Consider the following 288,358-nt stretch of genomic DNA (forward strand, 5'->3'; position numbering starts at 1 on the left):
GACATATTTTACTAAGATGCAGTTTTATATATAATTACTCTTTATTATGTACATAAACGGACCTAGGTGAACATATTTAGACCGGTTGTAATCTCTGGTTTGTTTTCAGTTTATTATAACTTTCAAAAAAGACTAGCACAAACAGAACTAGCAATAATAACATTATTAGTAGTAGTAGTAGTAGTAGCAGTAGTATCAACATTTATTAATGGACATTGGGGTTGTCACGATATCAGATTTTTCACTACAATGTTATCGTGGCCAAAAGAATTCATAATAATGATATATCGTGATATCTACAGAAATCTTGAAAAAATAAGAAATAAATAAAAAATGTCAATAAATAAGTCAAATAGAAATTAAAAAGAAATTATATTATTTTATAGTATTGTATACAGTGATAAAGTAAATAATGTAAATATACATTTTCCTTATGAAAATACCCAAGATGGCTTGAAGAACACAGATAAACCATAATCCTGTCGCAATGGTGTGTTAATTCTTTTTAATGTTTAATCAGTCAAAAGTTCTCTGTCTGAATTTTATTCAGCTATACAGTGATTGCTGGATGTCTTTGTCCATATTAGGGATTTCCTGGAACTTATTACTTATGAGTCTCACTTGTGGACTATCTGTGCGAGTATGAATGAAACAAACTACATGTGAGAGTTTAGCACTCCATAATGCTCACATCATCCTATTTTGGGTAAAAATAGAAAAAAATACTGCTCTCTAAAGATATTTGAAGTAAACATACGATAACCCACAAGTTTTTATCTGAAAGAGCACACTTTTGGAAGCCCTAAGGATGTAAATATGATAAGACACAGAAAGGCATCAGAAGTTAACAGGTTAATATAACATTTCTCGTTTCACGACTAGCAAAATAATGGCAATTTATTTCCTGTACAGTGGCCGAATCTGAAAGATAAAGGAGGCGGAGGTGGGTGAACAGGTTGGTGGTTTTTCCCTCTTTTGCGCTTACTGTTGATCGGCAAGCCCATGCAGACTGGGCTGATTAACAAGTGAGTTTTGCAGAATCCAAAAACTTCCACACTGGTGAACTAACTTTCTTGGAGTGCGGGTAGAGAGTGTCTCATCTGTCATTTCTGATGACATGCTTTTACGTCTGCTTGTGTTTTATGACTATGGCAACCAGCGTTAAGGTCCAATAATGCCATCTACTGTACATTGGGATGTCAACCAGATTCTGGTGCTGGATAATTTACATGGCTTATTATCATACGTGTAATATTCATTTGAAATATAATGGTTATCGCCAATAATGCATATTGCGACATCAAATTAACACGATAATGATATTTCATTTTTTAATGATCACGGTTATCGTCAATACAGGTATATCGTGACACCCCTAATGGATATAATAAAAATTAAATATTAAGAAAATCATTTGAAATGTCAGACTCAAAACGTTAGAAATGGTCATTTTACACAGTGGCTATCCATTGCCATAACACACACACACTATACTTCTGAAGAATTACGTATTAGGAGTTTATGAGTTAAGTATTCAACTGAGAAAGTTTCTCCAGTAACTATGTAAGGTTGCAGTGTGATGTAAGTATGAGTAAAACATTGCAGCTGTGAAATAATTCATCTTTCTCTCTGAAATGACAAACAGCCACGGGTAACACACCAACAGATCCTGCAGTGAATGTGTGTATGACATGATGTATTAGATCTCAACATTTACAAATGCCTGCCACTCATTATATGATGATAGTCCATAATTAACTGACTGCTGCAAATTCATTTCGGCTTTGATAGTTTTGCCACAGAAACACATAAATCCGAAACTGAGGACAGGAACTGCTCTGAGTAGAACTTCACAGGGTGCCATCTCGTAATTAGGGAGGTTATGGCATGAATGCAGCATAAGCTTGTTACTTTTGGTTCAGGAGGAGCTGTAAAAGGTGGCTGCTGTTTGTTTGCGCCGCTCAGTGACTGTCTGTCTACAACTTTGCGTAGCCTCATGAAACGCGCTGATGACGTTTAATGTCTGCGCGAGCTGGGTGCACAGAGGTATGCAAATATATACGTTGACAGGCAGGTAGGACATCCTATTGCATTGCATTTGGTCCGATTGGACAAACATTTCATGGTCCTGAGACTTCCACAGAATATATATATATATATATATATATATATAAATTTTTAATATTTAGACCACTTCTATTATTGATTACTATCAGGATGTGAAGAGAGTTTTAATCAGGATAATAAAAAGTGTTTATGAAAAACATTGCCTACCCTACTTTTATGCATTTCAGACTCATCTTTAGGTAGAAATGATAGAATCTGTATTACAAGAAGTGTTTAAAACCCTACAAAGTCACTTTTGTTTCCATTCGTGCATTAGGACACAATGCAGGTGGTGTTATTGAAAACTGAAACAGTAAAGGTACTAAACGGAGAGCTGTTTGGCAACAGACACACAGTGTGAAATAAATGTTATGAGGCTTTCCCAGCTGACACAGGTACGCTCAGAGTTACTGTGAGTCATGTTGTCATGGAAACATTGAGTCTTGTGAGGTATTGTCTGTTGTTGATATGGCAGGGGATTAAAATAACTTGCAAAGTGGACACTGAAATGTTGACTTGGATGTGATGCAAAAAGGTAAGCATTGTAACAATTTAATTCCAAGGAGACAGTTATTGCAGTTATTGAAATGCTTATTTTAAAATTATTTTCCTTAAAAGATCAGGCCATATTGTTTGTTCTGATGAACAGTATGTGTGTATGTGTGTGTGTGTGTGTGTGTGTGTGTGGGGGGGGGGGGGGGGGGGGGGTTGGGGGGTATTGGTGAAGATGCCTTATCTTCAACTAACGCAGTCACACATCCCACATTGCTTAAAGTAAACAGCACTTTCCTATCCAGACAGTCCCACACAACAACTGAGGATGAGACAGTTATGCAATAGAGTTCAAAAGTGTATGACAAATATCTGTAGTCTTTAAAGCGATATATTGTTGGGGGGAAAAAATACAAAAAAACAGAATATGGGGCAAATTGATAAAAGAGCATTCTCTCTCACACACACACTTGTCGAAAGTTGGTCTAAAACAGGGCTGGGCAACAAGATTGAAGCTAAACTCTAAAGAAATTGATCTTGAGCGTCAAACTCATCTGTTTGTCCTGAAGCCCTTGATTAGCTTGTTCAGGTGTGTTTGATTAGGATTGATTCACTAAGCAAACACAGGTTCCTAACTAATGACGAAGACTTAACAGAGATCAGCCATCAAGCATTAGACAGTATTCTAAGTTATTATGTGCGGAGGTCTTATAATAGGTCTAATAAATAAAACCTCAGTTTTTTTTTTTTCAGAATTAAGTTGTAGGAAAATACTGTCATCCAATGTTTTTATATCAGCTATGCATTCCCTTAATTTTGTGAATTGGTATAGGGTCTAACATACATGTTGTTGATTTTGATGATTAAATGAGTTAAGACAATCCTTCCTCTCTTATAGCAAAGAATGAATGAAATTTTTCTTTAGGCACACTACAATGCACTGTCTGACATGATACTGTAGTAGACGGTTGCATATTTTCTCTCTAATATTATCAGTTTTGAAAGTAAAGAAGTTCATTACTGCTGTGCTGTTTGGAAACATCTGAAGTTGAGGTTTATTTGTCGTTAATTTAGCCACTGTATCAAATAAATACCTAGGTTTGTGTTTTTCTTCTAAGAGTGTCGAAAAATAAGCAGATCTAACTGTTTTTAAGGCCTTTCTGTATGAAATAATGCTTTCTTTCCACAAAATGCGAAACACCAAGTTTTGTTTTCTTCCAGCTACGCTCCATTTTTCGGGCTGCTCTCTTGAGGGCCCAAGTGTGCTCATTGTACCACGCCGTTGGCCTATTTTCCTTAGTCTTCTTTAAGTGCAGAGGAGCAACTGTGTCTAAAGCCCGGGATACACTGCACAATTTTTGGCTGTCCCAGACGAAAGATTGCCATCGTGAAACAATCGTGGCGATTTCTGTGATCGTGGCTCTTAATCGGTGGTCCTATGTCGTACGGTGAGAGAGGTTCAAAGACGGCCATTTTCCCGGTCTTGCGACCAAAGACAGCCTACGATCATTTTCTGACAGTGTCAGAAATTCAGCATGATCAACGCACAGTGTGTTTGCTGCTACGACCTACATCTACTGACCAGCCAATAAAAATGCGACATGAAATCAACGCGACATGGCGCTAAAACTTAAAACTGCTTACCTTAAGCTCTTTTCCCTTCTTCTTTCGCCACTTCCTTTTTATTTTCAGCACACATAAAAACTACAACTGCCAAAGTGTGATTTAACATGGTATTTTTGTTAACCACTAGCGCATGCTGATGACGTTTTATTCTTCTAGAGAAACTTGCATCGTAGCTCACGAGTCAATAGGTGTCATCATCGTACAGTCTACATGCATGTCGTGCCCGAGTTCAATGGATCCACGTCGCACAGTGTGATTTGTAATGATCTTAAAGGATTGCAAAAATCGTGCAGTGTATCCCGGGCTTAAAGTGCTGGAAAAGAAAGAGTCAATAGTTTCTGTTGCAACATTTACTTCTTGCAACATTGAGGAGATGAAACTGATCAGGAAGATTAATCATAAAGCAATCTTTAGTAGTAGAAGTGATAGTTCTATACATACTTGTAACAAGGAGTCGGTTTTGCATGCAACATGCAAACATGCATGGCAATATTAGATGTAATGTATATGATTACGACAATGAGTGACAAATCATCTATAAATAATGTTGAACACTGCTATAGTACAAATAATCAATCTCAAAAGTGCAAAAGAGTGTTTTTACATTTACATCAACATTTAATCATTTAGCAGACACTTTTTTCAAAGTGACTTACAAATGAGAACAATAGAATCAATCAAACCAACAGTAGGGCAATGTAAGTGCTGTGACAATAGAATATAATAGAATATTGGACCATAGATGGCTTGGTAGCACCGAAAAAGCCTGGTGTCACCAGAGTCTGCCAGTCTCTAGATTTCCAAAGCCTTTTCTGTCCACCAAGAGTTCTCCTTCACCCATCTCTGGACATCTGCCTTGGCTCTGGAGTAAGCCACCCTTTTGGCCTTGCCGGTTACATCATTTTGCCAGGCACAAAAGGCTTTCCTTTTCTTGGAGATGAGTTCTTCTATCTCTGTGTCATTCTCATCGATCCAGTCCTGGTGTTTTCTGGACTTGTACCCAAGAATGGATTTGCAGGTAGCAAGGATGGTAGACTTGAGCAAACTCCAGTGTCCTTTGATGTGATAAGCGTATTCTTGTTGGAGGCTCTTCCCAAAAGAGACCTGAAGTCACTGCTGGATGGCAGTTTCATCCAGGCTGTCTAGGCTCAGTCTTGGTCGAACTGCGTCCTGTTTGCCACCAGATGGATGGCCATGAGACGTTCACTAAACCCCACAGGATCAAAATCTACAGTAATCCAGATACATTTGAAAACACATCTTTTTCTCTATGTTTTGGCCTTCCTTCCACACAGAGACACGTTTTTGTCCTGCAAAAACTGACATTTTTGAAGATGCTCACATTGTAGTGTGGACTGAAGGTATTTGAAAATGATGACACTTTTAGTCATGTGACATACCGATATGTGCTATTTGCTTTCACAGTGTTGCTTAAGATAAATGTTATTTTGTACAATCTTCATGTTACCTTCCTGCAAAGATGAATTTATCCTCAATTGCTGTTTTGCAGTAAGACATGAGGGTGATTGTGTTTTAGACCATATAAGAAATGGCGACAGAGTGCAACCTGAACGCACCAGTACGTAGTGAGATATTTTGATAATAAAATTATTGTGCCAGAAGAATAGCATGAGAACTTTTTTATTTCTGGTCTCTCTGTATAATCTCAGTGAGCTTTTATTATGTTTTACACATGCACAGAAGGATGATTTAAGCGTCTTCCGAATTTTCAGTGTGGACGAGAAACTTTTGGACAAAGAAAATTTTGAAACAAAAACGGCGTACAGTGCTTCTTAAACCTGTCTTAGAGGAGCCCTAGCGCTGCACATTTTTTTTGTATGTCTTCTTCATCTAACACACCTGGTTCAACTCTTCAGCTCATTAGTAGAGACTGTAAGACCTGAATTAGGTGTGCCAGATGAGGGAGACATACAAAATGTGCAGTGCTGGGGTTCTCCAGGACAGGTTTGAGAAGCACTGTTCTAATATTTAATCCTAATTTTTTATTTAAAATATTGGTCAGAAGAGACAGTGTGGGAAAATAGGAAATAAAAGAAAGAACGTTTTCAATTCAAGTAATTTATCATATAACAAAATATATTCATATTTCCACACATAAAAGTCATTGCCAAAATTTTCACGTAACAGGAGGGTTTCGACATAACAGGAAGTTAGGAAGTTAAGACAAATCAACTCGTTAAATGGATTTTCCATAGCAAAGGTGCTTCAGAAAGATTTTGCTAAGCTGTTTATTGGCTGTCAAAGCTTAAAATACAAACAATTTGAGCAGTTATGACTACACTATCTAAAATGTATAAGAGCATATATCTGATGTTATGCACCTTTGTTGTAGTCAGATTGTTTAGAAGCAAACATTTTGCATTCAAATCAACTCCCCTACAGGCTGAATGGTTTTGTCCACTGCAGGGAGCCACTGGCCATGGCACAGTCAACCTTTGCTTAAGTCGTTGGGGAGCTCCTTTCATCCAGAGACCAAAGGAACCGGAGTGAGAATCAATAAAGGCTTTACAGCTCATTGCTGGACAAAATATATATATATAATGAACCCAGTTTGACCATAGAAAACAAAGAAATTGTATTGGAAGATATGATTTATTGTTTTATTAATGATCCAACAAATTTTTTCATTCAATGTTTATATATACTGGTTACATAACATTTAAATCTAAATGTTGTTCCAAACTCGTAATACTTTCATTCATCTTCGGAACACAGATTAAGATCTTTTTGATGAAATCTGAGAGATGTCTGTTCCTTGACTGCCTTTGCAACGACCACTTTGACACTTCAAAAAGTTAATAAAGAGATTGGAAAATGAATCCACATGTATCGAGAGGTTTAGTCCAAACACGCAGCACGTTTGAGCTTCCCGGAAGATGTTTGTTCTCGTGCGTCATTAAGGTTAAGTTGAGCTTCTGCTTATGTTCGCTGATCAATGTTTACATGTGAATATAAGCCTAAATTAAATCTGTTCATCATAAAAAGCGATCAAGTCTCTTCAGACAATTTGATGTCTTTATGATCTTACAAAAGCTAGAGCCCCGTAGCTAAACACTACATCAACACTGTAACATTAGCTAGCAAAGCCAAACAATTTTGCCCTTTGTTTACATCGTAACAACAACATAAAACGTATAATTGGAACTGTTAATAGAAAGCACAACAAAAATAATCGATAGCAAATAATGCAAGACACGTGTTTCAAATCACCCTTTAAATAAGTTTTATCAGTGCTGCAAGTGAAGTTTCCGGTTTGCACACAAATCAAACACTTATTAATCTTTAAGCACAAGGTGCAGAGTCGATTCATCTGTTCCTGCCAAAAGCTATTTTGAGAGCGTGCTGCCCACTCAGAGAGTGGGGTAAAAAAAAAAAAAAAAAAAAAAAAAAACAGATTTCGCTATTGGGTTGGGAAACTTTAAATATAGTGTAGCAAAAAGAGGTTCAAATGGGGATTCAAATGTAAGAGACTTTCCTGAAAGGTTTCCTGAAAGACATTAAAGAGCACTTTGGCTAATTATTTGGAGGAGCATTTTCTAGATTAATCATTAGTTAGCCTTCTCTCCTTCCCAAGGGTATGTTTAAATCTCATGGCTAACAAACCATGAGCCATGGTTTGTGAGCCATGGCATGGTACCATGTTTTTTTAACTGAAACTTGATGTATGTTATTAAAATCTTTTGTGTTTTAGGTTGCCTCAACATGACATTTTTAAAAAGTGCTGGATAACACTTTATTATAAAGTCTGCTGTAGACATTCTACTAACTACAAGTAACAAGATACTTCGCAACTACTGTACATGTCAACTAGTCATTAGAGTATTAGTAGACTGTCTGCTTAAAGGGCTAGTTCACCCAAAAATGAACATGATGTCATTATTAAGTCACCCTCATGTTGTTCCAAACCCGAAAGACCCGTTTATCTTCGAAACACAAATGAAGATATTTTAAATGAAATCTGAGAGATTTCTGTCCCTCCATTGATAGCTGCGCAACTACAACTTTGACGCTTCAAAAAGTTCATAAAGAGATCGTAAAACTAATCAATATGAATCGGGCTGTTTAGTACAAATTTTGTACTAAAATTTGCATCATATACAGATTGAATTTAAGCTTTTATACACATGTAAATATTGATCAGTGAACATAAACAGAAGCTCAACCGTACGTGCTTTGACGCGTGAAAACAAACAACATTGATTCTTGTGGAAGCTCAAACGTGCTGTGAAATACACAAGAATGAAACTCATTGATTCTCGCACATCAAGCAAACATGCTTGAGCTTCCATTTACCATAACTAATGTGTGCATTGATGAATGTTTATATGTGAATAAAAGCTTAAATTAAACAAGTTCATCATACAAAGCGATCAAGACTCTTCAGAAAATGTGGACTAAACCGCTCAATCCATATGGATTAGTTTTATGATCTCTTTATGAACTTTTTGAAGAAAAAAGTTACTTTTTTTTTCTTTTTTTTTTTTTCAAAAAAGTAGTTGCCGTAGACCGTCAATGGAAGGACAGAAGTCTCTCTGATTTCATTAAAAATATCTTCATTTGCAAAGATGAACGAAAGTCTTATGGGTTTGGAATGAAATGAGGATGAGCAAATGATGACAGAAATTTGTCTGACCCTTTAATATCTGTTAACACTTTATTTTGATGGTCCCCCAACCATCAAAAGTTACTCAAAGTTACTTATAGTTAGTAGAATGTCTAAAGTGACTACTGAAATAAAGTGTAACCTAGTGCTGTACTAACATTGGTGTATAAAAATTCCAGACACTGTTAAGTGTTATGCTAGATTTGTGTTTTGCAGATGACTTTAAAAGTGGACAAAATGACTGAGGAAGCTACTGGAATACTGTGGTAGACAGCTTTTGTACAACTGCCTAACCAGCTTTCAGCTCTCCCCTTAGAGTAGAGGTAATGGAAAGCCATGACTATTTAAAAACACCACCAAGGGAATATGTGAGCATTCGTAAAGTACTCCAATGGAAAGAGTTAACAAGCCATTCTCAGTGTTTTATAGACATCAGAACACAGCCATATTCCTAGTAGTTCAGGTGCAGACCAAAAAACACAGAATCATTATCAGAGCAAGGCCACTGAGATGCCATCCGAATATTTTCACTGCTTCTGATTGTCCAGTGTCATCCATATTTGCCACAAGATTAATGGGAATGTCTGTAATTTCTATTTCAGCAAAACTCGAGACTCAACATATCCCATAAAATTCTGATTCATCATTTTATCTTGCTAACCTCAGAAAATTGTATTATGCTGGAGTGGGTGTTTTTTCATGCAACCTGCTTTTAAAAAATAGAAGAAAGAATAAGAATCAAAGCAGAACTGATTTTGTTTACTGTGGGGTAAAGACAAATCCCTCTGGTCATCTTTTGTGTCCATATTAGCTTAGCATATCAAATATTTCCCATTTGATGGCATCTTCAAATAAGAAAGGGTAATTTGAAGGGCAATCACTGAAAATAAGTAATTAATGTGAGGCAGGATTTTCATTTTGACACTTGCTATCCTCCCTAATGAATATTCCTTCAAATACAAAGACCTACATGTTACAAAACAACTACAATCTCACCTGAAACACCCTTAAAACTACTTTCTGTGACACAATGACAGTAGTATTTATAAAATTGTAGTATAGTTGCTCATCCGCCATTGACATTTGCTGTGAGTTATAGAGATATATCAGTTATTTAGTAGTTCTAATGCTTTGGCTTTTGTCATTTTGTCAAATTAATGTAATGCCCAGTTTGGACAGAAAAAAAGCATTCCCTTGCTCAAACCAAAAACCAAAAACAAAAAAAAAACAAAAAAGTGATGCAATATGTTGGGAAATGGTCCATGGTCTGAATGTGACGGAGGAACAGCAAACTAGGGGAAGGTTATGTGATTTTCATGAATGGCTGTTTACGTGTCTATGTGAAAATGTCCATCTATTATGGGATGAAATGGTGAAATTGGATGGAAGAACTCAACTTATCCACTCAAACATCACTTTTCATCACATTCGACTTGATGGGACTTTCACTGACCATTTCGTGAAACCCAGTGTCATTACACAGGATCTGGAACAATCCTCAGACAAATGGAACAAAAAGAAAGTAACTGTTAATATTAATAATTAATAATAATTTAAGAAGCAGTCGTGGCCTTATGGTTAGAGAGTCAGACTGGTAACCCAAAGGTTGTGGGTTCGATTCTTAATACTGGCAGGAAATGACTGAGGTTCCCTTGAGCAAGGCACCCAACCCCCAATCGCTTCCTGGGCACCACAGCAAAATGGCTGCCCATTGCTCCGTGTGTGCGTGTTCAATACTTACTACTCCTAATGTGTGTGCACTATCTTGGATGGGTTAAATGCAAAGGACAAATTCTGAGTTACCAAAGTATAAACAATAGCCAAACAACAGTAAAGGCAGGACCAGGTGCATTTGCCCCTCTACTGACCCAGATTTAACTTTGGCATGCCATTTGTCTGGATTGCTTAATCTGTGTCTACAGTTCTCTAGATAGCAGATAAACAAAAGAAGCCCAGACTACATTTCATCGATAGCCTGAGGCTGTTTTTTTGCAAATGCATGATGTGGTGTTTAGATTATGGGTGGTCTTCTTCCTGTGTTGAGAGAGATCTTAAAATTTTTCTATTGCATTATTTGGTCAAGTATCTCTTACTATTTTTTCCAGATCTTCATTAACTAATGTGTAGGATGTGGCAAAAATCAATTATTGCAATGCAGGTCAGATGTCAGAACAGAAGGAAATACATGGGTGGTGCATTCCAAACGGGATATATCTCCCTCCGAAGGGCACTTCGGAGTGAAAACAATCATGGCCTCCATATTGAAGGGTCATTCCAAACCGAAGTGCTCAAAACTGGCCACATCAAAGGGCCCTTCGGAATGAAGGATTTCGAAGGGTACAACTGATGGAAACTTCGGGCCCCATATGATCCTTTGCACAGAGAAGCTGTTTGGCGTCAAAGAATGGGTAAAGGAGGCTCTGAGTTCGGTTTTACCTATAAATGTATGTATAGTATTTTTCTATACTACTGTAATATTCATACGAGTTAGATTTGGTACATTATTATGGTCAAAACGACATTGTACTTCAACAAAAATACATTACAGCTCCCTTTATCAGTCCATTCAAATGTTTCAAATACATAGACACAATATACAATATGGTGCAATAAACCAAAAATAAATAAATAAATAAATAAATAAATAAATAAACTAACGTTAAACAAAAGGCGCAGCTTGCACAATCTACTCATCGTTCAGAGCATGTTTTTTTGGGGGTCAACCAGCGTACAAAATGTACGACGAAAGCACCTCCTTGATTGTCTCGGGACGCAGATGACGCAAGTTTTTGACCCCTACACCCTTCATCCCTTCGAAGCTCTCACTCCGGAGGGTAAACCCTTTGAAGGGATTAGGGCATAGGGATGAGCCCTTCCAAATGGAACGTAGGGATAATGAGCGTTTTCTCAGTGAGGGTGAAGAGATGCAGTTAAAGACTCGACTCGACATGCGCAACGGAAAAATAAACAACCCGTCACCAACTCTAACCAAACGGCACAGAAAGGATGACCAAACCACTTTTTATAGTCATCTGTAGTTTACTAGACCCATTAACAAATTGATTTCTCTTTCCTATAGGCTTGGAAGTGACCTTAATAAAGTCCCTCATTAAAATACATATACCTCAGCAACCAGTCACATATATCTCCACCCGTTTTATATCCACAATCCAGCACATATCTAACACGTTGGCTCAACAAAAAATAACCACATGGTTGCCTGTTTCATACAAATCAATACAGCCATCCATCTTCATTAGCTTTCATAGCATCCCACTTGAGCATTATCAAACCAGAGCCAAGCTGCTTGATATTAAATAAGCACTTCGAAATCAAAGGTTGCCTATTTTATTCTACTCAGTTTGTTTTACCTCAAACAAATTAGACCACAATTTAATTTCCACAATTACCATAAACCAGCAGTTGTATCCATAGCCCTAATGTTAGAAGATACATGAAAGAAAAATGAAAACATCATCATTTATTCACACTGAAAGTCATATAGGTTTGAAACAACATGCGAATGAGTAAATAACAAAAATTGAATTCTTGGGTAAACTATCCCTTTAACACATTTAACTGAATCAGTATCTGTGGTCACCTCTGGCTTGCTTAGTTGTGGACACTTAATATCAAACATTATTACTGATTTGACTGATTGACTATTGGATGAGAACTGAACTGAGCTGGATGATGACATCACTGTTTTTCTGCAGAAGAAAAAAACTAATTTAATAATTGATGATATTTACAACAGAACTGAATCAACACTGAACTGACTTCAACTGAACAATGACACTATTTTCTTTTAGAGCTGCTATACAGCTGAAACGAACTGTTTGCATCATTTTCCTGTTATCACTATAAAGCTGCTTTAAAGCAATCTGTATTTTATAAAGCTCTATATAAATAAAGGTGAATTGACTTGACTCTTGTCATGATCTAAAACCATATGCACAAAGCATGTTAATTAACAAAATGCACAGTACAGCAAAAGGAGGGCAGTCTTCAAGATTTGACATAAATGGACCATACTAGAAATCGTGGTAAAATGCAGTGAAACAAACTAATTATTTGTGTGGATAGTTCTGTAACATGGATATAAACAATCCACCTTTCTCAATATGATGTTTAATTTGTCCAGCTTACTCTCATGTGTAAAAACACCATGAACACAATTAAAGAACTCTTTCCTTTTTTTAACAACTTATCAGACTTAAAATATACTTACTGAAAGGGCTTTATTTTGAAATTTACACTATATTTTATAAGTTTAAAGTCGATAAGATTTTTTTGTTAGTTTTTTTTTTTTTTTTTTGAAGGTTTCTGTAAATCTTATGTTCACCAAGGCTGCATTTGTTTTATTCGAGTGTGCAGAAAAACATGCTGTCCTTCAGCGGCTAGACAGTGAAGGACTATGGCCATTTTCCTTTTAGTTGAGACAGCATCAAAAACCATTGTTAACAGGTATGTTTCAAAGAACATTTTCCTTTGCTCCTCAAACCGTATGCTCACCAAGATGGGGGCATACATTGCATACATTCTATGCCCTCACCAAGATGGGGGCATAGAACATTCATTCTAGCATCAATGTCACCCCCAATTCAAATCCCTTAAAGGAACAGTCATTTATTTTATTTACTCAATGTAATGAACAAATCACCTTAACTAAAACTTTACCTTAAAAACTTTAAACTTGACCTTAACTAAAGATTATAAGTCTAATTAGGTATGTAACAATCGGGGGCCTTGAATAACGTTCAGTCTCTTGTAAACGACTACATCACTGTTAGCTGATGCTCTATGATGTGCACTAGCATGTGAGCATGAGCAATAAGTAGCTGGCTGCAGTTCACTTAATGGCCACCGGTGTCACTAATAACAAGAGTTTATGAATTCTATGCATAGCACCTTTAACAACGTTAACTCGTATACACATTCTCTGAACAATACATCTGACTTAATATGCAAAATCCTCAATATTTAAGGATATTACCATCTGATAAGGAAATACGTAAATCGGAAAATATGCACTCTCAAAATCAAAGGGAAGAAAGACATATAAAAGCCTTTGATTTACCATCACTGATGCTTTTAAACCTTTTCGTCAAAACTATTCCACTGCTCACATCACCAGTTTCACGGAAATAAAGAAAATGGCTCCCCCATCCAGCAACATTTCAATGCCACTGACATGAATTTTACTTAAACTTTGTTTCTCCTTTGTTTCTTTTTGTTTCTTTCTGAATACATTAGTCTACAATTTGGTCTACAATGAGCTATTTATTATGTATTCTGAAATCAAATATGACCAGTAAAACAACTGATTGGCCACTATTTCCAAGATATTCAGGTTTTTACATATATGCATAATGTGTAGATAGTACCTGTCACTTTAAAAATCAGCAAAAGGGTTATATAAATAAAATGTTTTTTGAAACAAAAGGCAAAAAAAAAACCTATTATGTACATAGTTTAGTCCTATGCACTGTCTATTCAGTGTTTGGTTAGTCTCTTGAATTCATTAAATGGAGCAAATCTGCAATCATTGATGGGCTCCATTTGAAGTTATCGGCACTGTTCACACAAGTATGAAGCATCTTCGCTCACTTTGGCTAAACAGAAATGTGTCCCTTTGCCAAATCAAACACTGACAAATAAGAGAGCATGACACTATGCAAAACTCAGTTCCTGCAGAATTTAGCTTCAACCCTAACTAAACACACCTGATGCAGCTCATTAAGTCCTTCAGGCTTATTTGAAAACTACAGGTATGTGTGTTGGAGCACAGTTGGAACTAAACTCTGCAGGGAGTTTTGCACCCCTGCTGTTTTATTTCTTGAGCTGATATCCACCTTATTTTTCAGGTAAGAGCAAGAGTGGCCATTTGTAAACTTAATGTGTCTGGCTTCTGGTGTCATTCGCTTCCAGTTATTTTTAGTTGTACAAAACAGCTTGTTATGCTGCTTGATATTGCAAACTGGTAATTCTTACCATATTATTTGAATGTATTGTCAAAATTATAATTGCTGGTTTGTAGCACAAACAGTTTTACAGTTTACTGCACTTTGATATACTTCTGGTTATTTCCCTATAGCCCTAATAAATCGGAAGTCTCGCACATTCACAAACACCTTACTTCCACGTTCTTATGATTGCAAATGTGGGTCGGAGATTAATATTTTGTAAATTGTAAAGTGGTAAATTGTGTTCTTTTGAGCAATTAATGACAGAATTTTCATTTTTGGCTGAACCCTTTAAAAGTCCATAGATATCGCTGTCAGTTTGTACTGCCATTAACACTTTCTCCGACGAGCGGATGCAATGAGACCTGTTTTCCTGTTTGAACAGGTGACGTTCAGCATGATGCCTTTTGAGTTTAGTAAATAGATGTCTGATTAATCTAATGTTTGTTCTGTTTGAATCAAATCAAACATATCAATGTGCATCTATGATGTACACCTAGTAGAGACCCTGACCTCGATTTACCCACACTGGTCTGAGAGGAACATCCTGTCCGCTGACATTTGAGAAGAGGGGCAGTGACCCACAGAGGTTCCAACCACCCACATGGCCCTCCAAATTATTCATGCTCCTAACATTTACACAGCACATGGCCTCTCTCAACAAAAGCCTTTTTAAGCTCCAGTGGGGGGATTTCCTGCAAAGGAAGTCGATGGATCTCATTACACATGTTTTGGATTTATTGGACAAAGTCTGGACAGGATTGGCAATGTTCATTCGACATGTTTCTTATACAACAGAAATAAACTGTTACTTTCAAAAAAAAAAAAAAAAAATTAAATGTTTAAGAAAAAGGGTGCACCTCAGATAGGTAAAAATATGAGTTTTTTTTCTTTTTTTAAAATGTCAGGTCAAATGCTATTAATAAAGCCAAAACAAGCTTCCATTCAGGTCCAAATCATCTTTGGGGTTTTGTGGAGGGTCTCAACTCAGTCTCACCATGAGCAAAAGCACAGTCCTCGCTGGGCAGAGGGCAGCCGTGGGGATGGTGTGTGTGGAACCAGCAGAGTCGGGTTTTCAAGGCACCTGAGGGAGGGGGTTTGTGCTTGGAGGTTACTCTAGAGCTCTGAGCTGGTGTATGCGTCCTCCAGTCCCGAATAAAGACCCTTCCACCCTTCACTGTGTAAAAAGAGACAAGAAAAAGAGACTTTTCGGGTGAAAGAAATAAATAAATGAAGAAGAAAGCCAAAATATTAAATGTCATGAATGAATATTTACTGAGTAATTCACTGTTTGGTACAGGGGAGTCAAAATGACAATTTTTACCTGAGATTTGGAGCCAAATTACAGGGAGTAAAAATGACATTAGAAAGATGGCAGCATCATTATTTTATTTTTTTACACGGAGATTGTTAGGTCTATTATTTAAATCTGTTTACGCTAGCACATTTTGTTGCATCATATGCCAACGGTGACAGTACAAAAACGGGAAAAAGCACCTCTTGTGTTTTTTGCCCCAAGATTGCATGCCTGTAACTCAAGAAGTATTAAAGATATTTTAATATCCTTTTAAATTCTGGTTCTTATCAAACTTTTCTTCTGGTATCTTCATTTTAAGGCCCTATGTGGTTCAGTCCCTGAGATATGGAGATCTTAATGCAGCTCCATGTTGAAACTAGAAAGGTATCTCTTTTTTTTTTTTTTTTTTTTTTAAACAATCAACACAGTTGCATAGAACAGAAGAGCCATAAATATTTGTTTTTATTTGTAAATATTTGTTTCATGTTTGAGAGCCATATTCTTTTTCCAAAGTTTGCAAGCCGGTAACTCAAAGTATTACAGATATCTTAATATCCTTCTAGATTCTAATTCTTAATAAACTTTATTTTGGAATCTTCATTTTTAAGGCCCTATATGGTTCAATCACATAGATATGTTGATGCCAATGTTACTCCATGTTCAAATTGTTGCTTTATAATGTTCCTGAAGAAAGGCCTTAAAAACCACTAGATCTGCTTACTTTTTGACTCTCTTAGAAGAGAACAAACACAACCATAGGTATTTATTTGATACTGTGGCTAAATTAATGAGAAATAAAGCTTCAACTTCAGATTTCCAACAGCACAGCAGGAATGACTTCATGAGTTTCTTTACTTGCACGATTGATACTATTAGAGAGAGAAAAAAAAAACATGCAACCGTCTACTACAATATTGCATCAGACATCGAGCTATAGACCCCCTGAGGAATAATTCAATTCATTCTTTGCTATAGGACAGGAAGAATTGTCTAAACTTGTTAAATCCTCAAAATCAACATGTATGTTAGACCCTATACCGACTAAGCTATTGAAAGAGATGCTTCCAGAAGTCATAGATCCTCTACTTAATATTATTAATTCATCAATGTCATTAAGATATATACCAAAATATTTAAGCTGGCTGTTATTATCTATGGAGCCCTGAAAGGGACATGGTTAGTCGTTTGCTAGAAGGAGCCTGTTACTTTGTAGCACAACAAATTTCACTTACCATGTAAAAAGAGTAAGGAGAGATGGTTGATAGAACAATGGTTAATGGTTTGCAGTTCATGAGCGTCACTGACAAATACCTAATCTTGTGAAATATGTAATAAGTACTGACGCTCCCTAGTATACACACAGCATGTGTGATTGCGAATCTCGAAAGTAAAAGCGCGCGTGCATTCAAAAGCGTTTTCAATACTCTGCATATTAACAGCAGCTTCCTGATGCTGGCAAATTATTTACATTATAATTACCCAACTATATAATTGCGAGAGAAAGCATATATATATATATAGAAAGAAATATATTTTTTCCTCCCATCTCATGTGTATTCTAGTGTTGTCACGGTACCAAAATTCCAGTAGTCGGTACCAATACCATTAAAATTTTACGGTTCTCGGTAACAATTTCGGTACCACAGGAAAATCTTTTGGAACTATTTTACAATTTTATTGAACTAAACATATAAACTAAACATAAAAACATTAAATATGATGGTAATCATACATATAAATATTTGGAGTGTGTGTGTGTATATATACATCAATGAATTAAATTATGAAATATAAAAAAATTAATAAATGCTCAAACATCCATTTTGTAATAGACGTGCGTTTATTTTAGCTATTCCTTCAGTGAAACAACGCATTACAGCCTGTAAAACTATGAAATAAATATCAGTAAATAATGGTAACCTAAATAATAAGAAAGTTAAATATTATTTTAAAAAAACATTCGTTTTTTTATTTCCACACAAAGATGCGTCATATAGCTGCTCTGCTCTTTGAGAGGGATGTGGGACACGAGCAGGAAAGAGACCATTTCTCTTTAATAATATCTTCCATGTTATCTCCTGATGTTACAAGCAACTGACACTTGTTGTAAAAGGTCTGAAGAGCGAGTTTTATTTTCAGACATTCAGGCTATATTTGATTTTGCACTGCCAGAGAAAGCAAAACTAAAAATGACCAGCGTGTGTGAAACGCGCTATACAAATAAACTTGACGCGACTTATAAAGTCTAATAACAAGCACAAACTGTTTTAAATAGAAATTGACGTGCAAGCAAAAAGGTTTCTGTCCTACAGTGTTTTTCTACTTTACCACAGTAAAGAATGCGAATATAATAGGCCTAAAAGCGAACGAAAGGAGGAAACATTTATAATCCCCTGCGTGAGTGAAGATTTGGGAAAAGAAACAGAGATTCCATGTTCAGTGGAATAACTAATGGAATATTGTTAAATTCTCTGCTAATCGGGTGACCAGATCACGATTCGCAAAACAGAATACAAAGCTTAAATTTATGGACTCATGTACCTCTCTCATTCGGCATGAACCAAAATGTTTCAATGGCTGCGATGTCACATTTAATTGCTAACCATTTCTTCTGCAGGATAAACAAAGCTTTGTGCTTCACTCGTGTCATATTCACGTAAATAATGCCACAGTCCTATCAGTGGGTACCGAATATACCCGGATACTCGGTACTCCTGGTACTACAGAAATGCTGGAATCGTCACATTTTCAAAATTTCAGTACCGACTTGGTACCGAAGTACCGGTACTTTTGACAACACTAGTGTATTCCCTTTAGGGGCTCCGCAGTACACATCATTTCCTTTCCGAATATGGTATTCGGCTTCGGGCACATCCCTAGACCAAACTCAAATCTTCCTTTTCTGTCAAAAATACCAGAAAAGGTGTCATATCAATCACAAGTTCAGTATGCAGTACCACAAGGCTCAGTGCTAGGACCGTTGTTTTTCACCCTGTACATGCTACCTTTGGTATCATGTGCAGGGTGAAGTTGGAAACTTCGTCTCCACACTGGCATGATGAATCCAATTTTCAAGCAAAAGGAACTGGATGAAATATTTTAATGCTACCAATCCATAATCTTATTTCTGACTTGTACATTCTGATTTGTGATGCAGCCTGAAACAATCATACCGTGTTCGTTTTTTTGGCCAGAGGAGAACTGGCCTCGCGACTGAGCATAGTTTCTTCCATTCTTCCATTCCATCCATTCTGTCACCTGATGGAGTTTTGGATCCTTGCCACTGTTGTCTCTGGCTTGCTTAGTTGTGGACACTTAATATTTAACAATATTATTGATTTGACTGACTGACACTATTGGATGAGAACTGAACTGTGCTGGTTGACGACATCACTTTTTATGCAGAACTGCTTTATTAAATTAACTAATTTAATATTTGATGATCTCTACAATGGAACTGAAGCAACACTGAACTGACTTCAGCTGAACAATGGCACTATTTTCTTTTAAATTTTCCGAAATGAACTGTTTGCATAATTGAATAATTCTTCCGTTATCACTTAAATGCTGCTTTGAAAAAATCTGTATTTTAAAAAATGAGTAATATAAATAAAGGTGACTTGAAAAGGGCTAAATACCTCTGAACACTTGGTGATTGTTTTTCAGTAGAGTCTGGAGACCACCACACTCTTTCTTTAGTGCTTGGAGAGTAGACTGGTCCAGGAGGTTGACTACTTCACTAATCATCAAACTGCCTTAGAAAAAAAAAAAGCAAAGAGATGGGGTGAGGGGGATTAGAAAAGAAGTTAAAGAACAACAGTGATATATACAAAAATTGTGATGATATAGAAACTTTTTCTTCCTACCTAAATCTAACAAGCAACCAATCTGCTGATTATATTAATTATTCATCTTTTCATTCCATTTATCTTTTTTATTACTCTGATTCCTTGGCTCAAGACGATTCGATTGCACCCTATGACGTCATTTTCCGTCATGAAAATTTTTCTGACCTTTTGAATTTTCTCCTATTTTTGCTTATAACTTCTGAACAGTTTGACTGAAAGTCACGAGACTGGTATAAATATGGAAATATGGAATAATATGGAATGTTTCTTGATACTCAAATGGAGTTAAAGATCTTTAAGAGTAAGGATAAACTTGTATGAGGTACATTTTTTTAAGAACTGATGATGGATATTTTCAGGTCCAGAATTAGTATCTTGCGATCCGTTTATAGCTCGCATAAGCTCTTCCATGGTAAAAAGTTTGTAGTATTGTTCCCTATTATCAGATGAGAAGTTTATACTAGGGATTCACGATATATCGGCCACCATATCTGTATCGGCTGATATATGTTAATTTTTAATTTTATCGTTATCAACCTGATAAGAAAATTAGGCCCGATATATTAAAGCCGGCAAATAATGGATTATTCCTTTCAGGTGAGACACTTCAGATGCACACTGTTCGCCATGATGGTTTTGAATTGATTGAAATATGATTAAAATCACTTTGAAAAGAAAAATACAGTTAAGTGCAACATGTGCAGCTCAAATCTGTCATATAGGCTACATAAAATTATAATGAGAACACTACTGTAAAAGAATGTTGTGTATTCTTTGTGCACCCATGTTTAGCGTGTTGTTACAGGATAAGGGCATCCATAACAGAGTTACACCATGACTAGTACAGTCAAGCAGGCTTGTGCATTCGCAGCCTTTTGTGCAACTGAAAGTTGTAATATTGTGTTTATTTTGAGTATATATAGCTGATTTATCTCATATAGGATGCATTTGGTTAAGTTAATTAACGCGATAGTAAAGCGCTCCAGTTTACCAGTGATGATCTTTAGCTTCAGCTCAAACAGCAATGCACAACAATGATTGAGACTGTAACTTTATGAGAACACTATTGTAATAAACCTTTGTGAATTTTTTGGGTTGGGTTGCCATGTTTAAGTTATAATATGTTTATGTTGCATAAATATCTGATTAATCTCATACTCTTTTTTTTTTTTTTTTTTTTTTATTGCCTTTTTCGCAGTTATTGTTGAACCATGGCAATCATTTGGTTTTTGTATATGTTAAAGTTTTTGGAATAGAATCATTTGTAAAGGAAATCAGAATACAGATATAATAGGATCTGGATTATCCTCAGGAATTACACTGAACCATTTATAACAGAGACTGAAATTGGTACCAGTTGGCTTATTTAAATTGCCATTTCTGTGCATTTCTTCTCTTTGTTTGAGTGTCAGAATTAATGTGACGTAGTTACTTCCACAGAGGTCATTCCACACTTTCCATGAGAGAAAGTAGTAGAAGTTCAGGTTGACAGACTGTAAGGTCAATTGCTGAATAGATTTCATGCCCCGGGTGTAAATAGTTTTGTGATCCATCGCTTAGAAGGCACTGGTCATTATTGTTGATGAAATCCTCTATGTTCTTGCCTTTAGTATTGCTCTAATTAAACCATAAGCTATTGTGGCTGTTAAAATCCATAATAAGTATGAAGAGGGAAGCTGCTCTACTGGTTTTCTAAGTCTTGATATTTTATATTCATATCTGAAGTAAGAGACATGAAGCAAACTGTGATAGTTCTTTGCATGGTCTAATGTACTGCTGTTACTTGTAAATTGCAATTCAACACGTTGCTGTGTATGACATCATTTCTTATTAAAACAGCTGTTCCACCAGTAGGCTTGTTTGGACCAATGCCCCGGTAGACAGGGATAGTATCAGATGGCAATTGGGTCTCTTGTAAACAAAAGGCAAGTGGTTTGAAGACAACAGCTAATCATTGCAGTTCTGCAAAGTTCTCTCTGAATCCAAAGCAATTCCATTAAAAGATAGTACATTCCATTTTTTAAGATGGAAAAATGGGAACATTTCCAGATTTTTTTATACTGGGAGTCTGCCTTCTGTTATATCCATTATCCATCTCAATTGCCCATATGGAAACACAGTCCAGTTATTCTCAAAAACAACATTAGAACTCAAATTGACCCTCCTGACACCAATATGTGACTTTATTAAAATAACTTCTGAAGTTGCTGGGTTCAAGGAATTGCCTTCGTTTGTAAACTTTTCCACTGCCCTTTGTGAGAGTGGTAGTCAATTTTTGTTTTACCCTTTTAAGGGTTGTGACTCAGCTTAGTCAGCTGATACCCTGCAGAGGAAATTGTAGTGCAGGCCTGTGTTTTTTAGTAAGCAAGATAAATGGTAAAAAAAAATAAATAAATAAATAAAAATATTATCTCTTAATCTATGGTCTAACAAGCCATAACAGGCCAAACAGCCACTACTAGCAATCAATGTTCTAAAAGTAAAAAATACACAATCATATAGATTATTTTTGCAGGAAAATTCCCAAAGCAATCTACACTTAAACATGGCATACTGCATTTCCTGAGAAATCAGAACTAAGCCTGGTACTGAAGGATTGAACCTATGATCTCCTTAATTGAACACCTTATTTGTCTTTTTTATCTTACACCACCAAAGTAGCCTCTGCTGCAAATGCCGAAGGCCAAATTTGCACTTCAAAACAAATTCTTGTTACCCAAATAAGGCCTGTAGAATGTTTCTATAACAAATGAGCATCTTCCATGCACACTTATAAATAGCATCCGAAATCCCTCCTAGTACAGATGGAACACATTTTAAATGAGGCTGGCTTGAATTTTCAGACATAAACCTGTTACCATAGCAACCAGGAGCAGACACAAGGGCTGTGAGACATTCCCCCTCCCTCCCCTCTCATCTAACAGAGCATAATTCAAAAAGACAACTACATCCAGGATCTGCTCTGAGGGCAATTGTCTCTCTCTTTGTCTTTTTAGTGCTGTCTTTTTCTCCCAATGGTGAATTGAATATTACCGTATGTAATTTATTTGAACAGGCTATAACTGAATTGAGAGGTGGATTGCAAATGTGCACAAGACTACCTGAACTACAGACTTGGAGTCAAATTTACTAACCAAGTTTAATCAACACTGTGCAATAGCCAACCACAAAAAGTTGGCAGAAAAGAATTTCAGTTAAAAGAGATGTTTGTGCATTTTAAATAATTCATCAAATGATTGTGGAGAGTTTTATGACCAGGGATAGATCCAGATGCATGTGGTAGTATTTCAATATTTTAATAAGCCAATTCAAATGTCTGGATTGCAGTGGAGCTGTACAGCCCCAGTAAAGTATGCCAGATTGTGGTCGTATGCTGCTTTCACTTGTGTGACTGGTTATTGACTGGTCATAAAACATTCCCTCAATTCACTGATCTGGAAGATCAGCGCAAAATTTTGGGCTGTATTTGCACCATTACCTGATTTGCATAATTTTTTCACTGAAACCCAATGCAGATTACATGTTCAAATAAACAAATCACTAGGTGCAATTCAAACTTCAAACAAATTCAAACTTATCAGCCATGCTTATTTGATGATGTAAAACAAAGAACAATCTAGTTTATAAAATGTGGAACATATGGTGTGACTATATTGTAGGTTTTAATGGACTATTATATGAGCATCAATTATTAATTGCATTAATTTCCCATTCTAGTGCTTTCCAAAGGATTTTTATGAGACTATGGAGGTTTAGGAAATAAATACATTTAACTGCATTCATTTAACACAATTATTGATCTTTATATAAGTCCATGCTATACCTAAATTCTCACCTCAGTCTCTTCTTTCAGGATGAGACAGATGTTATGAAAGTTATGCAAGATGCTATGTTAAAGGGTTAGTTCACCCAAAAATGAAAATAATGTCATTTATTACTCACCCTCATGCTGTTCCACACCCGTAAGACCTTCGTTAATCTTCGGAATGCAAATTAAGGTATTTTTGTTGAAATCCGATGGCTCAGTGAGGCCTCCATAGCTAGCAATGACATTTCCGCTCTCAAGATCCATTAATGTACTAAAAACATATTTAAATCAGTTCATGTGAGTACAGTGGTTCGATATTAATATTATAAAGCGATGAGAATATTTTTGGTGTGCCAAAAAAACAAAATAACGACTTATATAGTGATGACCGATTTTAAAACACTGCTTCAGGAAGCTTCGGAGCGTTATGAATCTTTTGTGTCGAATCAGCGGTTAGGAGCACCAAAGTCACGTGATTTCAGCAGTTTGGCGTTTTGCACGTGATCCGAATCATGATTCGACACGCTGATTCATAACGCTCCGAAGCTTCATGAAGCAGTGTTTTGAAATCGGCCATCACTATATAAGTCGTTATTTTGGTTTTTTTGGAGCACCAAAAATATTCTTGTCGCTTTATAATATTAATATTGAACCACTGTACTCACATGAACTGATTTAAATATGTTTCTAGTACATTAATGGATCTTGAGAGAGGAAATATCATTGCTGGCTATGGAGGCCTCACTGAGCCATCGGATTTCAACAAAAATATCTTTGTTTATCTTCGGAACACAAATTAAGGTCTTACGGGTGTGGAACGGCATGAGGGTGAGTAATAAATGACATTATTTTCATTTTTGGGTGAACTAACCCTTTAAGTGCAGAAAGAACATGAAAAAAGAATGGCTGTCAGGAAAAGAAGAAAGTACATTGAGCCTTTTGGGCCATAGTGTACGGTAGTGAACTGTCGTTCTGTTTATAACTTATCTATTAATATCTTTGTTAAATTCTTACACCTTCTACGTTTTATTTGTGTTTAAATTAAAGGGTTTACATTTTTAACATGTAAGTTACAAAAAAAATCATGAAGAAGCTGATATGCTATGTGCACTACTTTCTTTGTACTTAAAGTCCACTTGAAACACAAGCTACAATAGTCTTTTCTTCTCTATTGTGACGCATATCTGAGTGAAACGGCTTCTTGAACAAGAAAAAACATGATTTTGTCCATCAGGAATTGATTAGATTGTTGGATCATTGTGGTGAGATTGTGGTGAGATTGGATTACTGCGATCTTATGTGAGTCACAGGTTGTCCCTCCCTTGCGCCGGTAAACATGTCATTGCTTGCAAGAGGAAATGTTATTTTGATTGAAGATTATAAGGGCACATGAATTAAAAAAAAAAACAAATTGAATGATGTTTAGGGATAAACCATTTAAAATAAAAATACTGCAATATTCCTAAAAAAAAAAAAAAAAATACAAGGAAAAAGAGCGTACAAGGAGACTTTCCCCTGTATGAAAGATAAGATACATTGTTAAAGCCAAACACCTACAGTAAAACCTGTCACCTCATCATCTGGGACAAATTTAGTTCACCAAGACACTAAGTTTGCCCAACATTACAGAGACGTTAAATGACTACTGGTTAAGCTAACCATCTCCACCTAATGAACGTGAGCTTGCAGGGGCAGGGTTTAAGTGGACTAAATAATTAGAGAAGTCCTGCATACGTCAACAGAGAACAGTCTGTTGTTTTTTTTACCAGAAGATCCAGTTATGATATTTTAACATTACATTAAGCTCAAAACATTTTTAAAAAAGAAACCCATGTACAGGCATTTAGAAAATAGATACGGCAAACACATTAGCAAATTACATGTACATGTAATTACAGTACATGATTTTTACTTCCTGAAGTTTCTCTCCAGGCTTTTAAGCCACCCATGTCTCATGACACTTCTCAGTGAAACATTAGACATATTCTTACCTCCTGTGTTCCAGGCTTCATTGCAACCGCTGCTCTCTAGGTTTCTCTCAGTCAGACTCAGCAATGCCTCTGCCACCCTCAGAACCACTGCATCCACAAAATCCCTTGGAAGAGCTGAACAGTTCCTAACAGCTTCTGTCTTTTCTCTCGGATGAAAGCCATTCACCCAGTCATTCGCAGGGGTTGAGATATCCTGTCCATTGTCATTGTGAGGTCCATCATGGCCACATTGACTGACGTTCTTACTGACCCCTGAGCTTGTGAATAAGGCCTCACGCCCCCTGATATAATCATATCGCCGCTCCTCGACCATAGCCTCTTCGGCCTCGCTGTATGTCCTACCTTTGCCTATTATGCATACCTGAAAAAGAGAATGACACAGCAGAATGAGGCTCTCTACAGAGCTTCTGAATTTTCCAGTTTTCACACTAATTCACAAGCTTAGAGCTGCCAGTGCCCTTAGAGCTTATACTGCCCTTTCTGTACATTCAGAGCTGTTCTGTTGTTTTTCTACACAAGATGGCAATTGAGTTTGCTAGTGAAAAGCATACTTTCACATCCTGGCTTCAGAATATTGCTTGAGCAGGGCTGAAGCATAAAAGTGAATGTTCTGCTTACTGCAGAGAGGGGGATGTTTGTATGAGATGATGCAAGGCTTTTTTTTGCTTCTGTTATGGCAATGTGAGAAGCTTCTAATGGGAGTGAATCTCAAACAATCCAGTCATAGAGCCCCAGCTGTACAGACACTGGACCAACCTACCCGTTTGGTGGAGGGTATCCTTAGACAGTCCTCCTCTGTGTGGAAGCCGCACACTGTGCTGACATCTGTGATGAAGTCAATGTACTCCTTATACTGAGACTTCTTACATTGTCTGCGCTGGTACTTCCCACAGAAGTCAAAGAAGCAGCAGGGAAGCACAAAGTAGCGGCATGAGTAAGATGATCTAGGCGAGAAACACAGAAGAGAGGACATGGCAACAATCGTTAAAGAGTGAAAAATATAGATCTACAAAAATATCTTCTGTTTCCTATGAATATAAACAGGAAAAGCAAATATTTTAATTGACCCGTGATTTGGGCACTTCTAGAGTAGCTGAATTTGACCTAGTTTCAAAGACTATATAGTTTTCAGGTGAAGTCATTCCTGTACATGAACAACTAATCACAGTCAGCAAACATGTTTAAAACAAAGTTTGTTTTAGTGATATTATAGGGCACTACAATACATCACATCATTGCTTTACATGTCATTCTACATTCTGAGTTGTGTTTGAACTACCAATAATATATGTGTACATTGCAAAAATTTGTAAAAGGCAATAATAAAAAAAAAAAAACATACAAGGAGACTTTGCTGTGTATGAAAGATGAGATGCATTGTCAAAGCCAAACACCTACAGTAAAACCCATCTCCTCATCATCTGGGACAAATTCAGTTCACCAAGATGTCAAGTTTGCCCAACACTACAGAGACAGTATATGACTACTAGTTAAGCTAACCATCTCCACCTAGTGTCTGAGCCAGGACCCAAAAAGACCAGAGCACTTTATTAACTAATATGGAGTCAAAGCTGGCATGGACTATAGTTAGAATATGACTGCCTCTGATCAGAGTGAACCCATGTGGTAAAAAAACAACAACAACAAAAAAAAAAAACTGGGCTTTCAGTATGAAGTAACAATTCATCTGTAAGTGATTAATGATGCACTAGAACCATTAGAGAGACTATAACAGCAAAAATGTTTGCTTTTGATCATTTTATATAATGTACACTACATCGTTCAATAGTCTGGGGTTGGTATGTTTTTATGCTTATGATGCTTATGATTATTATGCTTTTAGGCTTAGTTAAGTCATTTATTTGATCAAAAATAAAAACAGTAATTTTGTGAAACATTAGTTTGAAATAACTGTTTTCTATTTTAATAGATTTTAAAATGTAATTTATTCCTGTGATGGAAAACAGTATTTAATTGTAATATAAATACTTTTCTATTAATGTAAAAGTCTTTAATGTCACTTTTAATTAATTTAATGCATCCTTGCTGAATAAAATAATTTTCAAAAAAAATAAATAAATAAATAAATAAACTCAGTATTATATATATATATATATATCTCTCTGCTTTAGACAATGTGTTTCATGCTTGTTGAATAAAATGTGTTTCATGCTTGTTGAATAAAGTGTAAACATGCACCTCCAGAAAAGTCCTCAAGACACTAACAGTTTACAGGCAGTAGATAATTAAGATCACAGTTACAGTAACTTAAGACATTAAAGAGACCTTTCGACTAACTAAAAAACACCAGAAAGATGCCCAGAGTCCCTCCTCACCTGTGTGAACATGCCATAGGCCTGCTGCAGGGAGGCATGAGGATTGCTAATTTTTAAATACTTTAGATATTACAAATATTTACTTGTTAAGACGTTTGCTGAAAATAAAAGCATTTCCTTTTTTGCTGAGTTTATTTTACTGAATCCAAACCTTTGAAAGGTAGAGTATAAATAAAATCAAGAACTGAAATTATACTTTTTTTTTTTTTTTTTTTGCAAATTGTTTAGAACTCATTTTTGAACAACAAATTATATTAATCTACAATACATAATGGGTCATTCATTGCAAACCACAAAGAATTTTAAATGCTCATTTATTTTCTGACATTGATACCACAACCTGGGAAAATAAGCACAGAATGAATTATCTAATCACTTTAGATTCATTTACTGGAGAGCAGGTGTCTTCAACGCTAGTGCTAAATTTCATGACTTGCCTGGCTGCTATTACAGGGATCCATGGAGTAAGCTCATCTGAGTGGTTTCCAATCAGCCAGTCTGTATTGGGAAAGAGGAAGCCATTGCTGGGTGTGATGGCATTTTCCTGAAATAGATGAGAGCAGCCGCCAGATTTCATCATTGGCTGAAAGTGCAATAACACTGGGAGGCACTGGTGACAATATGAAAATGATGAGAAAAAAAATAAAAACAGCCAAAGGTCCCATTACCAAATTAAATTTTATTTAATCATGTAGCGACGGGATTAAGGTAATTTTGATAACTAAATGCACAAGTATAATTTAAAGTGATTGTTCTGTTGTGCAGTTCAAGAAGGTAATTATGAAGTGGCTAGAGATTCTGCAGGATAGTAGTTACATACAGGGCACATAAAGAATACTTGCTGGGATTTATTAGATGGCGTTGATTACAAATAATAATAACAATAATAATAAAACATACTGCAAAAAATCTACATGCAGAATGACAACAATCTGAGCTACCACAGGAGCCTTGCCCCCAAATTTTCTTCAGCAGACTGGCCACTCATGACATTCCAGATTGTAATGCATCTGTACAGATGGGCACATCATGTGTTTGAGTGATGATGAAATACTACAGGGTTTTCACCAGTGCACAAACATTCTCGCTAGACTTGTCACAGAAGCATCTCTGAACCTCTTTCAGGACATGACATTATAAATAATATAGCTCAGGAAATGTTTGAAGCCTTGTTCTAGGATGATGTTATAAAAAAATAAAAAAATAAAAACACAGAGCAATGACTGAATAGCATGGAGAGGAAAAACAAATTTGGAGATTTTCTTGAGAGATGGGACAGGTACCAATTTATAATCACAGATATTCGTCTTAATGTCCATTTTTCTAAAGAGGCAATATGCAATATTTTGATGTTGATTAATCAAAATAAGGATTTATGAAAATCAATTAATTATATTGTCAACTTATTAGAGCACATTAAAATTAGACATTTATAATATATACAACTGTATGAACTTTTCATATTGACCAATGATTAAAGCACTAAAAGGTAAGTTTGTAAATCAGGCAAAAATGCTATAAATGGCTACAAAAACTGGCCTTAAGCACCTTATTAAAATGAAAATGTGACTATCAATGACACTGTCCAATGTCTCAATCCTATCTTACCTCTAGATGAGTACCAGGCCCATACATGTCCCAGATCTTCCTTTTGCGAATGTCAGTTCCCTTTCCAGGATGCTGAAACCCAGGAGTGCATGACTAACTTAGGCCTCAGTCAGTTTAATCAAAATAGAACACAGAGTACATCACAGTACCTGCATATAATTCCCTTTAAGCCTTGAGAGGGAAGGAGTCAAATCTCAATATACATAATTAACAGCCAAAGAACATAGATGGGCGTATCATTGATTTTAATACTGGATGAATACTGTATGAATATTATCAAATTAAATGTGTTCCACTGGGGTAGATGCATGGGTGATTTACACAGGAATGACACATGGTACATGGTGTAGTAATTCAACACTGCAGCAGGTGTATTAGTTAACCTACCCCTTCGTTGTTTAAAATGTGAACCAGGAGGCCGTTTCCACAGCCGAGATCCACAAAGGACTGTTTGGTTGTTGTTCCGTTTTCAGCACGCTCTTCACCCCACAAGACCTGCACCGGTGACAGAGGGACACTGTTTTTCTCTGATCATTAGATGTTCATGACTCTATTTGTTTAACATGCACGATATACATTTTCAAAGCCTTCTATATAAAGTCTCTTATGCAAAAACTGTCAGTTATTAAATCTTAATATCTTAATCATATCGTCCTATGTAATCACTAAATACTGAGGTGAAATGTAATCACTCAATTATAAAAGAGATAATGTGCATAATAAACAATCAATAGTCCAACCTACCAACAGATATGTAGCAATGGCAACATCTTCAAACACAAACTTCTCTGGATCAGTAACTTCAGGCCAGACCTGAAAAATTAAAAGCTTTATTTTATTTGTCTAAATTGCAGACATGTAATACTTCTAAGCAAACACCCAACACATATATTAAGGATGGTATATGAGGCTAAAATCCTGGGACCAATGATGGCCATCACAAAAAAACAGCAGATAGTCCTCCACTACATGCACCACATATGCATGTTATACAAACTACTGTATTGATTTTCACTGTACATGTATGAAAGAGATGTTTTAACATGGCACGTTTACTAAATGTTTAGGCAGTTAAAAGATAAGTGTAACGGATTTGCAAAAAAACGTTTCCTGAATACTCCACATCTTTTATTGGTTGGACATAAAAAGATCATCTCATCCAACAAATATTCATGCTGCTTTAACAAACAGCATCATACAACGTTCACATTTCAAAAAAGTGTCTTATTTATAGATGAAGTTCTGAAAGGAGAAAGTACACTATATTGCCAGAAGTATTGGGACACCCCTCCAAATCACTGAATTCAGGTGTTCCAATCACTTCCATGGCCACAGGTGTATAAAATCAAGCACCTAGGCATGCAGACTGCTTCTACAAACATTTGTGAAAGAATGGGTCGCTCTCAGGAGCTCAGTGAATTCAAGCGTGGCACCGTGATAGGTTGCCACCTGTCCATTCATGAAATTTCCTCACTATTATATATTCCATGGTCAACTGTTAGTGGAATTAATTGGGAACAACAGCAACTCAGCCACGAAGTGGTAGGCCACGTATTTAAAAAAAAAAAAAAAAAAAAAAAAAAAATCACAGAGCGGGGTCAGCGCACACGGAGGCGCACAATGCGCAGAAAGTCGCCAACTTTCTGCAGAGTCAATAGCTACAGACCTCCAAACTTCGTGTGGCCTTCAGATTAGCTCAAGAACAGTGCATAGAGAGCTTCATGGAATGGGTTTCCATGGCCGAGCAGCTGCAACCAAGCCTTACATCACCAAGTGCAATGCAAAGCGTCGGATGCAGTGGTGTAAAGCACACCGCCACTGGACTCTAGAGCAGTGGAGACGTGTTCTCTGGAGTGATGAATAACGCTTCTCTGTCTGGCAATCCGATGGACGAGTCTGGGTTTGGCGGTTGCCAGGAGAACGGTACTTGCCTGACTGCATTGTGCCAAGTGTAAAGTTTGGTGGAGGGGGGATTATGGTGTGGGGTTGTTTTTCAGGGGTTGGGCTTGGCCCCTTAGTTCCAGTGAAAGGAACTCTTAATGCTTCAGCATACCAAGACATTCTGGACAATTTCATGCTCCCAACTTTGTGGGAACAGTTTGGAAATGGCCCCTTCCTGTTCCAACATAACTGCGCACCCGTGCACAAAGCAAGGTCCATAAAGACATGGATGAGCGAGTTTGGTGTGTAGAAACTTGACTGGCCTGCCTGTCCTGACCTCAACCTGATAGAACATCTTTGGGATGAATTAGAGCGGAGACTGCGAGCCAGGCCTTCTCGCCAACATCAGTGCCTGACCTCACAAATGCGCTTCTAGAAGAATGGTCAAAAATTCCCATAAACACACTCCTAAACCTTGTGGAAAGCCTTCCCAGAAGATTTGAGGCTGTTATAGCTGCAAAGGGTGGGCCAACTCCATATTAAACCCTACGGATTAAGAATGGGATGTCATTAAAGTTCATGTGCACGTAAAGGCAGGCGTCCCAAAACTTTTGGTAATATAGTGTATTTTAACATTATAAAATGATACATATTACAGAAAGGAATCATGCAGTGAAGACAAAAGATGACTGTTCCAGATGACTGATCTGACTTATTTAATAAACTAAGTAGTGGGAGCAGATGCATTATTTTGTGACTTTAATGGCTTGATTAACTTGATCTGTACTGTATGGCACTATTAACATAACATCCACCCCAAGAAAGTGAGGACCCTCTCAGGCAGAAGAGGAACGGGGTGGCCAGCAGGTAGTTGTCTCAGTCTTAGATGTCACGCCCTCGAACCACTAGCTGAATGTCTGATGCATAAGGCACACAAAATAGTAAACACTTCATGAGTTTTGAAGTCTTCATCTGATTGGTTAAATTCTACAGGATTTCCAGGAGACATGCGCGTGGCGTTCTTTAACAGTCAGCCTGGAAACAAAGCCGTTGAGATGCCAAAACATGACGTGGAACAAAACGCACTGTGATTGGGTGATTTACATGTGAGTCAGATGTCCTCTTGGGCGGTCCTTAGCCAACGAAAGCTGCGATGGAATCCAGACCTTCTGCCGTCAGTCTGAAAGTCTGGCTACGTGAGACTAAGTAGCATGTTATAGGGAGTTAAAGGATTTTTGAGCCTCGTACTTGTATGGGGTGGCAACAGAGAACATTGCCAACATCACCTATGCCAGGATGCACCACAGCTTAAATTACCTGGCTAGAAAATACTGACAATATCAGAATATTTTCTCACTTAAAATCTTTATTTTGTGTATAATTTTGAATTCATAGCAGGTCTATAAGTTGACTGTCTCACTGGGAAAATCCTGGTTCTCCCTACAGCCAATTCATCACTGATGCATGTGGAAAGACATAGTCAAGATTTAATTTAGGATTAAAAAATAAAAAAAATCCTGCCCTTACCTTTACTAACGCTTTGTACTTCTCTTTCAGCTGCTGGTAGAGAATACTGTATTTCTCCACAGGTATGAGGGACAGGGTGCTCTTAAACTCACTGGCCTTGCTCTCCAGAGCCCAGCGTGATAGTTTAGGTAGGAGTTCAGAATGGAGCCAGGAGAGTTTAGGGTAAGCTACTCCATCGCTGTACCACTGCTCAGGCCTCAAAACATGAAGACACAACTTCCTGGAAAAGAGTTAAGGAACACTTAATATGAATGCAATTAATGTCCAATAAAGGTTGATTTAAAGCTCTTGAAGACATGTTCCGATTTTTCGTGACCTAATCTAAAGTGAGAACTATTTACTCCTAATAAACATTAACAAATCCTTTACTACTGGTTTAAAATACTGTACATCAATTATATGGTTTATAATTTAAAGCATAAAAAAGATTAACTATTTTTTATGAGCTAATTAAACAATAATAATTTTGTTAATTACAGTACTTTATTATTGTATATTTATAAAGTGTTACCCAAAAAACAAAGTTAAAATTAATAAAATAAATGTAATGTTGGCTGCTTGTACTCTGATGAATAATTGCAACATCTTGCCTACTTGATGTTGTATGCTTATGTTTTTTAAGTGACTAAAATGTCACTGATGAGAAATTACTCCTAATGCCCTGTTGTCTGTAAAAGGTGTGCAAAAAAAAAAAAATGAACAAATGAACTTGGTATGCAAATGTTTCTCATGTGCAGGATTATCTCTCTGTCCATTTAAGTCTTACAAAAATGGTACAATTCCACCTCAATATCTGTGTCAGGAAATATTTTAATTATTTTCTCCACATGATAAATATGTCACCAGATACACTGACTTCCCTGCACTGGAGATAATCGTTTTTAAATTGTTCATTAGGGGACTGAAATTAGGACAAATGAAGAAGTTGTTAATCAGGCTTTCTACTTCTTGCATCACCTTAGAAAATGGGGCATGTATGCCACAGTATTGACAAGTTCCTTTGCTAAGCTATAAATTATTCACACTGTTTAAAACATTAGCAAGTAAAAGGTATCATATTAAAAATATCTGAATTTAGCAAAACAATTTACCATTTTTTCAATATTTCCAGCATTTACAGGCAAATTTTACAATTAGCATTATTACTTGAGCCATTGGCACAAGTTCTTCATTTAACGACCTACGAAATTATTTGACAGGCAGTTTTCTTTCTTGTATAACATACAAGTGGGACAAACCAAGTGCTTATCTCTTTAAAAACAAACACGGTTCTTGTGTTATCTCTCTGTCTTTTGTTGTTTAAATGTAACTTACTGAGTATCCAAAAACAAGTCAAAACTTCAATGAATAGTTTTCACATTTTGAGGTCTTTAATATTCCATTCAAAGACACAGCACTGAATGGTTAATCAGTGCGATGATAGTCAAAGTATTTTTTTCCATTTCAATCCAAGTATATACTCACCATTCATCTGGCTTTAACTGCAGCTGGATTTTATAAATATTACTGCTCTTGAGAGTAACCTGTCCCACACCATTCACTTCAAATGGGATAAATGTCACTGCATTTCCAACAATATCTTAAAAGAAAAAGAGAAAAATTTAAAACCAACAAGAAAGACAAAATATCAAAAGGTTTCGTGCTGTACCTCACCTTTAACAATAACCTCTTTGAACAGACAGTCTCCTGACTTGTTCACTTTGGGAATAATAGTTCTTACTCCAACACACCAGCGTCCTGCAGTTTCATGCTCCTCATCCACAACATCAGCGTGAAGAAACACAGGAATATCAGTCTCAATATTGGTCCCCAGAAGACAAGATAAAACTTGATTTAATTCCGCAGTGTCCACGTCCCTGTACTCTGTCACTGTCACACCACACAGTCTCTTGTTTACTACATGTGGTTTCTTGATCCAGACGTCAGCAGCGGACCACAGGCTCTCTGCGTTGCGCTTTTCTGTCATGTTTATTTCAGAAGGCTTCGACATGCTTTCGATCTCAATAACATATATAAAAACAGTCCAACATTACTAGAGTAACGTCCACTCTAACCACGAGTACAACATCGCTTATACCGGTTGGCTGACGTAATCGTCGTCTTCTTCTTCTTATTTCATGGTCGTTCACTGCTTAGAAGGATTACCGCCACCTACTGTGTAGCTTTCATCTTGCATGAGAGGCTGCTCACGGAGCCAATGGCTGGAGCCTGACGTCCAGCTCCCCCTCCGTGGACGTAATGGGTGGGGCTTGAAGGTCCAGCCACACCCTAACCTTACCCTATCCTACCCATAATCCTCATTAGGTTAAGATCCACCTTTTAGGTTCACAGAGGTGGAACTGGTATGGAATAGTGATGGGTGCTTTTGAAACACTGCCTCATGAAGCTTCAAGACTTTTACGAATCTTTTGTCTCGAATCAGTGGTTTGGAGCGCGTATTATCACGTAATTTCAGTAAACGAGGCTTCGTTACGTCATAACTGTTTCGAAATGTTTCGAAATTTCAATTGTTCACTGCTTGGGGGCGATGATCTCTTTGAACCCATGAATCATGCGGATTCACTGAGATCGCCCCCCAGCGGCGAACCATTGCACAGGCGTCTGTGGTTCTTACCTTTTATACATTTGTAGACGTTTTCTTGAGACATTAGTATAATTAAAAGGAAGAATAGTAGTTAATACTCTCTTATTAGCCTGTTTAGCTGAGCCATCCATAGATCAAACATATTTTATTTTTTTTTATTTTTACCCAAAATGGATCAAATAAAACATATTATACAGACACTTGGTATTAGATGATTAGTTAATTGTATTTGATAGATTATACTTTCAACAAAACATTTGCATAAAGGCTGTTTTTTATGCATGTTTGGCTTGAGTTTTTGTTGCATTTATACGGTTTTGACCAGCAGGCGTCACCAGCGTGTGGTACACTTCGAAACAGTGAATCATTTTGCGAAGCAATTGGTTCAATTGATTCAAAGCTCTGAAAAGCTTCGTTTCTCCTATAACTACAGCCATCAAGTGGTTACACTATGGTATTACATATGATAAATGGTGCACAATTTAGAGGTATATGTTTAGTACCGTAAAATCCCCTTAAAATACAAAATATTAAAGAAAAAAATATTATTGAACGAAAACATACTACATTCATTTTGTCTTCGCAGAAGCCAGCATTTATTTCTGTTAGAAATTACTGATTTTCCATGGAAGGATTAACAGCAGTACAATACTGTTCCCTGACAATTTTACAGTTATTTACCCTGGAAATTACAGCAAAGGTTAACCGTCTATTTTCGAAATAAACACCTATAATAGTCTCTGCCACACTCCAAATCAGATTCGAGATCCAGACCTAAATGTTGTATAATATATTTACAAACATATATATAAATATATTTACAATTCTTTACGATTCCAAGACGAAAGAAAAAAAATGCAAGGGGAAATTAAAATACAGAATAAGGAAAATCTGCAAAATAAAGCCTGTTAAGCTCACAAAGACATAAAAGTCCTGATGCCTTTTTTTTAATACTGTCAGTGTATTGTCTGGTTTCAGTCAGTTAGGTTTTCAATTAGTAAATTTACATTACAATGATTACAAAAATATTTATACTAGCTATTTTATAGAATATTTATTATAATATTTAGAACAATGTACAAGGCATAGTAGAATGTAAAAATAAAATAAAAAATAAAGTCTTTTATTTTGCTCTATGCAAACGTATTATTTCCGCTGAGGGCAGAGTTTGAACTTTCACCCCGCCTCTTGTTCTTCCTCTTCCGTCTGCAGCGATACCAGGGTATGGCGGATTGTTTTTTCGCTTAAAATATGCTTCAAATATCCATCGTCATCTGCTGTTTCTGAAGATCAAATATACGATTTTTTAGAGTTGTACGTGTAGTTCACAATATAACTGAAGATACCATTGCCATATTAAGTCAATTAATAGTCTCAATAACGGAATTTTGTTACTGTTTAAGTTATCATTCACGTTCCTTACAAACACGAACGCATCAGACGGGGATTTCACAGTTCATACTGTCTTTACAACAGAAGTCAAAGTTTAACACGGTTATATTCGTTGATTTATTTACGCATATTTGACAGGTGTTTGTACATTTTGTAGCTCATATGCTAAATTGTTTATTCCGCTATTGAGCCTGATCTCCACACATGCTTTGACATCTCGTATACAGACTTAAAAATATCATAACTTTTCAGATCAAGATGGTGCAGCGCCTGACGTACCGCCGTAGGCTTTCCTACAACACTGCTTCAAACAAGACCAGACTGTAAGTGTGATTCCTGCATTGATGCAAATAGATCTTCACCATACACTGATAATACCCTAGAATATAGTGTCTTGTGCAAACATCAAATGCTGTACTTAATGACTGCATCATGTCACTCAGGTCCCGTACTCCAGGTAACCGCATCGTCTACCTGTATACCAAGAAGACTGGCAAAGCACCCAAGTCAGCATGTGGAATCTGCCCCGGTAGACTACGTGGTGTAAGTGATAAACTGTGTAGTTATTTCATGTGTGCCTGAGTACAGTGGTGTAAATGGTGAACACCTTTGGATAAACATCTCTGGTGGAATCTAGATAAATAGCAGTGTTGAATTTTTTCAGTACTTGTTGTATTGAATACAGCTCTATTAGAACAGTATCTTTTTTTTTTTTTTTCTATTAGTTTAAAACTATTCTGTAAAGTATTTGGCATCGCCTCCATTGTATTTCTATTGTAAAAGTTCTTGTAAAAACAATACAGCAAATGTTTACATCTATTGTCTTTATCTTTAAGTAAGGTTTTAATTAAAATAAATACGTAGTTTGTGTTAAATGATAAAAAGATGAGACTTGAGTTTAAATTCAGGTATTGAGGAAGGAAATCTCAGAGATAGACTATTCCATAGCCTAGGTCCAACAACTGCAAAGGCACGGTCACCTCGACTTCAACCTTGATCTTGGATGGGATAGAGTATTATTGTTTGTGGACTGCAAGCATCTGACTGGTGTATTCAAGTTTAAAAGTTCAGACAAATAAGAAGGTGCCAAGCCATTAAGAGATTTAAAAACAAACAGCAATATTTTAAATTCAACTCTATATAGCACTGGCAACCAATTAAGAGTCATTAAATTTAGAGTGATATGTTCTCGTTTACGAACCGATATCGATTCTTAAATCCCAAGAATCAATTAGTCTAGTCTGTTTTCAGTTGATAAATGTACAGAATATGTAGCATACCTCCCATCCAATAAATCGCAATAATCTTTGTGCTTTGTTACTTTTGATATAAAGTAAAGTCTCAGATTTCAAATGACGTCCATCTTATTATGAGATTCAATTTTATATAAAAAAAAAAAAAACATAATTGAGTGTAATTTAAGTGTTTGTATATTTATCTGAGTGGAGCTCACAGACACCAGGATGGATTAACTCAATGGTTTTAGTTCTCAGATTTGGCTCCCTTCTTCTGGAAACCAAAGTGTTTCTGTGTAGATGCCATATATACAGCATATCTTTAGGCATATTTGTACCTAGTAAGTTAATTTTAACCTTCAATATTAAACTAAAGTAGTACCAACTGACTCCCATGTGTAGTTTACAGCATTAGTTGAGAGAGATACTGATATGCTACATCCAAAATAATTGATACTGAAATCGTAATCGAATCGTGAAAATTGTCAATACCCAGCCCTACACGATACCATAGACATCTTACAATACTATACCAGTACCAGCTGATACCATGCAGCATTGTTAATTCATAATCCAAATCTACAAAATGAACCAAATTTAATAAAACTATAAAATTTAAATACATGGATGTAAATAAAAACAACAGATTTTCCTCTGAATACTTTATTAATGAGAATGAATAACTGATTATTGTTACCAGTCAAATGAAGTTAGTGTAAACAAAGTCCATCTTAGTCTTGCAGAAGTGGCACAGATGCTGCATCTAAAGTGACATTTAGATGCATTTACATAGTTTAATGGAGGGTTATTATAGTTAACTATAAAACCAAAACCATAAAACATTCTTGCTATTTGAAATAAGTGTTGACAAATTAAAATGTATAACAGTTTTAACTTTTATTTCTAGTTTAAGTTAGTTGCCAAGGCAAGATTTCTTTTTCATTTAGTTTTAAGCTGCAGTCTGTAACTTTTGGCACTCTAGCGGTTAATAAACAAAACTGCATGCATCTTGTGGAAGAACGCTCAGTATATAAATTTACAACACAAAACGTTACGGACTGCAGCTTTAACTTGATGTACTAAAATAACTAAAGCTAATACTGAAATAAAAATGAATAAAAACTATATAGACATTTAAAAAAAACTAATATAAATGTCATACGCAACAAAACTTAAAAATTAAAACGGCACCAGAAAATATAAAAATAAAAAACTATTTCAAAATATTAAAAACTATAATGCATCTCAGTGATGATAAAAATAACAGAGGTGATATGAATGCATTAAATATTATTAAAAAAAAAAATTCTGAAAATAGAGATATATGAAGTGTTGGGGAAAAAATGAAATGATAGGCCTACTTTTAAATTGGGAAACAACCTGCCGATAGGTGGCGGCAAGTCTTCATTATTGAGTCACAGAATCATTTATTCAATCAATTTGTACAAAATGATTTATTTAGGAACAAAACAAATGACTGTCTTATGGCTCATTGACTCACCCAAATCATTCAAAAACACTGATTTGTTCAGGAACAAAACACCACTGTTGTTTCTAAAATGTCATTTAATATTAACTTGCTGTTTATTGAACTGTTGTATGAAATCAATCATGTTTTCAGTCTGCTTATATTTGGAATAACAGCACTCTTGCTTGTCATTGTTAAATTATATCATATCAAATATAAAAAAAACAACAATGAACGCATACAGAAGAATGTCCCTGTATCTTAATTTCTGACTATATTAAAACATATAATATAATTTTAACATTATAAATGAATTCTAAGTATTGACACAATAATTGATTGCAAATGCCACCATGTTAATGCATGCAACTGTGTTCGTCATCACAGTGTTACTTGAAACTATCCATTACACTTGTTTCAGAAGTGGTCAAAAAAGCAAAGTATATATTCTTATATAAAGCTGATGTTGAAAAGTGATGTTTGAGCTGCTAATTTAAGTTACCCTTTTGGCCTGAGCTGCTAACTTTTTAAATATTTTCAGTCCCTTTCTCCTGATAAACTGTGGCAAGAACGTGCAATATCACATTGCTTGCAAAATAAACTGGAATCAGACATGTTTAAACTGAAGTGTTGGAAAATGCTCAATAACATAAGACACAAATTCTACACAGCATTTCTGCTCTTAAAGGAAACAGCAGAAAGGCAACGGCATTCAAAAAGACCTATTGTTTTTGCAGACAAGCGTTCAAATGAACGTTTTAGTAAATACTGTAACTGCCGCACATACATTACTTATTTTACTACCATATTAACCATGCAAGTATTTTGAAACGTGTCATTTGAAGGTGCTGTTAAACTTGACATCTGAACATGTGATTGAAACTATGTTCTAATGTTTTTTCCCCGATAGATCCGTGCTGTGAGGCCCCAGGTTTTAATGAGACTGTCAAAAACCAAGAAGCACGTCAGCCGAGCTTATGGTGGTTCCATGTGTGCCAAGTGTGTACGTGACAGGTAACTGATTGAGATCATTGCGTTATTTGTATACAAGTAAATTGGGATGGGGTATTAATAAAGGGATAGCTTGAGTTGAATGGCTTCTAATCCTCTGTTGGAAAACATCATTATATGAAACAACATAAAGTAAATGATAGTGTTTTCATTAATTGGTGAACTGTTAATTAAGGTATGCTCTAATTAAGCTCTTGAGTTAAATGCATTCTATGAGCACATGACCCACATCTATCTGCATCACTTTTCAGGATCAAGCGAGCTTTCCTCATTGAGGAGCAGAAGATCGTCGTCAAAGTACTAAAGGCACAGGCACAGAGCCAGAAGTCTAAGTAGATGTTGATTTGTACCCTTAAAATAAAAGATTTGGAAATCACTGTTTTGTGTGCTTGTTTTCTTGTGCTGATAGAATGAATAGCAGGAATTTAAAAGTTAATGTACGCTGAGCAAATTGATATTTTAGTGATAATAACGTTATACAAAAATTTAAAGGATAATTGTGACATCTCACAATTCTGAATTTATTTATTTTTTTTTCTTAGAATTGTAACTTATAAAGTCAAATTTGGAGGGGAAAAAAGTCAGAATTGGGGGATAAGTCGCAGTTACCTTTTTTTTTTTTTTTTTTTATTCAGTGGCGTAAACAAACTTCCATAGCAAGATGACAGTTTAGATAAAAGTGTTAGTACATGCATGCAAACACATTTATACTGACATTTTTTTCTTTACAAATATTGGGCAATGGAAAGTAATACTAGCCTGCAGTAATAATGTGAAGTCCACTATTGAAATTGCACAAAAAGAAAATTTCAGGGTGTTGAGCACAAAAAATCCAACAATGTTAAAAGTCCATGAAACCCTCAGGTTTCTAGCCCCATGCAGTTACATAAAAATGAAGTTTATAGATATCTGAAAGTGTATTCTTTGTCAAAAGTACAATTAAAGGTATCTTAAATTGTTTTCATCTTATCCAAACTTAAATATATTTTGAGTCAAATCTAATTCAAAGATACCTATAATGTGGTTATATAGTTATAGTTGGTGCTGGGGCAGTATTATGGCAAGCTGTTTTAACATTTAATACACCTGGCTCTACTAGTTGTAATTTAGTTTTGACTAGTCAAAATATGAATTCCAGGGGCCGTATGTATAAAACTTCTCAAAAATGCACTTAAGAATAAGCATAAGCTTTGAATTAGTCAAATTCTCAGTAAAAAGTAGGACTTGCTTAAGAGTGTGAGCTATTTATAAAGAAGCTAAAAGCAACTTTTAGCAAAGTAATCAGGTACTAACTGAGGACTACAATGATGTCAACCCAAAATGACCGCCTTCACCCTCTGAATCAGCCAATAGTGAGCCTGGAAGGGTATCCGAGGCAGCTTGGCACCAATCATAATGTAATTATAATAAAATTATTTAATTACGACAATGAAAAATGTATTTTAATATTTATTTTTAAAATACTTTGCATTGTGCAAAATTATCATGAATAATTAAGTGTTGATGATATAGATTCCTATTCTTTTGATATATGTCTCATTTACAGCAGTGAACATGAGTTCCATCATTGGCTCCAAAAACTCCAGGGAATCTTGCAATCCTCATAAAAGCTTGCTTTTGCCACATGGTTTAAAGATCATTTGGATGAACTGCTATACAATATTGGCCAAAAGTGTTGTTGGGCCAGGGAAAATTGATATGTTCACCCTTTATCCAAATATTAATAAAAATTTGTTAAAGATTTTGTAAACATGTTGCATAGATTGTGCTTGGGGTCAGTTGTTTTATTTGTGATAATGCAATGAAACTTGCCAAATTGTGCCAACATATTTTTTGGCCAGGTTGTCATACAAAGAATTTATGAACACTTGGAAAAACAAGAGAGAACCATCAAAATAATAACGATAATGTGTAGTATATGTATGCTTTTTTTTTTTTTTTTTTGTAATAAAAAATAAGACCTGAAGCTGTAGTTTGCTCTTTTTTGCCAAATAATTTCGTCAGATATATCTTAAATATGAAGTTTAGTATTTTGTTCTTCCCTCATATTTAACAAAATATATCCCTCATATTTTGTGGGTTTAAGTGAACATGTAGGGTCATTAAAAAGAAATATCCCCTCCGGACATAACTTTTGGTCCCTCCTCTCTGCTGCTATCTTGTTACTCCTAACTAGATTAGGATAGCTTTCCAGCACTCAAATTAGGGATCTGAGACCTAGTCTTAAAGGGTTAGTTCACCCAAAAATGAAAATTCTGTCATTAACTACTCACCCTCATGTCGTCCCAAACTCAGGGTTACGGGATTAGTTTCAAGTTGACAAAATTAAACCAATTCAACCAGGCTTTGTTTGTACCATGATGCTGATCATCAACTTTCTCTGTCAACTCATGCTTTGATCCTGAGTTCGTGTGCACATTAAAGTGTGACATCAGTAACGAACAGCTAATCGCATACCTTAAAACATAAAGAAACTGCAATACTCACGAGAGAATCAGCGAGATTCATTTCTCTCTTCTGTCAAAGGTTAAGAGACTGAAGAATATGAAGTACATAAATGGATTTACACAGCAAGAAAAAAATATCTTGCTATATCAGTGCAAGTGAAAGTTGTGAAGTTAGTGTATATATAGTTTATAATACACACATATAGAGAGACATGTAAGCTCACATGTAGTAATTTTTAAAGCTTTACTGATTCCAAATCTTATTTATATTGCATATTATTTGTATATATTTATATTTAGTTAAACTGAATGCTTAATCATAATTGTTAAACTGAAATTGTTCATGTGTAATGGATTAGAGGTATAATAATAATATAGAAATCATATTAAATAATTATAATAAATACTCATTGCTATAGCCAAAGTACTTTGTCTTTAAAAATCTGTTACTATGTAGTTGACCTTTAATTTGGAGCAAGTAAAACTGGGGGAATGACTGTGTCAGACATGTCTCACTTTGCTTACAGCTGATTGGTTCAGCTCATTTCGGTTTGAGATCTCTTACACAGAACATAACCTGCCCTGGAGCCCGTTAGCTATATGGAGCGATGAACAATGATGATGAACACCGCTAAAAGCAGAGCCACTTTCATGGTGCCTAAAACCCAGGGTTTGCACAAACTAAACTGAAACATACTTGGGTAGCCACCTAAACTGGCTTCATGGTATAGACCCCGGATGTGTGCGTTTATGAATGTTTACTTGTGAATATAAGCCTAAATTCAATCTATTCATCATAAAAAGTGATCAAGTCTCTTCAGAAAATTTGGGCTAAACCACTCAATACATATGGATTAGTTTTATGATCTCTCTGAACTTTTTGAAGTGTCAAAGTTTCAGTTGCGTAGGCTGTCTATGGAGGGACAGAAAGCTCTCAGATTTCATCAAAAACATTTTTGGGTGAACTTACCCTTTAACACAGGAACCTTTATGAATCACACTTATTCTTAAGTCTAGGAATAAGACTAAAATTACATCTTAGAATTTTTACTCTGTGTGGCTTTTACATAATGCCCCTGATATCTAATCTGCAATATCCTTTTACTCGTTGTGAGCATCAGAATGGGAAAGAAAGGTGATTTAGGTGACTTTGAACATGGCATAGTTGTTGGTGCAAAATTAGCTGGTCTGTGCATTTCAGAAATTGCTGGTCCAAAAAAGAGAAAATATCCAGTGAGTGGCAGTTCTGTGGGTGAAAATACTTTGTTGATGCCAGAGGTCAGAGGAGAATGGCCCGACTGGTTCAAGCTGATAAAAGGCAACAGTAACTCAAATAACTTTTCAGCTAAAAACATAACCTTGTTTCCCTGAGATAACAGGAATGAGCATTGCATCAGTAACTGTTATGGGAAACGCAGTTCAATAGCACCGTGCTACTAGTGCAGAATGGAATGCCGTCCTGCGAGCCGGTAGCCCGGGGTGCTTAGTGACAAGGGCCCCACAGCAGGCTACATGAGAAATATGGACTTAAAGGTTTGTCCAGCAAGACGGGTTTGGGTCAGAAGCCAAAGCCTGTGGGGCATGGTGCCGTTAGAAAACCCCAGAGGTTGGGGGACTGGTTAAGCGGACAGTATCTGTGCCTGAAGAGCAGGGAGGTCCAAGTTGTAAAACCTGGCAAAGGTAACCGGTGAGGACCAGCTGGCCAGTGCACAAATATCAGCGGTGGACACTAGGGGTGTAAGAAAATATTGATACACGTGAATATTGCGATATTATGTTTGGCGATACTGTATCAATTCTCAAAAACACTGTATCAATATTTATTTAATTATTTATTTACATCCAATATTCGTGGGTTTGTGTTCAGTTTAAACCACACACTGTATAAAACCCAACCGCTAGATGTCAGCGTTATCTCAGAACGTAAACTGACGTGTAGCCGGAGAAGCGCAAGGTGCATAGCATTAGCATTAGCAAACCCAGCTCACAACACGATAGAATTATTCCGCTCCCGCGGTATACAGAGCTGAAGTGTGGACTCATCGACAAAAGTCATGTTGTTTGCAAAATAGGCCATGTTATAATCCAAAACTTAGGAAACGCATTGAATCTGAGAGCTCACTTAATATCCAGACGCCATCTGCGCTGCTGAGAGAGGCGTTCGATAGAGTAATGTGTACTGCACGCTTTTCTCCTAGTAACAAAATAAACACACAACAAAAATGACAGCAGAAAGAAAGCATCTGATCATAGCGATGTGGATATGTTTGCAGCAGCACTTCAGTGAAGGCACATTTATTTAAATAGCACTTTATACAATAGACTGCTTTAAAGCAAGCAGCTACAGTATTAAATATAAAACAAACAGACATTCATGAAATGGACTATGCACTAGTTGTTAGATAGTTTAGAAATTAAAAACTGCTATACTGTGAACCTTTAAAACATACACCTAAAGAATCCTGCAGTCACTTTACTAATTTCCCTTAGATTGCACAAAATAGTGATTAGTGATATAAATGCAAATGATACTGTATTGATTAAATAAAATAAAGTTGTTTTCAGGTTTTATGCATATGGTGGTGTGTTCTTTATGACCGTTTTTTTCTAAAATTAGATCTTCTTTCTAAAAAAGCAACAAATATCGCAATATATCGCCTTTCTTACAGTATCGCAATATATCACAATATATCGTATCGTAACCACTGTATCATGATACGTATCATATCGCGAGATTCTTGCCAATACACAGCCCTCCCCCGCTAGACCAAGTCCAAAAGGACGTCATTCCCATGGTGGAGTAGGCCCTCACCCCTATAGGTCACTGCAAGTCCAAGAACTTGTAAGCCAGTGCTATTGTATCCACTATCTAATGAGAGAGTCTCTGCTTCATGACTGTCAGCCCCTTTGAGCGGCCTCCGAAGCACACAAATAGCTGATCTGACTGCCAGAACTGGCTAGAGCGCTCAATGTATACCCTAAAGGCCCGGACCGGGCAGAGTCAGTGTGGCGCCTGCCCATCCTCAGTGGGAGGGAGAGCAGAGAGCATTATGACTTGTGCTCTGAAGGGTGTGGAGAGCACCTTAGGCACATAGTCCCTTCTTGGTCTAAGGACAACCTTACTGTCATTAGGTCCAAACTCGAGGCAGGATGCATCCACTGAAATCACCAACTTGCTTGAACGATGCCAAGGCTAGCAGAAGGTCAGTCTTTAGCGAAAGAAGCTGAAGGTCAACCGTTGCGAGGGCCCAAACGGAGGGCCTCAGAGTGCCCTCAGAACTGTAGACAGGTCCCAGGAGGAGACCTTGTGGTGGCAAGGCGGATTCAGCCTTCTGGCCCCTCTGAAAAACTTGACAATCAAGTTGTTCTTCCCAACTGGGGCTGCTGATAGCAGCTGAACCATCCCAGGGGAACCACAGCTGGTTCTGCCAGAGTGGTGCCACAAGTAAAAGCATGACTCGGCTGATGGCCTGAGGAAGCAGAGCTACTGGAGGTAAGGCATAAAGACGCAGAGGAGCCACCTGTGGGCTAATGTGTCTTTTTCATAAAAGTATTGACAATGTGGAAAATTAAAAAAAAAAAAAAAAATCATATTACAGAAATGGGCAATTATAAAATTTCTGAAATATGCAAACTCATTGTAATGAATTTGCATTCAGGCAGGCAAAGGAGCAGGCTGAGAAGCGGATCCACATCCAGTTTGAGATTTATAAAAAATAATCCACAAAGTCAGAAACACAAGGTAACTGGCATAAACAATGAAGACACGGAACAGGAGGAAACACGATAAACCAGAGAATCTGCATTCAACAACTGACAGAGAACAAGTGAAACACCAGGGCTAAATATACACAGGACAAGACAAGCTTAACAAGGTAAAGAGAGGGTGTGGTTAATTGTCATAGGAACACAAAAGGGTAGCTATGATAGGTAACAAGGGAAAAGCAGCAGGGAAACATGAAGTGAACAGAGCAAAAGAAGACACACATAACTTCAAAAAGAGACTCCAAGACAGACACAGGGAACACAGGCAGGGATCGTGACACTCATCTTCATGGTGTGATGTGATAGCTGAAATCTTAAGTAGTTTAGTAACTATTTTCATTATGTTTTGAACTGAGATCAATCCGTTGTGATCGGAAGCATAGTAATCATACGTCTCGGGGAACTAGATGCAATGCACATCATAGATACACACTAGTGGTGTGCAATGGGTTAGTGTAATGGGTTGGCACTGGCATGCACAGCTGCCCATCCCTTAATCTCACACGAGATCTGACACCAGGACAGCGAATAGCAAAGGCAGCCATAAAAACAGTCACTGCACACATCACCTTAGAAAAGAGAGAGAGAGAGAGATCTGAAATGATGCCTGAGTCACCTTAACTTCCTGAAAGTGAATACTGTTTTGGCATACATCCCTTTCAGGTCAAATTAATTACCTCCGCCTGAACTCTTGTTTAGAACATTTTTGTGTAACATAATCTTATACATCACACATGTAAGTCTTCTACTTTTCTAATCTTCTGTCTGAAAATATCTTTGAAAATAAATTCCAAAATATAAAGATTGCCATACAGATTTTTTTTATGTGAAGGACGTTTTTGCCGGGAAAATAAAAAAATTACTGAATAAATTCCTCAATGCGCCACAAAAAAACTCACGTGACTTTGCTTCAACAATGGATGTGTTGGATAACTGGACTAGACCATTTTCATCGCACAGTATCTCAAATGTTGGTTTGATCATTCAGATTTTCGAGTTTTGCGCGCAATTTAAATTCGCAAATTTGGATGGAAACAGTGTTCAGGATAATGCCAAAAGAGCTATATTGTAATGTCAATGTTTCATGTAAAGAAAAGGGATTAATTCAAACTATAGTCTCAGATAGTCTATAGTCTCAAGTAAACTTTATAATCATACTATCATAACAGTGTAATTTTAATGACCTCATCTGTCGACATGATGCTGGTTAATTGCAGAGCTAGTGCAAACATATCCACATCGCTATGATCAGACACCTTCTTAACTGCTGTTGCATCCCTGTCATTTTTGTTGTGTGTTTATTTTGTTATTGAGAGAAAAGTGCGCAGCACATATTCACACTGTAAACCCTAATGCTCAAAATACTTAATTTGAGTAGGACAAACTTAAATTAAACAAATTAATTCAGTTAAATGAACTGTTTTGAGTATTTAGAACTTTTGTTTTCTTTTGAGTTCACAGCACTGACATATTTCAAGTAAAGTGAACTGTTTCATTTATTTGAGTTGTATGAACTAATTTCTTTTCATTTAGACAAACTTAAGTTTAACTGAAACTGGGCTGGGATTTTTTATTTCCCAGCATGCTTTGCTCATTGCATTCGAAAGAGAGAGTAAATGCTAAAATTAAAGGAGGGGTATCACACACAGTTTCTGCCAATCTCATGTTAATCTTGAGTATAGAGTAGTAGTGCATCCTTCATATCTCCAAAAAGTCTTTAGTTTTATCATATTTATAAAAGATATATACGCTGTACCGAGTATTTCTGAAAACAGCCGAGCGCCTGGAGGCGTGTCGTGTGAGCGGAGATAGAGTGACGAGCACGCGCAGCTTTTGTGTAGTGATCATCTGCAAGCTATCAATGGTCAGCTAAACAACTAGCATATAGTGAATTATGAATAATGAATTTATGAATTCACTACGTTCGTGTTGTTTACATTATATGCACTTAGGCGCCTATTGCCAACAAAACAGACATTTGAAGCAATTTTACTCACCATCTGCGGTTCCGACTCATGACCGGGATCATTATCGCTGTGACCGCTCCATCTTTCAGTTTCAAACGATCTGTAAATCCTGCGTAGAACTGGGCCTTGTTTATAAAACCATAAGTGCCGATCCTGAGGGCTCGAGCAGCCACGGAAAAACATGCGATATTCTCCATTCATTTTAACCAATAGAAAAGTGATTGCAACTATCAGTTTCTATAGTTATTTTAATAACAAATGTCGAGAGCACATCAATGTATTGCGTGAGCACAAAACTCTCAGCTCCACTTAATGCTGGGTTCTTTGGGAAGCAAGGTTATCTTTCCCTCACAACCAAAAACACACTTCTTTGGTGACATTGTTGATTTCGTGAAGTCCTGTGACCTGTGCAGTGCTGCCGACTACTTCCATAAGGCCGAACGCGCGTTGATGGGCGTGCTCTTGCTCTCTCGCTCTGGTCAAATGTATGCGCGCCCTTCCGGGAGAACTGCCCATGCAAGGAATTCCGACCTTGTTGACATCACTCAGGCCCATACTCGAAAAAAAGACCCCGAATCCTGTAATGATTTGGAAGAGAATTTTTGGCACAGAAATACTCCATCATACGTCCAACTCATGTTTTGAAACTTTGGCCATGTTTAGCATGAGAATCCAACTCTTTAACAGTGTAAATAAGTCAGAATACATGAAATAGTGTTATATAATGTTTTTTGTGCAAGATTAATGGTAAGGGAGGTTTAGTATTGATTAATGTTTTGTTATGCTAATTTAGAAGAGTTTTTGTTAATGTGGGTTTTTGGAGAGTTACCATCGTGGTGACAAGAGGCGCATGTGGCTTGGTTTGAGAGCAGGTAAGTTACATGTTTTAAGTTTCTGTATTCATTCAGTAAGTCTTATACCATGCTATTGTTAACATGATAGCAAGTTTGCTTTTTCTGAATTAGTTTGTCATAGCTAGCAAAATATTGTATAGTTTTAGTGTACTCAAATATTTAAAGTTAAGAACAATAAAAGTCTTAAACTGAGTTTCTCATTCAACTTTTTTGAGTTATGACAACTTGTTAGGATTTACAGTGAAGTAACTCATTTGATATGCAAGAACTCAAAATAAAAAAGTTAATTAACAATCTTTTATGTTAATTTCTATCAAAATGTACGAGTTCGCTAACTCAGTACTTCAAGTTTGGAGCAATTAACATGCATGAGTACTACAAACTCAAAACTTGATAGTTCTGCTTACTTAAAATTGGGAACATCATAACTCAAAAAAATTGATGTAACTGATCATCTCAATTTTTTGAGTTAGCCCAACTTATTCGGGTTTACAGTGCATCTAAACTACGCTCTCAGCAGTTTGGATGGCGTTGGGATGTTTGTTAACAGTATATCACTGCAAAGCTATTTTCAAACTTTTTTTTACTTCTAAGCAAAGAACTTTGAGTATATCAGGGCATTGATTCACGTTCAGTCTCTTGTACATGACGTGTACAAGTGCGAGCATGAGCTATAAGTTTCTGGCTGCAGTTCACTTAATGGCCACCGGTGTCCTTAATAACAAGGGTTTCTGAATTCTACAAAGCCCCATTAAATTTTACTTCTAAAGCAAAAAAGACGTTAGTCTTTTGTGAAATCTTTAACAGCAAGTTGAAAAAATGAAGTGCTTTGTTATTGTATTTAGACACTTTTGTCTGATTATCTGAGATGACCTCATTCCATCCAGATGATTTCAAAAATTCATCCAATTTAAATGTCAAAAATCATTCAATACTTGCAGTTTGTCATAAAATAATAATAATAAAAAAGAAAGAAATCAGATCATGACTTTATGACTCCAGTCTAATATGACCAAGCTCTTTCTTTCTGCAACAAACAGATCTCTCATGTCACGCATATTGTAATGTACAATATGCAGTCACGGCGCACTGCTTTGTGTTGTGGGTGTTTGATTCCAGAAGAACATTCAGTTAGTTTGGTGTTGAGAAAAGATGCTTATCGCAGCCAATTCACTTGGTTTTGAAAGAGGGCCATAAGGGTGGAATGTAAGTGTATGTGTGGGCATCGGGTCATGTGTGTGGATGTTTGTGTGTGTGCATGTGTGGGTGCCTGTTTGTTTAAATGTTTTCATGCTTGCATAACCATTGTAAATCATATGTTGAATTCGAATAATACTTGCAGGCTTACGAACAGAAATTTTGTGCAATATAATAGTGCCACTATCATATGACAACATAACTGAATGAGGTTTTTGTTTCTTCACAGTATTTGAACATCTAAGACGTAGTTTAACCTCATTTAACGTCATTACACAAGTGATTTGATTTCACCTCACTGCCGTAATGATAACTTTCTCTTACAGCTGCATGCATGGCCAGCGACATCCGACACAGTCCAACAAGGGAAGACATGGGTCCTCCTGCGGCCCTATTTTTCTTAAAAACAAATAAAGGCAAGCACCAGAAAGCACAGCAACCTAGAAACACATACACAAGCAACCACTGAAGCAATTTTTAAGCAGATTGCAGTTAGCGTGAAATGATTTATTTTTATTTGCATGGCCATTAGTACAGTGAATAGAAACTCACAATCCATATCTCCCCAGCATTTCCAAACTTGCCATCCCGTTTTACTGTACCACTCTCAGGTGCAGGGGGATGCTGACTCTCCATAGTGACAGTAATACCTATGCCATTTTAATGTTAATATGCATTGGCTATTACAAACATTTATTGTATTCTATTTAACAAACTGAAACTTAACAATACCCTTTTTACTACTCTGGGATCTTTAATTACAGAGAAAATTCTGTGTCTACAGATCTGATTAAGCAGTAGCTTTTTTTTAATAAATGTAGACAAATTATTAATCATTAATCATTTTTAATCCCATAAAGGTTCGTGCAAAAACAAAAAGGAGCACACAAAATGCTTTATTAATCCAGCAGCTGTGACACTGAAAATAGTATAAACAACATCCATTCTGGTTACACTTTATTTCGATAGTGTTTTCATTCATCAGTATAATATATCAATTTATTTTAGGTGCTCATAAATACAAAAGCACAGACAATAATATGAGTATTAATTGCAATTTGATAATCAAATGTGTCTAATTGAATGATTATTGCTCTAACCCAGCAGCAGGTTAAGAAATGATCATGATAATGTATAAATAATAACAGTATTTCCTTGCAAAATACACTTATGAAAACAGTAATGTATTATTAATATAAATTATAAATAAGAAGACTATTGAACTTAAGTATTAAATAAACAAAACAAAAAAAATGCACTCTCATAGAAGAGTAATTTTTGTGTAACGTGCATTTTAGGTTTCATGAAAGTAAGTAATACCAAGAAATCTTCATGAAAACTGATATCATATTATCAGATTCTGCAATGCTGAGGGTGAAAATACTGAGCAGCAGATTTAAACCTCACATAGGTGATCTTTAGAAAGATCTTAGACCTCACGAGATTTGCTTTACAGATACAATAGTAAAAAATGTACTTTTAGGTCCAAACATAGTAGTTGAACCTAAGTGGGTCAAGTGACTTGTTAGAACATGCATAATTCTTCAAATAAAGTCTAAATCTGGCCAAAGAAAACTGTATTGGTATAAAGGCTGCTGTAAACAATGATGACCAGTGGAGATAGAGTATGGTATCTCATTCATTGTTATCATAACAAACAATAAGCACGTAATGATAACAGAAAAACATGTTTCAACAGTTTACATACTTTTATTGTGTTTTCAGATTCAGTAAAAATTATCACACTTATACCATTGTTTGTGATTATACTAAAGTAAGTTCATCGTAAAGACTTTAAATGTACATGTTGGGTATATATATTTGACAAATCATTCTGAGGCACTTTATAAAGCTGCCCACTTCCATCAGATCACAAAGGAATATTAGGAGAATTAGATTCTGGGCACATCCTCTGAATCATTTTCTTGGAGACTCCTTTAAAATCTGTGTAAAAGAGAAATTTTGTATAATGATTAGTTGTTATATTTTCCACAAATGCAATTATATGTTTTCATACAAAATTGTTTAACTTACATTTTTGGCGGTTCTGGCAAAGACAGTTGAGAATTTTGTTGTACTCAACAGCGGTTCTAGGATGCTGACTCTTTATACACTGTAGACTATTCTTATGATGAACTAAGAAGAGAGATTTGAATATTACATTAAAAGAGTGAAATACTTTTGTGGTCCATATTAATACTTTTAATACACAATACTTTGGCAAAAAGACTTATTTCTTACTTCTGCAGCCACAAACAGCAGATTGTTTCAAGGATCCCCTCTGTGAACAGACTGTGTGGAGACATGAGGTGACATTAGTCTCACATCAAAAGGATAAACATTGATATCAAAAACCACAACATTAAATGCTTAATGATTACATTACAGAATATAAGAGATGCAACTTATTCACTCAAATGTTAAAAAAAAATCTCTTATAGGATTAATATTAATGTGAAAACTAGTGGTGAAAGAAATGTACTTTTCCAGAAATTACCTGAGTTGTTGCACAGAATTGTGGTCAGAATCACCAAGGCAAACAGCAGGCAAATTGGTTTGGACATCTTCTCGCTAGTGCTGCTCCGGCTTATTGAAGGGGTATGACTTCTGCTCTCCTTTTATCCCCCGTGTAATGACTATGTCCCTTGTCCCCTTCTCACTTCATCCCCTTTTATACTCTGAGCAATTCATGAGGGTTTTAAGTTTAACAGTATAAATAAGTCTCAACATGTTCACCGTACATACCACAATTTTACCTGAATGAGAAAGAAGATATTGCTTGTTTACTTGTAATCTAAACAACATCACTCAAGAGAAAACATGTTAAATCTGATAAAGTTGATCCTGTCTGGTGGGATTGAATATCTAATATATCAGCACTGGAGTTGCTTAAGAGGTCAGAGCATCTGGTGTGAATCAGTAGTTTGTTCTCTTATAATGGAGTATGCTAGAAGTACAATTTATTTGGTCTATATGGCATAGACTGTCACATTAAGACTATCTAGGATTCAAAATTATTATTATTTTTGGCCACAAGTGGGGGAATGAATTGCAAACATTACTATCCATACATAATTCTTATCAGTTATGAAACTGCAAATGAAACATTGCACTAATCAAGATATTGTTCATATTTTACAGTTTCTCCCTTGTATATGTATGGCAAACTGTGCAGACCCTATCTTGATGTAATGTGATGATGTTAATGCGTAGCCAAGTAAAACTTGGACGAAGATTTACTGTTGTTCTTACATGTCATGTACAGCAAAAAATGTTATTTTTATAAACTTGCCAAATTTGCCATCAAATGTGTTTCTAACTAAACAAACCACATACAGGTGCATCTCAATAAAGTAGTGGAAAAGTTCATTTATTTCAGTAATTTAACTCAAATTGTGGAACTTGTGTATTAAATAAATTCAATGCACACAGACTGAAGTACTTTAAGTCTTTGGTTCTTTTAATTGTGATGATTTTGGCTCACATTTAACAAAAACCCACCAATTCACTATCTCAATAAATTAGAATACTTCAGATCAATAAAAAAGGGGATATTTTAAACACAGAAATGTCAGGCTTCTGAAAAGTATGTTCATTTCTATGCACTCAATACTTGGTTGGGCCTCCTTTTGCATGAATTACTGCATCAATGCGGCGTGGCATGGAGGCAATCAGCCTGTGGCACTGCTCAGGTGTAATGGATGCCCAGGTTGCTTTGATAGCGGCCTTCAGCTCATCTGCATTGTTAGGTCTGGTGTCTCGCATCTTCCTCTTGACAATACCCCATAGATTCTCTATGGGGTTCAGGTCAGGCGAGTTTGCTGGCCAATCAAGCACAGTAACACCATGGTCATTGAACCAGCTTTTGGTACCTTTGGCAGTGTGGGCAGGTGCCAAGTCCTGCTGGAAAATGAAATCAGCATCTCCATAAAACTTGTCAGCAGAAGGAAGCATGAAGTGCTCTAAAATTTCCTGGTAGATGGCTGCGTTGACTGTGGACTTCAGAAAACACAGTGGACCAACACCAGCAGAAGACATGGCAGCCCAAATCATCACTGACTGTGGAAACTTCACACTGGACTTCAAGCAACATGGTTTCTGTGCCTCTCCACTCTTCCTCTGGACTCTGGGACCTTGATTTCCAAATGAAATGCAAAATTTACTTTCATCTGAAAAGAGGACTTTGGACCACTGAGCAACAGTCCAGTTCTTTTTCTCCATAGCCCAGGTAAGACGCTTCTGACGTTGTCTTTGGTTCAGAAGTGGCTTGGTATGTGAAATGTGACAGTTGTGGCCCATTTCCTGAAGACGTCTGTGTGCGGTGGCTCTTGATGCACTGACTCCAGCTTCAGTCCACTCCTTTTGAAGCTCTCCTAAGTTCTTAAATCGGCTTCGCCTGACAATCTTCAAGCCTGCGGTCATTCCTTTCACTTGTACACCTTTTCCTACCACACTTTTTCCTTCCAGTCAACTTTCCATGAATATGCTTTGGTACAGCACTCTGCGCACAGCCAGCTCTTTCAGCAATGACCCTCTGTGGCTTACCCTCATTGTAGAGGGTCTTGATGATCATCTTCTGGACAACTGTCAAGTCAGCAGACTTCCCCATGACTGCTGCTGGGGTTACTGACCTAAACACCCAGTATTTATACCCTAAGAATGGTAATTTAATAGAACTTGAAATTAAATATTCTAATAATTTGAGATACTGATTTTTTTATTTTGATGAGCAGCAAGCTGTAATCATCAAAATGAAAACAAAAAAAGTCTAGAAATATTTTACTTGATGTCTAATAAATCTAGAATATATTTAAGTTTTAGTTTTTGAATTAAATTACAGAAAATAACTTTTTCATGATATTCTAAATTATTGAGATGCACCTGTATTATATTAGGTATTTCATAAAACAGTGATAAGTAAATATTTACTTACAATAACCTGAAAACATGTTTTCTCAGCTATGAAGAAAGTTTTTAACACACGAATGCTCAGCTTGTGAACATTCTGCACGGCAGGTTAGGACATTTTCCAAACGTTGAAGACCAGTGGGTGAAAAACTGCATTTACATGTTTTCTGGACATGTGCCTCTTTGACTACTATGGTATTCTTTGAAGCATGGTGTGAACATAATGGCACATGTACAGTAGAACAGTTAGAACAGTTGCACAACACGTCTATGAACAACACTTTGTTTTCAGAATGATTCACTGTTTTTTTTCCCCAGCTTTTCAGTTGAGTAAATGATTCAATGACTTATTCATAATGGATCCTGAACCAGTTTTTTTTTTCTAACGAATTGGTTGAATCAATGATTCAACTTTACTCATACAATGCCCTAAAAGTATTTACTCTTTTCATGACAAAAAGTATATACTTTTGAGTGTGTAGCAGAAAGCTTTGGGACATACTACTTCATCATAACTATCTAACGGACCGCTCTGTCAGTTACGTGCATTCTGTCATTGTATAAACTGCCCCGTCAATCATCTTGTCACAGTTAACATCCTCCGCATTTAGATTCAGTTAATTTCCTTCTGTATTGGAGAAATGAAGTAGCACATTGATCTAACAATAGCAGGTCTTTCATGCTGAAAACTCTCCTCATATGTTTGCATAATGATGCATTTAAAAGTTAATGACCAAACATTTGTAAACATTCACTGTTGTTGCAGATGAAATATAACACAGATAACATTAAATAAATATTTTTTTTCAGCAGGTTAGATATTGATTATTAATCACGCAAACCCCTTTGTCAAACCCTCTCTACCTCTAAACCATCAGTTTTGCATATCTGCCATGTTTTTAGTTTTTTTTAACACTTTTTATTCGTGTTTGTAGTTCTAATCGAATCCACGATCAATGTGCAATTGGTTGTGTGCAATATTAGCCGTTAGCATGTGCTTGGATCTGCATTTTGAATTTTCAACAGAAATAGTAAATGCGAAAGGGTATGCAAATTGGGATGCAGCATCAGTTTCGTTCATTTGTTTTGTTGTTAAATAAATCAATGTTGTGAAGGAATCTGTTGAATGAATGATTTAACAAGGCAGTCATAAAGAACGTCCCCTTGTCGCCACCTACTGGTGTAAGATGTAACCAGTGAAAAGATTCGCTTGACAATACCCGTCCCTGTTGAAAAAACCAGCATATGCTGGTTAGGTATGTTTTGAAGCATGGAAGCTGGTTTGAGATGGTTTACGCTCAGGACCAGCTAAGGACCAGCAAAGGACCAGCATAAACCAACTCAAACCTGCTTCCATGCTTCAAAACATACCTAACCAGCATATGCTGTTTTTTTCAACCGGGGTCAGCATAGTGACAGTTAGTTAGTCTGGAACAAACATAAAAAAGAGTGTAATAATAAAAACAGAGAAAAGTTCTACTTATATTAGGCATTCTTGGAATCAAATTCAAGGACTATTGTGGGCTATAGAGTCCGAGAACGTGACGTCAGCAACGCAATGCATTCTGGGACTTTGGGTCACCGACGGTACAGTAGAGACTGGGAAATAGTGGAGGTAGATGTTAAAATTTATATTATACAGTTAAAAACATATTAGAATGGTGAACGCTGGCTGTGTTATGAACTATCTGCATATACTGACCAGCGTGGAAAACGGATGTGAAATGGAGCGCCATTTTGTCCCATTTTCTAAAACGCTTAACGTGACTTAATGTAAGTAAACATCATAAACCATACTATGTACAGAAAAGCAGTTGAGCCCAGAATTTGAACGCGTTTAATTTCACTTTAAACGTTTTCCTCCCATATAAACTATGTACAACACAGCAGATGAGCCCAGAATATGAACAAAACGCGTCTTATTGCACGTTAAGTTTTCATCCATATAAAACCGTTATAAAGAAAACGCTTAACGTCGCTTAATGTAGCCTACTAAGTGATATTAAAAGATCAAATTCTGCACACACCAATTTTTCTGTATAGTATGCTTTATTAGTATAGTGTTTACTAAGTTTGGTCTTTAATGTCACAGTCCATTAAGCGTTTTCTTTATGGGGGGAAAATGCTTATGTGTAATTAAATGTGTTGCGTTCATATTCTGCGCTCATCTGCTTTTCTGTACATAGTATGCTTTATTAGTTTGGTGTTTACTAAGTTTTGTTTGTTTATAACACTGTCTTCGTAAATTAAGCCACGTTAAGCTTTTTCACGTTATGCGTTAGAATGTCCCTAATTTTCTGCCTTCCAGTTTAGAAACAACACAATGGTGAAAGTGAAACTCAATGAAAATAAACTTGACCAAAATGTGGCTTTGTCATTTGTATCTATTAGATTCATAATTTCTGATCCGCTTGAATATGTAAGTGCTCACACCATGAATAATGTACGAAAACACGTTTAGAAATGTTATTTGAGATATAGCTCGTTGCGATCACTCTCCGTGTTCATAAAGCAGCACTGCTTTGATTTATTGTTCAGCTTCTCTCAGTAAGAAATCATGTATTTGTTCCATTTAGGTCCAGTAAAACTTACTTGGTGTAGCGATTCCACAATATAATTAATTTCAGAGCTGCATTACAGAGGGTCATGCTGTTATGTTATCCCTTAATGCTTTAACATTAAAAAATCAGGGCGATATGATAATATGCTGGCTGAGATCAATCTATATTGTGTTTATTATTTTATCTGTTAGATATATCGGTGCCACTTAGTTATTAAAAACTACAATAGAGAAATCACTCCTGTGTGGTCCGATAGAAGGCGGCAGTCTGATTTCTATGCGTGTGTATATCGTGTCCTGGCTACACGACTGAGCGATCGAATGGACACAAGAGATTCAAATATTAGTCCATTTATTCTAAGCATGTGCAAGCAGCTCTCAAAAAAAATTAACGTAAATACAATCGTTTTGTAATCTGGTGATTTGTATTTGTTGTCATTGTACGCTCCTCAGCGTGACCTAAAACATGGCGGCGACTACCCAGAATGCAACGCACAGTGACGTAGTTTGCCAAGCTCTATTGGTGTATTGTATAAATAATGGTATTATCATCTGATAACATCAGATGGTATCGCCACACAACAGACATCCCAATTACTAGCAGTCTTGTGAAGATACTATATCACAATTAAAGCTGCCTGTTTTTAATATTTCACAAAGCTTAGCTAACAACATTTTAACCAGCTTGCCAAGCGCTAAGGAAATTGTTAAAATTGACGAATTTCTCATCACCTGTCTTTTGTTTCTTTCACTCCCCTTCCTGTAATGCGTTGGCAATAAGTAGCCTACAAGTACATCATGCTAATAAAGTAATTTAAATTCTTTCAAGACAGTGTCAATGGTAAAGTACGGGTGAAACATTCTCTAACGTCCAGTGTGGGTTCTCACGTATGTAGGTTACAGTTGGTGAGCCTACACACGGTGGGCGAACCGTCAATAACCACCTACCCGCGGTTCACAACGTGAGTTGCAGCGTTCGGGCCCTCCCTCGCAGTGACGCATACAGAAACGACCAAGGAAATCCCCAAGTGAGAGTTACGACAGACTCACCGCCGTAGATAGTAGGCAACTTCCGACTCGCGTTGAACACGGCGTACAAATCGACATAGAAACCAAATACGTGTAAACGGTGTCCACGCTTCGGACAAATACAAGGTAGGGATACGTTTCGTTGTTTTAAATTTGTTTAGGTTATATGTTTCATGTACAACTTAATGTAATGTAAGAGAAAGCTTTGTTGTTGACAGGCGTGAACATACTCAAGCTCATCCGGTGCATGCGAACAGTTTCTTCGTCACTTATGTGTATATGTAATCCGACTGTGTGTTTGATTTATTTCTAATATTGATGACTAGATTTCATTATTTAGGGGTTACTAGGTTGATCGCTTGATTTTGCCGTTTTTTTACCCTCCCCAGGTGTGGTAAACACAGCTTTGGAATCAGTTAAGGTGGATTGAGAAACATTCGTCGCCGTCGCGGAAGTGCACTGACAACCAACGACTTGCGGTCGTTTTTTTATGAATACACCGACCGAAGTACAACAGCAGGAGGTCATGTACGGCATGGCAGAGATGCCCGATCTCATACCACCGACAGGTGCTTTACAACCCAGTCCAGTACTCCCGTACGACCACGGACAGGCAGGGCGAAACAGATCAGACCTCCTGTCCGCCCCACGAAGAATGCAGCGAGCCCCCAAACTCGGACAGATCGGGCGGTCTACGAGAGGTGGGTGTGATTTTAGGCTGTGTTTTTATGTTAGCTTGACATGTAGTTACTTAGGTTAGATTTATTTATTTTTTAAAAAGTCCTTGACCCAAGACCAAAATTTCTTTTGTTGTTTTGTTTTTAAAATGGTCCACAGAGCCTCCTCAGCACTGCACATTTAGGATGTTTCTCTTATTTAATTCAGCTGAATGAACTCCTCAACTGGGTGTGTCAAATAAGAGAAAACATCCAAAATATGCAGTGCTTGGGAGTCTCCAGGAAAAGTTTAAAAGTCCCTGTTCTAAATGTTACATTCTCTAAAGCTTTCCAGCTACATCCCCTTAACTAACACAGCAACACCCTTGCAACTACGCAGGACACTCAATGAGCTGCTTATAAAATTCTAACTTTTTAAATCTATTTTAAAATTCCAAACAAATGTTAGATCTTGCCAACTACGCCAAGATGTTAGATCATGCTTCCAAGTCAGAAATGTCATATCTGATGCCGGATCCTGCCAGGAGATATTTGTCTTGTATTCGAAACCTGTTAACAGGAAGTTTTGTCTGGTTCCAAAAAACAATGTTTTGTCTGGTTCCAAAAAACAATGTTTTGTCTGGTTCCCAAAACCAATGTTTTGTCTGTTACCCAAGAAGTTGAGTGAGAAAGCCAGGGAAGAGCAGAAGAAGGAGACAAAGTAATAATGATAAAAATGAGCAGAGTTTATTGAATAATCTTAGCTGCATATGTTTCAATGCACAGACTTTGTCTGACCAGTACAAATTCAACAAGTGTTATGATACCAAAGCAAAAGCAATGGAAAATCTGCTTCACAACATCGTCCTGTGACGTTAAAAACCTCAAAATGGAGTCATTCTCTCACAGTGACATGAATGAATAATAATAATAAAATGATAAATGATGTCAGTCAAATAATAATAGTAACAAAAGACAACGGAGGTGTATGCTTTCTTGAAGTAACACACAGGTTATTGAGAATCCTTAGATCCTTCACAAGTAACATGTTCCCTTTTCTAGTCATTAAAAATAACTTTAAAGGGAAGTAATAATTGTGACTAATGGTGCATTCAAGTCATGTCGGAAAGATTGTATTTATGAGTCAAATGCACATGATGGACACCACAAAGTCGTAATTATGAGAGGGAAAAAAACTTTCTTTTATCCCAGAGTTTCTGAGTTGGGTCCGTGTCAGTGAGATAACATGTCAGGCGCAATGAATGCAGCGTCTGTAGATTTGTTAAAATGAATGAAATTACAATTTTTTTTTATTTACAATAAAACTTAGTACGTACAAAATACAATAGTATTGTACGATTACGATACAATATATAATGATTCAGAATAAAACTGAATAGAAATACACAAAGCAAAACACACACCTGATGCATTCTCTTTATTCATCACTCCTGTGAATTTTATGTATACGTCACTACCAGAGTGCACCTCACGACTTCCCAACATGTAAATACAAACTTCCCAGGAGCACTTGAACCCACTGTAACTTGTGATATTCACTTGTTTCCACTCTGTTGTCAAATGATTTCTTCTTTTGCCTTTACAGTGGTTATTGATGATGAGGACTTGGATGATATCATAAACAATAACAGAAGCTTCCCGGCATCTCAGAGAGTATCACCTGTTGCCTGATGCGTGACGGACTGTGCCAAAGCTGTTAGGAGGCCAGCACACCAACAGCAGGCTTACACAATTTAATCGAACTAAAATCTCCCTCTCACATGTTCTCACTTGTCGTCACCCTTCACTGTACAGCTTTTAAGGCTTTCGCCACTTCAAGATCAAACAAGAGAACTGTGGACTTTTTTTCCTGTTCACTTTATGCTTGCTCATCACTTAACTGATGTTGTGCTTCTGTAGCACTGAATGATCCTGTCTGGTGTCCTCTGTGTTGGATGTTTCATTTTTGAGGTCAAGATCTTGATGATCTCTAATGCAACAGGGCTATATTTATTAAATTTGCACTTTACTGCAGAATAAGAAAGCTAACCTCAGCAGGTTGGATTACTCATCTCCCAAAGAGGACATTTTCCTGTGAAACTTTGTTAACATGTAATGCGCCATTTGGTAAGACCTGTGGTTACCTCAGTAATCAAGGTCTACCTTGACATTTTTCTGAATGACAGTTCATTGTAAGGAGTTTTTTGTTAGGTCACTGTTTTTATGTGCCTGTTGATTTTAGTTTGAATTGAATCAAGTACAATCTTAAATGCATACTGACTGACGAAATTGTCTAAATTGATCTCACATGTTGGTCAAAGTACATTGCTCTTAAAAATGGCTTTGACTTCTAGATGTTTGCATGGAAATTAATGGATTTTTGTAAATTGTTTTGGGGGAGTGTGGTGGAATGGGAGTAATAAAGTATGCATGAGTAACTTTATTGACATTGTTAATGTTTGGGTAAGTTTTTCTTTTCAATTAAAAAACAAACAAAATTAAATTTCAGGATATTGCAGACTGGCATGATCTTTTCTATTAGATAAAATTTGGGGGGGAAAAAGAGTGAAATATTTTAATTTCCAGGTTTATGTTATCTATATTGAAATCTGGGATTTTTAAATATTTGTGTGTAATGCAGATTCACATTGGGAATGTCATTGTCCTTTTCAACCAAGCACACTTTATTGAAAATAAGCATGTAAAACAAATACATAAATGATATCTAACTAACACTGACATTATTAAGAAACATTTTTAAGTAAAAGATATTCAGAAGGACTCATGGATGGTAAAAATTAACATGATGTGGCATAACACAAGCCATGAGTTAATGTGTTAAGCAAATGAAAAAAAAAAAAAATGTTCAGGATCCTGCTGTACCATATGTAAAATACTGCAATTACATGAAATTACATAAGGGTGACTCAGATGAGTATTAATCATGTTAGCATTTCAGCTGCTGTTAGGATAAATACTCTAAAAGCAAATCAACAAAAGCAAATCTTAAAAATCTTCCTCCATTTTGGACGACACCTGCTCACTGTGTTGGTTATAGTGCTCCCTAGTGGACACTTTGGAAACGCCAACATATATGAGCCACTATCCAAGTTTCTTTTCTTTCACATAGAGAAAACAACCTAGTTGTTTACTTCATTGGAACACTGAGGTCTTCAAAGCAGGCTGTGAGTATTTTTACTGGCACTAGATTTCTACAATCCTCCATGTCAAAACTCCCAGAGAGCTTGTAAATGTATTATCTATTTTGTTTTTACTTTAACTTTTGGACAACTGGTTGCCCTTTTTATTATGGGACATTAGACAGTTTGTAAACTGCTTTCTTTCTCAGTTTCAGCATTTTAACCTCATTTCCTTCGAGTTCATTATTCTGTTGAAGAAATTCTTCACCTTATGAAGTTGCTGCAGTGCAGTGTCTGTCCAGTGAGAGGCAGTCTTGGTCACACATACTCTTTGTTGCTGCTGTTGGCAGAGCGTGCAGAGTTACTTTTAGGATATTTTGACACTTGTTTACTTCGACTGCAGGAGGCAGCCAACATGGCTCCACCGAGAACATCAAGAAATGACCCAGCCCAAGCAATGAAAATAGCTGCTCCAAACTCAAACCTAATGTTAAAGAATAAAGAGAAAAGGGAGATATTATGACAATGATAAATTATTTGAAATAAACTGATCTAGATTACAGTACATGAATGTGAAGTAGAGCTGCACAATTCTGGATGAATTAAGAATCATGAATTTTTTTTATTATTATCATTATTATTAAAATAGAGATCACAATTCTGAATAGACGACGATAACAATATATGCTAGAGGTTCTGACAAAATGTTAATTGCTGCAGTTTAATTATAAAAATGTTTAATTCATTTGAAAAATTTTTTTTTTTTTTTTTATAAAGAAATCGGTTTGAATGAATGATTCAATGATCCACTCATAAATACTTCACTTGTTTCATTACTGGATGAATCAGCATTTCTGAACAAATCTCTTGAATGAATGATTAAATTACAAAAACATTTAACAGTTACTTGTCGCCACCTACTGGTGTAATGATGTAACTGATTACTGATCAAGTTACTTTCAAAAGATGATTTACTATTTATATATACACAGTGTATATATATATATATATATATATATACATATACATATACACACACACACACACACACACACACACACACACACACACACACATTATTCATCCTAATTGTGTAGATTTCTAGAACACATTAACCTTTAGACCGATTTTCACTTTTGTCTGACCAAAAACGAGTTCACTCTCTAACAGTAGGTGGCGCTTATGGAACAGCAGAAATATATAGCGGTTACCCTTGTGAACAAAGTATCATTGAACACTACTTTTTTAGGCATTATACTGAGGTAGTATGTCATCGAAACTTTTCTAAAGACAGTCGGTTCCCTTCAGAGATACATGGGGTCTTTCACTGTTCTTTTTATATGAGAACAATACAACAGAAGATGATGGCGGTAAGGAATAAATAACAAAACTACAAGACAACAGAACTAGACTACAGTGAGGACAAATACGACAAACAGAGAATGTACACATCAACATGTACTAATTTATCTGAACAAGTACAAAACACAAAACAGTTGACTCATTTTTTTTGGTACAAATGAAACCTCATATATTTACTATGCAATTGCATTCTAGGGTGTTTCTTATCCCTGTTCCTGGATTCTCCCCAACACTGCAGATTTTGGATGTTTCCATAATCGAAATACATCTAATTCATCTAATCAACACTAGCAGAATTGCTCCAAGAACTGAAATGGGTGTGTCAGATAAGAGAGAGACATCCAAATGTGTCTTTTTGGGTGACATCCAGGAACAGAGTTGGGACACTCTGCTCCAGAAATTGTGCAAAGTAAAATTCCTTGTGCTCACTTGGTGTTCACTGGAGTGAAGGGGTTGTAGAAGGCTCGGATCACATTGTGGGCAAACCACGAGCAGGCGACAACTGCGCAGAGGGCTGTAGGAACAAATAACAGAAATTGTTTCAAAGACAGATCTTTCTTTCTTTGACAATATCTTCAAAGCATTAGCTACCCTGTTTTCTGTGATGTTCACTGACCCCGAGACTGAGCTGAGACTGATGTTATATAAGAGAAGTTCAAAGATTTTTTGCTGTAAACAGTTAGTGTGAACAGTCTGCCTCAGTATTCTCACTCACACGTACACTCACCTCCCACAAGCAGTATGATGCCTCCCGTCACAGCCGTGCGAGACTTGCGAACGTTGTCATCGGCTCCGCAAGTGGTACATTTCATGCCCATGCAGGCCACACCAAGACCGGCAATGGACACAATAATACCCACTATCATCAAAGCACGGGTCGCTTGAAGATCACCTGCAGAAGGACGGTAGAGAAGGACAGAATATCAAACATACTATTGTGAGCTTATACACTAAAACTGGATGTTGAGATTTTAACAACTGTCAGTCACGAAAATGGCCAAACCATCAGGAAATACCTGTCAAATAAATCAGTTTAATATTATAAATAATAATGATAATAATAATGTAATATTATAGGCTACAAGTATTATTATTTTTATTATTTATAATATTAAATATAACAAAAATTAAATTAAACTGTACACAAATTGTGAGATTCTACTCCAAAACGGGATGCTGAGATCTTCACAACTAAGGAAATAGCTGTTAAATAAACCAGTTTAATATTATGAATAATAATAATAATGACAATAATAACTAAAATACTTTATTTTGGTAATCTAAATGATTACTTAGTAAACATTATAAATAACAATACTAATGACAATAATAACAACTTAATATTTTACATTAAATTATACAAAAACCACTATTATTAAGAATATTAAATATAACAAAAAATGGCCAAGCCACCAGGAAATAACTGTTAAATAAATAACAATAATAATGACAGTTAACAACTTAAATTTTACTTCAGTAAATTATTACTTTGTTAATATTATAAATAATAATAATAATGACAATAATAACTTAATATTATACAAGAAATTTAAAAAATACTTGATATTAAATGATTATTATTTATAATATTAAAAATAACAAAAATGGCCACACCACTAGAAAATATCTGTTAAATAAATCAGTGTAATATTACAAATAGTAATAACGACATTGATAACTTAATATTATACAATAAATTATAAAAATATTTATTTAATATATTAAATTATTATTATTTATAATATTAAATATAACAAACCACCAGGAAATAGAATAAAATAAAATAATTTCTATATTTTAATATTATATATCATGATAATGATATATAATTAATATTAGGTTATGATTATTTATAGTATCAAATTATAACTTAATTAAAATTATTGCTATGCAGTTGCTAAAGTCATTCAGTCATTTGTATGAGCATTAGCAATAGTGATGCTTGCACATCCCACAACTAATTATCCACTGTCCATATACGGTTAAAAAGGATGCCAATGAAAACTGCCTGTATAAAATCTATCACTTATGCAATGCAGCTGAAAGAGTGAGCAAGTAGCCATTCCAACAAGAACCAGTCTGCGCCAGAGCATTCCTGTACATGTGCACACAAAACCCACCAAGCGAAGAGGGGAGAAAAGAAAGTGCGAGGGGCAGGGGTGCAAACTGTAGTGAAGTGGAAGAATTATTCCTCTCCTTTATTCATTAAAACACAATAAGGCATCTCTTGCCAGGCACAGAAAACAGTCAGCTGTGGAATTCAGAGGGTCACCCTTAATCCTCCTGTTTTCTCTCTAGTTTTTTTGCCTTTTGCTCCTCCCTCCATCCTAATTCAACCTGCTGTCAGGTGCAGTTCCAGCTGGTTTCAACTGGAAGTGTCCCACAGCTTTCTCAGAAATGACCCCTGAGGTTCTGCACGGAGCCCCTCAGTAAATACATCAATTCAAGGAGTGAACCGCAAGAACTAAATCACATTTTTGGACAGTCTATGTTAATCTGTAGAGTGTTTCTGCAAACTGGGACGTGAGGTTGTGGTTTCCCCTCCCAGTCCTTGGGGAATCCATGCAGGGGGAGAATGTTTCTGTAACAGCCCTAAACTGAAACACTCAATTGAATGAAACTCATAATTCATTACTGGTAGTTGGGTGTGTTAATAAAAATACTGTGGCAGCTATAGGAACAATGGGTTGCATTTTTCCAGGAGAAGCACAGGCTGCTTTCACCATGGCTACCTGTCCTGCCTGGTTACATTACAGGAATACAGTAGATTCAAACTCCCACTGACGAGGCCAGCATCCGTTAATCAAGCGCTGGCTGGGAATGGCACCAGTGTTTATTTGAGTGTGTGTGTGAAGAGTTGGAAACTATGGTTTGATATGCCAGAGAATTCCAATAAACACCTACAGTATAGATTTACACTATAGGGCAGGCCCCTTGATTTGTTAGGAAATCAATATGTGTGATGTGTTTTGACCACTGGAAATTTCTACACTTAAATTGATATTTATTAATTTCCAATCACCTGGTTGACTACATGTGGATCTTCAGCCTATTATAAGTAATATACAAAATAGATAAAAAAAAAAAAAAAGGGAACATTAATACAGCAATAATTAATGGAAAATTAATGTGTGTGTATAAAATCATATGATCAATAAGTCATGGCAACATTTTTTTTATATATTACTTTAACATCAAAATAATGTAAGCAATTTCAATTTTTTTATATTATACGATACGAGATTCAACTCGATTTTTTTAAAGTTAGTTTAATATAGTTTAAGTACAAATGGCTTGTAGCTACAGACAAATTGAGTAAACTTAAATTTGTTTTAACAGTGTGTGTGTGTGAACTTGTTTTGGCTATACTTGTGAGGACCAAATGTCCTCACTTATATTGTGAAATACTTTCACAACCCACTAGTGAGGACGTTTGACTGGTTTTTATTTAAATCTAAAGTGTTTTGCACATGTTTCTGTGGTGGGTAGGTTTAGGAGTAGGGGTTGGGTTAGGTGATAGAAAATATCACTGACCTGATATAAAATCAATGGAAGTCTATCCAATGTCCTCACTAAGATAGCAAAACAAACGTGTGTTTGTGTGTGACATGCGACAGACAGCCAGATATACAGAGAGACGGGTGGACGGACAAACAGACAGATATATAATTGTAGGATAACATGGTTTAACTCACTGTCTAAGTGTAGAATGGAATCGTAGATTTTGCACTGAAGCTGTCCGGTGCTCTGAAACGCGCAGGACATCCACAGTCCCTGGTAAGTAGCCACTGCCGTGATAATACTGTCCCCCACGTACGCGGACATCTTCCACTGCGGGAGGATGGTGCCCACGATCAGTCCAATGATGCCGACCAGAGAGAGACCAAATCCAAGCAACTGAACACCCGAGTTTGCCATTTTTTTTTTTACTTAATGGCAAGCTGACTTGGCAATAAACTTGACTCGGTGACCGCTGCCGCACCTGTTAGCCTACTCTCTGAAGAACCTAAACTCAAACTAATGAATTTGAGAAAATGTAGGCTACTCAACTCGCCAAGACAAAAACTAGCAGTCACTCACTCACTCAGCTAGCGGTGTTTGTTTATACCTCGACACTGATGTCAACTGTAGTCAAAGTGTTGCGTACAATGCAGATGCCGAAGTGTAGACTCGAGGGATGAGCCTAATGAGGGGGTAACGGCTGGCTGGCGCGCGATGCCCGGTGTGCCATGCCTGTGATGTCGTGACGTCACACCACATAGAATCACTCGCATCTTCTTCACTTAAGTTTTAAAACTTTGTTACTCTACACAAAATTTCGGGTAGCAAACTAGATGAAGTTTATTTTCTCTATAACATATTTTTCAATCAAGAGAAGTGTCTTTAATATGAAAGCCCGCTTCCGTCACATAAGAAACAACAACATCACTGTTTTCTGCAGAACTGTTATAGGCTATATGTCATGAAATGAACTAATTATTAAAGGTGCAATGTGTAAATTTGAGAAGGATCCTTGACAGAAATGCAATATAATAGACCAGGTACAGTTGGTACAGGGGTACATTTGAAACACCTTAAATAACTTTAGTGCGCAACAAGTCTGATCTGTGATATTTGCTTGCGTATTAGCGCCCTCTTCGATCGTGGGAAATTTGAAGTACATGCGCTTCTCCAGTCCGAAGATATCGGCGAAAGTTTTTTTTTTTTTTTTTTTCTAAGGTAAGTTTTTCACTTTACCACGTCCCTTCCACATTGAATAGCTTCTCATCCTTACATGACTGTTAGAGTTAACTTACATTTTCGTAAACCTTAACCTGTGCTCTAAAAACTGACATATTGGTCAGCGGGGTACAGTTGAGACACACTGTATCAAATGTACCCGCACTAAAATCCTAAACTGCGACACATGCAGTTTAGTTGCACGATGTAAGATCACAAGTTAATAGATTTGATCGGTTTTATTATTGCTGTTTGCAATTGTTCAATGTTTGTTACTGTTACTCAACTTTTCAACTGTTACTATTAAAATGATGAACTGAAATTAAATATTGTATGGCTGTTTGCCATTACTGTACGATGTTTTACAAATTAACTACTTTTAACTAAACAAATAATCAAATAAAGTACTGAATGGAAATAAAAACTGTTGAATTCTCATTTTTAAAGGTATTTTACATTTGGATTGGTTAGGCAGCTTTCCAGCATTAAGGCTGGGTGTCTCAGCTGTACCCGACATGTGTACAGTTGGAACAAAAAAGCTTATTGTGTTTATGAGCTAAATGTGGCAAATATGACCTACTTATGGATGTTAATCATTATTAATATTTTATAGACAAGTAAAGAAAATGTCATATGAAAAATCACTTCTTTGCAGTCCCTAGTTTTGGTGTGGTAATGGAAAAAGCAAAAAGTATACCAACTGTACCCGGTCTACCCTACATAACTATGTTTTCAGTGGTGTATAAAGACCTTACATAATGAACCGTTGTTTTTATTACCTTAGAATGAGCCATTTCTATCTCACACGCCGCGGGTCCCCTTACATGTTAAGTCGCCATTTTGCGCCGGCATGTTTCTACAGTAGCCCTAAACGGACAAACTAAAGCTGCTTTGAAATAATCTGTATTGTAGGCTATTCGTTTGTTAAGTCTTTCGTCATGCTGCAGCGCTTCCGGGTCCAAACGCTCTATCTCATACCACAAGAAAACAACAAATGGTGCTAATATACACACATGGTGTGGTGTAATACTTCCAAAAAATTATAATCATAACCTTTATCTCCATACTAAAATCCCAGATGGCCAGACAGTGATTCATCTTTTATAAATCGTTAAAATATTAATGTCTGTGACTCTGTGAGCACGGAGACTGCGTGTAGACTGTAAGTATTTTAAATGTTTAACTTTAAAACGTTAAATGTTTAATATGAATAAATAGCGCTCATAAACAGCCGTAGAGATGCCATTCTCAAGCGAAATGAGTCGAGGCTTGGACCCAGAAACTGCGTTCCTTACGTCACGACTTAAGCGGTAAAGCGCTAGCCTTAAGCGGTAAAGCGCTAGCCTATAGGCAAAATTGTGAGAAACTACGTCAAAATCGTGAAATAAAAAGTCGAAATTATGACAATTATGATTCATCAAGTTTTTTTTCTTATATGGCGGAAACGGGCTTAAAACAACACCACCAATTTTATTATAGTAATTTTAAGATATTTTAGGAAAAATATAGCTTTAAGTAGCCTAAGCCTGCATTGATAAATTCCAGAAACCTTTCATTGTGATTTTTGTAACTTGTTGTTGCCTAAAAAAGCTTCACATGTAGGCTTAATATTTAATACAGTTGCTATTGCCTAATCAGTCTCTGAACCCCTAACTTAGATCTTTTGTCCCTTTCATGAGGCACGTTTGTCATGTCTTACCACTCCATCAGGTGACCTCTGCACTTCCAGTGAAAGGGGAAAACGAGGCCTGGAACACTGTCAACTATTGTCTGCAGTGCAGAGTTGGCGCCAATGTTACAATTATCTCACCAAGGTAATGAAGAAATATCTATAACTTGAGAAATTAGGGCGGATGCAATAATGCTATTGAGGAAATGGTTTTCACTACAGAAAATGTCTGTGTGACACCCTAGATATGGAGTTTCTGATGGTTGTGTGAAGGTTTTTAAAAGTAACTAACGATTTTGTTATCAGAATTATGTGTAGAGGGAATAACAGTTGGAAGATAGGAGGATCGTGTTTGCTTCAGTAACATCTTGAAATTAGCACACACTACCCCAGTCACCCCTGGAAACGTGATTTATCTGTCACCCTATTGGCCAGTTCTTGAGCACTACACTGAGTAGCCTTGACACACACACGTTTTTTCTTCTGTCCCCACCTAGTTTCAGCAAACAGACAACACTCAGTAAAGGGGGGAACAGACAGTGCTAAATCAGCCCGAAGAAGAACAGAAACCCCCTTCATAGCTTCTCTTCTGGCTGGCTCCAGGGCTTTTTTTTTTTTTTTTTTTGAAGATCATAGTGAAAAAACAGTGATTAAACTGGTGTAAGCCTCCTTAGAAGCCCACTGAACCGTTAGCAATAAAACACACAGGCCTCTGGTTTCCCCTCAAAAGCAGTGACTCGGCTAATGAGCTTTTCTTATTTCATTATTTCTTACCTCTTTCTTTTACTTCTTATGCAACTAGGTGCCTTCACAGAAATGTAGGTACAGGCCAAACTGATGTAATCTAGGAATTCATTTTTTTGAAAATAACAAACCACTTACACAAAGGCTGATTAACCCTTGATGCATGAATTATTAAATCGTGTTTGTTTTTGCTTCAAAACAAGCATAATGTTCATTTTGAATGTTTTTGAAATAAGTCTCTTCACCAAGGCTGCATTTTTTTTAATCAAAAATACAGTCAAACTGTAAAATATTTTCTATTGTAATATAAATATTTTAAAATGTAATTTATTCCTAGAATTGTTCGGGAAGCAGACACACTCTTGTCAGTTTAAATCTAGACTAAAAACACATCTCTTTAACCTGGCATACACAACACATTATTTTTATATCAGTTAAATGATTGTCAAGCTGCATGAATTAGGTCAACCGAACCAGGAACACTTACCATAATATCTGATGTACTTGTTACATCATAAGAAGTCAGCCGGATCCGGGCCGTATCAAGATCAGATGGAGGACCTGCTGCTAGATACGACCACCTCGCAGCCCTGAAGTGTCAGCAGAGAACATGGATACTAGACAATCCTCTGTGAAGGCCTCATCGACACGACAGCCATCGGCACAGATCCTCAGCAAAACCTGTCTCCATACCGGCGTGACGAATCCGATCTTCAACCAGATGCAATTGGATTAATTATTGCTCCAAGATTGGCTCTGATCCCAATCTGATTTTAACAACGGAACTAAATCAACACTGAACTGACTCAAGCTAAACAATGACACCATTTTCTTCTAGAGATGCTGTACAGCCCAAACAAACTTTGTTGCATAATTTTTCTGTTGTTACTGTAAAGCTGCTTTGAAACAATCTATATTGTAAACTTTTGATCAAATTTAATGCATCCTTGCTGAATAATTAATTTCTTTTAAAAATTGTACATAATAATATTACTAAACACATTTTGTCTTCAGAATACAGTGCTCCAAAACCAGAAACTTGCACCAAGGAAAAAACATGTTAATTTTAATATCATGCTACAGTAAATGATCCAGTACTTGATTTGGACTTGCAAAATATTAGCAAACTTGCATAAAATTAGCTAGCAACATACACATTTAATGTTAACCTAATGAAAAGTTTTAAATCTCACATTAACTGAGAATTATCCAAGAGTAAGTGGTTCATGTTTTCAGAAATGGAAAACATAACGTTAGTTAATATTTGAAATAATTTTGTGTGTGTGTGTGCTGGATGAAAGAAAGAGGTTGGCCAGCCAACTCTCAGGTAATGTTGTTTAGAATCAACTGGGCATCGGTTCATTAACTTTACCGTGGCTAGACTGGCTGTTAGCAGACTTCATTTCCTAATGGCTCAATGACGAGTCAGACACAGGACGGATTTAACAGACCACTGCTGGCAGACAGAAAAGAGCTGCACACAATGAGAAATATTGTCTTTCAGATTATGCTCAATGCATGTGATATAATTTTTAAGATTTAATTTCAAATGATATGTTTTCAAAACGAACAACAAATAAATGACAAAAAACAATGAAATAAAAAAGGCAACAATTTACACGCTTTCTCTGTTTTATGAACACCGGATTAATGAAAAAAATAAGAAATACGTTGTTCAGACTATGCCAAGAATAAAAAACAAACAAACAAAAAAAAAACAGTTATTCTTAAAGGTATATTAAATATAATGACCCAATACAGTATGTAATAAGTGACAAGTAAAGAGCACAAAATTAATGATTATAAGCTTAGTGGATGAATTGAAAGAATTTGAAAATAACAAATATATAGAAACATGTATATCAACAAAATATCATCATGGAAACATTAATTTAGGAAGAAAGAAAGAAAGAAAGAAAGGAAAATGAAGGACAGATGGAAGGAAGGATGGAACGAAGAAAAAAAGGAAGGAAGGAAAAGGAAGGAAGGAAGAACTGATGGAAGGAAGGACGGAATGAAGAAAGAAAGAAAGAAAGAACAGAAAGGAAGGACAGATGAAAGGAAGGACAGAAGGAAGAAAGAAAGAAAGAAAGACAGAAAAAGAAAGGAAGGAAGGACAGAAGGAAGGACAGAAGAAAGAAAGAAAGAAGAAAGAAAGAAAGAAAGAAAGAAAAGAAAGAAAGAAAGAAAGACAGAAAAAGAATGGAAGGAAGGAGGAAGGACAGAAGGAAGAAAGAAAGGAAGGATGGAAAGGAAGGATGGAAGGAAGAAAGAAAAAGAAAGAAAGAAAGAAAGAAAGAAAGAAAGAAAGAAAGAAAGGAAAAGGAAGGACAGATGGAAGGAAGGAAGAAAGGAAGGAAGGAAGGAAGGAAGAAAGGAAGGAAGGAAGAAAGGAAGGAAGGAAGGAAGAAAGGAAGGAAGGAAGGAAGGAAGGAAGGAAGGATGAAAGAAAGAAAGAAAGAAAGAAAGAAAGAAAGAACAGAAAGGAAGGACAGATGGAAGGAAGGACAGAAGAAAGAAAGAAAGAAAGAAAGAAAGAAAGAAAGAAATGATTCTCTGGTGCCCCCTTGAGTCAGTCCACACAAACTTCAGTCTTGCTGTGTTGTGTGTTCAGGAGCTGTGCAGCAGCAGTGTGCTTGTTGTTTTGTGTTCAGGAGTGTGCTTGTTGTTTAAGGGATGTGCTCATGGAAAAGGTTGGTCAGGAGTGTAGTTGAAACTGGCATCCAGAAACATGGCCAGTGTGCCCAGAGTAGTAATGATGACAAAGAGCCAAAGGAAGAGACGATCCAACACCACAGCAATGTACTGCCAGTCATCTGTCATCTACACGCACACACATCAAACACAGAAACAATGGGATATGTTTATCTCACTGACACAGGAGGATGTGTATTGTCAATTTATGAATAATCATGAGGATCAGGGACAGACAAAGAGGAAGAGCCTTAGATAAAGGTTTCTTTGTGTTTCTGTAAGTATGTGTGGAAAAAGAGAGACGGAAGGTGAGAGAGAATGTGTGGTTTGTGTCTGCATGGAGTGTGAGTGGTCATAAACTCACAGTATCGTCCACATCCTGTTTCTTCAACTGATCAGCCATGTAAGTGATAGCGGCGATTGCAGATTTGAGATTCGGGGGCAGAATCAGACAATAGTTTTCACTGTTTGAAAACCTCTGCAGCTTCACAGTGCTCTCATTATGACTAAAAACACAGAAATAAAAGAATGATTAACCCAACCAATGGTTCATAAGTGTATTAACAAAACACAAATAGTCATATTGTAGTGTGGGGCTCTTCAAGATTCATTTGAGGGCCGGATTATCAAATCAAAAAGTTGAGATGGGGGGGTTGGTATTGGTAAGAATTATTTTATTTATAATTATTAGGCTTAAATGAAAATATTCTCACAGTGAGATTTGGTAACCACAGGTAAAACCATACATGATTACTCACTACCAATGTCAAATGATATTATATGATATGTTATATAGGCCTATAAAAAATGCCTAAATGCAGGTAAAAACTATACACACCTTCACAAAGAAATTAATTATATATTCCCCTACCCACCTAACAAATATATTGCAATATAAATGGCTATAACATAGTATTCAATATAAATATTCCACATTTCCACAAACCATGGTAAATTACTACAGTTCATTCATGGTACATGTTTGTAAGGGTGGTGATTTTGGGATTTAAAAGTCTTATAACTTCATTCATGGCACATGTTTCTCCTGTTTTTCTCATCAGTCTTCTTGGGAATGTTGAGGCTGTTTCATCCGATTTAAAACTAGTTTAACCATCGAGTGATTTGTAGTTTGTAACCGAGAGGTGTGTGTCGAATTGAAACGCTTCTCACTGGATGTTGCAACGCTGTTTAATAATGGTGACCGGGAATAAACGCGGCTCCTTTAAGCTTTCGTTCTGTTATCCATGGGGCTGAGCTGCGTAGTTCAAAGTAAACTAGTGAAACACATGAAAACAGCGCTATTTGTTCTGTATTTGCTGTTACTGACAGAGAAACAACTTCAGATGATTCAGTGACAGAGCGGTTCTAACGATCCCAAATCATTTCAGATCGTTATGCAAGCGTGTTTGGCCAATTCATGGAAAAGAAAGAATCGAGACAAAAAAATGAAAAATTCACGAACGATTGGTATCGCTGGTTCAGTCGACAGAAATATGGGACACACATAATAACTGCTGAAATATTCACACGGAAAACGTTTCTCAGGTCAGTCGGAGGATGTGCATGGTACGAACAGTGCGTATATAGCCGTACAGCTGCAGGCGCCACTGCGGCCACTTATCTAACCAAATTTAGCCGCACAGCCAGGAAAAGAGGAGGAGGGAGGTTGGGGTGCCCTCGGTCTGGATGAAGATGTTTGGCGGGCCGCCACTGTAAGTGGATTATTAAAATGTATCACAATTATCAGCAAAAGTTGCTTATAAATTTAGTTATTTTGCTCACAATTCTTAAAGAGGACCTATTATGCCCTTTTACAAAGTCTTGTTTTTGGGCTCTACTAGAATAGGTTTTCGTGGTTTAATTATGCTCAAAAAACCATAACGAGTTTCAACACACTTTTAACTAACTCAGCCAGACACCGCTCCTTTATTTTGCGTATGCCTTGGGCGGCAGTTATTGAAATGAGCAATACTGTGACGTGTTCGTTCCCGGAAGAAAACTCAAGACTAAAATGGAGGCGTTTCAGGGAGTTCAGGAACAGTGCACACTGATATAGACATGGTTACTACACATTTTCCATTTCAAAATTACATACTTTTCCAGACTCAAATTTCCAGACCTCCTTCAAAATGATTTTTCAGCCCATATTTAACATAAATGGTTCATACAGCATTATTTTTGGTAATTAGTTACGTCATATGTAATATTTTTCCATTGTTTTTTTCAAAGTTGTAGATGCACTTACATGATGAGAAGAAACCTAAAACACTTAACCTGCATATATTCACGTCTGACACATGACTTTAATACTCTAAACTTGGTCTGATGTTGCATGATCACCAAACAGCAAAGTACAGTCTGATTTAGATGATTGTTTGCTCCTTTATCTGTTGCTGGTTTGAGTGCCACACTCACATTCATTTAGTGAAGTTCAAAAGAGACTTGCTTATGGTAAAGAATTCATTCAGTCAGTCGTGTTCGACAATCAAACAATCACTGAACTTTTACCATGAAAACACTCTGCTTGTAGGGCTGGGTATTGACAAATTTCACGATATCGATTCTCAAGCTTGCGATTCAATTAAATTACAATTTCAATTCAATTCCATTTGATATCGATTAATTGGGGTATGTATCAGGTACAGTATATGGCAAAAAAGGGAATATTGGTGACTAGGTGGTACTTGGATGTACTTGGCCTAAAAAGTTTGAGAACTACTGATACTGTATATAGGTTTAATGTGCTGTATGTCCGTGTCTCTTCCTTTTATCCTGAAAAATAAGACCTGTTCCATGGCCCGACCAGTTTGTAAATGACAGCAACACACTTTGAAACACCAGGGCAACATTTAGGCCCTGTTTACACCTGGTATTAAGATATGTTTTGGTTGGTCGGATCACAAGTAGACGAAGGAAGACACGTTTACACCTGGTTTTTTAATCCGTCTCTTTTGTCCACTTTCGACCACTTCTGTCCTGATTTTTTCGAGGGGAGGGTCTACGGGCAGGTAGATGTATGGGTTTTTTTCAGATATTTCAATCTAATGGAAAAAATAAGCTTGCACAATTTACATATGAAAGCAAAAGAAGACGACGGAAAAACATACAGAGAGCATCAGCTTTTGGTTCTGCTCTGATAGCCACAAGACCACGTTGAACGCTGTGTGTGTTAGAAATCAGGAATGGTGAGAGAACATTGTGCTTGCTACGTTTTTCATCTTCAAACCAAACTTGGGGCTTCAGCTGACAAAGATTAGTCGAAAGTGGACAAGCTCAAAACATTTTAGACCCCATTTACACCTGTATTTAGTGTCGTCCACTTGTGATCGACCAAAACGCATCTTAATACAGGTATAAACAGAGCCTTAGACAGCACTTCTCATTTAGAATGATTTACTGCAGCTGTTGAATTGTTACATTTTCAGAACAGGAATGACAAAATTTGCCATCATAATTCTATGAGAAAATCACCTGATTACTGAAATTGTGCACTTGTTGCAGAGAACTTTGCTGTTACTTTAAGGTATTATCTGTAGTATAAACCACGCAGGACACCAAATGTATTATTTTATGGTAATAAATTACTAAGTATGAGAAACAGTAAATAGTATGTCTCACTAATAATTTATAGCATTGTGCAGCAATGTAGTTCTGCATGCCGTGTTGTACAGTAGCATGAATGCATTGTAGAGGTCAGTATTGTGTTGCTCTGTGCTATAGTGGGAATGAGTCTGTCATACAGTACAGAATGAATGAGAGCTGTGCTGTGTCTGGGACTGACCTCTCCTCCCTCACATTCCCATTCTTTCAAGGGTGAGTTTTTTCCAACAGGGATTATATAGAGAGCACCACACGTCCGGCACATGACATGCATGGTCAATGAGATGCATACGGGTATAGACAGGAACTCAAACACAACTCATACAAGTGTTTGTTTCCACATACTATACTGTCTGTATATGTGGTGTACGTGCTCAGCTTCCTATGCTGTATGCACACACACCCCTAATATATAAAGACACATCCTAACATGATTATCTACATAGACCCACTCATATACACAGACCTTCAGGCAGCATAATCCACATAAATTCGACACAGATTAAAATTCCACACTGTTCCACCAAGTACTCTTCCACTAGTTTTTTTCAGACAGTTGAATATACATATCAGTGAACACTAGTACATCAAAGCAACAAGCTAACTACACCTTTTACCAAGAATTTTAGGCAGTTTTCAAATTCATTTGACCCTGATATGAGATGCCTTGCTTGCATTCAAAATGGAACAGAATACGAACAGAAAACGTCTCAAACTTCTCAAATAACTACTCTGTGGCTGGACAACTAGTTGACCACTGGTAAACATGATTTCACCAAGTAGAACATGTTCCTGGATCAACATTCTTATTGATCCTAGAACAACATTCCAATCAACCAATCAGAGTTGAGGGATAGGTTTACAGTTAAATGTCAGGGTCTAGGCATAACACAAGGGTTAGGGGCTTCTACATCAGTGTTATTCACCCATCATTTCCCTGTAATTTTAGGGATAAGTTATGGGTAGGATTAGGTTTAGGGGTAGGGATAGGGTAAGGACTATGTTTTGGACAAGAATGTTGTTGCTGGATCAGCAGAAGATGGCAAAATCATGGCAACCTTGACCACTTTGACCAGACCCATGTTATGATGAAATATTTTATTTATCCTATAGAAAACAATTGTAGAATTAGTTTGATTACTATAAAAGCCAGAAGTGTTTTGAGGCCTCATGGCCTACATGACTGATTACAAGGGTCAAATGTATCTGAGAATTTAGCTTGGCCACTATGCTTATTTTGCTTAGTCTGGGATTTTTCCAGTAGACAACAGGTAGCTGTGAAATGAATAAGACCATTATTAAGAGGTGTGAAATAAATATGTCACTTGGAGGCTTCTTGCCTCTGGGGAGTGTTGGTTGTCCTTGTTGCAATGTTTTATTTTGCCTATGAGAAAGGGTTGACCATCAATTGGCAGAATTCCACAATTAGGGAGTAAGGCAAAAGATAAGTTGGCAGTCGGTCACCCTTACAAAGAGAACAAGATAGCCAATTAATGAAGTAACTGTGGTGAAAGTGTTGGGGAGTACTTGGGAGATTCCAGGAAGAGAAAGGGAGAAGAGCACCTGCAAATGAGATCATTGGTTAAAACTGTCGCGAGTGAGATGATCAGATGAACAGCTGACATCTCACTTTGTTGCTTGTCAATAAAGTTAAAACTCCTGGGACCTGGAAGTTTGACTCTGAGAGTTTTCTTTGAGACCAGAACTGAAGGGACATCGAATTTGCCATGACAGTTACAGGTCTCTTTTATGCAGTATATTTGCATCATGGATACAAGTACCACCTTGATTACCAGCGGCAGCTGTTTGTCACTTTACCTAGTTAAGGACCAATGTTTTCATTATTTGAAATAAAGCTGAAATAGGCTTCATTCAAATCAGCTTTGAATAAAAAAAAAAAATAATATTTTTTTTTTTTTTAAAAATCAGCTTTTTCTGCCAGAATAATCTAAGGGAGATATGGCCTAATGGTTAGAGAGTCAGACTGTAACCCGAAGGTATGGCAAGAAAATGAGTTGCCCTTGAGCAAGGCACCTAACCCCCAATCGCTCCCCAGGAGCCAAAGCAAAATAGCTGCCCACTGCTCCGGGTGTGTGTATCCACGGTTTGCAGTGTGTGTGTGTTCACTAATCACTACTCCTAATGTGTGTGCACTAACTTGGATGGGTTAAATGTAGAGGACAAATTCCAAGTATGGGTCACTTTTTCCACTTTCAGAAAATCAAATATAAATATTAGACGGAAATTGGAAAATGTGGAAAACTTGAAATGTTGCCTTGGCTTCTAACTGAAATAAATAAGTTTAAGTTGAAGTACTAAACTTACTAAAACTAAGACTGAAATATAGCTGCAAGCAGAAATTAAAGGGCCAAGCACCACAGAGGCAGAATGAGGAGATAAAAATCAAGGCAATAAGTATCAGACCAACTGCAAAAAAGACGATTTTAAGCAAAATGGTTGAAAGCCAATAATACAATCTCTTGTATTGCTTATTACTTTTGTATGGAGATGATCTGGTTTGATTTTCCATCTAGGAGAAAAAAAAAAAAAAAAAAGTTCAAATCATCTTATGCCAAGGAATCAGAGGAAAAAGAATTTTGTTTCTAGCCCTTTGTTCAAAAGTTATTAGAATAAAAGTGAGTGCAACTTTGAACAGATGGGGGTGCTAGCGGGATTGAGTTAGAGACTCCAAAATTGCTGTGGTTAATGTTCAGTGTGCCAAATTTCACAACTTCTTCTTTCACAACAAGTTCTATAGGCTGACATAGACTTGGGGAGCATATTAACTCAGGTATTTGACAAGAAGCAATGAGAAATGCATTTGCCACTCTGCTTAATAAATATCACAATACAAATCAACATTTTCAAAAGCAGTTACCTGCTAAAATTAGGCTGTATTGCTTTCATACCAGTTGCAAATCAGGTATCCAAACACCTGTTTTTAGGCAAGCCTGAGTTCATAACATTCTTTACACCAAACAAATTCTGACAGTAGACACACTTGTGACCACACTTCAAGTGCTAGTGACAAAACATCATTAGAATTAGCAAGAAATTTAGGTTATTTAGGCCTTTGGGTTGTTCCAAATTTTGGATAGCAAGTACCACCTGGTAATAACATTGGATTGTCATTTATGCCCAAATAAAAATACAACATAATTAACTTTCCCTGAAATCACCTCTCTTATCCTGTAGCCATCCAGACTGATGGCATTCCTTGAAGGACTTGTGAGCTTAGCACTATAATAAAGCTCTAGCAGCATGCAGCCATCTTAAGACCACCTGTTAGACTGGCTAAAGAGCGGGCACACGCTGCGGCACCACATTATAAGAGGGAGAATGACTGGGCATGGGTCATGAGCCATTCTGAAACAGATGAGGAGGAGAATAGGCACCCCAGTGCATCCGCAAAACAGTTTGTTGCGTCTATTACAGACAGATAGAGACCCTGTCTCTTCTGTACACACGCACACTCTACACTGAAGCAGAGTCATGTGCACGTTTTCAGAGAAAACCCGTCCATCTGTCCATCCTCCCATTCATCCATTTATGTGCATCCTCGACCCTCGGCCCTCCCCTGCTGTTCTTGTGTGCATTACGCTCTAATGCCTCAGCTCAACAAGAGCTTAGGTTCTGGCGACTTTGGAGGGGTGACTGGGCTTAACTGGGCTGAGATCAAATGCCCTTGGATTGAGAAGAGGAACAGCCAGCACGGAGACTTTCATCATCCGTCCACCCTGATCCGCGTTTATGAGAGTTGTTTAAAAGCGAGCAATATTGCCAACACCAGCAGATTATGGTACAAGCACATTAAACTGATGCATATTGATTTGACATCTAAGTGTGTTTTTGTTTGAGTGAGTGTTCATTAACTGTGAACATGAACTGTGTCTATCAGGAGTTGTTTTGAGCATCTGCAGTCAAGATTTGACAAGACATTTTAAAAAATAGGCAAACTAGTATGTCTTTTATACAATATTTCAGAAATACCATTTCCAGAATTAAGAACCATTCAATTTTAGCAAAAAATAAATAAAATAAATAAATAAATAAAATTAAAAGCACCCAAATGACATTTGCTTCCACGTTCATTCTTCTGCTTGTGCGGATGGAATATTGTTCTAAAAATAGTCTGCCAAAGTTTTCAGCACTTTTTTAACTGCATCACAGTTACTAAATCTATAGTGTGAAATATACAGCGCAACCAGTGTAGTCCAATTTTAGGATGAACAACTGTTCAAGATGGTTCTTTTTAGTGAAACAAAAATATACAGCGCGACCAGTGTAGTCTGATTCCCAAACGAATGACACTTCCGAGCCAGTTCTTTTTAGTGAAACAAATACATACAGCGCTACCAATGTAGTCCGATTCCCAAACGAATGACTCTTATGAACCGGATCTTTTAGTGAAACAAAAACATACAGCATAACCAGTGTAGTCCGATTCCCAAACCAATGTCTCTTATGAGTCGGTTTTTTTTAGTGAATCCAAAATATGGAGAGCGGCCAGTATAGTCTGATTCCTGAACAAATGACTCTTATGAGTTGTTTCTATTTAGTGAATCAAAAATATACTGCACAACCAGTGTAGTTTGATCACAGAATGAATGACTCTTATGTGTCAACTCTTTTTAGTGAATCAAACACAGCTTTCAAGTAACTTTGAAACAGTAACAATTTACAATAAGGTCTATTAACTATGAGCAATACATATAGTATTTATTAATCTTTGTTAACGTTAGTTAATAAGAATACAGTTGTCCATTGTTCATGTTAGTTCACAGTACATAAACTAATGTTAACAAACACAACTTGTAATGTATTAGTAAATGTTGAAATTAACATGAACTAAAATTAATAAATGAATAAATGTGTCGAAGTATTGTTCATTCTTAGTTCATGTTAACTAAAGTAGTTAACTGATGAACCTTATTGTAAAGAGTTACCTGTGAAACTTAGATTAGTTACAGACTCGTAGGTTCATTTGAAAACATGTAGTCAAAGGCACACATTATGCGGTTTGTCACAATTTCTATATTTTAGTTCAGTGTTACAAAAGGCCAATAATAGGATTGCTTTTGTGTTCTAAAAAAACGTTGAAACTGCATAGCAAGCGCAAAGATATACATGGCAAATGCTGGATTATTTCCATGTTCATTTATGTTCCTGACATGCTTTGGTTCTTGTTTTGGTTGTTGTTTGCCTTCCAAAAAGAGGCAGTACAATACGTGACAGGCAATCAGATGTCAGAGGCACTTGTTTCATTGATTGTCTCTCTTCCAGTCTTAAACAGTCTTATCAACAGCCAATATTTCTGACATTCCCAACTGTAATTCAGATGTTTTGAGTTGAGAAGTGGGCGACCGGCTTCACTGCTGCTGGCAGAGATTTAAACATTCAAGCTATAAAATCTTTTCCTACTGCTTCATGAATAACATATTTCTCCATTGACCTGCATTTCACCTTTAAAGAAACCACATGCTCGTAAGTTGTACTTAAAGTCACCATGAAATCAAAATTGACAATTCTCTTTTTTTTTTTTTTCGGAATATTACAGTTTATTCCAAATGATTTATTCATGGCACATCATCATTATTTTTCCCCTCCCTCTTGCAGTGATGCGTTCTCTTCTCAGGATGCACTTATTGGCGCAAGGGCAGGACAACAATGAGATCCGCGAATAGCAAACCACAATGATTTAATGATCCAATCAATTTGCCATGGACAATCAAGTCCCGCCCACACAATAGATTAGCCACAACCATATAATAGATTAGTAATATATATCGATTAACCTACTTTAACCACAACACCCTACACAACTCTATACATCGTACATATTTTATTTCATATGTTTTTTTTTTTTATATCACATATAATATTAAAAGTTTTAGAGGTCACACAAACTGTTACGTACAGAAGCTGGTTTATTTTGTGTCTGAAAAAAAACAACTTGATTTTAACTAAAATGTTTTATTGCACAGAACACTTACCTTCCTCTCCACGGCATTACCAGCTCTGGGTTGATCTTTCGGATGAAATATTCACCTCCAGGTCTGAGGCCTTGGTCCAAATAACCCAGTGGGATGTTTTCTTTTGTCTCGTCCTCCACCGGTTCCTCAGGTTGGGGCCTCAGCACACCCAAGTAACGAGGCAGTAAATTGATGAAAACCTGCAGAATGTTAGATGACAGGAATGCTTTCAGTTTCAAGTAATTTGATGGAGTAATGTGAATAAGCTGCTCTTTAAATCAAGATCTGTCACCTTTCGCACCCATTTGGGCATGTGGTGTGTGCTGGGAGTCCTGTGGTGGAGGTTCAGAACCACCACGCTAAGGATGACTGAGAACGTCACCAGGATCATGGTGAACATTACATACTTAACGATGATAGGAATGCCAAGTGATGTTTCTGGGACTTTGTCAGCCAACAACAGCATGAAAACAGTGAGAGCAATGAGGACTGAGATGGACAGAGTCATCTTCTCACCTGAAGAAGAGGTCAGAAAACATGTCTTATATACGGACATATTTTATGCCATTAAACCTTTGTATAAGTAAACGTACAAACAATTATTTAATGCATGGGGGCTGATTTAAAAATGATGAAGACAAAAGACCAGGGTTATTTCCATTAACTAAAACTATTAAAATAAAGTAAAATATAAATATTAGTTGAAAAACTCAAACAAAACGAAAATGAGAAGAACTAAAATAACATTGCAGACTAAGTAAAATATTGTCATCCACATTTTGTATACACCTTAAATAAATACTTAAATAGTCTCTTGTATAAAAAAACTACCATTTAAAGGTTGGGGTCAGTAAGTTTTTTTTTTTTTTTTTTTTTTTTTACTCAAAGATATCAATACTTAGTAGTAAAGACATTTATAATGTTACAAAATAATTCTTTTTCAAATAACTGGTGTTCTTTTGAACTTTCTATTCATCAAGGATCCTGAAAAAAATAATCAACAGTTTCCACAAAAATATTAAGCAGCACAACTGTTTTCAACATTGATAATAATAATAATAATAATAATAATAATAATAATAATAATAATAATAAATGTTTCTTGAGCAGCAACTTAGAACGATTTCTGAAGGATCATGTGACACAGAAGATTGGAGTAATGATGCTGTAAATTCAGCTTTGTATCACAGGAATAAATTACATTTTAAAATCTATTCAAATAGAAAACATGTATTTTGAATTGCAATAATATTTCACAATATTACTGTGTTTCTTGTATTTTTGATCAAAAAAATGCAGCCTTGGAGAGCATAAGAGACTTTCATATAACAGCAAAGTTGAGCATAAAACTGCATTGTTTGCGGTCATCGTATTGATTTTCTAATTAAAGATGGCCACCTGCACCAGGTGGCAGATAGAAGACAAATATGGCCAGCACGCTGGTAAGGATGCAGGGCACGATGATGTTAATGATGTAGAACAGAGGCTTCCTCTCAATGATCAGGTAGAAGGTGATGTCCTCATATAAGTCATCCTGGACGTTCTTTCTGCTGGGCTTGTGACAAATCTGCCACTCACCGTTCTCTTAGGGAAGAGAGAGGACTAGTGAGAGAAAAAGAGATAGAAGGAAGGAGAGAGTGTGCCATGTGCCAAGTTGCTACATTGCTTGGCAACTGTAAACAGACTAAAGAATCATTTTTATGATTATTATTAATAAATATACATATTTACTGAACACTGACATTCTTGTATCATTTATGACGTCGGACAAGAAGTTGTTACTTTTAAAAGTACACTAACCAGTGAACGCATTCTCATCGATAACTATCTCATGGAGCTCATTGCCATCTTCATCTAGACCGTACTGAAGGTCCACTTCTGAGGAATCATACGTGTAGGAACGAAACACCATTGTGCAGTTCTGCCAGTCAAATGGAAAGTATGCAACCTATAGGGATGGAGAACACAACTGTGAACTACAGTGAAATTAACTAGCAAGTACAATACAATAAATAATAAACGGAGCAATTCCAATAGGGCCCTCACACCATCGGTGCTCGGGCCCTAATAATAACAAAGTTAAAGGGTTAGTACACCCAAAAATGAAAATAATGTCATTTATTACTCAACTCATGTTGTTCTACACCCGTAAGACCTTTATTCATCTTCGGAACACAAATTAAGATATTTTTGATTAAATCCGATGGCCTGCATTCAAAGCAATGACATTTCCTCTCTCAAGATCCATAAAGATACTAAAAACATATTTAAGACAGTTCATGTGAGTACAGTGGTTCTACCTTAATATTATAAAGCGACGAGAATATTTTTGTGCACCAAAAAATAAAATAACGACTTTTCAACAATATAGTGATGGGCCGATTTCAAAACAATGCTTTGGAGCTTTACGAATCGAATCAGTGACTCGGAGTGCCAAAGTCACGTGATTTCAGCAGTTTAGCCGTTTGACAGGAGATTCGAGTCACTGATTCGATTCGTAAAGCTCCGAAGCAGTGTTTTGAAATCGGCCCATCACTATATTGTTGAAAAGTCGTTATTTTGTTTTTTTGGCGCACAAAAAGTATTCTCGTCGCTTTATAATATTAAGGTAGAACCACTGAACTCATGTGAACTGTTTTAAAAATGTTTTTAGTACTTTTATGGATCTTGAGAGAGGAAGTGTCATTGCTGTGAATGCAGGCCTCACTGAGCCATTGGATTTCAACAAAAATATCTTAATTTGTGTTCTGAAGATGAACGAAGGTCTTACGGGTGTGAAACGGCATGAGGGCGAGTAATGTTTTTCATAAACACTTTGCTATACTGGTTGAAACTCTCTTCACATCCTGATAGAAATCAATAATAGAAGCGGTCTAAATATTAAAGGGGATCTATTAAATAAATATTTATTTATTATAGCTTGTCAAATTTGCCCCTATTTGGGTGTGAGCAAAAACACACCATTTTTGTGTGTCCCTTTAAATTCAAATGAGCTGCTGCTCCCGGCCCGCTTTCCAGAAGAAGGCGGAGCTTTAACAGCTCACGCTTCGGTTGCTCAACAACAACAAAGCTGGAGAATCTCACGCAGCCAAAATGACGACTGTCAGTAACAGTGTTCAGCTTTACATTGTTCAAACCGGAATATATTTCCTTGATATGTATATCTTCTGTGGAAGTCTCAGTACCAAAAAATGTCCGTCCAATCATTGTATCCGGTCTGCTCTGACTTCATCAGTGCGTTCTGTAAGGCTATGCAGAGTTGTAGACAGACAGTCCCCAAGCACCACAAATAAACAGCAGCAGTCTTTTACAGTTCCTCCTGAACCAAAACAACTAGCTTATTCTGCGTTCACGCCATGTCATAATTACAGTAATTAAGAGATGGCAACCTGTGACATTCTACTTAGAGCTGTTCACATCCTTAGAGTCGGATTTATGTGTTTCGTTGGCAACACTATGAATGCCGAAATGAATCTGCAGCAGTCAGGTGGTACAAGTCTGCAAGTTGTTTATATTCACTATTATTATAATGTTTTGAGACATGAGGTAATTTAACACCGTCTCTCATGATGCTTTGCAGACTCTGCTCTGGCTGTACGCGATCATGTGATTTGGAGGAGGCGTGGCTTTGGAGAGCGCTATGAAGGGAGGGTGGGATCTCATGCTTTCAAAGGTAGCTTGCCATTGCTAGCCTCTAGCCTCACACCCTAGCTTTAAGTATTTAATATGCCAACAGTGATTTGTGTTAAGGGAATGTTTAAGGTTGAATTAAACTATCAATAGTTTCTGTGATCCTGACAAACAATTATAAAAAAGTACATTCAGTGCATTTGCAATGGAAGTCTACTTCAACTGATCCCAGAACATTCCTTTAATATGTGAATACTAACAAGTTTTCATGTACCTCTATGGAACAGGAGCTGCGGTAGATGGCTGGTGGATACCAGGAGACGGTTCCATCACTCCTCACTAGCACGTTCACATACAGGGCAACGTCAAACTGACCATCATTACTATTAAACACAAAGAGAACATTGCATAGTCCATGTGCCCTTTGCAGTTTAGATGTTTTAGTATCATTTAAACCAAACAGCTATTTGATTTTGGCTTCTTAATATTTAGCAAGTTCCAAACTAATTAAAACAATTATTAGATTGCACTGCAAAAATGTAGTCTTGTCTTAAGTACAAACAACCTTAAAACATGTTACATTTACATAAGATTAAAAGAATTTCAGACAGCGTATCTTGAATATATGTTTTGTTCCATTGGTAGATTTGTTTTCCATTCATATTAACAAATGACAAACGCCTTTCACCAGCATTCAGTTAAAGAAAGAAACTGTGGCAGGTGTCCTGTTATAAATGCTGCAGATCATGCTCTTCTTGTTTGTCAGTGTGGCATTATATGAGGATGTTCTCACTTGTTGATTAGGTAGATGTCTGGACGCCACACTTTTAGGGGAGGAATTCGCACAACGTCAATACTGTCATAGTCCACAGGATTCCAAGATAACCTGTAGTCAGTCCATTCCTTGAAAAGAGAGAGATACAAAGATGCATAATGTTTATATATGCACACTAACGTTCAAATGTTTGGGGTCAGTATGTTTTTTTTTTAATGTTTTTTTTTTTTTAAAGAAGTCTCTTCTGCTCACCAAGGCTGCATTTATTTGATCAAAAATACAGTAAAAACAGAAATATTGTGAAATATTATTACATTGTAAAATAACTGTTTTCTACTATAATATATTTTAAAATGTAATTTATTCCTGTAATCAAAGTTGAATTTTCAGCATCATTGCTCCAGTCTTCAGACACATGGTCCTTCAGAAATCATTCTGATATGCTGATTTGCTGCTCAAGAAACATTTCTGATTATTATGAATGTTGAAAATAGTTGCTTAATATTTTTGTGGAAACCGTTATACAATAATGAACATAGAAAGTTCAAAAGAACAGCATTTTTGGAAATATATACAGTGCTTAACACTTTTATTAGACCACCTGCCATAATAAAGAGAAAACACAAATATTTTAGGAATCTGTCAAAAACTAAAAAATGTATTGTCATTTATAGGCAAATAACAAACTGAAACAACTAAATAGTCTTTATTCACACATAATAACAAAAAAAAAAAAAAAATGTTATTTTTATTTTGTATGGCCTCTTTTGGCCTTGATAACAGCTTGCATTCTTGCTGGCATTGTTTTATGTACTTTTTCACAGTCTCTGTTGTTATTGACTTCCAAATAGTTTCTAGTTGTTCCCAAAGACTTGCTTTTGATAAAACTTTTGTGTGATCTATCTTTTAATCCATTACATTCCAAAAAGAATTATATTTTAGCATCAGAAACACTACTGTGACTAAAGAGATTACACATTCTGGTGTGGATTTACCATTACAGAAACATCAAAATTATTTTGGTAATCACCAATACTGTTAGTTTAGGGCAGTTTTGGCAGAAACCTTACATTGGGTGGTGATATATCTTTTAAACAATGTAAATTTACTTTCACTTTTGATTTGGTAACACTTTACAATAAGGTTCATTAGTTAACATTAGTTAACTACATTAGTTTACATGAACTAATAATGAACTGCATTTCTACAGCATTAATCTCATAAACTAACATGAACAAACAATGAACAGCTGTATTTTTATTAACTAATGTTAACAAAGATTAACAAATACAGTGACAAATGCATTGCTCATTGTTAGTTCATGTTAGTTAATACATTAACCAATGTTAACAAACAAACCTTATTGTAAAGTGTTACTATTAAGTTTAAAGGTCTGTCCAAATGAGGATATCTTTTTTCCCTTGTCCCTTAAATTTTGACAGATATTTTGGGAACAAATTTATCCCCAAACCTGATCCTCTTAGCTAAGTAAACATTCTCTCTCTCTCTCACTCTCTCTCACTCTCTCTCACTCACACACACACACACACACACACACACACACACACACACACACACACACACACACACACACACACACACACACTGGGTTTCCATGTTTTATGGGAACTTCCCATAGACATAATGATTTTTATACTGTACAATCTGTATATTCTATTCCCTAAACCTAAAAATGTAGGTACCCATCACAAACAGCTTTCTGCATTTTTTCATTTTCAAATAAAGTATCCTCATGGGGGCATTTGGTCCTCACAATGTAGGTTAAAGAAGTACACACACACACACACACACACACACACACACACACACACACACACAGCACACTTATTTACTCTACATCAGATGAAAGCACATGAGACAGTTTTAAAAAAGAAAAGAAAAGCCAGAAATTACTTGCAGTTATAAAAAGTGACAAGTCAATATAGGTGGAAAATAAACAGCGGTTAGAAGGGATGAGATAAATGGTCTGCCTCTCACCATATTCATGAACACGTTTGTTGTCATCTCTTCATTCTTCTCGTTCTGCGAGAGAGGAGAGATAGTGACATTAGCGTGGCGCTAACGTGTGTCGAGTGTGGCATGCTGTCACAGTCAGTCCTTCCATATGAAAGCTAATGCTCCATGCATGGCTTGATGCCTCATGACTGGAAAGCGCTCGTCGATAGGGGACTGAGTGCTAATGTTTCTGTAATGTTAAGGAAATGTTGCTGAAGCGTTGGCTGCACGGCCCAGTGGGTACGATAGAGGCAGCTGGGCCGCTGATCTCCAACAGCCTGCTGTGAATGTCACCGAACACAAACTGTGTGAGTGATGACAGAGAGAATGAGAAATGCTTTGGAAAAAAAGAATGAATAAAGAGAGGATCAGTAAGTAATTCCACATTGGCAAGTGTGTGTTTGTACGTGGTTATGTGTGAGCGTTATGTGTATCATACCAAGCTGATGAGCTGTACTAAAGTCATTCCCACTCGGACCATCACTCGCTCATTCCAGGTACGTGCTGGTCGCACCTTCAGGTTGTAATCCTGAAACAAATCCTCCAGTAACCTCCGTTCAGCTTCGGATGCCCCTAGACACACACAAACACATGCTTGTTTTATTCTAGCATGTAATTAACTCCTTTATTCTTAAACAAAATAACCCCAGCACAGAACTCTTTTCCGACTTGCAGTCATAAAAAGGGTTTTCTAAGAATGGGCCGACCCATTTCAATACACGGAGGAGTGACTGGCCTCAGTGCTGCTTTCTTTGTCTCCTTATTACAATGCCAAATATGCTGTAGCATTCTAAACATTGTATGGATTGTATGTCAGAGTGATGCACTTCCTCACAGTTGATGAAAGCGTTTAACTGACACACGATTGTGAAATATACACCTGTTACTATCCATGATGACATTCAAAAAAACATCCACATACTGCAATGAAAAAACTATAAAATAAATCATTATATACACATATGTAATGTATATGGGTCATTGACGAATATGGACGAATAAGTGTAAAAAAAAAAAAAAAAAAATAATGGAGATATAATTAATTTTGAAGTTTTATTAAGTGTTAACAATGAGATTGTGGTTTTTATAATCAATGAACACTGCTTTTGTCATTTTTTACAAGATGGACAAAATTTGTCACCAAAAAAGTCATTCGGTTTAACCAAAATTTCGGTTTTACCGAATGACACTTTTGGTTATACCGAATGACGATATTTTCAAACAATGCTAACAGGCTGATATCTAGCTGGCTAGATAAGTTACATTTTATATTTAGTACAAGTTTTTAAAATATTACAACATTTTCCATGTTTTATAGCGGTTGTACCGAATGACCTGATGTTTCGGGATATGCGTATGAGCAAGTTAAAACATTCATTTTTCAAATAGTTAAGAGAGAGTTAGTTACTTTGCTTCACGACCATGTGGTCCTTTGCAGGCGTCTGAATGATGTCACATCCTGTCACATGATACTGACCGCATTACTTGATCCAAAATGGTCCCTTTATATTGGTTACTCTGAATGACATAAATGAAATTCATTTTTCCGGACATTCTTTCTCATAACAAAGCAACGACTTCTACATTTTGCACTATGTTAATAAATGATGTTATAAAATCATGTCAAGATAAAAAATATATACATTTATTACATTTTAAGATATTGTAATCACAAATGAAATGGACGGTTTGGACGGTTAAACCGAACGACCTTTTGACAAATACCTTTATATGTAGCAAAATATAATTAAAACCTTTTAAATTCAATAAAACAGATCTAGTTGTACTACCTTACATATTTTGGATGTCACATCTTTGTTTTTTATTATTATTAAGGCCTTTGGACAAAAAAAAAAAACCTGTCACGTCATTGACCCATATACAAAATGTATTACTGTACATATTTAATTTAATAACAAATAAGAATGCATAAAATGTTATAAACACACACAAAACACACACACTTATGTATGATATATATATATATATATATATATTCAAACTATATATATTCAAAAGTAAAGGTCAGTAAATGTTTTTGAAAAAAATTAATACTTTTATTCAGCAACAATGTGTTCAACTGATCAAAAGAGAAAGCAAATACTTTTACATTGTTTTTACATTGCCTTTTACATTTCCATTTCAAATAAATGATGTTCTTTTAAACCTTTTATTCATCAAAGAATCCTGTAAAATGCATAATAATAATAAATGTTTCTTGAGCAGTAAATCATCATATTAGAATGATTTCTGAAGGATCATGTGTCTGATCCTGGAGTAATAATGCTGAAAATTCAGCTTTGAATCACAGGGATGAATTACATTTAAAAATATATTACATTAGGAAACAGTTATTTTAAATATTTTACAATATTACTGTTGTTATTTTTTTTATTTTATTTTTTTTACTGTATTTTTTTTATCAAATGAATCCAGCCTTGGTGAGCAAAAGAGACTTGTTTCAAAAACATTAAATAATCTCACCGACCCCAAAACTTTGAACGGTAGAGTAAATGTGTCAACAAAAATGCTCTCTTTCCATATCAAAAGGACACACAGCTACCAGATCTGTATTACCTGTGAGAGTTAGAAGCCAGCAATACCACAGGACCCAAAGCAGAGTCTTCATTTTAAGTACAATCTGTATATCCACAGTTTGGTCCCTTCAGCTAGCACCAGCTGTCACCACTGGCACCATGTACAAACACACCTTAACAAGCTCGCACAAACTCGCATATCCCGGGCCACAGTCTCTGTACTCTCACTAACAGACAGCCTGATGTGATTCTGTTAATTTCGATACCGGTGACAGGGCCGAACCTTTCCTACCAACCCCTGACATGGTCACCTCATCATTTTTCTCCTCCCTGCAACCTGACTTGTGAAATGCAGGTCCGTGATTGGTTGGGAGGCCAAAGAATTATGGAAGGGAGAAAGGAATGTGTTTGGGCTCTATGGCAGCCCTGGCAGGCACCTGTTGATGGTGAGTGTGTGTGTGTGTGTGTGTGTGTGTGGCAGTGGGGATATTTTTGTGGGAGAACAAAGGGAAGAGGTGGGCATGACTGTTCCTTTCTGGAGGGTGAGATAGGACATCAGTGAACATACACACTGCTCGCATACTTTTGTAGGGACTTCCCTTTCACACTTGTTCTCAATATAGCCTAATATAGAATTATATTCTAACTCTAAAAATAACCTTTTTCAAAATTAATTAAAGTGTAATAGATGCATTACTATGCCCGTTTAAAAAGTCTGTGTTTGGACTCTACAAGAATAGGTCTTCATGCTTATATGTTCAAAAAACATTTAGCATTAAAACATTTTCCCATTTTTGACATTGCTGCAGCACCTCTTTTCCCAGTCTGTCAGTAACGCTCTGTTTAGTTCCTGTCTCTGTGAAGCCCCTCCTTCTGAAAAGCAAAGTGTGCTCTGATTGGTGAGCTGGACCAGTGTGTTGTGATTAGTCAACTGCTTCGAGCGTGTTTGAGAAATGTCACACCCCTTACCATAACCGCGAGTTTCAACACACTACTAACTAACTCAATCAGGCTTCACTCCTTTATTTTGATATGCCTTGGCTGGGAATTATTGAAATGAGGAATATTGTGACGTGTTTGTTCCAGAAAGAAAATGGCTATTCTGCTTCTGCTGGCAGACTTCTCCAAATTATTTGTTCATCACGTACAATAGTCTATTGTCATTTCAATTACTTCCAAACTGTGTGAGAGAGATGCAGCTGTGTGAATGCCTCATTTATATTTTCGTGTTAAGCCTGCAATTTTTAAAAATATTACCATTAAACGACTGTATGTAATGCTGAACGTAATGCATGTTCAGTAATGTAACAGAGCAAATATTAGCTAGTTCTCATAATGCCTGATTTCACCATTACTGGATATGCATTTGTTTAGTATTTCAAATGAATGCAATCACTGAAAGTACCGAAAAAAGCAAAAACAATATTACAACAATAGACAACAACACAACTGCCAACCAACAGGTACCTTTTCACTCAAATTATTATGATCATATTATGTGCAATCAAAATGTTGAGACAGACAAGACAGATTAGATAGACAGACAGATGATAGAATGATAGATAGATAGAGAGAGATAGAACGATGGATAGATAGATAGATAGATAGATAGATAGATAGATAGATAGATTTATTTGAAATAGAAATCTTTTGTAATTGTAATATATGTAATAAGTGACATTGTTTAACACAATACTGTATTTTCAGCAAAGCAGAATTAGGGATAGAAAAGAGGAAAAAAAAGAGGAATTAGGGAAATTAGGGAGAGAAAAGAAAAAAGAAAAGAAAAGAAAAGAAAAGAAAAGAAAAGAAAAGAAAAGAAAAGAAAAGCAGGAAAATTTAAAAAGATTTATACAGATGGATATGTGATACAATGCAAGAAGGGGGTTAATTTTGAAGGGTATAGGGTCAGTAATCAACCACTGCACTGGATGCATGCTGTCAGAAATTGTGTCCCAATACAGATATCAGAACCTGAACCACATACACAGTGGTCAATATGAAGGCATGAAGTTTTTAACCCGTCTCTCCGCCAGTCTTGTGTTAAAGGCATTTAAGGCGACAGGAGACAAACAATCTCTCAAACAAACACACACAAAAACTCATTCTCAGCATCTCACAGTATTGCTCAGAAATTAGCAGCAATGACAACTGCATATTTCAAACAAAAAAAATATTTTTTCAGCTTAAAAAAGTCCTCAAAAGCATGCAAAAGTTCTCATCACAAGTTACCATACTGAGTAATGTAATTTTAGTAATAACGATGATTGCAGTAACTGCTGTTTATTGATTTAGACCCCAGTCAACATGCTTTAGACGACTGTAACCCAAGATGATGACAGGAAGCACGACCAGGCTGTAAATTAAACTCAGACAAGTACAACACAAGCCCCACAAACAATCTCCTCAGGAAAATTTCCCACTCAAAACACCCTTAAACACTAAGCACTACAGAGTTAGTGGGGAGTGAAAGAGCTGGCTAGCTAAGTTCATTGTGTAATTTATACATAATTAGTCTTGATGTGGGTTGATGAACATCAAGGCTTTTAGAGATACTTTTGTAAATCTTTTCAGCCTTATACAAGTCAATTCTGGATCTTCTGAGATCTCTTTTGTTTAAGGGACAGTTATAGAATAGTTTATACTAGTTTTTGTAAAGGACAGGGCGGCTCATTCAAGAACATGAAAGCCCAACCAACAAATACCTTTACACACAATTTATTATGCTGATCATATTATTTGCAATCAAAATTTTGGAACGGATGGACAGACGGACAGACAGATTTTCTTGAACACCACCTTTGCTCTTTATTCACCACACTTTCTTTAAAAACATAACGACTAGAACAGCCTTCACACATTTAAGAGCATAAATCACACTGGGTATCAAAACAAATCCTTACACATCATGCATAAATGCATATACACTACATTCTCAGAAAAAAAGCTGTCACTGGGGTGGCACCCTTTTAAAAGGTACACCTTTGTACCTTATTTACCCCTAAAAGGTGCATATTATTATCTTAAAGGTACATGATAGTTCCTAAAGTATACATATTCGTACCTAAATTGTGCCCCAGTGACAGCTTTTGTACCTTTTTTCTGAGGGTGTACCCTCCAAAAGTTTGGGGTCAGTAATGTTTTTTTTTTTTTTTTAAGAAGTCTCTTATGTTTACCACGGCTGCATTTATTTGATCAAAAATATTTGAATATATTTTAAAATGTAATTTATTCCTGTGATGCAAAGCTGAATTTTTTTTTTTTTTGCCTCATTGTCTTCTGTCACATGATCCTTCAGAAATCATTCTAATACGTTGATTTGTTGCTCAAGTTACATTTCTTATTATTCTCAATGTTGAGAAAAGATGTGCTGCTTAATATTTTTTTGGAAACCGTGAAATATTTTTTGAGTAGAAAGTTTTTTTTTCAGTTATTTTTATAACAGTAAAAGGTCATAAATGTGCACTGAACAGTGTCTAACACATCATATGCCAATGTTTTTTTGGAGAGAACAACTGTCAGATTTAGGGGAAGGGGTCAGTGGGTGTAGCATTGAAGCTGGCATCAGCAAAAATGCCCAGCGTCCCAACGGTGGTAAAAATCACAAAGATCCAGAGAAAGAGTCGATCAACCACCATGGCAACATACTGCCAGTCCTCCTTTAACTGAGAGACAGATACGAGAAGGAAAAGAAGAGAGAAAGTAGAGAAGGGGGGGGGGGGGGGAGGGGAGACGAAAACAATGAGAACAAAAGGAACAAAGATTTAAAGAGCTCTGACATACAGACAGAAGCAGGAAAAGTAACCTATAATTCTGCCACAATTGGAAAAAGTTATCATTATAAATCACTTACAGCCTCGTAATCTTTCTCCGCCTGCAGCTGCTCTGCGATGTAAGTGATGGCCTCCACAGCTTCCTTGAGTTCTGGAGGAAGGGTAAGGTAATGACTGGGGCCGTCAATGAACTTCCTCAAGTCAGTGCATTGACCATCAGGCTGGTACCTGCATCACAGAGAACGGAGGAGGAATATCACTGTAGACTGCACCCAGTGTTGGGGATAACGCATTACAAGTAACAATTTATGTAATCAGATTATTTTTTAAAGTAACTAGTAAAGCAACGCATTAATTTTTAAATTTAACAAAATATCTTTTTCAAATAAGTAAATGCAAACTCAGAATAACACGCAAACCTGCAATAACTAAATATGTTAAACAACACAAATGTACTTTATGTATTTAATCTGACTTTATTAACCAATGTCTTTGCTGCTTACCTTCAATTATCTAATTCAACCATAATAATAAGCTAAAATGACTTTAGCTAAACATCACATTTGTGTTTCATTTTTTTTTATTATTGCTGCAGTAAGAGTGCTGAACTTTCTTCTCCTGCATCCTGTTCTTCTGCAATCCAGAATAGCAGCACAGCTGAAAGGTTTGTTTGAGCTGCGCCCTCTACTGTACAGTCGTGAATTTATTCATTTATTTACTTTTGGTGTGAAAAGGCCTTTACATTTGCCAAAAATTTAACTTTTAGCAAGCCCAGCCCAAGTGAGAAAAAGTAACGCAAAAGTAATGCAACACATTACTTTCCATAAAAAAGTAACTAAGTAATTAGTTATTTTTTTAGGGAGTGACGGAATATTGTAACACATCACTTTTAAAAGTAACTTTACCCAACACTGACTACAACACTGGTTTATTGAATTTGGGGCATGCTTGGCATTATTTTATGTGTGGACAGCCCATAAACTGTATATAAACATGCAAACACTGATGAGAATGCTGAACCAATGCATGGCAAGCACAAGGTCCTGTTAAACACATTTACTGTAACTACATACTTCTACTCCAGGGTAGTCATAGTTACCTTCAAATGTTTGTGCAAACAAACCAGAAATGTTCTATTCCATATGAACCATATTCATATGCCACTAGCAAGATTAAGGTCATGGGTTTGAGTCCCAGTAAATGCATGAACTGATAAAATATATATCTTGAATGCAATGCAAGTTGCTTTGGATAAAAACATCTGCCAAATGCATAAATGTAATATAACCTTTATTGTATGTGGTAAAACATGCTTAAACTTAGAGGGATCCAGAATGAAAATTCTGTCATTTGCTCACCCTCATGTTTTTCCAAACCTGTATGACTTACTTTCTTCTATGAAACATAAAAGAATTGGAACAATGTTGATTACCAAACAGTTTTGGTTCCAATAGACTTCTATTATATGGATAAAAGAATACAATGGAATTCAATAGGAACTGACACTGTTTGGTAACATTTTGTGTTACGCAGAAAAAAGAAAGTTACACAGGTTTGAAGCAAGCAAACAGGGCAAGCAAATGATTTATTTCTGGGAGGATTATTCCTTTAAATATCTTTTTCTGAAGTTGAAGAGTTGACCTCAGTAAATTTCTCAGATTGTATCAGGAAGTTATGAACACAGACTGAAACCTCAGGCAGCAAGTCTAAATCCGTGGTGGCTCACATTACTTTGTCCTTGAGAAAAGGGTGTAAGCATTTAAAGCCTTAGAATGCATTGGGCTGTGCGCCCCTTCCTGCTGTGTGTGCATGTGCACCAACATAATCCCAAATCAGAAAAAGAGGCAGTTTCTCAAAACTCCCATGTCAAGGTGACCCATTCCAATGTGAACTGCAGATCATATTCACTCCCTCACTCACTTAATCACTCACTTCGAAGTTCGAAGGTGTTTACCAGCCATAGCGAACTTTTCTGGAAAGTTCTGTTTGGCAAGCTGTAACGAAATCCCGAAACGAACTCCAAACGAACTTTGTTTTGACCTGATTTTGTTCAAAATGATGTCACATCAGTTCTTTCTTCGATTTTATTGAAGTATATAGGGGCCTTAATATTAAGTCAGAGTTCTGTTGTTTGTGTTGTTAGCATAGAAAGATTTATACATGTATATGTATGGGCTTTTTCAAATATTTCGAAGCAACGGATGAAATAAGCACTTTCGTTTCTGCAATGATAGCTGCAAAACCCTGCCGAACGCTGTGGGATCGTGCTAGAAGTCAGGGCTGGTGGAAGAACATTGTGCTGGGATAACCAGTGTTTGTATGCGACGACACGCATTTAATGTTCTGTGCGATAAATTGCAGCTGCTATTGTACCATCAAGTCAATTATGTATTAGGTCAGTTGGCGGAGAGTAGGCAGTCTTTAGCAATAATAACCAACCGCAGAATCACAGAGCCATACGTCTCCGAAGTCTGAGGACAGCAGCGCCAGGCCAGTAGTCTCAGAGCAGTGTTGTGATAGAGCCTATAGCATCATTAAGCATCTGTGAAGGTAGAGTATATTGTTATAGTGAAGGGTAGGGTTAGTGGTTGGGGTGGGATACGCGACTGTCAGCACCACCCTAACTTCCGTTCTGATGCTGCTGTGATGTGTGGTTCTGCAGTTCTGCAGTTAGATCCATCTCTCATCATCTTTATGAGAATGCGTTTTAAACTACCTCCGGAAATGGTAAAAACTGGACAAGCTCAAAATGATTTAGACCCTGTTTATGTCTGTATTTAGCGTCGTCCACTTGTGATTGGGTCAGATCAGATTCAGTCTGTCACGCAGAGTCATTTTCTCTTCCTATTTTTTCTTCAAATCCCTGCTTTATGCTGATGGTGTCACCACCCACCCATGAAATCCTTCCAATGTGCTGATGAAATGCTTATCACCACTGATGTGTTGCATTCCTCTTTTGAGAATCTGTTCACTAACATCTGTTTCATTATGAATCCCCTCTCTTTCTTTCTCTCCCACTGCTCCTCATCCATTTTCCACATACTACACCTCCCCATCCCACCATAAGGGGTCAGTGTGACTCTTCATTCCTCACAGCTCTCATCTCTACTTGTGTATTCAGGTGCTGGTACAGGAGCTCATTGCAGGTAGTCGGTGGTTCCCCAGTGAGCTTCAGTGACCCGAGTGGAACCCCATTAGACTGAGACATACGTTAATGCCAGGCTGAGAGACCAGCGGATTGGGAGAAGAGAACAGAGTAAAGCTTTAGCCCAGCAGAGAAGTGAGTTTTAAAGAATGTACCTACATTTAGGGCCTGGAAAAGCAGATGATAAATCATAAACCAAAAAAATATACAGCATAATTGTTAAGATTGTTAAAAAGCACTCATTAGAATTTTTTCTAATAATTTAAAAGCATAATTTACCATCAGATGCATATCCAGAATGGCAAGCTTCATTCTGATTTACTGGTTTATGCACAACTTTTTGGAGTCAGTGAACACAATATTTCATCAGTTATGTAGGGTAAACCATCACCAGGCTGCTAAAATGAGCAAGGAAGAACTAAATCACTGGATTTGCAAGGTTTATGGCACTGAATCTTTCAGTGAAATAATTAGTGCATATTAATTTAGGACAGAAGTTCTGGACAAAGTCTAAATTAATTTTCCACTAATTTCTTTGATGTCATCAGTATAACTGATAGCTCTACCGTAGCATTATTTTGACTGCAATATTATACCGGTCTAATATTGTGGAATGATTGAGTTCAGATTTACACCACCATTTAAAAGTTATTATTATTATTATTCTTTTTACCACAAAAATATTAAGCAGCACAACTGTTTTCAACACTGATAATCAGAAATGTTTTTTGATCAGCAAATCAGCATATTAGAATGATTTCTGAAGGATCATGTGACACTGAAGACTGGAGTAATGATGCTGACATCACAGGAATAAATTACTTTTTAAAATATATTAAGACTGAAAACAGTTATTTCACAATTTTACTGTATTTTTCATCAAATAAATGCAGCCTTGGTGAGCGTAAAAGACTTTAAAAAACATTTAAAAAATCCGACAGACCATCTCACATTAAAAAGCAAACTGTGGTTCCATGTCGCAGCATACATTTTACATATATTGGCTAGAATAAGTTGGATGGCAATAGTCAAAGTTTAACTATTGGCTGCACAAGACTAGCCGTGTATTAAATTAATGAAACAAAAGGTCAGTGGCATTCTTTGCCAGTCTTGGAGATTTCTTCTTCTTTCATCCTGCCTCTTTTTCCTTCCCCCTCTCTCCTCACTCTGTACATCAACAGACACAGATGACTAATCAGGAAAGACTAATTTGACTAAACCATAGTGGCAATGGTGCCAAAACATGCTATAAAACCAATTAAAAAGCAAGATACCGCTGCCTCATCGAATTTTTCTTTCTCATCTTCCTTTTCACTCTCACAGTCTCTCCTGTCTCTATATCTCCTCCCGCCTCTCTTGAGCCTGATGCAGGCCAGATCTAATGTGTCAGAGCCGATTTGTGCTGATCGTTATTATTTTAGTGATGATTTCTTCCTTTTTTTTCCTCACCCCACACATACATATATACCCCAGACGTACACGGAGTGTAATTCCCTGGTTGAGGTGATTTAAAGTGTGAAAGAGAGAGAGAGTAAAGGATTAATCAAACCCTAAGGCGTTCAGCCATGCACACAGACACATACATACACACACACACACACACACACACACACACACACACACACACTTGTTGGGTTTCCATGTTTTATGAGGACTTTGCATAGACATAATGATTTCTTTACTGTACAAACTGTATATTTTATCCCCTTAACCCATCACAGAAAACTTTCTGCATTTTTTACATTTAAAAAAAAAACATCATTCTGGATGATTTACAAGCGGTTTACCTGAACCACACACACACACACACACACACACACACACAACTAAAATCTCTCAGGAAAAAAACACATTCCATGAACGATGCATAAATAATGTTTTTGTTCTATTGTTTTGAGAATATTATTAAAGACCCGATGACTGAAAAAACGTTCTAATAAAGTTACTAAGATAATGTTTGCTCATAATTTTGAGAGAACTTTGCCAGAATGTTATCCAAAGTTCTAAGAATGTTTCCTGTTAACTGGGTAGTGACCTAGATATAGTGTTTGTTTGGTTTAGATTTTGAATCCCAGATGTTCTCAGACTTTTGTGCCTCGACATGTCTGGGGTCTTTAAAGGTGTATCCAAAATAATCATAATGAATCCTTATACAGATTCATTACTGCATACATAATATTTTCTACCTGTGCTCAAGTGGTTACACTTATCTCAAGAAAGCAGCTTTTTCATTCACCACTTAAAACCAGCTCTATTTTCCCTTCAATTTGAACTGACCCCTTTGACCTAAGATCCTAATGATCTGTGACCTTCTAATAACTCCAGAGGCTTACCTGTGGGGTTTGGGGAAGAGGAAGTTGGTGTTATTGGGCTTGCGGATGAAGTACTCATCTGCCACTCTGCTGATGGCTTGGATGTTCTCCTTTTTGGCAGGTTTCTCAAGAAACAGAGGTGTTTCCACTTTAGGTCGCAGCATCCCCAGGTATGGAGGCAGCATGTGGATGAAGATCTAAAAGAAATGCACATTCAGAATCTTATAAGTTTGTCCATTCTCTATTCACAGCCCAAAATACACAGCTGCAGTAAAAAACATGCCAATTAAACCTCAAGTCCTTCTAATTCAGAAATATAAAGACTATACAAAATAGCAGCAACAAATTTGCATTACACATTTAGTGGAGGAAGATTGCTAATGCAAAAATTAGGTCCCTCCTTCAGTGCAAGTCTACTGGATTAAATTTGTAACATCGATCATGTGACTTTTATATACAGACGGTCAGATGTTCATGTTTCCTTCAGGTTTAACTTGTGGGGTTCATGCAGCTCGAGTTTTTTTACATGTCAGGCAGCAGTGAAAACTTAGGGTTTGAAAAACATTAAAGTTGGGATGAAATGGAAGTTGCGACAGTCTTTTCTTCCCTATTGTAACGTGTATGTGAAACGGCTTCTTGAACAAGAAAAAATATAGGGCGGAACTTGATTTTGTCCATTGGGAATTGATTGGATGGTTGTGGTTTGCTATTGATGGATCTCATGTGAGTGACAGGATGTCCCGCCCTCACGCCAGTAAACATTTCATCAGAGAAGACAAGAGATGTTGTTGAAAGAGGGAGGGAAAGTTATTTAGATTAAAGATTATGAGGGAACACCAATTAATTTTTTTAAATAAATACTGCAAAAAAACAAAACAAAACAAGAACTGTCGATTTTGATTTCATGGTGACTTAACAATCAAAGTATGAGCAAGCACCACTAATCAAGAGACATCTTCTACATACACCTATGTAAGCAAAATAATTTCTAGTGCAATTAATTAATAGCACTACAGTGCTTCTTAAAACTAAGTGTTGTGGAACAACAGTCGCCTAGAGATGGCTGAGTCCTCGCTTCCTCTGCATGACTTCACAAAGGCTCTAAAAGAAAGAGACAGATTGCACTCGGCCAGCACATAATCTTTCAGCCTTGCATCACGCGTCTATTTTCACATGGCCTTGCTGTTATGAGTGAATGTCCTGCAAAACTGAGCCGAATCTGAATAAAGAAATGCTGTAATAAATAATCTTTAGTGATAAAATAATCTTTAGAAATACATGTAGTGTTGTGATTGGTTCGCTTGAAATGGGTGTGAATAGAAGGTGTAAACGGGTCACTGTGGTCTGATGGAGAAGCCGTGGCTCTAATAAGTTTAAATAATGTTGAGCTTACAGCCATCAGTAAAGGTTAATAGTATCACATAATAGGCTGCTTTTTGGAAAGATGATTCTACTTTGCTGCACAGTCTGTTTGCTAAACTGAATTGTTGTCTATTTTTAACCTTTATTTTTGTCTATTTATCACTTTTATCCTTTTTTCATAAGTTTGTAATTGGCAGATAGGGTTGTTTTGGAGTGTCTGGGAATAAAAGAAAATGCTAAATGGAAACATTTTCTGCATCTGTCATTTTAACAATGTAGCCGTCAATTTGTTGAAAGCAGCTGACTCCACAACATTTTCACAAAAGGATGTGCATCTCATTACAAAAGCAGGCTGATTTTGCGTTTTGCTAATGGTTACTTATTCTCAACCAAAAAATAAAAAACATTTCTAGTCCAAGAAATACTTTAAAGGTACACTATGTACCTTTTTATTTGTTGCTCAAAATGAACTAAATTTTAAAGGTGCAATAAGCGATTTCTGAGAAACGCTGTTGAAAGTGGATCGGACTGAACACCAAAACTCACACTTGTAGCCAATCAGCAGTGACATCGGTTTGTTGTCACAACAAGTGAGAAAGGTTGACATGGAGCAGCTAAATCGCCAATCTCCAGGGAATCACCTATTTTAACGCCGAAAAAAGGAGAGCCGGTAGCAAAAAGAGAACGCAACAGAGCTTGTAATAAAACCAGAATCAACATTGGCTTGGCTTTTCGGAGATGTAGAGAACTGAGGGATTTGAAATGTTGTAAAAGCGATGCTGAGATGGTGCCGTTTTTATTACTCAGCAGGTGAGTAAGGTATTTTATTGAACAGATAAATTGCCATATGTAGTTCTCTAACAGAAATCATTGTAAAGCATTATCTATTGTGAAAGGTCATTTCATTATGGTTGTTGTAGCACTGAGCTGGAATTTATTTTCAAGGAAGTACCGTGAATATTTTATGAGCAGTAGTATAACCATATTCATCTGCACGTGCAGAGCCAAAGCACAACCAAAACAATGTTCTTCCGCAAAATGCATGCAGTTTTGTTTTTTAACCGCTAGAGGGCCAAAGGTTACATAGTGTACCTTTAACTATAACTTCACTGATCAAAATTCAAGTTCATATACTGTACGAGACCTTCTCTGACACTTTGACTGGAGGTCTCCTGTACTGACCTTGCGCACCCAGTGAGGCATTTGGTGTGTGTTGGGGGAACGATGATGAAGGTTGAGCACCACAACACTGAGGATGACAGAAAAGGTGACCAGGACCATGGTGAACATCAGGTAGTTGACGATAATGGGAACACCCAGAGATGTTTCTGGAACCTTATTGGCCAGCAGAAGCAGGAAGACAGTTAAAGTCAGTAGTACGTTGATTGAAAGACCCATCTTCTCCCCTGAAAAGAAAAGAGAGCTCCTCTTGATCTACTCATGCATACACAAGCCATACTTATACAGAGTGGCATTGTATATTACAAATATTGTTGGCTGCTTAAAGAATTGCTATGCTCCTTTCTTGTAAGTCACTCTGCATGAAAGCATCTGCTAACTGCATAAATGTAAAATGTAAATGTATTGATTTTCTGTGCATATTAATCCTCTTCTATTTTTACTTATTTCATGTTCTGGATTTCAAAATGGATTTGATTAATTTAACCATTTTTTAACCAATCCTGGCATCAGTTTGAAATAGAAAGAATAAAAAAACAGAGCAAAGACTCTTTACCTGCATCAGGTGGCAAGTAGAAGTTAAAGATGGCAATGATGGTGATGAGGATACAGGGCAGGACAATGTTAAACACGTAATACATGGGCTTCCTCTCGATGATCAGGTAGAAGGTGATGTCCTCATACAGGTCATCTCGCACATTCTTCCGAGAAACCTTATGACGAATGTGCCATTCTCCACTCTCTGGGATGGCAGAAGACATGACGATGAGGAGGTGGAAACATGGTAGTGTTCAAACAATACATCATTGTCATCATACATTTTTCAAGTATTAAGTGTATTAATAAAATCCCATTAAAGAGGACCTATTATGCTTTTTTACATGTTAAACTTTCTTTAGTGTGTAATGTTGCCATTTGAGCATGAAAAAAGCCCTGCAAAGTTACAAAGCACAAAGTTATTGTCTATACCAGTGAGCACTGTTTCTGAAACGCCTCCATTGTAGTCTTGAGTTTTCTTCCGGTAACGAACAATATTCCTCATTTAAATAATTCCCACCAAAGGCATACACAAGATAAAGGGACAGGGTCTGGTTGAGTTAGTAGCTTGTTGAAACTCGCGGTTATGGTAAGGGGCGTGACATTTCCCAAACATGCTGGAAGCGGTTGACCAATCACAACACACTAGTCCAGCTGACCAATCAGAGCACACTGGCTTTTCAGAAGGAGAGGCTTCATAGAGACAGGAACTAAACAGCATTACAGGCAGACTTGGAAGAGAGGTGCTGCAACAATGTCAAATATGTGAAAAATAGCATTTTTTTTAACATTCAAGCATGAAAACCTCCAAAACCATCCAAAAAACAAAATCAAGACTTTGTAAAAGGGCATAATAGGTCCTCTTGAAAAGTATTACATTTATTTAAAAAAAAAAGAAAAAAAAAAAAAAGAAGTAAATTTCACTCCAAAGGCTGAAATAAAGTATAAAACTAGATGGGTTCAGGACAAACTTTCACATTGACTTGACAAAGCTTTGTCTAAAAGTTTAAAAGGTTGCTGTGCATTGTGACAGTGTTAGAGAGCCGTTACCGCTGAAGCCAGTGTCGAAGATTATCTCTCGGATTTCATTTCCCTTCTTATCAAGGCCATGCTGCAGATCCACTTCTGAGGAATCATACGTATAAGATTGGAAAACCATGGTGCAATTTTGCCAGTCAAAAGGAAAGTATGTCACCTGCAGATGGAGAATGTGAACGTGATTTGTGTGCCTGGCTGACGAGCATCCTTTCTCTCAGATCTTTCTTTAATCATCTATCTTTCTGATTTCACACATGCAAAGACCAGACGGAACATCAAACGCAGCCAAACTAGAGCGAGGCCAAACAAAAGCAGCAATACAAATGAGGAGGGGGAAATTCACAAAACAAGTACAAAAGAATCAGAGTGAGAGAGAAAGAGAGATTGTCACTTATTTGAGGTAAATAAGACTTTTTTTAAACAAGAAATTTACCCCAGCAGTGTACAACTGTAATATATTCATAGTGCAATTGTGCTGAGTATAAACACTTGTGATTTAACGCGTCATTAAACATCTTATGATTTGACACATCATTACAGTATTTAAAGGTCTCATCCATAACTTACTCTTATTACTACAGTATTTACCAAAAGATGCTGAACATTCATCAACAAGAACAATAACTAAAAAATGAGTGCTAAAAAGAAAACATTAAAGTACTGATGACGACAGTGGCACCTATAATGTAAATACACATCTAGAATTTTTATGGCATGTTGTTAATGTTTCACTGCACTGATTTAAACAAGTAAAACCTTATAGAGCACTTGATTTTTATTAATCCATTATGACACTTCCTACAAAAGCAGTACAGAATGTCTGTTGTGTTGCAGCGTTTACCTTCACCCCGCAAGAACTCCTGTAAAGAGCTGGTGGAGTCCACGTCACACGGCCGTTACTGTAGGCCTGCACGTGGACCTGTAGAGCTACACCAAACACGCCATCATTACTGCGCACACAAACACACACAAACAGGAGTTTAAGTGCAGATAAACTTGTATAGCTACTAAAAACCTAAACCTTAACATTAAAGGGTTAATTCACCCAAAAATGAAAATTCTGCCATTAATTACTTACACTCATTTCATTCCAAACCCCGTAAGACCTTTGTTTATCTTTAAACACAAATTAAGACATTTTTGATGAAATCCGAGAGCTCTCTGACTCCTCAATAGACAGCAATTTAACCACCGCTTTCAAGGTCCAGAAAGGTACTAAAGACATCATTAAAAAAATTCGACGCGACTACAGTGGTTCAACCTTAATTTTATGAAGCGACGAGAATACTTTTTGTGCGCAAAAACAAAACAAAAATAACGACTTTATTTAACAATATCCTCTCTTATGTGTCATTCTCTTAAACTGTTGAACGGAGGTGTTATGGGTGTGGAACGACATGAGGGTGAGTAATTAATGACAGAATTTTCATTTTGGGGTGAACTAACAATTTAAGGAAATTTGGATGGTTACACTATAATGTTTTTCCCTGAAAGTCCAAAAGTCTGAATCCACACTGACAATATCAGATTCAAAATGAAAGTTTCTTTGGGTCTGTTTACACCAGGGGGTTATGCGACTTACCTGGGTAAGTTTACTCAGAGCAAGTGAATAACCTCAACTTTCAGGGTAAATTTCAGGATATGCAAGTAGCCATAGCAGCTAATTTTCTGAACATAACCTGCTCAGGAGAAGGTTATGTTCCAGGGTTAGTTTACTTCAGAGGTATTCAGCACATGCTTAATAATTATTGATGAGGCTCTAGTGGGCATGACAGATCTCACACAATATAAATAATCAGCAGGATTTCAGTACAATAAACTTTCAAATTTTAGTTTTTCAAAAAAAGTGTTTTATTTCTCATATCTTTCTAGATAACTGTATAAATCTCAGACAGCTGCGTTAAATAGTTTGCCAGGTCTTCTTAGGTAAATGGAAAACCTACTTAAACAGATTGTTCCACATTATTAAGCAAGTCACAGTTCTCATGCAATATGGGGAGGAAGAAAGATCTTTCTGAAGATGAAAAGCATGATATGGTGTAATGTCTTGCTAAAGACATTATATAAAAGGCATATATATGATTATAAAGCACTTTCTTTTTTTGCAATATTTCTATAATAAAAATACATATGTGATACAAGTGACAGGTGCTGGGAAATGGCACTGGCTCTTTTTCATCTTGCGTGTTGTTTATTTTCTTTTTAGAGCTGCTATACAGAAGAATTGAATTCTGTTCGCACCATTGATCAGTATCTCCTGTTTATCACTTTAAAGCTGCTTTGAAACAATCATTTTTGTATAAAGTACTATATAAAGGTGACGTGACTTGAAATAAAACTCTCTCGTTCATCAATTTTGAATATGCATATGTGTGTATGAGATTACAACTCTATGGAATAAGGTAAAATTTACAATGAATAATGGCTTACATTTCAGTATGTTCTTCACACAAAGCTATCATATGACTAGGGATACAAAGTGTATGTACTACTACTTCTTTTGTCCTTTTTGGAGGTTGACAGCCCCTGGTCATTGACAGCTTAGATTTACTGACATGACACTGTCCAATTATGTATATGTATGTGTTTCACTATAGGTAAGAGTAATACCTACAATTAAGATAGATTGACCATTTGAGCCCTTAAACCATACAGCACTGGTGTATAATCCTCATAGGACTCAAAAACAGGCCTTTAAAACTTCCCATCTATTACGGTAATGGTGCTGTGGGACTCCAAGATGTCCCTCATTGAACAGTGTGTGGGATTTAGTTTGTAAGTGTGTGTGTGTGTGTGTGTGTGTGTGTGTGTGTGTGTGTGTGTGTGTGTGTGTGTGTGTGTGTGTGTGTGTGAGTGAACGCAGGACCAGAGGGGCTGCTAGCGGACAGCAGTGTTGTTTAATCGGCTATAAAGCAGAGATGAATGAAGGAGGGAGGACATTTACCCCAGCAGTGATGAGGGTCTACCTGGGCATTACAGCGAGAGTATGTGATAAAGGCACAGATAGAGAGAGAAAGTAATGTGTGTGCATGCATCTCTTGACAAGCTTCACAAACGCTTTGATAATTTCTGTTATTTCTGCTGTTCTTGCAGAAACTCAGCAAAGACTCTCTAAGATAACGCGCCTGACACTGGGTTCTCTGAAATAATATGCAAAGCAACACATAGACACACAAAACTCACTTGTTGATGAGAACAATATCAGGAAGCCACACTTTTCCAGACGGGATACGCAACACATCAATTCCCCCATAATCTTTTGGGTTCCAGGAGAGGCGATAATCGTTCCACTCCTGCAAGAGCACAAAAGGTGTTTGTGTGTGTGTTCATGTACAGATAAATGAGGGTCATCGTAGAAATTATAAGTACACCCAGTTCTTCATTTAATCAAATGATCTGGCTTGTGTCATTAACTATACCAAATGCAATATCTCTGCACATTTTTCCATTCATATTATCAATGGCATTTGCATAATTTTTCATTTTGCATTCAAAGTTATGCTATATTGATCCTAGTTCTTATTGTCAGAGTTTGTCTTGTGAGGTAACGTGGTAATTTCAGCCCTGTAAATGATCACAATAGATGACAGATAACTTTTCTTCGATGCAAATAAAGCTTTATGAGTTTGAATTGTGCTGAAGACGTTACTTCTTAAAATGACACGCAGGATTCGAAAGAAATCGTGCTGACTTACCAAGTTCATAATAACAATAACGTTCATCTCCTCATCTTTCATGTTCTAGAACATAAAACAACATGAAACAGAACAAATAAAAATAATTCATTAATTCAACTAGTGAATGCATGTGTGTTTTGACAAAGTAATCAGTGGTTTTATAATTACAATTTACAATATGAAGAGTGCTTGGCTGTGATTTGGCCACAGAAATCAGTGTGGTTTTGCTTTTTTACAACAGTTCAGTAAACAAGAAGGTAATGTTGAGCAACTCACATTTTAGACACAATATGGCCAGTTAGTTTATTTTTACTCTACCAATGAAAACAATATCAAAGAAATATCAGCAATCTTGGAACACTGCTTCCATAATCAAATAAGAGAACTGGAACTGGCGGATCTATAAAATGAACTTTAGAATACCAATTTAAAGCAATTTCAACACTATGCTATATTGGGTAAGTTACATCATATTCAAAAATTGTAAAGGCATGTGTGTAATTTTTGCTTGAAAAGGACAGTTCTTTAGCTTAACCTCCAAAGCAGGAGCCCTTGTGAATGTAAAAAAAAAAAACACTGTAACCACCAAGCACTATACACTCACCGGCCATGTTATTAGGTACACATGTTCAACTCCCTGTTAACACAAATATCTAATCAGCCAATCTCATGGCAGCAATTCTTTGCATTTACTCTTTGCAACTAAATGCATTTAGGCATGTAGACATTGTCAAGATGATCTGCTGAAGTTCAAACTGAGCATAAGAATGGGGAAGAAAGGTGATTTAAGTGGCTTTGAGCGTGTCATGGTTGTTGGTGCCAGACAGGCTGGTATGAGTATTTCAGAAACTGCTGATCTACTGGGATTTTCACACACAACCATCTCTAGGGTTTAAAGAGAATGGTCGTAAAAAGAGAAAATATCCAGTTCGTGGCAGTTCTGTGGGCGAAAATGCCTCGTTGATGCCGGAGGACTGAGGAGAATGGCCAGACTGGTTTGAGCTGATATAAAGGCAACAGTAACTCAAATAACCACTTCTCTGAAGCATCTCTGAACGCACAACACGTCAAACCTTGAAGCAGATGGGCTACAGCAGCAAAAGATCACACCGGGTGCCACTCCTGCCAGCTAAGAACATGAAACTGAGGCTACAATTCGCAAGGGACACCAAAATTGAACAAAAGAAGATTGGAAAAATGTTGCCTGGTCTGATGAGTCTCTCTGATGAGTCTGCTGCAACAATTCAAGGCAAGGATGCCTTGTATCAAGGTTTCAGGCTGCTGCTGGTGGTGTAATGGTGTGAGGGATATTTTCTTGGCAAACTTTGGGCCCCTTAGTACCAACTGAGCATCCACACCACAGCCTACCTAAATATTATTGCTGACCATGTCCATCCCTTTATGACCACAGTGGACCCATCTTCTGATGGCTACTTCCAGCAGTATAACGCACCGTCACAGAGCTCAAATCATCACAAACTGGTTTCATAAACATGACAATGAGTTCACTATACTCAAGTGGCCTCACAGTCACCAGTTCTCAATCCAATAGAGCACCTTTGGGATGTGATGGAACGGAAGATTCGCACGATGGATGTGCAGCTGACAAATCTGCAGCAACTGTGTGATGTGTCAATATGGACCAAAAACAAGAGCATATCTATAAAGAAGGGTCCCCAAAATCTCTGCTACCGAGATGCATTTAAAGGGATAGTTCACCCAAAAATGAAATGTTTATCTGCTTACCCCCAGGGCATCCAAGATGTAGGTGACTTTGTTTCTTCAGCAGAACACAAATTATGATTTTTAACTCCAACCTTTGCGGTCTGTCAGTCGTATAATGCTTGTCAATGGTAACTCCATCTATAAGAGTCAAAAAAACATGCACAGACAAATCCAAATTAAACCCTGCGGCTCGTGACAACACATTGATGTCCTAAGACACGAAACGGTCAGTTTGTGCACGAAACCGAACAGTATTTATATCATTTTTTACCTCTAAAACACCACTATGTCCAACTGCCTTGCGCATCCGGTTGGTGAGGTCTGAACGCGCTCTGACAACGGAAGTGATGTCTCGCACTCATTAAAGTATAAGCGTGAGGTTTAATTTGGATTTGTCTGTGCAAGTTTTTTTGACTCTTATAGATGGAGTTACCATTGACAAGCATTATACAACTGACAGACCGCAACGGTTGAAAATCATCAGTTAAAAATCATCATTTGTGTTCTACTGAAGAAACAAAGTCACCTACATCTTGGATGCCCTGGGGGTAAGCAGATAAACATCAAATTTTCATTTTTGGGTGAGCTATCCCTTTAAAGCCAACACAAATAATGGGAAACCTGGCTGCAATGGGAGAAGGGGGTGATTGGTGATGGGGTATGATTAGCAGACAAGGGAAAGACCTGAGACTCAGTGGTCAGATCAGTACACAGTCCTGAATGCTATTTAAAACTAGTGTAGGAATGTCAGCTGTCCCAGCCTCAGTACAGAGCACAGACAGTGGGGGGATGGGTCAACACACACCATAACACTCATATAGACATTGTATATACACTTCAAATGATTCATTTGCATGCAATGCTTCCAGGCTGAATAAGAGTCATAAATGAATATTATCTCAATAAACATCTTGTTTTGGACACACATTTGGTTGCTTGAGCAAAATTCATGTGAAATCACTGTTCATAAAGCCTGAAGAGAAGGTAATGTTCCTTTGTGTTCTGGGTAATGAAAACAAGACCTTGATAAGAAAGTTAAACTCCGAGACATCTGCGAAAATGCAAATCTGTGTGTACACTGTTACCGGAGACTGGGTTATTAAATCCCTGTGTTAGGAAGTGAAGGATCCCATGACCTGATTCACATACCAAATTCACACACTGAACAGCTGAATCAACTATCAGACCTGCTTCAAACTAGCTTTTATTTATTATGGGCCAACAAAAAATGGGTGAGGTTTTCCTTTTGCTAATTTATCTTAACTCTCATTAATAGCATTTTGTAAATGGGTCATATTTTATGATTTTATTTTTAGGAGGGTCATAACCAGTCATATTTTTTCTTCCCATACTCTGAGAATTAAACAATCTGTTTTTTGCTGATGTGTATTTAAGAAATACATGTGAAATTAATTTTTTGACTCTCTCTTTAAAACCACAGCATCACACACTGCAACACAACAGGTAACAATGTACAATGCACAATTGTACAATGTACAATTTGATTAAATAAACAATTAAGCAACCACAACTTATGATAAAGTGATCAGCTTTTAGCGTTCACCAAGTTTTTTCATCACCAAGAGGCCAAACCCCCCTTTAGCTGGGATTTTTTTTTCAGCGGGGTAATAAAAAAAAAAGATAATATAAAACAATAGTATATGTGCTCATTAAGTTACATAAACTTGTGTGTTTTTATCTCCATACCAGGCTGACGAATGATGAAAGGGTCATGCCTATCCTCACAATGACCCTTTCCTCTGGTCTCCTTGCAGGCCGAACTTTAACATTGTATGAAGAAAACAGTTTCTTCATCAGCTGATGTTCTGGTTCTGATGCACCTAGGAAAGATGATGTCTTTCAGAAAAATACAGCAGTACAACACTTTTCTACCCTTTGTCTTTAATCTTAAGAGTCTTGAGTATTAAAGTCTTGCAGATTGAAAGCTAATCTTTGAGTAAAGCACAGTTTAATGATGGATGAGTGAGTGAGTGGATGGATCTCCAGATTTTAACTCTGAACATAAAAGCTAACAGATAAAAGACTCAGGCACGCACATAGCCTTGGGTGTTCTTAGACCTGCATCACCTGAGGGTGACTGTTTACTCCACCCGTCCTGGATATTGCTGATGTTTTTATGCATCATGTCTGCTGTTTTTTTCCCTCAGCTTTCGAAGGTTAGGCGCATTTATAAGCGGGTCTTCTAGGGGCGCCACATTCATCAAGTCTCGCCAGCTCCAGCCCTCCAGAATACGAACTGACAGTTACAAACGACACACATCACCTTCATTACCAACCGCCACTACCAATGGCTGCTGCGCTGAGCATATGCAAAGAGCATTTTTACTGTGTTTTTGACCGACTTTTCCTGTGAGAAATAACTTCAATTGGCTTTTACTGAGAAAAGAAACCCCAATGCTGTAATGAAACTGTATGGAAATGAGAAATCTTTATTTTTCCTGTATGAGCGTTTATATTGTGAAATAAATGAGGCCTTACAGAGAATATACCATCTGCTGCCCAGCAATCCCACTGAAAGCTTCCCTGCAATAATTACCACAATTAACCTCTCAGAAACACCTTTAAATCAACCCTTAATTTAAAGAGTTCCTGATGATAGTCTGACTCAAGGTTAATTTACAGTTTTCCCAGGGGTATTCATAAAACTGGTAATATTCAGAAAATATCCCTTTTATTTATTTATTTATTTACTTACTTATTTGGTACCATTTTCACAAGCGGTAAATTCTCATAACTGACTCATTTGAAAACCTGCTATCATGCTTTCTGTTGTATGTTTTCTTTCACACAATCATTGTACAAAAATGTCAACTTTATATCAACAAATGTCAACAAAAATGTAACTTAATGACCAGCCAACCCAATAGTAAACAATGCGAGATAAGTGTTTCAAATCACCCTTAGGGTTTCTGAATGAAAAATACTACAGAACTACAGTATATTGTAGACTACAGACATTGTATAAGAAATACACTATGTAATTTCTATACTAAGTGTTATCAAAAGGTGATCAATGAACATATGAGACCACCATGAGGTTTTGCCCCAATTCTTAAAGTAGAATTGTGAAAAGCATAATAAACCTTACAATATAATGCTATTACGGCTCACTATAGACTGCAGACATGTATTCCTGACAAAATATTCTCACAGTATGACTGACATGATACTGCAGTTGACCTTTTCACACTAGGCTGAGTTATATTAATTTGGCAGCTTCTCTCTGTGCGTGTGTGTGTTATATATATATATATATATATATATATATATATATATATATATATATACATATATATATATATATATATATATATGTAATATGACACATGTACATCAAATTATGTGACCATTAAGATAAATTAAATTATTTATTACAAATGAGAAAATTACTTTAAAGGGAGGTCATTTATAGATGATATAACACTTACTAACTGTATTGGAAACGTAGACTGCGATTTTGTGAATATAAGTCGTTAAAAACATGCAGGTTAATGTTCGAAATGGCAACGTTTTTGATGATTTGTTTGAAGACTTACACTAAAATTATGTAAAAACAGTCCAAAACCGATTTCGATGTGAACAAATAAAGACTACAAGTAACGTTATAACGTTCCTTTTCAAACCCCTCTGGTGTTGTAGGACGTCAAAACTATGACTTACTATAACTTTACTTTAAAAGTTTACTGGGCATTTACACGTGCGCGCAAAACACAAGGCACACATTCAGTTTGGAAACTTCAACTTACCTGCCATTGCGCTCAGGCCATAGAGGCAGCAGGTGACAATAAACCAGTCCTGGGCCTTCATGACGATTCACCAAATTAAATCACAGGGATATCTTCATAGAAAGTTAACTTGAGGGTCCGTCCGTGTTTTTTTTCCAGCACACACAGTTGGCGTGAAGTCAGACCGCTGTCACTACTCTCGGGTTACAGGACGTGCGCGCGCGCGCACTCAGGGAACACGAGTTCACGCGCCCACACCAAACGTTATCTAACAAAATAGTAAGCTATTTCAGAGAACTTCTTTTTGTAACTTAATATTTTTAATCATCATTTCACATTTCTGTTGTCTTATGTGAAACTTAAGCTTAATAGAATTATTTATGCAATCGAGATTTCGGTAAATGTTTTGCCTCATCATTATGTAGCATCTGTCTACCTTTTTATGTAATATTAGCCACTTAAAATGCATCTACTGTGCTGTCTTTGCAATGTAAAGATAACATAAGATAACAAATGGTCTGAATTCACAAAGGGGACTGTTTTTCAAATACAAATCCATATTCACAGACTACAAGAGCACATGTTTGACTTTCTGTGAGCATACAGGGACGCATTAAAAATCATGAACATTTCAAACTATTTCCTGCATACAAAAGAGGCAGAGCACTCATGTCGCCCAGCATTGAGGTCGTCACTGAGAGTCTTCCCCCAAATGTGCTTTTTAAATAAATGTTTTGATGTGTTTGAATTCACGCCAGGATATTTATACAGTTCTGGGGTGCTTTTGGCTCAAGAGGAGTAGCATTAATGTGCTATACTTTTATGTAATTCATCAGAGCTGAGAATTATGCAGCTTTATCCCACCAATTAGATTAAAGGATGAGATTTATTCTGCTGCTCTAGAGTGTTGACACTTTGATGGGCCTTTTAAAATCAGAGGTCAGGGGATTGCTGAAGTTTTTCCTTCACAGTTAGCAGGATAAAAGATGAAAATTGCTCTTTAGCGAAGCTTGCTTTTGCGTGGGAACAAAGCGAAAGACTCTTGGAACACATGCCACCTGTCTCCTGTTCATCCTCACTTGAGCACTCCCGTCGAGCCGTGCTGTACTTAAGTAATGCCGCCATCCCACCACATTCACTGTTTGATCCTCTGCCAATTTAATCATTATAGAAGTCAACTTAACAACCCATAACTAATGCTGACTCACCTGTAAAATTCTATTGAGATGGTGAACGCTGGCACTTACCTGAGCGCCAATTAAAATGCTTTACTTTAAATGAGGGCACTGAATGATACATCTGAATGGCCGTTCTCACAGAGCGTTTACAGACTCACAAGCAGAAAATAAAACAAATGACTCTTTGGTTTTACAATCATACAAATATATTAGTTTTATTCAATAATGTTTAATAATATGTCTCCCATAGACTTATAGAAATAGATACAGATTCTATTGCAAATACGGGGCTGAGAGTGTATGCAGAATAGAGTATTAAGAGTAACAGTGAGTTAATAAATACTAAACAGGAATCATCCTCCTCATCATTTTTTTTTCATTTTAATTTTTAATGTGTCCAGTAAATATTGGTTCATGCAAGACTGTATTGGGTTGTTCCTTCCAATATTGCAAAATACCACAGATGTGCCATTTCCGTCCAAGTTGTACGAAGCCAAAGTTCGAGCGATTCTGTTGAGCCTGTCCTGGTGGTTATTGGTTTCTGTAGCTATAAAAATTAAAAATAGTGTCATCGTGGCTTTGACTGGAAGACCTTTGCTTTGTCTTGGTTTGGAAGACGAGAAAACTAATATGGTTTGTTTTCCTTTCGTTTGGAAGACATCATTACAATAACTTGGATAATCCATGCAGGACATACAAAACTTATGGGATTCCTTCGATATAAAGCAGACTCTCATTGTCCATAAGCACAGCTCCCACTTGAACTGATATTAGAGTTGGGCATTTTATTATGCATTTTGTGTTTTACGGTGACGGCAAAAAACCAGCAGTCAGTTTTGCTGCAGAAGATCTCAATCAGTGTCCATTGAGGGTATAAGATCATGACCTCTGTCGTCTTGTAGAGCAGGGATCAATGTTCACCACACAGACCAAGAGTTCTGGCCCATCGCCATTGGTCACCAATTGTCTTTTTGATCTTCCCAAAGTGAGCTGAAATGCGACTGTTTGCATCACAAGGTCGAATGGCAACTCATATCCACACAGTTTCACTGATTTATACCAAGTAAACACAAATAAAACTGACAACAACAAGCAAATGACCTTTTGTTTTCAGGGACACAAAAACTGAAGGAACAAACAGACAGTAAAAACAGTGACATATTGGTTCACGATGTAATATGTTTAAAAGTGTCACATGATTAGGACCACAAACACATGGAACATGGAGGGACTGGAGTCAGTTCTATTGAAACTCTGGCCATTAAAAAGAATAACTGATAATAATAATACCAATAAAATATTATTAAAATATTTCATATTCAATTCAAAATAATAATACATATTTTATACAAAAATTTTTACGGCTTTTCATCCTGTGAGATGGGGAAGCCAAAGTTTGAGTGATTCTGTTGAGTTTTATAGATTAGACAGTAAAAACTGTGACATTGGTTCATGTTTCATATTTTAACAGTGTCAACAAACATCTGAAGAGATGGAGCATTCCATTTAAAAACTGGCCATTCAAAAAAATAACATAATTATATTTTTATTAAAATATTTAATATTCCATTCAAAATAATAGGTAATATATATATTTAGGCAATACCTAAAAAAAACCCTATTGTGACTGCATTTCAGATAATTTCACGTAAAATTGACCCAGGGGAGACACGTCCTGCACAAACAAACATCTCCATACAGCCACATGAACAGCAGTTAAACCCTAAACTAAAGGTTACCTCCTAGGGACCGTGGGAGAACATTGTGATTATCCTAAAGCTGGGATGAAGCTAAAGAACTCCGATTTTTAAAGGTCATCCTCGCAACACACATCTGCTGAGAGACTAATACCCCACTGCTGTGTATGCAATGCAGATGTGGTGCCAGTCTGTGCGTTTAAAATGCAGCAGAGTTTCTCTCTCTCGTGGTCACACACACATACGGAGGCAATGACATTCAGCTGAGGGGAAGCGTGGTACATTTGCACAGTGCTGTTGTGAGGGCTAAGAGATGTATCCTGGGGGACGAGACTTTGGTCGAAACATGGGAGGAGGGTTGAGTTTTTGTCTTTTCTGCTGCATTGCAGATACTGGGTTGGGGATACTCCTCAAAGTCACGCACACATGAACACACACACACACACAGAAAGCAATTACAGACACTGACGATCAGTAAATACAGGGTCTCTGCAGCTTAATAATTCTCTTATGTAAAATAATCTATCACACCACTGATTTTGAAAATATGTCTGCTCTCAATTTACATTAATTGACCCTTCAGAATCCACCTAATGCATGATGAAAATCACATCAAACAGATATGTACGCACTTCTCATGTCTGGAAAAATGATGTTGTTTACTTGCACTGCTGGTGGTAAATGCTGTTAAACTAATGTCTGATTGTCTATTAAGAGCCCAGACTGCAATAAAACAACATAAAATGTGTATATATGACAAAAACAACAGCAAACCACATCACTCTGAAAAAACAAAGCAAAAAAAAAAGTAAAATGTACTGCATTTTAAAATACAAAGGATCCTTGCAAACAATATGTAGAAAAAATCTAAACAATGTTTGTAAGACTAAGTCCCACTAGAACATTATCTGAGGAAAATCGGAATTTTAAAACACACCACTAACAGCAAACAATGCAAACTTGGATGTTTTCTAGATTCTATCTTCCAATGGACACAGACACACATATAAAAAATAATACATGTTAGCAGCTCATGTAAAAATTATAGTGGCTTTGTTCACACTGCACACAAATCTGATTTGGTTTTCAAATTTGATGACTTTGTAAATTGGTTAAAAACGTTTGCATTTCAGTGTTTTTATTCATTTTCACCAAGTAACTAGCATTACTTGTTTGAAAAGCAACTTAGATATTTTGTTGTAAATGTAAAAGTAATGTGTTACTTTACTAGTTACTTTAAAAAGTAATCTGATTACGTAACTCGCATTACTTGTAAAGCGTTACTCCCAACACTGCTCACTACATAGTGAATGTCACACTGTTTGCTATATGAGAAAACAAGCCTAAATACACAGTGGCAGATAATTTTGAGCATTTTGTATGACGTTACACACATACTAAATCCGATTGACAATTATAAAAAAAGACTTGAAATCAGATCTGACCGTTCAGCCAGAGATGTCTCAAAAAAATTAAAAATCTGTTTGACTTCAAACCACATGGATGTAGTTTGGTTTTTAGGTTTGTTTAGGTTTTTGCTATTTTGAAAGAGGAAAAAAAGGTGGAAAGAAGAAAAAATTAAACAGATTTTTGCTGCCTGTCTGAACAAAACCAACAGGTCTGTGTTGCTTAAGCTATTTGAAATAAGCTGGAGAGAAAACATCTGTTTTTAAAGCATTTATCGACAATGAATCAATAAAAAGGGAGTGAACATGGAACATGGATCATCCTGCAGCAAAGAAAAAGGCAATCAGTGAAAAGGAAGATAGATTTTTAATTGTGTGTGTGTGTGTGTGTGTGTGTGTGTGTGTAAGGGGGGGAATCACAGTGTTCATGTTACAATAAATTATTTAATTAAGCACTAAGTAATACTAATGAACAATGCATACTTAATATGTAATCATTTGCAGAAAGCTTTGTAATTGCAGACTGTTAATATTATTGCTTGGTAATAAATTTAATGTGTAATAAGTGTAACATAAACACTGTAAGTTGCTAGGCAATATATCAGTGTAGAGATGGCACAGCAAGATCAGTCTGTTAATTGTCTGTTAAAAGCTAATTATAATTATACAGACTAACCCTAACCAATAACCCAACATAATGTCATATCTTTATGACCCTGTGCCCCAGTGTTCATCAGCTGAAGTGCCTGGGTCTTTCTAGAGAGACTGGTGCACATGCAAATTACAATGAACAGATAGATTTACCTTAAATGTACCTATTACATTGAATGCAAACATATACACAACATTGATGGCCAACACACACACACACATACACATACACATACACAGACAACATGACCAGGACATTCAAAGAAAAAAGAAACATAAAAAGACAGAAATGAGATTTGCAAAGATGTCAGTTTAGTAAATTTATAAATTTGAAGTTTACAAGGTCATCTCTATCTATGTATACACGTACAGTGTTTTAATGGCTTGGCTCTTCTGAAAAGCATTAGCCCTTAGCTTTCATCTTCTGGCCTCTGTGTTTATGGCTGAAAAATAGCAGTGAAATTGAGAGAGAAGCACTTAGCTGTGCACAGAGAGTGGTTTCATTAAAATAATTGTTAAACCACCCGATCTGGCCCTTATGTGCATGCCAAATATATCAAAGCAAAAAAAAAAAAAAAAAAAAAAGTACTAATGTTCTTTTTTCTTTTCATTTCTATAACATTATGTTGTATTCACAATCAGCTCAAAGTGACCCAAAGCAAACCCTTATGATGTTATAATGGTAATTTAAGTGGCAATTATGCCATTTAGACATATTTGACAGTAATATCTCCTTTCATGTTCTTTTGTACTCAAGTATTGGATCAGAAAGCCCTTACAAATACAAGAGCCTTTTTTTTTTATTATTATTCAGTCAGGTTATAAGTTAGCACAACCCCCACCATGACATTTCAAAGTTTGAAAGAAGAGTGGGTCTTTGAGAAGTGAGACATTTCAAAGTGAATGTCAATTTCAAGTTCTAATTGTGATTAAACAATGAATAAACCATTAAATGCTAATCAAAACACAGTTGTGTCTTCATACGACATTGTTTTATTTTTTATTTTCATTTATTCAACCTTTGCAGTCTGGCCTGCTGGATTTAGTTTCAGTGTGGCATCCAGTTGCTAATTAATTCTGTGCCTCGGTCAACTTTTCCTTGACTGTGATTACAGCACCACATGGACCTGCAAAACCTTACATAAATAGCCCTTCAGATATTACAGACCCTTAAACTGTGGCAGCTGAATGAGCTGTGGACATTGCAAGACTTAAGTGTAACTTCGCTGATTTTCAACCCGCTTTGTAGCCTATTGTTACAATGGGTAGAATGTTGGTAGAATATGTAAATGAACAATGTTTACCCATTCTCCATATTACCTGGACCACGAAAATTCATGTTTAGGGGCTTTCATTCCAGGGCATTTGTGAAAACACTTTATTTGTGGTCATCCAATTTGAAATGTTGACTACAAACACTGAGGTTTTTCAGACATTGCGCTACTCTCTCCATATTTACAATTCTTTGCAGCCTTTAGCAACATGCTTGATCCTTCACTGCTAAACGTTTACTCTTTGAATTCTTGCACCCAGGAACAACACAAGTCAACACCTACAATGGTGCGTTCAAGTCATGTCGGAAAGATCGTATTAACGAGTTGATTTTCTGAGCTCTGGATTTTCTTTGAGCCCTGATCTGTACCTCAATAATTATAGGTATTTAGCAGTGACATTGTCAGGCTTTTTTATTTACCACAAAATAAGATAATTGCCTGCACAAATATGATAGCATTTAATATAACAATACGATAAAGTTTACAGTTGCTTCCTAAATTAATTAAAAACATAAAAAAAGCAAAACACACCTGACGCACATTCTTTGCTCTTCATTTTTTAGAAGTAGATTTCTGTGTAGTTAATTAAGAGTAGGTACACCTCCATCTTGCTCTGACCTGACGTCGTAAACACGACTTCCCAACTCGTAAATACTAACTTCCCAGGAGGACTTGAACGCAGCAAAGTTTGCCAAGCAGTATTTCCTACTAAAGCAAGGTGGTATTTGACTCTGGTAAGCGTATCCATAGCAGACTGGTGGGAGTGGCTTTGGATGGCAACATGCCCAGTGCATTATGGGTGTTGAAGTTTTCCTAACTATTTGGCAAAAGGGAAGACAGCCTATTTGCTCTGTTTTCTGTAGTCAGGTAGCACAGATTTTTTTTTTTTTTTTTTAAACTTTTCTACTGCATAGGCAGCCAAGTTTTATTGGTACCCCTTTAAGAAAAGCTAGAGTCTGAGATGAGTATTGTTGCTTGCAAAACAACAAAACAAATTATTGATGTGTACCTAGAAGCAATGAGATGCAGAGCATTGTGATTCAGTCTGAAAAACAATCTGCTTGGGACGTTAAATGCAAACACCAACTTCTATAATGGGGGATTGTGAATAACCTGCGGGTGCTGTGATTTGCAGTAAGGAAACTGTAATCTGGGAAATATTGACATTCTGATCTAAATGTGGAAGAATTTTGCAAACATTCCAAATGTCAAAAATTTCTTTCGTTTTTCTACTTTTGTCTTAATAACTTTGTTTCTCCCAATAATGCATTGCTGCAGGGGACTGAGCCTATAATTATCACAGACATAATTTCCTCAACACCAGGTGCACGCTATGAGAAATTATTCAGCTCAGCAGAAGAAAAGTTAGATTTTTTGCACTTTGTTTAAGCTCTGCAGTTATTACCACAGTGATGATATAACCAGCAAGGGAATGTGTTCTAATGTAACTAATACTTGAACCAAAAAACATTTGACTAAAAAACAAAAGCCAGCTAAAACACTCAAATTATCTCTATAATGGACCCTAATAGTTATGTATTTAAATGAGGAACATTTTCTACCTCCAAAATTATATTATATATTATGTACACTACAGTTTCAAAGTTTGGGGTCAGTAAGATTATATTTTATAAAATAATTAATACTTTTATTCTGCAAGGAGGCATTACCTTAATCAAAATTGACAAAAACTTTTATACTGTCACAGAAAATAATACATTTCAAATAAGTGCTATTCCTTTGAACTGTCTATTCATCAAAGAATCCTGAAAATCATGTTTTCCTCCAAAATATGAAGAAGCACAACTGTTAATAAAATTGATAATAATCAGAAATGTTTCTTGAGCAGCAAATCGGCATAATAGAATGATTTCTGAAGGATCATGTGACACTGAAGACTGGAGTAATGATGCTGAAAATTCAGCTTTGCATCACTGGAATGATTTACATTTTAAAATATATTAATATAGAAAACAGTCATTTTAAATTGTAATAACATTTCACAATATAACTGTTTTTTTAATCAAATTAAGGCAGCCTTAGTGAGCAGAAGAGACTTTTTTCAAAAACATAAACTCAAACCCCAAACCTTTGAACTGTAGTGTATTATTAAATCATATTTCCATAATGTAGGTGATATGCATGGAAATATTATTGCCAAGGCAGAAGCATAATGTGTCACCAGGTTTATAGTGCTTTTAGCACCTAAAACACATTTTCATTTACATACTGATATTATTACCTAGAGGAGGTCGGACGTTAAAGCTGGATTCTCTGTGCAAGGATTCCCAAAATGATTCCCTATGAGCTCCTCCAGGTCCAATTCCTCAGTTTTATCAGAAGAAAATGAAGCAGAATTGGACCTTTTCAGCACTTGTGTTGTTTCATTTGGCTGGGTGAAGTGCCTTTGCTCTCAGGCAAATTTAATAGAATAAAACTGAATGTAGGGACATGAACTTTGGGAAACTTGCAGCCTCAGTAGTCAGCATATCTACTTTAAAAAAGCCTGTTCTAATGCAACACACATGCTAAAAAGGGAGAAGAACGAATGCAGCTGTACCAATATTGCTCTCTGGGCATATTGCAATGAGGAAAACAACGACTTATCATAACAAAAAGAAACAATAATGCCACCCTACTCCCTCTGTTATGAGTCATCTTACAAATGATATTGTATTACTGTTCAGTGTATAGACACACACTCACACGTCCACCCTCCACAGACCCATCAGCGCAGGAGCCGATGAACAGAGAAAGAGGTTTGCACTGCCTAAGGTCGGATGACTCTAAACATCATCATCCTAAGAGGAGGGGAAGTTTTATTTATTTAGTTATTTGGTTTGTGTACGTGTGTGTGTGTGTGTGAATGTGGCAGCATCCTTAATGGTCCCCGGGAGAGTGTGCAGGGCTTTTCCTGTGTTGTGAAGTGGAAAATGGCCTCTGTGTCTCAAGCTAATCAAAGTGCAGAAGAGGTAGAAAAGGGAGAGGAGATTACAAACAAGGCTTAGAAATGGCGGGGGATCTCTGTTAAAAAACAAACAAACAAACAAACAAAAAAAAACATTTGGGGGATCTATGAATGCCTGAACAAAGGAAAAGGAAGGGTTTAAATGTCAAGCACGAATCGCTTCACAAAGAAGAAGTGTTTCTTCTTGAAATACTAAAAAAGGAGAGGAAGACGAAGATCCTTTCTTTCAGGTGTTGCTGTTCTCACAAAAGTGGCACCGCTACATTCTGACCCCAGACCATTACGGTTATTATTGCTCAGTATTCCCTTGATTAAGGAAGTGGGAAAGACCAAAAAGGAAGTGCGGTGGGCATTAGACCTGTCGGCAAAGGTCTTTTGAGCCCTGATGAATTGTTGGAAATGTCAAAGTTCTGAGGATAGTTGAAGGGACTACAAAACATTTTGTACCAAACCTCCTGTGCCACTGTTGGCGTTCTTGACGTGTCCGTGCAAATGAAGCACTTCTTCTCCTGCCGCTAGGATGCTGTGGGGACAGTAAGCAGTTGTTCTTTCTTGCTGTTTTTATGGACGGGCGAGTCTGAGGTTTTGGCTGTTTTCCTAGGCGGGCTTTGCTCAGCAACATCATGTAGCGATGGCTCTCTGTACATGGCAACTGGAGAGACAGGAGAAAAAGAGACTCTTAAGGGTGAGTTAATGCTGAAATGAAGAGTCTGTCATTACTTAATCACCCTCATGTCCTTCTTTCTACTGCAGAGCATTGTCCATACAATCAAAAGTCAATGAGGTTGTTTTGTCAGTTGAAACATCTTAAACAGTTAGTTCACCCAAAAATGAAAATTCTGTCATCATTTACTCACACTCGTATGGTTTTTGCTCATCTTCAGAACACAAATGAAGATATTTTAAATAAAATCTGAAAGATTTATGTCCCTCCATTGACAGTCCACACATATAAACATTGATCAGCGAACACAAACAGAAGCTTAACTATACATGCTTGATGCGCGAGAACAAAAGAGAACGAACCTCACTGGTTCTCGCAGAAGCTCAAGCGTGCTGTGTAGCACACGAGAATGAATCTCATTGGTTCTTGCGAAAAGCACAAATGTGCTGCGTAACACGAGAATGAACCTCATAGGTTCTTGCGACAGCTCAAGCATGCTGCGTAACACACGAAAACGAATCTCACTGGTTCTTGCGGAAACTCAAGAGTGCTGCGTAACGTACGAAAATGAATCTCATTGGTTCTTGCGGTAGCTCAAACATGCCGCGTAACATGAGAATGAATCTTATTGCTTCTTGCAGAAGCTCAAGTGTGCTGTGTAACACACGAGAATGAATCTCATTGGTTCTCATTGCACAATATTACTGTAATATTATTGTATTACTGTATTTTACAATATTACTGCATTTTTCATTAAATAAATGCAGCTTTGTTGAAAATAAAATAATCTTACTGACCCAAAACTTTTGAATGGTATCAACACATGACAAATAATTATTTATTATAAACAAAGACATACCCTCTATGAGCTTGGGCAGGAAGTGGGCTGCTCCTTTGGTCTTTTTGACCCGATTTCCTTTCATGACCTGTCCGTCCCGGTTAATGCCAATGTACCAGGCCCGACCCGACTGCGTTTGGCGGTACAGGATCGAGGAGTATGTCACATAATAGTTCTCAAATACACACTCCTTAAACTTACACTCGGGTGTGAAATGTTCCTGTAACAGAGATACACACATACACATATAGTGAGTTAACCAGAATAACAGACTGTAACTTCTGGCTCTTTTTCTATGTTTATACTGTATATTATATATACTGAGTTCAGCTGGGACCGAAATAAAATGGGCCTCACATTTCACTGTGACAGGACTGTGAAAGCATTAGTGTACTGAGAAACAGTAAATGAGGAAAGCGAAACCCCCTATACACTTTCTTATTACATATTTATCGACCACATGTGTTCTGTTCAGGTGAACATACATTAAGTGTTGCAGCACAATATTTGCCATAATCCCAAACACACCCAAATTCCTCGACTCTCTTCATCCCTGCTGGAGATTGCAGCCTGTCAGTAAGCAAAGACCAACATCTCTTTTATTTTCTCTCTCTCTCTCTCTCTCTCTCTCTCTCTCTCTCTCTCTCTCTCTCTCTCTCTCTCTCTCTCTCTCCTCCCATCCCATCTGTCTCTCTCTCTCTTTCTCTCTCTCTACCACCCTGTCATTTCGTAACCTTGTCAGGGAACAAACCAATTTCCAGGATTGATTGGGATCCTTGGTGTGACTGGTGAGCAAAGCAGCTGAATAAGGGGTTTACTATTCTTTTTCTCTTTTGCTCTAATGTTTTTGTTTTGAAACACTCCCCTCTGTCACCAAAGTAAAATAAAGCATTCTTCATAAAACATATTCATAATTTACCTGGTTTAATTGCATATCTGCAATTAAATCGTGGCCATTCAGACTTTTGATCTTCCTGATGATTTTGTTAATCTGGCTCCTATTTTAAAATGTGCTATTAAAGAAAAGCATGTCATGAATAATAATAATAATAGTATTAGTATATTATACATTGTAATAATATTATTTTAATACAGAAAGTATTTTATTTAAAATAATGAATAAAATTTATTAATAAAATATAATAATGAATAATAAAATGTAGTTGCATTTATAAAAAAAGACTGAAATTATTTTTATTAGATATATCTTTTCAACTTTCATCAAGGCTTGAACTGGACATTAAACACCTAAAATTAAAGAGCTAAAATTAAAATGAAGCCTTCTTCATAAAACAAAATTTACCAGGCTTAATTTGAATATCTGTAAATTGTGGCCATTCTGGCTTTTGATTTTCCTGATGCTTTTGATAGTCTTGTTCCAGTCTTAAAGTGTGCTATGAAAGAAAAAGCATATAATAAATAATAATAACAATTATTATCATTATTATTACTATATTAATATAATTAATAGGACAGGAACTATTTTATATTTATATTTTTTAACATTCATCAAGGCTTGAACTACACATTAAACACCATTCAGAGTAAGGAGCTCAGACTAAAAGTCTATGCCAACATTAATTAATTAATCAGCAAATTTAATTGAACTGGAACTTCCTGCTGAAGATGATGGAGTGTGAGTGCATGTCTCTGCGATAAAATTAGATGCAAGGAATCTCAATTTGACAGTAATTAGGAGCATTTGCATAGGCAGAGCCATTATCAGCATGCGACAACTGGTAATGTTGTCCTTAGTTTACCCATTTTGGGTCAAACTAAAGCCATATACAGTATAGCCTAATCATTTGGCATTAAACCATAAAAATAGCTAATTCTTATTTAACACTAAAGGTTAGGCAATTTCGGAAAGGCTAGCAATAGCAAGCTAGCTTTGAAAGCATAAGTTCCCACCCTCTCAAGCCACGCCTCCTCCAAAACACATAAACGCGTACAGCCAGAGCAGAGTCTGCAAAACGTCACAAGAGATGGCGTTAAATTACCTCATGTCTCAAAACATTACAATAATAATGAACATAAACAACTTAAAAGAGCACTGATGTGTATCACCTGAGTGTCACAGGTTATATCTTAATTACGGTAGTTATGGCATGAAAGCATAAGCTTGTTGTTTTGGTTTAGGAAGAACTGTAAAAGGCAGCCACTGTTTGTTTTTGCGGCACTCAGTGGCTGTCTGTCTACAACTCTGAACAGCCTTACAAAACATGCTGATGACGTGTGATGTCTGCGCGAGCAGGGTGCGCGGAGGTATGAAAAATACATATAATAACAGGCAGGTAGGACATCCTACCATTGCATTCGAATTGATTGGACAAACTTTTTTTTTATTAGTCCTGAGACTTCCATAGAACATATATGCACTTTTTTTTTTATTATAATATATAATTAGACCACTTTTATTATTGATTGCCATCAGGCTGTGAAGAGAGTTTCAACCAGTATAACAAAAAGTGTTTATGAAAAACATTACCTACACTAGCTTTAAGGGATCCCTGCTCTCCATAAAGGAGATAAGGGATTAGGTTGACCTCTAGCAATCTATTCCTCTGCTGTTTTTCTCTTCCAGCCTGCAGTGCTCTCAATCACCAGCAGGTGTCAGAGCAGCACATGAGGCTCAGTGGGAGTGTACTGACCTAGCATTACTGTAACTTGGTGTCTTCATTCTGCTCAGCCACTTTCACTGGCTTAAAAAAAAAAAAAAAAAACTTTAAATTTTACACATCCTAACTTGGTTACTCTCGCACTTTCTTTTTTCCATCTCTCCTCTGCCCTTTTAATCTAGGATTGTGAGATTTAGAGAAAACTGATTATTACAGAAGGATTTTTGACATGTTATGTTGCATAAAGTTAATGAAGATGCTGGATGCTTGAGAATCTGCTGAATCCTCTGAATCCACAAATATCGCCTAGCAATCAGGAGTGAGGACTGGCATTTTGACAGGAGAGCTGCCTCATCAGCCTCTTAGACAGACACAACATTTCCACTAACATTTAAAGGGATAGTTAACCCAGAAATTACTTTTTTTTTTTTTTTTTTTTTTTTTAATGTTTACTCATATCACTCCAAACCGCACACTTTTGCTTATCAGTGGAAGGAGGAATTTAAAGAATTTGTCTTTGACATGCAGTCTTCGAATAGTCACACACTGTATGAACAACTCTTTTTGTACCTTTTCAAGGCTCTTTTTGTACCTTTTGAACACTATAAACTATAGTTGAATAAAAAAAGATCTCCATATATAGAATAATAGCAGGGGTTTGAAACAACAAATGGGTTATTTATAAATAAATATTTCTAACTAGTCTTACAGCATTTTGCATTATTTCAATCAAAAATTATACTTTTGTTCCTATTATTTAGCTTATATCAGACTATTATTTTCACAATTCAATTGAAACAAAATAAACCATGTATTACAGTATGTTACATATCCTAATAAGTGGTGACAGACAATTCATTTATTTTTTAAAGCCAATATTAACTCACATTTGCCATTCAGCAAGTGTTAATCATGGAACCTGAGTGTAAAGAAAGATTGTTTAAAAAAAAAAAAGGTAGGAGATGGATGAGAAAAGAAACAGTAGAGGGGTAAGAAGAGAAGAAAGATTAAGGAAAACTGAGATCACATCAGAATCCACGCACACATATCTCACATTTTCTCCACATAACGTAAGGTATACCCCCCCCCCCCCCCCCTCCCCCCTGTAGGGTAACTAGTAGGGTTGAATTGATTTCATGTAAGACCACAGCAAAACGTCAATGAGAATTTCCTCTAAAAAAGCCGATATAAGACTTTTATAGATTTAGCTGGATAGATGTGTGCACAGGCATGAGGCGATCCAAAACCTGCTTACTAAGAAGGGGTTTAACACGCCAATGAGCAATGACCAGCTTGCAGAATGATGGGGGCATGAGGAAGACGTCAGATGAACTTCAAGGTGGGAGAAAATGTAACGAATGACTCAGTAACAAATAAATGGAGGGTAAATAAATGTGCAGTATTTCACTGCTTAATGATTAGTCAAATTAATTGCAATTCATTTCAAAGAGGAAAAACATGCTGTTGTGTTGTAATGAGATCTAATGAGATTGTAATTGCAGAGGCCAGCAACAACACCTTGTATTTGACAGCACTAAAAATAAAACAGGCAGCCGTGTTTTCTTCCTTAAACCAGACTTAAGACACTTTACGAAACTTCCTCAAACACAGGTCTGAGAACAGCCTCGTGCACTGCTGTTCTCACGGAGGCTATAACAAGACTGACAACAGACTGACCCCAGGTCAGCACGAGAGGTGGGTTTCCTTGGCAGAACACCTGCTCGTCCCTGCACTGCTGACCTCGCAACAGCTGTAGCGGCGCACTTGTCCTTGGTTTCTCTCCTTGGCTAGACCCAGCTGAGCGATTGGGGAATTTCCAAGACAAAATAACAAAACAAGCCGTTTCAAGACAGACTCTCTCAAACTTTTCTTCTTCAGCACATCATTTTTGGTTGCTTACACACTCGCTCACGCACTCACACACAGACGTTAAGTTCTTTAACTCGAGGAAGAGAGAATAGACTGCTGACTCAATGAGGACCAATCAAGTCCTTTTTAAACAGGGCAGGCAAGGTCACAAGTGTGTGTGTGTGTGTGAGGAGACGGAAAGAGTGCAGGTGTGTACAAGGAGGAAAAAGAAAAAGGAAGTGTGTGTGTACATGTTCTTGTGGGCTAGGTGGTCTAAGGTCAGCTAGAATCATTCGGGATCAGCAGTTAGACTAATTATTTCATCAGTGTGGGTGTGTGGGGACCTGAGGCTCGGATCCAGGTGTGTGAGTGTCAGCGCCAGGGTGCTGAGGGCCATGAGCAGAAACACCCTCTACTTGAAATGAGTAATAATCCTGCCAGAACCACAGGGCATAGCAAAACACACATTACACACACACACACACATACATCCTGACAAATGCTCCCAGGAGTTTGCGGCTCATCCACTCCAAGTCTTTGGCTTATTATTGGTGTCCAGTCATGCTTAACAAAACCTGCATGTGACACAGCAGACAATGCATCAAAGATCCACACAATTATACAAGACATCACTATTAAAAATTTACAGAGTCACATCAGCGTGCACAGTCTCACGTAGCCAGACCTTTAGACTGACGGCAGAAGGTCTGGACTCTATAGCACCTTTATTGGCCAAGGAACACCCAGAGGCCGTCTGACCGACATGTTGAGCAACCAATCATAGTTTGTTTTGTTCAACGTCATGTTTAGGGGCATGAAAATATAAAGTCGATGTCCCCACAATAACAGACCCGCATGCAATTCATTCAAGAACGTTGTGCAAGTTTACCACAACAATGGTGCTGTGAACTTCGCATACTTTTGAAAATCCAGTGTTTAGTTGATTCTGATAAGCTCTCATTGTTACACGATGGCTTTCTTTTTCCATGAGGGGGTTTGGCATCACAACGGCTTTGTTTCCAGGCAGACAGTTAAAGAACGCAAAACACACACGTCTCCCGGAAATCCTGCAGAATTCATCCAATCAGATGGAACATAAAAGAAGATATTTTGAGAAATGTCTGTTTTTTTTGTCCATACAATAGAATGGTTTGATTACCAACATTGTTCAGAATATCTTATTTCGTGTTCTGCAAGAGGGGAGGTCAAACTGAATTGGAACAACATTAATTTACTCATGTTGTTTCTGTAGATCAGATATTTTGTGTTCCACAGAAGAATGTCATACAGATTTGAAACGACATGAGGTAAATGATAACAGAATTTGAATTTTTGTGTGAACTATCCCTTTATGAAATAAATAGTTTTTTTATTGTTTTTGTACATTCAAATGAGATGAAGACTGTACTCACAAGTTTTCTATAAAAGTTTTCTATAAAAAGTGTTTTTACAGTATGTTTGGTGCTGGTCACCCTCTCAATATATTTGAATGTTGAAATGACATTTCTTTTTTCTAGTAGTGATCTAGTTTCACTAAACATCGGAGAGGATTCCTCACACTCATTGGCTGTCACATCTGTAGATACGTTAGTAGCGTAGTGTAGTTTGGTGATGCAAAGAATTAATATTAAGGCTAATTCACACCACACAGACAAACGCCAACAAACATTTGTTAGGTTTTGTCAGATCAGTGTGTTACCCCTGTCGGCATCTGTTGGCATTGGTCGGGGTTTGTTTTCACCCGACTGAACATATTCAGTCAGCGTTTGTTGGTGTCTGTTTGGGCAGTGTGAACAAGACAGTTATTTTTTATAAAATTCTAAATCCAGTGGCTAACTTGTTTGTTGGTGTTTGTTGGCATTTGTCTGTGCGGTGTGAACTGGCCTTGACAATGGAATACAATGGACATAGATAATGGAACACACTTATTATCACGTTAAAGGCCAATTCACCGATAGATGCCGACCAACACGGGCAATCACTGGATTACAGTATGTCACTTCTCAGACATTCCACGACCCAACAAGCGCTGATTCAGCATGTTCAATAGACGAAAACAAGCTCTGACAGACGCCAACAGACACCGACAGGTAACACACTGATCCGACAAAACCTGAAGAAGTGTCTGTTGCCATTTGTCGGTGCAGTGTGAATTGGCCTTTACCAGTGGAGACAACGGGAAAATCTGCCTATACGTCAGAAGAAACAGAAAAGGTCTGAAGACTGAAAGACCGACACACACACACACACACACACACACACACACACACACACAAAGAGCATAAACATTGGTACGGCATACAGAAGGTGGAAAGATCTGATGACTGAGAAAGTCCAGAGTATGTTTTATCTGGGCTGGATGAAGAATACTTTGTCTGCACTTGAAAAGCGAACTGAGCTGGACGATGACATCATTTTCTGTAAGAGCTGCTGTGCAGCCAAAATTATATACCAGTTTTCACTGTAAAGCTGCTTTATAAAAGAGCTATATAAATAAAGGTGACTTGACTTTGCTTGACCATCTTTCTAGATTTTGTCTCCATCTCTCACCATCCCTTGTCTGGTCTTCTCATATGACTCAAAGTGACCTTGGACCCTGTCTTGATTGTAGTACTATGGGAAGAAAAAGGAAAGGAAACAAAACGGAAAAGAGCAATACGAAAAGAAAAGGAGCAGGAAAACAAGGAAGATGGAAATGGGAAGTGAGAAGGAACAGAAAAGGTAGGCAAATGCAAGGGAAAGGGGAAGAAGAAAGAAAAGAGGAAGATAATGAGGTAGGAAGGAAGGGGAGAGGGAAATGGAAAGGAATGTATGCTTCAAATGTCTGATGCATTACAGTCACCATATTAAACTGTTTAAACCTTCATTTCAGGTAACTTTTAAAAGTTTGTCATGAAAAAGCTGGTCAGTTCAACAAAATCTGCCCCAATTCTGTCAGGTCACCTCTATCAGTGCAAATATGCATCTGCGTGTGTGTTGTTTTATTCCCACCTTCTTTCTCCCTCTCTTTTTGTGTTTCTGGCCCAGGAGGGCTTCCACTGTGTGTTGAGTTTAAAAAATGGGTCAGGTTATAGAGACAAAGCACTATTTTTATCGGAAAGCAATTTCCAGTGGTCGCCTACAGGTAACACAGCACACAGCAATGACACTGAGTTTTCCAAACACCTTAACCTTTACATACAACTCTCAGCTGATCTAACCTCAGAGAGAAATGAAAGATGACAGCATGAGAGGAAGGTAAACAAGGAATCAAAACACTGGACAATGGCAGACTAGAAAATGAAAATTGGAAAAAAAAAGAGAGAATAAATGATCAAGAGAGATGATAATAAAGAAATAATAAAGTCGAGTGATGAACGCAACCCCATGGGCTGCGCTCTGCATGCCTTCTCTTGTCAATCCATCTCTCTCTATTCCTTCACATGGATGATGGAGCCCTTTGTTCCTGCTGTGAGACACCCCGCTGGCCTGTACTCTTCTATCCCTATCCCTCCATCCCTCATGAACCAACTTCTCTATATTCCTCTCAAACATCACCGTTCTGTCAGATAAGAGTGATGACAGCCAGATTACTACAGTATATCATCATGCTTCGCCAGAAAAGCACGTTCATGAGACAGCTGAGCAGAGGATCATGGGAAAGACCTCTGAGGGGCACATTAGTGAGACACATTTAAACAGGTGAGGTTGGAGATTTTAAAAGAGCCAGGATGCACTTGTGCCCATAGTGCAATATAACAAATGCCGGCAAAACTAGCATTGTGGTGGTGACTTTGCACAGCAGGCATCACTTGAACATGAACAAAATAGTTTCCCTAAAAATGATTCTATGGTAATGTTATGGAAACAAATTCAGCTGACCCTGGTTGTGTGGCAATAAATAAAGGTGGTAAAAAGAAAACAAGAGAACTCCAGTAGAAGTAGAAGTTGAACGAGCATGAAGAAGAGAGAGAGAAGAGGCTGTAGGTGTGTGAGAGTGATTTAGTCCCTGTGGAGGGCCGCGTCCGAGTGTGTCAGCCACTGGAAAACATGAATTATTGATAAGCTCAGAGTTTAGGGCAGGTATGTGTGACAGAGAGAGGCCATGTGTTCAGGGCCATCTGATCCTACAACACACGCACACAGACATGCGTTTGTGACAGCGCGTGAACCAATCCTGTTATGCAACACACACACAAACTTGCTCCTTCTATTCCAGCTTGGAAGGCTAGTGCTCTAGGTTCACGCTGTACGATTTTGGCCACGATTTGGCCGAAGACCAAATCCTAAAAGATTCTCCTAAGCCAAAATCTGAAGTCTTTGATCGTTAGTTTGATATGTTCGCCGACAGCCGATTAATGACCACTGCGATCAAATTTGACCTCCAATGAAATTCTGGCAGTGTCAGAAGATTTAACGCACCGTCCTGTAATGTGGCTTCTCCTACGACAACCCTCAAATCAAAAACCAATAGGAGAGCCGAACCTGATGACGCAATTAGTGAGACAACAACAAACCATCACTTACTCCACACACATTCGTTTCTTTCCATTTTTTTTTTTTTTTTTTTTTTTTTAAGAGAAGCCATGATCAAAATTGACACTAGAATTTTTTTTGGTTTGCTAGCCACCACTTCTATCCCACATGTAAATGCAGCTCATGTCACTGAAGGTGTCACGGATTGATGATGTAAAACTGTGGACGAGTCTTCTTGCGTGCATCCATTTTTAACGCGTCTTGACTGCCGTACAGTCTGACATCAATGACAACTGAGATCCTACAGTATGACATGGCTTACAGCAGGGATCATGTTCGTACAGTCTGACAAGCAACAGTCGTAAAGGACTATTATAAATCATACGGCTTTACTCACTAAGTGTATACAAGACTCCACCTAGCACATTCATTAACCCATTAGCTAGTGTGTGTGAGAGAAAGAGAGATCTGTCAATCCATATACATATAAAATCCTTCAAAATCACTTTCAAAACATTAGTTCACCCAAAAGAAAGTTGTTACTCTTAACTCAACTTTTTTCAGAAAGTCCCACAGATTTAGAAGAACAGGAGAAAATAATGACATCATTTTCATTTTGGGGTGAACTAGCCCTTTAGATCAGAGCTGATACATTTGCTTTCTGAAAATAGGGATCTCAAATGAACAGCCAGCAGGATTTAACCACATAAATGGTACATAATATTACTTGTTGGTAATTGTAGTTTCCATTAACTGTGGTACATTTTTGCATAGAAATTTGGTTAATGCAGTCTTAGCGCCCTAATTTAACGATCTAAGTGCATGGTCTGAAGTGCATGGCACAGGTGCACTTAGGGCGTGTCTGAATCCATTTCTGCTAGTTTAACAACGGAAAAAAATGGTCGGCGCACCAGGTGCTTGGTCCAAAAAGGTTGCAACTAGTCTCTTAATGAGTCATGGGTGTGTTTTAGGTGTAACGTGCAATAAACCAATCAGAGTCTCATCTACCATTCCCTTTAAAAGCCAGCTGCGTTTGCACCATGGCGGATTGCTATTTACATGGGGGAATATGGACACCTTCAACCTGACTAGTCAGTTTAAATACATGTGTGTATTGCCGCGATTTGTCAAATTTCATTCGTCAATGGTCATTCAATGGTTCATTGGTCAATGGCGCAGTCGTTTTCAGTTGCCTCAAAATAGCAACACGCCAACAATGCACCTGAACACACCTCGTTTTCAGACCAGCACGCCCATGGGCGAACAGACTGCCGTGAGTGCATTTGCTATTTTAACAACATGGGCACTGGACATAAAAATGATAACCGCGTCGAGCTGAAACTAGCAAAAAACACTTGCGTCGGGTATATAATAGGGCCCTTAAAGTTAAAATGTTTGAGATTTGCCATTAAAAAGACTAACCTGCATCTGAATATGCTTACTTCCCTACTATACTGTAAGTGTGTGAAATATATGTGAAATAAGAATTATTTCCGAATACGTTGTATTCATAAAACAGTACCCGGATGACCTACTACTTTCAAAGTGTGCATGAGATGGACACTATACTATCCCATGAAGCCACAGGAGAGGAATTGTGAATAGCAGTGAAACGACGCAACTGACGCTATAGGTCACATGACAAAGCCAACATGGTGGATATACTATGGCTTTCATTCATAATACACACATTCACACAATGTAGAACATATTTGTTTTAACGGTCGTGAAGTTCGTTCCTCATCAAATGTAGTGCCTACTCAGACAGTATGCAATTTCGGCTGCACCTTAAATCAATCTAGGAATCTAGCTTTGCGTATTCTTCTCATGGCACACTATAGAGCAGAAAATTAGTCATTCCTCACATAACATTTCAAGAGTCAACAATATGTTTTGGTTCTATTGTTTTAGAATATTTTGAAGCTCAGGAGAAAGCTGTCTCCTGTTTTCATGTTTGCATTGCTTTTTGTGGCATGCTTCACTGGCTTCACACTAGTCTCTTTGGTTTAAAATATCATGCTCGAAAAAAAGATAAAAGTTAGGACAGGTAGAGCGATCTGAGTGCTTCAGACTAAGGCAGAGATGAGAGAAAGAAAAAGAGGTCGCCTTGCATGAGGTTTTCTAGGATAGGGATTTTCTCTCTTTTTTTCCAGGTATGGTCATTTCCCTCTGTGGAAAATGGGTCGTGTTTCTTCCCATGAGGAAGACATTCTCTACAGATGCTCTCCTTGCAAGACTAGAGAAAAAGCGATAGAAAGTGCATTTGTGCTCCTGTGTGTGAGAGAAGGATACATGTGAGGGAAGTATAAGAAATTATATCACTTACTGAGTTCACGACTGAGGGAACAGCTGTAATTTGTGTAATGATTGATATAAATCATTTTGAAAAGGTTTATCTCAATCATTGTTTAGGTTTGTAGGTAACACTTTAGAACAATGGTCCGACATTAATAAGTAACAATGCAGGAAGTAATGCAGGACAAATGAGTAGTACTACATTAACACTTTAGCTACTACTATTAACTAATATGGAAACATGATTAAGAAACTAAGACTAAGATAGTTCTTATTAGGTAATCAATAATTACTGAATGAGATTAGCCTCATCAGCTTTACCAATCACAACATTATCGTGTGTCTGAGACATATTCAATCATCTTTTTTGCTCTGAATATAGTCATAAAATGCATCACTAATTATTCAAGTGTTACCTAGCTACAAGCTTTCATAGACAACCTAGATAGTCAGGGAAGGTCTAGTTTTTTAGGTTTCTTTACAAGCTGGTCACACATTGGCAATACAAATGCGATTTATACATGAAAATTCTTACATACAGCCCTTTTAAGTGTACTTTATCTGGCCACAGTTCATTATAGACCTACACATCTCTTAGACTCATCACCTTACTTTAAAGAGTGTTTTGATCTACATCAAAGATGAAAACAATGGTCTATCCTTCTCCAAATGAGAGTGAGTGGATAGAGGATAGGGAGAGAAGAAAGAAGAACTGCTGCTCTACACTGCAAAGCAATGCATCTCTAAGCAGAAGCATGTCTTGCTCACAGTTGCCCAGTTTATCTGGTAGAGAGAAATAGGCCAGACTAATGGAGTGTGTCTCAGAGAACTGAGGCCAACAGTATTCACACTCACAGTCACAGTCACACAGACAAACGCACAGTAGTTTACTTCATTAGTAGCACCTGATACATAATCAAAGGGCATCAAAAATGTGTTTCTTTAAATATAAAATACAGTGTCTTTAAAGGGTTAGTTCTCCCAAAAATGAAATTTCTGTCATTAAGTACTCACCCTCATGTCGTTCCACCTTCGTTCATCTTTGGAACACAAATTAAGATATTTTTGATGAAATCCGAGGGTAAAAATAGTCAACGTGACTACAGTGGTTCAACCTTAATGTTATGAAGCGACAAGAATACTTTTTGTGCGTAACAACAAAACAAAAATAATGACTTTATTTAACAATTTGAACCATTGTCATACGTATTGCTGCTCACGTGTACAGCTTCAGTCAATACTGAGTTGGCGTTCGGACGTAAACAAGGAAGCCTGCACTGAGTTCACTACATATGACAATGGTTCAAATTGTTAAATAAAGTCATTATTTTTGTTTTGTTTTTACATACAAAAGTATTCTCGTCACTTTATAACATTAAGGTTGAATCACTGTGTATTTTAACCATGTTTTCAACTACCTTTCTGGACATCATAAGGTGCAATGACGTTGCTGACTATGTGTGGATCAGATACCCTCAGATTTCATCAAAAATATCTTAATTTGTGTTCCGAAGATGAACGAAGGTCTTACGTGTGTGGAACAACATAAGGATGAGTAATTAATGACAGAAATTCCCTTTAATCTGAGATTCAAAATCTTAAATTTTAGGATTTTGAAAACTTCCATACAAAGGGACATTATGAAATAAAAGGAATAAGAAATATTGAAAGGGGTCATGAATTGAGAAATCAAAATTTCCTTGATCTTTTGACATATGTACTATAAAAATATCCTCTAAGTTTCAAAACCCCAAATTTTCTCGTAGTCCAAAAACAGCTTTTATTGAAGCCAAGCTGCCAAAATGACTTGTTTCAGATTTTGTCTCAGTGTGACATCATAGTGCCACGAAAGACCGCCTCTGCAGAAGAAGATCAACGCCTACTTCTACGTCATTGCCTCTTTAGCCCCACCCACAGACGTAGTATGATGAGAGTAAATACAAGAGAGACGCAAACACAGGATTACTCCAGCAAGAAAACCATAGAGATGCTTCAAAAGATTAAAAGACATTTTGAAGTACCAAGTTGTGGAAAAATGCAGTCTTTGCATTGCCTTTCTTGTGATGCTAACATTAGGAAAGCGTGAATGAACTTTATTTTTAAGAAAGTTCCAGATCTGGTCAGTAAGACACTCCGTCTGTTTGCTTCGTTTTACTGCGGATTCATTTTAAAACAAGACACCGTTTGGTGCAGGCTTTTCAGAAAAACTGAATATAAAAGATCATGCAGTGCTGACTATATTGAATTAACTATATTTAAAAAATCATGACCCCTTTAAGATTTAAATATTTAAAGATGCAGTAAGCAATTTGTGAGAAACACTATTGGTATTTGAAATCACCAAAACAAACACGTCCCTACCCAAAAGGATCACACCCCTATCTTGATAGCTCCGCCCCAAAATTCACAAACATGCTATGCATGCAACACAAGCACCTCCCCCCTAATGAGTGTTTACGCCCCTTACTGCTGATTGGCTACAAGAGTGTTTTAGTGCTTAGTCCAAACCACTTTCAACAGCGTTTCTCAGAAATCGCTCACTACACCTTTAAGACTATTTCCAGATATACATTTATATTTATTTTCTATATATACAAGTTCACAATACATAAAATAGTGAGAAAATTCAATGCTGCTGTCATTAAAACAAAAAGGGGACAAACCAAATGCTAATTCATGTTAATTTTTTTTCAATTCAACTTTTCACTGAAATTATTCTGCTGACAATTTGCAACTGTATTGATTTAGAAAAGTAAAAGCTTTTCATTTGTGGTCTCAGACATTTGGCCTCCACTGTATGTCGGTGATATTTCTAACATAATGAGATGTGTTAGAACAGGTCTAGAAAGGTTTGTAACCTACTGATGAATATGATATGTGCTTACTGATGTGTAGAGGTAGCCCTCGCTGTTCATGCCTATGTAGAGTCCTGTCTTGGTGCTCTGGATGGCAACTATCCTCAGACCCACAGGAATCAAGTTGAATAGCACTGCAATTCAGAGAGAGAGAGAGAGAGAGAGAAAGATTTTAATCATCAGCATGGACAGTTTGAAATTTCGCTGTATATGAAATAAATGATGAACGATTTTCAATTTCTCTTTTTTCAGCACATTATGAAGGATGATAATTTCTTTTCAGTGCACCTGAGGTGACACATAGCCTCAAAACTGAGAGTTTCAGCAAAAAAAAAAAAAAAAAAATCCTGAAATTACAGAATGAGCTTTCAGATTTGGTGAGGCACATTAAAGAGAAACGGAGAAATCTCCTTACACCTTGCCCTTTGTTTTGCAATCACTCTGCCAGCCGTAGCCAACAGGATTTCCAGTGTTTTCTAAACTGGGATGTTAGCTTGAGGCGTATGCATTCTGTATGACACTGGGGCGGTTGCACGAGCCTTTTGTGCTGCGGATGAGAGTGTGTCTATTTTGGTGTGGACTGTTGACCGACGAGACCGTTGGTGAGAAACGTCTTGAGCGACATGTTGACTTTAGCAGTATTGACAAATGGCCCATGGCAATGTGTCTCCACGGAGCGATGCAGATTTGAGGAGCCCCCTCCTAGTGTCGTGACAACAGCGGGCATGACAATGCAGACCTCATCTGAACCCAAAACCTTTCAGACTTTAAGAAAGCATCTATGGAATAAAAAATACTGGAGAGCGGATGAATGACTGCATAAGTAGCTAAATATCAAATCTATCATAACTGACATAAACACAGAAAACTAGGGGAAATAAAATAAAAATAATAAAATAAAATAAAATAATAAAATAAAATAAAATAAAATAAAATAAAATAAAATAAAATAAAATAAAATAAAATAAAATAAAATAAAATACATTTGTGGAGCTTCAATAGGTGTTGTGGGTGCCAACAAAGCAGACAAGACAATGGAACAGTTATATTTTTAACTAAATAAAATAAAATACAAAACAAAAATTAATAAAATTATAAAATAAAATAAAATAAAATAGACTCTTATTATATCTGAGATGACAACACTGAAAAACAGATAGGACATGGACACACTTTCCTAGTCTTCTAAAACGAAAAAAGGATTCATAACCACTCTAAGAGTTGTGTTGGGAAAGCTATTTTGAAATTCACTGAATGCTTCTAACAAGAAAGAAGCTAGCTAAAGGAGGGAAATCTTTTTAATTATATAATTATACATGTGTATATCTCCTAAAAGTTCTGATTAGATAAGATCTTAAAATCAGCATCAAATGTAATGATGACAGCAGCACTAACTTTACCAAGCTTTTAACTGTGGCTCAGAATCAATTAATGATCATACAAAGATAATTAAACACACTAAGACATTAGACAAGACAAGACTTCACCATCATGATGAAATTAGTTACCGCTAGAAGAAACATTTGACCAAGTTATGCACTCGTCTCAGTGTGTATGAGTGTCTGTGTGTTTACATGTGGTGTCTTGTCACCCCAAAGCATCACTACAAAGACTGACTGTCAGTCTTTATTTATTGCTTTTGTGACTTTTGAAGACACAAAGAAACGGATGACAACCTTAGGTCTTCCTCTGTCAAAGACCGTCTGTGCTCGGCATTATGGGATATGGGTCAGGGCACAAAACTTGCCTGTCGTTCATCCTCTCTCTCTCTCTATTATAGAGAATCCTTGCTTTCTTTTTTCAATATGCCTCAGCACATTGTGTTAGTACACTGTCAACAGCTCTGACGGCTCGCTGTCTGTTAAAGACCTTGAAAGCTTCTCACTTTTCTTTTTTTTACTTCTACTCCATTCTTCTCCCTTCCTCCTGGACGGGTTGAAGGGAACTCATTAAATGTTGGAATGACATTAGTAAAACTTTGTGAGTGTTTAAGTGTTCTTAAGGGGGCAATGCTGAGGAAATTATATCTGCTGTATGTTTCATCTCTAGTTGACCATAATCGCCAGATGCTTCAAAATAAAATGTCTGTCACCAGATGGACATTACCAGGATAAAAGTAAACTAATTCCATAGTTGCATTACCTCGGTTTGTCTTCTCCCTTTTTTAACCTTTCTTTCAATTATTTTTTCTGTCTAGACTCTGGCCTCACACCATCTTTTCTTTCTCACTTCTGTCTTGTTCTCTTTGGTTAACCTTTTCTGTGTGCCAAAAAAAAAAGATGCCAGAATCTTGCTCTTTTAGTATCCCTCTCTTTATCTCCCTCTGGCCATAAACACACTGCAGATAAATACAGTTGTCACTTCTCTTCTGAAAGCTATATACTATTAGTATAAATATAATACCAAAAGATATTTGTATAGTAGCCTGGGTGTTTATATGCATGTATTTATACATATTCTTCTACTCGCGATCTTCCACCGTGTCCACATTTTTGTGACATAATGGCGCTTTGACTGTTGGGAAAAAGTCTGTCGCTGAGCTCACTTTGGTGCGGGTTTGGCAAAAGTGTGCATTAAGGGCGCATATCGGCCACGAAGGGGGTGCTCATGAGTAACCTTCTGAAATGACAAATGGGACAACCTACAGTCTCATAGACTTCACGGTCATGCGCTCGCAGAGACAAGACCGCAAGTGCACATGAAGTGTGTCATTTGGGACAGGGCCAAAGCGGCATTACATCACAAAAGTGTGGATTGTGAGTTCCATTTGGCACAGGGCCTTAGTAGTTTTCACCACAAGTAATAGGCTGCAGTGTAACCTGGTCAGAAGTAAGTACAGAAGTGGCACACAGACGACACCTTAAACCCAGTCTTTTTGAAAGTTTGGTGGTAGAGTAAGTTTTTTAAGCAGTTGTACACACCAACATGTTCTAGACAGATTTCAGCCTAATAGTGATACTTCACTGAATGGCCAATTTCACATGTGTTTTGTGTATTTTCAAAATTTGTATTAAAATACTTTTTTTTTTTTCCACACAATATTTTGGTATTTTATTTTGATCCATTTCAACTGAGGTATTTTGTAATTTTAAAGGGTTAGTTCACCCAAAAATGAAATTTCTGTCATTAATTACTCACCCTCAGGTCATTCCAAACCTGTAAGACCTTTGTTCATCTTCAGAACACAAATTAAGATATTTTTGATGAAATCCGTGAGCTTTTTGGCCCCTGGTAGACTGCAACATTATTACCACTTTCAAGGCCCAAAAAGGTAGTAAAGTGCAGCACTTCTAGGTTCTACGTCTGAACGCCGGCTCAGAATTGGCCGATGCTGATCACGTGAGCACCAAAACGCATGCGTGTGATGCTGGTGCAGGAGCTGGCCAATAATGAGCCAGCATTCTGACATAAAACCCGGAAGTGCTGCACTGTGTTTACTACGTGAATAGCATAGGAGACAATTGGAATAGCGTATGAGACAATTGTTGGAGAAGAAGAAATTGTTGAATAAAGTCATTATTATTATTATTTTTTTTTTTTTTTTTGCACACAAAAAGTATTCTCGTCGCTTCATAACGTTAAGGTTGAACCACTGTAGTTACATGGACTATTTTAACAATGTCTTTAGTACCTTTCTGGGCCTTGAAAGAGGTAATAACATTGCAGTCTATTGGGGTCCAAAAAGCTCAAGGATTTCATCAAAAATATCTTAATTTGTGTTCCGAAGATGAACAAAGGTCTTACAGGTTTGGAATGACATGAGGGTAAGTAATTAATGACAGAATTTTCATTTTTTGGTGAACTTAACATTTTAAAAACATTTTCATGTATTTATGCCCATTTTTGATCTTAAGTGATATGTCATAACTTCCTGTTTCACTGAGCTCTAAATATGAAGTAGCACACAGACCAATTTGCTATAGTCATCCATCACTATGGGAAAGACCTGAGAATACAGTAATGATGTGTGACAAAAGGTTGATGAGCTCCACAAATCATGAAATGGCTATAAGATAATAGTTTAATTGTTGAATACTCATTTCCACTGTCTGGCCAATATTTGAGAAGTTTAAATCAACTGGAGATGATGACAATCTACCTGGAAGAAGACGTGTGTATATTGGCCCCACATGCACTGAGGGGATGGTTTGAGTCGCCAAACAAACTGTAAGGATCAAAGTTGGAGAATTGCAGATGCTAGTTGGGTCACAATACTGAGATATAAAGCCACAATTACAAGATATAAAGTTGCAATTATGAGAAATAGAGAGATATAAAGAAATATAAAAGAGATATGAACTGCAAATGTTAGATATAATGTCACAATTACCCTTTACATTTTTTTCATTCTGAGACAGAAATAGAATTCCATCCACAAGAAGAACAATAATGAAAAGGATTCACTCCTGTATTTAAATGCTGTTATGCCTCCCAAAACTTTGCAGTGCCTATGTGTCCTCTGTGAAGACTTTGACCAAAGTTTTTTTTTTTTATATTTTCTTGAAGACATTCAGTAGGAGAAGGTGAGGCAGAAAAGTAGAAAAATGCTGTAATAAGGAAAGATTTAGTTGCAAAGAAACCAACTCCACCTGACTCTCTCTCTCTTATCTTTTCAAGTGTAAGTACTTGAGCAGGGGTGAAATGCATGATCAGCTCAAGATGTTCATTGGCTGAATGAGCACGCGCATACACACACACACACACACACACACACACACACACACGCGCGCGCGCACACACACACACAGCAAGACTCTCATCATTCCTCTCCCGTTTTGCTCATTAAGACATTACATAATCAACTTGTAGTTCAAGTGAAGATTAAAATGAAAGGAGGACTGCCAGTCCACCAGGCTGCGTACCCTTCCCTCCAAGGGGGCACACGCTCTGATGGAACACCTATCACTGCCATACCAGCTGTTCTTTTGGCTTTGGTGGGAACTGCCGGGACAAGCACTGTGCCATCTGGGGACCTGGTACTAATCTGTGTAAAACTCCAAAGTTTGCTTGAATAAATTTAAAGGGGCTATATGTAAGAATTTCCATGTATTAATCACTTTTTTATTGCCAATGTGTGAACAGCTTGTAACAGAACCTAAAAAATGAGACCTTCCCCGACTTCCTAGGTCAGAGGTGTCCAATCCTGCTCCTGGAGGGCCACTGTCCTGCAGAGTTTAGCTCTAATTAGCCCCAATTACACACACCTGAACCAGCTAATCAAGGTCTGACTAGGCATACTAGAAACTTGGTGTCAGGTGTGTTGAGGCAAGTTGGAGTTAAACTCTGCAGGACAATGGCCCTCCAGGACCAAGTTTTGATACCCCTGTCCTAGGTTGTTGCTGGCTGCAGTTCACTTATCGACCACCGATGTCGCTAATAACAAGGGTTTCTGAATTCTAAATAGAGACCCTTTTAAGAAAAAAATTATTTAGGCTATACCTTAAAGTAGATGAACTGGAGAACATGAACTCTAACCATTAGTTGGATTAATGAAGATTACTGTAGTTTCAATTCTGGCCTTTGATTTTTCTGCTTGGGTGCTGTAATTGTTACTAGCAATAGATAAACTCATAATATCTGTCACTAAGTAGCTGACCAATAGAGGGCTCCAGTGCTATTTGCAAGGCAATTCCGGGCTGATAAAAAAAAAAATAGGCAAAAAAAAAACAAAAAAAACCCTAACGTCATGAGTCCAGCATGGAAGGAAAAGTTGGTTAAAAACTTTATTGCACGCAATGCAAAAGGATCAAAAAAAGATGACGGCAAACGACGATGATGGGATTAGGTATAACGTTTGGAGATTATCAAATGTATGGAGTCCTGATTGGTAAACATGGAATCACGGTAAGAGAAAAATATTTATTTAATCAACTTTGATCTCTCTGTGTTGTGGAATGACAAACCTGTGTTTATAATGGTTGTGGTTCATTTTAATTTCTGACAGTCATTTTAGCAAATGCTGTGTAGCCAAGTGTGGAAATCTTGAGGCAGTGGGACTTGTGTCTGAATGTGAATCGGGAATGTGAATCTCCGTTTCAGCGGCAGTTTATGAAAATTGATTCTTTTGTCCTTTGCTTTAACACTGTAAAACTCATTTTTACATCCAGGAGCAATGCAATAGTGACCTCCCTTTTGTCTTCTGATGCCAGTTTCCATCTTTCACTGTCTCTGTCTTTATCTTTCACTATCTGTCCTCTACTGTCTGTCTTCTTGTCTCTCAACCGTTGTAATGAACTCAGTTCAAGTCAGGCAACTGACCCTGTGACGTCACAGGTTGTAGTACTGCAAGATGGCAGCGTCCTTGCTACAAAAGCAATAACAAAACATCGGTTTTCTTTTAAATGGTTACATTTGTCATGTTTGTTATATAATTTTTGATTCGAGTGGATGTCCATTTACTAAATAATGTTAACTCGACTGACTGCCTTATTTTCACTTTAAAAATAAAGGTTCCCATGGAACCTGGCCATGGTAACCATGGAAGTTTCCACAGCTTATCTACCTGAGCATAAAAGTCAATTGTTTGTCTATTTAATAATGGAATTGTATATCATTACAACAGAGGGGTTCCAGATATGAATCAGAGCATGTTAATTATTTATTCTCTCTCCGAGCTGATTTGGCAGTTTTTGGGACTAATTAGCATACACCGCAGTGTGGTGCATAAAGAGCAGCTTCACCGAGACCCCCTCACTGCTAATGAGAGGGCAAACCTCTAACATCTGACCTCAGTCAAAGAGACCAACAGAGAGAGAGAAGGAGAGCTGGATGTGTGTAGCAGAGGTCTGTCAGCTGAGCCTGTCAATGTTCTCGGCTTTTTCTTGACCCTGTAACACAGCAAATGTGAACACCCACACCAAAATAGGGAAATGAGTATGCGCAATTTAATATTCAGTTTTAAAAGTAAGTTCTTTATTAGCATCTATTGTTCCATAAAGAAGAGTTAACATCCATGGAAACTTTCCATTGCACAAAAGGTTCTTTAGATGATTAAAATGTCCTTCCCTCTAAGAAAAAAATCTCCTAATGCATTGGGGTCCGTTTTGACATAATTCTTTTTTAAAATCCATAGTTTTTAGTGTGAAAATGAAACATTGGATATGTGTTAAGTCTGTCAAAATATACTTTTTTTTCAGATTTAAAAAAAAAAAAATCTAAGAGATATAACCATTTAAACTAAATTGTTACACCAAATGTTAGTTGTTTTAGTCCCTCAGTTGTCTTCAGTGTGAAAAGATGAATCTCAAAATCATACAGTCATTGTTGGAAAGGGTTAAAAAATGTAGAAGATGCTGGAAAACCAAAGAATTTGCAGGACCTGGAGAATTTTTCTGAAGAACATGGTCAGTTTAACTGCTCAGGACAAACAAGGGACTCATGAACAACCATCACACAACAAAAAAAACAGTCGTGGATCATCCAGGTAATGACACAGTATTAAGAATCAAGGGTATGTAAACTTTTGAACTGGGTCATTTTTATAAATTCAGCAATTTTTTTGTCTTGTGGACTTTATGTAAACATCGGTTATGTGAAATAGCTTATTTAGGACAGTACTAAATAAAAAATAACATGCAATTTTTACGATCCTTCTTATTTTGGGATTATATTTCTTATAAAGGGATTCTGTCATCATTTACTCATCCTCATGTCGTTCCAAATCTGAAAGACTTCTGTGGAACAAAAAAATGACATTTCGAAGAATGTTTCAGTGTTTTTTTGTCCATACAATGAAATCAGTGAGGTCAGATGTTAAACTGTAGCCCATGAAACACTCTTCAAAATATTTTTTTATGTTCCATAGAAGAAATTCATATACAGGTAATGATGTGAGGGTGAGTAAATGATGACAGAATTTTCATTTGTGGGTAAACTACCTTTAAGTATGAGTTTGAAAGGCACGGATGAAGCCTCACTTTATAAAGGTATAGCAACTGCTATGTCTTATAATGCAGGCAAAACCTGACCCACACACAGCCATTCACCAGAACAGGTTCAGTCCTAATTTGAGGAAACAAAGCAAACTGTACGCCAGTTAACATAGCAATTTCACCTTTCTCTCACCTCAGTGCACAATCCATATATAATAACCATAAAGGCTAGACAGCAATCACACAGCTCTACCGCTTGCTTTCTCTTTCCTTCACCTTTTAAGTAGCTCTATAAAAAGTTATTTAACTTTGTCTCCAACACCATCCACACAGCTGTTCCCAGATGGTTCCCCTCTGTCAAACCCACTACAGCGAACACACACTTACACAATATCTGACACATACCGAATCAGCCGACAAGGCACTGTTAAATGACTTTTATGCAAGATTTATGGATAGAAACACTTACGAAAATCCTTTTATCGGCTGACATAACTGTTTTGTCTCCGGAAGGTTTTCAAGACGTCTGCAGTAAAAAGCGGGAAAACCTTGTGGGATTGGACTGTTTTGTTTTTGTTTATTACGTTCCTATATTAAAAAGACATTATGGGGCATCTGTCTGGTTGTGCTCAGAAATGCATCTCATGGGGGGGGAACATGTAAATTATGAGGAGACTGCTGCATATTTTAGGAGAGCCCATACTGTACATTAGGACTGGAACATTAGGTATATTAGGAAATAAATTGTAACATATGAGATCTCTTTAATATCTGAAATTATACTCTTCTGCTCCAATGAAGTTAAACAAAGAGCAAACTGACATCTTTTGTTGGCGAATCCAATTTCACACATTTTCTCTTGAGAAAAAGAGTCGAGTCATCTTACATGTGCCTCTTCTAGAGTTTCTAAAGGGATGTGATCAATGTCTCAAACTGCTCAACTATGCCAAGATGCCCAGACTGCAATAGAATGTTAGTTGTGTTCCTGAATTTCAAATGAATTTAGCAAATTACAATTTAGATTTGAATGTAAGAAAGTAGAATTACAATTACTTGAAACTGAAAGAAACATTTCTTTTGTCAGGACAGTGCTAAATTTAAGCCTTTGAAAGTTTAGTTTGAAGGTTTTATAGGCTGGATGGATGGATGGATGGAACAACAGAACAATAAATTGATAGACAGACAGATGATAGTCAGATAGGATAGAATGATACAAAGATAGATAGATACAGTATCTCACAGAAGTGAGTACACCCCTCACATTTTTGTAAATATTTTATTATATCTTTTCATGTGACAACACTGAAGAAATGACACTTTGCTACAATGTAAAGTAGTGAGTGTACAGCTTGTATAACAGTGTAAATTTGCTGTCCCCTCAAAATAACTCAACACACAGCTATTAATGTCTAAACTGCTGGCCACAAAAGTGAGTACACCCCTAAGTGAAAATGTCCAAATTGGGCCCAATTAGCCATGTTCTCTCCCCGGTGTGTTATGTGACTCGTTAGTGTTACAAGGTCTCAGGTGTGAATGGGGAGAAGGTGTGTTAAATTTGGTGTTATCGCTCTCACTCTCTCATACTGGTCACTGGAAGTTCAACATGGCACCTCATGGCAAAGAACTCTCTGAGGATCTGAAAAAAAGAATTGTTGCTCTACATAAAGATGGCGTAGGCTATAAGAAGATTGCCAAGACCCTGAAACTGAGCTGCAGCACAGAACAGGCCTCGCCATGGTCGACCAAAGAAGTTGAGTGCACATGCTCAGCATCATATACAGAGGTTGTGTTTGGGAAATAGACGTATGAGTGCTGCCAGCATTGCTGCAGAGGTTGAAGGGGTGGGGGGTCAGCCTGTCAGTGCTCAGACCATACGCCGCATACTGCATCAAATTGGTCTGCATGGCTGTCGTCCCAGAAGGAAGCCTCTTCTAAAGATGATGCACAAGAAAGCCTGCAAACAGTTTGCTGAAGACAAGCAGACTAAGGACATGGATTACTGGAACCATGTCCTGTGGTCTGATGAGACCAAGATAAACTTATTTGGTTCAGATGGTGTCAAGCGTGTGTGGCGGCAACCAGGTGAGGAGTACAAAGATAAGTGTGTCTTGCCTACAGTCAAGCATAGTGGTGGGAGTGTCATGGTCTGGGGCTGCATGAGTGCTGCCGGCACTGGGGAGCTACAGTTCATTGAGGGAACCATGAATGCCAACATGTACTGTGACATACTGAAGCAGAGCATGATCCCCTCCCTTCGGAGACTGGGCCGCAGGGCAGTATTCCAATATGATAACGACCCCAAACACACCTCCAAGACGACCACTGCCTTGCTACAGAAGCTGAGGGTACCTAAACCCTATTGAGCATCTCTGGGGCATCCTCAAATGGAAGGTGGAGGAGTGCAAGGTCTCTAACATCCACCAGCTCCATGATGTCGTCATAGAGGAGTGGAAGAGGACTCCAGTGGCAAGCTGTGAAGCTCTGGTGAACTCCATGCCCAAGAGGGTTAAGGCAGTGCTGGAAAACAATGGTGGCCACACAAAATATTGACACTTTGGGCCCAATTTGGACTTAGGGGTTTACTCACTTTTGTGGCCAGCGGTTTAGACATTAATGGCTGTGTGTTGAGTTATTTTGAGGGGACAGCAAATGTACACTGTTATACAAGCTGTACACTCACTACTTTTCATTGTAGCAAAGTGTCATTTCTTCAGCATTGTCACATGAAAAGATATAATAAAATATTTACAAAAATGTGAGGGGTGTACTCCCTTCTGTGACAGACAGACAGACAGACAGACAGATACAGTGCCCTCCACAATTATTGGCACCCTTAGTAATTATGAGCAAAGGTGGCTGTGAAAATAAATCTGCATTGTTTATCCTTTTGATTTTTCATTCAAAAAATTCACAAAATTCTAACCTTTCATTGAAGGAAAAGAATTGAAAGTGGGGGGAAAATCACATTATGAAATAAATGTTTTTCTCCAATACATGTTGGCCACAATTATTGGCACCCCTAGAAATTCTTATGAGTAAAATATCTCTGATGTATATTCCCATTCATATTTACATTTTTTAGCACACCAGGGTGACTAGGAGCATGAAATTGTCCAGCCATGACTTCCTGTTCCAATTTCTAGGGGTGCCAATAATTGTGGCCAACATGTATTGGAGAAAAACATTTATTTCATAATATGAGTTTCCCCCCACTTTCAATTGTTTTACTTCGATAAAAGGTTAGAATTTTCTGAATGTTTCGAATGAAAGATCAAAAGGATAAACAATGCAGATTTATTTTCACAGCCACCTTTGCTCATATTTACTAAGGGTGCCAATAATTGTGGAGGGCACTGCAGATGACTGACTGACAGACAGACAGACAGACAGACAGACAGACAGACAGATAGACAGACTTTCTGTGGGTGTGGCCAATTCAATTCAAATTCACATTCATTATTTGAAAGTAAGCCAATTCTTCAGTTCTAAACTTTGCCCAAACCAGCTCTCCTGGGATATGATAGATCAACCTCTGAATGAAAAAATTCTCCTGAACATGCTGTGAAAAGGACATTGCACATATCTGGCTGATGTGGATGCTGGTTTATACTGCTGTGAGGAGGGCAAGGTATTATACTCCGCAGGAAGAGACAAAGACAGAGAGAGACCTGGCACACTTTGATGTTTGTTTCCCATTATAATCTGTGGGATGTAATGTGATAGTGAGTTCAGGTAAGGTTAACTGAATTTTTTAAAGCTCTTAAGACGTGTTCAAAAAAGATTTAAGCGCACGCACAGATGCACACACCCACGTATCTACAAGCACACACTTACAAAAGGAGCTGCTTTCGTCCTTTGTGCCGTCCAAGGTGCCATCGGGTAACATCTGCAGGTAGAAGCCATGCCGACAATACAGACGTGTGACGATACCTTTCAGCTGAGGCTCTGAGAGAAAGAGAGAGAACATTTCATTAAAAATGTTGCACCTACGTAACAGAAGCAAGCTAATAAGAGCTGGGCCAGCACATGCCTGTAGGTGAACTAGTTAGCTGCCTAGGGCGGCAGCACAGTTAGGGTGGCAAGAAAGAGAGAGATTTTATTTATTGATTGATTGATTGATTTGTTGGTTGATTGGTTAGTTGGACATGCATTTGGAATTACTGCATTATCGGAGTTACTTATCACCCCATTATTTATTCTAAATATTAATGAACTCCTTCATTCTACCTAGTGTAGGCCTACTATAGTGCCACTTCCACCCCGGCCAAGCCCCCACCCCACTCTTAGGCATCAATTAGTCTACATGCAAAACACCCTGATTTTCATCCAAACATGTCATCAAAATGAATAAAACTACGTGAAAATGAACTAGAGACTTGAAGGACTAGTTCACTTCAGAATTAAAATTTCCTGATAATTTACTCACCCCCATGTCATCCAGGATGTTCATGTCTTTCTTTCTTCAGTCGAAAAGAAATTAAGGTTTTTGAGGAAAACATTCCAGGATTTTTCTCCATATAGTGGACTTAAACAGGGTTCAACGAGTTGAAGGTCCAAATTGCAGTTTCAGTGCAGCTTAATAAGGGTCTTATCTAGTGAAATAAAAATGTATATACTTTTTAACCATAGATGCTCGTCGTGCACTAGCTCTGCGATGCACGTTCACGGCTTCACGCATTATGTAGTCATGTTGGAAAGGTCATGCGTGATGTAGGCGGAAGTACCGATGCAGTGTTTACAAAGCAAACGTGCAAAGACTAAGTCAAACGCCCTTTACAAAAACTTCCGCCTACATCAAGTGTGAGATTTCCAACGTGAATATGTAATGCGCACCGCAGAGCTAGTGCAAGACGGGCATTTGTGGTTAAAAAGTATATAAATGTTTCTTTTTTTTTTTTAGAAAATGACATTGTTTTGCTTGATAAGACCCTTATTCCTCGCCTGGGATTGTGTAGAGCCCTTTGAAGCTGCATTGAAACTGCAATTTGGACCTTCAACCCGTTGAACCCTGCTGAAGTCCACTATATGGAGAAAATCCTGGAATGTTTTCCACAAAAACCTCAATTTCTTTTCTACTGAAGAAAGAAAGACATGAACATCTTGGATAACATGGGGGTGAGTAAATTATCAGGAAATTGTAATGTGAAGTGAACTAATCCTTTAATGCTTTTCACGACCCATTCTGAAACTCCCGAATCTTCCGATGGCCACTCTGGGCCTGTGTATGTATACGTCAAGGGAATTTAGTCAAAGAGTATCAGTCAAACCTCAAAAAATGTTGGGCTAAATCGTGTAGTTTAATATTCTGTGCATACACTTATATATAGGTTAATATAATACAGAATTTGCATTTGCAGCTGTACTAGTGGTTACGTGCTGATTTTTTTTAACGTTACATAATGAAAAAGGAATAATAATCAGTAAACATGCTAAGCTGTTTATGCTTTTATTTTAGTGCGATTTTATCAATAAACAAAATATCCAGTCTTCCACATGTATCTTAAGCCCGGAACACACTAAGCCAACTCCGACGAACTAGTGGCGACGAAAGCAGACTGTGGGGTTGGCTCACGTCAGCAGCGTCTGGGTCCAAAGTTGCCCTAAAACACCAAACCGACACTCAACACCCGATGGCCAAGTAGCAAGTCATGGGAAGAAATGGGAACATGGAGGCACCGCAATGCGACCACAAAGAGCACTTTCACTTTCGCGATCAAAGGGGCAGGGGCTCAAGCCCCCCCATCCCTGTTCCGCCCCGGAAACCCGATTTGTTGTGTGTAGGTTTCCAATTGAAAGGGTTTTTAGGCATAAGGGCAGGTTTTGAGTGAGTTTCAGGCGTAAGGGTGTTTTAGGTGGGTTTCAGTATGTAGGTTCCAGATTAAAAGGGTTTTTTTGGCGTAAGGGTATGTTTTGAGTGGGCTTCAGTGTAGTCTGTCATAAAAAGAGAAATATAAGATGTAAATGAAAAAGAATTAGTTGTGACGGTTAAGTCTTCTCGATGCTTCTTCCTGTTACAAAGTTAATGAGGAAGAAGAATTATTTCCCCAAAACAGTTCACCAGAAATCCCAACCCTGCAGCTAATTTCATTGGTTAAGGTTACAGTGACAGGTAGGTTTAGGGATCAGTGTTTGGTGTAGGCAATCAGTATTGTGATTGACATCACCAATAAAATCTTAAGAATTGGCTGCAGGTCGACATGAGCTTGGCTTCTGACGTCACACTTGGATGTGGGCCGGGTTGGATGACCACCACAGGCTGCAGTGAGACGCTTCTCCTTGAGGCTGCGGTGTTTATGTACCATAATGTGTTAGTGAGCCCGCCTCCCATGCCTGAGACAACGGTTCAAATCCTGCTCAGAGCGGGTTGAGTATGACCAATTACACCTATGTATGCTAAAAAGGAAACATCTAAATGCATCTTGAATGATACAAGCTAGTGGTACATCAGAAGTGGAGGTTATATCAGGATGACTGGATAAAGAAAGACTGAAACCAAAACAAACACACTAACAAGCACAAACCAGACGATACATCTTTAATTTCACAGCTTACCTCAAAAGACTTGTACAACGTCAGCCATAACAAACTAAAATACAACCATCCGTGTTTACAAAGCACATTAAGGAGATGAGTTGTTGTTTCTGTCTCTACTGGACAGTGTGGTGAAATGACAGGAATAAAACATTCAGGGCTTTTTTTTCTTGTATCTACAGCACTAGTTCACAGCACTAACACTCTCATAAAAAAGGTACAAAAGCTGTCACTACGGCGGTACCCTTTCAAAAATTTTTGTACCTAATTTAGTCCGAAAGGGTGCATATTAGCACCTTAACCATACATATTAGTACCTAAACGGTACATATTATAATCTAAATGGTACATATTAGAATCTTCTGAAAGGGTATCTCAGTGACAGCTTTTGTACTTTTTTTTTTTTTTTTCTGAGAGTGAACTAAACAAACTACACATAAGAGTTCAATGAAATGGTTCAAAATTATCTAAACTCTTGCTAGAATGAGATGCAAAACAGAACACAAGAAAGTAAGGCTAAAGAATTGTTGAAGTATGAAATAAAACTGGACTGTGTAACATTAATCAGTAGTATGTTTTAATACTTTATCAAAGTACCATAGTACTGCCATGGAAATTTTTAAAGGGATATTATGAGTTCTCTGCTTAAAAAAAATGTCCTGCACTGCTATGGACCTTATGTAGCCCCACCCTTTTTAGCGTTCTGTTGCCTGGTTTATATTTCCACAGCATGAAGGTAAGATCTTACGGATTTGTGAATGAACCACTCGTTTTAAAATCTTCCTGGTTTACTGACATTTATTATGACATCTGTGCAAACATTACAATGCTCATGATAACTTTCATTAACTCTACAATAAGTACATCTACTTCACCAGCTAATTACTCATCGACAGTGATGCCATAGAAATATACAGAGCTACCGCTTGTTTCTCTGGTGCATAAGGTCTATAGAGAGGTTGCTAAAAATTAGACCAAGTAGAAAAAGTTTTCTGGCTTTATGGGTTTTTGAAGGAGAAGGGAGGTGATAAATGTTTAAATGAACTATAACAGCTGGTAAGGGAAGTGCATAGCGGTCTGTTAAAGATCTGTATAAAACAGCACAAGTGGGACACTGGTAATGGAACAGGAAGGTTAAGGCAATATTATGAGACATGTCACTGTGCTAAAGCATATAATAAAACCATTAAGTTCACAGTCACAAAACTGTGTGAGAAACTAAACGTAAATGCAAATGAAATGTTTTCATAACCATGATATAATTTAGCATAAAATAAATAACTCAGAAAAAAAAAAAATCAAATAAATGATGATTATTAATATTATTATTATTCTGTGTGTTTTCTTTGTAATACCCATCTAGGAACTACAGTTTCTGAATTACTAATAGTAACTAAACTGGCATATTCACACAGAACTGTTGTCTGTAAATGTGAAGTGAATAAAGTTAAAGCAAAGTAAAGTCATATTAAATGTGTGTGGAAGTTTAATGTGTTCTCTACAACTTTCTACAAAAACAACCCACAGGGTTTTTGAGGTGGATTTTAAGTATAAACACAGACTACTCATTAAATATTAAGCAATCCCATTAAAAGCACAGATGACAGGTAAAGTGTCTATTGTTGCAGCAGTTATGCAGAGCTTAGAGCCTAGAGAAACCTTGTGAAGGTTAAAGACAGAAAAAGAAAAAACAACATATACACAGAGTATTTATAGTGTGCGTGTATACAAGATGTTTCTTCAGCACCAAATCATCATTATATTATATTATATTATTTTAATAATTGTTAACCCTTTATTTTGATGGTCCACTTTAGACATTCTATAAGTAACATTGCAACCAATGTTGGGTAAGTTACTCTAAAAAAGTAATTAAGTACTAGCTAATAATTACATCTTTAACAGTGTAATTACTGTACTAAGTACTCTCTCTGGATTACTTACTATTAATAACTTTCTAAATACCATATCAACCTTGACCAGTTGAACAATACAAGGACAGACATGAAAGGTCTTGGTTACATAATATGTAACCCTCATTCCCCGAAGGAGGGAACAGAGAGACGTCACGTCGGAACTGAACCGGTTCAGTTCCGACGTGACCGACTGAAAGGGAACTGCACTTTTGATTGCATAAATTATTCTTGAACTGACCAAATGTCACGTGTTGTCAAGGAATAAGGAATACATACTAGAAACACTTCAAATAGTCTTTGCTGGAAAACAAGGGAGTAGCACAACACATAATCTGAGACAATAACCGACAAAGGAATGAACAGAACAGGGACTATATATACACACACATAGTAAATGAAGGAACTAAACAGGAACAGCTGGACAGTGATTGACAATGCAAATGCAAACAGGCGTTTTAAGTTTAGAAACATTTTGAGTCCCCCCTCCCTTGCCTCACAGTGGTTTGGTCCACCGCGCACGTCACCTACACACACAAGCCCGGCAGAGATCTTGTTCAAGTTCTTCAGACAGTAGTTGATAGATACACACTTACTCCAGTAAGTAGGCTGTCAAGGCTATTTTATTTACTATAAACATCGGACGAAGTGATGGATGGATGGATTATTTTCTCTTTAATACAAATGATGCTGAGTAATTAGTCATGACAAAAAAAAAGAAAAGATGATAACTGATGTATAATGTATAGTATAATCGCTATGTTAGCGGTTATTCTATCTAGCTCTATCCTAGCTTGTTTGGTTGCTTGTTTAACATAGCTTGTTGGATAGTAAGTCACCCCCACCAACTACAACTAACATTGTGATAAGCATATGTGTGAACTGTAATTAGGCTAATAGATTTACTGTTGTGTGTTGGGTTTTACTCACTGTGTATTCGTCGTATTTTGTTGACTTGGTTGTAAACAACTTCAAAAATATTGCAATAAATAAATGGTTTTGAAGAAGAATATTTTGGTCAATTAGTCAGTTTTTTCATCGAACCAAAGAGAAACACTGAGAATAAGCATAACTGCGCAGTCTCCATGCTACAGTCCAAGTTCAAGATGGTGGATTCGGCGTTATGATTGGTTAGATCGCTTGTCAATCAAACTCCCGGCGAAGGGTCAATTACATCAGAAATAACTGTACTTAAATAACAGAAAATTAATAGTAATCCCTTTACTTTTTTAAGGGAAAAGTAATTATATTACAGTAATTAGATTACTTAGATTACAATTAGATTACACCCAACACTGATTGCAACTACATGTCAACTAACTCTCATTAGAGTCTTATTAGACTGTAGTAGACTGTTGGTAGACTGTTACATGTAGGCTAGGATTATGTGTTAGGGTTTGGGTTAGTAGAATAAGTTGACACGTAGTTGCAAAGTTACTTATAATCAGTAGAATGTCTGTTGGGGGAGCATCAAAATAAAGTGCTAGCAAATATTAAGCACAGTTCGTTGAAATGTAATTGCAAAGTTACTTATAGTAGAATGTCTAAAGTGGACCATCAAAATAAAGTGTTACCGAATGATTTCTGAAGAATCACAGGAATAAATAAAACTTTAACAAATATCAAACAATTTACTTTCAATATATATATATTTTATTTTAAATATTTTATTATTACTGTTTTACTGTTGTGATTAAATAAATGCAGCCTTGGTAAGCATAAGAGACTTCTTTAAAAAAAAAAAACATTTAAAAAATCTTACCGATCCCAAACTTTTGAACATTATTGGTACAGTGGTTTTAATAATTTTCTTCTCAATCTCTTTTTCTTTGTCACTCTTTTTTCACACACGTTCACTTTGCGTGACTCCCATTTCCTCTCAGCACTCCCTATGTAAAACACTGCAGAAATAGTTTGATCTGTCTCTCTCAGTCTTTCTCTCTGCAGGCCTCTATTTGCTAGTGTCCATTGATCAGTTCTGAAGGTGAGGCCCTGAGGGGCCAAACTACAGTTTTAACATTCAGCTACATGGCACAGTGTCTGGCTGCCAACAGACAAATCACCGCTCACAGAAGCAGAGAGCGAAATATGTGTGCGCTTTTGCATTAAAGGCTCCACACAAAGCAAAGAGGCAGCAAATAACGATATTCACAGATTAAACCCGCATATTCCTCCGCGATAAGCCACATTTCCTTCATCTCCTTTGACTCAGTTGATTCGGGGTGTGTAGGAAATTCTCTGCAGATCCGTCTTTGTCAGCCTCTTTAGTAGCGCTGCCGTGACACGCTTTGAAAGCCACACACAGAGCAGCAGTGATACACAAGCCCTCTCTGTCTTCCGTCTGCACTGCATAACCATAAAACCCATCTTCAGGGACAGAGGGTGTGAAGGGCACTCCTGATGGGTGATATTGATGTGCGTTTGAGTGCCTGCGCTCAGGGATGCCAGTCTGCCAAGAGCCCAGTCTTCAACAAAAGTTACACAGACCGGGGACATCACCTGGTTAGAGATCTCCTTTTGTTCTCTATGCCTCACTTTGCCTATCGCTCCTATAAGCCCCGTCAGGGTGAGTTATGTGGTTTTGCATCTCTCTGAATAACACCATACATCAACCAATCAGCTGGAGATGGAGTCGTCGCCTTCCCGAGGGGGAGAGAAAAGTGAACGAGTGTTACGAAGGGAGAACAAGAGAGCGGGCAGAAGTTATGGCACGGTTATTTTTATAGAAAGACATTCACACGCTAAATAAAAGAGGAAGACTCTCATACTTCACGCAAAGCATCGATAAAGCTTTCAGGCACAACAGATTCTATAACAAAAGTCTGGCTCCTCCACTGCCATATCTCATTCTGAGAAAGAAAGGGAGAGGGAAGAGAGATACAAATAAAACTCGAGGCTGCATTTATTATGTAGCATGTGAGCACATTAAATGGGTCATATAATATTATTTTTTTCCTTAAGTCCACTTACAATATATGTAAAGATTTTTTGTGACAAATTTTATTTCTGTTCTAATTTTTAAATGGTAGTGTTACTGCAAATTTCCATGCTGGTAGAAAAAGAACTTTGTAAACCGTAATATGCAAATGCTGAGCTACTAATGGGTGAATAATTCTATACTGTGAAATGGTCCAAAGTCATTTACAGATGCAGTTCAAATTCAGTCCACTAAACAAAACTAAAAGCACATAAATCAGATCATCTTATAAACATAATTCTGATTCCTCTCAACTGGCTCTTCACATTAAAACCCTGCAGACTACTTCTTGTTTTGCATAAAACTACAAAAACATACTTGTCAAGCACAATATTACCAGTGCTGAGCTAACAGAAGTGGAAGTGTATACAAGTGCACGCTTCATATTCAGGGGACAGATTAGGTTAAAGTGCATAAAATTACAGTGGATGTTCCCTGCGGCCTAATGTGACCATGAGTAATGAAGGGGGGCAGTGCTAGCCAAGGCTGTAATGACAATATTTAGCTGGAAAATCAATCACTTGCCTTGGGAACGTCTCTCAATTTTCTTACCAAACAACTTCAGTTTGTTCGATCTATCTGTCAGTCTATCTATCTATATATCTGTCTGTCCATTCATCCATATCCATCCATCATTTCATCCATCTTTTCATCCATCATTTCATCCATCAATCCATCTATCTATCTATCCATCTATCCATCATTTCATCCATCTATCCATCCGTCCATATCTATCTATCTATCTATCTATCTATCTATCTATCTATCCATCATTTCATCCATCCATCCATCCATCCATCCATCCATCATTTCATCCATCTATCCATCCATCCATCCATCATTTCATCCATCTATCCATTCATCCATCATTTCATCTATCTATCCATCTGTCCATTCATCCATCTATCCATCCATCTGTCCATATCAACCATCCATCTATCCATCTATTGATCTGTCCGTTCATCCATCTATCTATCTATCTATCCATCATTTCATCCATCTATCCATCCATCCATCATTTCATCCATCTATCCATCCATCATTTCATCCATCTATCTATCTAGCCGCCTGTTTATCTATCTATCTATCTATCTATCTATCTATCCGTCCATATCATCCATCCATCTATCTATCCATCTATCTATCCTTCTATCCATCTATCTATCATTTCATCCATCTATCCATTCATCCATATCATCCATACATCTATCTATCATTTCATCCATCTATCCATCCATCCATATCATCCATCCATCTATCCACCATTTCATCCATCTATCCATCTATCCATCATTTCATCCATCTATCCATCCATCATTTCATCCATCTATCTATCCATCCGCCTATCTATCTATCTATCTATCTATCCGTCCATATCATCCATCCATCTATCTATCCATCTATCTATCATTTCATCCATCTATCCATCCGTCCATATCATCCATCCATCTATCCACCATTTCATCCATCTATGCATCTATCCATCATTTCATCCATCTATCCATCCATCCATCATTTCATCATCTATCCATCCGTCCATATCATCCATCTATTCATCTATCCACCATTTCATCCATCAATCCATCTATCCATCCATCCATCATTTCATCCATCTATCCATCCGTCTGTTCATCTATCTATCTATCTATCTATCTATCTATCTATCTATCTATCATCCATCTATCCATCATTTCATCCATCTATCCATCCATCCATCATTTCATCCATCTATCCATTATTTCATCCATCTATCCATCCATCCATCATTTCATCCATCTATCCATCCATCATTTCATCCGTCCATATCATCCATCCATCTATTCATCTATCCACCATTTCATCCATCAGTCCATCTATCCATCCATCCATCATTTCATCCATCTATCCATCCGTCTGTTCATCTATCTATCCATCCGTCCATTTATCCATTCATCCATCCATCCATCTAACTATCTGTCTGTCCGTCCGTCCGTCCATCTGCCCACCGTTCCGTCCATCCATCCATCCATCCATCCATCCACCTATCTATCTATGTATCTATCTATCTATCTATCTATCATCCATCTGCTCATTCATCCATCCATCCATCCATCGTTCTGTCTATCTAGCCATTCGTCCGTCCAACGTTCTATCCATCCATCATTAGATCATTCTATTGCTCTATCGTTCTATTGTTTTATCGTTCCATTTATCTGTCTGTCTATCAATGGATGTGAATGTCAAGAAAAAAACACCCTCATACACTCACAGAGGTCACAACAGACAGGAAGGTGCAGTTTAGGATTAATTAAAGTCAGACTAATGGGCCCTTTTTTTCTTTTGTAAAGCTTAATGATTTGTGTCTAAATAAGCCGGGACATTTCTGAGGCCTGCCAATGGGATGAGAGAATGCAGTGAGGGGAGAGAGATGGAGAAGAAAAGCAGCTGCCACCAGAAAACAAAGTGAGAATAAAGATAAGATATGAGAGGATAAGGTGTCCCTTAAAGAAAGAAAGAAAGAAAGAAAGAAAGAAACTGCGCTGCCTACATAGAGTGATATAGAGTAACAAAAATATGTGTGGAAAACCGTGTCAGATTTTTGACACTCTGTTACATTCATGCATTATGCACCACTGTATTTATATATAAGCGCCTCCAATGCATTTTTAGCAGCAAGAAAACTGATTCCTAATTCCTTATCCTCACATTCTTTGCCATCAAATTCTCAACATTTCCATTACACAGCCCAATCACTTTGGGCATCCATCCAACTCCAGAAAAACAAACTAGTGACCAACTTGGTGACCTCCAGTGTTAAAATTACTGTTAGTGCGAAGGGATCTTAACAAAACTAATCCAGGCATCTTTTCAGTCTCTCTTTCAATTCATCCCGAGGAAAAGGGATCACTGAACATTCACCTCAGGACACAGCAACCCAGATATCTCCATCTGTCCTTGCAATATTTGCGCTTTATAAATTACTTTAAATGCTGCAGAAGGTTTACACACCAGAACCCCACTGCTTGTGTAACTGCAAGTGTCTCTCTGAGTATGTGTGTGTGGTCATGCTGGCACGCAGCGTGACAGAGACAGATGATGTGATGATAGAGGGCTGGTCTGGTGTGAGTATTTGCGTCAGTGCCTCCTGACCCAAAGCTCTCTTTGCCTTACACACTCCCACCATGCATTAGTTAATGACCATTACTGCTGCATACACACACATCTCACATCTGAGACAGTCTGATATGTGTATGTGTGTGTGCCCATCACTTTCCACTTTTTCCTCTAATGTTAGATAATTGTGCATGTGTTTGCAAACGCATGCAGTCCTTTCAAACCCCCTCAGTTTTTCTAGTTTGAATGCAACTTCCAAATAAAATTATATAAATCTTTAATAATTCATTTGCACAATTATTGTTGGTAAAAATACCATTCAAAAGTTTAAGGTCATTAAGATTTTAGTCTTCTATGCACACCAAGGATGCATTTATTTGATTAAAAAATATGGTAAAAACAGTATTTTATTTTAAGTATTACATTTTAAAACGTAATTTATTCCTGTGATGTCAAAGCTGAATTTTCTGCATCATTACTGTCACATGATCCTTCGGATATCATTCTAATATGCTGATTTGGTGCTCAAGAAACATTTCTGATTATTATCAATGTTGAAAACAGTTGAGCTGCTTCATATTTTTGTGGCAACTGTGATACATTTTTTTCAGGACTTTTTGATGAATAGAAGTTCAAAAGAACAGCATTTATTTGAAATCAAAATCTTTTGTAACATTATAAAAGTCTTTTATAAATGTAAATGACATTATAAATTCTACTTTCAACAAATTTTATGTATCCTTGCAGAATAAAAATATTAATTTCTTTAAGAAAAAAAACTGACCCTTAACCTTTGATCAGTGGTTTATGGTCAATATTATATAATATATTATAATAATAATATATACTAATATAGCTGATAACTTATCATATATATATATAAGGTATGAGAGGCTGTGCTGTATCGTGAATAAGTTTGTGGAGTGCCTGCAACCCCTTCAGCTGTGACTTATTCATGATACAGCACTAGCCTCGAGTACCTTATTGCTTTTATAAAACTGTTACCACATAATACAAATATTAAAGCCAAAAATATGTATCAATGCAACTTTCATGAAGTAAACTTTCACTAAAAGCCTTCCTTCCGCCGGATAAAATAGTCCCTGGCCGTGAACAGCAACAGAAGTTACATTATTACGCCATTAGATGGTGGCAAAGACTGTCTTTATGAGTGTGTCAGTCAGTAGCGAAGACTTTTACATTGAAAAGACTGAATTGTTGTGAACACGGAGCAAGATGCAACTGACAAATGCTTTGACTAGCGCTGTCAGTCACGGGAAAACACCTTAAATGTTAAAAGGACAAGATAATACATCTGACATTTAGGACTGACATGAAGGAAAATGCTAAATCTGAATGCAGGTAATAAACTTGTTGGGTGAAGCGGTCATAGCCGTGTTTTATCGTGAATAAAACACAGCTACTGACTAATCAGAATCAAGGACAGGAACTAACCGTTTTATATATATATATATATATATTATATATATATATATATATATATTATATATATATATATATATATATATATATATACACACACACACACACATATACCTATTTCATCCTTCAAAAAATACTGTAGGTGCATGATGTGCTGCGAGAACCCTTGCTCTATTCTGTTGTCAAGTATTGTTCTATAGTTAACCTCCGAGACACAGACACAGAGACTAAGACAGAGTTTACCTATAGAACAACAGTTGTTCCTGACACTGCCATCCTGCTGTTTTAACCTCACCCAAAGTGTCGGCAAGTAGAGACAGATGAAAAGAGAGAGAAGCAATTAGCCTGTGAGATATGTGTGTGTCCCTATGTCTGCTTTCTTTCTCTTTTCAGGTCCACCAGCCTCTCTTCTTTCCTGCACCCTGGCCTCTGGAAAGTGCTGAGCTGGCTCTTTCTCTCCCTCTGTCCTTCTCCTCCCTTCTCGCCCATGTTCTTTTGCTCTCTCCCAGCCAGTCAGAGTCACGGCAGTGGGACATGAACACAATGCTAATCAGGTGTTCTTCTTCATCTCTGCCACTCCCGCTCCGTCTCGCTCGCGGTGATGTCAGAAGTCATAAAAGCAAGAAAACAGCTGGGCTGCGTATTTGTTCCTCCCTTCACTTTCATTTACTCAGTCCTTCATTCACATACAGCAATACTATTTCAGGTTGACTAACATGTTTTGACTCTAATCCAGGGATAAACATTTACAAAATCACAGTTTTAAGACCTGATTTGACATTTTCTGAATGTGTGTGGTGCTGCCTGTGCAAAATGGACCGCCTTGTGAGTTCTGAGTGGTTGTTATGGTTTTGCTATGCAGTTTCTAGGTACATGCCTTTCTTTGTAATTAACTCTGAAATTTACTAGAAATTTCTGATAAAAAGAACATTGTTTCTACAACAATTTTAATTTTGGTGTGGTAAAAGAGAGCACTTTGAGGTATTATTCAAAGTAATGTGTTACAACATTGTGTTGCCCCCTAAAAAAGTAACTTAGTTACTTTTTATGGAAAGTAATGCATTACGTTACTTTTGCGTTACTTTTTCTCACCTGGAATGGGCTTGCTTGCTTGCATGTGCTTTAATAACACAAAAAAAAGTTCTATTTTTGTCAAATAAAGGCCCTTTCACACCAGAAGTGAAATGAATAATTTCACGCTGGTACATTAGAGGGCGCAGCTCAGACAAACTTTTCAGCTGTGCTGCCATTCTGGATTGCAGAAGAATAGGATGCAAGAGAAGAAAGTTCAACACTCTTACTTCAGGAAAAAAAAAAAAAAAAAAAAAAACACAAATGTGATGTTTATCTCAAGTTATTTTTGCAGTATGGATGAATTTGATCATCGAAGGTCAGCAGCAAAGACATTGGTTAATAAAGTGAGATTAAATGCATAAAATATATTTGTGCTATTTAACATATTTAATTATTGCAGGTTTGCGTAATATTCTGACTGAGTTTGAATTTCACTGTTTGAGGAACACTAAATGTGAGCATGTATTTACTCATCTCACTTGCACAAAACAGATTCAGTCTAGAACCACAATAACCATCATCTTTACACCCAGCGCACACAATGCCATGAACATGGAGAGCTGTCAGTCAATAAATGGGAAAACAAAGTAACTTCTTATTTATTTGAAAAAGTAACTTGGATATAAATGTAATGTATGTAAAGTTACTTTACAAGTTACTTAAAAAAAGTATCTGATTAAGTAACTCACGTTACATATGCGTCACCCCCAACACTGCTTATGTGCATATGTGTCTTATCTTTTAGAGTTTAGATGTGCACAATGTTCCGCTCTAATGATTGTGTGTATGTATTAATTCTGACGTTCTAAATTAGGACTCTCTCACGACATGCTGGGCAGGCAGCCGGAGATGTCAGAATGCAACGGCATCAACCCAAGCTGCTGGCATCACTACGGCGACAGAAGACACAACATGTTCTGACCCCCATCCCACTACTTAACCTGAAGTGGACAACCATCACTGCAAAAGAACCTAATCACTTGGACTAAGGTCCTGTTTACACTAGTATGTTTTCTTTTTTAAAACGCATAACTTATAGACCTAGCGTCTATACTTCTCCAGAGTTTCCGACCCTCGAAAACAGAGACTTTTGGAAACGCTGCAAACCCTGTTTTAATTTGAAAACTCTGTGATTGCGTTTCAGTGTAATCGGACGAAAATTGAGACTTTTGAAAACAAAGGCGTAGCTGCCCACATTACACTACCGGAACATGACAGACCAGTGCCGTCTCTCTCAATGGCTCTGTAACAGACCAGCCTCGACGACCGTGTAAACAATAACATGGAGACGGAACTGAAAGCTTTTCTGACTTTGTTGTCACTTTTAGCAGCCACTGTGCAGTTAAACTCTGCATTTTATAATACTGCAGCTGCCTACATGTGCAAGAGGTAAGATATTATTAGACTATGCACATGCCCAGTGTGCAAGAATGGTCATGTGACATGCGTTTTCGGTCATGTAGTGTGAAAGCAGTTTCTGAAATGCAGTGGAAACTTCAGTATGGACGAGGATTGTTTTCATTTTTAAATGCCATGTTAAAATGAAAACGCACTAGTGTAAACAGGGCCTAAATCATTATTCACAAATCTCAAGAACAGCTTTGAGCTCTGTTGAGCGGTAAACACATCTGATTGGCCATTGTGTTCACGCGCTCAACATATATGTCTGTGATTGGCTACAATGATCAACGCACGGCAGCTTTTGAAAGCACACAGTGTTTGAATTTGAAAGCGTTTTGAAAGCAGGAGCGTTTGAAAGCAGCCGTCTATCAGTGGACTGGTCCGCGATAGACGCCTGCTTTCAAACGCTCCCGTGTGTATCTGTGTAAGCGCTCGGTGAAGAGCTTCATTGATGACTATTTACAACATTTTTACAGCATTGATCATTGAAGCCAATCACAGACATATCCGATGAGCCGTGAACACAATGGCCAATCAGAGGTGTTTACGAATCCGTTCAACAGCGCTCAAAGCATCACATTTTTAAATTTCAGTACCGACTAGGTACTGAAGTCAGTACTTTTGATAACTCTAGTACATACTATGACAGTGATGGGAAAATAAAAATAGCATTTTTACTTTTGCTTCACATTTAAATAAAATATCATTTATTTTATCAAGAAGCAAAATTAATTGTGAAATATTATTTACAATTTATAAAAAAATAACTTTTCTATTAGTATATTTTAAAGTGTCATTTAAAAGTTTTTACTCTCACTTTTGATCAATTTAATTCATCTTTAGTGAATAAAAGTATTAATACCCATTGTTTAAAGGTTAAGAGATGAAAACCTGTTCCTTGACCAATTTCTTTATGTACTACTGTCTCCTTCCCTTTCTCTCTCCTTGTCCTCTTTTCCCTCAGGTTATCTCCTCATCTTGACCTCTTCCTTTCTCACTGTAGGTCAGTCTGTAGTCATACCTTTTCCACCAAACACACTCAGCTTAATCTCAGTACTCCTTAATTAATCTAATTTGTTCCTTATTCAAGTCACTGATATACTACATAATTTCATACAAAAATGTACACTAAATTAGCAATTATAGCTTATAAAGAAGAGAGCTACATGAACATGCTAATGCAATAGAAGTAAAAATCAACAAAAACTGACAATGTGCACAAACAAATCTATCACTGAATGCTATTGATCTTTAGGACAAGCTGCAATGCTATAGATGACATATATACTGTATGTGTGTGATATGTGCGAGTGTAAGGGCATCATTGCTTAATTGAATCACTCATAATGAATCTGTTATCACATCACATGAAGACGTGATTAATTGTGATGCGTCAGCATTGAATTTATGTACACTTCTTGTACTCATTTAGACATGATGAGAACACACCCTGCAGAGACTGCAGACACACACACACACACACACACACACACACACACACACACACAGAGGCTTCACACACAGAGGCTTCCCCCTGTGACCACCACACCTCTATCTCCCTCGCTCTCATTCACACTCTCCTCAGAGGTGATTCATTCATTGCTGCCACGTTTGCATTGATTCACTGCAGTAAATGCGGAATCTGGGTTGCCAGGTATTCCACTGACAAATCTCTTCAGGATACACAGGGGAAGGGCTTTCCTTAAGTGTATCCTTGAGGGGATCTGGAAACCCCCTTAGAAAATGCCTGGCAGCTTCTTAAAGGCTGGCTCCTGACTGTATGTAATGATAATGAGGGTTATCAATGAAATAATTACAGTCTTGGAATTCTGGACAAAACACAACTAATTGCCTGACTTCATCCCAGAGGATTTAGTTAGTGTGGGTAAAAAGTGCTTTCCACTGAAAGAAAAAATAGAGGGAGAAAGATTTTCAATGATACTGAAACAGCGTGTCCTTGTTATAAGCTCATTTAGAGCAAAAAAAAAAAAAGACTTTTACTTAGCTTTAGTTGGTAAAGTATTTCTTAGCTGGTATCATAGGAATAAATAGACCGTCTCATCGTTCATCTCAGCTGCCGAAATCCCTCTTAAGAACCCTTTATAAAAAATCCCAGAATCGCCTCAGAAGGTATTTAGACCCATTATTAGAATCACTGTAAATGTCTAAAGAAACGTTTTTCTGATATGCAGTACAACATCAAGGGTGCACAACGTATGGCCTGATCATTCCTTACGGCCCGCAGACCAAGTAACTAAAATCTAATGCAGTTGCAGAATCACCCACACACAGATGCAGTTACTTATGCATACACTAGAAGTCGACGCACACTGGACGAGAAGCTACACGCTGCGCCACATCTTGATTGATAAACTACATCTGATTGATAAACCGTGTGCTCTTATTTCAGTGTTGTCATTAATGTTGTGGTTACTTCAGCAAACAGTTTGCTTCATACATTCAGTTTAACAGCATCAAGATAAAGGGTTAGTTCACCCAAAAATGAAATTTCTGTCATTAAGTACTCGCCCTCATGTCGTTCCACACCCATAAGACCTTCGTTCATCTTCGGAACACAAATTAAGATATCCAGGTCCAGAAAAGTAGTAAAGATATCATTAAAATAGTCACATTGACTATTTTAACGGTGTCTTAACTATTTTTCTGGACCTTGAATGTGGTTATTACGTTGCTTTCTATGGAGGATAAAAAACTCTCAGAATTCATCAAAAATATCTTATGTTCCGAAGATGAACAAAGGTCTTACGGATGGAACTACATGAGGGCGAGTAATTAATGACAGAAATTTCATTTTTGGGTGAACTAACCCTTTAAATTTGCACCGACTATACAATAAATGCATCTCCTTGAGTGATTGTGGTTTTCTAGTGTATTTAAACTGCTCAGGTAATGTCAATGCAATTATCCATTTCAGGGGTGGCCTAAATTACAATTTAAAATCAGTCAAAGCTAGAAATGTATTTTTATATTTACAAGTAAAGCTTCATACAGGCTACTTTCTACAATGTAATATCTTGTTTGTTTATTATTACACTTTTCACAGATATAGGGACTAATCTACTTAGTTGCCTTGAATTTTCGTTCTTCCTTTGTGCATCTGCTGTCTTACTGTTCCTTATAATGAAAACTATTTGCCAAATGTGTAATAAAAGCAAACCTAACTGAAGTTAATTTTTTTTTTCGCCTCAATTAAACAAATATACTTATTTAAGTATTTAATCCTTCATCATTTATTTGATCCAAAGCTTCATTCTTTCATTTTTTCCACTCGATTGCCAACGGCAAAATCGTTGCCCTCCACAGGGCAGCGACACGCTATGCTAACCCCTCCATAAGCACACTCACATCTTCTGCTTCCTCCCTTGACTGCCATTTAACATTTATATGGCAAATCAAAGCTTAAGAACGTATTAAGAACAATGGCAGGGTGACCTGCAGTAAAAAAGTCATTTATATTTCAGACGCTGTGTTTACCATACAGCCAGTGACCTTGGAAAGAGCTACTGGTGAATGAGAGGACAAGGGGAGGCTCTGTTAGGGTTCCCATTCAAAGCTGCCAAACTGTAAGCTATTCAGCCGTTCTATCTATCTGTCACAAAAGTTCAATAAGTGCCCAACATGGGCTGAATACATAGAAGTAGTTCTTAGTAGTCTTCTGGGATGCATGCAAAATTCCAATATCGATATGAACAATATAAAATCCTCAGAAAAACTGCCTAGAACGCCCACAAAGGATGTCTGTACCTACAAACTTCTGAAAAAGTAATTTGCCAAGTCTATGAAACCTCCTCCTATAAAACTATATAATATTTTCGAAATAAAAATGGTACTGAGCGCTATTACTTACTAATTCGAGTTTCTTGTTAGTTAATAGTAGTTACTAGAATGTTAATAGTGCGTTACTCATTTGTTCCTGTATACTTATTCACTAATGACGGGACAGTATTCTAAAGTGTTACCCATAATTCTTCAGTCTGAATTTGATGGCACTGAAAAATGACATAAATCTCCGAAACAATATTGCTTACCACAACACTCCATAACTTCTGCAAGAAAAACTGTGAGATAAAACCAAACAGATGTGAAAAAGGGTGACTCAAGATTTTAAACTCCCATGAAGCCTCACAAATCACATTCCAGAATAGTGAGGCGTGCAATGCGTTAATTAGATTTTAACTGTTAGCATATAAGGCAAAAGTTAAGGAAGCTGTAGTACTGTTAGAGAATGTACTCTTGCATATTCATCCATGCAGAAAGCATATGAAATTGAAGTGGTGTTAGCATATGCTGAATGCACACATACACATACACAGACGGGCTCCTGGATGTTTCATCATTAACAGATCCATTAAGAGTCTTTTAATTACACTTTGTTTTCCCACAGAGACACTTTGGTCCCGACCGCACCACGCCTCCCCTTCCCTTACTGCCATACCGCCCATCACTTTTTCTGCTGACTAGGGAGTCCCTGAAAGCACAGAGTGGCCCTGCTCATCCGCAGAACCATCGCAGGGGGCCCCACAATGCAATTAGACGAAATCCCAACCTCTGCGAATCAGTCTGTGACAGGAGTCTGAGTTATAAGTGAATGTGTGCTGAGTCAGCACAAACAGAACTCAGGGGTCCACGCACACATTCTCACTCCTCCATCAAACAAGAAATGAAGATGGGGAAAAACAGATTAATGACGGGTGAGCATGGATAGATGAATTCTGGAAGAGGATGGAGAGAAATAGAGAGAGAGATTCAAGTTAATGGAGCTGCTATCTGCCAGCTAACATCTTGAGACGTTGAGATGGGATGGGAACAACACAGGCAGGGACAGAGGAGAAGATGTAGGAATCACAAAGAGTTAATGAACGTGTTAACTTTTTGCAGAAAGTGAATCAAAATGGGGATGAATTATTCAAAAGAGTTTTAAAGAGAAAATATCCAATAACAGCCTTTTAAACACACACACACTATACTCTCTTTCTTACTGTATATACATTACAATGACGAAATACTAACTTATAGCCACTGCATTACAATTTATAGGTGACCTATTATGCAAAATTCACTTTTACATGATTTTTGAACATAAACGTGTGTCGGCAGTGTGTGTACACAACCACCCTATAATGGTACAAATCCATCCACTCATTTTTTTATATTCCCCAGAAATCACAAACAGTGTCTCAAAATCAGTCGTTCGCATTTTCTATACATTGTTACGTCACAATAGAACAGGCCCCACCCACGACTGGTGATGGAATCTGCCCATTAACGCCTTGTGTTCACTTGCCGCGGGTGCTTGTGAGAGTTTTGACTGTGCAGCATTTGTTCAGTTGAGAAGCTATATATGAATATCCATGGAAGTGTTACTGGTATCTGTTTTAGTATTTGAAATATTTGCTCTGGCTCTTGTTTTTAATGATTTTGTTCCATTGTTGTCATTGTACAAGCAGGATGTGGTGGTTGGTCGGTGTGGTATTTGTCCCGCCCCTCCTCCACTGTGACAGCTGGGTAAAAAGTGACAGTGATGAGCACTGGGTTTTACCAAAAGCTAAACATTCTTCCTCTCTCGACCATACAAAAACACAGAGCGCTCAGCGCCTCATCATGCTGCTGGTGTTTTAAAATACTTAGCACTGCCATTAAAACAACTGGAAAAATGTGCTAGCCCTGGGAAAACTACGCTTTGGTGGCAACACAGACTAACTTTTTCAACTGCCTACGTCTCGTGTTTTTAGACCAAGCACGCCACATGAGTCCTGAAAAGTGAAGCCAAAGCTCCTCGATTGCCCCCTGGTGGCTGGAAGCAGTATAGGTCATAAACCCCGCCCTCTCCATGAAATGCAATGGAACGTGAGACAAACTAAACAATCAATTTACACTTTAAACATTTTTTTTTTCCAAAGACAGTTTCTGTCATTTTAGGGAGTTTTTATCACGCTGATTTTAGTTTAAGTGTTTGTTCTTTTTAATAAGTTTGGTTTTAGTTAGTTATTTGATTCTATAAAAACAGGGGTGAGATGTCATGATTGACGGCTGTGACTGACAGCTTCTCTGAGTGAAGTAGTCACTGAGGCGCCAACAGACATTTTTCTGGATCTTCGCGAGGAGATTGGAGCTTTCACTTTAATTTCTACATTTCCATAATTGTTTATTTCACACCGACATAATGAGTGGTTCTGAGTGTGGGCGGGACCTTGATATCGCGGCTCCATTTCGCGCTCACTACTGCGCAGACTCGGGCTCCAAGTTCACTATGCACAGACTCGAGACTCAAGATGTCAGCGCCATATTGGCACACTGGCGCCTTCAGTTACTACAATGGAAGAGAGTGAAGGTGCGTCGTCCATCTTTTTTTACAGTCTATGTTTTAGACACAAAGACGTGTTTGTGTGTGAATGGCCCCGAGTGGGAGGGGGAAAAAAAACAAGGTCTGTTTAGCGCGTTTACATTGGAAATAATGGAAAAGCAGTGCCGTGGAATGCAAAATACCAGGTTTTAAAATACCAGTTTTCTATTTTGATTTATTTTAATATGAAATATATTCATATTAAACATTTTTATTTAAGAGAAACTAAACAGTAGTGATTAGCAGTTATGACCTGTCCAACAAAACATCTAAACAACAAAACTATGAAGAATGTAAGAGTCTAACATACGTCCAGGGAAAACAATGCTAAATGCATATAAATAGCCACTTATTCCTTTATTCCTCATGCTTGAGCCCCTCTATTTAGGCACAGAAAGATGTACTTGTTGACCCTTTGCCTTCTATAGATTTACCCAAAGGGTACACTAGTGTTTAGATCAACCCTGAATTGAATTTTCAGACATCATTTGGAGCTTCTGAATTAATTAAGACTAGCCTTAATGAACTGAAACTACATCTACCCTGCCTCTAAGGCTAAACTGAGCTCACTTATCATGTGTGTGCATGTACCTGGACATTCTTCAAGTCTACCTAGAAAAAAAAAAAAAAAAAAGATAATTAAAAATGTCATAGCATGAAAAGTCTTTTGAAATAAAATAATTGAATGTCAAACTAGAAACTTTGTTGTTTGTTGGTATATAACTAAACATTTCCAGATAGCTGCCAAATGCCATGCTGTTTCTGGAAGTGGGGACGCCATTTTTAACAAGGTCCCTGATCACATCAGTCCAACCTTGAAAGATTTTGCGTCACATTTCAGTGCAGATTCCTTTGTGATTTTGACACAATGCAATGTAGCCTTTGCAAAGAGGCTGTTATTGATGGACAGAGCAGCTGTATAAAACATATTTTCTTATTTCACATGAGAGAAATGTACATAGAAGAGAACAACAGCAAAATGCCCATTTAATAAGGGTCAGAGAGACTGTGAAAAATGATTCATAATCACATATTTGGAATTTTGACTTTAAAACAGACAGATAGACAGATAGATAAAATTTGTTTACCACACACTATCCACAGTTATGCCAAAAGCTGCTCATTTCCTTGCGATCAATACACACATCTTTATTTCTTTCTGTGCATGGATGGGCAGATCATATTTTTGCCATTCTTCACTCATCCCTCATTTTTTCAGGAAATATATCGATAAATGTTTTCCTGCAGAAAGACTGGACACCCTACGGGTTATCTGTCAGTATGAATATGTTCAACTGTGTTAGATTTATGTGCATGAAGGGAACCTGTTTGCGTGTGAGAGCTTAAAGGGAGTTTAAATATAGCTTGTTGATTTTATATCACAATCTTTCTAAAAAACTAATTTTTGTTTATGTTTAAATTTAAATTTGTTGTCATACTTTTAGACTCCACAGTACGCAACCATGCAAACCACATACATACAACCAGCGTCTACATGCAACTGCACTCACCGCTTTGCACGCACGTACATCACCCAGGAGACACACACATGCATGCTCATGAACACACACGTGTCTGAGTCAGTCTGCACAGCAGGCATACGTACCATGCTGATGTACAGAAAACCCATGCTCTCTGTAACTCCAGTGTACTTTTGACAGAACTCAAATACAGTGAAGTCGTAATACTCTTTCATGTCTCATTTATTCTAGTTGACTTTTTTATGTATTACTTAGAGGGTTAATTCACCCAAAAATGAAAATTCTGTCATTAATTCCTCACCTCTATGTCATTCCAAACCTTCGTACATCTTCGGAACACAAATTAAGATATTTTAATTTGTGTTCCGAACAATATTTAAATATAACTATTTAAATATAAATAGACTTGAAGGTTTAGTCCACCCAAAAATGACATTTGAATTGTCATTAATTACTCACCCTCATGTCATTTCAAACCCATAAGATCTTCGGAACCCAAATTAAGATATTTTTGATGAAATCCTGCTTCTGACCTGATTGGTTATGACAGCAATGTCATAACCAATTTCAATGCCCAGAAAAGTTGTAAAGACATCGTTAAAATAGTCCATGTGACTACAGTGGTTCAACATTATTGTTATGAAGCGACGAGAATACTTGTTCCGAAGATGAACAAAGGTCTTATGGGTTTGGAACGACATGAGGGTGAGTAATTAATGACAGAAATTTCATTTTTGGGTGAACTAACCCTTTAATAGTCCACCTACATTTTATTGCAGAAAACTATATAGTCCTCATAAGAAAGGACATTCAGATTTATTGCTAACATTGGGAACATTGGTTACAGCAGACGACTTGAAGTCCAACAGTAACTTTTTTGAATGCTGTTAATTTGGAAGTGATGCTTTGATGGTTGGACTGATTTAAAAATGGATGAATGTATAGATGCAATTTCTCTGAGAGAGTTTATCGTGGTAGCAATCCAATAGCTACAGCTACACTCTAAGAAAACTTTGTAAAAAATAGAGCCCAACGTACTGCTATAATATAAAGAAATTTTCTGCACTGATTTTACTCATATTTAGAATTATGCATTGCATTGTGTTGTGTTTTAGGTTGAAGGAAATATCTGTAAAATTAACAAATAATGTCCTGGCAGAAAACTACCAGTACCTCCTTTTTTCTAAGGATTTTTTTTTTTCTTTTTTTCTTACAGGGTAGCAAGTCAACGTCATGGTGGTCTGTTTATTTATTTTTTAACCTGAGAGACACAAGAGCGTGATGACCTGGGCAAAGTCACGGACTGTTGAATGACTGGCAAATATACACATATGCTAGCTATGAGTGTGTGTATGTTACATAAGTTCAAAAGAAGTCTTTCTCCTTCTCCAACACACCTGTTATCAAACCTGACTTGTAAAATTGAAATGTGAGCAGAAGTACACACACATGCACATAAGCGCTCACACACACAAGAGACACCGGATTAATCGGCCCAGCAGGTGTGAACTTCCAGAGGAATGTACGACATGTGAGTTTCCTTGCATGAGGTGCTGTGAGTGTTTGTATGCATGTGTGCGTGTCTTTCTGTCTACACTTGTAAATTTGATACACAGAGAGATTTAACCTGAGACTCAAATCCCAACAACCTAACACCTCTCTGGAACACAATGACTTTTCTGTTTTAGGACACCGTGCTCTAAATGCATCAAGTGCGTCTGTGTGTGTGTTAAAGGGGAATGAGGGCTTATGGGAAGGTGCTAAACAGGTTTGCTGTGAGCTTGAAATCTATAATTGTGTTAAGTCAATATACTGTAATAACCAACTAAAAGTGACTACTTTATTATATGTGTGAGAAAGTGGTAGTCAAATGATACAGTTTTCATTTAACGTGTGGGAGACAGTTTCAAATCCTGTCTAAATATCCTGTAAATGTCCTGTAAACCAAGCAAACTTATAACATGACATATGCACATAAATTTTCTTTTGACAGAAAAGAAAATACACATGATGCTTGAGCTACAGAATTTTCTATTTAAGGTACAAAATCAAAACTGTTTTTCCAAAACAATTGGAAGCTGCATTCAAAAATGAAGAAATACGTTACAGGCGGCAGGTGCAGCATAGATTACACACATTAGTACACTACATTGCCAAAAGTTTTGGTACACCTGCCTTTACGTGCACATGAACTTTAATGACATCCCATTCTTAATCCGTAGGGTTTAATAGGAGTTGGTCCACCCTTCGCAGCTATAACAGCTTCAACTCTTCTGGGAAGGCTTTCCACAAGGTTTAGGAGTGTGTTTATGGGAATTTTTGACCATTCTTCTAGAAGCGCATTTGTGAGGTCAGGCACTGATGTTGGCGAGAAGGGCTGGCTGTACTTTTTTTTTCACCTGGGCAGCGCTTGTCAGGAAATAAGAATGCTCATAATTAACTAGTTAACCATTAACTGACAGTAAAAATATTAACTGATTTATACTATCAGTTAAACACTTTAAAAAGAAATTTAAGTTTTGAAGTAATTTTTCAAGATATTTTAAAATGTTTACTGCATGGTCAAAAAATACACTACACATATAGAATTGCGTTTTTGAGAGACGAAAAAAAAATGAAATGTTTACAAACATTATAAACACTATAAACATAGCTATAGGCTATTTTAGTTCCCCTCATTGCTGTGATGTCAACTTAACTTTGTCATGTTGATCACCTGCGCGATCACTTACATTTTTCAATATTTTTCATGGGTCACAGACACTTATTCATTCTAATTTTATTTAATTCTAATTTAACAATCTTGTCAGTTAATGTTTAATGATCGGTTAACGAGCATCGGTTAACAGTCCGGAGAAAAAAAAAATTAAATGAATATCCCTAGTCGGAAATGAAATGCCTATTACAATATCTAAATTTCAGCTCCGGGGCCTTCCTCAGCACTTGATACACAGTGATACGAACAATGCTGTTGGTTTTTCTGTATCAATTTGAGCCCAAGTCCTCATGCTTCTGAAGTACATCAAAGTGGATTTACTTTGGCAGCGCAGAAAAAGCCGTCTTCTCGACATGTCGATAACACTGGAATTGCTGACGACTCATTTCAGAAATCATTTCTTTCTTTTAGGAGACAATAACTCCATTTATCGTTCACTTTGATTTTTGAAACAGCTATATTACACTCTGCATGAAAGCTAATATTCGAAAAAGCATAATAGGGGAATTTTATGTTCAAATTGGAATTCTGCATCCTGTTTGCTAATTCAATTAAAAAAGAATTTGAAATCTGAACTGAATTTAAATTTAAAAGGCACTCTCAATTCAAATCTGAATGGTTACAGTTGGTCTGACCCAAACCTCAGGTTATGGGTACAATTTTTCAAAAGCTTCGCCTTGTGTGTGATCTAAATTGTTCAGTACATCTGTTCTCTCGTATGTTGGGTTAAGGTTACACTACTCCTTAAAAGGAAGGTGCTCTCAGTGTGTTTGCATGTTTGTAGATGCTTTAAATTGTTGATGCCTGTTCCCTTGTTAAGTTGGTCATCTTGTGTTGGGTTACACCACCATAAAAAGAAGATGCTCTCAGTGCGTTTCTGTTTACGTGCGTGACCTCTGCTACAGTCTCTCTGCGAGCTTGGCAGGAAAGCGTTGAGGTCACATTAAGAGTCCACGAACTAATCCAACTAAAACACACATACATAACAACAGCAGTATGTCTCTGTCCCTTTGACAAAGGAGAGAATATTGGATCTTGCTTACAACCTCGTCCAGGCGTCATACAAAAACCTTTCATGCTCTCACCGCAGGCATTCAGATCACTCCTCTGTGTTGTTAATCTCTGCATATCAACTGCTTCTTAAAGCATGAAAAAAACAGACATAAGTGCTGACATAATATTGCCAGAGGGGCTGTTAAGTGTTAATATCCATCAAGCTTCTGGTACAGAAGAGCTACAGGAATACACATCTCTCATTGGCTGAATACGTAGATGATGTGGTTATCTCCAACACAATAATGGTTTTGTTTATGGCAGTTTGGCAGTTGTGGCCTAATGGTTAGATATTCGGACTTGTGGCCCAAAGGTTGTGGGTTCAAGTCTCAGTACCGGCAGGAAATGTAGGTGGGTGGAGTGAATGAACAGCACCCTCTTCCACTCTCATTACCCACAACTGAGGTGCCCTTGAGCAAGGCACCTAACCCCCAATCGCTCCCTGGGCGCCACAGCAAAAATGGCTGCTCACTGCTCCGGGGGTGTGTTCAATACTCTGCATTTCAACCATCCAAGTGCACATACACAGCAGAGCACTAAGTCCGAGTATGGGACACCGTACTTGGCTACATGTCATGCTACAAAAATGGAAACATTTGCATTAGAATGTTATTCATGTGTTTCCTGGCATAGTACACTATCAACCCGTAGATGCTGGTAACTGGTAAACTAACCACTAATTTCACAGCTAAAACCTAGACCACCTGTCAGACATAACTGTGACACCAGGTATATTGGCAACATAGTTGTCAAGCATAAATTTGCCAAAACATACATTTATCTATTAAAACTGCCAATATGTTCCGTGGAGATACAAAAATCTTTACTTTCATAATCAATAAAAGTGGTAGGGGGAAAAAATGCCTTTGCTGATTGACCTAAAATATTTTGGTTGACTTGCTATACTTTTTTTTACTGACATTCCTTTTTGAATCCTCTATTCCAAAAAAAGTGAAATATAAAAGAAATTATTCTCACCATATGGTGCAGAGCTGCTATGCTGACTTATGTGGTTGCACAATGTAATATTTCCAGCATTTGTCATTTTTTTAATTGATGAGGCTCTTGGTTGCTGTCATTGACCAGTTTGTGTTTAGCTAGCTGATCTGAGTCCAAAAATTCTTTATTATTCTGCAAAAAAGGATATTTCATCAAAAAAAAAAAAAAAAAATTAATTATGTCATCATTTTACTTTCATTTAGTTCCAAACCTGCATTACTGTCTTTCTTCTGCAGAAAACAAAATAAGATATGAGAAATGTTTTTTTGTACCCTATCAAATTTCATTGTATTGGTAAAACAGTTTAAACATTTTTCAAAATATCTCTTTTTGTGTTTTCACAAAATAAAGTCAGTCATACAAATTTGGAACAACATGAGGGTGATTAAATTATGACAGAATTATCCCTTTAAAAATATAACTCTCTAGGATACTACTATAGATAGAAACTTATGAATATTATGGATAATGTCAAATTAAGCATGTAAACATGGAACTGGTAAAAAATTCCTACAGCTTTAACTTCTTTAGGGTTTACATTTCAGAGAATCTTTCTGTGGGACATAATATGTTTTGTAGTAAACTAAATTTACTACAGCAAATTACAATAACACACATTTAAAATAACAATGTAACAAACACGTTTTTTTAAGAGAAGCAAGGAGGTCACCCAGACTCTGGTTCCCCAGTTTAATTTACATGTGCCTGATGAAAAACATCTAGCACTCAATCAATATAAAACAAAGCGCTAGGCAGTGACCTACCACTATCCTGGGATGGAAAAAACAGTGACAGAAAGAAATAAAGAGGAGGAGGAAACACTATATATCAAACAGCAGAGCTTATGATGGATGTTGTAGAGTTTCAGGCCAGCATTAACATTTATACATGCTCCAATAACAGATTTAAAAGCACTATTCAATAAAACACCACTAAATCCCATAAACTCACACTATAGGCTATACATTATGGCATATTAGAGTTCTTTTATGAAGGATTGTCATCAGATATTCTTTTATCACAACCCTCACAGGAGATTTTAGATTTGTGACACTCTGTAAATTCACAGATGCCACTGGTTTATTCATATGGAAACGCTTTACAATAAAACTATTTTAGTTAACATTAACTAAGATTAATAGATGCTCTAGAAGTATTGTTCATTGTTAGTTCATGTCAATCTCATATATAACAAACCAAATGTTGTATCTGTTAAATGGGACCTATTTTTTATTTTTTTTGTTTTTGGGGTCTACTAAAATAGGTTTTCATGGTTCAATGTTCAAAAAACACATTATTTTTCTCTTATTTGACATTGTTGCAGCACCTCTCTTCCCAGTCTGTCAGTAATAGAGACAACTAAATAGAGCGTATTTAGTTCCTGTCTCTATGAAGCCCCTCCTTCTGAAAAGCACAGTGTGCTCTGATTGGTCGGCTGGACTAGTGTGCTGTGATTGGTCAACCGCTTCCAGTGTGTTTGGGAAATGTCACACCCCGTACCATAACTGCGAGCTTCAACACACTACTAACTAACTCAACCAGGTCTCGCCCCTTTATTTTGCGTATGCATTGGGCGGGAATTATTTAAATGAGGAATATTTTGACATGTTCATTCCCGGAAGAAAACTCAAGACTACAATGGAGGCGTTTCAGGGAGTTCAGAAAAAGTGCGCACTAATATAAAGAAAAACTCCCTTTGGAGTGACTTTGTGCTTTATAACTTTGCAGAGCTTTTTTCATGGTCAAACGGCAATATTACATGTTAAAGAAAGTTGAACATGTAAAAAAGTCCTTCAGCAGGTCCTCTTTAACATTATTTCATGCACTGTGAACTAACATAAACATGAACATAATTAACATAAACAAAGTTTAATAAATGCTGTAAAAATATATTCCTCATTGTTAGTTCATGTCAGTTAATACATTAACTATTGTTAACAAATGAGACCTTATTGTAAAGTGTTACCATTCATATAAAACAGATAAAAATATGATGACCAAGCACCCCTTTAGCACTTCATTATAGTAAAGCTGTTAATCTGTGAGCACACAATGCAGTAAAAAAAAAGAGAAACACAATAGGTGAATACATGTCACCTGGGCTACTAACAGCCAAACAGAAAAAATTATACCCACATACACTCACACAGTGGAATGAGCTTGAAGGCAATAGCCTACAGTTGCCCCATAACAGCAGGACAATAGCAACTTCCCCATTATACACTCACAATGACTGTCAACACGAGACAAACAGCCCTACCCAGTCGACATCATTACAACTTTAGACTTAAAAGAATGTGGAGAGAGAAAACACAGGAGAGCATGAATAAGAGGACAGGCACACAATAAGAAGAGATGCTACACACTAAGATAATGAGAAAGAAGGAGAGTGAGGCAACGGTCCTGGGTAAGATTAGGAATTGTAATGGATAGTGTTGGAAAAGAGATGAATGAAAAGAGGAGAGCAGGACAGGAGAGTGTTATTGATGAATCAGAGGGTGTTAATAAGAGGCAGACTGTGCGGACGAATGAATCACCCAGTAACAATGAAGTGCTCCAACGATCTGCAAACACCGCAACGCATACAAATATCCGTTATCAATTGCTAGTTGTCCTCCTGTCGCCTAACACACACACACACACACACACACACACACACTTGAGCTAAAAGGATAATCTTTACAAAAGCATCATGCTTAGCTTGTCCTGTGGGTGAAGAATGTGTGTGTGTGTGTGTGTGTGTGTGTGTGTGTGTGTGTGTGTGTGTGTGTGATGAGTCTCTGATTAGGACACTTTGCATCATTACAGTTTCCTGATTAAAATCCCTTTCACTATTTAAAAGTGACAAATGAACTCACAGCTCAAGATGTGTGTGTGTTCTGCTGCAGTGTCTGGATAGGGGGATGCGGATGACCTTGTTAAATGCTGAGTGGGCTTTTGTGATTGGTGATCGGTGGTCATTAATTTCTGTTAATCTCACCTGACACAACACTTCAGGAACACTGATGCAGATTTAATCAGTCATACAGTCAACATCATGAGATTCTAAACTCTATTTAGATCTTTTATCTCAATTCTTCGTGCCATTGATTAAAAAAGGTGCTGGAAACATTCCTCAGAGATTTTGGTCCATATTGACATGATAGCATGACGCTTTTTGTCAGCTTCGTCAGATTTGTCAGCTGCACATCCATGCTGCAAATCTCCTGTTCCATCACATTCCAAAGGTGCTCTTACTGGATTGAGATCTGGTGACTGTGAGGCCACTTGAGGATAGTGAACTCACTGTCATGTTCAAGAAACAGTTTGAGATGATTTGAACTTTGTGACGGCGCGTTATCCTGCTGCAAGTTGCCATCAGAAGATGGGACTACTGTGGTCATAAAGGAATGGAAATGGTCAGCAACAATACTCAGGTAGGCTGTGGCGTTTAAAGGATGCTCAATTGATACTCAGGGGTAGTTTACACTGCACCATTTTCAACTAAAAACGGAAACATTTTTATGCGTTTTGGCAGTTCATTTACACAACAACGGTGTTTTGGTGGCCTGAAAACGCAAACTTTTGAAAACGGGTTTCAAAGTGCAAGTTTTTGAAAATGGTCTCAATGTAAACAACAAAAATGTGAATCTGTGAAAATGATGACATCATGCACATGCGCATTACATGTTCAATCTATAGTGTTTCATCGCCATCTAATGGCCTGCCAGCAGAATACAGTGTTTTTAGTCATTTTCATGGATTCGTATGAATGGGAATCGTTTTGACAATGGCGTTGTCTGTCCATGGAAAACTCAAAAGGAAAAACTTCTCAGTTGGGGCCCAAAGTGTGCCAAGAAAATATCCCCATACCATTACACCACCAGCAGCAGCCTAAACCGTTGACACAAGGCAAGATGGATCCATGCTTTCATTTTGTTTGAGCAAAATTCTGACCTACCATCTGAATGTCGCAGCAGAAATCGAGACTCATCAGACCAGGCAATGTTTTTCCAATCCTCTACTGTCCAATTTTGGTGAGCCTGTGAATTGAAGCCTCAGTGGCACCCGGTGTGGTCTTCTGCTGCTGTATCCCATCTGCTTGAAGGTTCGTCATGTTGTGCGTTCAGAGATGCCCTTCTGCAGACCTTGGTTGAAACGAGTGGTTATTTAAGTTACTGTTGCCTTTCTATCAGCTCGAACCAGCCTCGAACCAGCACTGTGAACTTTTGTAATGGTACGTTTGGTCATTAACTTTTAAATGCATTATTATGCAAATTGCAAACATGAGGAGAGTTCTCCGCATGAAAGACCCATGACTGGCATATCAACGTCTGACTACATTTCTCGCTGAAATTGTAGGAAATAAAATTAAATTGAACGTGGAGGATTTTAACTGACAAGATGATTGACAGGGCAGTTTAAACGGTGACAGAATGCACGTAACTAAGAGACAGAGTGGTCCATTAAAGACGCAATTATGATTAAGTAGTATGTCCCAAAGCTTGCCTACTCTTCTGCTACACACTTTTTCTTCACAAAAACAGTACATACTTTTAGGGCATAGTATACTGTAAGTAGGCGAATTGGGATGCAGCACATGTCTACATGCCTAAATGTACTGAGTTCCTACCATGTGATTAGATATTTGCATTAACAAGCAGTTGAACAGGTGTACCTAATAAAGTGGCCGGTGAGTGTATCTATTTGTAATGTTCCACAAATAAGGTATAGTAGTTTACTAATGAAGGTAACTTTTTTGCACATTCTCTCCAAATAAAGTATATTACCTTACTCAGACTAAATTGGCCAAAGAAATGTTCCAGTTACTGATATACATGTAAAAACTTTATTTAAACAGCTAATTATTTAAACAAGTGAAACTTTATTTAGTGGACAACCCAAGGCATATTTAATAAGACAGAAAAATACAGCAGAAATAAAAAGAAAGATGGTTTTAAGTTTGTGTAAGATGCTCTTATTCAGAATCAGACAAGTAAAGGGAACTACAGAAGTAGACAGCACTTCGTGAAGTACGCACTAAGCAGCTCTCCCTCTCTCTAGTTTTTTGCTGACAGGTGAAACTGTGCTTTTGAAGAGCTAACACTATATAAGTGCTCTCTCTATCTCTCTGATCCTCTCCATCAAAAGGCAAGCAAAATCATCCAGTCACCGTTAGCATAACAAAAGCACAGTATGTGAGCTTTACTGCAACAGCCCAAACTATACATATCACCCCAAACTGACAGAAAACATTTCTTCCTTTACTGCGCCAAATACCACCAACTGCCACCATTTTTCATAGACGTAATTACCGCTTGGCATGAGGCACTTTGCGGCAGCAGATGCCGCGTTACGGGAGTATGGTTTCCATGACGATTACTGTGATTTACTTGAGATACACGTGTCATAAATATCCCACCCTGGTGGCACACACACACAGCTGGGCCCTTAGGAAAGATAGGACTCTCAGGAGAGTGGATTTGTGAATGACTGAATATACTGTATGGGTTCATGTTTGAGAGTAGTCTAGTTCAGTGTTTCCAAACTTTTCTTGTTTGGCTCAACTACCCCTTTATCAACACCTTCATCGGAATTATTACTGATATTATTAAAAATCACGTATTACTGTATTAAAATAATATATATTAAATTAGAATAAAATGTAATTGAAAAAAATTTTGTGATTTTTTTTTTTCTTTTAATAAATAAATGGCTTAATACAATTCAATACTTTCCAGGAAAACTATATATAGTATTTCCTACAACCTGCTTAAGTATCTCCCAAGGTACACATACCCCAAGTTGGCAATCATTGGTCTAGTCCGTAATCTAGTCCAAAATTAACCCTAGTGAGAAGAAATACTACCCAGGTCTCACCTGTACTTCTACATAAGCAACATAAACACAATCACAGGCAGTTCTTCAAACCATTATTAGCTCTGTTTGAAATGTGCCATGGGAAGCTCACGGTTCTATTTTAAAATTGCATTAAATGTTCCTTCAGGTCATGCAAAGTACCGTACTTTGCATTGAAAAATAAATTACCCATTTACTGTGATGAAATCCTTCCCATGTTTTAACCAGAAAGCCAGAGGGATCATGAAGTCAAATAAGTATTAGTATAACTGAAGCTAAAATTAAAAAAAAAAAAAAAAAATGTAAATCTAGCAGTTAAAAAACAAAACTGCATGGATGTTTTGTGAAAGAGAAGAAGAAGAACATGTTTTGGTTGTGCTTCTTCTCTACGTGACTGTACGGATGAATATGGTTATCCGCTCATAAAACATTCACTACAAGGTTTAAGAGATATAACCAGTGTAGATGGAAAGGATCTCAAGCTGACTAGCTGAAGACGTTACTGTAGCTTTACCCTTTAATAGACACGGTACTTCCTTGAAAATAAGCACAGCGCTACAACTACCATAATAAAATGACCCTTCACAATAGATAATTCTTTACAATGAACTCTGTTAGAGAGCTATATATGGCAATTTATCTGTTAAAAAAATTCTTTACTAACCTATTGAGTAATAAAAACGCTTTTACAACATCCGTACACCCAGAAAACCAAGCCAGTGTTGATTCTGGTTTTATTACGAGTTCTGTCGTGTTCTCTTTTTGCTAGCAGACTCTCGTCTGTTTGGCGTTTGTTTAGAACAAGTGATTCCCCGGAAATTGGAGATTTAGCTGCTCTATGTCAACCTTTCACACTCGTTGTGACAACTAACCTCTGCCACTCCCACAACATATATGCATCAAAGTAGCCGGAGCAACTTTTCTCTATTTACAGAAATGACAAGATACACATGGGCGAGTGACGTATGTACAAAATTTCCTGCGAAAACCATCCAGACAGGTCTAAAATATAAACACTAGGTTTACCATAGTGCAGTGATTCCCAAACTGGGGTACGTGTACCCCTAGAGGTACGTGAGGTGACAGAGGGGGTACGCGAACAAAATACTGAGTTTTGCTGTTCATATCATTCTATGCTTCCTTAAAATAACATTAAAACCGAGTATATATTTCTAGCAGGCAAAATGCAGTAAATACATAACATCCAGTCAAACCTACCTCATCTTTTGCGGTCAAAACTGATTGCTTCCACACAAGCAGCGTGCAGAGTCTACTGCCTTAGCAGATCGCATTACATTACTGCCATTTTCGACAATGTTAAAGTGGGAACGTAGCACGTAGGCTACTTGCATGAAGAACAAATAGCGTATAGACAGACTGTGCACTGAGATCAATTTAAAACTCAAACTCTCTTTGATACAAAAACATACCCTGTGTTCTTGTTTTTAATGATGATAATTTATTAATCAAGCAATAATGCATTTTTTTCCAAAATATCCACATGATAGCAAATGTGACATTGATTTTATACAACAGTTCAACAAACAGAGGGGTAATTTTAAGTGATGTACATTTGAAACATTCCTGTCAGCATTGTTTGCTCTATTTTGCGACAAAATAATAGTTCCAACGAACGCCACAGAAGAACTGTTGTTCGTCTCCAACAAAGTCCCTTTAAGACTGTATATAAAGTCTTTGGTTTCCAAGCAACACACAGCGGTGTTTCGTGAACAGATCTGCAGCTTTGAACGAATCATGAGAGTCACTGATTCAATGACCCATTCATAAATACAGCCACTTGCTTCGTTACTAAATGAATGAATGACTCGATGACTCACTCATAAAAACAGTGAGTTACCGCCGCCTACTGGTGGTTTTCGTTTAATATTTAAAAGTATCACTTTGTTTTTACCATCATTGCATATTTCTCTAACTATATATTTTTTTAATTTAAAATTATTTATTTTATAAAGGTATTTATAAAGGTAAAAATGCACTGGGAACTATGGTATCTTTAACTTGATGTACTTAAAGTAAAACTGAATTAAATTAAATTAAAAAAACTATATAGACAATTAAAAAAAACAATTTGAAAAAACAAAAACAATTAAAAAATTAAAGCTGCAAGCAGCGATGAAAGGGCCCTCACCGCCACCCGTTGGCATCAGGAAAACAGTGAAAAGTGGGCGACATGCATGTAAGCGAGTAAATACAGGAGAGTTATGGCAAAGTCATTTCAAAGTGCCACACTTCCTGCTGCCAATAGGTGGTGCTTTGACTAACTGAATATTGCCAAGTAGATGTCTTCAGGCCAGAACTATTATCAAACATGTGAAGTTTGGAGCAGATCGTATCACATTGTATACCTGAGTTACAACAACTTCCCGTTTTGTGGTGTTAATCGCATACATTAGCACTTAGCTAAGTGTTGCATGATTTAACATGTTTCTAGTATGTTTGGTACTTCGTGGCATATTGAAATGTGTTTCTGGGAGTGAATTACAGTGTAAAGCATGCCATTTCCTGTTGCCAGCAGGTGGCACTATGGCTAACTGAATATTGGCATATAGATCTTTAGGCCAGGACTCTTATCAAACGTGAAGTTTGGGGCAGATCGGGCATTGTATGCCTGAGTTACAACAGTTTCATCATTCATGGCGAAACATCAAACTTTGTCAGGCCGCCATGGACACACCCTTCAGTGAAGAGTCAAGATCTTCGCAATTTAACGTCTCAAAGGCCTTTAGATTAGACTGACCAAATATGACCTTAATCTGATTAAAGCTCTAGGAAGAGTTTGTTAAAGTACAACGTCTGGAAATGGCAAAAATTGCACAAATGTTGCAAAGTTAATTCAAAATATCTGACTTCCTGTTGGGTTTTAGATTTTGTACCAGGTGACTTTTTTTGTAGGTATTGGGCTGTTAGATGTGTCTACCGAATTTCATACCTGTACGTGAAACGCAGCGTCAGGGGCACTTAGTTGAAATTTTGTAGGTGGCACTATCGAGCCTTTTTGCCACACCTAATTCTGAAGCCCATATCAGACGTAAATTTTCACCACTTCTGACACATCTGCAAAGTTTCATGAGTTTTTGAGCATGTTTAGGCTCTCAAAAATGTGATTCCCCTTTAAAGCTCTAGGAGGAGTTCGTTAAAGTACAACATCTGGAAATGGCAAAAACTGCCAAAATTTTGCAGAGAAAATTCCAAATATCTCACTTCCTGTTGGGTTTATGGATTTTGCACCAAGGGGCTTTTTTGTAGGTATTGGGCTGTTAGATATGTGTACCAAATTTCATACCTGTACGTGAAACATGGCGCGAAGGGCGCTTAATTGAAATTTTGTAGGTGGCGCTATTGAGCCATTTTGCCACACCTAACTCTGAAACCCATATCAGACGTAAATTTTCACCACTTCTGACGCGTGTGGAAAGTTTCATGATTTTTCGAGCATGTTTAGCCCCTCAAAAATGAGATTCATTTCGGAGAAGAAGAAGAACTGACCGAGCAATTACAATAGGGTCCTCACATCATCGGTGCTCGGGCCCTAACAACAAAATGACTAAAACTTAAATTAAAATGAAAACATAATAAATATAACAATAAAAACTATACTGAGTCAGATGCATGCTGCAAAATCATATTCATTCAACCATAAACAGTCACCTCCTATACCTTATATTTTTATATATATATATATATATATATATATATATATATATATAAAATATCCTCATTTCTGCATTTAACTTCTGTTCTAGATTTTATAATGCAGTTTATACTTAATTTTATGGCTCTTAAGACAGAATTCTTGGGATAGTCACTTTGGGAAAAAAGCATCTGCTAAATGAAAAAATGTAGATGTCAATTTAGCATTTGTCCACTTTATCAAACTCTACAGTATGTGTTTCCATAGCAAAAATCTTTAATAAAATTATATAGGGGAAAAATTATGCTTTTGTTTCATCAATAAAAATACACATTTATTTAAAATGAAACTTTTCTTAAAGCTTACTTGACTGTACTCAAAGGGGGGAAAAGTCTTTGCAAAATGCATCATGATCCCTCAGGAAAGATTAAGACACACACAAAAACAGTTTGATGTGATTCTGTTCCTCATCTGTTATCTCAAGATATCTTAAAATAAAAGCCTCAAGTCCTGTACCTGCCTCTTCAGTTAAATAATTTATTCAGATAGGGTAAATGTCTCATTGGGGGTTAATTATGTAAACATATGACCCCCACACAAACGCACGCAGATACCCTTACAAACACATGATCTCTAGCGGTGGGTTGGGAGACAGAGGGGAGGGAAAGACTGGAACCGCTCATAAATGAGGCTGTGACGTTTTTATGTGCGTGCATAGGATCGCAGCGCGTATCAGGTTCATCGGTGATCATAAATTAACAGGTGTTGTCAAAAGCAGTACAGAGACATGCAGCGAAATGATCAGAACGATTACAAAGTGACATGTGCAGCTCTGGGTCCCAGACTTACTATATCAACAAACACTCTTCAGGAGAGACTAGACGATAGTCAACCTTCAAAGTCTCAAGGATAACATTCACTCATACACACTATGACACACAGTGGAAATGTCCATTCTTAAAGTGATAGTTCAACCAAGCACTCACTTTGTTCTCAACCTGTACGACTTACTTTCTTCTGTGGAAAACAAAAGAAGATATTTTGAACAATGTTTCAACTGTTTCAACAAAACAAGATTGAACTCCACAGACTTTGATTGAATGGACAAAAAAAAAAAAATATCTTCTTTTGAGTTCCACAGATAAAAGAAAGCCATACATTGACATGATGGTGAGTAAATGATTTATTTAATTTGGTAAATGTCATGCCAAAAGCAAGGAGAACCCCGGTTTTGTTTTGATCAATCCATACTTTCTGAACAGTCAAAAAAGATCTTAGCCTCATTTGTAAACTACCATGATCTCAGAGGTCCTTCAAAACCAATCTTTCATCAGTCAACATGTCATAACTCAAAGAGATTAGTTCTTATATCCATGTCAGTACTATTTATACATGTTTTGCTAATGCCACCCTCACTATTTGAACACACTGGAGACGGATAGACTTAGAATAGAGCAGAATTTGGCAGATTTATGGATTGGTTTTAGAGTGTTTTGGACAACTCACCGGGTCTTTTTTCCAGCTTTCTTCCTCGACTGCTGCAAAGCCGGACTTTGGAGATGAGGATGAGGATTTGTTTCTGGCAGAGCGACTTGTTGCTCTTGGGGCAAGGCTTGCGTTTGTTGGAGACCTGCCGGTTGGCCTGGGGGTCCTTAACTTCCCTGCGCTGTCGGATCAGCGAGCTGGCGAGGGCAGCCATTTTGCTGTGCCCCGCTCACCCGTGGGGTGCAGAGGGCGTCAGTGGGCCACCCACCTGTCCGATCACCCAGGGCCACGTAGGAGAGGAGCAGGAGACGGCAGATGTTCGGAGTACAGCGGGGTCTCCCACAATAACCAAGGGGAAAATGCGTCACAACTTGCAGGATGCAGAACAAAAAAAGGGGCTTGGTTTAGAGGGTTAAAAGGGGGAGGGGCAAAACACTTGTGAAGTTCACAATAAACTTTATTTGTTTCTTTGACTATCAAAATAGTCTCCGGAACGCAGAATTCCTGGTGTTGTGATCTTGATGAATGGCAGCTGTTGTTTTTGGGATTGTTTGTTGTATTTCAGGTCTCGTTGCACAGCATATGGACTGGAAAAGTGTCAGCAGATGATCCATGAAGTCGTACTGGAATTCTGGAAAAAAAGTAAGCCATCACAGCAGCACCATCCTCTCTCTGTCCGGCTCTATTCCCTGCAGATCCGAGCTCCTAGAATCCCTGGCCTCTCACGTCCCTTCAACGATTTAGTTTGGGATCGATCTTTAGAAATCACCCGGATCAGAAATCATTCTGAGAGATCAGAAAAAAGGCATAAAACGTCCAATCGTTTTATCCCTATGGTTCAACATATCAGTGGGATCCCCGTAAAACACAGGAGGATGCACGAAACGAACAAGCTAAAAAAATACAGATCCTACGAAGAAAAGGAACAATATCCTGAGACAATCTCAGTGAAACTCCATTACCTGATTCCAAAGTATCGCATCCATGCAAAAACAGAAAAACAAAGACAGACAAGCTGAGTAAAAGTCAAAAACTGGTGTCGTCAACCCTGGACCTCATATCTGTAGGTGATCAGATGGATAAGGATGAAAGGAATCGGAAGTTCTCTCCCTTCTCAGCCCTTCTGACATTCCCCTTTTCTCCCTCTCCCCAAGCTCCCGAGAGAGGGTTTGTAAATTCCAGCGGCTTCTGCAGACAGAGGTGACATTCATGAACGAATGAGAGTGCAGGAGAGCGGAGGGGAGCACCAAGCCTCCCCCAGACTCCCGTAAGGCAACCAGGCAGGCGAGCGCTGAGGAACCCGTAGCTCCGTGTCCTTCACACCACTTGAGAGGAGAGGTGGGAGGGAGGCACGGATGGAGGGATGAAATGGAGGAATGTTAAGGATAGATGCTGCACATATCTGTTCGTCCGGCTTCACATGCTGTAAAGGTCCCGTTTAAAGAAGGTCCCTTTGGGTCTGTCCCAGCACTCCTGTCTTCTGTTTTCACTGCTGAAAGTATTCTCACCCCTGCAGGCAAGCGTAACAGAGTATCCTTAGCAAGGCACCTCTGAATATGTGTGAGAATGAGAGTTTATGTGTGTGTGTGTATGAGAGTGATTGAGAGAGTGTGTGAATGTGTGACTCTCCGTCTCTCTTTTTTGCTCTCCCTCCCGTCCCCGCTCACAGTGAGTTACGGAGCCAACACTGGCAACATGCTTTGCTTTACTCCCTCGTTCTCTCTTTCCATCTCTTTGTAAACCCTCCCCTTACCTTTTTCTGCCCTCCCTCTCTGTCACTCAGAACCCTCCTTCTTTTCCGATCACTCAAAAGCCCTCCTTCTCTTCATGTCCTCACACCCACCCCTCTCATTCCTCTTTTCCCTCCCCCTTTTCTGTTCTCTCTCTCTCCCCTCGCTGGGTGCCGTTGTGGTCTAGAGCGTTAAAAAATTAAACCTGCCTCATGCTTCCTTAAAGCGACAGATGAGACAGAGAGAGCGATAGAGAGAGAGAGAGAGAGAGAGCACGAGTCCTTATTTACACTCTGTGCCACAAACACACATGCCACTTAAAGTAACAGATATTAACAAAATAAAACACTGGTTACAGTGTTGGGAACTTACATAAATGCTACAAACCCAAGTCTTACAGTTTTAATCAAGGTATTAAAAGGCAATATGAGTCTTTTAATATACTATATCAAGTCCTGTGTGGCACTCAAAATTGAATTCAGAATGGCAAACCGGGCACTGGATTGCAATTCAAATTTGATAATTGTGAAGAATGAAAAATGCAAAGTTCACATAGCTATATTTTTTAACTAGAAAAGCACAGTTTGTCCCCCCCAAAAAACTTACAGGCCTTACAAAGAATAATGAATGCTAGAACAATCAATAGAATGATAGAATATTAAGTAGAATGACAGATAGCAATATAGTGTATCACTATCGTTCTAAAAGTTTTGGGACACCTGCCTTTACGTGCACATGAACTTTAATGACATCCCATTCTTAATCCATAGGGTTTAATATGGAGTTGGCCCACCCTTTGCAGCTATAACAGCCTCAACTCTTCTGGGAAGGCTTTCCACAAGGTTTAGGAGTGTGTTTATGGGAATTTTTGACCATTCTTCTAGAAGCGCATTTGTGAGGTCAGGCAGTGATGTTGGCGAGACGGCCTGGCTCGCAGTCTCCGCTCTAATTCATCCCAAAGGTGTTCTATCGGGTTGAGGTCAGGACAGGCAGGCTAGTCAAGTTCCTCCACACCAAACTCGCTCATCCATGTCTTTATGGACCTTGCTTTGTGCACTGGTGCGCAGTCATGTTGGAACAGTAAGGGGCCATCCCCAAACTGTTCCCACAAAGTTCGGAGCATGAAATTGTCCAAAATGTCTTGGTATGCTGAAGCATTAAGAGTTCCTTTCACTGGAACTAAGGGGCCAAGCCCAAACCCTGAAAAACAACCCCACACCATAATCCCCCCTCCACCAAACTTTACACTTGGCACAATGCAGTCAGGCAAGTACCGTTCTCCTGGCAACTGCCAAACCCAGAGTCGTCCATGGGATTGCCAGACAGAGAAGCGTGATTCATGATCCTACCACTTCATGGCTGAGTTGCTGTTGTTCCCAATTGCTTCCACTTTGTTATGATACCACTAACAGTTGACCGTGGAATATTTAGTAGTGAGGAAATTTCACAAATGGACTTATTGCACAGGTGGCAACCTATCACGGTACCACGCTTGATTTCACAGAGCTCCTGAGAGCGACCCATTCTTTCACAAATGTTTGTAGAAGCAGTCTGCGTGCCTAGGCGCTTGATTTTATACACCTGTGGCCATGGAAGTAATTGGAAAACCTGAATTCAATGATTTGGAGGGGTGTCCCAATACTTTTGGCAATATAGTGTAGATAGAAGGACTGATGGATGGATTGATAGAGCAACAGAACAATATAAAGACAGACAGTCAGAGACAATTCAATTCAAATTCACTGTTACTAATTTAGAAGAGAGACAATTCTTCCATTTTGAAGAATAACAAACCCTGATAGCATTAGGCAAGGAGGATAAGGTAAATTACAAACAAATTCTGCTTGCCACTATTGGTCTTAAATCGTCCACATCTGTCTCTCAAATGTCACCTGGAATACAAAATAAATTTCCTCACTTTATTTATATGCCCCACCTCTATTCCTCTCCCTATTTTCACACTCAATTCATCACATTTCCCCTCATATTCATGTCTGAGCTGATAAAAACAAAATTCATTCAACTTAGACAGAAAACCAAGAAACTGACTTGCGTCAGCAGCTTTTTACCGCTTTTTAAAGGACAGGAATGCTCTAAAAACACCCTTTAAAACAAGTTGTGAATACTGATTTTAATACCTCTCTCCTGCTTTTCTCCTTCGGTGCCTCAGTTCAGTGGGGAAACATTTAGCTATCTGAGCACCAGCAGTATGCACACAGGTTGAATGGGGCTCTGATTCCTTCACCAGCAGCCTAATTCAAATCAGTGTTATAATAAGGTTTTATAACCCACAGCAAGTTTGAATTAGTCATGGCCTGTGACGCCTCTATTTGCGTGTTGCTCCGCCGCCAGAGCACTTATTGATGCGGTGGAGGATTTTCTTTCTAGGCACTGAGTCAAAGCCATTTTAATCAGCAGAGTTATGACTATGACATCCAGTGGTGATGCTGGATGGAGAAGAGTCAAAGACATCTGGGAAAGGACAAAGATACACAGAGAACTAAGAGATGACAATGACGTGAACAGTTACATGTAGCGATTTAATTTTTTTCCAAATCACTAACATGATGTAACCAGGTTGTCCAGTCTGTCAGAGGTCTGTCAACCTAGAGAGCCTGAAGAGCCTCTCAAATTTGTCAGCTTTTATCTTTCTATAATATCCTTTAAAAGTGACAGGCTTAATAAAATAAAATAAAATAATTATACTTTAATATTTCTAAAATATTTAAAATTGGCTTAATAAAATAAAATGAAAAAACAAATAAAAAACTAAATTTTATATATATATATACACACACACACACACACACATATATATACACACACACAGTCAAACCAAAAATTATTCAGACATTTTTGATATTTTTGATATATTTTTTACTAGTGGGTGCAGGACACTATAGTTCATTTATGGAAGTGAGGACAGCAAAATAAAGTAAACTGTGACATATTGTACCCAAAAATTCTTCATACAGTGGACTACCAGTAAAATTGATAAAAATTTGGAACCAAAAATTATTCAGACACTTTGACCTGACCATGTTTTGCTGTTATCTGACATAATTAAGATTTTTTTTTTTTATTGAAAAATAAATGTGTTTGTGTGTATGTCTATGTGTCTGCACACTAAAAAAAGTTACTGCTGCAGTCTTTGTGATGTCTTTGAAAAAAATTTGGGCCTTACTCAAGGGTAGGACATAAACGAACGTATTTCCTTTTTGGCAAATGTGAATGCTTTCATTTTAATAGTGCATGTCCAGTGAAGGATGGAGACTGCACTGGCAGAGAGGACAGACCTCTTCCATTTTAATCAGTCTGTTAAAACACAGCACTAAACCCCTGCTGTTATATGGACTTCACTTCATAACTATAGTAGAATACAGAAAGCATTATAAAGCGCTAACACACAAACATTCATAAGCTGCTAATTCAGTAATTTACCAAAAGTTCCAAACAACCGAACAGAGAAGTTTCTCTGTCAAAACCTATATTGAGCTTCCTACCTAGAGGGCAATTTTAGACAATCATAGGCATGAAAATGCAGTGAAGCAGCTTTGCATATCTTTTATAGTGCAAATAATTTTCATTCAAGATGACACACAGAGCTGAGAGAAATACTGCATTTAAATATATTTTTATTCAGTATTAAATAGTCTTGAATAGGAAATATTTCCAGCTAATAAAAAATATAGATCATTTGCATTCATACGTAATGTTTATGCACGCATCAGGCCAACTGCAAAAATGAGTAAAGACATTTGGACATGACTTTAAGCAAATTATTTGAAACAATCTCTTGTAATGTGATATAATTGCTTATTACTTTACTTATAACAAAATCTTACTGAAAGCTCATTTTTTGAGATATCAACCTAAAATTTGGAACACAACTTGTTCAGATTTTTGGCTTTGATTTTCTTGCAGTTTTAGAGTAAAACTTGTTTTGAAAAATATATATTTTACATAAAATATTATATCTTTATATCTTTACCTTTTACATTTTATAAACTTAAACTTATATAACTTTTGTTCTGTTTCACTTACATAATTTCACTTCTACAATAATCTGCCAAATCTCATCTTTAAAACAAGACCAGCCTTATGTCTATATTCCAAAGTATTCTTGAATTACAACCATTTAAGTTTTCTATAGTGCATTTTCATGTCTATAAAAAAAAGTGGGGGTGACAGTTAACAGGTTAAATCTAAGCTGTGACTTTGATAAAAATGGTTTATTTCCGATATTTTTGTTTTGGCTAGTAGAAGTTCTGAACCGCTCGTAACTTAAAAATTTAGTAGCCAAATTGGCTGATGAGTGGAAAAGTTAATTTCAAACCCTTATTGTAAATAAAATACAATTAGGAATATCTATGAATACTACTATTTAGAAGATCCGCATTTCACCCAATACACATTGTAATAATAAAATAAAATATAAATTAAATACAAAATTAAAGTGTCATGTGAAGCGCTTTCAGCAAATTTGCTGCTCATGAAAAACAGTCTCCTCTCTCATTCTCTTGCTCAAACACACTAAAAGTCATCTGTATTTCATGTAAAGACTGGAACAGATTTAAATGTTAATGTCTACTTTAGACGCAGACTGTGTCTGTCAGAGAGATTAGGGAGTGAATACTTCAGTTCTCTGTGAAGTCTCAGTGGAAGACGCTAAAGGCTGCATGCAGGTTAGTTTCTCCTCAAATGTGTTCACTGAGCATACACTCCCTTGAGAGGGTGATCACTGCGCCTAGGGAGAGACTCTTTTGATTAAGACTTGTAAGTGTGTCCTTAGCTCAGGGACACTTCCGAACAGGTCACAAACCACACAAATACACAGAGAAACACACCCACTCACACTGACAAATGTAGCTTCAAGAAGATGGTATTAAGATTTAGCTCAGGAAAGTCCAAATACTTTTTCTAACTGCCCACTTTTCCAAATCCATTCTAGGCATCACCAGGCTGCTCTCTATGACAAGAGCGTCAGCTGTAATCTGTTCCTGAGGGACTTGGAAGGAAAGATTGGAGGGGGAAAAAAAGCACAGAACGGAAGCAGGGAAAGAATAAGTAAAAGGAAAACAGAGGAAGACAGTGCTGGGTGGAGGCAATTAGCATAATGCTTAATCCGTAAACATCTATGGGAGTGTGGAAAGACAGAGAGAGCGAGGTAGAATGAGAGGCAGGGAAAAAAGTGCTGAGCCATTGAAGTCTGCTGTTCATACTAAATGGATGACACACATTAGGAAGGTGGAGAAAGATTAGGGGAAAGGTGAGAGAAAGGATGAGAATAGGAAGGAAGTAGGCCTCCCGCTGAGCACAGTTGGAAAATTTGGGGTCAGTAAGATATTTTTTTTTTTTTTTTTAAGAATTGAATCCTTTTATTCAATAGGGACACATTAAATTGTAAAACTTGACAGTAAAGACATCATATTGAGATATTTTAAGATATTATAATCAATGAATGCTGTTCTTTTAATCTTTCTATTTATCAAAGAATCGTTAAAAAAAAAAAAAAAAAAAGTATCAGTTTCCACAAAAACATTAACAAATGATAATAATCAGAAATATTTCTTAAGCAGCAAATCAGCATATTAGAATGATTTCTGAAGCATCATGTGACACTAAAGACTGGAGTAATGATGCTGAAAATTAAGTTTTACCAACACAGGAATAAATTACTTTCGATAGTCCATTTTACACATACTACTATGCAACTATGTAACTTTGCAACTACATGTTAATTAACTTTTATTACATTATCGTACAACGGGGCTAAAATGCACACCTTAAGAAAAATGTGCTTTTCACTACTCCCATAGTATATGACTGCAGAAAAAATATTTATGTTTTTATTGAACATTGATGGAGCAACAGATTTTCTGTGAAAATAAATCATAAAAGTGGTTTGTTTTGTTTAAAAATATTATAAATGTATGAGGTGGGCCTTTTACCCCACACACAGGGTTTAATTTTATGGCTCACCAACATGGGGCAAAATGCACAAAGAATTTACACAAATACTGCAGCTAAAATAATATGTTTTGAATAATGTCTAAGTTAATACTTGTTCAAAACAATCACTTGTTTTCACAAAGCAAAGTTTGCACTATTTTCTGTTTATTTTGGTAAACAAAAGAATTCAATTTTTGTTCAATAAATATACTGTCATTAAAATACGTTAGTATAGAAATATATTTTAAAAATACAGAAACTAAATTATTGAAAGCATTAAATGAGATTCCATAATTTAATATAGTTTTTACAGTAGTAACAATAAATATATTTTATTATATGATATGACTAATATCATATTTTTAAATATGAAGGTTACATTGTAAACTATTTCAGCATTGTTTCATTGTAAACTTAATATATGATATTTACCATCTGAATCTAACCATGTCATGTCAAAAAAAGGAGTCAGCCAGCTATTTATTATCATGTTAATTATTGTGTCTTTTGCCCCAACAGCAGGGGCGCTTTTTACCCCAAATACCATACTTTTACATATTCCTCTGTTATTAAAAACTGTTGCTTTAATTGACCCTTCGCCGGGAATTTGATTGACAGGTGATCTAACCAATCATAACGCCGAATCCGCCGTTTTTCCGACAAAGCAGTCAGCAGAGTTAGTAGATTAACGTTGGTGGACCTGAACTTGAAAAATGGTAATGTTCATTCATGTTTATTTGATGCTATAAATGAACTAGTAGGAAGAGATGATCGGTTCACGAGCCTCTTGAACTGAAGTGCTACAGCGATCTGCCACGACACATTAAAGTGCCACGATACGGTATTTATTGTTTATATTTCTTTAAAAATTACAAGATTTAAGACTATGTTTCATATCAAAAGTAACCTGCTCTGTCTTGTCTGCCGTAAAATCAAATGCACCTTTTACCCTGTTACGCCTTTATCCCTGTTGTACCCTATTAGTAGACTGTTAGGTTCAGGTTAGTAGAATAATTTGACATGTAGTTGCAGAGCTACTTATAGTCAGAAGAATGTCTGTTGGGGAGCATCAAAATAAAGTGTTAGCTGATATTAAGCACAGTTTACTAACACTCTAATGAGAGTTAGTCGACATGTAGTTGCAAAGTTACTTATAGTTAGTAGAATGGCCAAATGCCACACTTTTAAATGGTAGTGTAGATATTGAAGAGATCAAAAGAAAATTTAATTGTCTGTCAACTTTCATTGTAACACTTTACAGTGTTAGTTTTGCACAAATTACATATGTGAAGTTCTAAATGAAGGTTTAAGAGATGCATGTTCACCAAATCCAATCACAACACAAGAAATGCGTTACCTTTTTTTTAGTCACAATCCTTCTGGTATATGGTGGAGATGCAGCAAATTGTAGATAATGGTATAACTCAGTGGGAACACTGCTCTGATTGTTCTGTGGGAGGAAGGAGCCCTGGTGAGTTATATCTCAGATGGAGCAATGGCTCAGCAGCAGCTTCTGAGAAAGAAAAACCCATAAAACGCAATAAGTTTTTCAAACACAAGTAATGAGCTACAGGCAAAAGACACTAAACTGTACAGTAGGCACACAGACAGCAGTGTTGGGGAGTTGCTAACCAAAGGCCCGTTCACACCAAGGACAATAACTATAACGTATAAAGATATAGTTATAAAGATATAGTTCTGAAAATTGTTCTACATATAAAAGAATAGCAAAATTTACACCACAACTAAAACAATAAAGGCACAGAGAAACAATATCTTTGGAATCACAATCAGAATGATTTTTGTTTTTGTTTTTCAGCTGATGAACGGTTAAAAACAATGACAGCCAAGCAGAATCCATCCTGCTTTCAGAGCTGTGCACACTTAGAATAAACAAAACAAACATTCATTTTCTCAATTAAGCTATCGAATGGCTTCAGATGTCTTGGAATATAGTGCACGAAAACTTTCTGGTGCTTTACGATGTTTTTTATGCTTTTAGTGACGCTTAACAATAACACAATATAGTACGTACAATATTGGACGTCACTGAGAAGCTGCAGCCGTGGCGAAGAGGATTTTTGGGGGATGAATCTCCCGAGCACTGTCACTGCCTTCCGCCATGTCTTCTCGTTAAAAAAAAAAAAAAAAAACAGCATTGCATGCTGCGGTTGTGGCTGTGTCTCTGTCAGACTGATGCTGTCTGGACAGGATTACCTGTAAGTTTTCAAAATCGTGATAATCAAACACGGTTTTAATGATAATTAAGGACATTTTATCATGGTTTATCGTGAAACTGGTAATCGTCCCATCTCTATTATAAACCTTTAAAGACAGACCTTGAGCTACGAGATTGTTAATCGATAATGTGAGCTGACGGCTTCAGCAAAAACTATTTCAGCATAATTGTAAAATAATCATTTTTAACAGCAGAATTCCTGGTGAAAAACTACATTACCCATGATGCTGTACAGAAAATGACACCAATCAGAGAAACAAGCAAAATGCGCCAAAAGAGCTCTTTAGCTCCGCCCACTATCTAATTGAGTCGGTCTCTCTACGCTCTCAAAATACTTACATATTCAATGGACACTTTACTATCCCATGAGAACAAAGGAGAGCATTTATGAGTGGCAGTAAAGCGATGCAACTGACACTGGTAGGTCACATGATAAATGACAACATGATGATATGTCCGAATTTCATTCATACTACCCATATTCATCCTATACAGAACATAGGCTACGACTAAAATCGCATACTTCCCTACTATATAGTAGGCAATAAACAGTATGTGACAAAAGTAGTATGTCCGAATTCACAGTACTCATAAAAGAGTAGGGAAAAAGTACCTGGATGACCTAGTACTTCCGGCTAGATTCTGAAGTGTGCATACAGTGGACACTTTACTATCCCACGAGGCGACAGGAGAGGATTTATGAATGGCAGTGAAACGACGCAACTGACACTGGTAGGTCATGTAATTATGAAAACATGATGAATGCAGTATGTCTAGATTACAATCATACTACACACATTCATACTATATAGAACATACTTTTTTAGTGCATGCAAAGTACTTGCTATTCAAAATAAGTGCCTACTCAAGAGATTATGCGATTTCGGACACAGCCATACTTTTTTAACGGTTGCAAAATAAATTTGAATTCAATTGTAGTGCCTACTCAGTCAGTATGTAATTTTGCATGTTTCCACGGAACCATCATTTTAATAAAGGTTCATATGAGGGCTTAAGTATATACACACACACAACAGTACTTGCATCAGGTTTCTAAAGACACCCTTCTCTGTTTTACAGGATTGAATTGCACTTGAGGGAACAAGTCTTGTACTGACTTTTATTTTGTGAAGTTATCAGCCAGTGCAGAGGCTTCTATTTCTCTCATTGTTTCACATTACAAAACACAGAATCCGCTGAACAAAGAAGAAAACGGCATTAAAGATTCACAAGGATGAGCTAGTCCTCAATTCAGCTCAGTTCCTCATTGAGGTACCCAGCACATACAAAGGAAAAGAAGAGAGAAGCAGCCTCAGCATTCCACAGGAAAACACAGTCTCAAAGCGCTGCAGGCACGCTGGAGGTGGTGTGCGTACATGTTTGTGTTGATGAGGTGTGGATGTCCATGCATGTGTGTGCAGAATTGTGTTTGTGTGTACATGTGCGCGCCCCAGCGTGTCTTTACAGGATGCATGTCATGCATGTAGTGGATGCTTGCTGCCATGTGCATCCTTTTGCTATCAGCTCTCCGCCTGCTACTCACAGTTCTGCTCAGGTCTCTTCCCTGCTGGAAATCAGCTTAACACCTACAAATGGACTTATCCTCATTCTTTCATCACACAAACCAGGCTGCTACAAGCATCCACTTCTAGAAGTCATACCTTCTTCTAAGAGTAGTTAAAGGGTTAGTTCACCCAAAAATGAAAATAATGTCATTTATTACTCACCCTCATGCCGTTCCACACCCGTTAGACCTTCGTTCATCTTCAGAACACAAATCACTATATAAGTCGTTATTTTGTTTTTTTGGCGCACCAAAAATATTCTCGTCGCTTTATAATATTAATATTGAACCACTGTACTCACATGAACTGATTTAAATATGTTTTTAGTACATTAATGGATCTTGAGAGAGGAAATGTCATTGCTGGATATGCAGGCCTCACTGAGCCATCGGATTTAATCAAAAATATCTTAATTTGTGTTCTGAAGATGAACGAAGGTCTTACGGGTGTGGAACGGCATGAGGGTGAGTAATAAATGACATTATTTTCATTTTTGGGTGAACTAACCCTTTAAGGTTTTCAAGCAAGAAGGTGATCCAAGAAAATTCAAGATAGGAAAAAATTGAGGGGTGGGGGTGTGCTGTTAAAGTGAACTTAAATGAATTTTAACAGAATAATTTTGCACATTTTCCCGAATTTTATTTAGCATTTTCTATTCATTTTTTACATAGTAAAACAAAACATGTAGCCTTTTCTGCCAAATAATGTTAGACAAATACCAAATTTTTATGGTTTAATTGAACTTGTAAGGTCATTAAAACAATATATCCCCTCCCGACATCACTTTTGGACACTGTAGATTTTATTCTAAAAAATATAATTTAAATAAATCTAAATAAATGAATAAAAAATAAATGCACAGTATATAAAGAATGGGTTTAAATTTTATGAAAGGGGTCCTTGACATTAAAACATTTGAAAAGCCCCTGATTTAGCTTATATCCAAAGCCTCTTGCAGTACACTTATTGCAGGAACAATTCATGTGGAACATTCTGGGGTTAAGTGCTTCGCTCAAGGGCTCAGTGGCAATAGTTCATGGCGTGTTCTTTACAAGACTCAAATGTGCAACCATCAGTCCATTACGCTTTTGTCCAGGATGAGCAATTTCTCCATCCTGGCTCCTAAGTGGTAGAATTAAAGGGTTAATTCACCCCAAAATGAAAATTCTGTCATTAATTGCTCACTCTCATGTCGTTCCACACCCGTAAGGCTTTCGTTCATCTTCAGAAAACAAATGAAGATCTTTTTGATGACAGAATGCTGTCAGACTTCCTTCCATCGAATGCCTTTGTAAATACCACTTTGACGCTTCAAAAACTTCATAAAGAGATCGGAAAACTAATCCATATGAATCGAGCGGTTTAGTCCAAATTTTCTAAAGAGAATCGATCGCTTGTTATGATGAAAAGATTTTACCTCTAGCAAACCTCTTCCGGAAGCTCAAACGTGCTGCATTACAAAGCCACTAGATGACAATCTCTGCTGCGTAACACACAAGAATAAACCTCATTGGTTACGCAGCACATTTGAGCTTTCGGAAGAGGTTTGTTCTTGTGCGTTATTCAGGTTAGGTTGAGATTCTGCTTATGTTCACTGATCAATGTTTACATGCGAGTAAAAGCCTAAATTAGATCTTTTCATCATAACAAGCAATCGATTCTCTTCAGAAAATTTGGACTAAACCGCTCAATTCATATGGATTAGTTTTCCGATCTCTTTATGAAATTTTTGAAGCGTCAAAGTGGTAGTTACAAAGGCAGTCTACTGAAGGAAATCTGACAGCATTCTGTCATCAAAAAGATCTTAATTTGTCTTCCGAAGAGCATCAAAAGTCTTGCGGGTGTGGAACGACATGAAGGTGAGCTATTAATGACAGAATTTTCATTTTGGGGTGAACTAACCCTTTAAAACCCAAAACCAGTAAGAACAACCATGCTAAATGTTGGCATAACCAATATATACCTGTGTGTTACCTTACCAACATACAGTAAAGAAGAACAGTCATGAAGCTGTGCTAAACTTCAAGACTTATGGGAATCTATCAATGCACATGCTCGACATGTAATCAAATTTGCATGTCTTGAATTGGACTCAGCTGACACTAAAAAAACCCTGTAATAAGAGAAATCATCATTGAATGTGACCATAAGCAAGTGTGCAATTTTATTTTTTTGTGTCCAGTCTGTCTAGCCTGCAGCTAGTTATTAGCTGGCAGATAGCAGGACGGCTACATAATATAACATCTCAATCTCTGCTCACCCAGTAAATGAACTGATGAGAGTCATTGTGCAATATATTACAGCTCTGTGAGCAGTACATCGCTCAATCCGGCACTCACCCGTGGGGTGGAAAGAAGAGACACGTCCGCCTTTGCAGCCTGATGACAAACTGCAGGGGGATCATAAGTGGATCATAGAGCGCCGTCCGCTCCCAGTGTCCAGATGCGTGTGTTTTTGTGCTTTAAAGAGATAACTCCAGCTGTTTCAGTATCCATTAATGGGATAATACAGGGCCCATCTGTTGAGCTGTCAATCAAAAGAACACTGATTTAAGTGTGAGGGCTAAACAGAGCTCAGTTGAGACAGACAGAGAGGAGAAGATATGGGTGATCAAAGAGAGGACAGGAGAGGAGAGGAGACGGAAGATAGCTTACAAGTGGACAACACTAAATACAGATGTAAACGAGGTCTAAAACGTTTTGAGCTTGTACACTTTCGACCACTTCCAGAGGTAGTCGAAAACACATTCGACCAGATTGCTTTTGTAGTGTAGACATAGTGTAGATGCAAAAGACCGCCTACTCTCCACCTACTGACCTAACACGTAAACATTATGGGACCTTTGTCGGCTGAAGACCTAAGTTTGGTTTAAAGACGAAAAATGTACCAAGCACAATGTTCTCTCACCATTCCTGATTTCTAACATGCACTCAAAGCATACAGTTTGGTCTTGCGGCTATCAGAGCAGAAACTGAATTAGAGCTGATGCTCTCCGTATGTTTTTCCGTCATCTCCGCTCGTGTTCGTATGTAAATTGCATGAGTTTATTTCGTCCATTAGATAGAAAGTTCTGAAAAAACCCATACATTTACCCGCCCATAAACCCTCCCCTCAAAGAAATCAGGACAGAATTGGTTGGAAGTGGACAAAAGAGACAGATTAAAACACCAGGTGTAAACAGGTACGTGTCTCCCTCGCAGTGTTGCCAAGTCCGCAGTTTTCCTGTGGAATTAGGCTACTTTAACACTTGTTGCCGCGAGTTGTTTTTTATGTCCGCGGGTTGAAGCAACCCCAAATAACATTAGCATAACATATTTAGCCCCTGGAATGCGAATTTTACCAGGGGGAACCCCGCCAAAAATGCGGATTGTAATCATAGGAACCAAAGCGTCTCAGCTGGAAAAACGCTGTGCCTCCAAAGCGTTCTCAAGCGCCCCTAGCTGGCCGTTTTAAGAAGAGCACCACTAGGGATAAACCGCGGACCTGGCAACCCTGGCTTGAACTATGGGTCATAGAGCCTTTTTTTTTTTTTTTATTAAACTCAAAAACATTGAAAAATTTTACCAACCCCAAATTTTTGAACGACAGTGTATATATATAAATATACACACACACACACTAATTTGCAGACCAACTGTGATTCTCTCCATTATGTGCGTGTGTGTGTGCCCCGATCAACACAGAGTGAGGTTCAGATGGGGTTTTCTCCCTCATCTGTTTGTGTACATGATTTGTGCCACTATTATGGAGAGAATCACAGTTGGTCTGTGAATTAGTTTTGACTAGTTTTTCCCAGTAGATCAAAGCTCTTATGAAAGTTGTCCTTCTGCAATGTGAATTAGGGATGAGAGAAAGGGATTGTTTTTCTTGCACTTGTTCGCTTTGAGCGTTTTTCATTCCATTGCCAAGTTTGCAGCCTCAGTAAGAGCCGTTTAAAAATTTTGATTTATTTCTTTATTTTTAATTGAAGTGTTCAAGAGTGTTACATAAATGCTTAATTTGGTCAGAGGATTAACAGGCAGACGCTATTTTTTGTATGATTAAAAAGGCCTGCTGTTATAGAAACATTTTATAACCAGGAGATGAAAGGATCATGATGAGGAGTGTAGAAATAAATAGATTACATGGAGAGAGACAGAAATGTTGGGGAGGGAGCCAGGAGACATGGATAATGGAGAACATGGTGATACAAGGATAACCCTAGTTCAACTCTGCCAATTGAACAAGCTAATTTGCGTATATCTACTATGTGCGTGTATGCATTTTCAGTCATGGCTGACCAGAAGTTTCTTGCAGTCCAACACTGTAAATGGAAGGTCAAGTCTCATAAAAGTACATGCTGAGGGAGTCGACCATCCCATTATCACGATTTGGATTAAAGGCTTAGGAGAAGTGTTATTCAGGCGATTTCTAAAATCCATCTAAGGTCCGATAATGTAATTGCCTCTTCCGGTCCACTGAGGAGCAAATCATGTCTTGTTATTGCCTAAAAAAGCAGCCAGCTCAGCTGTGTGTGCATGTGTGGCTCAGGTTTTGCCGACATTGTGGACACCAAATGTCCTCGAATGGATAGTAAAACCTGAAATCACTGGGGAGAAACAAACAATGTCTTAAAGGGATATTTCAAACAAAAATAAAAACTCTGTCATACTCACCCTCATGTAGTTCCAAAGCTGTATGACTTTCTTATGTCAAACACAAAAGAAGATATTTTGAAAAATGCCTCAATTATTTTGGTCCCCATTGACTTTCATTGTTTGGACAAAGACAGTTCTATCAAAATATCTTCAATAACACCTTACAATAAGGTTTCATTTGTAAACATTAGTTAACTAGCCTACATTATTTAACAAGCACTAAACACTGAGCAATACTTCTACAGGATTCATTAATCTTATGTTAATTGCAACATTTACTGATACATTATTAAAATCAAAAGGTGTATCTGTTAACATTATTTAATGGACCTGAGCTAACATGAACTTGCAGATGCATTTTTTATTAACTAACGCCATCAAAGACTGTACCAAATGTATTTCTCATTGTTAGTTAATGCATTAACTAACATTAGCTAATGGGACACTATTGTAAAGTTTTCCATATCTTTTGTATTTTGCAGGAAAAGAAAGTCATACAGGTTTGGAATGACATGAAGGTAAGTAAATGATGACAGACTTTACATTTTTGTTAAACTACCTCTTTAATGCAAATGTAAAAATGTAGAATGGTTTATATGAGGTGTTGGTTTAGGATTAAGGGAAAAAAAATATCATTTAATAGAAGTAAATGTGAAATACTGCACTGATACTTGGATACTTAAGAGATGAAAGGAAAAACTACATTTGGATCTAGCATCATCACGCTTCATGAAGTGAGAAGAGAAAAGCTAGAGATAGTGAGGCGGAGATGAGTGAGGATAAGAAAAGGAGAGAGAGGAAACAGAAAGTGGAACAGAAAGCAGATCAGAGTCGAACTAAGGGAAATCTTTAGAGTTGTGGAAACCTCTAAAGCAATTAAGAGACCCAGGACATGGAGACATGCTGAATGAGACCCAGCTGCTCAGCCAATCAGATGGCTTTACAATGACAATAGCTTGGTTGTCATATCACTGCAAAACAGATAGAGATTAGTTGCTTATGCTCCAGAAAGTGAGGCAAAAGCAGAGCGACAGGGAGAAAGAGAGGCATCTTGCCAGGGTGTTTTTTTTTTTTTTAAAGAGGGATTTACACTTGGTACAGACTTCAATGAAGACGGAGAGCCTGGTCTCACTGAGAGCAGTTCACAGATATGGTGCCATCGACTCTTTCCCAGACCTCATCCGAGTCTTTCTCTCTCTAATATATTCTTTTCCAGCATCCTATAGCACCAAAAACCGTCTAGCAAAGCTTCTTTTTCTGTCAGTCACAGAAGTGATACAATGTTCTTCCAGTTTGAGGTGAACTGAAGTTTTATTCCATTCAAAATTTAGGCTAGTGCACAACTACAAGAAGATACAATATCATATAGAAGAATGAAAGAAAAGAAAATTTTATTTTTAAAAAATTACTAAAATTAACTATATGCATTTTGCAGTCTAATTTAGCAGTGGAAAAAAAAAAAAAATGAAAGATACATTTCTGTGATTTATGTCACTAATAGTAAATAGATGAATAAATGTATTGGGGATTTTTTTATTATTATTATTATTATTTTGCCATTTTATTGGTAGAATTCACTGTCACTTCCCACCACTATAAGCTTTATGCTGAACATCACATGAACAAACAGGAAAACCGGTGTCATAGCATCCACTTGTCTGAAAAAATGTTTACAGCAGTATAAACTGATGGTGATATCTATCTACTTTTTAGGTAATTAGCTAACCTAGCTAGTTCCTTTTATTGTTGCCTTATGCAAAATATCTAAATATTAGTGAGAAGGAAAAAAAAAGAAAAAATTTAGATATCAATCTGCATATGCGACGGACATTGGTTATGCTCATCTTTGCTCGCTCCTTTGAAGGCATCTTGAGTAAAACAGCTTTATATTTAACGAATCACATACAAAAGTCCTGAACCGGAAGTGATGCGAGAATACGGAAACATGCTATATTGAAAAATATACAAAAGTTCAAAAGTATCTAACTGAAAAATATATTATATAACTGTATAAAATCCAGTTATAAAATTCCTGTCCATAGGTTTTATGCCATCACCACAAACTTTTATGAGCTGTTTTTTCTTTTTCTTTTTTTCTTATAATGAATTATTCAAATAGCCTCATGACTCATGAGCTCAAGAGTTACGGGTTTCAATCAGCCTAGTCTCAGCCTCAGACGTCATGTCCACGGACTGTTGGCTGAACATCTGATGCATTTGGCACACTTAACTGGAAACACTTCAGGATTTTCGAAGTCATCATCTGGTTGGTTGAATTCTACAGGATGTTCAGGAGACTTGTGTGTTGCATTCTTTAATGGTCCACCTGCTGTGACGCCAAACCCCCTTGTGGAAGAAGAACGCCATCGTGTTTACAACTGTGACAATGACCAGGATCAACTAAACACCGGATTTTCAAAAGTATGTGAAGTTCGCAGCTCCAATGTTGCAGTAAACTTGCACAACGTTCTTGAATGAATAATTTATTAGATGTACACCGGTCTGTTATTGTAGGGACATCGACTTTACATGTCCACGCCCCTAAACATGACGCAGAACAAAACGAACTGTGATTGGTTGTGTTACATGTCAATCAAACATCCTCTTGGGCAGTCCTTGGCCAATGAAAGCTGCGATAGAGTCCAGACCTTCTGCCCTCAGTCCGAAGGTCTGGCTATGCGTGACTACAATCAGCCTGGAGAATCTGACTGAACTGAGAATTTTGAAAGTATTTCCAATACAGCCACATATAATTAGCAGCTGTTTGTTATGCAAGCTAGTAAACTCATGGCTGAGACAAGACTACATCATAACAGATGGTGTGACTTGACAGGTTTTGACAGAGCTAGCCAACATGCTTATTATGCACACTCATGTTCACTGTCAATGACCACTTCAACAGACATCAGAAATGGTTTAATGACCAACTGCTGCAAAGTCTCAACAAAGGCTCAAATGCTCTCATAAGGCAAAGCCGACAAAATTAGCTTAGAAAATATTACAGACAAGAACATCAAACGAACAGACAACAACAATGCATGGAGAATGAATAAATATCAGACAGTTGCAGCTGACTGAATTGAGAAAGATGTGTCGATGGTTCTTTTTACAATGAACTCAACAATTCTTTATGTAAACAGACTGAATCATGTTTTATATTGATTCGCGTGACTGTGCGGATGAATATGGTTTTTTTACATAACTAAAAAAGAGAGAAATTATCCTTACTGCTCATAAAACATTCACTCTAGGCTTAAGAGATATAACCAGTAGGCTATAGATGGAAAGGATCTCAGGCTGACTAGCTGAAGACGTTACTAGACACGGTAACAGACACGGTACTTCCTTTAAAATAAATTCCAGCACAGCGCTACAACAACCATAATAAAATGACCCTTCCTTCACAATGATGCTTTACAATGAAATACAATGTAGTTAGAGAACTACATACGTCAATTTATCTGTTCAATAAAATACCATACTCACCTATTGAATAATTAAAACGCCATCTCCGCGTCGCTTTCACAACATTTCAAATCCGCTCTTCATCTCCGAAAAGCAGACTCTCATCTGTTCGGCGTTTGTTTAAAACAGGTGATTCCACAGAGGTTGTAGATTTAGCTGCTCCGTGTCAACCTTTTTCACTCGTTGTGAAGAATAAACTCTTCCACTCCCACACCATACACATGTCAAATGAGTTGGAGCAACTTTTCTCTATTTACCGATATCAAGCGTGTCGCACAAGTCCTGAAAAGTGAAGACAAAGCGTCTAGATCGCCCCCAGGTGGTTGGTCCCAGTATTGGTCATAAAACCCGCCCTCTCTATGTAATGTAAAAGGACTTGAGTCTTGACAAATTAAAAAATGAAATTACACTTTTTCGAAAGATGGTTTCTGTCATTTTATGTCGTTTTTATCACGCTGATGTAAGTTCAAGTGTCCGTTTTTTTTTTTTTTTTTTTTTTTTAATAGGCCTATGTTTGGTTTTAGTTAGTTATTATACTAATTACTTTTTCCCCAGTTACAACGGCGTTACTGTTACTGACAAAAAAAAAAAAAAAAAAAAAAAAAAAAACCTGGGTTACTTAATTGAGCTCACTGAAGCGGTTTTTATCCGAGTAGTCTCTCTCTCAGCCATTGGACCTGCAAAGTTTTATCTCTGGTGTGTGTCTGTGAGGCAAGCAGCCTATACGCTGAGTTTCGGTTCATTTAGCGCGCTCCAGTTCATGTGGCGTCGGCGCCACCATGTCATGATTATATTGTCTGCTATATTTGCTTCTTATTTATTAAATACAGGCATTTGGTTGATGAAACATTGATTAAATTTAAGATACAATTTTTACAAACGAAATTCACTTTAAAGAAAGGCTTTCTACCAAACAAAACTTAATGAAGTAGTCAAAATCATGTCTGACCCACTTCATGTCTCCCGATATATTGCACATCTTATGATGTATCCTATCTTACTCATGCTGTTCACTTTTCATAATCAAATAGATGAAATTAAAACATAACATAGGCCTATTTAAACATAAATATGAAACTATGTTTTCTTTAATGGCTATCAACATGTAGTACAGTACAGAGAAATTTCATGTCGTGAGCAAGAGCAGATCATGAGCCACGAGTAGGATTAAGCATAATTTATTTTTAGACTTATATTTAATATTGGGGGCATCCAAGTTATTTGACATAGGCTATTTAAATTTTTTTATTTTTAAAAAAAGTAACGCAATAGTTACTTTCCGTGGTAATTAGTTACTTTTATAATAATGTAACTCAGTTACTATTTGTGAGAAGTAACTAGTAACTAAACTAATTTTTTTTATAAAGTAACATGCCCAACATTGGTTATTTGATGCTATAAAAACTGTGGTGTGACGTCATGATTGACAGCTGTGATTGACAGCTTCTCTGAGTGAAGTATTCACCAAGTTCGGGACATTGTCTTTTTTTATATAGTGTACAAGTCTGAGTCATTGTTCAACTACTACAAAAGTTTAACTGTATTGTGTTTGCAACAGCCTCTTCCATGTTCCGTGCTGAGTCACGGAATATGTGATTAAAATAATCATGACATGGGTCGATGACGTGAGAGGAATTAATTGGATTTGATTTTTGAGAAGGTCACAGAATTTGTGGTGTCACTTGTAATATTGACAAGGCCTTACTTGATTTAACTGTCGCTGCATCATAGCACGTGGCTTTCATGTAAAAAGCAGTAGGCACACCTTAGACTGACGGAGGCTGATCAGAGAGGTCAGACTTTTATCTTCAATCATCCAATCCTTGTTGTCATCTCTGGAGAAGTGTGTTTGAGTGTGGGCGTGTATGATTTGCATAAACATGTATGAGAGCGCTCAGGGTCCCTCTCTCGACTGCTTCTGTCATCAGTGTCACTGCTGATGGGTTTGTGTAGTTATTCATCTTGTTTTGAATAATACAACATGGCACCAGAAGCCTGATTCACTTGCACTTAAATGTCTCAGAGAGTTTCTGAGTAAGTAAAGTATTGAATACAGTGCAATTTAAATTAAAGTGCAAAAGCATAATTAATGTTCATACTTAGGGTTAGCATAACAATAAAACGAGGGGGAAAAATCATAAAAACTTAGACTTGAGGATGGGATCTTTCGACATGGTTCTGGAATTATTTTCTTCATAGGAATTTCAAAATGTTGTCTTTTTTTCTGTGATTCTCAGATTCTCCAACTGTATACTTGGAATTTGGCTACAAAATATGATTTTTAAAAAATAAAGTTCAGTATGTCAAGGCACATTTAGTTAAATAGCGACTTTTCAGAACAATTCAAATTGTTTTAAAGCAGCTTCGGTAACACTTTGGTATGGGGAACACATTCACTACTTTTGCCTCAATAAACTCTTACTTTACTGTTTATTAATATATAGTAAGGTAGTTGTTGTAGCGTATAAGTTTAGGTATGGGGTAGAATTTAAGGATGTAGAATTTGGTCATGCAGAATAAGTCATTATAATGTGCTTTATAAGTACACAGCCAATATGCAAGCTAATAAGCAACTATAAAAAGTGAGAATTGTTCCCCATACTAAAGTGTTACCACAGCTTCATTGTAATAAACAAAAAAATACAAACAAACAAAACAAAAACAAAATAATAGTGTATACTAAATTAAAGGGTTAGTTCACCCAAAAATGAAAATTCTGTCATTAATTACTCACCCTCATGTCATTCCACACCCGTAAGACCTTCGTTCATCAAAAATTAAGATATTTTTGATAAAATCTGATGTCTCAGTGAGGCCTGCATAGCCAGCAAGATAATTAACACTTCCAGATGCCCAGAAAGCTACTGAAGACATATTTAAAAAAGTTTATGTGACTACAGTGGTTCAACCTTAATATTATAAAGCGACGAGAATACTTTTTGTGCGGCAAAATTTATTTATTTTTTTTTAATTTTTTTTTAAAAAATAACGACTTTATTCAACAATATCTAGTGATGGGCGATTTCAAAACACTGCTTCATGAAGCTTCGAAGATTTACGAATCTTTTGTTTCAAATCAGAGGTTCAGAGCGTGTATCAAACTGCCAAAGTCACGCTCCTCAGTGGTGAACCATTGAAATTTTTAAACACTTATGATGTAACGAAGCCTTGTTTACTGAAATCTCGTGACTTTCGCAGTTTGATACACACTCCGAACCGCTGATTTTGGGTGAACTAACCCTTTAATAGTTTAACTAAGTATGCTGCAAAAGAAACATATTATTTCTATAGAGAAAATGAATGGGATTTTCAATTCAGGAACACAACTATGGCTCACTAAAAGGCCATTCACACAGAACACGTTTTTGCAGTTAAAATTTGTGAGACACAGGTCAGTGGAATGAAAAAAAAAAACACAAAGTGCATATACAAATTTTAACTTGAGCACAGCACTTTTAGAATGCGCAAGATGCTGCAAAAGACGTGAGACGTGAGTACAACGTTAAAGGCTTTTGTCTCCTGAAAATCAATGGAAAAGCAGCACAGTGGAATGGAAAAACACGTTCACATCAACTACCTAAAACACCCTCGCAACTGCATAGCAGCATACTAAAAACTGGACAAAGTGATTAAATTTACCTTGGATTGGAAGCCCCCATTGAAGCAGCTTGGGAACTTTGAATGGGAAACTTATCATTGCAGATAGATCAAAACCTGTGCACCCTGACTCACGGAAATTGCATAAAGACAGCCAATAAGAATGGAACAAAGCTTTTGAGTGCAATATATGCATCAGACCATTAGTGAATGGTCCATGGGCATACTATTTAGAGCTGAGACTATACAGAACATGTACCAGGACATGCTTCCCCACAAATGCCCTTTATACATGTTGCTTCCCAGAAATGTGCTCACATACTTTTTGTTTTTCTGCTAAGCTCTTGCTTTTGATATTGCATAATTGCGTAAATTAAAACACACACACACACACACACACACACACACACACACACACACACACACACACACACGTGTCAGCTAGTGGATGCCTTTATGTGCAGATTTGATTATATGAATATTCATATAACTCTGTGATTCCAGAGATGTAAATAAGTTGACAGACTTGAAATTGCAAGCATCTGGCCACTGGGGAGCATGTGTGTGTGTTGTGTAGAGGAGAAAGGGAAGCCTTGATAGTGAAAAATGATTCTCATTATTTTCCACTAACGATAAAACTCCTTCCCCCACCCCCTTCTCTGAGGTTAGAACTAATAAAAAGGATCAAACACGTATGTATGTGTACAGTGATGCATGCAAGGTAATATGATTTGTTTTGCTTATTTCTGTGGCTACACAAAAACAGTGGCAATTCTGTGCAGGTTTCGAGTGATATATCTTGTTTGATTTGTTTGAGAGTAAGTGTTTGTTCTGCAGTGATTTATGTAGCCTTAGTAGAGGATAGTGTTCAACTGACCTTTACAGAGACTCCCCTTCTCTCTGTCTCGGTTTCTTCTGAGGTGATTCATGTATGTGTATCACACTCAGTTTTTTCTGCACACGTACAAAAAAGACAGATGACAACAGCTTACAAGGCACTTTCTTTTCAGATTAATCAATATCACAAGATTCTCTGAAATATTCAATAGTCTCGATCCGATCCACTACCCTGCCTCCACCCGAATGTATACGTTTGTTTTTCTATCATGGTCAGGACTTGCATTGAGTCATCTAGCTAATGACATTTTCTACCATCTGCCCCTAAAACTAACCCTGGTTCCCACAATGTAGATGACTTCAGGTTTTACCCTTGGAATATTTTGGGGGATATTTTGTCCTCACATTGCCAAGGCCACATCTCAAGGTCACCCTACTGGCAATGCAGCAGCAGATAACTTCATAAGTTGTGATTCTGACATCTGCCACCCCCACACCTCATTCACACACACACACACACACACACACACACACACACACACACACACACACACACACACTGCTGTATGGCTGTTAAATCTTCATCAGTTCAACTAGCTTCGTCATGAGCTCACTGTACCTGGACAAAAGTAGCAGATACATGGCAGAACAAATACGCAGAGTATGTCTATTGTTATATATAAAGCTTTATATATAACAATAAATTATAGTGCTAAGATTATAATTAGCTAAGTCGAGCCCTACCATTACCACTACAAGAAAATGTTTTATATTTATTAAAATAAAAACACTGTTTACTTTATTAGACAGAATGACAGACAGAATGATACAGACAGACAGAAAAACAGGCCGATAAACAACTTGTGCTTTAAGTTTTACTTCTGCCTATCTATTTGATGCTTTATTTTCAGATATTTTCCAAAACCGATGCTCTAAATGGCTCGTTAGAATTGATATTAAACGTGGTACAAATGCGTACCACACCATGTGTTGCAAACCGTACCCTTTATTTTATTTTTACTTACAACCATTACACCCCTAATAGATAGAATGACAGAACAAACAATACATGGAATGAAAGAGTGAGAGATAGATAGAATGACTGGCAGAATTACAGAGAGATCAAACAAACAAACAAAAGATAAATAAACAGACAGAATGATCGATAGAATGACAGATAGACAGAAAGACAGATAGAAAGACAGACCGAACAAAAAAACTCTAGATAGATAGAAAGATACAAACAGAATGATAGGACAATAGACAGAATGATAGAACGAATGATAGAATGACAGATAGAATGATAGATAGATAGAATGATAGACAGAACGACAGGTAGATGAAAGATAGAATGTAAGAACAACAGAATGATACAATAATAGATAGATAGATTCAAACAACATTTTTTTACAGTACAGATAGACAGACAGATAGATAGATAGATAGATAGATAGATAGATAGATAGATAGATAGATCTAATTACAATTGCATTTTTGTTGTGTCTTTAAACAGCTTTACAGAGGCATTTATGGACACTTCTGTTTGAAGGACCTATTGATTGTTTGAACGCTTGAGTGATCTACAGATGTGTGTAACTGTGTCCTCTTCATTATATTAGCATGGCATGTCCAGGAAAAGCCGGGTTTGGGTGCTGTTTCTTGCCTATGTGGCATCTGAGGTGCGACTACGCTCTATAGAGTCTGTGTGTGTGTTTGAAGTGCCTGCTCCAGCCTTGAATACAGTGCAAGATGTATGTATATCAGAATGGGGGATGACAGGCAGAACTGGTGCGCTCTCTCTTTCCTGCTGGTGCCCACACACACACTCTATAACTTTAACTACTGTTTCAAGCAACTAAAGCTCCCTGATTTCACAGACCTGTCCCTGAGCTCCCCCACCAACCTCTCTCTTTGTAGTAATGAGGAAGATGAGTCATTGTACCGAGCAAAATACGAGAAATACAACAAAGCTTTTACATCCCCCTCCTCCCTCTCTTTCTCTCTCCTGCAAGCCAGCATGCAGCCTGCAAAATCTGCTCTGGTATGATGTTGAATGAGTTATGATCTTTGACTGTGACTTGTCCCTGTCAGTCATGGGTGTTTTCTATTACTTTTCACAGACATGTTGACATAGTAAAATGTTAGTGCACTCATGTGTGTCAATGGATTCACAGTGAAAGTTCATGTCCTGTGTTCACAAATTTTTACTACAGTATATGTATCCACAAACAGCAAACCATATACTGTACAAAGACAAAACCAGCATCTGTCTCTCTGCTGTAATTACACGACTAGACACAGAGAAGCATAAACGGTGTCCTTTCTTTCTCTTTCTCTCTCTCTCTACAATCAGATTCTTCTTTTGCATATCCCACACGAATAAACCAGTAAAATGCAGTTCAGTTGTTCAAATACAAATTGTTGTTATTCTGCTTTACAAAAGCTGAAGTAAGGTAGTAAACAAGTCATAGTGATGGTATCCGATATACCATGATACTGTACAAGTACCATCAACAGAGCAATACAACGGTAGAAAAAAAACAATGGATAGATAGAATGAATGATAGAATGACAGAACAAATGACAGAATTAATGACAGAACAACAGAATGAACGAGTGATCAAAAGAAACGAATGAACGATAGATTGTACGAACAAATGAACGAACAATAGAACGAACGATAGATCGAATGATAGATCGAACGAACAAACGATAGATCGAATGAACGAACGATAGATCAAACGAACGATAGATCGAACGAACGAACGATAGATCGAACGAACGAACGATAGATCGAACGAACGATAGATTGTACGAACGTTAGAACGAATGAACAAATGATAGATCGAACGAAAGAACGAACGATAGATCAAATAAACGATAGATCGTACGAACGAATGAACAAATGATAGAACAAACGTTAGATCGAACGAACGAAGAAACGATAGATCGAATGAAAGAACAAACAAATGATAGAACAAACGTTAGATCGAACGAAGAAACGATAGATCGAACGAAAGAACAAACGATAGATCAAACGGACAAACGATAGATCAAACGGACAAACGATAGATCAAATGAACGATAGATAGAACGATAGAACGATAGATAGATAGATAGATAGATAGATAGATAGATAGATAGATAGATAGATAGATAGATAGATAGATTGATTGATTGATTGATTGATTTTCCAGAGTGGCCTTAAATTCCCATAGATGCTCTACCACATCAATGCTCCAGCCAATCTCTCTGGCCATTCCTCTTTCCTTCCTTTTTTCTATCCCTCTCTCCTTGTCCTCTCTCCCCTGCTCAATGTCAGTGACGGCAGGGCCACCGGTGATGGCTCTGTCTTCCGTAACATGGCTCAGGGTTTGGCTGCCCCATTACAGAATCCATTTTCTACAGACAGGAATCTCATTTCAATTTCCATGTGCACGTTTGTTTTTGTGTGCGTGCGAGTGTGTATTGTGGTTTTTGTGTGCCCTAATGAACCGTGTGTTTTTGTGCATGAGTGTGCGTACACAAAAGACTGTATCCACTTTGTGTGTGTATGTGTATATGCACATAAATTTAGTGCTATTTCATTTCTTCTCAATGACTTTCCCTGCGCAGAATCAATTCGTCCAGTGGGAGTGAGGTGGCAGGGAAAGGAGTGCGATTGGTGGGTGGAGCATGCTTACTCGTTTAGACAAGAGGGATTGAAAATAGGAAGGAGGGTTGGACAAAAATAAGTAATATCCCATCATCTCTCTCCCTCTTTCTCTTTCGCTCCCTCTTTTGAAACACAGCCCTATTATCCTAAGTGCAATAATAAATACAGCAATGATCCAGAATTAGTCATGTTCCCCTCCAACCACACAGAGATGGAACAAAGAGAGTGCAGAAAAAAATGATGAAGGACAGAATAAAAAAGGAAGAGTGAAAGCACAAACAATGCCATGGTATCAGTCCAAAAATAAAAACAGCATGTTACATAAATAAAAGCATGAGATTGTGTCTAGTTCCTTTTAAAGACACAATCTAATCTAACAACATCTGTGAACTTGACTTCTATTTCAAGAATTATAGAAATCATCTCTCAGCCCCTTGTACTGAAACAGGAACACTCAGATTTCAAAGTCTGAGAGCTGCTTTTAATGTGGGCTGATAGGTTTAATACTTGATTTCAGTGCTTGTCTTAAATCATATTTTTATCACATTTATTATCAAATGTGTTTCAAAAGTGCTGGTCAGTCTTTAAAAGAACCTTTTTAATTCATTTTCATCCAGAATAAATCTGAATTTATCACCATAAATCGTACACACTGTTATGTGCAGGACAGGCAAGGAAGTGGGTCCAAATTGCAGCCAACATATGGTTTATTAAATAAAAACAAAGAGTACCAAATCCAGAAACAGGAGAAATAACAGGAGCAAACTAATGCAACAGCATAGAAAATACAGGACAGTGAGCTAACTGAAACTGAGGGCCTTAATATACAGAGCTAACAAGGAAACTAAAGGGGACACTGGTGAAAGGAATCAAGAAGGAGGGAAACCAAATCAGTGACTATTACAACAAATGAGAAGGGCACAGGAACAGAAACACAGGAAAACAATGCAAAACAGCTAAAAGTCTATAAAACCCGACACACACACAAATCTTAGACACAAATAAAACTTTTCCACTGCTTTCTTCTTTCTTTATGCCAATTTGCTAACTTTATTGTTTTGTAACAAATACATTCCAAATCAGAACTTCCAATCTGATTAAAACAATCTACACAATTTCTGGAAGCGTTTTTTATGAAATTTCCCAAAATGCGCTAACAGGATGGAATGGATGGAAACATTATCCCCCAGTTTCACAGACAAGGCTTAAGCTAGTCCTAGACTAAAATGCATGTTTGAGCTGCTGTAACTGTAGCAACTTGCACTGACAGATCTTAAAATATGTCAGTGTCATTGTTTTGTCTCAAGATGCACACCAGTAATGTGTTTTTCTAGTGAAAGTTTATAAAAGCTACTTAAATGCCTTAATTGAACTAGCCTATGAGTAATGTGCAAGCTTCTTGCAAACCTCATCCTGAGCAGCTTTCTTGGACTATATGAAGAGCTAATTTGCAAAAACATTTTTATTAATTATCATAAATCATGTTTTTTTGTTTGTTTGTTTGTTTGTTTTGTTTTTATTATTGTGCATTCCAAGTAATATCAATCAAACTGCAGTTGAGTTGTTTTGATTAAGTAATAATAACTAAAAAAAAAAAAAAAAATACAGGTAACTTACAAAATTAAATTTCATTGAAAGTATGTGTTTTTTTTATATATTAAAAGTTTGTTTTTTAGCAAAAGCAGACGAAACTCCCCTCAGCTAACGCGTCTTTTCGAAGTGACTAGCAGTCTTGTCACCTGACCTGAATACTGCGCGGTGATTCGCTAAAACGGACTTATTGGGTTGTGTACCCAAACAACAAGGCTTATCGGTTTCTGCCTTTCTGCCGAAAAAGAAAAAATAGATTTCTGCTGTTAAACGTGAACTCGCGATGCCTTGACAGTGGACAATACCAACTTTTTTGACCAAACGTATTTAGGGTTCAGAACGTGCTATATGTGGACAATAACGCACGACAGTAAGTTCTTTTTTTTTTTTTTAAACGTGGCGTTTATCGGTTTTTGCAAATGAACTCTTCAATGACTCCAATGATTTTCCTTAAAATGATTTCTTGCAATTCAGGTACATTATCTTGGCCTGTCTTAGCTTTGGCCATTATTGTTTGTGAGTGAGTGTGTGTGTGTGTGTGTGTGTGTGTGTGTGTGTGTGTGTGTGTGTGTGTGTTTTCTATGTCTAGCCGCAGAGTGCCAGCTTTGATACCTGTTACAGGTAAAGGGGACTGGGCCAGAACTGAGCCCTGGGCATTCTGAGTAATTAGGCCACTGTGTAACCTTACCTCAGCTCACAGAGATCAAACTGCCTGGCCAATATTAGTCTAGTTCATTTTCCTGTGCTCTATTTGTATTTGAATAGTTTCCATCTAATTCTATAACTACTATTCTAAGATTACAAATTATTTAGTTCCTGTCGACATGTAGGCCATTTTGGGATTCGTTTAATGTGGACTGGACAAATATCCATATTATTTGTGAGCTGTGCTGCCTGTATATGTGTATGTATTTTTAATGAGATGAGATGAGATGAGATGAGAAGGGGCTTAATCCCATTAGTGCTATATCATAGTGCAAAGTAAACAATTCAAACCAGAATTCTAGTTTCTTTAAGGATTTTTAATTAGGCTATTAATCCTTCCATCTGTGTTTGCTAGAAAAAAATGATTACCTATAGAGATATAGGTATGTTTAATCATATAAAATTGTATATGTGTCACTTCAGCCCAGGTCAAACATCTTTCACATGCCGTTTTGTCATTTTTCTGTCATCATGTTAGATGGAGATACTTACTTGTGTTTTTCCACCTCCACAGCAATGTTCCTCTCTTTCACTCCCTCAACAACTAATTCCTTCCATCCATCTTTCATCCTTCTCTATCCCCCTCCCCCTCATCTGTCTCTTTCTCAGTTTTACCCTCCCGTCTTTTACTGGTCTACATCTATCTCCATTAGAGATGCACATGTATTAATAGTGAGGGTCTGAGGGGGAGAGAGATCGCTCATCGCTCTCTTTTACTCTCTCTGTGTTTACTATCAAGTGGAAAGACAGTCAGGCTGTGACTACTATAATCATGTCTTATTTTCCCCTGGTAACGTTATTTAGCTCTGCCTCACCTCTCTTACTCTCTCTCTCTCTCAGTGATATCAGTGGTTCTGTGCTTGAGTTTATCATTATCTCACAGTTGTCATTAGATTTTGTGGGACAGGTGTTTTTTTTTCCCCCCCTTTTAAGGAAGGTTGTAGGTGATTTTAATCACTGTCCTTCAGCCTCCCCTGAGGAATATTGTGCTGGTATTTTTTTTATGCATTTGTGTCTTAGATCTTTACGTTTTACAGTCATATTTTTGCTGTTCCAAAACCATAATGAACATTAAAGCTATCATAGGCACTGTTCCAGAAGGTAGCCATCTTAATTATGCTGCCTTCTAAAACTCAGCCAAAATTTAAGGCAGTAGGTGCATTCCAATTCGCATACATATGCACTGTGCCCTTTGGTGGTATAAATAGTGCAAGTAGTGTGTTCACACTGAAAATTCCAAATAAAAAAAGTACACTTTGAAATACCCAGATGATGCACTTCATTAACCCAAAAAACAAAGTGTGGAATGTTGGACACTTCATGCACTCAACTGTCGCAGCTTTAATTACGTAGATGAGGGGGAGGGGCTAACAGACTCAGATGTTGAATGACATTATAATTTATAACTTATGAATGACCATTATAACGTATAAAGATTATACACTACACGGTTGAGTATGTAGCGTATAAGTGCATAGTGTATAGTGTGTCATTTGGGACACACGCTGCGTCCGAAATCGCATACTTCTCTATATAGTATGCGAAAAACAGTATGCGAGACGAGTAGTATGTCCGAATTTACAGTATTCGAAAAACAGTAGGCGAGAAGTACCCGGATGACCTACTGCTTCCACCCAAATTCTGTAGTAGGCATACGATGGACACTTTACTATCCCATGAGGAGACAGGAGAGGATTTGAAAATGGCGCAAAGCGGTCGATTTTCACGCTGTTGTGACGACGGTAGTTGACAAGTAGTTGCAAAGTTACTAAGTTAGAATGTCTAAAGTGGACCATCAAAATAAAGTGTAACCTATATTTATAAATATACTTGGTACTTGCATAATTGATTCAATAAGGATACTGAACATTAATATTTAAAATAAAAAAAATAAAAAAAACTCTACCCCAAAATGTATGCTTATAAGAGAGCACTGTGTGTGAAGAGCACTATTTGTTTACATGGAGTGGTTGTTGAGTGTTCACTCACTTATAAAATGCCTATGATGGTAGTAGGCAGTGATGTACCTCACTGGGTTATGGAACAGAGCCTCTTCTATGTGTTCGTGTTTACAATTTGACAACCACTTGCCTATCTTGTATAATCCTGTTACATTTACCCAGCTGCTGTGGGCCCTGATTGGTGGTCAGAGGTCATGTGATGGAGATAAGATAAGAAAAAGGATGGAAGGCATTAGTGATGAGTATAGTGACGTGGATCATTTCTTCCACTGAATGCAATTAAAGTTTATTGATCGGGATGTTGCCCCATCTTTCCCTGTCCTGGGATGTGCTGCTGTAGGTTACTCTCTCTCTCTCTTTGTGATTGCTTGCTTTTGGCAGTCTCATCTCTTCCCATTGTTTTCCTAGGGGACAAAAGACTTATTTGAATTACATTTCCTCTGTTTTTCTACTGCCTGGCCATTTCGATCATTATCGCTGTCAGCCCATCTGTAGTTACTAAGTTCATTTAGTCAGTTGCTGGATAAACTCATACCTTGTCTTATCTGTATCTCGCCAGCACTGACTGATGCATCTCTCCAGCATTTCCTCCAGCATTTTCCATCAATGTGTGAGCCACCATTAATATAGCTTTGTCATTTCATAGTGCTTCACTTATTCAGGCTATCCATATAATAATTAAATGTGCAGTCAGTCATTTTTGTTTATGTTACACAGGCTTGGATTTGGACTGACACTGAAGTGGTGTGGATGCAACATCATAAAATATTCAGTGCAAATTTAGAAATATGTTCATAGTGGGCCATAGGAGTGAAAGTGTCAGATGATTTGGGGTTAACACGATAAAGTAATATATATAAATTAGTAAATTTGAAGATTTGAAATTTCAAATTGAAATTTGAAATTTGCCCTTTTTAAAGTTTTTGTTTTTGGGCTCTACTTGAATGCTTAAGTATTAAAAAAATGCATTATTTTTTACATATTTGACATTGCTGCAGCACCTCTCCTCCCAGTCTGTCAGTAACGCTCTGTTTAGTTCCTGTCTCTATGAAGCCCCTCCTTCCCAAAAGCACAATGTGCTCTGATTGGTCTGCTGGACTAGTGTGTTTTGATTGGTCAACCATTGGTTTGAACACGTTTCAGAAATGCCACGCCCCTTACCATAACCGCGAGTTTCAACACACTACTAACTCAACCAGTCTTCGCCCCTTTATTTTGCATATGCCTTTATTTAAATGTGGAATATCGTGACATGTTCGTTCCCAGAAGAAAACTCAAGACTACAAGTATTAGAGTTTCCATGAAAGTATATGAAGCAGCACAACTGTTTTCAACATTGATAATAATCATAAATGTTTTTTTGAGCACCAAATCATCATATTAGAATGATTTCTGAAGGATCACTGAAGACTGGAGTAGTGATGCTGAAAATGCAGCTTTGCATCACAGGGACACATTTTAAAATATATTAAAATAGAAAACATTTTAAATTATAATTATATTTCACAATATTACTGTTTTACTGTATTTTTGATCAAATAAATGCATCCTTGGTGAGCATAACATTAAAAAATGCGGCTTAACCCAAACTTTTGAACAGAAGTGTAATATAATGAGTCCACATTAAACTTTAAAGCAGAATATCAGATTTGGCATTAAGGAAACTCCTAGCAACAACCCAGAAAACCCTAACAACCATATACCAAAGCCTACCCTAGGCCTACCCTAGCCTACCCTAGCATACTGCAGTTTATTTTTCTTCAGAAAATAAATAAATTTCAAAGTATATGATGAAAATAGTGGATTTTATTAAACATAATACAAATTATGGTACTCGTTTCTTTACAGATGTTAGGGTGAGATTTGGACAGTATGGTATGTAAAGTTTGGGGCTGAGGATGGCTGTGTCTCTGTACTGCTCATTAGTTCCTGCTTGCTTGAGTGTGAGTTTAAAACTTCATTATCCTCCAAAGGGAAAGGGTGCTGAGACATGAAGCGTCAGCCTCTGCCTTCTGTTGCTCCCATTGCCTGAGTCACAGCAGACGTACCGTAGAGAATACTCACGCACCACACGCATACACCATTTGCCTTATGCTGTCTAGATGAAGACAAGGGAATACTATTTCCACCCACCACAAACACATACACACATTCACACTTTTTGTTTGTATTAAGTTCTGAGAAACTCCAGTGGATACTGTGACAGACACTTCAGTGAATACGGTCTCATCTTGTCTCTATTGGTGTTAAGTTGAAGTTTTAATTACTCTTTGTTTCTGAGACTGAAGGATATTTAAAGGTGCAGTAAGATATTTCTGAGAAACACTGTTGATATATGAAATCATCTCAAACACACCCCTCCCTCATTGCTCCACCCCACAAAATGCACAACCACGCAAAAAACGGATGTCTCTTTATCATAGCTGAAGTGAAGCAAAATAATGCTTTGCCAAAAATAATGCAAAGGTGACAAAAACAGGTGACAAGGAAGAACAAACAATGAACATACAGTACACAAGAGTATATACAAGCAAGAGTTGTTAGTCGCCAGCAGAAGCACAGCAGCTCCAGACAAACAATGACACTCAAAACTGTCCTGTTACTATAGCTAACATTACAACAACAGCATATCTTGGTTCTGTGAAACAGACCAAAACCAATGTTACTTGAATGTAATCAACTGTTAATGTTATATGAAACAAATAATGTTATCAATGTTACTTGAAACAACGCAACCTTGGCGTCCATTTTCAGGCCTTCCCGCTTAGGTCTCTCCTTCACTGTAAAGTTTTTCTAATATTAATGCGGGTCCTAAAGCTCTTGCCTGATCATAACCCTTCTTTTTCCAATGATATTTCTCTGACCTTTTCTTCAAATCTCCCTCTTGCTCACTCTCTCTCCTCCCCCATCATGAGTGGATACGCCCCCTACTGCTGATTGGCTACAAGTGTGTTGTGCTGCTCGGTCTGACCTACTTTCAACAGCATTTCACAGAAATCGCTTACTGCGCCTTTAATGCAAAATTGCTTATGTAGAAGCATATGAGCTCGATTGTTCATAATACATTCATGTTAATTTATGTTAAAAACTTAATTTATGTTAACTTGCAATGCTAAAAATGTGCATGTAGAAATGAATTAACCTTTATTAATAAATGCTGTAAAATTGTTCATTTCTAGTTTATGATACCTTTTTGTACCTTATAGTAAAGTGTTAATCAATACAAGTCCTTTTTTCAAATTTTCTGGATGAATGCATGAGAAACAAGCATTTGGCAGAGTGGTAAACCCAGCCATCTTTTATCTGACCTGTGTGGGAACATAACTTGTCTGTTACTATTAAAAATGACTTGTTTGACGAACCCTTACATGGTTTCTGGACTCCTTCTCCTTCCTTTCATTTCTTGTAGGGTGAGCAGATTTTCATTTCTTTCCTGTCAACATGACTCGGTCTTCGCATGAAAACTATTGTCTGTTCAGTTTCAGAATACACAGCAGAGCAGAGGATCTGACTTTTCTGGAGAATTGATAGCCTGCCTGCATTACACAGAGCGCATGTTTGTGGTTAAATTTTTTTTTTTTTTTTTTTGACAAAATATTTTCAGTTGGTTGTACTGGATCCTACAATAAACCTACTGGAATTGTTGTAGGCCTCTTCAGAATCATTCCCACCATTCACTTCATTAGCTACAGCCCTGTGAGTGTGTGCGTGCTACATAAAAATGCTCATGGGCTGATGACTTTACCTCAATAGTCCAATCTTTTTGAACACTCATGCACACTGGTTAATGCCCTGTGAGACCAGGCAAGTCCAGCCGCACCAGCAGTGGCTAATGGACTAAATGTGATAATGTTACAATCAATACGCTTACGTTAATACGAACCACACTAGCTCCCTACGGGCATCAAATACACTTGCTGTGTTTACAAATAAGAGCTTCATGCTGCATTAGCTGGTAAACCACAGCGCTGCATTTTCCCAACATTCAATCTCAGATTGTTAGAGACCTCAGACAGTGTTGGTTGACTTTGTGCAAAGAAACCGACATGAATTTCAAGTTATATTCATTAGATATATCCTATTAGCCATAAGCACCAGTTGGTTGTTCATTAACCTCATATACCTGATCAACCTCAGGGCTTTCGGTGAACTGGTCAACCTGCTGTTTAATTATCAGTCGCCCCTTTATTCAGTTATTGGTGCAGAGTAATTATCATGGCTGGCAATATTGATTGCAATGATTAGCCTGCAGGCTGACAGACAGTTTTACAAGCTTCATATCTTTCAAATGCAAAATAGTTTAGTGATGTTTTTAAAATACTTATCTGCTATACAAGCCCAGTCATACATCAAGGAGCTGTCTGACCGATCATAGAGGATCAACCAGTTTTTGTTTTGCTGAAATTCTCCTTGTTCATTTATAACATGTATCATATGAAGTGAGTTTCATATGATACATGATTTCATATGTATCATATGATGCCAGTTTTATAGTCTCTGTTAAGACCAACAAGAACTTGTGCACTCAATTAAGGTAGATACATCTTTTTATCTGATTATGCAGATAAACTACGATGGAAACACATTTACAGAATAAATCGATGCGCAACAAAAAAACTCGAGTGACTTTGCCCCAGCAGTGGATGTGATTGGATAACTGGACTAACCAGCGGACCAATCGCATCGCATAGCCTCTCAAATGTGGTTTGGTCATTCTGAAATACCTGAACCAATGTCTGTCATCAGAATGATTTGGATTAATCCGAATGCAAGATAACATGACAACGTTTATTGCTTTTCGTCTGTGAGCTCTGAGACGCAAGTCATATGATGGAGGATAAAAGAGCCAAAGTGGCTTACCAGATTGCAGCAACTTCCAATTACAGATATTTTGCGCCAGTTTCCAAGAAGTGATGATTTTGCTCTCTTGAACAAATGGGTTGGAATGGAAACAAAGCTTTATTCGATATTCCAATTTTACACCTAGGTTAAATTTGCAACTTTGGATGGAAACATAGCTGATGAAATGCCAGGGACATCTTTTATTCTGAATTTTGCAAATTTGTTTGGCCTTCCATCAGCTCCCACGTAACAATGTTAACAAGTTTTGAAAAAAGAAATATACATTTAAAACTTTTTTGCGTTTTGTCCACTCATTTACACAACAATGGCGTTTTGGAGGCCTGAAAACGCAAACTTTTCAAAACGGGTTTCAAAGTGCAAGTTTTTGAAAACTAAACCGTTATCATCTCCGTGTAAACTACAAAAACGCGAATCTGTGAAAAAGGTGACGGCATGCACATGCGCATTACGTGTTTAGGATAGGCAAGCGTGTTTGGCACGAGTGTTCTGTAAAAGAATGCACACTGTAAAAAAGAATTGTTGGTTTAAATTAAAAAAAGTAAGTTACCTGGTTGCCTTAAAATTTTGAGTTCATTGAAATTACAAATTTGAGTTACTACAATGAAGGCGATTGGTTTAATCAACATAAACTAAAAAAATTATGTTATCTGAACCACATTAATTATTGAAGTTGATTTGACAAAAGAAAAAATGTTGTGTTAACAAATCATGGAAATAAATTTTTACAGTGTATGTGCGCAGGCTTTCTTTACAAAGTGACATTGCTAACTACTGGCCTGGTGTGCATAATACAACGTTTTTAGTCATTTTCACAGATCCATGTGAACGGCGATCTTTTTGATAACGTTTGTCATCTGTACAAAGAAAAAACTTTCCCATTTTTAGTACATCGTTGTTGTGTAAACGTTCCCTTAAACATTAGAGAATGACGCTAGAATACATGAACTGATGTATACCTTGAATGCAAAGTCACTTTGGATAAAATTGCAAGCCAAATTTGACAACTTAAAACCTTCACAGAAAGTTTTCGTATGTGATGCTGAATGAAATAACTGATAAAGTGATGTTGCACATACAACCGATTTTGCAAGTTCCTACTTTAGATTTTAAAGGGGACCTATTATGCGAAATTCACTTTTATAAGGTGTTTGAACATCGAACATTGTTTGAACATTGTGCCTGTAAGTGTGAGAACCACCAGCCTATAATGGTAAAAATCCACTAACTCATTTTTTATAATTCCCATAAATCAAAAGCAGTCTCTTCAAGCACTGATTCAGATTCCCCCCTACAATGACGTCATTGTAGGGAGAAACCCCGCCCACAGCCAGTGATGATCTGCTCCATTAGCATAGACGCAGCCCTGAGTGAGAAGCACAGTCTGCCATTTCTGTATCCTCGCTGTAGCAGCTGGAGTTGTACAATATCTGCAACCAAAAATGCATTAAAAGTATTGTGTTTTGGGATGTACCAATGCACATAAGAGTCTCCATAGACTCCCGCCATCTGAGTCACTGAGGACACTGGTTAAATTTAATTTTCAAAGGAAATGTCCTGAAGAAAATTGCTAGAGACTTATATGTTTGCGTCAGACTGCTTACCAATGGAGGATCTTTTCAATGCTGGATTTTCAAAAGGTTGATTCTGAAAGATGGGTCAATACCAACGCTTTGTGTGCAAACTTTAGATCCAGACAAAGTATCACAGGTCATATGTTGTGAGTCTTTCCAAATTGGTTTTCTGAAAGAGCTTGTTGGCAATGTTGCTAAAGCTACCATTGTCTCTGCCTGTTTTCACTGATGATGCCCTAATGTGCTATCAGAATTATCGTAAATAGGAGTTTTCTAGTAAAAATTGTACATAAACTTACCTTGAAGTCGCCCACTTGAACGAGATGAGCTCGTAATCCCGACTTCAGAAGTGGGAAGTATGACATTTTTGATAGCACGTGAAGGCAGGCAGACCACTATATCGTTATTTTTATCGCACCATGATCACCGTCTGCGTAATTCATAAACACACATTTATTATGCACAATACAGACAGATAAGGTAACTCACCGTTACTGAATTTCTGACATTTTCATTGCAAGAGATTTTGTTGTTGCCGGAACTGTGCCGAATTTCGACTCCCTGCCAAATTATTACCCCCCTTATTAAAGTCACTACCTGACTGCCTAATTCTAACCCCTCCCCCACATCTAGTCCTAAACCTACCAATACTAGGGGGGTAATAATTTGGTGGGGGTCAGAATTTGGCACAACACCGGTATGCTGAAGCATGAGCTCTTGAAGCTCCACCCTCTTCCTGAAAGGAGGTCGGGAGCACCAGCTCATTTACATTTAAAGGGACACACAAAAACAGCACATTTTTGCTCAAAGTGGCAATTTATAAAAAATTATCTGTAGGGTATTTAGAACTAAAACTTCACACACACACTCTGGGGACATCAGAGACTTATTTTACATCTTGTAAAAAGGGGCATAACAGGTCCCCATTAATGTTTCTGTTAAGCTATTAATTAAAATCACGATGTTCCAGTAATATAGTAATACCCCATCTCTAAAACGACCTGCATGTTAAATACTCTGATTTTTTGTAGCAGATGCTTTTCTTCAAAGTGATTTGCAAGTGAGGAATAATACAACAAAAACTATTAATCAAAAGGAAATAATAACATTAACCATGCTGCGATACAAAATTGGCCAGAAGGGAACAAGCTAGTGCAGAGATCCAACTATGAACAGACATTAAGGTTTCAGTTTCACAAAGGAGTACAGAAAAAAATGATAACTGTGACTCAAGTGCTTGAGGAAAAGTTGTGTATAAAAATGTTTCTTAATGACTGTGAGAACTGAGTTTGGAACATTGTTCCTCTAGTGCAAAGCAATCCAGGGCTGCTTTTCACAAAAGCATCGTAAGCATAAACAAATCGTAGAAACCACTGAAACCAATAGTCTCTACGATCTACGTAGGCTCACAATGCTTTTGGGAAACGCACCCCACGTGCGTTTGGGAAACGCACCCCAGATCATTTACCATCACAACAGAATTAGAACTAATTTGGCCCCCACAAGCCTTCAATTTCTGTTTAATTACACTACATCAAGGGAAGGAGGGGAAAGAGATCACTGTCATTTATATTAGTTCCATTAGGATCACGCTAGTAACACATCATGCCAAGAATGACAAAAACAGAGAGATACCCCTCCCCTTAGTGACCCTGGAAGATCAAATCTCACATCTGTCCCCTGCTTAACCTTGAGGGGGATGAATCAAGTTGGTGGTTGAGTGAAGCAATGTCCGGCAATAACAATGTTACCAAAGCAACGACTGGATGATTGACAGACAGGATGTGAGTGTCCCATTCCAGGAAATCCCCTCGTGCCTGATGTGTAATCCTCTTTATGAAACAGGACAGACTGCTGAGGTATCAGCGAGACTGTGTGTGTGTGTCCAATATGTGGGAAAATATGAGGCTGCAACTTCATCTTTCTCAGAAGTGTCTGAAGCTCTTCAGCATTGGCTTAACATCTTTCATTCATCAATCCATCTACCACAACCGAAGTGCCCTTCAGCCACCGCTATGCTTACGACCTACACAGCCTTAAATTATTAAACACTAGACAGCATATATAGCCAAGTATAATAGCAAATAAATTAATTTGTGTTTAATTTGTATTGCAACATAATGATCATGGTGTAGTTGATCTCACAACAATCAAACTCAAACATACACCTCTTGACATACATGTTAGATAACAGAAGTGTGAGTCAACTGAAAGTGTATATCTCAGAGGATATGAAATGTCAAAAAAATGTACCAAGTACAGTTATAATTTATAATATTTGAAGGAAAGTTGAATTGAATGTCTTAATAGTATATCTCCATTTTGTTTTAAAACAGCAGCATTCAAGCTGGCATGGACTCCACAAGTTAGTGCAAATCCTGAAAATCCATGTTATCCCAGCCTTATTCCAGAGTTAACATGGTAAATCATGAACCACATCTGATTAATGACCAGAAATTGTGCAGAATCTTAAATATTTCTTACGCATTTTAAATCATAACTTATCTTTCTTTTAGTCTTTTAAAATGCTAAATTTATTTCCAAGCTTATGCCCCATACTTTCAACACTTTTTGGACTCCACTGTGTATTTCATACATTTCTATCTATGTTCATATGAATAATATGTTGGGAGAGATATAGCAGTTATAGGGTCTTCTGATCTACAGCTCCCGAGTGAGAATTGGTACAGAATGGATAGTTGTGGATCATGCTAAAACTTTGTAGTCAAACAGCGTCCTCTGTTGCACAAACATTGTATTGCACATAGAGAGGCCACTTAATCTAAAGAGTTCAAGACTAAAGGCCTGTTCACACAAAGAAAAATAACTATATTATATATATATATATAATTTTCTGTTTATTTTAAGTACATGCTGCAATTTTGTCCTTTGAAGCTTTAAAGGGATAGTTCACCCAAAAATGAAAATTCTGTCATCATTTACTCACCCTCAGGTTATTCCAAACTTGTATACATTTTTTTGTTATGTTGAACACAAAGGAAGATGTTTTAAAGAATGTGGGAAACTGAACAGTTCTGGGGCACCACTGACTTCCATAGTATTTTTTTTTTTCCTACTATGGAAGTCAATGGTGCCCCAAAGCGGCCTGGTTACAAACTTTATTCAAAATATCTTCCTTTGTGTTCAACAGAACAAATAAATTTTTACAGGTTTGGAACAACTTGAGGATGAGTAAATGATGACAGAATTGTCATTTTTGGGTGAACTATCCCTTTAAATGCTTGAACTCTTTAAAGCAGGATGGATTCTGATTGGCTGTCAATGTTTTTATCGTTCATCAGCTGGAAAAAAATAATTCTTAAAATGATTCCAACGACATCGTTCTGTGAATTTGTCGTTATAGTTGTAGTCGGGACTCTGCTGTTCTTTTACATTTAGAACGATTTTAGAACTATATCTTTATCGCTATAGTTATCATTCTTGGTGTAAACGGGCCTTATTTGTAGGATTATTCTGCCTTTTTTATTCTAAATCTTATTTAAGTTTCCAGTAATACAGATTTGTCCATCTACATTTGTCTTATGAAGTTTCGTTCTGGTGTTTGTCTCTGATTGTTCCAGATGTTTATTAAATGCGAGTTCATCGTTCTTCTTTGTCAAGCATCTTGTGTTGGATTATCACATCAAGCCAGCACGTGACAACTGTCACAAAGGCACATAAAAACTGATTTGTTACTACAAAAATCATACATTATATAATGTAGAAATACATTTAACCACCTGACTGTCTCTGGAATTGGTCTTTTGATACAAGTTATTACTTGTACTCCAAAGTTTGAGATGAGCAACATGCATAGATATCAAATATAAATAGTACAAATCTTCATGTAGATGTAATGTTTTATTTCATGCTATGACCAGCATCATCACATAGAATAGCACAAAACGAAATGAGGGCAGCCCCCCCAACAAGAAAAAGAAAAAGAAAAAGAAAAAGACAAAGAAAAAGCCTTCTGAGGCACAATAGAGAAATGATATGAAATGTATAAATATTTGGTACCATTTAAATATGCATCGTTCTGTTTCCATTCAGGGAATTTAAGTAGATGACTAGATTAATTCAAGAGGTAAAATATGTTGTTTACATTCATTGCTCGAGGGCAAAAAAACCCAAAAACTTTTGTACACAACAGCATGACCCGAGGGACTATGCTATCAAACAAAGAAACACTGGGACCAAGTCATTAAAAAGCTGGGAAGGAAAATGAATGTGCTTTGGCTTCCTTCAGATATTCACCTGAAATGGGTCCGGAACATTTCATCATGCCCTGAGGCAAGAACATTATTTTTTTTTCCCCCAATGAAATTACTGTATAAAACACTCTTGGTAATTATCACAGGCATAGTAGGCCTTAATATCTCATTCATAGAGATGATTTTGAAATCTTGCATAGTACCACTGTTCATTTGAGATCAGGCATTGTGCTAAACAATGGTCATAATATAAGCAGAAATACACTGAAAATAGCATTATAAATACTGATTCAAGCATTTCACAATATTTAAACCCACTAAATAGGCCTTTTAAGGTATACAGTGTCAAACCCTGACAATACACAACACATATACATCCGCTTTCCTTCATGCCGCATGACATTTAATCTAAACAAACAGTCCTTTAAACTCTCTTTGGTGTCTTTTCCTTGGCATACAGCAGACATTTGTAAAGTAGCCTACCTGAACCAAGTGCAACACTACACAAACTCTTTTCAGTAGCATGTCTCACATATTGGAATGAGAAATCCTATTCCTCGCCATATTGCCGTCATTCAAAAGCAACACTGTTACTGATTGCTCTGTATATGCGCAGCAGCCATGTCAGCAGCGCACATGAATAGTCTGCCAACTCCCACAGGGCGCTAATGCGATTTATGCTGAATACACATGTAGCATTGTTTTTTAATCCTTGAGCATAGTCAAAGAGGTAGAGATGGATAAAGAACAGCCAGAGATGGAGGCCGATGAAGAGGGGAGGATTTAGGAAGGAGACAGAAAGCGACAATGAGTGAGGGAGAGCAGATGTCTGCGGTCCCGGGAGTCCCATTGGTTCAGCCTAATCTATCCAGTGGACGTCATGTTTGACTTTCTCCATCCATCTCTAACTCCCACAGCTACCAATGCAAATCTGCAAAAGCGAGATACTGTAGGACTCTTTCGCAAAAAACAAAACACTTAGATGCACTCCTCTGTCTCTTTATACGTTCCTTCTATCCTTTCTCTGAACCTCTGTTGCCCACTCTACTCTCTCTATTATTACAGTTCAAACAGTGTCAGCAAACCATTATCAACACAAAACCTTTTCGAAAACATCTAACTTTCAAAGACCATTTTATTCAAACATATGTAATAATGACTGACAAAGAAAAGCCCTTACACTACAACACACACTGTTTATGTGTAGATTAGAATCCAATCAGGAACCAAGAGGATACACAATCAGCATCAGTGTCGTTAGTACAACCTATCAATATATATCATCTAAAACAGTCTCTGAACCTTGAAATACCATCATCGGCATCTAACTTAAAAATCTAAAAAGTAAACAAAATATCTTCGCACAGTATTTTTTTTTCTCTCAAAAAGATTGTTTCTATGGGCTGTACAACAGCTTCTTATACATAAAGGACAAGGCCTGGATTTGTGAGTTACTCCTTGTCTTTTTCTCTCTTTCTGTTGTTTTAGACTGTAGAACAGCTCAAAACTCAAGAGTTAAAAGAAAGAAATAAAAAGTACCTGAGAAAGGGAGCAAGCAGGGTAACTGACAGACTAAAGAAAGAGAAGTTTGTGATCAATAATCACAAACTTCTCCACACACACAAAACATTACGTTCGGTTTCATCATAATGTACCTTGGCCTAGTTGGTTTTCCAGTTCTACTGCCCTCATACAGCAGAAAATAGTAGTAGTTTCTAATCTCAGTAGTACAGAGTAGTGGGTAAAGAAAGAAAAAAAAAAAAGAAAAAAAAACTCAAAACTCAATAGAATATTATAATTGGATCGAGTCTACTTGATGTGCAGTCCGTCAATGGGGATTTCCTCAGGATGCGATTGAATTTTGATTTGATCTGAGTCACATAACTAAAATATATCCTTCCCCCTGTTACTTTTGTTCTCCCTGACATTTGTGACACCTGTGAAACCCTCATTGGAGCATTAAGCAGGTGCTTTGATTGTAGTCAGCCTTGTTGAGCGAGACAGGGAAAAAACCTCTGTGGAGATCATTTTACAATTTGGTTTAATACAGTGACATGACTATGTCCTCTATAAGTTCAGTCATAAAGGGTTTCTGTACACTAGGCAGTGTGTAAACCAGCTCAGTCCACTCAGTAAAACTTGTCGTCAATGCGGAAATGAGGGCGTGTAACGTCATCTGGGTTGAGGAAGACTGAAATAGATTTGCCAGGGTTTTCTGTCACCAGCTGTTGTAGTCGCTGTGCTAGCCGGTCATCCTGTGGCGATCCTGCACCATATCCGTGGCTAGGAGATGATATCCCATGCCCATTGCTCCCAGCTCCCGCGGCCTCTCGTTTGAGCTGGCATGCCTGTTGTGCTTGCTCCAAAGCTGCTCTTAAGTGCTCTGCAGGATCAGAACGTAAATGTGCAAGTTTCCGCGCAACTAACAGGGCAGCACTGTCCGTGAGGTGCTCTAGCATGTTGCACTGGGGGAGAAAGTAATTGGGACAATTTTTGCCCAGAACGCAGTGAGCCAAGTCATCAAGAAGACCAAGGAAGAGCCGTGCAGGCGTCTCATGATCTGGACAGCTAAGGAAGCTGGTAGGCAAGCGATCGCATGCCCAAAACATCAAGGTACGTAGGTGGTAGAGGCTAAGGCCAGTGCGAGGGCGAGCTAACAGCCTTGACAGTACAGCTTTAGCCGCTTGAAAGGCTTGTGCCATTGGGTAGGGCACGCATTTCTTTAGCTGAACCTCACTGCGGGAGAAGGCAAGTCTCCACTCGCGGTCAGGTCTGGTTGAGGGGCTGGCAGCAGGTGAATAACATGGAAGCAAGTAGAACCCACTGATGGCCTCCTCCTCCGTTATTTTACCATCCCAGAAATGGTTGGTCGTAAGCCAGCCCTGTGCGACGGCTGGCCAGCCACGAAACGACACCACTGGAAGCAAGTCGTAGAGAATACGGCTAGTTCCTGCAGTGAGAATCAGTGTTGTTAGAGGACCATTCCGCTCCACACGATCTGGAACCGGAATCCCTCTTTGAGGATTCCGCCGCAAGTCTTCCACCGCTGTCCCAACTACACTCCAGAACCAATCGGCAACCAACAACGGAGAGAAGTAGCACCCATCTAATGACTGAGGATGCTGCAGGGATGGGATTGAGCCTTGTACTGCACCAGTTTCTTCCTCCTCATCTTCCACCTCTTTATTCTCTGTATTTATCTCATCTTGACAGCAGATACTCCAACGTGTCAGCATCGCAGGATCGCAGAGGCGCAGGCTCAGCCATGAATGGCATGGCGGGGAATGCCTCATGTCCAGTGTCACAGGCTGATTGCGGTCATGCAGTTTAAGAGCAGGCACCAGTAGAGTGAAGTCCAAATCAAAGTCAACACCTTTGGCATAGTCACCTAGGTACTCTGGGTTAAGGTCAAGAACACCTTCCCTGGCCCCACCTGATAGCAGCAGGTATTCATTGGCAACCGGTAGTCGCTTGTCTACCTTCTGCACCAGGCCTGTGAAGAGGAAGAAGATTCATGACAAAAATAATATAATATAATATCACCAGTCTTCAAAGAGACAGGGGGGTGGGTAGAGAGGAGTGAGAGGAGAGGGCAACGTTATCACAGGTCTAAACAATTTAAGCTCAAAATGCTGAAAGCAAGTGTAAAACTGAAGAAAGAGAGATGGCTGAAACATTACCAAGAGGAAAAGGTCAGAGGAATATAATTGGAAGAAGAAGTGTTACGATCAGGCAAGAGCTAGGACACGTGTTAATATTGGAAAAGCTTTTCCAGACGTTAGAGAGCGGGAAGGCCTGAAAACAGACAGAGGTTTCTTTGTTTCTGCTTTATGTGTGAATAACATTGGTTTTGATGTTCAAGATATGCTGTTGAATGTGTTGTTGTTGAATCACAGGTTATTCCTCCATACGTGCGCGAGCTGTCTGATGCACCAGCTGTTAGTGGTTAGTCAAACATGTAGATATCAAACATATTTATTGTGTCTTTTTGCAAGACATTCTGTTACAGCTGAATATCATGAACAGAAATCTTCAGCCTAAAGAACAACTAGCTAATAAACTAGACTAACTAATATAAATTAGTTAAGTTCAGAAATTGAAATCAAATGTAAAATAACACTGCATAGTTTTCTTTTTTGAAATAAAATATAGATTAATTTTTATTAAAGTTACAATAGTTATTCAGTCAAGATCAGTGAGTGATTTTCTTTTTTTCTTTGATTAACAGTAATGACACAGACGGCAGCAGGTTTATTAGCCTGCTGTCACTTTAAGACCTAATGAACGGATCCAATATATTGTTAAACATGCATTTTCTTTCTCAACTGTTTACATTCAAATAAGACATAACCCGCTGTATTTACAAAGATATTTTGACAGTTGTGTGTGTATTTGTCCGTTAAAGTACAAGACGATACGAAAGAGAACTCAATTCAGTATTCGTGTACTATATTAGGCGGCTTTTTGTGCGGGCGCTCTGGATGTGCCCACCACAGAAAACAGCGCACACATGCCGAATTGAGTTGTCTTTTGCATTTAACCACATTAAAATGCACACACAGGAATCAATAAGTGGAATTTAATTTTAATTTTATAATAAGTATCCAATTCCTGACCTCTTTTTTTGCTATTTTGGGGGCGGAGAAATGAAGGGAGGGATGTGTTTGTTTGGGTGTCGATTTCAAATATCTACAGTGTTCCTCAGAAATCGAAATTTAAATAATGTAAGAATATAGGGCTTTAGAACAGATGTGTGAGATCCCTTCTGCAGAAACCCTCGTCAACTGCTTTTACTGGATGAGCCACTGTCATAGTACAAGAGTGATCTTTCTTGCAATATTAAAGTGGATTATCCAGTAAAAGCAGTTGGCAATGTCATAAATCATATAAACCAGAAACATGCCTCTAAGACTACAATCTCGAAATACAACTAAAAAAATTGCAGTATTATTTAAATAATTGGTTTCTGAAGTGAGTGAGGGATAAAAGCAGATAAAGGGAGGGAAACCGAGGAAGATGATGCTTTTCCTAAGATGACAGAAATCTCCCTAAACCTCTTCTCAGTCTAAGTCAGATAATTTCTGCTCATTCAGAGTGAAAGATATAACTTGATAGTCTTCCTCAACTCTGTTTTGCAATTCAAGCCGTTGCTCTCATTTTCAAATGTGGCTCAGCTCCTTAAATTCTTTAAAATGAACATTTAATCTCCAGTGGAATCTTTTTAATGAAAACGGGCATCTTGCTTTTTAATATTTTATGAAGGTAGAAATTGGTCAACACACATTTCTTTAGAAATATTTATCACACACTCAATTCATTTAAATTCAATCCACAAATTATAAAGATGCTTTGAGAGGAGGACAATTACTGAATACTGTAAGTATAGCTGCCATATGTATGTGTTACTTAATAGCGCTTTGATGACTCATAATCTAAAGACGTTTCTTCACTAGGGAAATAAGGAAAAGAATTGGTGCCTTGCTAGGGGTGTTAAAATCATGTTGTCCAACACAAGTAGCAATAGCTTTACTAATTACCAATTTGTTCATGCAAATTAATTCATTCATTCATTATGTTTATCAGTCCCTACAGGCTGAAGCCATCAGCACCAGGTGCATTTCACTCATCACTCCCTCATCCATTCACCATTATTGACCACTTTAAAACAAAAACAGAATAATAATGCCTTCAATACAAAACATCACTCTCCATGACAGATGCCAACGGGAAGCTGGTCAGCATATGCACTTACAAGTCATATATCAGAGCCCAACATGCACTGCTTTCAAAGAATGAGTTACACTTAATGTAGGCCTATTGGAGTTTGGGCTCTGTCACCTCTGCAGGACTTTAACTGTATTCTGTGATGTTTCCATGTTAAATAATTGTAACATTGTGGGTTTAAATACCAAGAGGCATGTTTTCAAGCACAGTTATAATGATGCTACATAATCTGTCTGTTCAAGCAATACATAATAGACAGTGTCCGATTAATGTGTATATATGCTGGATGAAGCAGAGCTATAGTTATGTCTAGGTCTGTTAGTCTGACTAAGGCTGGGTAAAAATATCAACTTCAATATCAATTTTAATCAATTTTCATTTTGATGAGCTGATATTGATTCTTAAAATCCAAGAATTGATCTTTTAGTCTATGCTTTTTTCAGATGATGAATGAATGGAACATTGTAGTGCCTCCCATTCAATAAATTGCAATAAGCTTTGTGCTTTGTTATTTTTGATTTAAAACAAAATCTCTTTTGTTAAGATTTTAAATTCTGTCCATTTTATTATTAAATTCAAACAATAAATTAATTCGCTTTTTAATGTGGCGTGACAGATCTCTGTAGCGCCTCAGTTTAAGTGGCATGTGAACCGATCATCTCTTCCACTTTACTACTAGTTACAGCACAAAATAAATATGAATGAACATCTGAAGGTATGTTGAAAGATACAGTACAACTTACTGAAATGAATCATTTGTCATGTAATTGCTCGACAATATGTCATGTAAAAGACGACAATAAAACAGCTCGTAAACAATGTCACATCATGTTACTTTTACCTCAGAAAAGCATTCAATGACCATAAACTCGACAGTCAGCTAAAAAATAACTTGAGAGGAGCATTTTAATAAATATATGCACTATATTACTTATTCATTTTTTTTTTTACTGGTGGAAACAAGCTTTCATATTAAAGGGATAGATCACTCAAAAATTAATATTCTATCATTTACTCACCCTCATGTCTTTCCAAAACTGCATACATTTCTTCTGCAAAAGAAAATATTTTGAACAATGCTGGGGTCCAAAAAACACTGGACCCCTTGTCTTATGGCCAAACGAAAAAAAGTAATACATGTTTGGAATGACATGATGATGAGTAAACGATATAGTCCATTTATCAGATTGTTATTTTATCTGATTAAGGAATATAAAAAAAAATAATAATAAGGCAGCAAAAGCCGATATAACTACACAAAAAGAACAATATGCGTCTTCGCAATTTAAAATTGTTTACGGTGTTTGTTTCAGGGACCCTGTGACCTTCACACCAGGACATCGAAGCAGAGTGTTTTTTGTTTTTCTACAATAACAATGATCCCTTTTGCCCTTTACATTTTTAACACCATTTCGGTTTAATTAGCTCCTCTGGGAGAAATATGTTTGCAGGATTGTAGTGAGTCTAGAGGCTGGCATGCAGATGGTATGTTAATGTTCACAGGTCATGGAGGTGTGGAAACAGAAATCATGATAATTAAATTGCTCAATGCCAATTTAAATCAAGGCACTTGCTTTACATTAATCTATTCTTTTCTGGTCTTCTGAAGTAACTTAACATTAAACATGGACAAGTAAGGGACATCAAAAGTGGATCATCAGTTTTCCAATCATACATAACGAGGCAGAGCATTCCAAATGAATGCTAAGGAGGCACCCTACCTAGCATAAAAATAAAAAGCTGTCTACCCATCACTCTCAGTAGGTGTGTGATGGATGTTGCTTTGAAAATGTCTGCATATTTTAGAGAATGAGCGATGGAAACAGCTAACAGGAAAAAATAAGTAGGAAGCTTTTGACTGAACATCAAGGGGTTAAAGACGAGAGAAAAAAGGGAGATACAACAAATTAAAGCAACAGGAGGCAGGCAAAAAGAAACAAACATTGCACTGGCAGGACAGCAGAAAAAAAATCTATCCATCCACATCAGTAAACAAAGGTCCACAAGTAAACGACAAACAAACCAAGTACTGAATGATTCACAGGTAACAATGCAACATGTGAAACAAAAACAGAAGAGAGCTACAGGCTAAAAGGTTTCCTACTGCGGAGAGAACAGGCTATGGCTATAAAAAAAATAAAATAAAAAAAAACAGCAGGCAAGGGAAAAAAAAAAATATATAGAACGAGAGAGAAAAAGAGAAACTGTCACCAAATCCAGCATTTGACAGGATTATGTGAAGCAGCTCCAGTGATGATTTCAGAGAACAATACAGTTCTGCAAATCTGTCTCACCCTCAGTTATGTCATACAAAAATGGATGACATTTAGTTTGTGTGTGTACATGGTGACGGGAGAGCAAGGGATTAGAAAAGGTTGTTGGGAGAGATCTGGTGTGAACTACTGAGGAAAAAAAACAAAAAACAAGGAGAACTAGAGACACCTGCTGGACAAACAGCTTCACTTGGGTCAAGCTTGATTCAGAGACCTGGATAAAAAAAGCTTATCAGTCCAGTATAAATATCCCTTAAAAAACTGCCCATAAATGGAATAAATGGCAGTTTTTACATTTGTGTATATATATATGTATGTATATGTGTGTGTGTGTGTGTGTGTGTGTGTGTGTGTGTGTGTGTGTGTGTGTGTGTGAGTGACCCTGGACCACAAAATTCAAAATGACCCTATGACTGGTTTTGTGGACCAGGGTCACATGTTTATACAGGGCTTGACATTAACACCCACCAACCCGCCAAATGCGGGTAGATTTCAGCTGTGGCGGGTAAGACAGCCACTCCCACTAGCCATTTTGGCGGGATGAATATAATTTCAGCCTACAGCCAAATGAAAGGTAGCCAAGCTCGTCGTATATTAAAAAATTACAATTCAATCACAATTCTTCATCGGTTAACTTGCTGTTAGTGAAGGTGGGATAGGCGGAATCACTCTGAATGACACAACAGAAGCGCTCTCTCGTGCACGCAATCAGATCTCCTTGCGCCTGAATAGTCAAATACACGCACACACAGATGTCAAAATGCCCATTGCGTGGAGTACGCTACCACGTGAATACAGCTGGTTATGGCTTAAGTGGACGTAAACAAGTGGGTAAAAACTGGATATGTGTCAGTATATATCGTCCATGCATTCAGCAGCCCAATTAAATACTTGTCTGTCATTACTGTTAATCAAAAAACAAAAGATGTTAAATATATACATGTTATATAAACCTACTGTATCTGAAAAAAGATTTTTTTAAATTTACTATTTGTAATTTGCTTCTTTGTTCTTTTTATATAGCCTAACAAAAATAACATAAAATTTCTCATATTATGCTTATATTGCCCACCTGTACATACCAGCTGATATACAATGTAGTCTTGATTTGCAAAATTGACTGGCAAAATTGTGGCCAGTGAAAATGCTGAGTGGCTAGTAACTTTGGAAAACCCCTAGCCAGTGGCTGGTGAGCAAAAAAGTTAATGTCAAGCCCTGTGTGTGTGTGTGTGTGTGTGTGTGTGTGTATATATATATATACATATACTACACAAGGTTCATGAAAACACACATTAAAAAATCTAATTTTTTTTTAATATTATGTGTATATTTATATATGTGTGTTCACTATTACATTCTCACCCAGCATATTAAAGATGAAGTCTTTGGCCGTGTGCACCTCGAGCGCGGTCTGGTCACCGAACTCTTCCTGCTCCAGCTGCACGAGCTCCTGCACCTGCGCTGACAGCTGCTCCAGCGTCGTGCCCGAGCGGAAGTCCACCTCGGACACCCGCTTCACCGTCGCCGGTGCACGCGGGGCCACGGCACTCATGAGCGTCTCCATTGGGCATTACCTGAGAGAAACCATAACAATATTACCAAACTGCCCCAAAACCATCACACTTATCAATACGAATATCTCATTAAATGTATTCATTTTAATTATTATTAAATTATGTATTACTTAAACAATTATCGACATTAAGCAATAAACACTAAACCGCTGATAACGAAAAAAAAAAAAAAAAAAAAAAAACAGTATTTACACTTAAGTCCTATTCAGTACCAATAACTACCCAACTCAAGCTATTTATTATTTTTTAATAACACCTAAATAGTTAAACGCAGATTAGTTATTCATAGCGACTGTAGTGGAATGTAGGTCAGTGGGCAGATTAATCAGCTAATTAGCCAGCTAATGTCTCTCTAGCGAAACAACTGAACCACAACTTTACAGTTTATTATAATAAACATGGCGAGACCTCTGAAATATATCATCTAAACAAGAATTCCCCATGACATGTGCTGTATGAGGGGGAATAAATATGTTTCATGTGATAAACGAGCATGTGTCCACTGAGATGCGTATAAATCAAGCAGCCCAAATGAGCCGACTAGCAGGTGTGGAGCGAGCTAACGTGCTAACCCAGGACCACAAAACCACCTCAAGATTCAGCGATGGCATTTGTTCTTTATAATTTACACACACCCTGTTTTCCGCTGCTTCGGTGCTCTCTGCCTTAGACCCCGGGTTGTTTGTTGTGATTTCTTGTGTGAAACAGGATTTCAGCTCCCGTCATTTCCAACAGGTCCCTCTGCGCGCACCTTCCCACTGGCAACACTATTCCCGGAAACCATGGACCTCCTCCGAGAATCTTGGGATTAGTAGTACTTTAAAAGGGACACAAATCTATCCATGATTTTTAGGTGCAATTATACAGGATAGTAAACCTTTTGCACTGATTTATGTCTCACATCAATAATTAGCCTAATGAATTTGTTAAATAGTTAAATTTTATATCTCATCTATATTATACAGTATATATTTTTATTTTAATGCTAGGATCAGCGTTAAGTGGAATCCCACTCCTAAATGAATTATAAGGATAGAATGTGAGCAATAAAATAATTTATACCAATAATTATATTATGATACCCAATGAAAGGCCAAAACAAAAAATACTATCTGGAAAATGCTTTGTATTTAATTGAGTGTATCCTTTACTACCCACTATAAGCCTACAGTATCTTGTTTGTTTTGCTGATCTGGTCTGCAACCCCCCCCAAAAAAGTTTGAGAACCGCAACTCTGCCCTTTAGAGCGAGGGAACAATTTTAAAAGGCAGACACCGTGGACTCGAGTCAAATGCTCCCCTGACAGCTTTTAAACTCCTCCTCTCCTCGGCTCTAAGACTTTTTTTTTCTAGGAGGTGAAGAGTGATCAAAAGATTTTCAAAAACCCTCGCCAGCTCTCCCCGTCCCATTCCGACCCCCTCTACTGTGGTGTCACCTTGAAATACCTCCCCTTTGAAGCAGCATCTGAGAGGCTGACAGCGCAGATAATTGATGCCGTGGAAGAAACGGCGGAGGCCAAAGACAGCGAGGTGCTTTTAATTCTTCACTTCTTCAGCTTCGTTCTCTCTGCAGAGTCTGCAGCATCCCCAGCAGCTCTACACCTTCTAATTAACAACTGAACCCTGTAATCTAATGCACATATAATTATATATTCATTTATAATACAAATCTCATCTGTATTCAGTTCCTTAATCAAGCTTTTGTACTGACACAATCCACTTGCCTTTTACACAAAACAGCAGTGGCTATGTTTATAGCACAAAAAAGGTGGAGAATGAGATTTTAACATTGAAAAATGTAGTGACAGCTTTTGAAAGCAGCATATCAGAAAGAATGATGATCTTTTAATGGGGATGCAGAGGTTGAAAGGAGACTGACATGTTGAAGTGAAATTGTATTAACACTCTTCTGTGGGATGTGCAGGTATGATTGACGCCTAGAAAAGGGAGCAGGAAAAAGAGAGAGTTTGGGTAATCATATCAGTGTGTGTGGGCATTTCATTCAAAGCCGAAAAATCCTAACCTCCCACACCTTCAGACGACGCCTCTTTCGACAACCGAGGTCACGCTAAATCAGACTGGGAATTGAATTGGCACTGCCCACACAAGCGAGGGTAAGTGCAAAATGTCAGTTGGTGTTCAGGGGAGGAAGTGAAGCCACATGAATACCGAAAGAGAGAGACTTCAACTCCCATGGGTCGCAATTAACAACACCTACCTCACTGCTACTGACCGCTTCTTACCGAACTGTAGTGAAACCAAGTTAAAAGTTGCTTGCCCCTTAGATGCTGGTTCAAACACAGAAAGATCATTCAAGCGCGATGAGAATTTAACGACCGAATGACCACAGGGCCACTGCAATGTATTGGTTGCTTTAAACATCGATTTTTACTGGCTGCATCTATCCAGACAGAGCCAGGGAGGAGACACTTAACACGGCCTCGTGAAGCAGAGCGCAATATATATACGCTTTTATGGATTTTAACAAGGAGACTTCTGTAATGAGCGACTGGTGGAATTCCCAGAGCTATTGAAATGTCAGGCAGGAGGAAGAGGAAACAACGAAAAAACTTTTCAAAACAGGCTTCAATTTAGAGCCGTAGAGAGAGGCTAATTATACATGCATATAGCTGAAAATGCCTTTATACTGTTCAGTCCTTCAAGTATAACCATGAACGTCTTTCTATCTATCTGCAAGCACAGAGAAATTTCTTATTCTTCCATCAGCACAGTGAAGAGGGGACTAAAGTAGTTTGATTGCCTTGCCCTGATTTGCACGGCTCTTCTAATAGCCCGAGTTAATGAGGGTTTTACGAGTGGTGTGATCACTTTATTGGGACGTGCGGCATCAATAGAAGCCTCTCTCCGCAATAGAGTTGGCTTATGAAGCTGCCCTTGCAAATTGACCTGAGGATTTATAAAGCAATTTTCAAAGGTCCCCAACCCAGCTATGTGCTGACAGTCACAGGCCCTGGAATTAGAACCTCATTGGATTTCACTTTTCATTTGAATAAAGATAAGTTTGGACACTGGAAGCCCTAAAAGTGAGGTCGCCGGTAATGAACTTCTTACAGGATCAAAGCCTGAAGGCTATTGAGATCTCTGACCTGGGAGAGAGACGTTCAGAGAGACATTTCCTCCAATAACAGAAGGTCAGACTGGCAATCAACTTCTCAGACAGCTTTATTTTTTCAAACAAAGGAAACGTATGTGCATACACTTTCAAGACATGAACAAACCCTGAGTGTGACTCATTCTCGGTAATAAGCCACAAAGGAAAGCTTCTCAAAAGATTTTTTTTTCTCCATGCTGACAAAATAAAGATGCCTGTGACAGTGTGGAGGGGGAAAAAAGAATTTAGTTTGATCCCAAGGCCTTATCATCACTTTCCAGACGTGACTAAAAAGGGTTTAGATAAGATGTGAAATTCTCCACCCTTTTCTCGTTCAGCCACTCCATATCTCCTTGTTTCTTGTTTAAATGACAAAACAGAACATCATCTTTGAGAATGGAGTCAAAGTTCAAAGAGCCATTGCAGCCCAGCCAATGATGAGCAGAGAGCCTCCAATTGGTGCTAGCTTGCTGAAGCTGGGGTCATTGGTTAAGGCCTGGTGGTAGAGGGGACCACAGAAGCAGCCCATGCCAGTGAGGAGGATTGTGCCCGCCTTATGGAAAAAAAATTGTGTTAATTTATGTGATTGCTTCCTTATGTTCATTCAATTCTCAATACAATCTCTGCTTAAGCTGTGGTGCTTTATTCAATTTATTTCAAATCATCCAAACCAACAGATATCCTGTTCCCATAGAGGTTGTCAAGTAAAGTAGAGCATAATGAGTATCACACTTCTGTTACTCTATTCATTCATTGGAATAATATTCAACAAAAATTACCAAAGGAAGAATGAGTTTATTGTGAGAATTTAAACTTATATAACGTTTTCAACATGATTCACCTGATGTCAGGTGTCAGATTTCATATCATTATGAGGAAAAGAAAACATATTTTTCTATTGATGGCCATTTAAAAGTAGCCATGAAATCTGATGAAATTATTCATTATTGTTTCACAGAATAACAATGCACAAAGTGCAGGGGACTTGTATCATCCTGTCCCTAAAGGGATTTATGTTATAGTAATGACTTTTTACAAGGCCACTTACCATATAAATTAATAAATGGACATACCATATTGATTTGAGTTATCTAGTATTTAATAATGTAAGAAACAAGAGACCGAAGAGGGATATAAGAGAAATGAAACCTCTATTAGGAAATCAGTTTCCTAGGACAACTGTCAATTATGCAGTTTAGAATCATTAGATAATATTTCATCAAAGAAGCACAATCAAATTGTCCAGAGAGCCATATCTTTGATAGGTATGAAAGACATAAGGGTATAATATATAAGATGAATTCAGATAAATTTGGGACACTTTTAGACAGCTAGGGGACTCAATTTTCATGATATCAGTAGTTATCATAACTACAATTTTAGTTTAGAGCTGAAACTGTTTATATAGTAAGAATTATGATGAGAGGTGTGATTACCAGAAGTGGTTTCCCACAGCGAGCAGCTCCTAACAACGCCAGACTGTGGTAGAAGTGGTACTTGTTTGCTGTTTCGTACAACTGAAGACACAAAAAGAACAGAAACATTCATAATGCTGCCTCTGGCTTAGCTGTTAATAATGTAGGTTACAAAAAAATCTACATTATTTGTGCATTATTACCCCACTATTTCCAGCACAACAAAAAGCATGTCATAAAAGTCATAAAAAGTTGAAATTATAAAATGCTAAGTCATACTTAAGAGATAAAAAGTAATAATTATGAGATATCATTATAAAGATGAAATTATATACTTGAAATTATAATACTAAGGCATAACTGAAATAAAATACCAAAATTATGATATACTAAGTCATATTTATGATCTCACTTGCGTCAAAATTGTCTGTCATAATGTCGACTTTTTATGTCATAATTATGATTTAACAAAGTATGTTTTTTTTTTTTCTTGAGGCGGAAATGGGCTTCTATACCAAAGTCTTCTGTGTAACTTACATACAATAATCCATTTTTTTAGGATAATTTTGACAAGATGAACAAGTGATAAAGACAGAATATAAATAGCCAAATACACTCACCTCTCTCTGGTAATCACTCGCTTCACTGTGTCGGAAGCCTGTCCAAGAAACACACAAACACACAAAAGAGTTGCAGAAAAGCTTCAAACTTTAAGGTAATGTTCACTAGCGTGGGCTCGGTCACGTTGCCCAATCGTGCAATATTTTCAGTCTTCTTAACGCGGCAATGTCATTACCCAAACAAAACACAATCGACCAGAAATGACACTTACCGTGAGCTCCATATGCACCTGCTGTGACTGCAAGAGCTCCAGATATCCCTGCTAGCCTCTGGACCAGCGAAGCAGCTTTCATGACTCCTGAAGTAACCAGTGAGCAACTGTAAAGACATACAGGAAACTGATGTCATTACGGATCTAACAGGAAGAACGACGCTATCTACTCGGAATTACGAACGTTGAGCCAAGATGGCGTCCAACAGCACAGTTGCACATCACGTGAGCTATTCGATTACGCTTATCACTCAGTCAAGTACATTGAGGACATTGATCAAATCAAGATCAAACACATTATATAATATTGTAAGTATAACAATTAGCATGGAATTATAATGAGTTTGTGTAAAATATTACACTGCGCAAATATATTATTTTTTCAGTCAAGGTCACAGAAACAACTAATTAGGTCTTAATAAACAGTCCTTTATATATGTATAATTTTCCCTCTTAGGTATGCAACCTCAGATTCTTTTGAATCCCCAACATGCGAATGCCTTGACCCCCATTCAACTGTTTCATCAAACAAGTTCCCTACCTTGACCGCCGACAGCCACCGCCCTGCATATTGTGGTTCATATGAATTATTAATAATCCGCTATTTCACTTCAAAAAGGTTATTAAATCTAATTCTCCTGGTTTAGGTTCATGCACATCTATATTTTACAAAAAACGCAGACTAGTGCAATTCTAAAGCTATGAAACCAATTATACTTTATACTTTTAGTACAACCAACACGATTTTTTTTTTTTTTTTTTTTTTCTGTGCACCTGTTTGGGGATTAAAGGGCATTTTTAAAGTTTGTGTACAATTTGTTGTAGGCTACTGAATCCGACACGTCGTCTTTTAGTGTCCAGTGAGGGGCGCTGTTTTACTTTGACTGTTGCCTTTCAAAACTGTGAGTCTGTGAGTGTACAAAATAAGCCCTTAATATATAGAAAATTACATTTTTAAAATCCTGTCCTTGAGTAAAAAGTTTTGGTCCAAATTTGTAATGAACACAAACTAATTAAAAAAACACATAAGTATTAGGCCCTAAATGTATTGTCTTGAGGTAAAGTAGGATGTAGATATTCTGACTGCAGTCAATAAAACCATTTATGTAATTTCTGTACGTTCCATACTCCATGCACACATTTTTGTGTGAGGGTTGAAAATACGAAATCATTGCCTTTGGGTATTTGTTCATTTGTTCAAAATCATTGCCTTTAGGTATTTGTTTTTATTGCAAATATAATTTAGGGTATACATTTCATGTCCATTAATGATAATTATATTTTTTTCTAACAATTCAGAAATGTCATATTTTATCAATTAAGAAAATGCATACTATAATATCACACCAATATTTTATGCATCCTGTTTGTTTGTTTGTTTTTGAAATTACCTTTATGTCCCTTAAATTACAGTTTTTCAGTGTCAAAATAATAGATAAAAATGTAAATGTCAAGATTATCTATATTAAATCTATTATTAAATCTATTTCTACAATATAAAAACTTTGGAAAAACAGACTGTGTTTAAATTTAATTTTCTTTCAATAAGAAAATATTTAATTTAATTAATTTCCGCAACAATTCTCTCAACTAACCAAACACCCCCTGAAAACTAAAAAATGGTTTATCCCAAAATCATTTGCCCAGCATCATGTGATGTCATTTTGTTCTGTGGCAGATATTTTGAACACATTATGGTAAATATCCTCTTTTTTTTTTTAAAATATTTTATTTTATCTCCAATAGCTTAATGTCAAGGACCATATTCATTTCCTGTCAACTATGTTGGATACATTGTTATGGTTTGCAATATTTTTTTTTATATAATTTTATTACAAATAAATATTAAAATGTGAGGTTAACATGATCAAGAAAATAACATTTGACAAGGCCTGCCATTGAAATTATGAGGCAAAATGGTGAAATTGTCAACTATGTTACCTGTCAATATGTTACAAAACTATGTTTTGACTGATTTACATTTTAAATATCTAGACTGCTGCTTTTGATATTATTACAGGGTATAGTTTACAACCACATGGACTTGTGGTTGCATGACATTGCACAACTATCAAAATTATCTTTAAAGTAGATGATAAAAATGTTCTTATCCTTAGTGACCATGCTGAGAATTTTATACAAATATCTGAAAAAAATAAAATTCTTAGAAGTCTTTTAAAATAATCACTGTATGTATGACAGAACAGACCAAAATAAGCATTGAATATTTGAGTCACTTAAAGTGTAGCACTCAATCAGTGTGTGTAGTGGCATATAGTTTGTCCGTAACATAACGGTTTTTTTTTTGTAATATCAAAATAGCATTTAATGATTAGATGAGCAGATATGTTATGCTGATAAAATAAATAAACTGAAACCAATAGTTGTTTTATCGAGAAAGCATATTGGGTTTTTTTTTATTACTTTTTTGCTGCTGTGAAATGTACCCTCAATTATAGAATGACTCAAAATATAATATAGTATGGTACAGCATATACATAGTATTTTTTAGGACTTTCCATAGACTTTAATCAGGGTAGCACCATATTTAATTTTTGACAGGAATGAAAACGAGGCTGTGGGGGATAGAATAACAGTGTGTTCAATGGATTGTATGGTTGTTTATCAGCATACCTGTTCAGCTGACGAAACATCTTTCAAAAAAAAAAAACCACAACAAAAAAAACCTCCATAAAACTGTTTTAAAATTTGCTCGTGCAAAAATTCCATGATCTAGGACATTTGTGCAGTGCATGCCATTGTAAAGACTATAAGTCTACACCCCACTGCCTCGTTTTCATCTGCGTTACATTCAGTATGCCATCTATCTTGAGAGGTCTATTGAGCATTGTTTATATTTACTGTAGCTAGCTATCACCTAAACATAACACTCAAACAAACCGTTTTTACATTTTTACAGTATGTTTTGTATGCCATTGTCTGGTCTCCGTGATGTAGGTGAATGCATATTTTACTGTTCTAGTGGGGAGATTTGGTCCCCAAAATGTAGGTAAACCCACTTGTAGATGAACCTCTTTGACAGTGCTGGTATATAAGATGATATTTGTGTGCTTGTTTCTGCTTTATCTGTGTACTAGTTTGCATACTCTTCCAAATCCTGCACTGTCATGTACAGTTCTCTTAATAGGCTGCATAATATTCTTTGTGCGTGTGGGAGCGAGGCAGTCAGGCAGATGCAGAGTGTTGTACAGTGTTTCAGAGTACATTAAGAGACTACAACTGACAGTCTGTTCCAGCAAAATGGCTTTTGTTTTCTCACTAGCTGTTTAGCCACTTACAGTAGACAAAATGACAAGCACAACCATGAAACATTCTAGCATTAAAACCACATGCACTTGATGCACCGTGGCTGTCTCTGTCAAGGCTTTCTAAACCAAACACCAGTTTTCATTGAAGCAATTCCTCCTGCAGTCTGTCTGTGTGTTTGCCAGGTTTCATCGGAATCCTCGTCTGACAAGGTCATTTCAGTTTGTTAAAAACTCAGAATCTATTTGGCTGCTCACCAACAAGACCAATGCAAAACTTAGAACAAGCCGCAGATGTCCAGTATTCCAAATCTGCTTTTTTTTATGCTGTCATCACATTCCAATCATAATAACAACAGAATACCACAATGTTTTATGAATATCCTTTACAGGGATAGTTTACCTGAAAAATAAAAATTCTGTCATCATTTACTAAAAAAATGATGTAAAAAACATTTCACTCAGAATCTGCTAGTAAATTATTTCACAAACAATTACAAAGAAATAGCAAGTAACACATTGATTTTAAACACAAAATTTTGAAGCAGAACAACTGAAATAGTATTTTCTTGTAAAATGTACTACAATAATCTTTGTTTTGTTTACAACTATGTTGTTTCAAACCTGTACGACTTCTGTGGAACAGAAAATAATATATTTTGAGAAATTTCTCAGTGTTTTTGTCCATACAATGGAAGTCAATGGTAACCAAAGCTGTTTGGTTACCAACATTCTTCAAAACACCTCCCTTTGTGTTGCGCAGAAGAAAGAAAAAGAGTGAATAAAGTATTCTATTCTATTCTATTCTATCCTACTGTTACTTTGATTCGACACTCTTAGAAAAAAAAAGGTTTAATGGGGTTCTATATAGAACCCTAGGGTTCTTGGCTCAAATTTAAAGGGGACTTATTATGCCCCTTTTCACAAGATTTAATATAAGTCTCCGGTGTCCCCAGAATGTGTCTGTGAAGTTTCAGCTCAAAATACCCCACAGATCATTTATTATAGCTGGTCAAATTTGCCCCTATTTGGGTGTGAGCAAAACACCCTGTTTTTGTGTGTCCCTTTAAATGCAAATGAGCTGCTGCTCCCGACCCGCTTTCCAGAAGAGGGCGGAGCTTTAACAGGTTGTGCTTCGGTTGCTTAACATCAACAAAGCTTGAGAATCTCACGCAGCCAAAATGATGATTGTCAGTAACGGTGTTCGGCCTTACATTGTTCGAATGTTTGAACAATGTAAGAAGCTTGTTGTGGTCCCTACCAGCCGTTTGTTGTAGTCCTTAAAAAGCAATCCCTGTAAAAGAAATTATCTCCCTTTGCATTGAACTTTGAGCGTCGTAACTTTGCAGATGTTGTTTATGCAACATTACACACTAACTAAAGTTAATAAAGTGAAATCCTAATCAAGGACCCCTTTAAAGAACCCTTTATGCCAAAAAGGTTCTATAAGGAGAAATGTCTTAAATGATTGTATGTTAATTTAAATTTTTTTCTAATGATAAAGTATGTTTACATGTTTTTTTAGTTCATAAAATGTAATCAAAATAAAAAGATGAATTAAAACAAAATGAATTAGGCTAATTAAAAATTAAAGGTGCAGTGTGTAAATTTTAGTGGCATCTAGCGGTGAGGTTGTGAATTGCAACCAATGGCTCAGCACCATGCTCACCTCTCCCATTCGAAGCACTTTTAGAGAAGATACGGTGGCTGACACAAAGACAAAGATTCTGTTGTCTGAGACAGCAGCCAGGCAAGCAATGAGGTTTCTTCTTACTTCTAACAAAAACGGGCTCTGCTTCTAATAAACCAGACGACTACTATTACTACTAGTTCTTCGAGCATATTCAACGTAGTGATGATGCAAGCTGCCTCTAAAAGCACCAACGAACATAGAGATGAAACACGTTCTGTAGAGCAGTTTGTCCATTTAGGGCTGCTGTAGAAACAAGCCTGCGCATAATGGCGACTTGACATGGAGAGGGGACCCGCGGTGTATGTAGATATAAATGGCTCATTCTAAGGTAATAAAAACATAACGGTTCATTATGTAAGGTCTTTATACACCACTCAAAACATAGTTATGTATATTATATTGCATGCTCTGTCAATAGATCCTCCTAAATTTTACACATTGCACCTTTAATAAATCCATAAAATGGTCCAATGATGGGAATCTCTAAAAGGTTCTGTACATGAATTCTGTACATATATTTCTATATAGAACCTTTTCGTCTAAGAGTGTATGATGCATGAATTCTGTGTTAACAAGTGGTTACTGTCATATGCAATGTGCAATATATTCAGCCTTTGTAAGACAGCCTCAGCATTGTGAATTCCACGATGCATGCATAAATCTTCATCCTTGAACATAGACAGCTTTCTCAAATACAGAGCTTCAATAATAGATCAAAAATGAGGCTCTCGCTCCCTCTCTCTTTGTGTGCGAGTGCAGCAGGTGTGTGGATGCAGCCCCCTGTATGCCGTTAAATTATAAAGAGCCCTTGCAGAGTTCAGGAGAAAACCCTGACCTCCAGTAACAGCAGGTTTGAGAGAGAGAACCACATGAGTTCTGCAGCAGAAACAACATGGCGCCAATTGCTGATTCCGAATCAGTGGATTGTTTTAGCACACGGTGTATGATTGGCGTAGCTTTGGTCTGAGATCAGCTTTTTCGGGTTAATCTTATGTGGGAATCGAGGGCTTGGGGATGCACTGTGACTTTCTCTAACTCTTACTTTTGCCAAGTCAGGGAGTGTCAGAGCAAGAGGAGATACCGGTTATCAGCAGGGATCAAGCTGTTGATAGATACTTGGCTGTCTTTCTGACTCTCTGGGCTTTAAGCTTAATACCACACTAACTTCTGTTTCTTAACTTCAGTGGTGGGAAACAAAGCTGATGAATCCATAGACTGTCTCAATGGATAGTAGCTTCTGTATATGATGTATATTACCACATATAGCTCACTGCTAACATTTGCACTGCTAAGTTCAACTAATTCACCGAATTAAATTAATTTAGTCATGATTTACTCATACTTTCTCATTACTTTCTTTTGTGGGACAGATTTTTTTTTTCGTCCAATGTCCGTACAAAGAAATGTTGTCCAATGTTATTTTGGACCCCACTAATTTTCAGAAGAAACAGTGAATTATGAATATTGTTAGTTCTGTGCTGAGTTGCTTTTGTTCCAAGTCACTTTGGGAAAAAGTGTCTGCTAAATGCGCAAATTTAAAATGTTTATAATATCTTCTTTTGTGTTCCACAGAAGAAAGAAAAAACAGAACTTTCATTTTTAGGTGAACTAACCCTTTAAAATCTATTGCCATCATCTGAGCCATGCTGCCAATTTCCACCAAGAAAATCCCTGGAGGCAGTTTTCCATCGGCATTCCCATTCATCTCAATAGCAGTTGCTCAGATGTTGCAGATTTGCTCATGGGAACCACAAAAGTTTTTGAGCCATTCACCCCAGTTATAAATGCCATGTGACTAATCAGTCTGGACCTGCATTGCAGCAGGAGCTAATGTGCACTAGCCAAACCTAGACCCCTTAATTACCACAGAAAATCATTTTGACTCATCCCTCAACTTGTAGAAACAACAGAAAATCATGTTTACTGTAATCAATAATGGAAGCCTTATAAACTTATTGGATGTCTTATTGGAAGAGAACAACCTTAACCTTTGCTCAGAGGCTTTGTAAGAAGACAGGTTTGGAAGAATTAGACGGTTTATGGAAATTTGTTTTTTTAAAAATTAAATCTTCAGGACCTTCCCTGTAAAACTTGGCCTTGACAACCATTTAAATTATGCCGGAGATTAAGGCATGCACACTGAGTGCATTGGAAATTCCAGTAATATACTCTGATCTAAGCACCGAATTGCACCGTTTGCACAAAGTATGCTAGCAGTAGTCAAAGTGTGAAATAGAAAGATGTTAGAGACAGCAAGAAAAAGATAGGGACAGTGATCAGCACAGTAATTAGCAAAGCTCATTAGGCTCATCTCCATCCTGCTTCAAAGGCAACTCATGCAAATTGACAGGATTTATCCACCAGCTCCATTTTGAAAAGTTCAGTGATGAACAGGCTTGTAGCTCTTACCTGCTTAGGAATGCCATAGGAATGTTTGTAATTAAAAGTTTCCCTATTTCATCCAAAATATTATGATCTTTTTTAAACTAGTCGATTGAGAATATTTAATATAGAACCACTAAGCAAATATGTATGTTATAGTCTTAATACAAGTCGATTTCTTAATATTTTTTTCATGTTTTTGAAAGAACTCTCTTATGCTTAATGCCAAGGCTGCTATATTTTATGACAATTACAGTAAAAACAGAAAAAAAATATTGCATTTTGAAATAACTGTTTTCTATTTTATTATGTTTTAAAATGTTATTTATTTCTGTGATGGCAAAGCTGAATTTTCAGCACCATTACTCCAGTCTTCAGTGTCACATGATACTTTAGAAATCATTTTAATATGCTTTTTTTGGTGCTCGAGTAACATTTCTTATTATTATCAATGTTGAAAGCAGTTATGCTTCTTAAAATCTTCATGGAAAGAGTGATAAAAAATGTTCAGGATTCATGTCTGTAAAAGAAAAAAGTAGACACTGCAAATTGTGTTCATCAATAGAGGTCCAAATTAGCACATCTTACTAGGCTGGTGATACAGCAGTCAGACAGCTGTTTTTCCGTGGTAACAATTTCATATTGCTATGCAACATGTCTTGTGGTCCTATGGATATTTGGATGGTTGCCAGTGACATATCGCAGAGCTGGGATTTGAAAAACAGACTGATTCATCTTCTTTTTAAGAGGCTGTTTGCAGGAGGTCATCATTTACATCATCTGACCAGACTCTGTGCTGCACACAGAAATAATGATGCCCCTGTTGAGTTCTCACCATCTCTAAGATAAATTCCAGCAGAATCTGAATTGATTTTTCAGAGATGATTGATGGGCTATGAGGGTCTTAAGAGAACCTCTTGAAGTTCAGATGCAGCCTCTCAAGCAAGACATTATATTCATTTAAAAAATGAGAACCGCCTCTCAGTCCCTTTCATCCAAACAGTGACTCTCATTAACAAGGTTAATTAAAAGAGGAGAGAGAGGTTGTATTGTTTCCTGGGGCAGTGGGCAGATCTCTGTCATGTGGATGTAGCTAATATTGTCCATGAGACTTCCACCTTCATATTCATCCACTTAAGCATCCATACATGTTTATAGACATGCACACAACCACCTAACCACCCACCCTATATCATATTACTACACACAAACACCCAGAGGGACACTCACGGATTTGGAGATAGACTTTAGCAGCACTGCTGGGCAACAATCAACACCTTGTTTATTCTGATAAAGAGACGAAAAAAGGGAGAAGAACAAGTTCCGCTGATTTTCACTGAGCCCCCTTTAGGGCAGATTCCCACTGCTGTTCGTCCTTGCCTTGTTAAGCTGGTTTCATGAGTGCACCACAAAACTCAGACAGAACTTTTGCTTCTGTAAATATTCATCTGATGGATGGGTAGACTCACTCCCCCATAAAGTGATATTTGAGAGTATATTTTGCACCTTCATGATCACTGATGCTTGTTTTGTTGCACTGGATCCTGCTGCTAGACTCTGTCTGCTCTATTTATTCTGCTCAGTAGAGCTGTACATTTCACTGCACCCTGCAGGTATACAGTATTGTATATTAATGCATATATTGTATTTCTGTACTTTCTGAGATTAAATTGTATATTTTGTGTGTTGTTAAACCATGCCTTTGATATGGAGCACTTTGGAGCAAACCCTCTAGTCAAATTCCTTGTAAGTGCACCGTTATTTGGCTAATAATCTAGAATCGTGGTTATGACAACCCAGTTTCACAGGAAAATGTATTTATTTTACAAGGTGGCAATTTCTTATGAATTTGTAAGTAAGCATGAAGATCCACCCCTGAACAACCGTCTCTGAGGTGTAAGCAGATCATACGAAAATGTATAAATGAGATTGTACAAATTCATATGAATTAGCCACCAGTTTGGCAAAATGTAAAACTGCGAATTGACACAAGATTGTAGATTTACTGAAACAATTTTTAAAGTGCATGTATTATGCTATTTTAAAGGTTCCTAATTATGTTTTGGCAATCTCCTACAATAGGTTTACATGCATCCAAGGTCAAAAAACACTGACCTTGGTCCGACAGCATATCCTCTTCACAGTGTCTCAAACGGTTCGATAAAGGATTCAGTCTCTCTGAACCCCTCCTTTCCGTGAGCCTACTCTGCTCTGTTTGGTCAGATGGCCCAGTCTGTTGTGATTGGTCAACCACTTAGAGCACATGTCAGAACTAAACGAATTTCAACGATCTGAATTTCAGCTCCAGAGGCTTCCTCAGCACTTGATACATATGATGTAACAGCAATGATGGCGCTGGTTTTTCCCCATATCAGTGAGTCCTTTTGAAGTGCATCACAGTGATTACACAGTGCTGAAAATATCATCTTCTCGACATGTCGACAACATAAACCAAACTCTTCCAGGCCTCAGCTACAACTACAGTGTTTGAGGGTCAAAGTAGATGTCGTTCGTGGGCAGCCAATGAAAACCAGAGGCTCGCATTATGCAAATTTGTTACATTGTTACATAACAGGAAGTGAAACTGGAATTACTGACGACTCATTTCAGGCAGTTCACAATCATTTCTTTTAGGAGACAATAACTTTATGCATCGTGCACTTTGATCTTTAAAACTTTGTAGACCTTTTACATTCACAAAGAGTTATATTATACACTGCATGAAAGGTAGCATTCGAAAAACCATAATAGGGGCGCTTTAACACTTCCACACCCTTAAAGGGTTCGTTTACCCAAAAATGAAAATTCTGTCATTAATTACTCACCCACATGTCGTTCCACACCTGTAAGACCTTCGTTCATCTTCGGAACAAAAATTAAGATATTTTTGATGAAATCCGATGGCTCAGTGAGGCCTGCATTGACAGCAAGTTAATTTACACTGTAAATGCCCAGAAAGGAACTTAAAACATATTTAAAACAGTTCATGTGACTAAAGTGGTTCAACCTTAATGTTACGAAGTGACGAGAATACTTTTTGTGCGCCAAAACCCCCCCACAAAATAACGAATTTATTCAACAATATCTAGTGATGGTCGATTTCAAAACACTGCTTCATGAAGCTTCAAAGCTTTACGAATCTTTTGTTTCGAATCAGTGGTACGGAGCATGAAAATCACGTGATTTCAAGGCTTTGTTACGTCATAAGTGTTTCGAAGTTTCAATGATTCACACAGTTTGATACATGCTCCGAACCACTGATTCAAAACAAAAGATTTGTAAAGTTGAAAGCTGTTGAATAAAGTCATTATTTTGTTTTTTTGGCGCACAAAAAGTATTTTCGTCGCTTCTTAATATTAAGGTTGAACCACTGTAGTCACATGAACTGTTTTAAATATGTTTTTAGTACGTTTCTGGGCATTTGAAAGTGTTGCTGTGAATGGAGGCCTCTCTGAGCCATCGGATTTTATCAGAAATATCTTAATTTGTGTTCCGAAGATGAACAAAGGTCTTACGGGTGTAGAACGACATGAGAGTGAGTAATTAATGACAGAATTTTCATTTTTGGGTGAACTAATCCTTTAAAGCATTCTTATTTAACTTTAATTGTAATAATTTTAGCCAGTTGAACATCATTGTAGGAGTACAGCTATGTAGATTCACAATGTTAAAGCTCTGATAAAGATCTTTAATAGAGAAGGGTGTAATTTAAAACAAAAGAAATCATTTAAAAATGAGAATCATTTCTCAATTAAAGGATCAGTATCACAATTCTAGTTTATTAGCCAAATTATAAACCAAATAAATTTGCACTTACAAGATGTCATTTGATCTTTTTTTTTTTTTTATAAATTAATGCTGCCATGACCAATAGAAAATGTACAGAAGCATTTCTTTTAAAGAAATTCCATTACCTTTATGCAAGCACTAATAACGTTAATTGCGGCAGACAAATGACACTGACTTTTGTGAACAAGACACAATCCATAATGATTCTAATTTAAATAGAAATGATACGAGCTGAAAAGAATGACAATCCCTCAATTTAAATATGCACGTCACTGTGCTATACTACCACAGATAACATCTGTTTTGGCTGGATTAGCCAGTAAATGAATAAGACATTTAGCATAAAAAAGCTGCACAACTTTTTAGTGATTTTACACTTCTGGCTCAACCAATGGCATGAGTTTGGCAGGTGGGACTACCTGTTTGGACAGTCATTATTATCACATGCTTTACACACTTCACCTAAATCTTCACCTAAGCTTAAAGTGTGTATCTTTAAGTAACATTACATATTGCAATGTGTGATAACATTATCCTGTCGGACAACACGCAGGTTATCCTATTTGGCATTCACAGCAGAGTACGTTTGAAGATAACCGTAATATCTGTTACTTGATAAATATCTGAAACTGGTGTGCAAAGTCAGTGGGATTTGGTCTCTGTCTAAAGAAATATTGACATCTTAGAGGACACAGCGATAAGTGTGAGGGTAAAGAGTTGTCTCAGTGCTTATAGGAGATGATTGTTTATGGTGCCCTAATGATATCTCGCTTATAGGAGATGATTGTTTATGGTGCCTAATGATATCTCGGTTTGAACTAATCTTACCTCATCTGTCTTTTAGTTTGTCCTGTATATTTTTTTGTCTCTCTTCCCTTCAGATCATCCACATTTCCTTTCATCCCTCTATGCAAGGATCCCTTTGCTTTTTTGTCTATTTAAATGAACGCCGCGTTGAAATCATGTCATGATTTATTTTAGGCCATTGCTTCATTATTTAGCCTACTCTGAATTCTCATTTGCCTCTTTAATATTCTGCGAATGCATCTGACTTACAAATGCACTGGCTGAAATAACTAACTATATAAACAAATAAATAAATGATTATGGATAATTACGGGAATCAGCTCTATGTAAAGAGCAGGATGAGCTGACTTAATAACCTGTGAAATTGTGCTCTATTTAAAGAGGAGCTGTGTGAACACATGCATACACACCAAAGACAGAAACACTAAAACAATGTACAGCATCCATTTACTGAAACGAAAGCAGTAGACAAGACCAGTCACGATGATTAGCATCAATCAGTATGTTGGAACATCACGGTGGCCTACATTCAAACTGCTAGCGTGTTCAAACTCTTGCTTCCTGTTTCTTCAGAGAACTGTTATGGAGAGAATTCCCTTCATGGAAATATCAAACAACCATATTTCGTCCTGCCTTGATTTTTTTCCTTTAACAAGATATGTATGATGAATAATTCATTGACCCAGGGATTCTTCCCCAGCAGGGGAATGTACGCATAAGGGTGTGAACATGCGCCAACATAGGTGCACGGACACACATAGTACTCACACACACACACACACACACACACACACACGCACACTTGTTCACGGAGAAGGTTAAGTGCATTTGGGAATGCACACTCACACACTGCAATAAATCTGATTCTTTATTAGTATCTCTTTGTTTTGTATTTCAGGAAACATATCTAACCAATCCCAAAACAATACAGAAGAAGATAGAAGATGAGAAACAAAATGAAAAAAATTAAGTATGGAAGCCCATATCTCCCTCAGAGTAAAAGAATTAAAAGGTAATTATAACTTTTTTCGTAAATTACGACTTTATATCTCGTAATTGTAAGTTTATATATCACAGGTGTGACTATATTTTATTTTTCATAACTTAATATCTTACAATTTTGACTTCATTTTTCATGATTACAACCTTATATAACAAATAGCGACTTTAACTTTTTAAATTGCAATGATAAATGCAACTTTATTTCTCAGTTACGAGTTCATGACAAAGAATTATGAGTTTACTTTTTCGATTGCGTCTTTCTCATAATTGTGACTTTATATCTCACAATTCCAACTTTCTCATAATTGTATGTTTATATATATATGTATATATATATATATATATATATATATGTATTATGTATATATATATATATATATATTACAATTGTGACTTAATATCTCACAATTGCAACTTTGAGTTTATATCCAACAATTGCATTTCTATTTCTCATAATTGTAACTTTATATCTCACAATTCCAACTTTATACCTTGTAATTGTACATTTATACACTGCCAGGCAAAAAAAAAAAAAAAAGTCGCTGAGGCAAATGCTTATGATTGAATCATTATTGCAGTGATTATTATGTTTCTAGCTTGTTGTTTGGCAACAGTTCTTCTAACCCTAGTTCATTTCTTAAACAACCATGTAGGAAGACACATCATGGCCATATTCCAGGATGACAAAGCCAAGATTCATCAGGTTCAAATTGTGAAAGAATTGAGAGGGCCAAACTGAATGTTTGCCAAACATATAACATGCTAGAAACATAATAATCGCTGCAATAATGATCCAATTATTGACTCTTAAGCACTTGCCTATTTACATCCAAACAGCGACTTTTGTGTGTATATCAACAGTGTATATCACAATTGTGACTTAATTTCTTGTCATGAGTTTATAAGAATTTCAAATTTACGATTGTGTCTTTCTCATAATTGTGACTTTATATTTCACAATTCCAACTTTATATCTCATAATTGTTTAATATATATCACAACATACTGTACCTTACAATTGTGACTTAATTCCTCATAATTGCAACTTTATATCTTACAATTCTGACCCACGATTGCGACTTTATTTCAACTTAATTGCAACTTTGTATCTCACATTTATGAGTTTATATCTAACAATTACATCTTTATTTCTCATAACTGTAACTTTATATCCCACAATTTCAACTTATAATTGTAAGTTTATATATATATCATAAATTTGACACTATATCTTACAATTATGATTTAATTTCTCTTAATTGCAACTTTATATCTCACGATTTTGACTCACAAGTGAGACTTTATTTCTCATTTTTGCAACTTAAAGCTGCAGTCCAGAACTTTTTTTTAGTTAAAAATTATTCAAAATAAATTTTTGAGCAAGTACATAACCAGCCAGTGTTCTTCTTACCTTAGCCCAATTCACAACGGTAAGCTTGTAATAATGTTTTCTAACTCAAGTGGTACTGGTAGGTTTCTGTGGGAAATTCAAGCATGCAGCCGTTCGTCTTTGCGTCATTACGGCACATCTGTTTACATAAAGAAGGAGTCCCATCTAGTAGGCTATATGGCATGTGAGGATCAGTTTTATACAGTCTATGGTGAGGATGCTGCAGGTGGTGGATCATTTATAGCCTTTTCTCACAGCTGCTGGAATAATTTAATTTTATCTAATTTATCTAATTTTTATCTAATTTTAATTAAATTTTATCTCAACGTGACTGTCGTTGTTTATCTTATAATTATCTGCTTTATTTATTTACTTTGAGGTGGAAATGGCTCCCATATTTCAGAGACTTATTTTAAGAGTCTAATTTTCTTAAAGCCATTTGTGCAGGAACTCGTTGAGAAACCAAAACATCGCTCATATGTAGAACGCCAGTACTCACAAATCACAACTGCCGTACACCCCGCTGTCTCACAAATATGCATATTCAGTATGAAAAATGACCATGAAAAAGGATTTTCTTCTATTTGTTTTTCCTCTCTTCCTTTCCTGTCTTTCTCTCTATTTACCGCATCTCTCTGCCTGCTTCTGTTCTTTCATTTCCTCTGTGCGTCTCTACATTTCTTCATTTTCTCTCTATCCCCTTTTCTCTTTCCCCTTCCATCCTTTTCTTTTTCCCCGTGAGTGTATATTGAGGGCAGGTGGATGTATCCGGTATCCATTTCTCCCCTTCTAACTCTGTCTATTTTCCACATGCCAGATCTCATATGGGCTTCAGTTATGAACAGATGCCAGGAAAGTGCAAGAAGCTTGCACACATGCACTGCAGAACCGTGTCCCACCTTGTCCTGTTAGTGCTGCTATATTAATCTGTTTCTTGTCATGCAAGCTGAGAAAGAGGAACAAAAAGAGATTGGCAGGAGAGAGACGGGGACAGTGGGATGCCAGTTTTCTTGCCTGTGGTGACTGCCCTGTGACCCTGCCAGGTGGTACTGACTCACAGACACCTGATGGCTGCTTGTTTGAAGCTAGTGGAACTGGCCTCAGACTGACAGCCCTCAGAGATATGTAACTAAAATTTAGGAAGGACAGAGAGGAGACATGTGTTCACTCGGCTAGAGATTGATGACCGCAACGTTGCCAAGTACGAAGTGTTCCTGGACTTTTTGTTGGTCCAGGAACAACATTGCAGCAAAGAAACTAACTTTTTTCTTAAAGAGATAAACATCAGCACATTGTGAAGTGCGATGTAAGCATGTTGTGAAACTCATGTCTAGTTCGCACACAGGTTTCAAGCAAACGCTCGTATGAAAGTCAGACAGAAGCGATAGTTTAAAAAGTTTAAAATATTAGTGATTGTCTTTCACACACACCTATTATTTTGCTTCAGAAGACATTGATTCACGTATGGATTACCGTCATGTTTGTTTTGTGTGGCTCTCTGACCCACTTGACTCAGAGAACATTTTTCTAAAAATCTATATTTGTGTTCCACAGAAGAAAGAAGGATATATAGTGGGATGGCATGAGGGTGGGAAATAGTGTTCATTTCGTCAGCTATGTTTTAATTTAGTCTTTTAGTCCTGTGTCATATACTTGTTAGTTTTTAACATATTTAGTCAACCTTATCTTGTTTTGTTTTTTTTTTGTTTTGTTTTTTGTCACATTTAGCGTCTGGGAATTTTAGTCTAGTTTTAGTCAATGAAAGCATAGTCACATTTCCGTCATGTTGCATAATGGTTCATTTGATGATAAAGATTATTTTGCTCAAAATTATAATCGCAGCCATTGTTGTCACTTGAGAAATTCATTTTTACTTTTTATCAGAATTATTGTACTTTCACTTAAGCACAAATCAAGAGAATGTAAATTCACATGCAAGGTTTATTTTACCTCATCTAGTTTCCTGTTTCATTATACTTATATAAATAAACACACTCTCTACATTATGAAAACTGGTTAAACAAGAAACTTCTCTCAAAAGCTAAAGCAGTGAAATTCCTAGTATTAATTAGAGTAATTCCAAATTGTTATTTTTTTTTCTCCATTAAAACCACAACAACAGAAAAGACTTCACTGTAGCACAGAGTCATGTAAATGCATTTATTCATCAACCACAATCACAAGAAATAGTCGAGATCCTTGTTTGGATTCATTGCAGTTCATCAGAAGGTTTGACTGCAGATTTAGCTGCAGCAAACAGCACAAATGGCCTCGTAAGAAACAGATTGGCTGTATTACATTTTCAGTTGAGCAGAATATGGCAATGCAGATCGCTAAACTCTAGATCTCTTTTCAGATCATAATTGTGTTTTCAGAGTGTGTGCACATGCTTTCCAGTTTGGGAAGATTAAGTAAAACACTGGGCAGAAAATGTATCTATTTAAAGGATTAGTTCACTTTCAAATGAAAATTACCCCAAGCTTTCCTCACCCTCAAGCCATCCTAGGTGTATATGGCTTTCTTTTTTCTGATGAACACAATCTGAGAAATATTAAATAATATACTGACGCATCCGAGCTTTATAATGGCAGTAATGCGTTACCACTTACTTCATAACTTCTTAAATATGGACACAAACGCATTGTTTTGCTTCAGAACGCCTTTATTAACCCCCCAGAGCCGTGTGGAATATGTTTATGATGGATGGATGTGGATGGAGACACTTTCTTCAGCTCATACTCGGTGGTATCGTTCACTGCCATTATAAAGCTCAGATGCGTCAGGATATTTATTAATATATCTCTGATTGTGTTCATCAGAAAGAAGGAAGTCACCTAGGATGGTGAGTAAAGCTTGGGGTAATTTTCATTTAAAAGTGAACTAATCCTTTAAGAGGGCAAACCTAAATCGCTGTTGGTAAACAGGCAATGAGGTCAAAGTACCAAACAGTTTCACTTACTCTCACTCTCACAGAACAATGATCACAAAAACTATTAACTACAAACTTTCTTTTATCTCTGTTTCACATACTTAAGCAGAGATACATACCATTTACATTCTGTCAACGCGCAATCCAGTGTCATGAATAAGTCAGTTTGACCTTTGAGTTTAATTCGACTATAACCATGCATTTATTATTATATGTAACATTAGTCATTAAGACATTAATGATTAACATTTTAAAAGACATTAATGACTCTTGACATGCATCATAAAGTTATTTTGTAGGATTTTTATTCAGGCACTGAATAGAGTAAAGTAGAATGTTCTTTCTGCCAATGGGATCACTTTGGTTTCCCCTTAACAACCGCTCAGAAAACCTTCACAATCACATAGCATGGCTATTGCTTTGGTTTTACACTCTAGCGTTGACAATGAGATTTTCACACTTATGCACCATTTAAAATATAGCTCAAGTAATATAAACGTACATGTAATCTAATTAGTAAACTCCACAATTAAATTATAAGGACCTGACGGTTACAGACACAATTAAACACTGACAAAGGTGTTACATTTGTTAAACATTCTGGTTAATTATAGCATCGGTCTTACTCTCAGTATGAATCCAGTCTTCATTTACTTATGTCTCAAACGCTCTGACATAAGCTACCATATTTATGTCATATTAATGCCATGCCATCTTCATAATTTTATCAGTCGCTGGACAATTTACATTTCATTAAACATGCAATTCTATTGAGCATGTCACACGCAGCCCCGAATGTGTCTTGACAGATGCTGCTATACTTATCAGACGCTCTGAGTTTTGACAGGTGTCACCCCACCGTACACCTGTCAGATTGTCTGTCTAAAACAAATTTGCCATCAGCAAGGTAATGAAAGCCTCATGAAGTTAATGTTTAAAGATAGATTACATTTTCCACCGCCACCGTTCTGTGATGTGTCACCACCACCGGGGTGTAAAAAAGAATTTAGTCCCACGTGTTGATGGGAAAGTGTGATGCTCACACATTTGAACACATGCAAGTCTGGGTGTGTGATCTTTATGTGTGTGTATGTGTGATACGGCAGCACCTCCTTGCATACGTTTTGACTCAATCGCATTTGTGAGGCATTTGAAGCGTGACTGGTGATCATAGACACGGGGGTGAGAGTGTTGTTTCAGGGAGCCATTGCTTGTTAAAACTGAAATAAAGAAAAACTATTCCCCCGTGTGTAGGAGAGCTGACTGCTTTCACAGGATCTCACTGCTGCAACAGTACACACATTTTGTATTTGGTAAACATATTGGATGACAGATAATGCGGATGACAGTGACTAAGTGGTTAGAAAACCTGGTCCCAGACACCCAAATGGGCCTGGCATTTAATCTATCTTAAACCCTGAACTCATTGTGCAATTGATGCTTCTTGACCTCATCTCCAGGGGTCGTGAACTGTAGCTGACCCTGTACTCTGACCCCTCTCTCTCTCTCTCTCTCTCTCCCAGCAGCATGATAATTGCATCAGTGATTTCATTACCAATACACCATTCAAAATGTCAGTCAAAATTATTGAAAACATTATGTATACAGTATGGGTGAATTTCACACACAAAATAATTCATTGTAAATATTTTGCCTAAAGAAAATTAAGCCTGTTTTGTGTTGTTATTATTAGTGTTATTATTTATTATATTTATATTTTTTTGTTTTGCATGACATTTTATTTGCATTGCAGGGAAAAATCAGTAATAATAATAATGCCAACAACAACACCACAAAAGTCACCATGAAATCAAAATGGACAATTCTTATTTTTTGTGGAATATTGCAGTGTTTATTTAAAAAAAAAAAAAAAAAAAAAAAATTAATGTGCCCTCATAAGTTTTTATCAAAATAACTTCCCTCTTGCAATGAAAACTCTTCTCTGATTATGTGTTTACTGACATGAGGGCGGGACAACCTGTCACTCACATGAGATCACAGCAATAGACCATTTAGGTGTTTGCAAACAGTGATGACGTTTTTTTTGGGCGGAGCCTACCTGGTGGCAGAAAATGACATTTCTGTAGTAGCAGTCTATGGAAGCCACGAAATAAAAGGATAAAAAAGGTCAGTTTATATTTCACAATTCTGAGAAGAAAATTCAAAATTGTGAGATATAAACTCATTATTCTGTCTTTTTTACCTCATAATTGTGAGTTTATTTCACACAATTCTGACTGATATAAACTCGCAATTGCGAGTTATAAAGTCTGACTTGGGAGATATAAACTATCAAAATTGTGATATAAAAATTTTATAGGTTTAAATGTTACCCATGTAAAATAGTACAGGTTTAAATATTATTTTATACTGTAGGGCTAACATCATGTCCTCTATGAGCTGCATGTGTGAATATTAAGTAGATCTATTGTTTTCATCAAATTCATGCTTTAATATTAGACTAAACATCACAGGTTTAATCAGTCCAGTCTGTCCTTTTAATGGCTTGCAACCATAAGACAGTGTGTCCACCAAAAAGTGTTTTTTTCCCCACTGCTAGCAAATTTTTCCAATTGTTTTAAATGGGAGCGCCGTGTTTTTAAAACACTAGGAGCGTAATGAGGCGCTGAGCTTCACTGTTATTTACCAACCGCTGAGAATTGAAGAATGTTCAACTTCGGGTAAAACGCAACGCTCATCACTGTCACTTTTTACCCAGCTGTCCAATCACAGTGGAGGAGGGGCGGGACAAATAACACCGACCAGCTGCCACGTTCTGCTTGTACAACGTCAACAGATGACAACAACAAGCATAATTAAAGCTGCAAGCAGCGATGAAAGGGCCCTTGCACCCGGGCTCACCGCCACCCATTGGCCTTAGGAAAACAGTGAACAGTGGGCGACATTCATGTAAACGAGTGAATACAGGAGAATTATGGCAAAGTCATTTCAAAGTGCCACACTTCCTGCTGCCAACAGGTGGCACTTTGACTGTAACTGAATATTGCCATATAGATGTCTTCAGGGCAGGACTCTTATCAAACATGTGAAGTTTGGAGCAGATCAGACATTGTATGCCTGAGTTACAACAACTTCCTGTTTCGTGGCGTTAATCGCATACTTTAGCACTTAACCAAGTGTTGTATGATTTAACGTGTTTGCACCCAGGGGCTTTTTTGTAGGTATTGGGCTGTTACATCTCTCTACCGAATTTCATACCTGTACGTTAAATGTAGCACGAAGGGCGCTTAATTGAAATTTTGTAGGTGGCGCTATCGAGGCATTTTGCGACACCTAATTTTGAAACTCATATCAGATGTAAATTTTCACCACTTCTGACGCGTGTGCAAAGTATCATGAGTTTTCGAGCATGTTTAGGCCCTCAAAAATGCGATTCATTTTGGAGAAGAAGAATAATTGGCTGAGCAATTACAATAGGGTCCTCACACCATCGGTGCTCGGGCCCTAATAACAGAACAAAATGAGCCAGAGCAAATACTTTACATTCTATTGACATTTTTATACAGAAACAAACTATCTGTGAAATTAGATACTAGTAATACTTTCGTGGATATTCCGTATCATAGCAAGCAAAGCACCTCAACTGAAAAAAACGCTGCGTTGTCAAAACACTAGGCATTTTCAGCAGAGCGCCTAGCATTTTCAACTGGCTAAAAACGCTTTGGTGGACACGTGGCCTAAATGTCTGCGTTTAGCTTTAAATGCCGTCTTCAATAGTATTCTATAAAAATTTGATATTTTTTGCATTCCGATTTTAACATTCAAATGCACATTTTTGTTCTCTTATTCCATGCATTTCGACCATTTGTTACCACTGTTTTTCTGCCACCACAATGCACGTGTAACTGCAGTGATGTCTGCTTCAATCATCCAATCAATTCCCAATGGACAAAATCAAGTCCCATCCTACATTTTTCAAAGCAGTTTCACTGGGAAATACATCACAATTGGGAAAAAAAAGCCTATCACGACTCTAATGGTCTTTTGGTTGGGGTAAAATATGATTGAAAGATTCACACATTTAGACAATATTTTGTATTGTGGAGATTTCCTGTATGTTGTAAACAATGTATATACAATTTAGTTATTTAGCAATCAGAAAGTTTGTTACTCTCTGGGTTGCGTTGCAAATGATATTTTGACACATATGGAGCCGGGAAGATCATGATGACTTGAACCCTACTTGTCTATAAATTCAATGTAGCTTATTACAGTACATTACCATTGAGCAATGATGATTGTAAAGAACCATACTATTAGATTACAGCGTGAGTGTGAGTGTAGATGAACTGTTGAAGGTGTGCATGTATGTTTGAAGCTTCTTTGTGAAACAAAGCGCCCTCAGCCTCTGGGGGTTTGACAGCAGGAGAGAATCTTATAAGACACTTCAAAGATTCTTCTCACTGGTCACTTACTGAGAATAAGACAGATCAAACGTCACTCAGTAGAAATGAGAGAGAGAGAGAGCATTGCAGAAGATTACTTTATGGAATGTGCAATTCCCAAAGGGTTTCCTCTTCTGTTGCAGATGACCCCCAACGGGCAAACAGTGTGTATGTGTGTGCGACGTGTGCATCGGTTTGTGTGTTGCAAATATCAAAGAGGTTGTGTGGCTACATTAACTGGCTCTGCACAGATGTCAGTCTTCTCTGGTGTGGACCATTACCTTTGATGGCTGATTCTTATCCACTGAGAATTGCCAAGCATCCCCAGCTCTGAACTCTCAGTCTTTGGTTTGGTGCAGTGGACATGTGAAATAAATGTAATATGTCTCAGGGACGTCAGGCAGCTTTCTTTCTGTCTCGGACAGTATCTTCCTTGTCACCATCTTGAGTAGTATCGTCAATCATAGTCCACCTCCCCCTCCCCAACCTAATTGCTCTTTTCTATTCACCCCCTTACATCCATCTAACACGTCCTCTTTTTTTTCTTCCCTTGTCTTCCATGTTTTCCCTTGTCTTCATCATTGATAATCTGCCAGCATGACCGTTAAAAGACACTTCGGCAAAATGCCATATCAGTCATTACAGAAATGCGACCAAAAAAGGGCCGTATGAGACTGATGGTTTTAGAACTGTTAAAACACCATTTCTCCAAGTTATTCAAGCTTCTGAGGAAAAAAAAAAACTCTCCAAGTATAGCTGATGTTGGGAGAAAGAGCTTTGGGAGTTAATGTTCATAACACTGTTTTTTTTTTTTTTTTTTTTGCATATCCTTTGTTTTCTTTAAAAAAAGGAAAAATTGAGGCGCTTACATAAAGGGAAATGAGGATGAGTTTGAGTTTGGAGGATTTAGCAGAAATGTAAACTTGTAATTTTGTAGAAACACTTACATAAATTTCTCTATTAAAACATGTATTGTTTAAGCTGTAAAGCTGTTTAAATAATATTGCAGTTGTTTTTGGGATTATGGTGATTATAGTTTTTTTTCACACTGAAATCATGTTAAAGAATATTGTTTATATCTTGTGGCTATACTATGAAACAGTTGGTATTTTAACCTTTATGGATTGGCCCCATTCAGTTCCAAAATGAGGGATAAGTGGTAATAATGTTTTTGTTCTAATTAGCATTGTGCCACAAATGCTGTTGTTCCTTTAAAGTGGGCATGGAATAGAAGTTGTGATAGCCTTTTGTTTCCTATGGCTTCTCTAACAAGAAAAATGTAGAGCAGGACTTGATTTTGTCCATGGGGAAGTGGTTGGATGTTTGGATGGTTGTGGTTTGCCATTGGTGGATTGCCAGTAAACATAACATCAGAGAAGAGGTGCAAGAGGGAGGGGAAGTTATTTTGATTAAAGATTATGAGGGTATTTTTTTTTAAAAATAATAAATATATATATATATATATATATTGATGTACACGTATAAATCATTTATAAAACTGCAATATTCCATAAAAAGAATGATCAGTATTGATTTCATTCTGACTTTAAAGAGTTAGTTCACCCAAAAATTAAATTTCTGTCATTAATTACTCACCCTCATGTCATTCCACACCCGTAAGACCTTTGTTCATCTTCGGAACATAAAGTAAGATATTTTGATGAAATCTGATTTTCTGAAATCTGAAATTACCACATTCAAGGTCCAGAAAAGTAGTAAGGACATTGTTAAAATAGTCAATGTGACTACAGTGGTTCAACCTTAATGTTATGAAGTGACGAGAATACTTTTATGAACTTTACTGAACAATTTTTTCTCTTTCCTGTCAGTCTCCTACGCAGTTGACGCAGTGAACACAGTGCAGAGCTTCCGTGTTTGCATCTGAACGCCGGCTCAGTATTGGCTGGCTCTTGCGCCAGCGTCACACGCATGCGTCGTGGTGCTCACGTGAACAGTGTCGGCCAATAATGAGCCAGTGTTCGGACTTAAGCACAGAAGCTCCGCACTGCGTCAACAGGGAAGATGAAAAATTGTTAAATAATGTTATTTTTGTTTTGTTTTTGCGCACAAAAAGTATTCTCGTCGTATCACAGGATGAACCACTTTAGTCACGTTGACTATTTTAACGATGACTACTTTTCTGATCCTTGAATGTGGTAATTTCGTTGCTTTCTATGGGAGATAAAAAACCTCTCGGATTTCATCAAAAATATCTTAATTTATGTTCTGAAGGTCTTACGGGTTTGGAACGACATGAGGGTGAGTAATAAATGACAGAAATTTCATTTTTGGGTGAACTAACCCTTTAAATACTTTGCCAGTATTATAGTTCTACCAGAAAGACTCGGGAGGCAAGATAACGAAACAATGATATTTATTACCAATCAGCAAGCAAAATATCACAAGATAAGGTTCTTTGGCGTAGGCCCCATCTGTAGCTCACATTCTGAGGGTTGCGGACTTTGCGTTTCCTCCCTGAAGATGAAAACAGGGGCGTAGCCAATCCCCGGGAAGTATGGACAGGGACCATCCTGGTGGTGGGGAGGATGGAGGTGAAGGTTGGCATCAGCATCTGCGAACTCAGACATGTGTAAGTACTGATCTTTTAGATAATGATTGGTTAGATCTGAACTAATAAGTGGCGTAACATTTGAGTCTTCCCGGCAGAACTTGCGCTAGAGCTTCATTTTTATACAGTAAAGCCATGCTGACTCTGGCTCTGAGACTGTAGTTAAACAATTGTCTGTGGAACATTTGGGGAACTGCCTCTGTTGTTTTCTAGTGTGTATGGCCTTGTAAGGTGGGATACTGTGGCAAGCCAGGCCAGTAAAGTGTCTCCCTCCTACTGTGAGAGGCAGTAGGAATGAATCCCTCCTCTGCCCAGAGCAGATGTTTCCACTGCTTTAACAGATTTAGACACACCTGCTGCCTTCAGCTTCAGTTCAAATTAAGGTGAGACCAGTCTGCATGAGTTTAAGATCTCCTGAAGTTCCTCAGTGTTGTCTGGAGACTGGTTAGAATGAGATCTATTTCTGTATAACTAACTGGATGTTTCAGCTGCGTCTCACTGAAGCCCATGGTCCCATCACATCATTCTGTAGAGCAGAAATGGTTATGTCCACAACAGTGCTGTGATTTTTGCTTATTTGTGGTTTTTGCTAATGAGGGTAGAGATTATAGTACTGCATTTTGTGCAACTGGAGCAATATCAGTGATTTATAGTTATTAAATCAATAATATCAAATTGCTGCTTTCTTATTATAACTAATTATGACTAATGTTGGGTAGTGGAGGATTGTGAAATAATTTGCTCTTAACCATAATATCAGCCACTTTGCATGTCCCCATTCGTCACTATTACATTTTTAACGGATTGTTAGAATAAATTTAATTCTTCCCTAGTTTTGTTTTTATCTAAATGAATTTTTTTTAAATGTATTTTCTGAGAAAATATTGTTTAAAATATAGTTTGGTGATGGTGATATAATATTTGACCATTATTTCAAACCATATTTTAAATAATATTTTTTTTTTTCTAATTATATAATATTATAAAATATTCCGTTTACCAAAGATACATCTCTCCATACTAATAACAAACCAATAAGGCTTATAGCTCAACAAGGATATAACAGAAGATCCCCTATCATCCAGCGGTTGAGATCGGGTGATGGTGAGCAAGAGGGGGTTCTGCCACTTTAATATGACCTGACGTCATTCTGATGCAGAACTGAGGATGACCTCGTGCGCGAGGAGGGAGAGGAATCAAACGTATCGTATCATATATAATATTCAGCCTTGGTTTGTGGCAGCACCACGGCCGTCATCATACGCCAGCGTCTGTTAATGGTGTGTCCAGCAGATCTGTAGGAATCACATAGGAATGCAGGGATTCTGAGAGGCCGATGTGTGAAATGCGCGCGTTGTCACAGCGACAGAGCAGCTTGGATACAGAGCGTCACAGAAAGCGTGAACGCGCACAAGAGAGAGAGAGTGCGAGAGAGCCGGGCAATCAAAAACCTCACAGCATCTCTCCCATTGCACTAGCTCCCGGAATCACGGGAAAACGACAGAGGAGCCGGTGAGCACCATGACCGCCTTCAGTAGCTGGAATCAAACGCTCAAGATGCTGATAGATTAAACTCGAGACTTCGCTGCCAAAGTCAGCGCGTTAAATTGGCGTTTGTTGCCGGAAAACCGTCAAATATCACGTCTAAACGGAAGGAGAGTCTTGATTAGACACATAGAGGGGAAAACAGGTCATAGAAGTGAATTCGTGTTTATTTCATTTTTTTTCCTCCATATCCGCTATGATGGGAGAAGCTGACTGACGTTTCCAAACAAGCTTTTCAACGGACAAATCTAACTAGACTCCATTTACACAGACGTTCCGTTGATCGAGCGACGCGTGAACACAATTCTTCACTTTTGAAATCGTTTTCTCTGAATGTGTCTTATGGCGGGGTGTTGTCGGGAGAAACCGTGAAACATTTGCTGCTGTTCTCGGACAACGGAGAATCTTGTGGTTTATTCCGAGCTCAGGCTGATGGAATTGCGCTGAACAACGACTGAGAAAACAGGGAAATACCCATAGATCTCCAATATACACAGACCTCGGATTTCTGCCTGCGGCTCATTCCCAGGTAAAGGTAGGCTGTTTCTTTGGATAATATATTAAAAATTCAACCCAAATAGTCTCTGACGATTTGTAAGGCTGTTTTATAGTCAGTAGGGTCAGTTGGAAAGTACATAAAATGTTGTTGGTATAAAGGGAAATTATATGACCACTTTTTGCTGTTTGAACTGTGTGGTGCTGCAACCTGTTCTGAATCCTTTTCCGAAATGCAGAGCGACAGGCGCTTCATCCCCGCGCGTTTCAATTGGGGCATAACGGGCACGCGCGGATGGTGCTGCCGCGTGCATGATTGTGTGTGTCGGGATATAAACGTGCATATTGACCCATTTTAATACTACGCATTAAACACGGTTTAATGTTTTCTTTCCTTAATGGCCAATTCAGATTCATTTATATAATCCCCCCCAACCCCCACATCCCCAGTTCTGTTGTCACACATTTCTTTTTTTCTTTTCTTTTTTTTTTGTCTCAAACTTTGATAGCTATAGGCTAATATTGCTAAACTTAAACTAGCTTAGAAGTCGGCAAAATAAAATGAATGTCAACTGCAAAGGGTACCAATCCCACTGAGTTGCAACACCAATAGAAAACATGGACTTTTAAATTTTGGCCATGAAGTTATTGTGGTCAAATATACCGATTATGTACATATATGTTAATTTGTATGCCATCATCAGATTCAAAAGAGCAAGCTGTAATTAGAACCAAATTCAGAAAAGTATAAAACATATAAGATGAATCTAAAAACATACCAGACAGTGTCATCTTTATGGGTCCAGTAAAGTACATTAGAAGTGTTACAATTCTCCCTGTTTTTTATATATACATACATACATACATATTTACACATATATATTTTACCTATAGGGAAGGTGCGATCATGTATAGTGATGTCATCCCATGTAACACTGCCCCGTCTCCCCTACACATATTTGAAATATCAATGTATTGTCTCATTTCTTATATTTGAAAGTGCTTTGACGTCATAAAGCATGAAAATGAGATTATCAAAGAATTGCTCTGGCCCCCAGCATCCTTCTCTGTCCTCTTGAAACAAGCACACTTACACACACACACATGCACACACATGCACACACACAAAGGAACATAAACCTATCACCGTATATCAAAGACAAGTAATCGCTGGTTCACTGATGTGCCGAACATCTGATGGGAGGAGAGGTCGAAGCAAGAGCAGCAGTTACCACACACACATAGTGTGAAAGAATGGGCCACATTTATATGCTAACCTAGTATAGCCATTCCAAACCTAGTGGATAGCAGAATTGAGAAGAGACAGAAGCGCTCTGTTCTGTGAGCAGGGAATGCTGAGCGCTCTCTCTCTCTGGCCCAAATAGCAGATATGGAGCTCACTGTGTCATTTGGGAGCAGCGTAATAGATGGAAGCAACTGTGTGACTGTCCTTGTGTTGGGCTGATTGGTTACTGTAGATGTTCATTTTTCCATTTGCTGCAAAACCGTAGTGTGTAGCTTATACTGAACACCACTTATTTGTGTTCATTGATATAATGTCATAACTATTACATTGTTGCTATAACTTTTTTGTAAGACTTTTCCACTAGATGTTGGAAAATGCATCTGGAGATTTGCTCCCATTCTTAGCCTCAGCACTGATGTTGGGCAAGAGTTCCAATTCAGGTCTTCAATAGGGGTTCAAGTTTGGGCTTCACGCAGGCCAGCGGTGTTAATTTTTACCAAAATATCCTTTAACTTTAGTCAAAATTTTGTTGTATTCGTAATCATTATTTTCAGTCATTTTTATCAATTTTACACACCCAAATGGCATCTAATTTTTAGTCTACAAATATAACACTTTAGTCCACCAAAATTTAACCAAATATTGTTAGCGGTGTTATACTGTTGACAAAAATATAACAAGAAAAAGAATGTTTTATTTTTTTTATGTTGCACATTTTTTTTCTTATCTTTATTGTTGACAGAAGAGGTTTGTGGTGCCAGCTAATTGAACCAAATATTTAAACATTATATATTAATGCAAACATATCAACATTTAACAAAAGCAACATGTTAAAACTTTTTTTTTAGAGAGTTGTTATGGAAACAGTATTTTCACAAAGTGGCTCACGAATAATTATACATCATCGCACCATAGGCCCCGCCCAATGGCGTTCAGTAGCATTACAGTTGATATTTGCCTACACTGGATGTGAGCTTCGCGTCAAAAGCAAATAGAACTCATTCTAATCACTGATGCTGTCTACACTGGATACAGTATACAGATGCGTCATCATATGTCAGGTCAGTTTCTGACAGTTTTGATACTTGTGTCTCTCGACAACAGGACAAATGGAAGAGTGAAAGAATGTTCGCGTTGACATATCCAGTTTAAACAGCTCATTTGCATTGCTCTACAGACTTCAGAAGGATCCCAGTGTCAGAAACAAGTGGGTGGTTTATTTTAATGGTGTCCCGGATTGTGTCTGAGAATTATATGTTTGTTCGGAGCATTTTGTTTTGTAAGAGAGGCACAGTGTAATGGAGAGAAAAGAGCAAAAAAACTTTTGTTGAAAGATGAAGCAGCTAACTGTATTGGATCTGACAGCAGCTGCATCACAAACCGAGAATGATTTCATAATGCTTTGTCTGTACATTTTTTGATATGAATAATATTTTCCAAACACTTACTGGGCGTTGATACTATGCAGTGACGTTAGCCAATCATAACAGTGGCCATTTACTGACAAGCCTTAAAGGAGCCACCTATTGAAAATGGATTATTTCAGACAGAGGGTCAGAATGAAGGTTGAAAATAATAGCTTTTCTGTATATATATTTGTTTTTGTGCAAAAAACTTTGTTAAAATTATAATTGAACCTCAAGGAACATATTAAAATAAAACATTTAGTGGATTGTTAATATCAATTAGGGCTGCACAATTATGACGAAAATCATAATTGTCGATTATTCCCTTGAAATTTTAATTGCAATTTATTAATTACGATTATCACAATTTTAAATTGAATGTTTTGTATATTTTTATACCATTGTTTGAAGCAACTGCATGCCATATTTTTATATGAAAATAAACAAGCTGAAAACATTCTTCCTGAAAAACGTTTATATCTTTAAACATCAAATGTCAACTATACATTGGTTTGGTTCTTCTTTAAATAAAAAAAAGGTAAATATATGCATGGTATTATAACGTTGCACTAAAAATAAAATTAAAACAATGGAAAAAACCCTTAAGATAACCTGTAGAAAGAAAAAAAAAACATCTAAAGCACACAGAATAATGTAAGTTGACATTTTTTTATTTCTTTTTTGTAATTGCACCTTAAACAATTACATAATTCTGGCATCCGTAATTGTAATCACAATTAGAAATTCGATTAATTGTGCAGCCCTAATATCAATTAAATTTTTTTTTTTTTTAATTTCTTGTTTATAATTTTGGCTACAGTATGTTTTAATGGAAGTTGTTTAATTATGGTCACAATGCAAATTTTTCTTATTTTTCTTATTGACTCTACAAGTTCTTCCACACTAGACTCTGTAAAACAATTCTTAATGCTCATTGCCATGCTGGAACATAAAAGTTGTTCCCCAAACAAATTGAAAGCGTACAATTCTCAAGAATATCACTGCATTTTGGATACAATATGCAGAGGTGTCATTTTAGCTTTTTGCTCTGTATGTGTGTGTGTGTGTGTGTGTGTGTGTGTGTGTGTGTGTGTGTGTGTGTTAGCAGCAGCAGCACCAGACAGCATGTCTTGTTTATTCATGCAGAAGCAGTGGATCAATGAGCACTAATTGATTTCAATGAACTGATTACAGATAGGGAGGCAGGAGGCCACATCGTTGGAGGATATATGAGCATGTGTGCATGTCTTTTATGTGTGTGATGCCTTGCTGGAGTATGGACTTTGTGATCTCACAAGATGGAGAGACCAAACATATGGGTGTAGATGCGCACAGAAGTGTATGTGTGTGTGCTGGTCTCGTACCCTGTAACAGATGGGCTGAACTGAGCCAGATAGGGAGTTGGACACCAGGCTCTTGAATCTCCATGTGTTCATCTGATAGTTACTGATTTCTATGTAGTCTAATACTAGGACTGAATATGTCGTATTTACCTCAACATTTGTTCGCTTTGCCTGGAATCTATTCATTCAGAGCAGCTCATCGGATTCGTTTATGCTCGGATGGGGCTGTGAGATATATGTGGGTGTGTGTGTGTGTGTTATTGTCATGGTTGAATTAAGCTCGGGGATAAAAGGTAGTGCTGTCAAAAGGTCAGATTTGATGGTTTCTCCTGCTTCATGTCATTTCTATCCGCTTTTGTATCCAGGTGTTTAGTGGTCTTGGATCAGGGCTGTGTGATGTTCGGATGTAAGGGATAAGAATTGAGGGGTAAAGAGAACGAGATAAAAGCTGGATTCTCTCACAAACACACACACATTCTGGATTCTCTCTGGTCATGCATCTCAGAGCTTTAAGTCAATGCTGGCCATCATGTCACCACTCGGCAGCCATTTTAATGAGATCTGTGTCCTCACTAGGGTGTGATGGTCCTCCTGTCTCCTCTGGTTTGTGTTTCCCTCCCTCCCCCTCCGATAGATTGTTCTATTCTTTTTGTTCACAGCACCTCACTTATCTCTTTCTCATAGGCTCTCGTTTTAAGGTTAGAGGAAGGTCAAATGCTCAAAAGAATCTATCATGGTGTGTGAAGTATACTCACACATCTGTGTTATAAAACAGACCAGTGAAGAGGGCCAAGCGGATTAAAGACATGAATGAAACCATTGGACACACACATAGACTAACACTCGCATTCACATCCCTCAGTGTGTGAGGCACCTGTTGGGATGTAAGACTTAAAGGTGAAGTGTGAAGTGTAGCAGCTCTCCAAAATTATACTTTCCAAACAGGTTTCCTGTGCTTCCTGTAGAATTCTGTTATATATTCTGTGTATACATAAACTAAGAAGTTTGGAGTCGGTAAGATTTTTTAATGTTTTTGAAAGAAGTGTCTTCTGCTCACCAAGGCTGCATTTTTTTGATAAAAGTAAAAACAGTAATACTGTGAAATATTATTGCAATTTAAAATAACTGTTTTCTATTTTAATATATTTTAAAATGTAATTTATTCCTGTGTCAGAAAAGCTGAATTTTCAGCATCATTACTCCAGTCTTCAGTGTCACATGATTCTTCAGAAATCATTCTAATACTGAATTGCTGCTCGAGAAACATTTATTTGAATTCCTTTTGTTTTAATCGGTTTCAATGACTCGGATGAGTCAGTGTATTTGAACGAATCTTTTGAATGAATGATTCAATGACTCATTCATTATAGCTACATCCAAATTCAGAGGCTGCATCCTTCGAAGGACGCGGTCTTCAAAGGACACATCTTTGAAGGCCACGAACGTCGGAATGAGCGTTGTTGAATGGACGTTATAGCTTAAGGAGGATTGTTCTTGTCGCCTAGCAACTGTGACAGCTGCCGCTGATGCGTGACAGTAACGTTTGTACTGGACTTTTTTGAAAGTTATGTTAAAGGGGACCTATTATGTCCATTTTTACAATGTGTCTGTGAAGTTTCAGCTCAAAATAACTTACAGATCATTTATTATATCATGTTGTAAATAAATGCTATTTTCATGCAAATGAGCTGCTGCTCCCTGCCCCTATCCAGAATAGCGCTTCTTTCATTCACAGTTCCTGCATGCATCGGATACTCTGCTAAATACTAACAAAACATCTGCTTGGTTTTGATTATCATCTATATCTCGATCACGCTCAGGGACATTGCAGTTCTTCTTCATCATGAAAGTTTATTATCTGCATGCGTTTTCAAAGCTATATCAGTTTAAACTTCTAATTTATTATTTTCTGAGTGCACACATCTGAAGCACACACACAGAAAGCTGGCTGTCAGACGGTACGTCTCATGAGTATTAAACTAACTTCTCTTTCATGTTTTATTGTGCTTAAAATGTCAAATACACACAAGGTTGCCAAAAACACATAAAGTTCACATAAACACAGTTTCACGATACAGCACTAGCCTCGAGTACCTTATTGCTTTTATAAAACGGTTACCACACAATATAAATATTAAAGCCAAAAATATGTATCAATGCAACTTTCATGAAGTAAACTTTCACTAAAGCCTTCCTTCTGCCGGAAAATATAGTCCCTAACCATGAATAGCAACAGATACATTATTACGCCACTAGATGGCGACAAAGACTGTCTTTATTAGTGTGTCAGTCAGTAGCGAAGACTTTTATATTGAAAAGACTGAACTGTTGTGAACACAGAACAAGACTCAACTGAGAAATGTTTTGACTAGCACTGTCAGTCACGGGAAAACCCCTTAACTGTTAAAAGGACAAGATAATACATCAGACATTTAAACAGATTTTTTATTATGAACATAGGACTGACATGAAGGAAAATGCTAAATCTGAATGCAGGTAATAAACTCGCTCACTCGATCTTTTTCTCACAATACTCATAATTCTCACAATTTATCGTGAATAAAACACAGCTATTGACCAATTTTATAAATATATATATATATATAATATTAATATATATATATATATATATATATATATATATATATATATAAAATCTAATATTTATAAATATGAAGTGTTGCATGAAATCCGGTTTCCTAAACACCCCTACCGCCCACCTCATCTCCCAAGATGTCAACCTAAATTGCTTACTTTTAGCTGTTTGTGCATTGGGATAGAAGTATTTTGACATCAAAAAATACACACTTCACCTTTAACTCCAAGTTTATTATGGCAGATTTGTCAGCTCCCAGAGTGTGTTTGACAGAATGGATAAGCCCACAATACAAGCAGCCGGAGCAGATCCCAGGTTTCCAGGGCATGACGCTGTGAAATTCATTCAGTGTTAATAAGAACCATCTAAAAATACAGACACAGTTGGGGATGGTGTTAGGTGACTTTTCTTGTTTTTATGTTTAGAAATCTGTTTAAAATGCAGTGTTTAATTCATCATCTGCTGTTTGTTAATTCTATCCATCCATCTACTGGAAATCGTTGCAGGTTGAACACTCAGGTGTCGCTGAAGTATCGATAGAGACATCTCTTAAATGCATCGATCTGCATTGATGTTCTGTTTAGTCACCGGCACGCATCACGTGACCAGCGCAGCAAGGTCACTGCTCGTCTATGGCCTGATTTCCTCTTCCTGCTGTTGAGGGGATTTGAGTAAATCCGCATTGCACGATGACGCTCAGCTAGATTAGTATATTTATTATGTAAGACACGCGCATACACGCACACAGACACTGTATATCTGTAATCATATTCCGTCAAATTTCAGGGATATAAATAGAAGCGTTTGTTGCTAGTATATCCTCAAATGGTGTTCATGCAATGCATTCACCATCAGAGCAGCGGGATGAAATGCATTGAGTGGGCTATTACACCATTTCCTTCCTGTTCTGTTAACATACGCACAGAATGAGACTATTAAGCCAAATGGCTGCTCTTATGGCAAGTGGGTCCTGGCTACTCCTGGTAACACTGTGAATTCTGGGAAACAGATATATTTGTAATATTGATGTTAATCTGGTTGCATCAGTCTGATGGTCAACATAATATCAAGATCCAGACATTTAATTTACAACAACCCCCTTTTCTTGATTCTTCTCTCTCTTTATGTCTCTGTCCAATCAGGGTGTTTGTTCAGATAGTGGTGTGTTTATATGTGTGTGTTTTACTGTCTGCTGTGGGTGCCCGGGTCTGTCTGTGCCCTTGTCTGAATGTTAATGTATAATAGGCGTTAGACAGCACACAGTTAGTGCTAACATCATAATGGCCAGCGATTTGAAGCACTGAACATTAGGGGCTTTCACACTAGAGGAACAGGCCATACGAAACACTGTCACCCGCCATTTTAAAAAGCAGTGTAAACGCACAGTTTACATATACTTATTCCACAAACTAACATACAGAAAGCTAGTGTTAACAGCACATAAACATATTAGAAAGCTAATGTTAACAGCATTTACCTGGTGCCTTTGCGTTGTGTTCTTTTCTCTGCCTCAATGATATGTAGCACTGCAAGTAGTCATAGGAGATTTCGTCTCTTATCCCTCTCTTATGCTCTTTCAATTGTATAACTCATACACCTATATTCCATCTCTGTTTTCATGAAACCCATGACACACAACAAAAACACAGCTCCGATCACGGCGTCCTCCAGTTGTTGACGTTGTTGAATGCCGCGCTTAAATGATGTCGCTGTTGGGTGGCTTACGTCACTTCAGAGTTCCTACTGGTGGTGCGAATGCAACCATTAAAATGGCCCTAGGGGGAAATCTAGTTCTTGGAGGACCGCCCTGGTGGCTAGTTCCTATAACTGAGTTCCTATAACTACCCAGTGCGAAAGCCCCTATTCTGTCTGTCTCCTAAATTCAACATGAAAAGGCATTTTCGCTTTACTTCCATAATCAGGCATTTCTGAGTCAAACAGGATGTTAAAAAATTTAATTGTGACCTGATTGAATTGTGAAAACAATCTGGAGGACAGGGGTTGAATAAGGTGACACTTATCAAAAAGTAATTTCAAAGTTCAAATTAGTTATGATAAAAAAAAAAAAAAAGACAATTATAAACTAAATAGGGTTGATTTTTCACAATGTTTTTCGTGATATATTCTGGTTCTTTTTCTCACAGTATTGCACTGATAGCTTGGATCCTATTTGCAATAATCTAATTTATTTCTGTGTTGATCTGATGTCATTTTCAGCAGTTCAGTTATTAAAGCAGGTTAGCTAAATAAGCACAAGTGGTGAAAGTATAGTATCATGATATGTATCTTGAGGTAGTTGGTGATACTCAACATTATGCTGACATGCATACACATGTATGTATATTTTCTCTGTTCTATTTCATTCTTTTAGCTTCCTCGCTCTTTTTACCCCCTCTCTTCCTCTATGTCTAGAGGCATTTCCACGCTGAGGACATGACTGTGTGTCTCTGGCTGGCTGGTTATGTAGGTTAAGGAGGGTGACGGAGGCATTGAGGACTGAGCGCTGCAGTGCTGCACTTTGGGAGGATGATGTGATGGCTAGAGCCTCTCTCTCTCTCGCTTCCTTTCTCTCCCCTTTCCTTTCCTTCCCCTCTCTCTCTCTCACTTTCTTTTTTTTCTTGTTCTGTAGAGTCCTGCTGGTCCAAATACTCCTCTGCAGTGCAGGGTTGGCCACTTGACCTGTGTCAATATTAGAGCACAGCAGCTGGTCCTAGATCAGTGCAGCAGGTGTATTGGTTGAGCCTGAAGTGAAAGAAGAGAGGATGGAGAATGGAGCAGCTAATCAAGGATCTGCACTCGCTCCCGAAATGCACTATGTACTCTTTCTGAAAGTGTGCTTTTAACCCCCCCATTTCTCTATCTTACTCTTGCTCTCTCTCGCTCGAGCGCTCTGTTTCAGACTCTAATACAGTATGTGGCTAAGGCTATTCTTTATGGCCATTGAGTTTTGTCAAGAACATTGTCTGTCATTTTTCATGTTAAGATCAAAATAGAAAAGAAAAAATATCTTTTGCAAAATGTAAATTAGGTTTTTTGTTTGCAATTCCAAAAATAATGATTGAAATAGTAACTTAGTAACAAAGTATTGTTGCATTGCATTTAATTTATGCTAATAATAACAATTGCATTATTATACAGTGATAAAAACATTAAAAACATAACTATACAGTGATAAAAAAATCTGATTTGACAGAAGGATTCTCAATACTGTAAATCATTTGTAAGATAATATTTTATATAATTTTTTAGTATATGTAATAACAAATAATGTAAAATATTATAAATAATACCCAATTATAAAAAGTGGCACTAAAATATTTTCTTTTTTATTGTGAAATATTACTCGGCCATAAGAATGAGAGGAGAGAATAGCGAAGGATCACTAGTGTTCCTCCCCCCTCCTTTTTGTTCATTCTTTTTACTGCCACAATCAATGGTGAAAAAATCCACACTGAGCCAAGACTGAGAAAAAGAGACTGAGGGAAGGATTCAGAGAGAAAAAAGGAGGAAGGGAATTAGGTGAGCTCAAGTCTCCAATAAAAAAAAAAAAAGCATGACACGGTTTTCTTGGCCGATTCTGCTTGTCGAGTTGTTCGTCTCTTCCTCCTTTTTAAGCGCTGGGCGTTGTGTTTGGTGTGCTGCCATTTTTCACGTGAAACAGTGGCTTCTTCAAGATTCATTAATCAGAAGGCTCTTTCTTTCCCTCAAGGCTGAATCAATCATTCAGAAAAAAGAACAGAAAGCGGAAAAAGATGGGCGGATACGGTGAGTGCTTGTATAGATGAGTTGGCATCATGTTAAAGGTTCCCATAGTCCCTTCACTCCCTAGAGTTCAGTTGTAAGTATGGTGTGTTAATTGCATTGTCAATAGTTACTGAATTCAGTCGTGCTCTTGCTGTTTGTACATTTGCTTTGACTCACAAAGCTCTGGTGCTTATGTAGATAAGTCAAGTTTGAATCTAGCATGCAGTGTTTCCTAATCACATGTCAAGTTTCAATCTAGCATGCAGTGTTTCCTAATCACATTCACCCTTTTCTCCCTATCACTATATTTTCTTTATTTTCTAGAGACAATGTGCAAAATTCTAGAGAGTTGTGGGTGGTTACCAGGGCATTTCAATATCGTTGTTAAGATAATCTGATTGGTTTTTAATATGTTGCTAGCTGGTAGAGTATTCTGGGCAGTTTCTAGGTGGTTGCTTATTGGTCCAAATGAAAAAAGCCCAAGCCCTAAGTTTCTGTGATATTCTATCCTTCCTTAAATATATGGAATTCTGTTGGATTCTTTAAAGGGGTCATGACATGAGAAAACAAATTTGCCTTGATCTTTTCACATATAAGAGTTCTTTGTACCATTAAATCATCCTGCAAGATTTATAGCTTAAAACATCCTCATCATTATAAACAAACCATTTATTTAATCAAGCTCCAAAAATAGCTTGTTTTGATAATCCGGTATTTGTGACACTACAGGGCCGAATACATTTCCATATGACTGCCTCCAGAACAAGATATCGACGAATAGTTATACATCACCACACCATAGGCCCCGCCCACTGGCGTTCAGTCGCTTAACAGCTGACATATGTCTACAATGGATGTAAGCGTTGTGTTGCGCATCAAAAGCAAATAGAAACCATTATAATCACTGAAGCAGTCTACACTGGATACAGTATAAATGGAAGAGTAAAAGAATGTTCACTTTGACGCATTCAATTTAAACAGCTCCTTTGCATCTCTGTACAGACTTCAGAAGGATACCAGCATCAGAAACATGTGGAATGTTTATTATAATGGATCACATCGGAAGATTATATGTTTTTTCGGAGCATTTGACTGCAGATTGTTTTGTAAATGAGGCACAGTGTAATGGAAGGTTCGCAAAGAAACTTTTGTTGAAAGATGAAGCAGCTGGCTGTACTGGATCTTACAGCAGCTGCATCACAAACTGTAAGTAAATGATTTCATAATTTTTGATCTGTAAATAACGGTTTTCTGCATATAAATTTGTTTTTGTTTTCTGTGCAAAAAAACTTTATTAACATTGTAAGTGAATCTATTTAAATAATAAAAAAAATCCATGTCATCATGACCCCTTTAAAACCATGTTATTATCCACCAGGTAAAAATGTAAATGTGATTACACACATTATCATTAGCAAGCACCACTCTTAAAAAGGGCAAAAAAGCCTTTCCCCCCAAAAAAGCCATTTCCCCGCACTAGAATAATGGGGACCTGGCAGTTGGTTGTGGTACATGAGATATTGCAGCTTGTTCTGCCAGCACCACCAATTTCAGAGAGACAGTCATTTGGGACAAAGCGTGCTGCATCAGAGACATAGACACGTTAACACCTTGCTGGGCAGCAGAGGATGTTAATGTCACTCACTGACAGGCTCATGGGAAATGCACATAATATGTTGCAGCTTTTTTTTTGTTCACAGCACATGGGCATAACCCAATGAAGTGGGATGACACTTGTGCAATCCCATAACTAGTTAAAACACCAGAGACATGGGTGATACGAGATTAAATGACCTTCTTCAATTTCCAACTCCAGGGAAATATTTTTGGAAGCGGGAAGGAAAATTAAGATTGAGCAGAGGAGGGTAGAAATAAATGCAAGTCAGCAGGATTCTCCCTTTTTCTTACTTTTTTTCTGCGAGGGAAATAAACATGTTTTCAAGGATGAGACAGATTGCTTGCAAATCATGCTTCTCACCTAGGGAAAGAGGAATCCCAAGATCTCGCTGTCTTACATTGTAAAAAATCGAGCCCATTTTAATTGCTTCCTTAAATTATTTTAGTGGTGCCAAAGTTATAACCTGCAGTGATAAGTTCTTTGTTTTGAACTATATTTAATTTACCTACTTATGGATAAAATCAATTTAAAGTTCTTTTAATTGAGTAGTAGTGCCAGAAATGATTATGAAAAGTTAAAGGTAAAGATGTTTTTATAACATAATGATGAAAACATCTTTGTATTGATCTTGCTTTTGGAGGGAAGATTTTTCTTTCTCTCTCACACACCTTTATGCCTATTTGAATTATTGAAACCTTTACATTTTAATTCCTTGTTAATCACAGAGAGAATCCAGGAAATACAGAGGCGGCAATCTCAGAGCTTTCAGACATAAATGAATCATTGTAAGCCCCTCTTGAAGCGTCAGATGAAATGTCAACCGCTTTCATATTAATTCCAATGCCAATATTGCCCATGTAAACAACGTTGTAATTATAGAAGACTACATTTCCCATGACCACCCCTCATTCATGCAGCTTTTCTTTGCTCTTTCACCCCTCTTTCATTCATGCTGCTCAGTCTCTCTCTGCTTAATTAACCATTGATCAGCATGCTCATAAATTAGGCCTCCAGAGAAAGGCTTTCTAAGCCTCCAACTTCATCCATTCTTCCCTATAATTCAATAGACAGGGCTCGAACCACTGCGTTTAACCACAGATGTGTCATTTTTAATGGACCGAGGGACATTTTTCACTTCCTTAACCTTTTCTTATTGTCTTTTTAAAACCTTGTTTGTTATATGTTGATGTATGCACTTTCGGGGCCATAAAAGGTTAATCAGCAATGTTTTCATTCATTTCTTCCACTGGGATGGTGGGTTGAGGTTTGAGCTTCAGTCTAATTAGGATAGACTGGTATCCCCTCACCCAATTCAGCCCGCTTCCTATTTAACCATCAGCATATTCTGCACACACACATACACGCTGTGTCAGAACCTAATGAGCCAAGCCGGTTGCTAAATGGATCAGGACCAGGAACATGTGTCTGTGGGGGCAATCAGCAGATATGATTTAGTGGGACGAGGCCTCCCTGAGCCGCCGAACTCTGGGTTTAGCACTCAGACGTCCTCAGAGGGGAGTACAGCACTGTGAAGCACATTAGCATGTTCATTTTACCATATCTCTAATAAGCTAAATACATGACAGTGTCGCTGTGATGTATGGAGGAGTTACTTTGTTCAGTTTTGCGAGGGTACTCTTAAAATGACGCCCGGTGGTGTTTATCGTTGTTTGATGAGAAAAATATAATGAGTCAGGTATCCAGATCATTTGTATACCTTGCTGTAGTGCACATTTTTATTTCCATTTGTTTTTCTTCTTTCTCCTGCTGAAGGATGTTATCTGGTGTACAAATGTGGGCGGTTCAATAAAAGCGTATTGAGTTGTTTCACTCATTGATAATTTTGTGACTCCTCTGAGCAATTGTTCAGTTCTTAAGTGTGTAAAGCCACGCTTCAGTTATAGAGTAGTGATATTCCTTTAAACAACGGATAGACTTGTTTTTTCCCTCTTAATAGTGAGATTACAGAGGAAACGTTTTTTTTTATTATTTTTTTTTTATGTTGTTTCCATTTAATGAAAATGTAAGGTGTGCAGTCAGGGAATAGTTTGCAACTGATTTAGCTTCAGGACCCAGACATTACATTGGTGACCCAACACATGCCATAATTGTTTATCACACAAAAATATATTGGTTTCTAAATGTTTCTTGGATTTTTGTTGAAATCCAATAATTATTGTAATAATTCACTATTGTGGTTGTCACAAACATGGTTTATCTTAATATAATATAAGTTAAAGGGGCTATGTGTAAGAATTTTCATGTATTGATCGGTTTGTTATTGCCAATGTGTGACCAGCTTAAACTTAAAAATTGAGACCTTCCCCGACTTCCTATGTTGTCTGTGAAAGCCCGTAGACTGATTTTTTATGTGAAGGATTGGGGCAGGTTTCTCCGGGAAAATCCAAAGAATGACACGTTTATGCTCCTGAGAGCCTCTCTTCCCTTC

At 37.3% G+C, this 288,358-nt stretch overlaps 9 protein-coding genes and 1 long non-coding RNA gene across 15 annotated transcripts in view; 3 read left to right on the forward strand and 7 right to left on the reverse strand.

Annotated features, from left to right (window-relative positions):
• Nucleotides 1–15,531: 15,531 nt before the first annotated feature.
• On the reverse strand, nt 15,532–35,246 carry trmt44 (tRNA methyltransferase 44 homolog). Of its 2 annotated transcripts, none has more exons than XM_051898674.1 (11): nt 34,764–35,236; nt 34,575–34,689; nt 33,111–33,330; nt 30,447–30,515; nt 30,090–30,197; nt 29,703–29,774; nt 28,532–28,638; nt 26,519–26,702; nt 25,759–26,119; nt 19,750–19,866; nt 15,532–15,991 (listed from the first exon to the last, which is right to left on the reverse strand). In XM_051898674.1, the coding sequence occupies exons 1-11, from the start codon at nt 35,098–35,100 to the stop codon at nt 15,771–15,773; spliced, it is 1,911 nt and encodes a 636-aa protein (XP_051754634.1). In that variant the 5' UTR covers nt 35,101–35,236; the 3' UTR covers nt 15,532–15,770. The 2 variants fall into 2 exon arrangements, 1 of the variants encoding a protein (XP_051754634.1); XR_007930794.1 differs by having other exon boundaries at nt 15,860–15,991; nt 19,750–19,862; nt 34,764–35,246.
• A 1,576-nt stretch (nt 35,247–36,822) lies between these two features.
• rpl34 (ribosomal protein L34) lies at nt 36,823–41,176 on the forward strand. Its single transcript, XM_051898693.1, has 5 exons — nt 36,823–36,916; nt 37,339–37,409; nt 37,530–37,629; nt 40,700–40,803; nt 41,052–41,176. Exons 2-5 carry the CDS (start codon nt 37,345–37,347, stop codon nt 41,134–41,136), a joined length of 354 nt encoding a protein of 117 aa, XP_051754653.1. The 5' UTR covers nt 36,823–36,916; nt 37,339–37,344; the 3' UTR covers nt 41,137–41,176.
• Nucleotides 41,177–59,978: 18,802 nt separating this feature from the next.
• On the forward strand, nt 59,979–62,626 carry LOC127515255 (uncharacterized). Its single transcript, XR_007930795.1, has 2 exons — nt 59,979–60,228; nt 61,790–62,626. It is a non-coding gene; the product is annotated as an uncharacterized LOC127515255 (long non-coding RNA).
• A 217-nt stretch (nt 62,627–62,843) lies between these two features.
• cldn7a (claudin 7a) lies at nt 62,844–68,885 on the reverse strand. Its single transcript, XM_051898687.1, has 4 exons — nt 68,381–68,885; nt 65,413–65,577; nt 65,115–65,199; nt 62,844–63,807 (listed from the first exon to the last, which is right to left on the reverse strand). Exons 1-4 carry the CDS (start codon nt 68,601–68,603, stop codon nt 63,642–63,644), a joined length of 639 nt encoding a protein of 212 aa, XP_051754647.1. The 5' UTR covers nt 68,604–68,885; the 3' UTR covers nt 62,844–63,641.
• Nucleotides 68,886–74,078: 5,193 nt separating this feature from the next.
• chrnb1l (cholinergic receptor, nicotinic, beta 1 (muscle) like) lies at nt 74,079–95,251 on the reverse strand. The gene is made up of 11 exons (XM_051898678.1): nt 93,082–95,251; nt 90,944–91,077; nt 90,487–90,531; nt 88,507–88,616; nt 87,988–88,096; nt 85,884–86,031; nt 85,482–85,667; nt 84,376–84,599; nt 84,105–84,283; nt 74,876–75,017; nt 74,079–74,640 (listed from the first exon to the last, which is right to left on the reverse strand). The coding sequence occupies exons 1-11, from the start codon at nt 93,131–93,133 to the stop codon at nt 74,500–74,502; spliced, it is 1,470 nt and encodes a 489-aa protein (XP_051754638.1). The 5' UTR covers nt 93,134–95,251; the 3' UTR covers nt 74,079–74,499.
• A 193-nt stretch (nt 95,252–95,444) lies between these two features.
• Nucleotides 95,445–115,747, reverse strand: chrnb1 (cholinergic receptor, nicotinic, beta 1 (muscle)). Its single transcript, XM_051898677.1, has 11 exons — nt 115,557–115,747; nt 113,497–113,630; nt 110,083–110,127; nt 109,571–109,680; nt 107,229–107,337; nt 106,400–106,544; nt 105,369–105,554; nt 104,816–105,039; nt 102,293–102,468; nt 96,895–97,042; nt 95,445–96,706 (listed from the first exon to the last, which is right to left on the reverse strand). Exons 1-11 carry the CDS (start codon nt 115,615–115,617, stop codon nt 96,566–96,568), a joined length of 1,479 nt encoding a protein of 492 aa, XP_051754637.1. The 5' UTR covers nt 115,618–115,747; the 3' UTR covers nt 95,445–96,565.
• Nucleotides 115,748–120,774: 5,027 nt separating this feature from the next.
• Nucleotides 120,775–191,945, reverse strand: fgf11a (fibroblast growth factor 11a). Of its 2 annotated transcripts, XM_051898682.1 has the most exons (6): nt 190,195–191,945; nt 173,541–173,561; nt 151,988–152,098; nt 140,313–140,416; nt 126,233–126,431; nt 120,775–125,361 (listed from the first exon to the last, which is right to left on the reverse strand). In XM_051898682.1, the coding sequence occupies exons 1-6, from the start codon at nt 190,385–190,387 to the stop codon at nt 125,225–125,227; spliced, it is 765 nt and encodes a 254-aa protein (XP_051754642.1). In that variant the 5' UTR covers nt 190,388–191,945; the 3' UTR covers nt 120,775–125,224. The 2 variants fall into 2 exon arrangements, with proteins under 2 accessions (XP_051754642.1, XP_051754643.1); XM_051898683.1 differs by lacking the exon at nt 173,541–173,561 and having other exon boundaries at nt 190,195–191,940.
• Nucleotides 191,946–232,388: 40,443 nt separating this feature from the next.
• tmem102 (transmembrane protein 102) lies at nt 232,389–243,401 on the reverse strand. Its single transcript, XM_051898676.1, has 3 exons — nt 242,961–243,401; nt 242,114–242,325; nt 232,389–236,247 (listed from the first exon to the last, which is right to left on the reverse strand). Exons 2-3 carry the CDS (start codon nt 242,313–242,315, stop codon nt 234,884–234,886), a joined length of 1,566 nt encoding a protein of 521 aa, XP_051754636.1. The 5' UTR covers nt 242,316–242,325; nt 242,961–243,401; the 3' UTR covers nt 232,389–234,883.
• Nucleotides 243,402–245,489: 2,088 nt separating this feature from the next.
• On the reverse strand, nt 245,490–247,864 carry tmem256 (transmembrane protein 256). The gene is made up of 4 exons (XM_051898694.1): nt 247,684–247,864; nt 247,472–247,509; nt 246,873–246,953; nt 245,490–245,989 (listed from the first exon to the last, which is right to left on the reverse strand). Exons 1-4 carry the CDS (start codon nt 247,763–247,765, stop codon nt 245,846–245,848), a joined length of 345 nt encoding a protein of 114 aa, XP_051754654.1. The 5' UTR covers nt 247,766–247,864; the 3' UTR covers nt 245,490–245,845.
• A 25,209-nt stretch (nt 247,865–273,073) lies between these two features.
• nlgn2a (neuroligin 2a) overlaps nt 273,074–288,358 on the forward strand; it is a 191,871-nt gene continuing 176,586 nt past the window's right edge. For 2 of the 4 annotated variants that reach the window (XM_051898670.1, XM_051898673.1), the window contains exon 1: nt 273,074–273,996. The gene's annotated coding sequence lies outside the window, so the exon portion shown is untranslated. Of the gene's footprint in view, nt 273,997–284,214; nt 284,313–288,358 lie in introns of those variants that run through there. The other 2 variants (XM_051898671.1, XM_051898672.1) reach the window with 2 other exon arrangements.

This window comes from Ctenopharyngodon idella, chromosome 7, assembly GCF_019924925.1.
Source record: "Ctenopharyngodon idella isolate HZGC_01 chromosome 7, HZGC01, whole genome shotgun sequence".
NCBI lineage: Eukaryota > Metazoa > Chordata > Actinopteri > Cypriniformes > Xenocyprididae > Ctenopharyngodon > Ctenopharyngodon idella.

What these genes read in the sequence shown, in the direction of transcription:
- tmem102 (XM_051898676.1), bottom strand. Translation starts at nt 242,315, where the DNA reads ATGGAGACGCTCATGAGTGCCGTGGCCCCGCGTGCACCGGCGACGGTG. An exon ending in CTTCATCTTTAATATGCTGG is followed by an intron (nt 236,248 to 242,113) that starts GTGAGAATGTAA and finishes TCCTCTTCACAG; the next exon opens with GCCTGGTGCAGAAGGTAGAC.
- rpl34 (XM_051898693.1), top strand. Translation starts at nt 37,345, where the DNA reads ATGGTGCAGCGCCTGACGTACCGCCGTAGGCTTTCCTACAACACTGCT. An exon ending in GCTTCAAACAAGACCAGACT is followed by an intron (nt 37,410 to 37,529) that starts GTAAGTGTGATT and finishes CATGTCACTCAG; the next exon opens with GTCCCGTACTCCAGGTAACC. An exon ending in GCCCCGGTAGACTACGTGGT is followed by an intron (nt 37,630 to 40,699) that starts GTAAGTGATAAA and finishes TTTCCCCGATAG; the next exon opens with ATCCGTGCTGTGAGGCCCCA.
- fgf11a (XM_051898682.1), bottom strand. Translation starts at nt 190,387, where the DNA reads ATGGCTGCCCTCGCCAGCTCGCTGATCCGACAGCGCAGGGAAGTTAAG. An exon ending in TAGACTTGAAGAATGTCCAG is followed by an intron (nt 152,099 to 173,540) that starts GTACATGCACAC and finishes TCTTTCTCTCAG; the next exon opens with AGCCTCAGCTGAAAGGTATC. An exon ending in CCTGCCCAAGCTCATAGAGG is followed by an intron (nt 125,362 to 126,232) that starts GTATGTCTTTGT and finishes CTGTCTCTCCAG; the next exon opens with TTGCCATGTACAGAGAGCCA.
- tmem256 (XM_051898694.1), bottom strand. Translation starts at nt 247,765, where the DNA reads ATGAAAGCTGCTTCGCTGGTCCAGAGGCTAGCAGGGATATCTGGAGCT. An exon ending in CGAGTGATTACCAGAGAGAG is followed by an intron (nt 246,954 to 247,471) that starts GTGAGTGTATTT and finishes TTGTGTCTTCAG; the next exon opens with TTGTACGAAACAGCAAACAA. An exon ending in GCTGTGGGAAACCACTTCTG is followed by an intron (nt 245,990 to 246,872) that starts GTAATCACACCT and finishes TTTTTCCATAAG; the next exon opens with GCGGGCACAATCCTCCTCAC.
- cldn7a (XM_051898687.1), bottom strand. Translation starts at nt 68,603, where the DNA reads ATGGCAAACTCGGGTGTTCAGTTGCTTGGATTTGGTCTCTCTCTGGTC. An exon ending in CATCATACTGCTTGTGGGAG is followed by an intron (nt 65,200 to 65,412) that starts GTGAGTGTACGT and finishes TTGTTCCTACAG; the next exon opens with CCCTCTGCGCAGTTGTCGCC. An exon ending in TTCACTCCAGTGAACACCAA is followed by an intron (nt 63,808 to 65,114) that starts GTGAGCACAAGG and finishes CTTTAACATTAG; the next exon opens with GTTTGAGTTTGGAGCAGCTA.
- chrnb1 (XM_051898677.1), bottom strand. Translation starts at nt 115,617, where the DNA reads ATGAAGGCCCAGGACTGGTTTATTGTCACCTGCTGCCTCTATGGCCTG. An exon ending in GATATTGTTCTCATCAACAA is followed by an intron (nt 107,338 to 109,570) that starts GTGAGTTTTGTG and finishes TTGTGTGCGCAG; the next exon opens with TAATGATGGCGTGTTTGGTG. An exon ending in CGGAGAAAGATTACGAGGCT is followed by an intron (nt 96,707 to 96,894) that starts GTAAGTGATTTA and finishes TCTGTCTCTCAG; the next exon opens with TTAAAGGAGGACTGGCAGTA.
- trmt44 (XM_051898674.1), bottom strand. Translation starts at nt 35,100, where the DNA reads ATGTCGAAGCCTTCTGAAATAAACATGACAGAAAAGCGCAACGCAGAG. An exon ending in ACATTTTAAACAACGAAGGG is followed by an intron (nt 29,775 to 30,089) that starts GTAGGTTAACTA and finishes CCTGGGTTTCAG; the next exon opens with CATCCTGGAAAGGGAACTGA. An exon ending in GGATACCCTCCACCAAACGG is followed by an intron (nt 26,120 to 26,518) that starts GTAGGTTGGTCC and finishes TCTCTTTTTCAG; the next exon opens with GTATGCATAATAGGCAAAGG.
- chrnb1l (XM_051898678.1), bottom strand. Translation starts at nt 93,133, where the DNA reads ATGAAGACTCTGCTTTGGGTCCTGTGGTATTGCTGGCTTCTAACTCTC. An exon ending in CTGGCTTCTAACTCTCACAG is followed by an intron (nt 91,078 to 93,081) that starts GTAATACAGATC and finishes GTGTGTGTCTAG; the next exon opens with GGGCATCCGAAGCTGAACGG. An exon ending in CAAACGTGTTCATGAATATG is followed by an intron (nt 88,617 to 90,486) that starts GTGAGAGGCAGA and finishes TCTCTTTTCAAG; the next exon opens with GAATGGACTGACTACAGGTT.